Source organism: Lutjanus erythropterus, chromosome 13, assembly GCF_056507025.1.
Source record: "Lutjanus erythropterus isolate fLutEry1 chromosome 13, fLutEry1.hap2, whole genome shotgun sequence".
Lineage (NCBI taxonomy): Eukaryota > Metazoa > Chordata > Actinopteri > Lutjaniformes > Lutjanidae > Lutjanus > Lutjanus erythropterus.
This window is the reverse complement of record NC_139329.1, coordinates 21,304,823-21,548,615: the sequence shown is the minus strand read 5'-3', so window position 1 is coordinate 21,548,615 and position 243,793 is coordinate 21,304,823. Positions and strand designations below refer to the sequence as shown.

The following is a 243,793-nucleotide window of genomic DNA, read 5'->3' as shown; positions in this document are numbered from 1 at the left end:
CTGCGGGGAGACAAGTGCAAAACAAACCTCAGTATGTGTGCATTCATGAGGTGTAATAACCAAATCTCCCAAACCTTGACGCAAAAGCCTTTCGCCCCGTGATGCCAAAGTGACGTCTGATGAAACGATGACACAGTGACAGGAGGGAAGAGAAATGGATGGATGGACGGATGGATGCATGGATGAAGGGGCTGTGTTAGTGGGTGTGAGGGTGGGGGTGGAGATGAGGAGGGGGGGGGCTGACAGACTGATCCTCTGACATCACATTGGCTCTTATAAACTGAGGGAATGGAGCCCACAGCACTTCACAACCAACCAGAAAACTGCAAAGAAGGAGAAGCGTGTTTGGAGCTAGAAGAGAAGAAGAAGAAGAGGAAAAAGAAGCAGAAGAAGCAGCAGCAGCAGCATCACTACAAATCCCTTCTCCAGCCTCTTTAGCTGTCTGTGTCTGACCCTTAACCTTATGGACTAGATTTCTCCTCAGGTGAATTCTTCAGCGTGGGATCCTCTTTTTGTTTGTTTTCTCATCATGATGATGCAGGCACAGCTGGCATGTATGCTTCTCCTCTGTTTCACATGTGGTGGACTTTGCACAGGTGAGAACTGCAGAGCTCTTTCAACAGGTTGTGCATTTATACATCGTGTTGTGGCTTTATGAATTATCACAGACTTCATTCATAATAACAGCATAAGGAAAAACCTGCATTACTCAAACAAAGTATGGAATAGGTCTAGCCATTTGTCTCTCTCAAAACTTACTGCATGCAACAGGTGCATCATTTTAGTGATGCTGTTATAGGTATATTCACTTTTTATTTTCTTATTTCTTTTTTTAAAATAAGAATTTGTACTTTAAAGGGATAGGTCACCCCAAAATCAAATATACATATCTTCCTCTTTTCTTTAGCACTGTTTTTCAAATTAGATTATTTTGGTATGAGTTTTTTAGACATAAGCCGAAGAGATGTGTCCTTCTCTCCAGTATAATGGGACTCAATGGCACTTGGGTTGTGGTGCTCAAAGCGCGTGGGCACACACACACACACACACACACACACACACACACACACACACACACACACACACACACACACACACACACACAGACACACACACACAAAGAAAAATTCAACATTAGTGTCTTTTCTGAAATCATTACCCATTTGCTCAAGACCTCGTTGGGAGTAGTTTTTATGTCTGAACTATTTTCTCTGTGCAGTAGAATCTTCCGGAACTACTTTTTTAGTAGAACGAAAGTAGTTCTGGCAGATTTGGAAATAAAAATAGCTGTACAAAAACACAACTTTAGGCTTTGCAATTGTGTGAATAAATAGCACAAAAGGTAAGCGGAAGAAAATACATTTTTGATTTGGGGGTAAACTGTCCTTTTAAAGCTTATCCGTAACAACATGGTTTTCTGAGCCTGGGTTTTTTGATTAAATGCTGAAATATTCTGGCTGCCAGAATGATTTATTAGTTAATAAAATTTCCTCTTCTCACACTCTATTTAAATGATGTAGGACTTCAGGAGCCTATAACTTTGAAACCTTGGTCAATTTCTTAAAGTAAAAATATATTTTCCTTCATTCTAAGTCTTTTATTCTTATTTTCTAAGTTGTGATTTATATTGACACCCATGGGGAATGAAACTACAAACCACTTTTATCCAGTGAGCCAGTGAACAGTCAACCTGGAAAAATAAGAAAAAATAATAATGAACATTATTTTAAGAAATTATGTGCATGTACCAAGTGCTTCACATACAAAGTCATAGAATGAACATAAAACCAAGGATAGATTGACCTAATCGATGTAAAATAAGATGTAAAATAGTTTAAGAAATACCTGAAGACAGATCCAAGTTGAACTTGGAGTATTGGCTCATCTTAAATTATCTTCATGTAATACTTGGGATGTAAATGCCTCTAACTCTTCTTACATCTCACAAAGCAGATAAAACAGTCTAGATGCTCGTTGATATATTAGACAAATTGTTAGAGAACATTCCATACTTTCATATCAAACTGACTTTTCTTATGCAGCGATCACTGAGGATTCTGTTAACTCTTGATTAGATTTGGTTAACGGTTATATTCCTGTTTTTTCTCCACTGACTGACAGACGTCAACCAGGACCAGCGAGCTCTAGAAGAGGAGCTACTCAGCAGTCTCTTCACTTCTAAGGTACGGGGTCCCTCTTTGCACCTGTGACATCAGAGACTGGGTGTCTGGTCAGTATATTCTGACCCTTCACATCCCTCCAGCTGACCTAACACACGGGCTGCCCAGGTGTTCTTTCATGAAATCAAAATGTTTGGTTGTGTTCATGCCAAGTGGGGGATAAATAATTTATTATAAGGGTGTGTTTTTGAGCTTCTCAGGGACTCACTTACCATGGCTGGCTTGAGGATTTATTTTCTTTCCCGGTGCTAACGAACGAGGCCTGACCAGTATGTGGGGTGCCAAGGAAATAGTCAGCTTTCATCACTTCAGACCTTAAGGAATTTCCTTTTAAATAAAAGCAGATATGGCACATGGCTAAGGGTGTTTGAATTGGGTAGGAACATGTTTCTACCAATATCCAGGGACTACTGAATTGTGGCAATAATTTTGATCAAAAATTAGTTATAATAATAGTAATAGTATAATAATTAGTTTAACTATTTTCAGTATTATGACAAAGTGTACAAAACAACATGTTTTCAAGTTTTGAAAGACTTGTGTCTCCCCCAATTATGCCTCACGGTGGTTTAGTCCACTGCCCACCTGTAGCCACGAGTCTCTTTTTACTGCTAAAATATTTGATATATCAATTAAGCAACTAGTGAGTTATTCACCCCAGCAGGGGGAAACTGTGAAATGACCACAAATCTATTATTTTCTAATTTATTCCCATGATGCAGTCTTAGTCAGCACTCCTCTGGCAGTTTGTCTCTACCAACCATGGCATTAAATATCCATCTAAATTTGGACAAAGAATTCGACAAAAAAGCTATAAGCCTGGTGGAATTGACCACGAGGCAATGACAAAAACATCTTCCACATGCAAAGGTGACAGGCGTCGGCATCAGAAAGCACCCATACAGCCACAGTTAAGTACACAATACATCCAAAATGACAACAAGGAGTCAGCATAGTCATAGTGAGTAGCCATTTTACTTTTTAAAGTTGCTAAGAGTCCTCTTAATGATGATCAAAATACACATTTTTAAACCGTAATTCTTATTTAACTTTGATTTAAAAGGGGAGTTGACATGTTATGGTTGAGACACATGAAAGCAATATTATTTAATGAAAAAAACAGAAAGCTTACCAGTGCTTAAGCGGTATCCCCACCTATTTTAAAGCAGGAAGTGGGAGAGGAGAGCTTAGTGTACACAGTAGCTAAATCTTTTTATGCCTCATTAAATCACGTTGTTGTAAAAATCTGACAGTGATAATGGAAATCTGGGACACAAATTTAAGTTTAAACATTTCTATAGAAAATCTCTGGGATGAGGGTGTTTTCTGGTACAGAGCAAGTTTAGAAATGAAAAAAATTAAAGGAAACTAAAATATTTCATAAATGACATATTGCATGTATGCAAATCCTTAAAAAAATCACCCCAAAAATATTATTATTATTATTTGTTTCATAGTTCAAGACAATTATAATCAACTCACTCTAACTGCTGCAGCATTTGAGATGAAAGAAAATAAGACCTGAGGCTGAGAGAAATTATTCAGTTGTAACTTGATGATTTTTAACACATTTATCTGGTGCTGAGAGCTCAAGGCCCGGCAGAGCTGAGGGATGAAGTTAGTGAAAGTGGAGCTGGAGGCACAAGGAGATGGATTGTCCAGGCCTAATGGGATTCAGATGGACATGACAGCATCATAACGACACGTCTTCCACCTCTTTCTCTCTGTCTGTTGGTCTCTCTGATAAATAACCGCCGTACTCGTACGGAGACGTGACGGTGACAAATCAGCCATGTGATTCATTGCTGCTGATGCTGGGAGGTTGCTCAGGGGTGATGATTGTAATAATAACTTGGCAGATGACTGATAGAGCGTTCAAAAGCTTGGAAAGTGCAGTATCGTCGAAGGTACTTGTGACTCTCTCTCTTGACAATACGCATACACACACATTTCAAACTAAATTGATTGACCTGCTCGTCTACTCTTCTTTTCATCTGATTAGATGCAGGATGTAGATTTCCTCTCTGGCTCTCATATCTCTATTAAACATGATTGCATTATACTACAGCCAGGGTTCATCTGTTAGTCTGGCTGATTTGGCATTGACCATCCCTCTCATTGGCTGTTTGAAATGTTGGAATGTAGTCTGAGCTTCCTAAATGTCACAAACGATGTTTTAAAAAAAAGCGGCTACAAGTAATTCTGGAGAGAGATAGTTGAGTTTTAATCCCAGGTTGTCAAATACAGAAGCTTTGGGTATGTGGCATGTTTACAGGAGCAATATGAGAAATGCAGTCAATAAAGTGAGTTGGAACCATAGACAGTATATTAGATAAATTCAGTCCCTATTAAATATACAATCTATGGTTGAAGCGAGTTCTCAGGCAGTTTGCCTCCAGGTTGCAGGAACACTGAAGCTAGCATGAGCATAATTGCCAAATAATACATTTGGACTTGGGTGCATGCCTAAAGGTGCAGTACGCAAAGCACAAATAATGTCATTGAAACAGAAAATTTGTCTGTCTGAAATAGCTTATTAGTCCGAAACAAAATTTCTGAAATGTAATACAGTAATGTTCAGAGTACATTTCCCCGCAAATGGTTAATTTTAATATTCTAACAGTATTATAATATATTATAATATTAATATGTATCATATAGTATTCTGTGAATATGCACTTCAAGAAGCATGAATGCAGCATCATTGCAATTTAAGATTTGTATATCTAAAATATTTTTTAATCTAAAATATCTTCATGGTAAATAGTTCCTGTTTCTGTTGAAGCATTCACTTGCTCTGTTTTTCTGAATTAATGACATATTTTGTCATGTTAAAAAGGGTGTTTTTCTGAATTTATTAGATAATTTATTCACGTAAAAACAAAACAAAACAAAAACAAACAAACAAACAAAATCTTTCTATTCCTAAAACTTTTTTTTTTTAATCCCAGTATCTTGTTGTTCAATCTCTTTCAGTTAAAGGGGTGGTTCACTTCATAAACTTTAATTTAGCTAAAAATGAGAATGTGGAAATTTATTTAATAATTAATTATATACCAATATTGAATCAACTTGATGCACTGAAGACACAACAATGAATACTAGGTGATGCAACTTCTGGTATAAACCACACCAGTGCACAGGTATTCTATCCAGATACAGATACAGAGACAGATCATTCTGTTGGTTGAACAGATACAGATAATGACGTCTCTGTGCACCTCTGCCATTAATGTTGGAGGTTCATTTACAATGAAGAGCCAACCACTGACAGAATCTCTGTCACAAAGACAAGGCTAGTTTATTAAAAACCAGGAGTCCTCAGGGGATTGTTAGAATATTGACTTCCACTATTAACTCTTTATCCGACCCCTTTAAGTTATTGATTCACTTGCATTATGGGAGAAGATCCTGATACATGAGAAACAATCCTTCGTGTGACCTTTCAGGACAATTAAAACCACACCTGGTCCTGCTCACCTACAACTAAATAAAACCACTAAAATCTCTGACGCATGGATTATTTCTAAATGTCAGTAGCTGCTTATGTGTGCTCCCTGGTGGGCTGTTCTTTTGATGTGTCTGCAGTTTTTATTACATGTCTCCCCCCTGGCAGACAAAAGGAACCTGTACTTGACGTGGCTCCTGTCGTTACAGCATCAGAGGAGACTATTCCTCCGCTGCTCATAAACGTTGTGAGCAAAGTGAGTCTTAGAGGGCTCGTGGCCATTTACAATAACTTAAGTGACAATATCCCCTCGCCACCTGAATCTCTCTATCATCCTTAGTGACAGCCAGCGGTCTTTGCAGTGGCAGTGTGTGTGAGCTCGCCAGCCCATGCACATGGGTTCCCGGGGCCCTTCACCGTCTTAAAGCACTCAAAGTAGATTATAATACAACAGGCTGCAGTTTGATGAGGTTAGATGTGACTGAAATATCACTCTGGGTGTCTGGTGCCTAAGAACGTTTAAAGAATAGTACACAATACATCTTAACTGCTGTCCTAATATGTGGCAGGCTGCATCGGTGCTCACAATGCAACAAGGAATGTGCAGCATCCTCAGTGCCTCTTAAAGGGAATTCTCAGAGCTTTTACCAGCTTCAGCTGTAAAAACATAGAAAATAAAACTGACTTTAGTGTGGAAAACCTACAAATAAGGCCATGGAACTTCAGTTTCATTACTTTCAGTGAACTCATAGTTTAGGTATTTTCATTTGAAATTTTGTAGTAATTTCTAATGTTTTTCAATTAATCTATTTAATTTTTTTTTAATTTTAGGAGTCTTCTAAATGTACCACTAGAGGGATCTAAAGTACCAACAGCGGCATTTGTACCATATGTTGAGAATCTAGGCTTAAGCTATGAAAGGACAAAAATTCAAATCAATATTCTTAAACACACAATGTGTAAATTCTGTCTCTAAGTAGGTAGCAACAGCTAGCAGGAATCACACATTATCTTGAATAAATTATGAATTTCTCTGCATTGTCTGAGCTTACTACGTAAGAAATCATCAATAATCTTGTAGTAGTAGATTTTTTATAATGGTTAAATGGTTAATGGAGTCTGACAGGCAGTTGCTGAACTCCGACTCCAGGTTTTGTATTTTCAGAAAGCAGCAGAGAACATTTTTTTAAGCCAGCAAACAATGCAGCATTTTGTTGAAGTGAATACAGAACAGCCAAAAGTTAATGGTTTTCCCCATGGATGTGCCATGCCTGTTAGTAAGTCAACTGCAAGGACTTCTGCTGATCAAACAATGAAGTACAACAATACCACTACAAATCTATTCAGTAGTGCCCTCAGTATCACAGTTACAGCAAAAATGAGGATAATAAGAAGCCTCTTCTTCTTGTGACTGTGTTTTACCCCATTAGTCTGGATGTAATGACAAAACCAGTGCATTTATGACCAAACAAAACAACCCTATATTTAATTCTATGCAAAAAGTGTCACGGTGAATAGAAAAATGCAAGAACTATTTCACCTCACTTCACAACTGTAATTGAAACTTCAGTTACCCTTCAAGTTTGGAATTTGGAAAATCACTTACTGAATTTAAACCTTATCTTTTTCAATCTATAACCCTCCTCCCTCTCTCACCTTGTTTCCCCCAAGGAAACTATAATTTTTATGAATTCATTGTTATTTATTATTTTATTTATTAACTAACTTTTTACATTTCCTTGGTCCCTCCCCCCTTACAGATGAAACAGAATAAGCAGAGTGCCCCCTACTGGCGTGTGTCACTGGCCAACCTGTGCAGGGTGGTGAGCAGCCTGCGGCAGGAGGCGTGGAGCGGCGAGGAGGAGGAGGAGGATGTCGAGCTGAGGGAGGGGAACCTCCAGCTGCTGGAGGAGCTGTACAACCTGCAACACATCTGCCGAGCGCTGCAGAGCCGGGAGGAGAGGGTGAGACCAGCAAACACACGCACACACACAAAGTGGTGGAAAAGTAGGCATCATCTACCTGTAAGACGTGTGTTTTTGTTGTGTGTTTATGTAGTTGTTGTTGCTTTCAAGATCACAATTTTACTTTACTTAAAAAAAAATAAATAAATACAGCCTTAGTTTAACTGGCTGAATATATACTTTTTGACATCTAAAAAGAGCTTTAGAGATTTTTTAAATTATTTATGGAAGAATATTAGGGTCAGACATAAGAGGAAAAAAATAAGTGAGGAATATTTGAAAAAAATGTTTTGCATTTCAACTTTACTCTTGATATTTCAACCTCTTACATTTCGACGGTTCTCTTAAATTTTTGTATTTCTTTTCAACATTTTAACTTCATTCTGGACATTTCAACTTTATTCTCCACATTTCTTATTTTATTGTATTTACATTATTGTAATCTGTACATTTCAAATTGTACTTTTACTAAAAACATACCAGTAAACCCAAAATCAGCCTTCCTCTGATGCAGATATAAAAACCTAAACAGACATACCTATATGCACGCACTCATATAAACACAGGCAGCCTTATTCCAAACACATCACATACAAACACAAGAGCTCATCCCTCCTCTCTCACAGTAAACACACCTCATTAAACCTCCCTCCTCCTTGTCTCTTCCTCGCTCCTCTCCATCATTTTTCTTTCACCTCCGCTCCTTCCACACCAGCCCTTCTTTTTAACACAGCGGTTACAGATTAGCACCTGTTTTTTCATGCATGGGGGCACAGAGCAGAGGCACTTGTTTAATCACAGCTACACTGGCATTACCCTGCCACTCAGCGACAAAGCATGTTTGCCTGCCATTTCCTCCTCGTTGTGTGACACTCACCCGCTGCTGTGTCTCTCTGTGCCCCTAACAGCTACTCCATGACTCGCTAGAATATTTAGAGGAGAACAGTGACAGTCCGCTGAAACGAAAATCGCCCTACATCCTGAAGAGGCAAGCGGTGCACACTACCAAGTCCCGGAGGCCGTACATCTTAAAACGGAGTACAATTTACTGACAACCATCACAGAGGCCAAGGAGACGGTTTAGGGGACCAGACCACATACGTTTTGTGAATATGTGATTGTGTTTCTTTCTCTCTTCTTGTAGCTGCAATGTTTTTTCTTTTCCCGTTGTCGTTTTTATCCAGTCAGACCCTTCGATTGTATGTCCAGAATTGATGCCTGCCTGTATTCTGCTCCCCTCAAGTATATAGGTCCTGAAAATAAAGCCCTGAGCATCAAGCAGCATATTGTGTATCTCTGAGAAACTATATTTATTTACTCTATTTCTTCACTGGACACTGAGTCTATTTTGTTTCAGGATACAATTAAAAGATTCAAGATACAAAACCAGTGTGATTTGACTGTCTTTTCTTTCACACAACTACTTCTGCTTACCAATTACCTCTCAATACCCTTCTCACCCTCTTCATGGTTACCGCAGGGCTGAAGCTTCACTAATGGTCAGTACCAAATGTACCTGAGCGGCTCTCCCACTCCAAATCAGCACAGCAGGTTCACTTCAGTTCCAACAACGTGACACAGAAGAAAAAAAATATACCATCCTGTCACCGTCCTCTGGCTTTGGTGGCTCAAACATGTCGAATAAAGGAGCATCCATTTTTTCAGGTCCTTTTCAGATTATAGTGCTGTTTGACACTAGCACACAGCATTTCAGAGCAGAGAAAACAGTTCATTATCGAACGATTTTGAGACCTAGGTTTATGTCCTTAGTGATATTTTCAGTCATTCAAATTTGGCTGGATGGTTGATAACATGTCTCTGAAGTGTGACAAATTCAGAACACGCATCTACTGTTTCTTTACAGTATCTTTACGGAAAGTGCTGAGGTACTTTTAGAAATGAAATATTTAATTTGTGACATATTTGAGTCCATAAGAGACCATTTTGCAATGGGATCACACCAGCCCTGACAACACCTGTCAACATGTTGACATTCAGACCCATGAATACTCAGTCGTCAATCCTACATCATTACACTAGGACCAAGGAACATTGTTGCCTGCTGATGTTTGGTCACCCTTTGCTAGTATTTGTTTATGAAAGAGATTCTTGACTAAGTGTTTTGTGGTGTGTCATCCAGCTGATTTTCCTGCCAAATCTGTAAAATGAAGCCAGAATAGCCCAGTTGCTGCTGCCAGTATGATAGTGATTTTCATTACTACAGTCTAGAAATTTAATGATTCTTGATGTTAAAATTCAGCACATTTGCACCTTTAACATCAATACAGTACGTACTGGGTCAGTGTGTGCTCCTATTAGTATGTGTGTGGTGTTGAACAAATTTTTAAAAGGACATGGAGGCACTTCGACTTCAGCAGATAAAACAGACTTTGAGTGTGGCGAATGAGAGTCTTGGCCTTAATAAATGGCAGTTTCATCTCCAAATCAAAGTGCTTTGGTGTCCTCCTTTGAAACTCATCTCTTAACCCTGACAGCCCAGAGAGCCTGGATGAAGAGCAGCACGCAGAGAAACACTTTGAACAACCTCATTCTGTTTCTCAAGAGAAGGTTAACAGCAAAAAAAAAAAAAAAAAGAAAAACCTATGAATACTCCCAGCAGCATTCTGCTACATGCAGAGGTGAGAAGTATCTAAGTACATATAGTTTATTACTGTATTAAAGTAGATTTAGCATCTGTGCTTTATTTGAGTATTTATTTTTTGGCAACTTTTATTTTCACTCCCTACATTTGAAAGCAAATATCTTTCTACTTTCTGCTGCTTACATTTTCAAAACAGGCTCATTACTTCACTTTTATAGCTTTTGGGGGGAATTATTGATTATTTTATTTTGCATCATTGTGCACCACCTTCCCTACATGAACAATGATTTCAGCCTATATGGATGAGATAACAGTGCATATCACACAACACAACAAGACAAAAACAACGAAAAAGATGTAATGAGATGAAAACAATGTAAGACAAAGTGAAAAATGACATAAAGGACTTAAGATGAAAAACACATAAGACGAATGACATGACAGGACAAGAGAAAAAAGATGCAACAAGATGAAAAGCTACACAGAAGACAAGATGACAAATAATGCAAAAGATGTAACAAGACAAAAACAACAAATAAGATGTAACAAAATGAAAACAACATAAGATATAACAAGACAAAAAATATGTGACAAGACAAAAAAGATGCAAGAAGATGAAAAACAATATAAAGGATGTAACATGACAAAAATTATTTAAGACATAACAAAACAAAACAGACAGAGGATGGCTGTTTCTTCAGAGGGAAACTTTTTACTTTTTTAATGGGAGAAGGAAGTGCTGCACAGTTTGGACTTCCTGGATTTTGTCTTTTTGCAGTGTGGTAGTGTGGTTGGATCTTAAATTTTAAGGAAGGAGAAAAGCATTTCCCTGAGCAGACACTTCACCATGTTTAATTAAAAACAATACATCCTTTCGATTGTATCTGTGTGTGTTTCTTTCCCTGAAGCCCACTCATCTAACAGGCTGATTGCTGTCACAGGATTATCTACAAATAATGTCTTTTGTTCCATCTATAAAGCTGCAGTTATTCTTGTCAAAATACGTTAATACGTGATAAATCAGCAGGCACAAAAATGGGATTTCCTTCATGCTCTGATCAGCCCTTCAAACTAGGTACAAAAGTGGTCAAGCTCAATCAGTCCGCTCAGTCTAGCCACAATGTGCATATAACCAATAAACCTCCAAAAAAGACAGGTCTAAACATCAGATTTTTGTGATACACAGTGGCAACCTCTTACCTTCTTTCTGCTACTTCATTAAACTGGCACTCACATTTTTTTCGGATAGGAAATTCTTTGTTGTCTCTGTCCCATATCAAATATGGTGTGCCTCAAGGGTCAATTCTTGTCCCTGTTTTGTACTCCCTGTACTTCCCTTGGGTAATATCATTCACAGACATGGCATTTCTCTCCATTGTTATGCAGATGATACCCAGGTGTACCTCCCTGTCAAGCCCACTGACCTCAGTATGCTGGGTTCCCTACAGGACTGCATGACCAACATGAATATTGAATAATTTCCTTCATCAAAATTCTGATAAAACAGGAATCCTTGTTAATGGGCCTCAGAATATAACCAAACAAATACTGCCATCTACTGGTTACCTGTCACAACATATTAAACCTGTTGCAGGAAATCTTTGAGTTCTATTTGAGAGCAATTTATGTTTTGAACAGCATGTAAAAAAATTGACCAATCGTCTCTCATCAGAAATACTGCAAAATTGAAATATATTTCAAATTTTAATGCCAAAATCATTGTAGATGTTTGTATCTTCTTGCACCTTGATTACTGCAACCATCCTTTCTCCTGTCCTAATCCAAGTATCACTACAGGCTGCACAGAACTCAACAGCTTGGCTTTTAACTACAACCAAGAGATATGGTCACATCACACCTGTTTCATCCTCCTTACAGTGGCTTCCTGTTTGTTTCAGGGGTGATTTTAAGGTTTTGATTACATTTAAGGGTCTTCATGGCCTGGCTCCAGATTAAATTTTAGACCTTTCAAGCCCGTATGAACTTTTGTGCAGTTTTAAATCTTCGGGAAGTTGTTCTGCCTGTTTCTGAGTCCAGGCTCAAAACTGAAGGAGACAGAGAATTTATCGTAAGAGCTCTCTGTGATGCACTTTTTAAGTGTTATGATAGTTGCTCTAGAAATAAAGTTTATTATTTATACTTCAGATTGTAAAAAATGCTGTATTCTATATGAAATATTGAAAATATGATAAGAATTTTTTAATCTATCCATCACTTTTCTAACATGTCAATCATATTCCAAGAGCAGACAGAAAAGCTGCAGTAAAGTCACATGTATGACTTTTTAGGGATCCCAGTCAGTAGTGCTACCCACTAACGTTACTATTACACACTCATTTTCAAGGGTCACCTAAATCCTAAAAAACATTTTCACAGTGGTATCAAGCCATGCATCTGGGTCTTACTTGGGTATTGAGGTTTTAGACCTCGGTTTTCAGTGGGACTCTTTTTTTTTTGGTGGAAAAGGGGGTTATAATAAAAACTTAAACTGTAATTTTTTCAATCTCTTCAACACCAGAAAAGAAAATGACATTCACCTCCATTGTATTAGGGTGACAGCAGACAACTCAAAAGCAGATATCTTAAAACATCAGCAGGTAAAACTTTATCTAACTACATTGCTAGGTATCATAAAGGTAAATCAACCCTTTACTATGAAAAGTTTAGATGTGTTTCTACTACTGCACCAAATAAATCATTAAATTTTCTTGAAAAAATAAAGAATAAATGATCTCAGAGAGAGAGTGGTACAGCAGGAAAAGTAAGCACAAAATAAGTGATATTCAGGTACACTATTCTTGCTTTTTATCCACTTAAGACAGATATTTATCCACTTAAAGTTGAGCAAAGCTGCTGTTTAGACTTTCCCTCAACAATCACTGCTAAGGTGCCTTTGAGTCAGACACTTGTAACAAGCGTAAATGCTCCAGTAAACTTCCAGTCGAACTTGAATGTGTGAAATTGCTCATGTGTAGCAGGAAAAGGTCAAACTTTGCATAAATAAAGGTAAATGAAATTGGCAGTACGGGCCATAGGCAGCCTCCATTATTATTCCTCTCATGTCAGCGACCACCAACAGTGTATGTGCCCGTCACAGGCAGCGGATGGCAGTGTTGTTTAACTAGTCCAATGGCCTGATTTACAGTGTGAATGACTGCAAAGTGTCTCAAAAACACAAGTATCCCTTCAGGCAGAAGAACAGCTTATTGAAACAGTTACACAGGCAGAAAATGGCAACTGAATCAAAAGAAATCAATTGGAGAGAAAAAAGAACAGCAGAAATAGAGATGCTTTCTTTGGTCCAGTGTCAGTTTCATACTATTCTATTTCTATTTTTATTGTTTGTTAAAAATAAATATGCAATATTCCATTTGAATGTGCTCCAGTACATACTATATCATCACTCTGAGTTTCGCCAGTGAAAAAGTCAATGCAATCTGTAGCCATATGATGTTTCTATTTAGCTTTTGATTAAGACTAATGTGGCTGATTGAGACCTTTTAGCTAATTTTCCTCATGTACATCTAATTAGAGACCAGCCAGCTTTGTTTATTGAGCAAATTTAGTTGTGGATGATGCCATTAGCTGCAGTGTGAACATGACTTGGAATTGAGTCACAAATTTGATTAATTTAGTCTCAACAAAATCAAAATAGAAGTGCAACTTGACTAGGACTTTAACAACAATGACTTCACTTGGACTTTAGCTTTTTGCCTGAAATTTTAAAAACTGTGTCATGAGTCAGTTCATTTGCCTTCATTTCTTGAATCCACTAACTTTAATGCTATTCCTTCTCAGCAAGCCGACGTTTAATCCCCCAGATCCACTTTAAATCAATCCATCAGGATCCACTCAAGTTGCAGGAGAGAACCAAGAAGTTAAAAATTAGTTTTGTTTGGTGGTCATCAAAAAAGAAGCTGTAGAATGCAAAATGTAAAGTTTGAAAAAAAACGTAACACACGCATGCACGCACGCACGCACGCACACACACACACACACACACACACACACACACACACACACACACACACACTCTCTCTTGGAGTTCATACAGTGAAATTGTCACAGCAGTCATGCTACTGTCTCTCGTGTGTAAATGTGCACAGGGAGATGCTTCATGCTTTTTCATCCACTTGATACCCATCTGGTATTAATCATAATGTTAATTTTAATGACCTGCCCCGCCTGACCTGTGGGTTAACTGCAGTACCAGCATCATTACCAGCATCTCTGTTTATGTCTCCAACATGCCAGATTCATCATTTAAATAGCAGACCTGGCTCTTACAGGAAATGAGAGGTGAAACTGTGATAGGCTGCATTCATGTTACACCCTGGACACACCAGCGATTAATAAAGAGACTAAATGCAACCTCTTTATGAGCTGTGCCTTATTAGCTATGCCATTTACATTGCAAGTTTAGTTTGGACACACCCTAAATGCACTTGTGCAATGCACTTTAGGGCTTCACAGCCTTTTGTAAACTAAGGGCCACTTCTGATGTAAAGAAAATTCTGCAGACCACCTCCCAAAAACTGATCTACTTTTTGTAACTGTTTTAACTGGACATTTTGTTATTTCTGTACATTTCTGAGTACATTTTGATATAAAAATAACTAGTTTTGTAAAAAAATAAATAAATAAAAAAATGAAAAATAATATAACCATTTGCCTCTGGAGCCTGCTGGATGATGAGACCCACCAGTAGACCATGGTCCTAGAGATCGTCTAAATAGGGCGCTTGGTCCCACCTCTGGTTATCCAAGTCCAAAAAGTACTATCAATAGGTTTTCATTTACTTCCATACACAAAGAAGACCACCAGAGATACTTTCTTGTGGTGCTTTTTTTGGGTGCATTACACTTCCATGTAAAACATGCAGCAAAAGGTAATTTCACAAAATGTAAAAATTTCTCAGTGGAATTACAGCATCTTAAGACCTAATAGCACTGATGATTTGCTCGAAGGTTTTCGTTTCAGAGCTCACAGTTAACCACCCAGAGGCACCAGAAGTCATTTAGCTATATTTGAAAAACCTAGAAGTCTTTGGATACCTAAGGTGAACAAAAACCTCACCTTAACGTAATGAAACTTGGCAAAAAAAAAAAAAAAAAAAAAAAAAAGAAGCGGACCAGATTGTACTATTTCATCCTCTATCCAGGGAGTTACTGTTCATAAAGTAATTTTGCCTTTTCTCACCTACAAATGAAAACCTACACTCTGTCTCCAGAATAAAAGGACTGAATCACAGTTGGGACAGCAGATCCCACAGCAGGAAGTGTTGGAGGCCTCCTGAATACTTAAAAAGCACTGTGTCTGTGTGTAGTTAAAAGAGAAAATATCCTGCCATTCAGTGAAATACTACTTTAATAAAAGTTCAACATTACAGAAGGGAACCTTAATCCTTCTCTAAGGGTCAGGTGTCCTTTTGAGAACCACATCCCCTACCTCTCTTTTCTCCAACCTTTAGTCAAACCCTTCATGATGTTAAGTGCACACATGTAGGCTATGTACCAGCAGGTGGTACTACAGTACAACACTAGTCCACGCTTTGGTTGACAGGAGTAAACACAGGCAAAAAAAGTGTCTTTTGAGAAAAAACTTCTGGTTAAAAAATAAATCTGAAACTTCTTTCTGTATTCTGATATATTAATATCCAGGCTAATATCCAGTCCAGAATACAGGAAATTGCTCTTGACCTTAATTCTGACAATGCATGTATTCCTCTTGCAGTGTTTTACACAACTAATTAATTATCACATTCTGTAACCTATACTCAGAGTGCATACTAAAAATTGGCAGTGTGATGCCTCAGGTTAGATCAGATTAGATTCAGTATCAAGTAGAGCTACAGTAACTTTGCTTTGGACTGGGCCCAGAGCATCGAGCTGCTTACACAGAGCTCCAGACTCTTCAATGTGATGGTAGCGGGCAAAAAAAGTGAAAGGTCATAGTTTTGATCTACACAACAGCCGCTTTATGCTTACAAATCAACATATTTTTACATTTTTGCTAGTAAATACAGCTGAAGTAAGTTAAAGCTGTTACAAGCAACTCTGGAGAAAGATGGCTGATTGTTGAGATGTTTTTGGGAAGCGTCTGAAACGCGAATGGCCCGAGTGACGTGGCACAGCCGTGGCGTGGCACAGCCGTGGCGTGGCACAGCCGCGCCTGGTGGAAATTAGGGGTAAGACACAAGAAAGAAACCACCCGGAAAACTGACTTTTTATTTTTCTTTACTTCAGTCATTTAAAAGTCAATATAGCCTGCAGGGACCAGTAGACGTGTGTGACATCAAAGAAAATAATACGTTCAGGTGGCTGGTGGATGGATGGATGATTTATGAGCACAATGTGGGCACAATCCTTGATGCAGACATAAACAATATGGGTTGCCCTCACCACAAACATTCAAAAAGCAAGACTGGAACCCGATTTCACTCTCAAAATGATTGACAGATCTATAAACAGAGGGGACAGTAAATCCTCTGAAGGAGCACTGAAAGAATGGGTGCATTTGTTTGGCTATTGAACTCAAATATCAACAGTCTTTCTCTTGAATACCATAAGCCACTTTTAACCCAAACCATGGTCTTTTCCTAAACCTTACCAATTAGTTTTGATGTGTTAACCTAACCAAACTGCGACTGTTTCACAATATTAATCACATGCTAAAAAAGGCTTTCTACCTACCTTTTGCATCATTATAAGACAGAGGGCCATGATGAAGCAGCATCAGATGACCTCGAATGAGAAGCAGTTGGATTATCAGGCTAGACCAACACTAACAAACAATTAAATCAAGTTAATAATCTTGTTTGCTGATATATCTAAGGCAAATGTTTTCAGGGGAGACTCAGTGAATGAAAGTGAAAAAATACTGGATTAATTATTATATTAGTTATCAAAAGTAGATCACAGAGAAACACACACACACACGACACACGAAATACTTGACAGAAAATTGTTTCTTTTTTAAAATAAAAGTCTTTATTGGACTTGAAAAAATCTAAAAAACAAAAAAAAAAAAAAAAAAAAATCATGAATTATATCATTTACATATGATATCTTGTTTGTATCTAATATGATACAGAATTTCAGAATTAAAATTCAGAATTAGCAAGTACTCACTTGCTCATTACTGTTTGCTGCTGATGCTGATACATTGCATACATACATATAAAAAAACAGATCAATACCTACATTTCCTCACTAAACTTACATATTTCAGTCTTAATTTAGTTTGTTTAAGAATGTATTGCATCATAATCAAATACTCATGTATCAAATATGATGCAAATGGAGTTATGTGTGATTCGGTTAAAGAGATAAAATACTGGGGATTTTACTGTCTGTGTATGTGGGCTATCTTGGCTCAGTTGTTGTCTGTGACTACTGGAGAAAAACAGCCCTATAGTTATCATTATTATTAGCTGAGAAACATGAAAATGCCAGTTTTTAAATCATTACGTGTATATCACACTAGGAAAAAAATCTATGTAAGTTATTTACTTGTTGAACACTTTAATAGTGTCCCTTTGCTTTGGCCAAACATTTGTGAGAACACATATTTGGCTTTACAACAGGCTTCACATTGGAGGACTGCAATTTATCATTATCTCAACATCAGAGCAGATCTGTCAGTTTTTGCAAATTTGCAGGCCGCCTCAGCAGATGTCTATCAATATAACGACTCTTGTGACCCTGAAAAAGTTCAGGCTTAGTACGCCTCCCACATCCACAGCACAAATTACACCCTGCGTGAATTAATTCAACTCCATTAAAAACCTTCATCGACATCTGCCGCTGCAGCGATGCTCGGGCCCGCTTGTCTTGGCCTTTCTCCAGCCGGACGCCTCTTCAATTTAACTCCAATTTGGAGTTGGTGGATGTTGGCTGACAGTTTGAAACTTCTCAGTGGGATGCTGATGAGCGTCTTCACTCCTGCGAAAAGAAAGTCATTCTCTCATCTGGACAGCGTTGCAAATTGCGTAAAAAGCCAGTCCGATCAAGATAATGGCTTGTGAAGGAATGAGATTAGCTCCCTTTGTGAGAAATCTGATTGTGTGGATGGGACAGTGGCATAACAAGTGTGACCTTGTTGCAGGGGCCAGCTGAGAAAGTAATTAGGCCTCACATATGGGCAGCATTACTGAAGCCTTCAGCAATGGCAATGAGGGGACAAGTCATGTCAGAGCTGTTTAATGTCACAGGTAAGGCTGTCAATATCAGTTGTGAGTGGTGGCCTCTGGTTACTAACAGTTGGACAACAGATAGAGACAACCTGCAACAAGAAAGAGAGGCTTAAGACTCGGTACACTCAAGGTGTTTTAATTCCAAAATGACATGAAGACTAAGTGATGCCTGTTAATAGCGTCAGTGTTCCCCATCCGAATTAACTGCTGACTATATTGACAACTAAAATGAGATTTGATGTCCTGGTTTCATATGTCTGAATCACCACTTGCTTCTCTAATTCTGTCACTGATTCATAGATGTTTGGTTTTGCTCTGGTGACTGGTTTCCCAGTTAAAGCCACAACCAAGCTAATCAGAGCCTTTGAGGGTGGGCTAACAGGTGGTAACATTATACCTTGCTTGGGTGCAGATCCAAGCAGCAACCTAACTTAAAAACGTCGAGTCATCCTCCAACTAAATCATTTCGAAAAAAATGTATAATTGAAAATATACATTTGATAGAAGATGCAGACTTTTTAAATAATTAATTGAAGATTTTGTTTATGTCCTGACCATCTATACTGCTTAGCAATATGAACCGCAAACATCACTTTGCCTGGTGAAAACAAGTCCGACAGTGCAGGGCCACTCAAATGCTTTATCATAGGTTAATTAATGATGTTGATGGGTAAATGACATATGTGCCGATTGTGCCTGTAGATCGAATGTAATCAGAAAAGAGTTGGTGTGATTTAAGTTTTTTCTGTGAAAAATGTGACCCTACCATAAAACACCTGCTTTTTGAAAATTTGTTTTAACACCCAACCCACTTGAAAGGCTGTGAGGAACAGAGGGTATTTTAATGTGAATAATGTGAACAATTCATAGAAAATGAACTGACCTACAATATAATGATGAACATTAGTAAACAGCATTAAATAATGTAGGAAATGAGTAAAAAATTGACCTGTTTTCTACTATGTTAACATCTGCTGATCAACCATAGGCTGCATAAATCACGGGCGTAGTCTATGTGACATCAACCGTAGGTTTGTGAAGAGCCATAGTGAAGCTCTCAGTGTGGTTGCTCTGGCTGTCAAGGTTTTGGCAGCGCCTGACTCAACTTAATGCTGCATTCCAGACAACTTAGAACTTGTATTTTTCTAGTAAGAGGTTGAAAATGTACATCACTCAACAAAGGTAACAACCAATTAAAGCCTAAAATAATAGATGCTATCATATTATCTGCAAGTTCTGCAAGTAAATTGATGTCTTAATATATCACCAATGTTATTTAGTGACTAGCCACCTGTGATGGTACCCACCTGTCACTCAAAGCTGACACATCCTTAATTATGCATAACTTTGAGCCTGAATTTAATTTAAATGGGCTAGTTATAAAAACATTCTCCTTTTGTTGTCATGCATGGAGCAATAAGCCATAGAGATCAATGTAGTTTTTTGTACCAGACTGTAAAAATGTTTATGAATGCTGTAAAGCTGGCCTATTGCGATTCACTCAAGTGGTCATTCAAGGACATGCAGTTTTTGGCTGCTGCGTTGACTTTGTTTTTCAGCCCTGGAGGTTGCCCCTTATGATCATCACCGAGAAGGATGTCAGGGATAACAAACCTCCCAGATCTCAACAACATCTAGTACAGCCTTTTGAATCGGACAAGCTGACTTGCTGGTTAAACTTTCTGTCAGGGATCAAAGAAGTCACATTAATGTTTTACCTAAAATCTGTCAAAGAAAACAGCCGTGAGAACATCTCTAAACAACATCTGTGCAAGTTCACATAGGTACACATGGAGAAGCATGGAGACGCTTTGGAGTCAAATAAGGATAAGGGCACATTCTTTCATATCATATGAAAAGGAATCTATAAGGAATTATTGATGCGTCATTATTAGTATGCTTGAACAGAGCCAATTATTTCTGCTCATGTTTACTCATCAGGGAATAATGAGGAGAGATTTCATCATCGTTGTTTGTTTGTTTTTTTCACTGATGTCATTGTCACAATTTAGTCATGAAATTAAATTTTCATTGACAAAATTATCACAGAAGTACAAAACTGAAACCATAAAGATCACAAAACTTGACCCCTTCAAGACAGGACCCTCGTCATATTTAATGATATTATCCTGAACTGGCCATATTCCAAACAAAATTTTTGATCAGGTTCATGCAAACCAGTTGACACGCAGTAGGCCTGGCGCTTGGTAGTTCTCTCACTTTGGCTGTTTGGTAATCCAGCCTTGGTCCTTGGCTGTTGGGATAACACACCACCTGGGCCAAGCAGGTACAGTCTTCAATAAATCTTCTTGATTATTTGCCTTGAGTTAATTAAACACAGTGGCTCCTTTGTTTCTTTGGTAATTGTCAATACTGAGACAGTGATAAAGCCCTGTGAGGTCTCCTAATATGGGAAAACAATGGACTTGGTTTGTGGAAATCATCAACTCCACCTTGTCTCTTATTTTCCTGCATCATCACACCTTGTCACAGGTTATTGCTCATCAACAAGCATATCATCACTGTCCAGTGAAAACCACTTATCTCGAGTTCTTCTTTATGAGATGGAACTGTTCTATTTCTTAAGCCATGCAAACCATTCCAGGTCCAAAAACACCAAAAGCATCTTGATGCACTTGTTTTGAAGTACACCTGTTGTTTTAAATGGTCAGACAGACACCAAAAGTGTTATAAGGCACCCTGAAACATATTATTTCAGTTATTTCCTTTTTCTTGCTAATTTTATATCATTATGTCCAGTCAAAATAATTTCCTTTAAATAAGTGTTTTGGTTAATTTATATTTGTATTTATTACAATGGTTAAAAACATAACCTTACTTACTGTGAAGGGAGGAAAATTGTTGTTCTTATCCTTTAGGGGAGGAACACTGCGTCACCAGGGAGAGTCCCAGAGATGTGCCAGATGTAGGCTGGAGGAAAATGCGCTTATAAAATATAAAAGGCATGGACATGAGAAGTGGGTAATGACGTGACTCCAGCACCACCTGAAAAGGTTAAAAAATTTTCAAAAATTCTTTAAAAGTTTCAAGAATCTAAAATCAAAGAGCAAAAAACTTTTGCACACATGTAGGTAGACAGGTGTGTAGGAGAAGACCATGGGTTGACAATAAAAAGCAAAAATGCTCTCACACACTGTCTTCTTAGGATGGGATGAGAAGATGTGTCCAAACTTTCACTGGTATTATAAATAGTCACCTTTTCCCAAAATTCCCCAAACACATCTACTGTCACTTTCAGTGAGCCTGTGCCTTTATAAAGCCACTGGATCATCTAAAAACTGTTTTGCCACAGAGCTGAAACATGGCTGTTTTTTTTAGCTCATGAAAAGTTGACACACTGGAGATGCGATGTGATAAGATGCAATATCAGATACTTTATTTGTCTTCCACATGGGAAACTGTATGTCAGCATTCACATGGACAGACAGACAACATATCACTAAAGAAAGCCAAACATATCTCAGTCAGTATAGGATAAGTGTAGTGCACAGCAACATGATCAAATGAAGTAACTGTTAACAGGACTGTACTGGTATATGTTAGTGGTTGTATGTATGCAATTATATATACCACCAACACTTACCGAAGGATAAGTGATTTTCACTGGACAGCGACAATGTTGCCATTGTGTATTCTTACTGCCATTCTCTGTACACTGGTGTAAGTTATGCCAACTGTACGCAGGCTGACACAGGAGCTTCATTGTTGACTATGACGTCAGAGTGACCTGACACGTCAGCCGCCATTGAAGAAGGGAAAATCAATCTTCCCTTCATAGAAAACAGCTAACAAAAAGGCAAAACCAGACTGAATCAATGAGTGAAACTGATATTCGCTCTAAATATCAGGCTAGAGATTTGCTCACACACTAGCAGGACTTGCAAATGATACAGTCATGTTAGAATCTGAGATGTTAAGCAAATAAAGAAATGATCAGATATCATCCCCCAGAATAGACGTTCTGTCTTTGAAAGCCCGTATCTGCAATCTGCTGGCCTGGACAGCCTGCTGGATATCGCAAGGTGTGCTTGTTTTTCATCTTAGCAAGGCTCTTTCAGTTTTTTTTTCCTTTTTTTTGACTATCCTGCAGAAAGAGCTAAATAACAGGCCTTTCAGATCACCAAGGTATCCTTCACCCCACCACAATGCTCGGTCACTGCGAGCCTCATCATGTTGAACATGGAAGATGATGTCTCTGCGGTTAGGGTGTCAGTGACTGTGGAGCATCACAGGAGGATCTGGTGATATGTGAAAAGGAGACCAACAAGCCCCTGTTACTGCACTGCTGGCACAGCACTGGAGTTGGTCAGATCTCATCTATATCTATTTGAAACTGCTGACAAAACACATGTTTACATGAACACACATGCATACACATGATTCATTGGCCCTGCCTGCACAAACACACCATGCATCTACACCTCCATTGTGTGGAGGGATGTACGGAGCGAGGCTGATTCTCACCGACAGATCCCCCACTCAGTGGCATGCCCTGACATTATAAACAGGCTCCATGAAGAAGACGAGCATCAGTAATTGTTGGGAGGGGTAGAGGGACAAGGAGTCAGTGCGGCAGGCCTTCAACCGGCTGATTGTGTCTCTTTGCCTGCCTGTGATAATTAAAATGACTCAACCTCCCCCTGCTCCAGTCACAGTGGTGGCATTGCAAAGCGAGCAGCAGAGCTGTTATTGCTTGTCCTTCAGCTGAAAGGATGGTGTTGGCCAGAGAGCTGAGGGCTTTTGTTCTGAAAGCTGAAAAATCTGGTGTCCAGCCTGGGTGATTTTTAGCAATGCGCCCTGGGAAATGAGTTATCTAAGCAGCGCATGCAAGAAACCCTGACATTAATCTTTAATTAAGGCCTTTACAATTTCAGACGACATGCCCGGGAGTATGAGAGTTACTGTAGGGGATAGATATGAACAGCGGGCAGTGGGGAGGGCCAGGCAACATATTATATCTCGTGGTGTGCTCATTTTGTCTCATCAAAGTCAAAGATCCCTTGATCTGCCAAGACTTTGTGTAGCTTTTCTTTTCTGCTGTTTGGATCACGAGACACATCGTAAGGTAAGCTTGGCATTGAGACAGTCCTTTCGTGTTTTTTTTTTCCTCCTTTTTGTGAAAATAGATAACAATCCCTAGAGGTAACAGTAGTGAAACATATGCAGTGTGGCTGCTTTGTTTCTACATGCTGATCTAGCTTGCTATATTTTCCACAGCTCTTGATGAGAGGATGTCTTCTCATGACAGTTTGTGTGAATATATCAAGGTGACTGCTTTGGTTCACACAGTGTTTTCTCCTCTCCTTTTTTTTTTGTTTTTTTGGTAATTGGTTGTGGATCTCTTGTTGAAAGAGCCAAGTGATAAATCCACTGGTGGAACCAGCATGCAACTGAAGCTTTTCTTGTTTTGTGACAGCTGCTGCCTTTGTGATGTTTCACAAAAAGCCCCCAAGACACACAACCTGTTTCATTTGGGCTGAAGATTCACATGAAAAAAAGACAAGTCTCCTATGAAACAAAATGGGACTATGGGTAATTGTTTTGATTACTCCTTTCCTGGTTCCCAGCAGGATGAAGGCATTCCAAAGCTGAAAGTGGAGGTTTAGGGAAAAAGGGACTGAGGAAAAGTGGCAGCACATCTCCCTGCGGCAAGATTGTTCGCTGGCAACAATGAGAGACAGATGGGAGGATGGTGGTGGTGGTAGCAGGAAGGTGGGGGGGTCACACCTTTGTGAGGCAAAGCAATTGGGAGCGATTAAACCCTCATTCGCCGTAGGGACTATCCACTCTAAGGAAGGAGCTGGCTCCAACAGCGCCTGCAGCACTGTTCCTTTCATCTCCACTCCTCATGAAGACCCTGTAAATGCCATGGGAGTAGTTAAAGTGAAGCACACAGTGTTCTGCTGGGCTGCTTCCCTGTTAATGTTCAACATCATGACAGCAAATGAAAAGAATTTCTTAGGTTGTCTGCACCACTGCAATGGATCATCTATGCAGGGAGAGTGCGGCTTAACCCGTGTAATTAAACTTGTGACCTAGCCAGTTATATATATCATCCTGCTTCACCAAGTTGAGCAGCTCAAATCTCCATTCTGTACATGTGCATATTCCTCTTCACACAGCTTTGATTCGCCACCACCTGGAAACAAACGATGATTGAACGCTTGATGCGCTTTCATCCTCACCCTCAGCCATTTTCATCCCAGATTTGGCAGATAAGGATGCATCCTTTCCCTTTCCCATCATGAAACTGGTTCAATACCCAGCAGCGCATACTGGCGCGGGCCTCTTGGTATCTGCTGTAACTGGCTACTCATCAACCAGAGAGCACCTGAACACTGAGGGACCCCTCCATCACCGCTAGACACACAATCACAAGTTCCTCGCCAGGTTATTACGACTCATTCATCACCTGCGCCTGCTTCGTGTTTCCTCGCCTTTAGCTTCGCTTCAACTTCAATACTCTTAAATCCCTGTGTGTAAGCATTTGTCTGTTCATCGCACTTCTTTTCAGCTTCTCCAACATGTCTTTTATCTCCTTGCATCCATTTCCCCTGCTTAGCCCCACCTAAGCCTGAGCACCTGGCTCGTGTGGGTCTGTGATGCAAACGCTCCATGAAACACACAGCACAGAATGTACTAATCAAAATCTATTGACGATGCTTTGATGCTGCACTGGTGTGTGCTTGAAATCATATTACGCCTGTGCCTCGAGAGGAGAAGCGGCCAAAACAAATCAAACAGGCCGTGGTCATTGTTCTTTTGATTTGCTGCACACGTTGCTGCTGCTTCCTAATAGACGGATAGTGAATGTGAGGTGGAATTAAAATCCCACCACAGAGGCCGATTCCCAAAGGCACTGGAGCAGGGCAGATCAAAAGGCAAATGAGGAAATCCACACAAGCCATATCAGCCGGGTATCATGTGGGGTTTGCCCTCCTGTGTAGGTACGTGCTGGCAGCACCATGGCAACCACAGCAATTGATTGGCCCATGTCTCCCGCTGTGCACAGTGCGGGTCTTGTTATGTGGGATATTGGTTTTTTGCTTGCTACCCTGGCCCCTTCATAGTGTGCATTAGCTGTGGTTTCTCAGGTAGCCAGCTGTCATGTACGCTTACCTTCCATTTGGTTCTGGATGACTTTGAAGGACAGCAGATGGAGAGAGGCAGGGAGGACTGTGACAAAATGCTCCAGGTCTCTGAAATAGTGCGGGTACTGCTATAAAAACCTCAAGGTGTTAAACTGAGAATGAGACTTGACTCCATTATCATAATCAAACCTTTTGTAAAACCTTTAATAACTGTGATTCTGATCACAAGTCCTGTATTTCTCTTGAACTTTCATGAAGTCTTTACCTATTAATTTAATTTTATCCTGTATTTGTATATTTTTTGCAGGTGATTATGTGTTTGCATCAGTGTTTGCATGTGAGTGCATACCAATTCTATTGGACTGATCAGCCTGATTTTTCCTGCGTAAATTCATGACTGTACGCTGACAGACATCTGTGATTCACAGTTTTGTAAAAACCTTGAAAACCCTTTTTTTAAAGGCTCCATGCCAGATATTATGTTTTCAGGTCATCCCATTCTTGTGGAGGGAATTTCTTAGAACTTTGCACAAGCGACTACTTGGACTCTGGCATGAAATGATTGACATTTTAACACCAAAATCTAAAGGTAAAGGCCACAGTGACCCCACCAAGCTCTCTATCAGTCCTCTGTCCTCCTCTGTAATATCAGTCTCTAAGTGAAGACAGCATGCTTATCACTGGATTTTTTTCACTGGGGTCATGCATGTACAGTGGGAACTTACATTACATAAACTCTACATAAACTCTAACTTGTCTTGCTGGTGGAGAAAAATGTGAGGCAGTAATTCTATTTTTTAACTGCTGTGTTTTGTTTTAACATTGACAGCTGAAAGGCTGCAAGTGATCAACAACTGCTTCAGTTTGAAATTTTGTTAATGTTACTTTAATGTTGGCAGAACTTTGCAAGTCTCTGCTGTTTGCATTTGGCAGTTGTGGTGGTATTGCAGTAGGTGCTTCACCATCTGTTGCCTGGCAGGGATCAGTGCTCTATTGAATGACTGCTTCTAGTTGTGAATTGTAATATGCCAAATGGTCCTTTTAAAACACCTAATTGGAGTTAGAAACAACACTGTTAATGTCCAATCTGTTCAATTAACAGATTTCATGCTCCTGAAATGAAACACTTTAAGAATCAATGAGACATTTTACAGCTACAAATGAAATTGTTCATTTTAGTTTGGTGAAGTGTTGAACTGAATTTTAACTGTTTTTAAGGTGTCAAAGTCATCAACCAGGAATGAAAGGATGGCAACAGCATTGGATGTGAGAGGCCTCCTTGATCATTCTATTTCCATACTTTGGCTTCTGTATGTGCTTGAAGGCTCCAAAAAACTATTGCAAGTGGACCTGTATGTCATATTGTTGCTACATGCTGTAGGGCATCTTTTATTATAAAAGATTCATTCAGTTTTGAGTTGTTTTTGTCTGCATGTCAAAAGGTTTCCAACACAAAACAAATATTTTGGATAAAGATGAATGTCAGGGTTCTTGTGATATGACGGCTTGACCACTCTGGCTGTCTGAGCAGCACGCTTACACTGCTTACTGTTACAGCTCTTTTCTTCCCTTCAAAATTCTTCTGCAAACTCAGTGTAGATAGTTCAACGAGGCAGCTGTCACACAGGTACATGCAGGCTGTGTGGCCTCAGTGCAAGACCATGTTAATGTAACATTATACTGTACACCCTAGTATTGTAAAAAGATGGTGGCCATTAAAGTATTGTTATTGCCTGATCAAAAATCAAAATAAGTCATAATGTGCATCTTGCCTTGACAGTATGTCAAATGATTAGAAACTGTTAAGCTGTTATGGACATTGGGCCACATTCACCAGCCGTTCTTTAGAAGAAATTCCTTCTTAAAACCCACTTAAGCAGTTTTTACAAAGATTCTGGCCTCCACCAAAGTTTTCAGAAGCTACAAACACTGAAGAGCACACTTAGGCTCATTTGAGTGTTGTTTGAGTGTCTTCAGCTGTATAATATTATGGGGTCTAAATTACAAAATAATTCTATAATTTATAATATTTTTAAGAATTATTTTCACTGTTTTATGTAACATTATGGTCTTTACAAAAAATAATTTGACTTCACAGTGTGATTATTTATAGCTTACAATTAATTTCAAGACAGAAACACATCACAAATCAAATAGATTTCAGTGCATATCTTTATTTTTTGTAATATGTATTCATTGTTTTAAGTGTCTCAGAGATCTAGGTCAGTTTTGAGACTATATGTGTGTCTGTGGTTGTCTGGACAGCATCTGAGATCAGATGTAGGGCAATTAAACAGGACCTGGAGGCACTGGCTGCCAGGTTCAGCCTCAGAGGATGGCTGCCTCAGTGGGAGTTTTCTAAGTAATTTATTTAAAAAATTAGAGCCATTGTAGTCAGCTTTTTGGAATCATGAATTCTTTGGTAGATACAATAAAAGCAAATATTTAAAATTTGAATACAAACTAAGCATTTTAGTAACACTTTTTAAAGACGCTGATGAAGAGAACTCTTCATGAAAATAATGACCTGTTTTTAGGCTTCACACACTGGTGTTTAAATTTGTCAGCGTGTTTCATGGTTTTTCTGCTTCTAGATAATATAAACCATCAGACTGTGTTAATTCTAAAAAAAGCAGCTCACTTTCTGATTCTGATTCTGATGGCCACGAAGATAAAAGCACTGACCCCGCTCCACCATCTTTTAATGTTTGTTTGGGAATTTTTGATTTCTCTCTCACAAACCTTTGTGAAGTAAGACCTATTTTTAGGACCTTTCTTTAGAAAAAGTTTAAGAAATCTGAAGACATCGATGTATGAATCCTATTATCTCTGTACTGCTTCAACAGAAGTATTATCATTCTTAGTCTTAAATCAATGTGCATTTACTTTTGTCATGACAGCAATGATTGTCACTTCCGTTTGTTTGAACAACAATTCCAGTGAATAATTCCAGTGAGAAACATGCTCTCTTCACTATTTGTCACATAGTCCAAAGGACTGATAGAGAGCTGAACATTATGACCTCTGCAGTGAAGTTAATCTTTTCTCATTTTATCTTATTAGGCGTTTGTGTGAATTTTGTCATAATTAGTATATAAATTCTTGAGCTATAGGCAAAAATATGTTTTCTGAGGTCACAGTGACCTTTGACCCCTAAAATAAAAAATCTAGTCATCCTCGAGTCCAAGTGGACGCTTGTACAAGATGTAATAATATTGGTCATGAAAATGGGATAGATGTGAGCTCACAGTGACCTTGAACTTGGAAATCTGGACGTTTTATCTTCTGTGACCACCGGAGATGCTGTGAAAATCAAACGCTGACCAGATGAGAATGGGTGAAGTTTGGGACATGGAGTTGGGGATATCTATGCCACATCAGAAGGATTAAAATAGAACAATTACAGCAACACAATTTAAGGATGACATAAAGCATTGTGTCTTGGCACAAGTGATGGGTGTGTTAGAGTCATTAAACATCTTTTCAGCAGCTAAGATTGTCATTAAAGTGTAGGAGCTTACAAACACATTTTTAAAGACATATTTTATCACAAATTCCTCCCACAAGTAAAAATATATTAATAATATGCTTTCGTATTTAAGAATAAAAGCAGTAATTATAGCCTACATAACTGATTTAATCTAAATATATTCATAAATTCATGCATTATTCTATTGCTATAATTTTAAGGACACAAGGGCAGGATTTTGGATTTGGGACAACTGCTTGTAATATGGGACTGTCCTGAACTTTTCACGACATCTGGTCACCTGAGTGTATCACGTCTATACATTCACTAATTTACAACAGTTGAAGAAGTGATGGCGTGATTTGAGGTAAAGCACCCCAGGCACTAGAGGGTAAACACGCGCTTACCATGCATGAGCCTCATGTTTCTCTTTATGCCAACAATAAAAAAAAAAAATACAGTAACTTGCATTGAATAAACTGTTTCATCAACTGCACCGCTCCAGAGTGATTATTTCTCTGTTCTCAGCCATATTCAGGTGTCTGACAATGTGCTTTATATCAGAAAATGTACGAACCCTTTTGACAAATACACAAAGAGCATGAAGCTTTAAACAGCACAGTATCCCCCCTAGCAGCAACCCTACACCTTCATTAAGCATGCAGTTAAAAAAGCAGAAAGCATATGAATATTGAAATGAATAATGTATAATTTTGCTTTTGGCTACAGCAAGATCTGAGTCAAACAGGCTTCCTCTCCGCAAGTTTCAAGGAACTGCAAATGTCAGTTATGTTTTTTTTTTTCTTTAAATTTAAAATATACACCATGAATATCCTCTACTTTTATTTATAAACATTTTGAACAGTGAAACAAAGGTTCAGGCAAAGACAACAGGGACAACACTTTTGATTCAGGGTCATGTAAATAGTGTTTTGTTTTCCTCAAGGCATTCAAACCAATATTCAAGCCCTGACGCTGCAGACACATATTCAATATGTTACGCTCTCTTGAGCTCTCTTGCACACAGTTCTGTCTCAGCAGTCAACGGACCACAAAGTTGGCATTCATTCGTTTAATCTAATTTCATTTTAAATACAATATATACAATACAACATTTGAAATGATACGTGTAAAAAAATATATGTCATCTTACAATACAGTACCATTTAGAGAACGATGGAAAGTAAAACAGACACAGAAACAACATCTTAAACACACTCGCTCCACTTGACGATATACAGCACATGTCAACTCCAAACCTGTTGTAAGGTAGTATCGGTAGGCTTCTACATACAAACCATTGACATATGTTAGAAATGGACGACATGACAGCTTCCCAAAAGTAAAGCCAAAGCATTTCGAATATTGCTTAAAACCATATTAGAATCTTTTTTTGATTACTGATTTATTTTTAGCATTTTTTTTTAATCTAAATGTATCTGTCCCATACTAATGTGTCCTTACCGCAACGCTGAACAAAACAGCTGACAGGTTGGACCCCTCACACCAGGTGTATTGTATATTTTGAACTACATTACAGCAGATCTTGCTAGCTGCCATTTACCTGCAAAATTAGCTAAAATGTCATTTCCACAGCATGTCTTTACCACAACATTTTTGTGGTAAAGACTCTACCAAGACCTTGTTTTGTGGTAAAGGTGATTTCAAGGTAAACAAAGGGTAACATTAGTATATTTTTTAACCTGGATCCTATTTTCCTGTGTTTAAATGACTAATGGGGGCAATAATTTTGGAAACTGGTCCAGTATTGAGTGAGACCGCTGCAGCCATCAGCCATCTAAATGATGTCATGGGTGTAAGATGGCAGCACTCGTACACAGGATATTTTGGCTTCAGTTTTGTACAGGGGGAAGATGTGGAGCTGCGGCATCCATCTCTATTTATGTCAATGGTACAAACCCAGTACAATGTCATTAGCAGAAGCTAAACAATAATTCATAGATCCTGATGTACAAAAGGAGTTGTTTTATCCACTGAAAATGCTTTTGTTCATGCACTTTGTACATGCTCCACTGGAAGACAGCTCACATTTCAAAGAACTCAGGATCCACATATCATATTCACATTCATCACTTGCTTGGAGCCTTGGGCTTCGGACCCTCACAGCCTGTATAATTAAACAAACTTAGACAGTTACCTGTCTGCAAGTGATTTACAAACCTCTGCCCTTTTTCTTACAGAGATCTGCCGATTGTGACAAATGGACAGTGAAGATGGCCATTTACTAGCTAGCAGTTTTTCCTTAAGTGTTAAGTGTAATGTACAGTACATCTAATCCTGTGCACACTGTTCACTCAAGGCCCTGTATGGATTGTGGTTTCCAAACATGCTGCCAATAGTAAAGAATGCTGTGCACAGCAGTTTGCTGACACCCAGTTGAGGAATTTATGCAGCTTTTGTTGTTATCCCCAAGATGTAAATCTGTCCATAAATCTGCAGCGTGCAGCTAGTTTTGGCTGGCATCTTATTTCAAATAAAGATCAGACAGCAATTTCTCCTCCAGAAATATCAGCCTCACAACACGGCTGCTCTACTTGGGCACGAGGCGTATCAAAGCCATCCATTACACTTGTAAAACAGCTAACTGCCCTGCGGTGACATCATGTGTTTATAGCTCATAAGCAGGTAATACTGGGCTGAATTGGCACCATGGTGTGCGTCATAAAGAATACCACACGCGCAGCACAATGTAGATTGTGTTTCTGAGCATCATCCATTCAAACAAGATCCCCTCCAAGGAGCTGATCCATGCAGGTCACGGAATCATTCACCAAAATGAATGGCGACATTTCAGGGGAAATGCTGAGGAAAAACAATACGCCATATTGTGAGGTGGTGGGCATTCTAATTTCATTTCAGATAGCACATGGGGGATTTGCTGAGGAAGGATATTGAGGTGGCGGTACAAGCCAATCTGCGAAAGGTCTCGATCTGTGACACTGAACAAGACCTTGAGGGAAAACACGGAACAGGTGGCTAATGCAACAGCGGAACAAAGCTTCAGAAAAATGTCGCAGCATGCTTAATAATGATCTGTCTCCACATCATGTTCCTAAAGAACGTCAGTGTATGTAAACATTTACCTCTTTATTGCATTGTTGAGCGATTTCTTGAAGCCATTTCAATGTAGAAATGAATCTGTCATTGAACATTGCTCACCGACAGATCATAATTACACGAACATGGAAAATGACAAGGTTATTTTCAAAGCACGGCTCTGAAATGATTCGAGGATCACGGCGATGATGAGTTAACATGTGCAGTGTTAATTCCTGCAAATGTTCACTGCTAAACAACGTAAAGCAAGGTGGGGAATTCTAAAAGGATCTTCAAAGGAAAACCAAGCGAGTTTCCCCAAAGCAGCAGCAAGACTGTATGAACTGGGAGCAAAGATCAGAGAGGGGCAACCATGTAGGAGCAGAAACATTGAAGTTGTGAGAGCGCAACATTGGGGAAAGAACGAATTGAGATCCTATAGCTTCAGGGGAGATGTTGTTTTGCTGGTGTAGAGAGTGAGGCAAACACAGACCAATTTACTGAGGGAAAATTGTGCTGTGGTGGAAAAAAAGAGACCTAAGAGCAGACCTGGCCCATTCTTCACTGTGCAATCTAATCTCAGCTCTTGGAGAAGATGGGTGAAAACAAACATTGTTCTCCTGTCAGCAGCTCTGACGGAACATACAGTGCTAGTAAAAGAGCTCAGCCCACTCACACAGCTGCCTAAAACACAAAGAGGAAGATGATTAAACCAGGAGAGAATATTTAAAGCTGAAAAAGTTATGTGTGACATGATGAATATTCAAGGCAACAACTACCTCTCATGCTTTCCTGTTGGGGTTTCAGGGAGAAAAATAATAAAGGGCCAAATTGGAAGAGAGTCCCAGGGCTACACATGTGCAGGCTCAATATCAGTCACGAAAAACTGTTGGATGGTATTTTCATTTGCAAAGAATCTTAAGTTACACATCACAATAGCAATCATTCCCCTTGTTTATAAATAATAAGTGATTCATGATATTTAGAAAAGCAGCAATGATCAAATGTAATAAAATTAAAACTGTCGTAAATCAGTTGTTTGCTCACTTTGCTGTTCCCTAAGTTAGATTTGTCTTCATTCCGCACTTGAAGCACCTTCCCGAAGATCCTTCAAACATGTTGTCACGGTAGGGCTGGGCGATATGGTTGAAATGTTTACATTAAATACTAAATTATTTTGATATTTATATATTGACACTGATGTATAATGAAAATGATAAAATTGATGTTTGGTGCAAGGAAATGTGTAGGGCTGTACAGAATGTCTTTTTTTTTTTTTTTTTTTTTTTTTACAGTCAATGCTTCTATTGAGGTTTTTCAAATGAAGTTTTGAATGTTTGTTGTCATATTTTATCACAACATAAAGAAATTAAAAATCCTTAAGCAAAACCCTCAATTTGTAAAGTGATTCCCTACATAAGTCTTTTTTAATAGATCAGCTTTCTTTAATGAATGTAACACTGTCGTCAACATAAATGCGATTTATGTTGCTGCTAGACAGCCCTGTCAATACAAGTATGCAATTCTCAGTGTGCAAGTTTTTTGACCACAGTGAGAATGTTCTTATTGAAAGGCTAACTGCCAACAAATATGGATTAAAGCAGAATATTTGGAAATGATCACATCTTTTTTTTAAAAATACATTTTGACTTTTCTCACTGGACGGACAGTCGCTGGTGTTACTTAAATAAGGAAAGAATCACTTCTTCATCTGATAATGTACAGACACACAGACCTGATGTATTATATTTTTAAGTGACGGGCTCTTTACTGAACATGTACTCTGCTCCTGAGTTGAAAAAAGTTGAGTTTTGATGACAAAATCACGTTATGGTTTTTACTTTGTCAGTGAGGGTTGGGGTCCTGGAGCTGTAAGTTTTGCCATGATTTATGTTGTTGTGGTGTTTATTTTGTGGGTTAACCGATTGATTTTGGTGTTAGCATATTGTTAATGTGGCTACTACCGCAAGCTGTGGTGATGTTGGTCTAATGTTGTAATATTGTGGGACAGTTAAGAGAAACTAGATGAACTTGTGAACTGTCTTTGAAGCCAACAAAATAATGAGAGTAGAAGGTCAGATGCCGGTAACTGTTCTATCACGTTGCTTTTTCTTGATGTTTGTACTGCAGTGCAAGATGTGTTAGCACTGAGCTTTGTTTATATATGTAAGTCAGTGTGTGTCAAAAGTATGTGTGTGTGTGTTTTTTTTCCTGCTGTATATAAATTTACTTGATAGAGATGCCCTGAAGGTAATGATAGAGCTACATGTGAAAAAGAAATGGTCAAACAGCAGGAATTCATTTGCTTGGTAACACTGAGTAACTTACATGTAGTATCTAGGTAGGTAGGTCTGCACTGTGGAGTTTTTTTCCCCATCGACCAATCGTTTGGTTGAAGAGTAGGTAGAATTTCAGTCAATCAGAAGATTTTCTTCATAGTTTGTTTTGGTCTTTTCATAGAAGTCGTTGACTATAAGACAGATATAGACGATTAAAGCCTTATCGTGGATAGAGGAAAGTTGGTAAAACATAAAACAACATAATACTGAACTATCGCCCAGCCCTGTACTAAAGATGGCTATCAAAAGCTGACAAAAAAAGGCTTATGGAACATTTAATAAAACATACGTTCATGAATACTCTGAGGTCAGTTGAACAGTCCTTAAGAATGACTCTGAAGATGCTCCACTAAAGTTACAACTTGCAGGTATAAAAAACTATAGACTGATTTGGCAATCAAAATGAGTATCAATAAATACATACAAAATGAATAAATAAACCTGGAAATACATACATTTGTAAATAATAATAATAAAAACATTTGCCTCTATGACATACTAAGAGTCTTTATGTATAGTCCTCATTGGCTGGGGGGTTGTGTAGTCCATAAACTTATACTTCTAATTATGAGCCATTCTTTCTGACTGGCTGTCACCACGATGCGCACACACTCAATGTCAAAGGCAATTTTGTGGTCTACATCTTGAACCTCAATGTTGCCATTTTTAAACTCCCCTAGTGTGATATAAGAGGAACACTGTTTCCCTTTTTTAGTCCCGACTAGTTTCTCTCCGACTTCCAGAGCTCCATGGTGAAGAATGTCATTCTGACGGTCATCAGAACCAGTAGCAATCTTAATTTTACTAATTTTGGTAGATTTATTAAAGACTATGACAAAGAAGTCTCCGGTGGAAGGAGGCTTTCCCCAAAAGTACTCGTCCACAGTGCTGTAAGCCTTGGTGGCATCATAGTTCTCAAAGACGTTGATGTTTGTGTAAAGGCTGGCAGGAGGGTTGTCAGGAATGTCTATGGAGTCTTCTTCAAAGTCGTCATCCTTCAGTTTGTTCTCTGCTCCTTTGTACGAGGAGTAGTAGCCCATGTGCTGGAACAGCGAGGGCTTGAAGCGGATCACGTCCTTCTGGGCCAGCAGACCCCTGAAGTGGATGAGGAGCCAGTCGCAGGGCATTTCCTGGTAGAACATGAGGAGGAAATGAGCCAGACGTGGCAGGTCTTTGGAGTGGTACAGCTTCCCGATGTAGCCCAGCTTGGAGAACTCCAGCATGACCCAGTAGGAACCTTCTCTGGAGGTGATCACCTTCTTCAGCGCTGTAAGGAAGTTCCTAGAGCAGCGCACATCATCCTCTAGCATCATGTAGAAGTGAGACAGGTTTGTGCAGAAGTTCAGGAGGAAAGCGTAGTCCACGTTCTGCTTAGAGCGGAAACGGACCCGGTCCTCCGGGTCATTATAGTTCCTTTTCAACCCATCCAGAGATGGATAGTACTCCTCTGGGGCCTGGATCACCAGGAGGCGTCCGGCTATGATGTGGTGAGCAAACTTCCTGCTGATTTCCTGCACCAGGTTCTCACACCAGACCAGGTCAAAGTCTGCCAGGTGGACCACAACCACAATCTCTTTGAGTTCCTCATAACTAGACTGATCAAAGATGGATTTGATCGTCTCCAGGAGGTAGTTTCCTCTTTTTCTTTTGACTGATGACAGTCCAATGGTGAGATACTCTGTGAACAAAAAGAAAGCATTTCATATAATTATAAAGTAAACAGAAATGCTTGCAAATGACCAATTTTAAATATACTGTATAGACAATGCTATGATAGGTTTGAAAAGACCAATAATTGACCTTTTGCTAAGCTCCTCCTCCAAACAGCGGTTGATGTGGTGTGCATGGAGATCTAATTAGAGCAACACTCAGTGTCTTATGAGTTTGTAGGGTGATGTCTGTTTTGTAGTCTTTCTAAAACCTAAATAATAAGGCCAGTGGTGTGGGACATGGATTAAGCTTTGTCTTTGTCAATGCATCTCTCTTTAGTTAGCTACCAGCTCTCATCCTGAGGTGAAAACAGCCCGGCTGGTCTGACTGGTGACCATCTCAAGATCCACGGTGCTTCATCCAGTCCGTGCGCTTCCTTTTCCCACATTATTAAGTGTATTTCTGTCATCTATTCTATGCATATTCATGTCATATATGACTGTCTGACCAATTCTGAGATAAAGCTTTCAGTTTTCATTTCAGTTTTTCTGATTTCTCAGCTGGCTCAAAGTGTTTAAGAATTATCATTTGCGTACTTCAGCTAACTACACTCAAGAGGTATGATAATTATTTTAGGCGACCAAATCCACGATCATCAGCTAGAAAGGAGAAACTGCTTTTGTTTACTTCTCTGTGGAATCGAAGACTGCGTTTTTCAAATATTACTGCCAGTTTTAATGTTAAATCTGCCACCATTTTCACGGTAACCTGCATATAGACAGTGCAAGAACGGAGAGCTTTTGATTTGAGTTCATTCTTGCCCTTGATAATAGTAGTCTGACAAAATTAAAATGACTTCTCTTTTCTTGCTTTTAACTGCATCTAACAATCTTCTTTCAAATCAGTTTTATGCTGATTTTATGTAAAAAAATCAAAAACATTTGGTGACTGAATCTTAATATATGTGAGAAGAAAACTGTGAAGTGTTTAATTGTGAGGTCTCTGTGGAGCAGTTACATTTTATTGCTGTGCTTTAAATCCCCACGTCAAAGATTTTTAGTTGTAGTTTTTATTCTCAGCTCATGTTCCCAACTATGATTTACTGTAACTCCCCCAAGCTCCGGAAAACACTCAATGTAAATTCCTCTTTAAACAAATGCTTAACTTACTCTTGCGGTTCAGTGGGGTTCCAGCGAGATAACGATACGTGACATTAATGGTCCCAGAGAAATTACTGAGGTCTCTGAAGGTGTGAACGTATCGCTCCGAGCTCGGAGGGTGGACTGATGTTTCTCTGAGTTGTCTTTTATCACCTTCCTGGAAAACAACATGAACAACAGAGAGAAAATGAAACACATGTGAGCTGTAATCACTGCTGCAGAAAAGGGCCAGGATAGTCATACTGAAAATTTCTACTGTGTATAATTCAAATGAGGGGGAAAATCAAGCTTTTGTTTTCTTAAACTTGTCTGATACATCATGTACAAAGTTGAGACAATATGTGTTTTGATGTGGCTCAGCTAACCCACGACGTTTGGAGACAAAAGGAATTTTAAAACCCCTCCGAGCAGTTTGCACAGTCGAGCAAATGGACCCGAGAAGAGCACCAGAGAGCTGAAAATGCAAAGTACCACTTAATAATTTAAATAACAAACACAGATAATGTACTGTGATCACCAACTTTTGATGGCATCATGAATAAGAAATAAATCATCTGGATGATTTCAACTTGGGTCCATGGTATGAAAATTTAATCATGTTTCTTTAAAAAACAAGCAATTATAAAAGGGACAACATGGGCGGAGTGACTAAACACAAGAACACATTTGGTTTCAAAAGCATATTTGGTCAAAATACATGAATAAAAGATAAATAAGCCAGTGACCCACTTATTTCACCCAGTCAAAAAGGTCTGGACACGCTCCTGTATGTTATGTCAACGCCGTCATAAAGTCATAGAGAGGTTTTTTTCTATTCACTAAATATATTCACACAGATTTATAAAATGTTTTTATACAAAGAAAGAAAGTCATGGTTCATGTGTGTGTGTTCTTTGTGCTATAAATAATTATTATATGTTGTTTATCACAAATATCAACAGAAATTGTATATGAGCAACATTATAATGGTATTTATTTCCTGATTTATTATACAGCTAATTAAATAATCTAATGTGTATTGAATGCAACAGAAACCATTATAATGAACCATGTCCTCCATATTTTATATTATAGTACTGTGACTTTTTGTGTGTCTGATGAAGTTGACAAAATTCAAGTCTTTAGCCTCAAAAAATGATTTTAATAGGTTACATTAAGCTAATATTTTAAAACACAGTTTCCAGCATAATTGAAGCGTAAAAATCTTTTTCATCATTCCTGAAAAACCAGACAATCTAGTCATCTTCACATTCCCTGTTTTAAAAAAAAATCTCAAATTTTGTGCAAAATATATATTAGAAATATGTAATATACATTGTGAAATTATGAAAACCAGCTCCTAAGCCAGTCCCTGTCAGTGTTTAAAATACATACAAAATTTATTTTTATAAAAAACTTAGAACTGGAATTATTTAAGCTCAGTGTTTTTTTGAGATATTTGTGTATTTTGGTATGATTATGTGGGAGGAAAGATATTTCTGTTTTACTTCTTTGCATCATTTTTCTTCCATTATTTTCATAATACCTATCTGTGCTATAAAAGGGAGTTAAAGTTCTGAATCTAAAATATCGTAATCAGTAATTGCAGTTGCATTTTCATTTGCTCTAATTTATGGAGGAAACCCACAATAAACCCTGTAGGCATTTTGCCTCCCTTGCATAGTCTTCTTATTAGTTATAGTTTTTTGTTTATGTTTTTAATATGTGCTAAAACAAATCAAATCTACTAACCAGCACGTAGCCATCTTCAATGTAGAGGTTCAGGAAGAGGAGGAAGGTGATGAGGAAGCCGAGGAAGGGAATAGTGGAGCGTTTCCTCAGACACCTCATCTTGTCCAGGGATTTCCACACCAGCCTCATGCCGTACACGCTCTCACTGGGATCTGCATGAGAGGAACATGGGAAACGACACGTTAGAGCTGCTTGCTTTGAATGTCGTCAGCCCTTCTTTTCTGCATGCGGATAATTTCCCTTTTTATCAAGCATCAACAGATCACAGGGGAATTAATTTTAGAACCATACGGCCTTGTGTGACGTGATTATCTTCCTCTAGCATCATAATTATTCTTCAACAGACTTCTAATGACATGTGATAGTGAGGCGCTTTTTGCCCTTTCAGAGACCGAATCCAATGATTGGCAAATCACATGAGAGAAAATCTACAGGAGCTGCAGGACATAAAGGATATTGACATGTTCAACAATGGACTACTGATTTAAATCGAGCATGTTTCTTCACTAATAACAAAGAAAACTTACAGTGATTGGTGCCTCTATGTCTGCAATGCATCCACACCTTCCACCCTAATGGTATTTTAGCTATTAAATGATGGGTAGTGGTAGAGCCATGGTGGATAGCCAGCATTGCAATACATTCTTTTATGCTATCATTTTATGATCAGCTAGCCTACTCAACTTTGTCATGTGAGTTTTTCTATTTGTAGAGTACAGGTCACCATCATTATGGGGAAAAATCGATTCAATTTCACTTTATTTGAGACATGTTGTCCATAGAAGAAAAATATAATACTTAAATAACACTTATGGAGAAAAATGCACATCATACTCAGGTGACACTCAAATGTCAGTGTTTAGTCCAAGACCCAAAGGTTTTCAAGTTTCATAGTATAAATGCAACAAATCCTTACATATTAGAAACTGGAACCTAGCATATTTGTTTGATAAAGAAGAAACACCTTCCTGTTTTACAGCAAAACATCAAAATTCAACGTAACACCATCTGACAAAAACTCTTCACAATAAATTATCATCAAGGACTAAAGGTTTTTTGCCCTGATTTGGTGTGGATCTCCTCAAACCATTAAGAGGAGCACATCAAAGTATAAAAAATGTCATTGCTTGTTGCCAGTAGGTGGCGCTATTACTATAACTAAATATTAACACATAAATTTGGAGCACGACTCTTACCAAACATGCAAAGTTTGGGGCGTATTTAACTAGAGCTTCAATGATTAATCAATCAGTTGATTATGATTTGATTATTAAATTCATCACCAACTATTTTGATAGTTGATTAATTGGTTTGAGTCACTTTATTTTAATTAAAAATGTCAAAATTCCCTGATTTCAGCTTCTTAAATGTGCCTATTTTCTGTTTTCTTTACTCCTCTCTGACAGTAAACTGAATAGTTTTGGGTTGTGGACAAAACAAGACATGTGAGAATGTTGTCTTGGGCTTTGGGAAACACTGATCAGTATTTTTCACCATTTTCCTGACCCAAACAACATTTCATTAATCGAGAAAAAGATCGACAGATTAACTGACAATGAAAAAAACATTAGTTGCAGCCCTAGATTTAACCAAGGACACAATCTAATAAATAAAGAGTTCATTAAAGCACAATGCCTGGAAACGGCAAAACAACATGTATGAAATGGAGGAATAATTATAATTCATGACCATTTCAATAGGGTCTTCACACTGGTTAGTGCTGGGGGCCCTAAAAATAAATGTTAAATAAAGCCTGTTGTAGCAGAGGGAAGGTTCCAGCTGCAAACCTTTCCTCTGTTTGCCATTAGAGGCTGAAAAAACCTACGGAGCACACTGTTCTCAGACACCTTGATAGTAGCTGTTAATGGGCGGGAAACTGATGCAGGAATACAAACTGGTGACCTTCCCTTCTGGTCACAAACATGTTCCTAGATCCAGCTGCTATTATATTTGATAAAATCCAACAATACAAGAGGACTTTAGCTGAAATAGCTTTATGAAGGGTACAGAGATGGCTGATGTCGGAGCTTTCTTGTAAACAGCTCTTGGATGCCTTGATCAATTAAAAGCTACTATAAATAACTGGAGCAGCGTGTTGGTTTTGAGGAGTTAGTTGTGTTCAGTGAGGTTCACAGGATGAACACAATATAGTATCTGTATATGCCTGTACAATATAATGCAGTCTATTTCAATATGTATAAGTAATATTATCTTTGAGAAGCTTATGACATTACATTTTTGAATCAGATATATGATGTGATGTGATCTTACAAGAATGTTTTGGCTCATGTACATCCCATCCCCTTGTAGGTAATGTTTCAGGGTGGACATAATCGTGGGTACACCTTATAATCAAGTTGGACGATTGGACAAATATATTAGCGATTCACTGCTTGGGTTTTTGGGGCATTTTATCTTGTGAATTTGAACAAGTGAGAGGAAACCAGCAGGAAGAAAATTTTGCTGCTTGGTGAATTAAGGATTTATTTTCGCCAAGCCAGAGTCGTTGATTGCTGGAACAGTGGAAAGACTAACCATGATGGTTTGGATGAGTTTTATTTTGGTTTTGTCTGTCGAGTTTGAATGAAGTGTGTTTTACGGAGTTAATGAGGCAATTAAGCTTGTCTTAGTCAAGTCAAATTTTATTTGTATAGCCCAAAATCACAAATAATAATTTGCCTCAGGGGGCTTTACAATCTGTACTGTCTGCAACTTGCCCTGTAAACTCTCAAGATAGTAAGGAAAAACTCCTGTAAAAGAAGCTCATGAGGACTTGGCATAGTAGTCTGCTGTAGATCCAGTCACTGCCGTTGAAATGGTAGGAAACCTTTAGGGGCGTCAAGATGACAAAAAGCAGGTCAGCCAGAGCCAGGTTAGCCATGTAGATGGTAAAAGAGAGAAACTTGAATTTTGTCTGTTTAATAGGGCAAATACGTGTAAGAGCATTTGCTTTGTTGACATTTTATGAATTTATTTAGTTTATTTATTGGTTGTAGCATATGTAATGTAGCAACTCACCACTTGCACACATCTCCTATCTGAAACTGGGGGGATGGGGATACACATACCTGCGTAAATACTGTATATCAGCAAACGTCAGTTATTCAACTGACATTTTCTGACAGTTGAGACATTTTAACGTATTGCCTAGGGCTGCGACGATAACGGCATCACTGCAGGGTTGAGCTCATTACTGTTATCACTGCAAATTTTATTTTGAAGGGTCAGTCTCATGTTGAGAACAGGGTTGGATTTAGCATTATAGATTTATTTCACCACATCTCCAGAAAGATACTGCAGTTTAAAGCTGGATTACAAAGTTTCTGAAAGGGATATGATCGCACCGGAGCCGACGCTGTGAAGGTACATCAACAGTACTAGCATTATCTTTAACGTTAGCCTTTCATGATCAGTTTACTTCAGGGCTAATCATTGTCACGTTTCCAGTAGTTGGGAAATAGACCACACTTTTTTGGCCTTAAGAAACTGTAGTGTTTATTTAACTGGCACACTGTGACCTGTACTGTACATTGTCCACTCTGCAATGGGCATCAGCATCACTCTCAGTTTTCTGCTCACTCTCTCTTCTTTACTTTCACATTGTACACACTTACATACTGCTCTATTTCTGAGAGAAGCTATAGTATGCTGCTGATGGTATGCTTCAATGGAGTCATAGTGAATCATCATTATGTGGGAAAATGAAAAAGCCACAGTATGTAAGTCCATACTGTCCTTGCCTGACCTTATAACCTTATGTAATCCATTACAACAAGACTACAGACTCAGAGAGTCAAAACAAAAGCTCACAAATGTGACATTTGCAGGTTCTTATATTGGTGTGAAAGTGTTAATAATGTGTCACTTCCTGCTGAAAGTCATACAGTTAATTAACACCCATTTAACTTGTTTACTTGTTAACTTAAATGATCTGTGTTGAGTGTTTCTCTGTCAGCAACACTGATAAAAATCAAAGACATGAAGTTGATCTGATGTTAAAGCTAAACTTACATATCAGGAGGCTTATGGGCTGAAATGAGAGATATACCGTATACAGCTGACAGCTAGAACGCAATTATGTATCAGGCTCAGTCACAACAACAGGATTGGCAGCTCTTCATAGTGACTGTACAGCTGAGACTGACTGGAGGAGAAAAAGCCCATGAACAACAGCAGCAGCAGAAGTAACAGCTTGCAGATGTAACAATGGTGTTGGTCTTTTCTTTGCCAGCAATTAGGCATCAGCATGCGCTTTTGTTCCGCCACTGCAAAACCCCAGAGATGCCTAATAGAATACAAACTACCTCTAAGCTCAGTTCAATGGCCATGCACACATCGATCACTCGCACCAGGAGTCAGCCTCACCTGGGATTCGGCTAGTCAATACCTCTTTGCACACTTGAAAACTGAATTTAACACATCCATCCACTGCCGCCCGTTCTGTGCAATTTTCAACTCACTCTGCTTTAATGTGGCAGGCAATTATCTGCAATTACAATATTTAGAGCTATTTTTCTGCTTACACTGTAACAAAATAAGCATAACAGTAAATGTAAAAATCTGCTTTAGCTGTGAACAACTTCATGTCTGCAACTGTATGTCAGTTGTGACCATGTCAATTCAAAAATTCAAAGAAATAGTATTTGAGGCATGTACCATATGTCCCCACAAAAGGTGTGTATGTTTTCTGAATATTAAATGTTATCACCAGTTTAATTCAATCAAGAAATGAAACAGATTATACAGCACTTTTCCAACAGATTCTCTGAAAACATGAAAATCTGATGTAGTACTAACAGCTAAAGTCAACATTTGTCTTGTATCTGCAGGTTGTAAAATTGCAGTGTTTCACCTGTAACATCAAATTTGTAACAAAATCTAACCTTTCTATTTTTTATAACAATGTGTCCATGCTGACAGAATGTAAGAAATGCCCTGGATGCCATGCACATGCATGACATACAAATTCAATTATTCTAACTTTGTAGCTCTGTATTTAAATGAGAAATATGTAAGAGCCTAGCATTCAAAAATGAGTACAACTAGCTCACAAATCAGCTGTTTATAACTATAAATTGTCTGTTGATGTAAAGCTAAGTCTGCTATTCTGAAAACAGTCTACTGCTCTGAAAATACACACTCTGGAGTTTGAGTTCAGTGACTGCCTCTCTCACTGCCTGCCAGACTCCATTAACATATTGCTCAATTTAACAGATATAAACATCTACTCCCTCCTAAAGATAACAAAGGATTCCTCGTGATTCATAAACATTTATTCATTAAATGAGCATTTACCACTCAAATGAACTCTAATAAACGTGAACTGTTTATTAGATGTTGCTATTGCAACAGCTGCAGCTGGCAAACATCAGGTCAGGCAAATGAAACAGATGAAATGAGACTCAAACCTGCCAAACATCAGGAAACCAGAGACCGATAGAAAGAGATACGGTCCACAACATCCTAGATTGAGCTGAGGGACAAATTGTACTCCAATCTGACAGGATGCAACATACAAGGCTTCAGGATGGGACGAGAGGAAGAGGACTCTGTTTTTACATTGATAATGCTTTGTGCTCAAACACAGTCAAAGTCAACAGACAGTGTTTCCCAGATGTTGAACTCTTCATGTGAAGATGTCGACCAGATTATCATCACCATCTTGTTGCTGCTGCTTACATTCAACCTGATGCAATTTAAAAAAATGCACTACAGAATTTACAGAAGAACAAACACTAATTCCGTTGTACAACCCTGTGTTGTATGATGATAAAAAATGTCCTTGAATCCTTCAATCTCTGAAACGAGTAAACAAAAGAGACGCTCTGGATCAGGATGGAAATTTCAAAGGAGAACATATTGTAGTGATGTTGTCGTGGAAGCCAGTATTTTAATTGAACGTGCTTCCTTACTATGTGATGATATGTCATGGTCATTTTATGGTTTAGTGCCGTACATAGATTTCTCCTTTAAGGCAGAATACGTGCATTGTCTCCATTATATGTGTGTCGTGTCTTGAGTAAATTGCAGAGCTCTGCTGTAGAACGCTGAGTGCAGCATGATGATGATGAGAAGAATCATTAGGGCCACTTTGGAGAAATCTCAGCTGATGACTACAAGTACACGAGTCCTCCCGACACCACGGCTCAGGTAGCTCTTGTTTCTCAGCGCCTGCCTCGTCCTCCTTAGCGAGGACTGAGTAGCGGCTCTTTTGTTTCTGCACAAACATGAGCCATGTTGAGACGCCTGACCTACAATCATACTGAATAAATAAACTTTGCGTGATCCAGTGGGAGAGCTACAATTTAAAAAACACCTCTCTGCCTCGTGTCGGAGGGGAGTTGATGTCTCAGATTGGAGTTTTTGGGTGTCTATCCTGATGATACAAGACAAAGCGCGGCGCCTCTCTTATTTCAATAATTCAGTGTGGGCTCAGAGCAGGAAGGGGATGAAATGCTCATGCTGCCAAAGGCGCAGCTGGGAAACATGCTCCCTTCTCCTACCCCAGATTTAACTGTGACTGAGATGCATGGCAGAACACCTAAAACGTCACCATACCTCCCAGCTTACTGTATATTCTTGGAACAGGTAGATATATGGATGATGGCATGAATTCACTGCAAGCATCAATTAACAAGAGGGAGGCATGTGTGTGTGTTGTGTTCATTCTTGTGGCATGAATCCAGAGTGGGACTGCAGCAGTGAAATGGACTAAGTGTGTTTTAATGGGTGTGTCATCCTGGCAGTCACACACTCGGATGTCTCCAGCACCATTTCAGGACACAGCACACTTCCAGCAGGCTGGGGCTGTTAAATATCCATTATGCACTGTGTGTGTGAACTGGACCAAATAAACCACAACACTGCCTCTCTGCTCACTTATACCCAGCGTGCTGTGCACTTAACACATATCAACTGTCTTTGCTGAACTCCTTTTGAAAACCGTGCTCTCAGTAAAGAGGTTAAATCCTGTTAGATTGACATAAAGGCAGCTCTGAGGCAACAAAACTGTGACAAGCTGAGCGTACCAGCTGTAGATTTGAATTCTTGTGGCTAAATGTTCAATTTGATCAGCCTGGCAATATTTTTAACTGCTATTTGTTTGTTACAACCAAAATGGCAAAAAAAAAAAAAAAAAAAAAAAAAAAAAAAGAGTGAGAGTCGTGGGCTGCTTGGAGCCAGAATTCCTTGTGATTGTTACTACAGTTGCTCCACAGAGATAAGATATAAAAATACGCCCAGAAAGCCTCCAAAAAAATCCTCCAAGGAAACTATCACCTGGTTGTATCACACCATGACTAGTGCCTTGGGGTTTGGAAATGGCTCTCAGCTGGAAATCTTCTGCCCATCAATCCTTGACGTCACAGCAGGCTGAGGGTGATTGTGTTGCTGTGCAGAAAGATGAGTGCGCAAGGGAGTGAAAACGAGAAACAAAGGAATTGGAAAATTGCATGAAGAGCTTTGTGTAAACGAGGATGATGATGAAGATGAACATTTAATGTTCCCAAAGCTTCCATTATGTGCCTTGTACATTTAGGAGCATAGAATCCAGTACCTGGAAATTATTTTTTAGGTGGTTAAAGGAAGAATATGAAACTATTCCGCATCCAAATAGTAAGTTTGAGCCATAGACTGTATATTACATATGTTGAAATCTCTATTTAAGGGACACTGCAGGAGTGCAAGACAAGTGCAACATTGTAATGTCCTATGCAGTAAGTTGATCAGCTGTTCTTAATTATCAATTGTCTGTCAATGTAAAGTTCAGCCTGTTCTGAAAACAACTGTAAACTGCTCTGAAAATACACACTCTGGAGTTTGAGTTCAGTGGCTGCCTGTCTTCCTACCTGCCAGACTCCATTAATATGTTGTTCACTTTAAGTGTTATAAACATCTACTTCTTCTAAAAGATTTGGCATTAATTTGAAGTCTAATTAACGTAAAATGGGGGAAAAAACAAACAAACAAACCACAAGTTATGGACTGGAATAGAAATTTCAAAAGAGGCCACCATGGCTGGAGTATTATTGTCAGAGAAGCAAGTTTTTCAACTAAGTATGTTTCCTTAATCTCTGATGACATATCATGGTCATTTTATTGTTTATTATAGTTCATTTATTACAGATTGCCGCTTTGAAAGAAGTCATGTATTTAAACACAAGTTCCCAGAGCCCTAAGTGGTGTCTTCAAAGTGCTGGTTTTGCCAACAGTTCAAAAACAAAATATGTTTAACTTACCAATACAGCAAAAAAATTCTGATAATAAACGTTTATGATGATGTTCTTTTATTTCATGACTAAATTGCGATGAAAAAAATACTGACAACAAAAATGGCGAGAACGTTCATTATGCCCTGATGAGTAAAGGAGAAACAAAAGAGTTGGTTTGAGGGGACAAACTGAATAGATCGCAGTAATGAGTCATTTCAAAGCACAAATAAATCTAGATAAATGCCTGCCTCATCTTCACTAATGCCCTTTATGATGGAAAGAAAAGAAAGAAATGAGAAAATCAAAAGGAGAAACGACTTGTCTGTGAAAACTTTTGTCTCATATTCAAACTGAAAAAAAGAGTTATTGTTCTGGATAAAGACGGAGCATCTTGTGAACTAAAGATGTGTGAAAAAAAAAAACACAGTGATTTGAAAAGACACCTGAAAACATAGTGTCCCACTGTGTCTGCCAAGTAAATATCACTTATGTAAGTCGATTGATTCAATGACATGAATGTTAATTCATTTTTAAGAATATTACATCAGCTCAAAGTTTGGATGGATTAAGGGAACACTGCCTTGCTCTGTTGACATATTGTTGAATAACGGAACAGAATTTATGATTTCGTATGACTTATAAACAAACCTTGACTCATTTGGCAAAATTTAACATAATCGGCATTAATTTCAGCTCCATGTAGAGTGAATAAAGTTGATGCTTCTGAGGTAATGCTCAAGTTCAACTGAGTGACACATGACACCAAATTTAGTTGAAGACCTCAGGAATATATGTAAAATCTGTTTTATCGGGTAATAAACATGGTCGCTGTCTGATAAACTATAATGACACATCAGTAATGTCTGTATGTGTCAGTAGCACATTTTCAGCCTAGATGACCAGGCACAGTTCAAAGTATACAGGGTCACAACTAATGATTATTTTTGTTATCAATTAATCTGTTGAGTATTTTCTTGGTTCATTGAACAGGCGTTTGGTTTATAAGATGCTGATTGGTGTTTCCCAAAGACAAATGTGACATTGTCAAATGTCAACACAAAGGAGTAAATAAACCAGAAAATCACATTTGAGAAGCTGGAATAAGATTTGAACTTTTTTCACTAAATAAAAAAGATTAATCAAATCAAATCAAAACCATGATTATCAAAATAGTTGGCAGTTCATTTAGTGGTTGATAAATAATTGCCCTGATAATTACTATCTGAAAACTACAACAATCACTAAAATTAAAATTGAATTCTACTGACCAAATCTTAACCAAAACAAAAGAACAAAACCTTAACTTAAATTTTCACTAAGCACCTAAGACTAAAACTAAATTAAAAATTATTTTCAAAATCAACACTGTTACAATAAAGACAGAAATTCAGCATAATCCCTCATTTAAGGACTAAATAATGTATTAACGGTCCGTTTAGTTTTTGTTCATGTTTTTCTAGCAGTATTCCGTTTTTTCTGTGTTCCAGGCAAACCCTGGCAAACTATCTCTGGATTCACCGTCAGTGTCCTCCATGCTTCTCTGGCAGCCCATATGAGATGACGGATCCAGGAATTGTCTTCCTTTCCCCTGCTGCACCCTCCCTCCCTCTAATGGTGAAATCTGACGGAGGCAGACTTCAAATGGAAAACAAGGAGCTCCCCAGTGAGGAGAAGGCAATTATGGTCTGGCCTGATGTGCAACCTAATGCCAAGAATTCTATATCACACCGAAAAAACAAAACAAAACAAAACAAAAGGCCTTCCATTCCCTCTCCATTCGTAATGGCTTGATTGCTGCCGAGTGGAAGCGGTCCTCCTGCATGCCAACGATACCACTTTTTGTTTTCGAGTGCTGCGAAAGGGGGAAGAGCAGAGTAAATGGAAAAAAGGTATAGGATGGCGCAGAGCGGCGCTGACACGCCACAAACATGAGTCAAGTTCCACAGTAATTTCACATCCCATCTTCCCAAGGTTGTTCCTTTAAAGTCATTTCCACAAAAGTGAAACCACAATGTCACGATGCCTTGGAGAAGCACGTGGCTTTGGCTGAGGAGTAACACCTGCAAACCTGAATCTGAAAAAAATCTGAATAGATTACTTTTTCAAAAATGTTTGTGTACAGTATCAGCGTAATGAATTCATTCCTTTGAATGCCGGCAGCGAGCTGAGAAAGGCAGAATAATGAAGATGAGATTTGAAAATAAAATGTTTTCCTGTGGGAGTCTCAGGTACACACAGCACCGAGTCCCTCCATGTGTTATTCAGAAATCAAAACAACCTCTTAACAAACACTTTTCCTGACAGCTTGAATCAACTTTCAACTCTCGATTTAGGCCACTCCGATTTTAAAATGTGAAGCCGCGTTTGTGTAATGGGAAAATCTAGATGGGAAACTCATTGTGAATAAGAAAAGGGGAAAAGATTAATAAAAGGGGTAGCAGAAAGCAATTCTCCCACATTTCATCTTGTTATCTGTTTTACATTATTTCCCCTGGGTATCCTGCACCTTGCAGATATACAGCTCTGCACAAATAATCAATTAAGCCTGCAGATTTGCGGGGATTCAGCAGTTGCTTTGTGTCAGGCCTTCAGCCACTTTCAATGGATTTTCTTTCTTGATAAAAAGCCGAGAGTAACAAAGGCTTTTGTTGATAACAAAATTGTGGCGCAGGGCAGAATAATAAATCCCTTTATTATGAAATGGCTGTTTTGTTAATAATTCAAATTGGTCAAACAGTTTACCAATTACTGCATTCTTAGAGCCTGCCAGACAAAGGAATCTGTCATCTACAAAGACTTAGCGAGGCTTGTCAGACATCTACGCCCCTTATAGAAACATAGAAATGATCTTAATTATCAGGATGCAATGGGGAATTGTCAGTGAGAGTCTTATCAACGCACGGTGTGGTAAATTAAAGCCTGAAAGCTGTGTTACTGGGATATCCACCATGTAATTCCTGTAAATTATGTGTCGCAACCAGAGGTGGTAAGAGTACATCCATTCTGCACTCAAGTAGAAGTACAGACACTTGTGCAAAAAAACACAGTGGTAAAAGTAGAAGTACTGGATGCTTCTGTGCAATTTAGTGATCCTCACCTTTTGTCCACGGTTGAGTTTCACTCTGTCTGTTACATCTTGTTTCGTCTTTTTTGTCTTGATACATCTTTCTTGTCTTTTAAATTGTTTTTCATCTTATTATATCATTTTTTGTGCTGTTGCACCTGTTGCGTCTTAGGTGTTTTACATCTTATTTGTCTTGTTACATCTTTTTTACATTTTACATTTTATTACGTCTTTTTTTTGTTTTGGTAGATCTTTTACATGTTATTGTGTTTTATTTTTTGTCATGTTAAAGGTGCTTATCAGATTACTGCAAAATAGTGCACTAAAATATGTCTCCAAAATCATTTTAGGTGAGAAATGAGTGATGCAGTAACATCATTTTGATCTGTATTTGAGTCTTGGTTGGTGACAATCATGTTTAGAGAAAAGCACAACTGTCTCGTGAGTTGTTTGCTCATTGTTTGTACAAACCAATTATATTTTTTAGATTTTTGTTGTTTGTGAACTTGTTCATGGGTCTGGGATTCCCCTCAAAATGGGAGAGCCAGGACCGTCGCTGCCTGTTTACAATCTTTCTCCTTTATAGCTAAACAGTCAATAAATTAATAATAATTAAAACATTTTAAGAGAGAATTGGGCGATGTAGAATCTTGATCCACATTTGATTAGCACTTGCTAGTTTGACAGTTTGATCAGAGTTTTGTGACCACCGTGTGGTAAGGCAACATGTTTCACCCCAACTTTATTTAAAAAACAAAGCGTGCATTTATTTTGGTTGAGATACTGGTGCTCTACTGTGACCTCTATGGTAAACGTTATATATGGCACCTTAAATCTTTTAACAGTTTGTTAACTCCTTTTTTTTTTGTCTTGTTACCTGTCGGGAGTAAATGTAAGAAGTTGTCAGATAAATAAACACTCAAGTAAAGATCCCTGAAAACTCTACTTAGGTACAGGAACAAACTTGTAATTTGTTCTGGTCACAATGGCCAATCATGTTTGAGGTTGATGACCTGTCATCTCCACGATGGCAATGTTCCAAAGGCAGTCATCATGTTATTTGTGGTGACAACACAAACTCTTATTTCACTGTCTTTTCTTTGTGTCTGTAAGCTGCCAAGTGGTTTTCTGATCATAAAATGGTCCCAGACGTGGTGTGCTTTACTAATCGCGGCTGCATCAAACTCCAGAGGCCAGACGGCTGTGCCAGGGACCCAAACAGATGTACCACTTCGCGACAGCAGCAGCACCACCTCCCCCCCATCGCCCCCCCTATGCTGGGCCTGTCACTGCTGTCAGCAGCTTGAGCTCACTCACTCTAATGGGAAGAGGAGGTGTTGTGGAGGTGGCAGGAGAAAGGAGAGTGTGTGCGTGTGTGCTGAATGTGATGCATTCCCCGCAGACACACTGTCCAAGTGCGCCACCCTCCCCTCCACGCCACCACCAACTGCCACCGCTACCACTGCTGCGGCCCTCGAGGGAGAAACAAGCAGTCCAGTGACAACGGCACTTCCAGCTGTTCTCCCATAAGGAACCGGTGTGAAAGACAAGCTTTGGAGCGGAAAAAAACCCCAAATGGTCTCAGCCAGTCAGCCTGTCAGGCTCTCTGATACAAGAATATTTCCAAGCACCGCCAAACAGCCCTTTCTATCCCAGACCGTCCGGTGTCCTTTATAAGCTCATACAGCGAGAGGACGGTGCCTTGTTCTCATTCCAGGATATGTTGGAGGCACCAACAAAGCTTTTTCAATTCATCAGCATTAAAGCTTGTTTTTTTTCTAGAGCAGCACTGGCACAGGTGGTGCAAGCTACTGGAGTACATTCTCATGAAATACTGAGCAAGTGCCACCCATTGATGCTACCTTCAGAGCAATCAAGCATCAAAATATCGAGAACAAACGGCTGTGGCCCTTTCTCTGCTGCAGTACAATCGTCCAGATCATCCAGCCCAGTCTGTAATTGAAATCTGATTGTAAAGAGCTTCCTCAGATCGGTCCATTTTCCCCCCTATTTGATTTCTACTTACTTGGCTGGAGAAGAAAAGGTCTCATATCATTTATAGCTCTGAATGGACTCGAGCCATCTGTGGACGGCCGATCCTTTAGCACATCGGTGATATGGAAGGGAGGCTGCATTTATCATGAAACACAAACTGAGTGCCATCAAGGAGCTTAATGTGCTGATGACAAATATAGCACTTGCTTCATCGCGGAGATCTGCTGAGAGATTGCAGATGTGGTTGTTACTGAATCTCTTCTAGCTGCAGGGTTGGGATGGTTACTTTAAAAATGTATTCTAATACAAGTACTGATTACTTGTTAAAGTGTAATCAATAACCTAATCCAAGTATCATTATTAAGGTAATTTCTGTTTCCGTTACTTTTGAATTCATTAAATACAAAACGGTGAAATTATTTAGCCTAATAAGTACGCTATTCACACTTCACACAGACTTCAATTAAACTGTCTTAAGTAACAGTAAGTATTATGTAGCTAACATTAGCGGGTGGTCTGTACAGGTAATGTTAATGGTTGGTCTTCTTGTACGTTTTCTTTACATTAGATGTTGAGTTCTTGGATGATGACAACAATTTCACTGCTAAAGGCAGAGCCTGCACTGTGCAGTGACGTTTTTTTTTTAATTTAAAGACTAATGAATTGTTGCAATGTGTGCACACTGCATGTGATAGTATATTAGTCTTTATTTTAAAATGTATTTTAAATTTGGAATCCTGCTAAATAACACCAGTTTTACTAAATCTATCTGTAATCTGATTACATATTTTCCCCCTGTAACTCTAATGGAATACAGTTACCTTTTTTACGTATCCTGATTATGTAATCCCATTACATGTAATCCATTACTCTCCATGCCTGGTGGTATAGAAGGGAGGCTGCATTATCATGAAGCACAAACTTAGTGCCATCAACTATAGTGAGAGGCTCTCGACATGGCTGCTACAGAAGTTCTGCTAGCCGGCACACTTTCAGACTGTTTGGATGTTTACATTTAAGGTTGGAGGGAAATAAAGAAAGGCTTTCGCTGTTCTAGCTGTGGCGAGCATAATGAGCACAGGAGGCGTGAGAAATGAGTCATATGTGGCCGAGCCTCTCCAAGGCCCTTCTAAGCAGTTAGCACTTTGACCCAGATTAGCGCTCTCCTACGGGGGCACTTGGGAGGGGATGGCGATGGAGGACTGCGATACTGTCTGCTTATTTCCACTAGAAAACACACTTGACATGTTCTGTACACATGCAGACACATGCATATGGTCTTCATTTCTTCCCCCATCCCTTGTGTGGGGTTGTTAAGATGCGGCCGGTGATATAAATTATTACCTACATCTGAGCCACAGGATGATTAGTATTTGAATATTGTGAAGTACTCTCTAGGGCAAAGATATTCAATTAGTTCTTTGTTATATCACATTCAGCTAATAGACTGTGTGTCTCCCTGACTTCAAACTCCCTGACTGCCCTCTGTGCTTGACGTCATGTGTCATAAACATATGCTGCTGCTCCCCAGAGGCTCTTTTTCTACATTAAAAGCACAGACCCACGTGAATTAGCAGACAACAGCCTGTCATCATGTCTACTCCATAAAAAAAACAAAAAAGAAAATGGACAATGGCTATGGGCATCAGAGAGGATGAAAAAAAGGGAGGAAAAAAAGGCCATTGAAGAAAGGCCGTAAAGAAATCCCCTCTCCCTCTCCCGTCTCTCTCCCTGTCTCCATTTGTGAGACAGGAAAAAGGAAGAGGAGACTTGGCTCTGCCTTAAAAGCACTTAAAAAGCCAAGGTCACCTCTTGGTCAAATCTGTGAAATGAGAAAATGGCTGAAGGGGCAAGAGGCCGGTGGCAGATAACATGAGAATGCACTATCTCCACCCTACACATTTAGTGCAGGGGAGGACGGGGCACTGGCAGGCTTTTCAAAAGGCTCTGTGTTGAAATGAGGACTGGGGACACAATAAGATGGCCCAGTTTCACCCAGTATGACAGCGCATACATTGAAGTGCTCTTAGGGAATGAGCTTTTTGGTCAAGCACAGAGTGGACAGCCAAAGAGCTGAATGTGAGCTCAACACAAGTGGGTTTTGCATTAAATCACAGCAGCTAAAGGTACTCAGGGAAATTTAAAGGTGCAGCCTCCACTGTAGTCAAAAATCATTAGCATCATTAGGAAAATGCATCGCCTAAAACTGAATTGACATTGTGCTAATCCAATAAGAAAAATCAATATCTAAAAAGCATTGACAGCTATCTCTCATAGGTGAAAGTAAAAAAAATGAATTGATGTCATCAGGTGGCAGTTTTTGCCACTGAATTATCTTTTGTGGACTGGATTTTTTCTGTGATATATACCAATAAAACGACTTCTTTTTAAACGATTGCTGTGGAGCTGTGATTCATATGCTACGACCCAATGTGCCAATAACTGCCCTGTTTGCACACAGGACTGGGGTCCCACTGGGATTTCTACTAACTGCAGATGAGTGTCTGTGTTTTAATAATGTGTGACTCAGCCATGTCCATGATGTGTAAAGTTAAAATTCAACCATATATCACTAAGTGGAAGTCATGTCATATTGGAACCATTTAGTGTCTCAGTTTGTGAAAGCCCTGCACTTGGTACACTGTGATAAAAAAAAAAAAAAAAAAAAAAAAAACAAGTTGAGAAAACACAAAATTTCAAGGCAGCTTACTGCAATTTTTGAGTTTTGAGTAAAAGCTAAAGTTTTGAAATAAACTAAAACAAAAGTTTTGAATGCCTATAATCATTATTATTATTTAATTTTCATCTTGTAATAAACTTGAATCTTTACGTTTCAGAAACTCAAAATAAATGTATTTCAAAAATTGGTCACAATGAGCTCTGAACATCATTTGTCATTATTTGACTTGTCTGAAAATATAATGGTTTTAACTGAAAACATAAAATATTATTATTCACTTTTACAATCAATAAATTTTGAAATACAATTTTTAAATTTTAAGATTCAAGTTTATCTAAAGAAGAAATGTAATTATTATTATTGTTATTAATTATTAAAATTTTAGCAGTTGAGTTGGGCTCACTGAAAAACCTAGAGAATAATCAGCGTTGATGTTGAAATAGTAATGATTTACTAGCTTTTGTGCAGGAGGTGGTGGAGACCAAAATCGAGCTAAAGGGAGTGTGAATACTGTCAGGTAGCTGGAAACTTGACTTAAATGGAATGATAATATTAATTTGTGTCTTTTGGATGTGTACGTTAAGCTAACATGTTAGCTACAGCACCTTCATAAGGCAATAGAAGCTTGTGGCTATGTTCCAGGGATATACATGTTAATGCTACCTAGTTAGTATGCAAAGGATTGTAATGTGATTGGTTCTACACATTGTAGAATTGTATTTTCATTTCCTCTGACAATGACAGAATATTAAAAGAAATCATTGTTTAAAATAACTACAACAAGCAACATTGCTGAGTTTGTCCTGTATTTTACTTATGTCACATAAGTATAGTCACGCACATAATGTCGCATACATAATATCATGTACGTAATGACACATATTTAACATAACTTCAGGTTTTAGATGTGTTCATTTATTTTTATCATGTTCTGTACTGTGTTCTTTGCAACTGACACGGAAGAGTCGCCTTAAATGTATAGTGTTATAGTTGTAACATGCACATATTTATCTATAAATCAGATTTGTGAGCATAATCAATGTGTTTGCCAACAAGGAAAGACACAAATGCACCATCTGGTACATCCTGTAAGTTTTAATAGTAGCTCGACTCAAGTACTGATTTGCCATGAAAACTGTTAAATCTTAATTTTTACTCCTGTAACAATCATAGCTCACTCTGTTGTGATTGAGACTCTTGAGATTGAGGACTGTAACATCAGACAACATCCACTTTTGGTTTAATTCCTCATGATTTGTTTTCTCTAATGAAAAACCTTAAGTAGGTCATGATAGCAGATACATATACACTGAATATATTAAATATGTAGGCAAAAAAATTCTGACGAAAGGAGAGAAAAATGCTAGAACTGAGCTGATTCCCTGAAAATGTTTTTCTGTTAGCTTGTTTTGAGTCCTTTTAGCACCCAAAAATTAATTGTCGCTCTAAATCATCTTTAATAAAGAATCCCATTACTAGTCACATAAGAGTGAGGTTATAGTTCTCCAGCAGCACCGTAATTATTCACTGTCTTTGTCTGCTGTCTTTGAATTTCCCCCAAGGGGATTAATAAAATAATTCTTCTCCTTCTTCATCTCTGTAACAACTGTAGGATTACTTCAGATGACAATTTTAAACTGGAAATATAACAGAATCAGCACATAGATACTCTTGAAATCTGAAACAAAATCATTTAGGATACTAACATCATGCTTGAATGAAAAAAGTAGTTAAATAACTGTCAGATGATGATAGTAACATCGTTATCATCACAGTCAATAACTGTTAACTGCGACCCGTATGGATTCTGGAAGCAAACCATCATCAGAAAGCCACAGAAATAAGTATGCATTGTGTTATTCACAATTCAAATAAAGAAATCAGTAACACTTAAAGCTTTTTACTTTTAAAGCAACCTTTACAATTCTAGTGATCACACGTTCTTTCCTCACGAACGCAGGAGGCCAAGCAACAAGAGGAAATTGAGATGTACAGCACGATACCTCAGTGGAGAAGCCCATGTTTCCTGCCGGCCTCGCCAGCCTTGATGAGCGGAGTTCTTCTGAGACGGCTCTCTGCTGAGACATTGACTACCTATCCCAGTGCTAGACTGATGGGAGAATATCCTATATCCCTGCATCCTCGGAAGTCTCCACAGTCTCCAGCATGAATATTTGATGAGAGATGTGTGGGATGGCCAATCACTAAAAGACATTTATCTCCAATACCCCTGACTGGGCAGCCCTCGCTGAGCCTCCCCTTTGGTAATCAAAAACAAACGTTTCATGGATGAAAAGGCCCTTTCAGGAGAATCGTTGATACCTCCATAATGTATGTATGGAAGATTAGCTCAGCTACATGCTGTGAATGCATTAGGATTCGACAGCTGATAAAATACACGTTCTTAGAAATAAGGGTGCCAAAGGGTTTTTCCTGCAGGCCCGAGGTTCTACCCAGAAACGCTTTGTGTTTGAAAGTGTTCTTTGTAAAATTAAGGGTTCCACTAAGAACCCTTTTTAACCAAAGAACCCTTTGTGGAAGGATGAGTTCTTCAATGATTGTTGAAATCTTCAAAGAATTCTTTCGTTAAGGGTTCTTTGTGCCATAACATAAAACGGTTCACTGCAGAACCCCCTGGGTATGTTCTAGATAAAACCCTTGGAATATGAAAGGGTTCTCGGAAGGACCCCCGACTGTGTTCAAGATAAAGCCCTTGCAATATAAAAAGGTTCTCAATAGAACCCCCTGAATTGGTTTTAGATACAACACTAGGAATATATAAAGCTTTTCAGTTGAACCCAGAAGGTGGGTTCTAGATGAAACCCTGGAGGATAAATATGTTCTCAATAGACCCCCCTGGGCATGTTCTAGATAAAACCCTTGGAATATAAAAAAGTTCTCTGTAGAAGTCCCTGAGTGTGTTCAAGATTAAAGGCTTGCAATTTAAAAAGGTTCTCAGTTTAAACCACTGATCTAGATTACACCACTGGAATATAAGAAGGTTCTGAATAGAACCCCCAGGGTAGGTGCTAGATGAAATCCTTGGAGTATAAAAAAGGTTCTTGGTAGAACCCCTGAGTATGTTCTGGATGAAACTATTTAAATATGAACAGGCTCTCAGTATATTCCCCCAGGGAGGTCAGAGAGAAGACCCTTGTAATATAAAAAGGTTCTCCTGGGTGAGTGTTAGCAGCCTTGGAAGATGGAAAGGTTCTGGATAGAACATTTATAGTTTCCATTCCATTTATACATTTACATTTTCCACTGCCACCATCAACAAAATGATAAAGTGCGGACTATTCTTTGCAGATCTCGCCTTCCCATTTGTTGTGTCTGGCCTCCCACGACTCTCCAGGAACACACAGTCCGTATTAATTAGCTATTTGGGGACTTAAGTCTGTACTTAGTCAACCTTAACGACCCTGTTTGTGCCACAGCAACATTACAGAGTGTTCAGCAAATTCCTGCGGTCATTGCTCAGACCTTGAGTTTTCCATCATCAGCCTATTATTTTATAACCTTGGTTATGCAAAACACTGTGGCATTTGTGATGACAGAAATGAGCTCCCAGGTCCTCATAAAATCCCCACTCTAATTCTGTACCCTTTTAATGACGCTGCAATTGAGCCATTTCTTCACTGTAGTTCAACGATTACACTTCCTCTGCTTCTTTCTCCGACTAATGAGTTTGGAAAATTATCAAAAATTGTGGAAAATGTTGAATTTCTGCCCCATAACACAGTGACTTTTGACAGCACCTGTCCAAGAGCATTAAATTGTTGAGTCACCGTTAACAACTCAAGAGCTCTATCAACCTCCTGCAGATGTATTAGAGTCATTTTGTGCTATGGGGCAAGAAAGGTCTTTTTAATTGCACCTTTAACCTCTGGCCCTTCATGTGCAGCTGCTCCGTGGCCAGCAGTAAAAGGCAGTAGTTGTACTGGGCCACAAGCAGGTCTTTTATGAAATGCAAAACGATATAGACTATTTCATTGGATTTATGGTTAACACAAAAGCTTTCAGTCAGCATCTATGTAGCTGTTTTCTGTCACTTGTATTTGAAACTGTGGTGGCAGTTTATTGCTATAATCAGATCGAACTAAATGAGGCACCAAACCAACTGTAACACAATTACACCTTAATTAACGAGTGTTTTACTGTTCTGTGACATTTATGCTCAGAGCTAAAGACTAACAATGTCTCCACAAAGATGACATTGGCTATTTTCCCAGGTCTGGTTCCTTTCTTTCTGTCCTCCGGAAAATCAATTAGAATCAGGTTGGAGGCAAAGTTACAGTCAAGAAATGATGAAACATTCTGCGACGCATCCCCGTCCTCATCCTCACTCATCAAATACTAATGTTTTGTCACTCCCCTTCAACATCTCATACACAACATCTCATTTTTATATTTTAGCCTGTGCCATGCTGAATACAATTAATTATCTGTTGTATTTTGTGTGTGGCATGGAGGAACTACAATTCTTATTTCATTGTATAAACTTGTCCTGTTGTATAAATGACATTGATTCCTTGATATTTGGGGTTACAATAAGTTGGTCAAGTTAACTACCTCACGATACGTCACTGAAGCAACTTGCAAGCTGATGCATATTATATGATGGATGTAATGTTGTGTACTTTGTGTACGTTGTGTGCTTGAACCACGGTCTCTGGGATGAAAGTTGTTTGTTTGAAGCATCCGTCCACCCCACCTCTGATGCGTACTTCATCTTTATACTACACTGATAGCCTGGTGCTTCCCATACAGCCATGGATGGGTTTACATTGATGATATTCACTTGAAAAGCTCAGTACGTCATTTTCAGTCGCTAACAGACCCATTATGAGAGGGACAACAGGCTTTGTAGCACATATGCTATATATACATATAATGACTGTTACATGTATGTCAGTTAAGCCCCTTTACAGTTAAATCAAGACATGTTTATAGTCACTTTTTAAAGAAAAACCTCAAGACACATCTCTTTCTCTCCTGACTATAGATCATCCATTAACCCTGCTGAGGTTAATGAGCGATCTATCTATGTGTTGCAGCTCAGTGAAATTGCATCTCCTGTTTTTGGATGTGTTGCCAAAGGGACTGTTTCTTTTGAATAGAGGTTGTCTGCAATTACTCTTTAGGTGGATCTGTTGCTGTCAGTTTGAGATGCTGACAAAGGATGCCCTTTGCCTTTGAAGTACTTCATCTTGCCTCGGGTAAAAGAGTCCATAACTTGGCAAAAAGGAAAACTTTTTGTTTGGTTCCCAGCCTCAGGCAGGCTTTTAACCAAGTGGGCTCCTCTGATGTTGAAATATACACATTACACATTCAAAATACTTTGTCAGAAAAGAGAATAAAAGGGTGAGAATCATCCCCACTCATTTCATGAAAGTGCAACTACACCGCTCTATTAAGAGAGTATGCTGCACATTTCCTCCTACCTTTTGAAATAGCAAATCAGGATCCAGTAAAAGCTTGTCTGTGTGCATTATTAATGCCACTAGAGTGAAAGAGGTAGCCAAGAGGCTGCCTTGCATCCAAATCTCCACTTGCCAGCACGGGCAACAAAATTACATATATCCTGTTCATTTTTTCAAGTCTGAAAATGTTGGAATGAGTACTATTTACATGTTTTTAATTATGAATACTACTTCAAAGCGTGTTAGACCTAATACTAATTTATTCTGAAGGATTAAACACATTAACTACAATATCTTCAGTGAAGGTGAGAGTGGTGTTTTTAGCAGGTCTCCAAATGTATTCTGCAGACAGAGACGTTCTCTTTCACCTCTAGAGCAGAGGCTCTGGTGTTTATTATTCAGCGTAAGTCTGCACACCAGCCCGGCTCCACCTTTGGCTCATTTCCGAACAATTTTCAAGCTTCCTGTAAAATGAATATGCATTGCCTTTGCAGTGAATCCATTTGCAAGACAGAATGATAATGAAGAGAAAGTGCTTTCAAAAAACCCAATTAATCTCATGTAAAACGGCTGCTCAATGCTTCTAATGAGATGCCATTTTAATAAGCGGGTATGTTGTACAACAAAGCCATTTGGTAAACATTATTGTTTATTTGTTTGATGACATGCAGACTATGGAACGGATTGGATTTAGTGGAAATAAAAAACACTTATCAATGTGTAATGTAAAGAAAATGTGTCTTTTAACTTGTCTTGTATTTGCCTACAGTAAACAGATGTTACTAGTACACAAGTAGGGATACTTAAAAAATGTACTACAGTACAATTACTAATTACCTGTTAAAAAATGTAGTCAGTAACCTAATCCAAGTATCACAACATTCAAGTAATGCAATTTGAATACTTTATGTTACTTTTAGATTACCTCAATGTTTTTACCAACACACCAACATAACCATCTATAGTTTTAAAATATTTATCATACCAGCAGCAGTAGTAGTAGTATTAATAGGTTAGCTCAGAGGACAAACGGCTTTGGTAGCTGGTCAAAAGACTATAGTCAACAGTTGTGATCAACGTTCATTTTGCATGGTTTGTAAATCCTTGTTGACTCAACCATGAACTACCATGTCAGAGGTGGATCAGTTTGTTTGTCTTATTAATATATTATGTAAAATGTTAGCTAACAACAGCTGACTATCAGTATAGTCATCAGGTCTCTGAATGAGATCATCCCACTAAGTTTGCTATTCAAATAAATGTTTTGACAAAAGGAACTGAATCACAAACCTTTTTGGGTTGATGATATGTCCTATTAATTTTGCTCAGGCTGCCTGTTTTTTGTTGGTTATTGAGCCTCTTTATCCTCTCCTAGTTGTAACATTAGTGTCAGCAACTCAAAGTAGAAAAATCTTTACAACAAGGTTAGTTTAGGGCCTGCCATATTTTTAAAAAATGACCGCTACTGTAATGTACAAGATATGACACACATGTGGCAGCTTGTTGGGTCTGTGACAGCGACAAAAAGGGGGAACAGATTACATTAGAAAGTAACTCAGACTGTGCCGATTACATCAATAAATAAATTCTCAGTAATGGTGAGAAATAACCAGATTAGCTTTACTCTGTATAGGAACAACTTAAACCACAGATCAGGAGAGATGTTTACATGTTTACATGTAGTCCATCTCCTCCACTGTGTTGTTACATCCTTTTATGTGTAACTGTAAAGGAGTAAAGTTACCTTTTTCTGTGTCCAAATTACATAATCCAGGTTCATGTAATCCATTACCCACCAAGCCTGCATGTAAGTGCACAGAGTGAATGCACATTAATGTGTATTTTGTTTTCAGGAGTTCATACAAAAACGCCTTAACATTAAACAGCTTCTTATTGAGAATAACCTTGAGCAGTGAGCAGTCTCAAGTGTATGCACTGAACATTACTATAACTCAAGAAAATCAAGTTTGTCTCCACAGGAAGAAGCTGCTCTAAAATTGACACAAATTTAGATGGAAAATATTTATGGGAACCTCATAAATAGAAGCTCAGTGCAGGCACAACCTAATTTCTTTTTTATTGCACCATGAAATGCACCTTTCAGAGGCTGCAGCCCGGACACATTTAAAGGAGAAACCGAATGCGGTTGGACTGCGAGCCGGGCTGTGTCAAAGCTCAGTGGAAAGTGTTGAGAGATGGATCAAATTTGAGGAGTAATCGGTAGCTTGTAAACAGCGCTGCTTTCAGAAGAAAACAAATCTACTTGTTATCGACTCCAAGCCTGCCGACTGCATCTCTGCCTGGTTGAATGTGTTTACTTATTCATCAAGGTGGAGAGGGCCGGCTACTTTCTGAAACTCTGGGTCCCAGCAGTTATCCTTTTTCCTGCTGTCGGACAAGAGGGGCAGACCCGATTAAAGATGCATGGTGACCAGTGAGTTGAGTTTAAAAAATCTCCAAGCTCTGCACTGGCCACGTCAAATATTCATGACCCCTACTGTGTGTGCAGTCTTTGGCACATGAGTTAATGTAGCCTTTTCCGCTCGTGTGCGGCCTGTATGTGCATCTGCGTTTGGCAGCGTATAGGCGCTGCAACCTCGTCTGTCATGCAGAAAGAAAGGGGAGGATGGGTGGGTGGCAGGTTTAAGAGGTCATCTTCACTTTATCTTAGCATGAAGGTTGCCACACAAAAAGGAAAAGTGAGGCGAAGCTCTCATTCAGTGTTACTAGTGGTGGTTAGGTACCCCATGTTGTGCTGTCTGACCTGTAGTCTCCACAGATTGCTTGGTATTCAGGGAGACACTCACAGAATGAGAGGTAATAAGAGTACACTGAGCAAACTGTGCATTGAAATGAATAGGTGGAGACCAAAAGGGCCTCTCAGTATTCATGAGCAATACAGCCATACAAATCAGAGGGATGTCTTTGGGCTGGTGTAAAGGTTAGCAAAATGGCTTTGTGGTCAGACTGAATCTCAGACCAGACAGTAACACTGGCTTGTTTCTCCTGTATACTGTCTTCAACACCCAGTCCCTCACAGCTAACAGCGTAACAGTAACAGTGTTTATATTGGGAATATGTCAAATGTCATTTTGTCCAACTGTCAGTGTGTGAAGCATTTCACATTTCACATGCATTTCATTTCCACTTATTTTATTTATATATACAGTAGTTATTGACAGGGTTAATGGGTACCTGCATGTATTCTGAATGAGTGTTCCTGATAAGTGTGTCTGTGTGTCGAATGACTATATTTGTGTAAGAGAGGGGTGTTTTTTGATGCATGATGTTAAATACCATCCTAATTTATGTCTCAGTTTTTACAGTTTAATTTTCTTGATAAATATATAGAAACTGTGTATAATGCATCTGAGAGGCAGCTGCTAGGTTTGGTTGATGCTGGACAGCATTTACTAAGTTTTCCAAACTGTGGTAATCAAACAGTTTTAACAACAATGAAAATTTGAAATGGTAATAGTAATTGTGAGGAATTTTATCATAAAACAAATTCTAATTTAATCCCTAATCTCATACAGTATCTCTGTACTGAATACAGATGTAATTCACACCTGTTTCACCAACTGTTCAACACAGTTTCACAGCAGTTTGCGAAGGGTTAGCTTTAACTTTCAAACTAATTAGGATGAACATCCTGTTTAGGTTGAAGGTTTTGCTGACTGTCACGAAAAGAATGGACAGTTCCTTCTACACATGTACAAAAATGGATTACACTTTTTGACGATTTCCCATCTGGATACTGGGCTGAATTATTTTGAAAGCTGCACTAAAAGTTTCTAGAGTCACTAGATGGCCTCACATATTTCCACGTGTGGAGTTGTTATAAGTTCTGCTTCATTTTTTGAAAATATTATTAAACTACGCTTAGCCGACTAACTAGCCTAGCTGTTTTTGATATTCAGGCTGTTATTATGTAATCAATATGAATCTGATATATCTATAATTTATCCTTTTTTATGTAGGATAAGGTATAGACTGTGAGCAAGTATCCTGAATAGTTCCTATATCTGAAAAAGTATAATAAATAATATATAAGAAACTGAAAAACTAAAAAAATAATAATATCTTAGATGGTACACAAGCCATAAGAAAATTCATGAAACTTTTATTTGTACAAAAATATAAGCCCTACCTCTCATAAATATTTCAATGATATTTCTATAGCACAGCAAAGACATGTCTTATATGAAGATGAGGTACTGTATATATTTTTTAACGCTGAGGGCATTCCATTTATTTCCATTCTGTCACTGTCTTCGTCACAGAAATGGTGATTTATTCTTGGTCCTTTACCATCATTGTGATATATTTATATTTGGTTTTTAAGAGAGTCAATGCGTTCCAGTCCAGCTAATAAGCCATCAAAGAGAGTCTAAAAATATCCAGTAAGCCTCTTCTCACTGCTCCATTCATGACTCAAAAGAAAATATGACAAATGGCAGTCAAATCTCACTGTAACAGCTTTAAGTAGCTTCTACACTGACACTACGCATCAACCAGCAGTCAAATCACTGTACAGACTTCCTTGATCTTTCGACTCTGCCACCACTTCACTCTCTCCGGCCGTCACAAGAAAAATGTGCTGTTGTCTTTAGTGGCCTTGACTGTCCATAAAATATACAATTTTATAAATATAGATGCTTGTTTTAATGTGCAGTGATGCTAAATGTGTTAGGCGTGTCATTGAGCGTCCTTTCACATTTTCTCCCCCTGCAGTGGTGCCATGGTGCTCATTTTCTCACCTTGTTTTATTCTCGGCTCAGATCGGAGATGCATGGGCGATTATTGCCTTGTGTTCAGGAAGAGTGACAATGGGCGCTGAGCCATGGCCTGCTCAGTCTCTCGTTTGTGTCTCACTGGCTGTGAAATACACCCCAAATGAACGGTATGAGAGACGGCACAGTTCAGTCCATGATGGATGCTGTCATTGTTCAGGGAAGGCTCCAATACATTTTAGATGCAACCCATCCAAAAGATGCAAACAACTTAAAGAAGCAATTTGTAGCAATTGCACATGCAAAAATGAGTACAGCAGTCCAAACGGAGCCATAGACTGTATATTAAATAGGTTAAAATCCTATTCAATATATAATCTATGGTTAAAGCGAGTTGTTTCCCCTCTGGCCCTCCTCCCAGATGCTCCAGCAGGCTGCAGGAGCTCTGCAGAAGTGCAGGGCATGTGCAACATTGTAAACTGAAAATCAGGAACAACAACAAGTCCGACACTGTAAATTGATCAGCTGTTTATAACTGTCAGTTGTCTGAAAACAAAAGCCCACTGCTACAAGACTACACACTCTGGACTCTGAGTTAAGTGGCTGCCTGACTTCTGCCTACCAAACCCAGTTAAGATTTTTTACAAACATCTATGGCTTCTACAAGGGTATTAATGATTTACTGTGATTCATAAACAGACGCTTTCTCTGTGTTAATCTGAACTCTAATCAACCTGAAACTGAGGGGACAAAAGTTATTCTGGCCCAGAGTAGAAATTTCGGAGGGGCACACTGTGCTGCAACATGGATGTCAGAAAAGCGAGTATTTCAACTTTTCCTTGATCTATAATGACATGGCAATTTTATGGTTTATTAGAGTAAATATATTACAGATTTCTACTTGAAGTCTGAACACAACATGAGGGGCTTAAAGATATATGGATAATGATTTTAACAGTGTACTAAACATTGTCCTTTGCAGTTTCAAGTGACCTGCCTGAGCTGAAATGAGGCTTTACCTTAGTTTCAAAAAGCCATTGTCATTATTATGCCCCACTTATCAAACTGGGACAGAGTATCTCTCTCGCACTGTACGGTCACCACTCCTGTGAAATCATAAAGCAGAAAATCACCATCCATCTGACATTTTTCGCTGGGGAAATAGTGGCGATAACTCCTGACTGAGTTGGCATTTGGAAGTTGGACGTTTGCGCCTCAGGGACAGGACAGGAGTAGTGGGCTGAGAGTCGAGAGGGAGCACAGAACAAGTTTTTTCCCTTGTGGAGAGGATCCGCTTTATCAGTCACAGCTGCTGTGTGGCTGGCCCTGGTGGGCACAGACGTTTGGTGAAACCCCTACATTTCTCTCTACATGCTGCACGGCGGGAAGTCTCTCAAAATAGAAGACAATAATATGCATGGTGGGCTCTTCAAGGAGGAAATGTAACACACCATATGGGAGCCGGAGCATGCAAAATATTGAAACATTGCTTTAGACACAGTTGTCTGATGCTGCTGATAGCTTTCATTCCTGACTCTGACAGCCGCAAAGCAAGGATTTCTCAGAATGCATAAATTCTACCGCTTTGTGAAGGGTGGGACTAGATGACAGAAAATGATGTGTTTTCCAGATCCTTCCATTATTCAAAATAGAGCTCAAATCCTCCCCAACAATACAGACGTAAACCTCAGAATTTTCACAGCTTTAAAATACATACATTGACATTTTTCTGCTGGATCAGATAGCTCATTCAATCAGTTTGACATTACACATGGCTTGAAAGAAAAAAAAAAACAACACAAAGAGACAGCAGGAGGAAGACAACAGTAAATCAGTGAGCGCTTCTAACCGCAGACCTGACTGTTTGATGAGAAACTTAACTAGGCATGCTTGATTGTTTTACCTGTAATCAGTGGTAATTAAATGGAAATACAATATGTCACCATTATCTGTTTTCCGTAATCCAATGCATTGTGGTGACCAAGAATGAGACTCATTAGCCAATAAACTGTACTGGAAACAAGGGTCATAAATGTCATGAGTCAAGTAATCGTTAGCAGAAACTGCAGCAGCACATTAATGTTACTACATATCATCACTGATGAAGTAACGTGTTCTTTGATCAGGTCTTTGTCCCACTCAAAGATAAATCTGAGGGGTCACGAGATGTTTAACAGAAAGAATTTTTAATATTTCTTGTGAATTACTGGATAATTTGAGACAATGATTAAACCTGCACTAATGGCTAACAGGGTTGCAAAATGAGGTTCAATTGTATGTAAGCTTATGAGAAAATGACAGTACTTCTTACTCTTATTTTTTACCTCAGTAAACAATTTTCAATCAAGTTTATGGTCTCAAAGACTAATTTCAAGCCTTTTTCAAATACAGCATTATGTTCACATTGTAAATATTGGTCGCATTTAGAGTAAAAAAGATGATAAAGCAGGGAATGCTTTATAGTGTGTCTACCTTGTGACTGACAAGTCAGATCCCTGGTTAGATTCAATCAGGATATAACCCCAGCTACACACTCTCATCAGCTTCCAGAAGAAACACAGCCAACCACATCGCCACCTGGAATACGACCATCAAGAACTACTTTGAGGATTCAAAACTAGCCAAACCACAAAGCACCAACATCAAAATATCATAAAGACTTGTATAGCTAAGCTAAGTTTTATTTTTTGAAAATGAAAAGTGAATTTGAAAGTGAATAAATAGTACCTGTTTACACAGGTACTAACTAATAGATACCATTTCTTTCAGTCCAAGCATTGTGCAATCTGATAAATGTCATTCCATAATTTGCTAACTTAATTATTTACTGATGTTTCCCTTGACATCTGATGTAATTTATTCTCTCTCTATTTTGTGCACCCTCCCCCTTCATATGTTCAAATCAGATTAACATCTGAGCTTTGGGTAGGCTAAAGAAATGGACATTGATCCACTTAACACTGTCCACCCTGCCCCCTCCTGTATTACACAGACCCCTTCCCCCTCAAGATCTGTCCTTCCAGTAAATTATCATGAATCAAACCTCGTCCTTTGATATGATTGAGGCTTGTGTCCACGAGAGAAATTAGCCAACATTCATCAGAACCTCAGCACACAGGCAGACAAACGAGATGAGTGTTTTCCTTGGTGATATGTAGAAATTATAGTCTTGTCAACAGAAAGGCAGACTGTTCAATTAGATGCTGAGCTCCCTCCTGAAGGCGAGCAGCACAGCAACGATCCAATCAGGAAGGGAGCTGGCTGGTTAATATGGCTTGTCACGTCTGAGCTCCCTTATCTCTGGGTAATGCCGCTCAACGCCAAAGGGGCATCACAGCCAACTCATTCCAATTGATTTAAAGCACAGAGAGCCCGCCCCCTTTAGGAGGAGGAAATACCAACCTGGGTGAAGTGCTCGCTGGTAGAGAGGTGGCTTTTATCCAGCCCACATGCTTTAAACTGCCGGCATCGCTTTGAGACACTAACTGCTGACATTTAATAAAGACAACAATGTGACCTCCAGGGCTCCATTCAGAGCATAAAGGTCGAAAGCTGGACTTGGGCTCCCACAAGCTGGAGGAGAACAGTAGCAACTGCAAATGCTATTTGTTAAATGTTGACACTAGTTATGCAATTAAAGCCTTTGTTCTCCCTCTTCCACTGTGGTATAGACACAGAGGCAGCAGAGGGAGAGCTAGAGATAGAGGCAATCTTTAGATGAAAGGTGAAAATGTAAAAAGCCAATAAATCACGAAGCATTTGCTCAGATGCCTTGTCACCCACTCGTTCTGGAGTTCAAACTACAATTATTATGCTTTTATACAAACCTGGTGACATTTACATTCTGTCATTTTTACAACGTGTTTATGAAGAGGCCATTCCGTCGCTGAAAAACAGAGCTCGAGGAACCTTGAACTGTACCCGTGGCTCCATCGGCCATGAATAAACCATGCAGCGCTATCGTGATGAAGGACTCGGCATCTCCCACTCATAGATACACAGGGTCTGATGCTCTGTCTGTGGAGCCAGTGTCCCAGCATTGACTGCCGCTTGTAATTCTCTCAAGAGATTGGAGCTGACAATCTTCGGCTTGCCAGACACAAAATCCTGTTTATCTGTCAAGACGAGCGGCTGTAGCCCACCATTCTCTTGCAGCTCTGCCTGTAAGCTCTCTGGGCAGACAAAGTCTTAGACAACATGAAGACAGAAAGACAGGCCTGATAGCAAAACTGGCTGTGCCATCAACACTCCTGACACCACAAAGTTCGGTCAGTTGTGGCTTATACCCGGGACTGCAGAGGCTCAAACTCAGAAGACTAGATTTGACTTTCATGTTCTTTGGAAAGAAGTGCTCGAGGTTAACTTAGAATTTCTTTCTTTTCTATAATATATCGAGGTACTCCAAACTCATCAAACTGCATTCTAAGAAAGTTTTGGGTGTCTTCTCGTTTATCTTAGACCTACTGTCTTTCCAAATACAACAGACTTCTTTTTCATCGCTAGGTAACTGATTTCGCTTCACCTTATCTGACCGCTGGAAGGGCACATGCTGTGTTTAGACTCTCTAAAGATGTTGACAAAAAAGTCTGAAGACTACTTCAGAGATCAGTGTTTCTGGTGGAGTGGCTTACACACAGCTTGTTCATGTAAGAAGGACTCAAGACAGAGGGATTACAGGGCATAAAACATGGCCGAAGAGGACAAATGTGTAACTCGGAGAGAGATGGCAGCTGTGGCAGGCTTGTGAGCCAAGGTGCCAGTGGAGAGTGAGAGGGGAGTGTTGATGGGCTTGCTGGGTGGAAAGGAGTGATGTGAGGCTAAGGTCGGGCAGATGGTGGCCGATAATGAGGGTGTAGAGGTGTGGGGAGGAGGGGAGCCGTGCTGTTCTCAGGCCAGAGCTCGGCAGCAAAGGCTCAGCACCGACTTCAGGACCAGAGAGACTGTGAGAAAAAAAAAAGGTGGTGTAGGAGGTAGAGGGAGAAAGGAAGATGGAGGTGAGATGAGGGTGAACCCAGTAAGTCTGTGCAACCTTTAACAAGCACACATATCCAGAAGTGGCAAAGTGCACACATTCTGTACTTACGCAGAAATACAGATAATTGTGGTAAAAGTAGATGTTTGTATTCAAGTTATTTACTAAAATAAAAGTGAACAATACAGGCTCTGAAATGTGCTCAAAGTATAAAAGTATGAAGTTGCCCACTGATTTCTAGCAGCTGTTTCTGTGCAAAGTTCCTCTCTTTTGTCTGATCCATCTTGTTCCATCATTTTGATCTTGTTGCATCTTTTATGTTTATTAGTTTTGTATTGTCTTTTTCATCTTATTAGTTTTTCATCTTGCTGTGTTTTATATTGTTTTTTTTATCTTGTTAAGTATTTTTACATCATTCTGTCTTGTTATGCTGTTTTCATTTGGTTATGACGTTTTCATTTTGTGTCTTTTTCATGTTAATTTTTTCATATTGTGATATCTTTTATTGCTTTTTGTCTTGTCATTGTTACCTCCTATTTTGTCTTGTTACATCCTTTTTTTTGTCTTATGTCTTTTTCATCTTGTTACATCTTTTACATCCTTTTTTTTGTCTTGTTGAATATTTCTTCTTGTTATGTTTTTTTCTTGTCGTTTATGATATGAAATGATGGATACACCAGGAAACCATCTTTTCTATGTGTTACTGTCTCATCCATTTAGGTTGAAATTGGTCTTGATGTTGGGAGGGTGGTGCACAATGACATGAAAAAAACAAATCACCAGTTCCCTTCAAATGCATTAAAACTAAAGCCTGTTTGTAATGAGTATAAAGTACAGATAGTTGTGTTCGAATGTAGGGAGTAAAAGTAAAAAGTTGTCCGAAAAAAAAATACTCAAGTAAAGTACAGATACCTGAAAAATGTACTTAAGCACAGTAACGACATATTTGTACTTTCCTACTTCCTACTTCCTCTGCACCTATCGTCCCATGATGTCTGCACTCCAATGCACCTACCAGTCACCAAATGTGAGAAATTATTTTAGCATTCAGTCTCTTGAAATTCTCCAGCTCCTTTGGGTACGTTCGCTCCTGGAATCGTTCTCCGATGTCTTGACCTTGCCTTCATTAGTGGGTTGACATTAATGCATAATTAATAAGAAACAAATGAGTCTATGCTAATAAAGCGGCCAGAAGTGTGACTAGGAAAGTGCAAATTTTTGTGGTCTGGCTGCAGGGACAACATCTTCTTTCCTGCTTACATACACTATCAGATAATTTGGAGAAAAATACAGCTGAATTGTGCTATCTGGTGCAGCAGGGATAGGAGAAAGAACAGCAGATAGAGATAACAATGAGGGGAACAGGCTAGAGGAAATGGTTCGAAGTTGTTTTCTGTGTAAAAGAATCAAAATATAGTCCTCAGAGGCGCAGTTTGTTACACCACTATCATCTAATCACTGCACATCTAAAGCCCCTTAGCAAGCCAGCCTAAAAACGTGAGCACAAGAGAAAAGGAAGTCAGAAAATCAAATAAAGTAATGAAAGGATGTGTCCTAATCCGGCTTAGATGTCATAATTTGTGTAGGCAGAAAAATATGTGCTTTAGCATTTTCACATTAACATTCTGATTGGATTTCCTATTGGTGTTGACAGCGCTATGTGCTAATTCACCTCACCATCAAAAAAAAAAAAAAAAAGTACTGTATGTTTTTTTTTTTTAACAAACATTCTGATTAGGTTTGATATTTGTGAAAAGAAAAATTTGTGCTTTATTAAGTCCCCTCCTCCCTTTTTCTCCCCTCTTTCTGCCTCATTTGGTCGTGATGACAGTTGACAAGCCCTGCTGATTTTTTCATTAACAGCTCATACCGTCACCAAAGCGTTGGTGGTACACAGGAAATGAGCGCTCATATCAATATTCCGGATGACATCTCACACACAATGCATCTCAAGTAGACACCGACTCTGCCACGTGGTCCCCAGGGGTGAGATATTGATCAGACTGCATTATCATTAACGATCTACAAGTCGAATCAGGGTGGGGGATCAAAACCACCACTACTTAACTTCAGAAGTGGGAAGTAATGAAGTACAGATACTTTTTTTTTTTTTACTGTACTTAAATTTTCAGTTTTCAGATATCTGTTCTTAACTTCTACTTTACTTCACTTTTACTCCCTACATTTCAACACAAATATCTGTGCTTTCTACTCCTTATGTTTTCAAAACAGCTTGTTACTTTAGTTTTTTTTTCGTCAGAACGCGACACAGACAGACATAACAAGATGAAAACAATATAAAAGATGTAAACTCCATAACACAATGAAAATGACATAACAAGACAAAAATGTTATAAGATGAAATTATGTGAAGGACAAAAATGACATAAGACATTAAAGACAAGAAGAAAGTAACAAGACATAAGATAAAAATTATTCAACATGACAAAAATTACGCAACAAGACAAACACGACATAATAGATGAAAACAGTGTAACAAGACATGACAAGACGTAACAAGATGTAACAATTTGAAAATGGTGTAGCAAGACAAAAATGCATCAAAATGCTGTAAAAAATGACAACAACATAAAAGACAAAAACAACATAACAAAACAGAAAAGATGAAAATGACATAACCAGAGGAAAACAACATAACAAGAAATAAGATGAAAACAATGTAAAAGATCTATAAGACGATTTCACTTGATAAACGATATAATATGACAAATCAGACAAGAGAGTGTGACTTGAGAAAAGATGACATTCAGTTAGCGTCACAGAAACAACCTGTAGTCCTTCAGATGATTACTTTTTTACTTTTATAATGTCAGTACATTACAAAGTGTGTACTCTTTCACTTTCACTTGAGTGAAGAAGTTGAATCAGTACGTTTACTTTTACCATTCGTTTTAACACAAGTATCTGTTTCTACTTGAGTAAAGACGTGTTTTATATCAAAAATCCAAGCTCACACACTTGCGAGAGATGACGAGAGTTGCGTTCCATCATCTCTTCTATGATCTCATAAGAGAATCATTGTATCACAACAGAAAATGTAATTGTAAGACTCATCAGTGCCGTTCTTGATTTGGTTTTCCTTCAGGTTAGTGTAAGGGAAAGTTAACAGGATTGTTGATCTTCATTTATGACACAGCGTCTGATATACAGGCATGCTCCCGGGCCTTCGAGTCAATACCAGTATCAGTTTAAAACCTTTCATTAAGGTAGGTATAACACTTCAGTGGCTACCTTATTTTCTCCTTTATCTTGGAGCCTTGGAGGAGGAAATAAAGCACAAGCGAAAGCCTCAGCTCCATACGGGATAAAATCTATTCTCTATTATTGCACTGCCGTTGCTTGAGGGCCGTCAAGCTAAAGGTAATGGCATTGCCTGTGATAAATTTATGGCTGAGCTGCTCCATGTTCCATGAGGGATATAACGGGCTGGGAATTGTCCAGATTGTTGAAGTCACAACTAAAATGACAAATGACCCTCCAGTGACAAATCAACAACGTCATTTACAATGTCATTCAAATGACTAAGTGTGCTCTAATGGCAGTCAATGCATTATATATTTACACAATGCTGCATGAATAGATGGGCTGTACAGTGAGCTGTCAAACTTCCAGAATGATTGTGAGGAGGAGAATACAGGGCAGTGTCGAGTTGATTTGGGTGACTCGATGCAAGTTGCCTTGGAGACCTCTCATGATAGCAACAGGATGGCACTCCTGTGATCTCCACTGATGATGTACTCAGTCAGATCTTCCCTCAACCACCATTAATCAGCTTCAGATGTCCTTCTCTACAAGATAAAATGGTTCACTGTCATCTTCTACCCAACAACCAACAAACATGGTAGGGTCCTAAAACTAGGGGATTCTACAAGTCAAACCACTGTCACCACTGCACGAATGTAATACAGACCTGACATTTATGGATTTTACATCTCAGAAGGCCATCCCCATTAATTATTTCATTAACTGTAAAACCTGATTTGTGGTTTAGAGGCTAGAATGTCCCAGTTGCAGAGTTTATTACATTAGAGGAACAAAAAGAAGTTTGCAGGAAAGCCGACAGGAAGCCTTTTGGATTTGTAACTACCAGCTACTAAACATCCAGGCCTACATGAGGTCCTAGATTTTACAACATTTTTGTAAATGTTACACACTTCCAGGTATGTACTTTCACACTCACTCTCAAACTTGCATGACACACAAAATATCTACTAAGACATATTTGCTGACAATATTCTGCACACTCACACAACTTGTACTGGATCAGCAAAGACATAGCATTATTGTTCACCTGACTGGCCAGATGATTTGGGCTCCTGTTAGTTAAAAAGCTTTTTGGTTTTCTTTTTTTTAAAAATGCTTCTAAACTGGTAAAGACCTCAGAATTGGTGTTGACTGAGTGAAATTAGAGTAGCTGTTTTCACCCAATAAGTGGTGGGAGCATGATGCAGGAGTAAACTACCTGGATGGGCTTCTCTTATCAATTGGTGGAAGACCAACATAAAAAGGCCTTTTGTTCTATTTGATCTGCTTGACTCACTGATAAAAGCTTGATGCAGAAACACATCAGAGTTTGTTTGTTTTAAGGTCTAACATGACCTTGCCGAGACAATAAAGGCATTTTAATTGTTTTAAAAGAGAGAACCTTAGAGTTTTTTTTTTTTGGCATTTTTGTGTACACACATGTCTCTATCCAAACAGATGCATTTTAAGTCCAGGAGGCGCTCCTACACAAACATCTTTTGAACGTCATTTACAATGTCATTCAAATGACTAAGTGTGCTCTAATGGCAGTCAATGCATCATATATTTACACAATGATGCATAAACAGAGTGAGCTGTCAAACTTCCAGAATGATTGTGAGGAGGAGAATACAGGCTGGTGTCGAGTTAATTTGGGTGACTCTATCCAAGTTGCCTTGGAGACCTCTGACGATAGCAACAGTATGGCACTTGACAGGCAGTGGAACAGCTGGTTCACAGACCCAGGCCTCGGCCTCAGGACCTGGTTGCAGAGGTCCTGAGGCCTCGCTACAGGCTCCTTGTGGACCATTTGAGGACCGTCCTGCTCATTACATCAGCTCTCAATGGCCTGGACGCCCTGACTTCTCCTTACTCCTCCGAATCAGTTCTCATCCATTTGTTCTCTCCTTCTCGCCAACCCAGACTGATTCGTGAGACTGTTCCGTGCCAATTAATCAATACTCACGGCTGAAGCAAGTTGGCAGTGTTTCAGGGGAGCTAAGCTAATAGGGCACTAAAACGGCTCCACATTTCTATCTTTTATAGGGCATAAGACTGTCTATTAAAACAGGACATGGCTCCTCTAGGACCTAACTTTTGTCATCACGTACTAAATAATAATTGGTTTACCAAAGGTTAATTGCTCAATAGATACTAGGCCATTGGAATTTAATTGTGCTGTTAAATGCTTCAGTTGTAGCCCATGCTTTTGTAATAGCTCATTTGACTGGGAATGAATGGAAAAACTGTTTGGATCCCAGATGAGCACTAAAAGTTGCTAACTGTTGCAAAGACTTTGTTCAGATTTGACATGGTGTGTATCAGTGGTTGATTCTCTAAATAATCATTTGAGTTTCTTAAGCTGAAAACTCTCAAAGCACCATCTTTCATTTATTAATTAAGCACTTTCCGTGATTTTGTTTTTCTTCCCCTCTAGCTTTTTGTCTAGTCTTAGCAGTGGTAGATATAAACAAGTCAGCAAGATCAGCCGCACGTGGGAGCCGTGTCTCCCTCAGCAGATAATGGGAACATTAAAATGCCAATCTGGGATTTTGTGAGTACATCAGTTATGCATATTAATTCGTACATCCCTCAACAGTATGGGTTGTACGGTAGGTGGAAAATAATGCTCTCTAGCTGCAATCTCTTTTTTCTCAATCTGAAGTTTAATAGAGTTTTAATACACTACAGTATTAGAGCTGTATTTCTCAAATATTTCCAAACAGGATAAAAAAAATAATCAGTATGTTCAATGAAAGATAAAAACCTCCTTTCCGTGTCCTTGATTCATGCATCAACAGGTCGCTAATTCACTTTGAGAATGAAATATATCCTCCTTCGCTCCATTATCCTTCTGTTTGTTGTTGTTAGATTAAGTATTAGGTATTTAACATTGAACTGTGCACACCAAAAGATAAAAAAAAAAAAAGCCAGGAGTGATACAGTTGCGTATTTAGGAGTATTTGCCATTTGAAGAATATGTTTTCAACTGCTGGAACAGAGCCAGGGGAGCAATTTCAAGGCACATCCTGTCAAGAACACAACCTAATGGAGGCTTTATAAATTATGAGGACAACATCCATTCCTGCTATCAGCTCATTTCAAAGTGAAGGCTGGCGAGGCAGAGCTGTATCAAATGAACCTGGAGCAGAAGTCTCATTGCTGTTTATCAAACATCCCCTGGCAGGTCTGCTGGAATAACAGACTATCAAGTCAACTAAAACATAATTACTTTGTTTATGTACTTCCTCTGCCCTGCCTCCAAGGGCAAATGTGACCCAATTATGACAACTGAGTGACAAGTGACTTGTTTTTCTAATACCTTCCAATGCAATACCAGCACATTAAGTAACTCGACTAATTTTAAGTAACTAATGAGTATAAATGTTCCTTTATCTTTTTATGACCAACAGTCCTGCCCCTTTTGGAATCTTAGACAACTTTCTCGTCCTTGTTTCCTTTACTTATGTATTAGGTTATGTACTAGGCTTACCTATGTTGAAAAGCAAATCAAATGTTTAAGATGGTTAAAATATGTTACTGATGGACCTGTAAAAGCCATAGTCACATCTTAAGTAAGCTAATGTTAGCAAAGCACTTGCTAACTAGATGGCTAATCTTGGTTACATCAGTCTTTAGGTAGTTACGATTGTTATTGTTGCAAAATGCAGGCTAACTAGCTAGCAAACTAATCAATAGCTAGCTAATCATCTAACCTTTTACTTACATTGACTTATAGTGTGGAGCTGTATACTGTATATGGTGCTTTTACAGGTCCCCCAGCAACGTCTTTTAACCACCTTTAAAATTTGGTTTTCTTTACAACATTGACAAGCCGAGCACATACCTAAGTACAGGAAACAAAACAGCTGATTGACATGTAAAGTTTTTCACGTTTGCTAAAATTTGTACAAAGCTATATCATTGCATTTCTGCCAACTTCAAATCCAATATTCACACTGCTATGTTTTGGTCTCCACCTACTTTGTGAGAAACAATCTGAGAGTTTAGCTACTAGCTGAAAAGATTGATAAGCCAGCTCCCAGGTGATCTCCCTTCAACCAGCTGTCAACTGTTTTGCAGCGCATTTGACGGGACTGAAAGAATTAAATAGAAACACGGCATCCGACAAAAGTTCACTTTGTAACAGTGTGCTACGTTGCGCTGTGCAGCACTGCATCACGCGCTGGCAGCTACAGTGGGATACTGTCATAGAAAACAATGCAGTCAAACTGATTTTGATGCTGGCATCGCTCACATTGTGTTTAGTTAGAACATAGTATTAGTTGCTAATATTTAATACTACTGTTTAGCACTGGGCAAGTTGCATACAGTTAATTAATCAGGGTTTTTTGTGCAAATGGCTGCAGGTTGCTACTAAATTACAGGCCTGTTGAGAACATTCTCACAAAATATAATGTCAAAAATAAAACAAATTTCTAAAGAAAAATCTCTGATCTCTGGTCTTTTTAACTGGCTAATGTTCAACTCACTGCAAAACCTTACCCAAACCGAGTCAGTCTGCAAACTGTAAATCATTTTATTATTTAGCATTAAGACTACTTACATTGTAATAGCCAATCTTTTGTATAATGGTCTTGTTTCCTCATTTAGGTCATATAGAGGTATCAGTATTAAATTGAGACTTTTTCATAGCCACTCAGGTTTAATTAGTTCCTTGACAAACCACAAAAGGCGCCTGATGATTTCTCTTCAATCATCATTTTGAGCTGAAACAGTCATTTCTCACATGTTGAGGCAGTGAAATGATCAGACTGGAGTTGTACCTTGCACATCCTCTGAGTGCAGGTTGCCACTGGCGCTGTTGGTAATTTACTTTATGTTTCTGATGTATTCTGCTCTAAGTGACATGTGTCATGATGATTTTCTTTTGTTCCCTATATTGCTTGTGGTGTTTCAATGATAAAAGCAATTTTCTCCGTGGTATCAACACAGTCTGTCATACAGGTGGATTTTTCATTTTGCTTCATACCTCTTTGTATCACTCTAGAGCTTTTTCCCCAAAGAAAAACCCCTACAAAGCACGCACTGAAGCCAAGACTTCTGTCTACATACCCTCTAACATGTTGTTGAGGCAAAACAGCCCCCTGAGGCCATACACATGATTGGGGCTGGTGAAATTAGATTAACCGTCAGCTTCCTGCTGTGTTTGTTGTGAGAGATCCTGCTGCCAAACATTTGACAAGAATGTCACATGGAAAACCTCCGCCTCTCCAGCAAAGCTGCCAGCCCTGGCATCTGACCCCTCAGCGCGTCCGAGCAGCTACAAGTGCTTTCCATCTCCTCTGACTGCTCAACCTGTCAATCTGCCTATTCAAAGGTTTCCCCTTTCCCCAGGAAAAGCTCATTTTCGCTTCCCCTTGGCCCAGTCAGTAAGTGTCACTTCAGTTTAGATTTCACCGCCTCCCTGCAGCCTTGCACTAAAGCTCCCGTGGAGGGATTTCTGTCTGCTGTTGTGGACCTGCTGTCCAATTAAAACTGTAGGGGACAGGGGATTAAAAAACAACTTTCCACTGAGTAGCTGGGCCTACGCCTCTGTCCTACATCAACACACAGCGGTACAACTGACTTCACGTCGAGACTTTTTAAATGTGTACTTAAACCAAACAAGCTGGAGAACATTCAGAAAATAACATTTGGACAAAGCAGACAACAAAAAACAATCAAAGCAAATAGGCCTTTGTATCCCTGATCAGTCATGTGGACAGATTTTCATAGTCTGTTGATTGGATTTATTTTTTTTCTCTCTCAGTTTAAAATGCTCAATACCCAGATGTCCTCTGGTGAGCTGCCTGTTTACAAGAATCCCGTTAGGCCTCCTGTGGTCTGCCAACATCACCGAGGGGTTGAATCTTAATACACCCTGATGCTTGTCTAGCTTCCAATCTGCTACAGATTGCAGGCCTGTCTGTGAGAGTAATGAGAGACTGGTTCTGCCACAGAGATTTCCTCAAAGTCCGCTGGATTAGGAATTCAGAGGAGCCGTTGCCTGTGCGAGACGGCAACCCCCTTTTCTCTGCAAATCAATTCTAATTTTGCTCTCCATGTCGATATCCTGCTCATTGCTCTCTTTCATTCTAGCTTATTTGCTGTTTCCCATCATCCAGCTGTGGTACTTTGGTTAACTTGCTGACAACCTTGGTGGCTATCAAGAGGTGGAAAGACATGTGACTATGTTAAGTGTCCATTGTGCCAAATCTATCCAGCAAACATCCACTGAGAAGTGAGAATCTCTTAGGCTTCCAGTTTTTAATTAAGTCGTACATTCCAGACAGTTAAAAAGTTTTTGTTCTCGATGAATGTCCCTCAGGGGTTTTATATAACTGCCACTCTTCTCCTATGGATGTCTTATGGCATTCTGTTGGTGTATTGCATTTCTTTCTTGGCCTTCGCATCAGTTGTCAGGTTACCAATGTCAGCAAGTGAGAGCACGTTATTGCAGCAGAGAAATTGCCTGAAGCAACATATTAAAACAGGGTCACAGGCTAGCTTTCCCTGGGGCTCCCTGTCAAATTTTGGTTTTGATGTAACAAGTATGTTTCAGGTGAGGGTGAAATGTATGCGTAAAACCCTCCATCCAGACCTATAAATGATTGTTTAGATTGTGACTGCATCAATAAATCAACTGCAGATACTTCAACTGACCCTGCAGGAATAAAACCACAATTTTGATTAATATTTTGGGCCTACATTAGTGGTCTAAAATTGTTTATTCTAGAACAGGGGTATCAAATTCTATTTCATCCCAGGCCAAATGAGCATTGTGGTTGTCCTCAAAGGGTTGTAAATGTAAGACAGCAAAATGTATTTGATTTCACATAATTTCCTCCTAGTTTTTGAAAAAATAGGTAGATGTGATAGGATAAATCTATGAAAAATAATGGCAAGCAACATTTAAACGTACATCTCTTATACAATATATATTAAAAAACTGTATAAACTGTATATTTCTTCAAAATGAAATGACAGTATTTCACTAGCTACAACCACTTTGCTAGTGTACCATTGCTAGAAATGACCATACGATGTTGAGACTATCTTTGTATTACTTTTTTAAAAATTGTAATTATTGTGATAACCGTATTTTATTAAGAGACTTAAGACTTAAACTTAAAAGTAAGCTGTCAGTCTGTCAGTCTGGCAGTAAATGCACAGAACGAGTGTGTCAGTTAATAAATGTTGCAGCTTCTCAAGAAAGAAAAGTTTTGTCTGTTGTTCCAACTGCTGGGAAAGTTAAGGAGGTTAGCCCTGAAGCAAGCTAATATTAAGCTAGCATGATTAGAACATTATAACATGATTAATCCTTCAAAATATAATTTGCATAGTAGGCAACACATGACTGCGGTATTTCGGTAATGCAGTTTTCATCAACATCCTCCCTTAGAGATGCAGGACAGATAGAGGCATACACATACATTTTTAAATAAACACAGGATATGCAATAGATTTAAATAATTGTATGTAAATACACAAACCTCATAAACCTCACCCTAAAACTTAACTGCGCCAAAGAAACTCTGACTTTCAACAACTCCTAATGCTGCACCTTGTCCTCTGGCCACCACTTACTTCCCCAAATACAGAAAGCAGTAATTGGTGTACTTGGTATTTGTAGGATGAAAGGCTGTGAGACATTTTTTGGAGTGACATTGGTGCAAAAAAAGCTGGCCAAAGTAGCCCTGAATAGTGCAGATGTGCCTGCTATCAAATGGCGGAATGTAGCTATCAACCCCCTAATCACAAAATTGTCCTCAACAAAGGCAGCCAATGCTTTTTTGTCATTTCCTGTAGGTTATGAGTAGCCGAGTAGAAAATTGCCTGGCACGGGCTCATCGTTACGTACCTGTTTCTGTATCACCTCTGCCCCATTATTTTGTTTGCTGAAGCCCATTCCTGGGCCTCTGACTCACCGGGTTTCATCAGATTTTCTGGATGGCAGCTTTTATCACAATAGCACTAATCACTCCTACTTCCTCGTGCTGCAGTAATGCAACATTAAAGGGATATCATGACGTGATAGGTGGGAAATCTCAATATGGATGTGAATTATGATGTGTAGCAAAACAAACATATAGAAGAGGGACACTAGTACTGTTGCATAATATCTTGTATATCAGATAAGAGAAGATATAACTTTATTAATCCAGAGGGAAATTCTTGCTAAACCTCATGTAAACATAATTCCTTTCAGTCATCCTAACCCTAACCCTACTAGAAATGGGTCTAATGTGATGGTGGCTGTATCTCCTCTCAACACCAGGCAATCACTTCAAGCTTGTGTGCATGAGTTTGCACATGTATGATCAACAGACCTGCATCTTGTCTGAAGTGAACCTCGCATCCTACTGGACTAATCAGTGTCATTTTGTTTGTGCACATTCATAACTGTATGTTGAAGGACCTCTGAGCGTCACAATTTTTGAAACACCTTGAAAACCCTACAGGCATTACATTTTCAAGTCATTGCATTCATGTGAATGTGACATCTCAAGAATGCCTTGAGGAAATTTCTTCAAGTTTGGCACAAATGTCCACTTGGACTCAAGGATGAACTGACTTGATTTTGGTGTTCACAGGTCAAAGTCACAGTGGCTTCACTAAATGCACTATTGTATGGTGAGAAGTTCCATTTTGCCAAAAAACTTAATAGTTAAAAGTTAATACATTTCATTATATATATGTGAATATAATGAAATGTATCAGCAAGGTCAGGGTCAATATAGTCGTAAGTTCCATATTAAAGTCCATCAAAGTCTTCACTACATACAGTATATGAGTCTGGACAGACATGGATGTAAATTGTTACTTGACTGGTTAGTGGAGACATACAACAGCAAGGCAGTAATTGTATTTTTTGACTGCTGTGTTTTATACAACCATTGACAGCTGACTTCTCACTCTTCTCGTCCAGCCACAAGGGGCTGCAATTGATCAACATCTGTTTCAGTTTGAAATCCAGTTTCAGCTTGGGACCAGTTATGTTATGTCATGTTTATGCTGGGGGAACTTTGCAAATCTCTGCTGGTTGCATCTGGCAGTTGTGGTGACATTGCAGCAGGTGCTTCACCATCAGTTGCCTGGCTGAGTGCACTCTTTGGGTTTTCTCATTATTTTACTGTGCTCAGACATCACTATTTGACATCCTGTATCAGGAGTAAATGCAAAAACAGAAGTAAGATAAGTTGGCTAGAAAAGTAAACTAAAATGAACCAGAATAGAAAAGGTAGTATTGCTAATGACGGTGAAAGTAATATTGGCAGTGATATTGAAAAAAGTAACATTGCACATGATAATGAACACGATATATGATATGAAACGTAATGTTGTGCATGAATGTAATAGAAAAAAACCCCCAACCAATTATGTTATAATTGAGATGAATTCACTTATTAATAAAATCATATCCTTGACCTTTTGGTTTGTAAAGCTGCTTCAAAGTAAAATAACCATCTATGAAGTAGGACGCATAATAATATCTCAAATAATGCTGGAAAGATAATTATCCAAAAGGGCTTTAAAAAAATTTTCAAACTGACCCAGACAAAGAGGAGACTGTCTGCACCAGCAGGTGAGTAAACCAGTAACCTTTGTCAAAGGACGAGATTTCCTCGACAAGAGGAACAGAACAATGTACCCACACTCAGTCCCAAATGCTTTGTCTCAGGAATAGCTAATGCACTGCTTTGCTGGAGAGAGGCCAGATAATAAAGCTAAGTCAGGATCAGTGGAGCCGGTCTCCACTGACTCTACCCTCATTGTTGGATGCCTCGCTCCCTGGGAGTCGCTGTACGTTATCAGTGATCATCAAAGGCACTGTCAGGAAAGTGTGGAACTGGGGCTTCCACAGGCTGTCCGAGACGCGAGACACATCCAAATGAGACAGGCTTATTAATTCTTCAAAAGCCACACGGCTTCCTTTTCCCCAAGACTCATTTTGGTACATTTAAGGATGATAAAAGCTCAGCCAGGGAGCTCTCCCGCCTCTTTCCGCTGTCTCTCTTTTTCTTTCTCACACATACATCATACATAATGCAGGCACATGCGTTCAGTTGATCTCAGGAAGATATTACTTCTTGCTTTAAAATAGCTGTCATGTCTGGAAGTCTTTTGTAGGAAAGGAAATAAGGACATTTCAGGGACAAAAATTCAGAGTTAAAAGCACACACAGTGAAACTGGTGGTTTGCAGCCACTGCTTTCTGCAGAGAGACAATATGCATCTTTTTCATACCCAAGCTTTCTGCCTTTTTCCCGCTGTCAGTGCCCAAATAGTGGAGTCAGACAGTTCTTAGTAATAAATGTGTTTATGATATAACCAGATGCCATGAGGGCCGGTGCTGGAAAAGTCGATATGTGCTCAGCAGAACCATCCCCAGAGACAAAAAGTTTAGAGGAAAAAACTTAACTGTTGTTGAGGTTCCTCTGACACGGTTGCTGTTCAGCTACAAAATTGACACGTGAAGGAGACAAAGTCATTAATTCTGCAGAATAAGAAGCAGCCAATTTCTCCCCAAATAATAATGTAAGAACGTTTCACTGAAGGAAAATGGAATCTCAGACAATAAGAGCTGTTTTAATGGGAGGGAACAGAGGAGGACAAAGCCTTGAAATTCATTACAACTTTTTTGCATTTTCTTTCTATTGCTGCACATTGGTTTATATGTGGAACATCAAAAGCTTTAATTATCTTAATTACTCCTACATTTGCAAGCAGGGAAGCTCCTTGAAACCAAAGGAAAATGCAAGTGTTTCTGTGGCAAAACTAGTTGTTAAAATGCACATAATTTGAATGTTATATGAGAACCTTAATTGGTGGATTCATGGTTATCAAGGGGCCTCCTTCATTACAATTCAAGAGGCTCCTTCGTGGTGGCCATATTTTCACATAATGAATGTGATTCTTTTCCTCCCTCAGTGCAATAACTAATTGCACAGACCTGCTGATCGCCCCCACCCCACCTACACATTCCAAATTAATATGGCAAGTTTTCTGTTTACGACCGACAACATGAATATGAGAAAACTCATTTCTGGTAACTTGTGACATTGATAGAGTGCCAGTACAATACTTAACTCATCATGGATTTATTAAAATCCACACTAATAACTCAATATTAATCTGATTATAGAAACACTTCAACCATTTTAATTGGAATTTCAACTTCTCTCCTTTACATAATCAACTTGCCAAATTCATGTCTTTAAAGAGAAAAGCAGAATAGAACCAGACATGGCTTTCTTTTAGGGTAAGACAAAAAGAAACAGAGTATCTGATGTTTTAATTTTACTTCTGAAAAACGTAATTAAAACATTCTACTTTCACTTGGATTCTTTTACATAGAAAATGAACATTAAAATACTCATGACTCCTGTCATACTGACTATAAAGCAACAAAAACTGACACATGATACATTTTAAAGAGGGCTAGTGTCCAGTGCTACACTTTTACTCGGGTTGCCCCCTAATAATCGACTTAACTCCATGTTTTCATTTGTTTGTTAACTGCGGAGGAAAAAGAAAAGACCTCAAACTGTGTTCAGGAGCTGCGCCTCACTTCTGGGCCTGAGGGATATTTCCAGCTTGGACCTTTTCTCTTGTAACACTGCCTGTAATTGCTGTACCTGCTGGTTAGCTCAGTTAGCAGTCCTGTTAAACTGGGACACACCCTCCGGAGGCCATTTTGATGACAGAGAACACACTCTGGCCCTGGAACGATGTAGACAGGTTCAGGCAGGGACAGGATGCGAGAAACTGGTGAGGAGTGAGTTTGTATCTTAGTGAGTTATTTGTAAGTGCATATCATCCATCATGTTGAGAAGTGTGCGTATTTGTTTTTGAGAATTTGGAAGTTATTTAGTCCTGTGCTTTGAAAGCTTTACTGTGTTGAAACAAATGAACTAAATGTTGAGTCTCTCTGCTGGTTGTTCCGACACATTCAGGGTCATTACCCTTTTTGTTGGGAGCATTTAACAGGTGTCTTGCTTTGTGCCAAACATAAATATTTAAATAATTAAATTAACATCATAAATCTGAAATGACTTGTCGACTAACGGCTTGAAATAATGACTACTGGTCGACTAGCAGACCTTTAGTCGAGGACACCCCTGACCTTTGCATCACAGTAATCTGTATAAAAAGATATCTGCCTGTGAATGTAGAATCTGAAGACAAGGGACAACATTTTGGTGTTCTGGTTGCTGTTTGCAGTCCAAATAGCATCGACCAATCACATTTGAGCAAACTTTGGTTGCATGCAGGTGGCCAAAATGCTGTCACCGAACCCATCAACTGTCATCTGCCGACAATTTGATAATCTGTTAATAGAGATTAGCCACCAACTCCACTGTCACGTCCCAAGTTTCTAGTCGGTTTCTAGTCAGTTTTGACACAAATATCCACTGACTACACAGGAAGTCCTAAAACACTGGCAATTGATCCCAAAGGCTAAATCGTCATCAGATGATAGCTGATAGCTGGTTCAGAGTTAGACATCACCTCAGCAACGTATTAAACGGCTTTTCAGATGGTTGCCCTTTTTTTGTGTAAGTTGATATTGGATATTCTCTGTAGCACAAATGATGATTTATACAGTAGATTCCATTTATTTCCAGGACATGTTTGGTGCAGAGTGATATTGTTGACATCACTGCATGAGTATTTTAGGGAACAGAAGAAGCTGAGTCAGACTGAGGCAGAATTTGGTCTGACTAGGGCAATCTTGGTGAATCAGGGCATTAGTCTGTTTATCTTAATTGAAGTGAGGTTGTAATCCACAGCTAAGAGGGTAAGTTGACCTAAATGTATCGGCATGTTTATACAAAAGCAACAAGAGATGCTGCAGAGAAATCACCGCATCCTGCTCTTGGTATGTGTACACTGTGTGGTAAATTAATGCAAACCTGAAGACAGTTGTCCACAATTTCATCACACTATGAACACAGTTTGATATTTTGCATGCATTTATATTCAAATGAATGTAAATGTAGCCACTGCTAAAAGGTCTATGAACAAGGGACAGCCTAAGTGAGTGTCATGCCTTCGTGTCTCAGGAGTGCGTTGGATAATGTGGTGGGGCTCACCCTGAGGTGCAGGGGAGCTCGCTACAGGGCCAGATGACACTTGTGCAGGTCGACTCTTTCGGGCACAAAGCCCAGTTGACTTGTTCAGCAGAGCTAAGCCAGCAGCGACTGCCAGGGGGTTAGAGGTTAGCGTAAGCCGCTCTGGGCCACCGCAGCCCACTGACTCCGAACAGCAGGGTCGGCTGTGGGGTGGCGGGACCCCTCTGATAGGTGAAGCACTCCAACGAAAAAACACATCCACAACGCAAACATGACAACGAGAGGAGATGAAAAATAGGAAAACCCTTTCATGAGGATAATGGCTGCCTCCAGCACAACAGGCATTTTATGTAAGTCACACAGCTTGAGCATACGAGCAGATTTTCAAAAGCACAATGGGGTTCAGCACTAAATGTGGACAATGTTTTTTATTTACTAATTACCTGTTAAAAATGTAGTCAGTAACATAATCCAAGTGTCACAGTATTAAAGAAATGTAACTAAATTACGTTCTGTTAGTTTTGGATTACCTCAGTACCAAATGTGGTGAAATTGTTTTATGCTCATTGTTAGGTTTATTAATTGCTCATCCAGCTGTGCCTTCTTTGTTATGTGTGAATGCATGTAAACTGCCATAAACTGTGGAGCTTTTATTTTTTATCCACACACCATCCACCAGCATCACCACCTGGCCCAGTGATACTCTGGGTGCTGGCTGGCCCTCTGACCATTTTCTAATTTACAATGAAAATAAATTGATTCATACTGTTTCTCCCATGAAAGGAGGGACAGATATGTCAGAGTTGTATAATGGGATAAATGAGACTGAGTTACAGAGAAGACCCATCTTTGTGTGACGGCCTTTCAGGCTGTGCTAAGTGCAGTAAGATCAGATGGTGAGCTCTGCAGGGGGAGACAACTATTAACTAAAAGGAACAAAAGTTACACAAAAATGAGGATAATTTGGATCTCATTAATGTGCATTTCACACCCAAGGAGCTTAACCATGCTATTCATTCTGTCCCTGATAAGAACAGTTTATGCTGATGCATGATGGCTGCATGATGGAGGAGGTTACAGCTATGATTACAACTAAAATACAATTGCAGTTATTAAATGCAGCAAAAAATCTGATTTATCTGCCAATCTGTGCACCAAGTTAATTTAGTTAAGAGTTAATCAGAATCAGAATACTTTTTACTGATCCTTAGGGTAAAACTTGGTTATGTTACAGTTACTCCCATTCAAGAATCGAACTATATAAGCAGAGAGAAAGTTCATTTGGAAGTAATTTCATTTGGAAAATAAAATAGTTTAAAAGATAGATGAGTTATGGGCCCTCTCATATTTTATTTTATCTGATAAATAACATTATTATTAATGTTTGTTTATTAATTGGCCCATGACTTCCTGATATTTTGCAAAAGTGGCCACCTCAAGTTGAGTATCTCTGACCTAGGCCTAAAATATTTTGCAACAGTGGCAGCAGCAGCAGCAGCAGCAGCAGCAGCAGCAGCAGCAGTAATAGTTGTAGTAGTAGTAATATATATTGACAGATTAGCTGCCTAACTGGATTTCTGTGTCGCCAACATTAGCGGTTGCATTTGGTATGTTCAGGTCATGTTTGTGGTTTGTCTTTTTAGTTAACATTGGCACTTTGTCAGTGCCCCTAACATTAGCAGTGGTGGTTGGTCCTACCTGTAAAAGTTTCTTTAAATTGATGTTAAGTTCTTGGATGATGACAGTATTTTCAGAGCTGAATGCAGAGCTGTCACTGTACTGTGATGTTGCTCCTCTTTTCTGATTTAAAGTGGGTTTCACTGAAACCAGAATGTTTTTTTTGAGATATGTGAAGTGTTGTAAAGTGTGTGCATTACATGTGGTAGCATATCAGTTCTTATTTTTTAATTCATAAAATTGTAGTTGGGCTAATTACCCCATTTTTTACTAAATGTATCTGAAATCTGATCATGTCTTTTTTTTTCTTTAACTATAATGGAATACAGTTACCTTTTTGTTTTCATATTCTAATCCTGTTACATGTTATCTGTTATTCTTCAAGCCTGGGTTTTCTGTCTTTCTGAATTAATATGGCAAGACTGTCTGAATCCTATGACTAGTGCAGCAGACACACTGCCAATATGCATGTCATTTTCATATCTGCGCAGTGACTGGAAAAATACATTATAAAATCTAGACCAAACACATGTTTGCCGACATATTAATGAAGCTCTGGTTGCCAAGAGAGGTGGCGCAGCTACGCCGATACATCTCTTTAGCCCCGAGCATGCTAACAGCAGTGTCAATTTCTTGACTGAGTCCCTTAAGGCTGCCGGCACAGAAGATGCTTTAGTTTGAGGAGCGGTGGGGGGTGGAGGGCTCCTCCCTCAACGGCCGCCTCTCCGCACGAAAAGATAATTGTCTCCTCCTTACCAAGAGAGATGGGTGTATTTCCATGACCTATACCAGGTACTCTTCCCCTCTCCTGCACAGCCTGAGATGTCACAGTGGTTTGCCATAATTACTTTTGCTGATAGAGGTGAGAGAGGACATTTGCATCAGATGAGGCGCCCAGTGGCTGGGTCTCCCCACTCGCCATATGCAGCTTTTAATGTCACCGTAATCTCTAAAGGTTAGCATCGGCAGCACCACTGTATATCTCCACAACTAGCTGAATCAGTGGTTTGGAAATAGGTTTGACATTGAGTTCAGGTAAACGCGAGAACACACACACGGTCACAAAAACATGCACACACACGCATACACACAAAGAAAACACCTTGGAAGAGAGATGTTCTTCACTCAGTCGGATTTGTTTGTTACACACTACTTGGGACTCGATTGGCAAGGTCAGGTCGTGATTTCTTAACACAGCATCGCTCTTTTTAGAACCTCTCTGGGCTGCAGAGATAAACATATACAGTGAGTACTCCTTACACCGTTTTTTTGCCAGAGGTGGTTTTCACCTTTTAGTATCTGCTGCCTGTGCTGTAAGTTGCCTAAAGATTTTTTTGTAACCCTCATATCTGTGTTTTCAAGAGAACAAGTCTAAACTTTGCTTGTAATTTTGCCATTCATGGAGGCATACTGCTCAAAAGAAGTACAAGAAAGTTACAAATGATTTACAAAAAGATTGTCAACAAAATGATTCAGAGAAATCTGACAAACTGACACAAAATATCAGCTTAAACACCCATCACGGTAATTGAAAGATGGCTTGTCTGATTCAGTTGCTAGCAGCTACAATTAGTGTCGCTGTCTGCAGTGAAACAGACAGGGGCTGCAGTTTTCTTTGGTTAGGGCCGTGGGTGCATCATCCAGTTTGACAAAAGGAGTGGAGGCACCTTTGTAGGTTTTGAAGGAAATCGTATGCCAACTGAATTAAGTTTTAAGGAAAAGTTGTTAATTAATCTACCTGGCAAGTGTTCAGAGTGTGTGCAGCACAGACAACGAAAAGCAGTTCCCCCAAATTCAGTGCATGTACATGAGCCTTCAAGCTTTAGCTAATCACTTGAGCGAGCTGAATAATGACTATTGGACCAGTTTAATAAGGAGGAGATAAATGATGGGCTCTATAATAAATATAGACTAGAAACCAATGTCTGTCACGTCTTACTCTGAGAGCTGTCTGCCTAATCTCTTCATACAGAATGCAATGATGAGTAGAACAACTGTTACTGGTAATCAATCTCAGGAATGATAAACTGAATGTAGGGGTTTAAGAGTGGAGGCAGAAGTGTGTCTATAGATAACATCACTATAATCTGGAACATACAACTATCCATTCCTTACTGAATATGGGAAAATACCTCTGTTTCTGTACAAATATCCAATTTTCTAGTAATTTGTGTGTGTTGATTTGATATAAAAGTGACTTTTGGATCCAGCTACATACAAAGATATTTACTTTGATACCATCTAAATACTATCTCCATCCAGGGTTGTAATATGTAAACTATTTTTCACAATATCTCTGGCTCTGGGGAAGTGCATATATTTGTTCTTGTATGTATTTGGGACTAATGTCAAAGAGTGTATTTTGCAAATTTACTACTTTTAAATACCTTGCATCACCTTCCCTTTTCAAGTGTGTAGGAGAAACTTGGCACAAACGTGGAAGGCTGTATCTAGAGCCAGTGTTTGGTTTGTCCATTCTGGGCAACTGTAGAAACATGGCGGTACAACATGGTCGAAGAGGACTCACACTCTGGAGATTAATACAGCTCACTGTAAGATTACAAATGAACAATGTTTCTTATTTTCAGGTGATATCCATTAAAGAAACCAAACTTATTAATACTATATTCATTTTCTTCCAATAAATCTCTGTAAATCTTGTGTGGCTTTAGATGTTCATGGGCAATGTATTCTATTCGTCTAAATATCTTATTTTGCAATAAAATGCAATAAAATAAATGTCCACTTGTTGTGACTATAGCACTATTAAACATTTAAGCATCAGAAACACTTGTTTAAGGGTTAGGGAAAGATTGTGGTCTTGGTTTAATACAGAAAAATTCAGCAGTGTCTTGACAAACAGCAGTTTTGACAACCTTTGACCTATTAATCAGGGAGAATGCTGCACTTCTGTGCATACTTGTTGCCATGGTTATAAAATGATTTGCATGAATATATGGCATATAGAGATCAATAATAAGAGCATTTCCTAAACAGATTTCACAATAAGTAGATAGATTTGTAAATGGCTTGGTTTTGAAATCCTGCTAAACTCCCATGTCTGTCATCATAAAATCCTGTGGTTCTTTCACTCGCTTTCAGACCACAAAACGGACTGAGACCATCCATCCATCCTCAAATGGTCTCACTCCAGTTTCCCCTGTATCAGTCTCAAAAATATAAACATCACCTTTGCGGCCCTTAAAAAGACTGAGCTGAATACGGTCTTGAAGCTGTTTCAAGGATCCACCTGATAAAACTAATGGAGAGCTCTACAGTGGTAACATGACCTGACCTACAGAAAGCTGACAACGTTAACGTGCAGGAAAATGTTTTTGTTGTGCTTGGCAACAGTCCAGTCCCAGTCCAGTCGTAGAACTATTTGTGTTGGCGGTGACAAAAAAAAAGGATAAACAATTAAACAAACAAATTGTAATCCGTTATCGTTCATTACTGTTCATAAATGGCGCTTGTAAAGTTGTTGCCTGTAAAAGCAGCCTTGTACCTACGACCAAATCAGAGCCATGGTGCTATTCAGTACAGCAGCACTCCCTCTCAAGTGCTTTATTAAGCTGAAACACAATCCTTCCCTCAACTTAAAGGAGCAATTAAGGGGCCAAAAATGAGTCCTGCAGTCCAAACAGCGTGCATCATAGATGGTATATTAAATGGGGTCAACTGTAAGCTGATCAGCTGTTTGTAACTGTCAGCTGTCTGTCAATGTGAAGTTAAATCTGTGGTTGTGAAAAAAAGGCCCAGTGTTGTGAAAATACACAGTTTGAGTTCAGTGACTGCCTGCCAGACACCAACATATCGCTTCAATTAACCTTATCATGGTAATTTTATGATTTATTGCAATAAATATATTACTGATTCTTCCTTTAAGCAAAGTGCTTTTGTTCTTTCAACCTAACCACAAAGAGATGTCAGGATACAAAACCCTGGACTCATGTCCAAGTTTTGAACTCTGTACATTCGCCATCCACCCTCACCATCTTGCCGCCACCGCTGCATGTTGTTCACTCCGAAAAGAACATCACCCAGGCAGTGATCACATTTGTAACCATAATGTAATCTTGGAAAATCGTTTCAGTATTACATAAACATAACTTCTGAGAGAGATGGCCCCTGAGAAAAGTCCAGAAGTGAATGTAACATCAAAATCCATCCATCCATCCATCCATTCATCCGTCACAACTGACCTGATGAAACCACTTGTCAATCATCCTTTCCTTTTTCCTCAGGTATTCTGGTAGGTAACTTCCAATCACATGCTAACTTGTGCTCACACATGGTATTTTATTTTGGCCCATCCAACAACAAACCACCACATTCACTTCAAACCTGGCAAGCTGTTCTTCCCAATCAACTCCCTCCAGGTTCCTTTGTAACTATCCATAGCACACTGAGATGAGGTGTGCTGGCTGACAGCTGACTAACCAAAAATAGTATAGCTCACATGTGAGCGATACAGCTCACAGGGAAGCACAAAAAATACACAAGATCAGGCTGCAGTGCTCAGCATCGGAAAACCCTGGCTGTCTGAAGCGTCTTGATATGTCAGATGGGTATTATATAACAGATAATGTTTATAAAGATGCTACCAAAATGTTTGCTTTCATAAACCTCTATGGTGCATTGTTCCTCAATTAGGCAGAGGCAGGGCCTGAATGAAACTAAAAGCGGTGTTTTAATTTGTCACATGACTCTCTGGAGGTCATGTTGAATCCTTTTTTTGCAGCTTCCATCATCTCTCCCCACAAAAGTGGCCTGAAAATGTCTTTTTGTGTCAGTGTACAATCTGGAAAAATGGATTCAAATTAATAGATGTGTAAAGATTGATTTTTAATTATTTATTTAATAATTTGTTTATGAAAACCAATTAAAATGTAAATGTTGGCTAGAGGCCAAGGCGATTCCATCACATTTTGGTATTGTTTATTCAGCCTTATGTACTGTTTGACCAATATAACTCCACTGATATCATTTTATTTTAACTCATGAAGAGTGAGACACAGATTGCAGCAATAAACACACAATAAATGTTGGCAACATACTGCATGTCAGGAAAGACACAGCAGGAAACAGAAAACGAGCATTTAAATGTCACACACACATGATCAAACACTAAAATGTGACGTACTGTCTTGTTTTGAGGAGGGTTTTGATAGCTTGGTTTGATTGTTGATGTAAAGTTTTCTGAAATATGCTCACACTTTTTGACACATTCATTCCTTCAAGCTGTTCCCCAAAGGTACAGTGTTGTTTTGAGGGAATGTATGAAAAGTGTTTTTAATTTTTAATCATTTTTAGTCTCAAAATGACATAAACTTTAAACTGGTGAGGCAATTATTTTCCATTCTGACAGTGGTATATTTAATTACAATTTTAAACAATAAGACACACAACAAAACATGTCAACTTTTTTTTTTTTTTTTTTACCACCTGCCATTATTATTCATACCATAGACTGATGAGAATAACCAAATAAGTAGATGGACTGCAAAAGACAGTCACCATCATGAACAGACTTAAGAGGCTCTCACCAGCGGAGAGTAGATCGAGCGGTGGCCTAGAACAGATGATTAAATATTTAATTTTCAGCCTGATAATGAAATATAGCAGTAAATGTAGACATAAAACATTGCTGATTCTGCTGTTTTCAAAATGACACACTCACAGTTGCACAAGTGCAGTGAACAGGCACATTCAACCATCATGCTTGCATCAAAAGTGGAAAGAAAAGAAAGCACTTACAAACCTCTGAAGGCTGCAATTTAGATATGTCCTTGGACCCACTTAACAGTTGCACACTTCTGCTGCAGAGGTGTGCAGTCAAGAAAACCTGCATCTCTCTGTCTTTGTGCCATCGCTTTTATTCCTCCCCGTCTCCCACTCTGAGAGAGCGATCCTGCCTTCCATATAGTCTCTAAATCCCACACCTCCCAGAGCATACGCGTCTGTTCATCACACTTTCTCCATTCTCTTCTTGTGTTTTTGTTTCTGGGATTCTGGTGACATTTTCAAAGTGCCAGATCCTTGCCTTGAGACATTGTGCATGTGCCCACACCTCTACGCCCCCCCAAAACACACGCATGCACGCATGCACGCATGCACGCATACACACACACACGGAGAGCAGATCCACACACTCCTCGCCTGGAGCCAGGCCCCTCTGTGCTCGTCTACCTCAGAGAAGCTGGAGCTTGGCATAGAGAGGAGGCTCTGGTGGATTCTGTGCTCCGCCTGCCAATGCTGCTCTTTTGATCTGCAGCCAGCTGATGACAGATCTACATTAAGCTCATAGTCTTCTCTCTTTCGCTCTGCTTCTCCTCTCCTCCTCCCTGACACCGGGGCGAAATGTTACTGTAAGTCCACGAGCATTGGTGAGAATCGACATCCCGTGGGGTCGGCACCGTGAGTCTCCTCTCACACCAAAATGAGAGAAATATAGAATGCTGAGTGGGTTTCCAGCTTGCAGAAAAATACCATGTGGGTGTGAGACAAAGATAGTGCCATATCAACAATCCAGGGGAAGGCTTTACACAGCTCTTATGTATACCTCCAAGTTTTGAAGGAAAAATCCACCTCTTAACATGCTCACATATGGAGATATTGTTCAGTTTCTATGTTATCCAGTGATGCAGACGTGTTATTATATTTTATTTTACCAACTTTTTCTCTTCTAGCTGAGAAAAAGTAAAAAAGTCAAACTGTGATAGTGTTTCAGTTTTAGACATTCAGTAAAGGACTATGGGGCTGCAAATGGTGCAGAATTGTATGTTTCTATATTGTCTGTGATTGATTTCTCCCTCTGTGTGAAAGTGCTTGATGAGGGTTAATGTTTCAGACTAACAGCAGACTATTAGCTTTTTTTTCCCAGGCATGAAAACACATTATTACCATGTTTTACAGTGGGTTTTCTAGTAAAGGAGAAGTCTCTAAAATATTTAAAGTAATTTGTTATAAAATGATCATGATATGCCATCAGATTAAAGAAACAATGGTACAGTCGCACTGTCCTCCCTTGAATTTTCTATTCCAGGCCAGTTTAGTGTTTTAGTTTGCCTGTTTCATGTTAATTAGAGTTCAGGTTAATGCCAAATGTTTGCAGAATGAGTAAGTGTGTGTTTATGAGTCATAAGAAATCCAATGATCTTGTAGAAAGAGCAGATGTCTAGAAGAGTTAAATTAAGCAATATGTTAATGGAGTGTGGGAGGCAGTAAGACAGGTAGTCACTGAATTCAAACTCCAGTATGTGTATTTTCAGAGCAGTGGGCTTTTGTTTTCAGGATAACAGCATTAGCTTTACACTGACAGATAATTGTCATTATAAACAGCTGATCAACTCATAGTAGAGGACTGGTCCTTGCTTGTTATTGTCAATTTAATGTTACGCTCGTCTTGCACCCCTGCAGTGTTCCTGCAGCCTGCCTGAGTAATTCACATCTGGAGAGGAGGGGATGGAGGGAAACAAACCACTTCAACCATAGATCGTATATTAAACAGGGGTTCAACCTATTTAATATACCATCTATGGCTCCAACTCACCATCTGGACTGCAGTACTCATTTTTGGATGCACAATTGTCACATATTGCTCCTTTAATTGCAAAAATAGAAATCTTCTTAAGATTCGGAGGCAGTGTTGGTTTGCCGTGATTAGGTCCTTTGACAAATCTGCAAAACCACAGAGCATATTGTTCTCTAAGCTAGGTATCCCCCTGGTACAGTTCAAAATTAATTAGAAAATGAAAAGCTTTACAAACATGAAAGGTTTTGACTCATTTTGTGACTTTTGTGAGTTTTGGAAATAAAATGTGAGCCTAAAAAAGCCTCGTCGATTCAAGATGCATGAAAAGCTAAGAGGTAATAAAGTTTGAGCTGATGGAAAAACATTCTACTGACCATCATTCAGAGGTCCTCACAGAGTATGCCAGCCCACAGTAAAAAAAAAAAAAAGCAGATACTGTGTGAAACTGCTGCTCATAACCTCAACAGAACTGACAGAAGTCAGCACCACAGCTGACCAACTGTCATCATCAGCAGCAGTGTTTCATTTCATTCAAATGCGTGTTTGTCAAGTTTTTGACTGACAAAAATGAGACAATATCTAAATAAAAAGTAATTTATGATGACAAAAATATGACTAATTCTGTTGACACTTTTGTCAATGAATAAAAACAAGATGAAAATATCAGGGTGGGACAAGTTGGAAAGAGATCCGTTAGTCTCTTTGTGTGATAAGGAAGTTTGATGTGCACAATTTGTAGTATATTAGTCCACAAACTATGACTTAAACTGAATCCAAAACTGCTGTCAAAAATATCACTGATTAGCTGAATAGTTCAGCAAGTTTCTAGCAGGCATTGTACTCAACTACCTCTCAATGTTTGTATTATGATGCATTTATCCAATTGATAAGTGCTTGTGAAAAATAGTGCTTTGTAACAGAGGGTGAGAGCAATTACATAGGATGCATGGCTAACAGCTGCTGATGAACAAGGAGTGACGGACGGTGATGGAGCCTCACCATTAGAAAAACACAGCCAGCTGTTATTTCTAAAGGGGATCATCTGCTTATTACTGCAATATCCAGCAGGAAGAGCTCGCCATGGCGTTATTTAGCATGGCAGGCGGTTTCAAGCGAGGTGAGACTTTATGCTGATAGGTGAAAACAGTCTTTTACATTTTTGCCAGCACTGCTTTCAATCATTTTTTTTTCCATCTAGACGCTGTGATAGAGTGTATAATTTAAAAGAGGAGGAGAAAAACAGCGGATAGCTCGCCGTATTGTTTGTGTTTGTCATTATGGAGCTGTCCTTTGATTTAGTAAGGCAACGCATTTGTGTGGGCTGTAAATTGGCAATCAGCCTGTCACATTACCATTCAAATGGTCACTGTAAAACTCCTGTGAGGAGGTCATGGCCTGTCTCAGCGGAGAAGAGAACACTATTATGTTACGCTCTTAAAGACCATTTACTGTATTTTTGTGGGGCGTGGACAGCATAACAGTGCACACAGACAGACAGACAGACAGACAGACAGACAGACAGACAGACACACACACACACACACACACACACACACACACACACACCCCTTTCATGATTTCAGCTGCATCTGTATGTTTAATCCATTTCGATGCAGCACAGATGTAATGAAGCTCTCTTTTGCAACAATGCCTCAGTCTCCCCGGACGCTGGAGCGAAGGAGGAAAGAGCGGATCAGGATACATGAGATGCAGCGAAAATGAGACAGAATGAATGTAAGAGTATACATAAGAGTCAGAGTGCATGTGGGCCTAAGAAGGAGAGCAAATGACGGCAGCTTCACGCTCACTGTGAATACTGTATGTACCTCACACATAACTCTGCATTTAGCAGCTGCACGGCTCTCAGGATCTGTCACATATTATCACTGCATCTATCGAGAAATATCACACAAATGTCAGCTCGAATGAACCCACACCTTTATTTCAAGCCTTCTATGATTGTGGTGCTCCACAATTCAACAGTTATGCTTGTTTAGGCAAATGTCAAATTAAAGTGGTTTGAAAAGACTAATTTGACATCATCAGCTGCTTCCACTGATACAGTTTACTCTGGCGCTCTATCACACTCATTGTTAACTGCATTACTACAATACCACGGTCTAGAGTCCTGCACTGGGTCAGGTAAACGATGGTAGACCCACAAAAATGTGTAATGGGTAAAAAAAATATTTATGTAAATTCACAGGTGGGTAAAAGCAGTAATGAAAATGACTGTGCAGTATTTCTGACATTTATATCTGCTAATACAGTAATATCAAGCCTAGTTATTGTGGTACTTCCAGGACGTTGCGAATAAAAGGTGTTTTTCTTACACCAGGGTTCATAGCAGATGGACTTGTGGATGCCATAGGAGCATATAGGAGTATATACCATCATTTCACAATGTCATAGCTCGCAGTAAGTCTACCTTGGATGGTTACGACACTATGACTAATAATCTAAACCCTTTATACAGATTATTAATGTGATTTTCACTTCCGGAACCTCACTGTCGAGCTCTATTCAGTGTTGGATTTATCATTCTAGATTTATTATTTTATACACTGTAAAGGTACAACACTGACTTTAACAGTATCTTAGCATTAGCCTTTCCTGCTAAGTTAACTTTGGGGCTAACCCCCTTCACTTATCCAGCAGTTGGGAAACAACAGACAAAACTTTTCTTTGTCTTGCGAAGCTGCAGTGTTTATTAACTGACACTCTGTAACCTGTACTGGACATTTACTGACAGACTGACAACTTTGTGTTCAAATTTCTGATGGTTGTGTACATATATATTATGCATATATATTGTGTCTGCTTGCTGTGCACATATATTATGCACTGTCCTATTCCTCATAGGGGATCTGCTAAGCTTACGTATCCTTATGTATAAATCCCAATAAAACATAATTATTTGTGGTAAACTTCCATCCTGAGGGAATATGTCACTTTTTCACTGCTGTCACAAAAAAATCCATACAGTCACAACTCTATTCACTGTGGATTAAGAATTGTTTCTTAATGGGGCTGATTTGGCAAATTTGTGTCAGTCTTTACAAAAACTCTTCACATTCATTTTATATTGTAACTATCAGCTGATCTTCAGTCTAGTTTCTTGCCTACAGAAATCATTTGCACTCCCAGTTTTAGGGATGTGTTATCTGTTTTTTGCTGCCGTCTTTTTTGTGACAAGCATGTGTTAATTTACCGCTGTCATACAGTAGCCTGCACCGTATGTGACAATCTTTCAAACCCAGCTCCTCCAGGCTTCCCTGATTTGAAATCTAAGCACACAGCCTTGCTCTGAGCCATGCTGTCCTGTAGAAGAAACAGCTGTTTGCATGAATCTTTAATGTACGCCCACATTGGCATGCCATTGAAGCAGATGAGAATGTTGGAGGATCACCTCGATCCCTGATTTAAGCTGTTTCAAGTCCCAGCCGTTTCAGAATGTCAAACGCCTCATTCACTGAAGTGCACCACTTAAAAATGTTATAGGTTAGAAAAACGAAAACAGCTCGAGCAATTTAGCCAAGTTGAGATGCAGAGTTCCTAAATAGTAAAGAATTTATGAGGGCATAAAAAACTAGTAAAGAAATTACTTTTCAAAATCTAGAAACACAAGACATTGTAAATCCGTTTTCTACTATGGGGATGTGCAATCTGGTTGAAATTAATATCACAATATTAGTATCAATATTATTCCAATATTGACATATGTACTATCACCATTTAGCAAATCTATGCAAAATACTAACTGTACACTCAGAAGCATTGAAGGAAGCATAGGCTTTGGACTAAAGAGAAGATAATGCACTCAGCGTCTTATGACCACCCAGCCGGATCAGGTGGATGCACCACCACAGGCCACCCTAGCAGGAGTGGAGCCGTACTAACTCAGCCTGAACATAAGGCTGCTCCTGGCTAATACCCAGCCAGGAAAATAAAACAAAATAGGCGTTATGTGCCACAGTGTGTGTGTGTTGCTGAACTCTCCTGTGCCCAGGTTTTGCCTCTCATCCCCCTTGCAAGCTGCAGTGATTGGCAGCAGCTGCAGTCAGTCTGCAATCAGGGCCTGGTTGTTAAAAGCAGGGAGACTACAGCTGCACAGGGCCAGTGGGCTGTTCAGCAGACAGAGGTCTGCATGTCTGCACTCCAGTCCTGCTGAACCACGCTAGACTGCTTGTTGTGTGTCATGTGTTTTGCTAGTTCTCCTGCTAGCAAAGTCACTTGTGTTTGTGTTTTCTGTGTCTTCCTAGTCTCCATGGTTAGCAAAGACACTTGTAAGGTGCCTCATGTGCTTTGTAAACTTCTCAAGCTAACAAAGCCACTCGTTGTCTGTGTCTCTGTTTTTTGCTAGCCGCCCTGGCTAGCAAAGACACTTGTTGCCTTTCATGTGTTTTGTTGGTAGGATTAATAGGTTAAGTTAACCTTTTAGGTTTGCTTTACTTAATTTAATGTTAATTTAATTTTGCACCTCATTTGTTAATAAAAAAGAACCTTTGTTTACACTTTTATCTCAGTTTTATTCCTTTTTCACCTGGTTACATTTATTTATTGTTACACCCCTCATCCCTTAGCCCAAACCTGGGGGTCGTAATAATAGGACTTAGGCTGACCAAGCAACGGGGCAAACAGAGACAGTTGACCTCTTACAGAAACCTGCTCCACCACAACATCCCAGATCAATTGCACTTGATGGCTAGACTCTAGCAAGATGAGGGGAGGTGATGCATCATGCACAAATGTGGAACAAAAGTTCAAAGTTTTCAAGAAGAATTTCATCACTAACAAACATTCTATGCTCCAGACTCCAGACTTTGGTGCCAGTTCAATCGGGAGATGCAAGGGGAAGCACACTAAAACCCAACACATCTTTGTTGTGCGACCACTGATGAAACACTAAAGACTACAGAATGTTTGTTAGTGTTGACCCTTCCTTATTTTTGCAGCTGCAAACAAAAAGTTGACACATTTAGTGAGTTGTTGTCATATTTTGTATGATAATAGGTAAAATAAAAAATATAATAGGTAATGTAGAACATCATTATCCATTATAATACCCACAGCACTATTATCTGCTCATCCTTTACTTAAATAATAAAAAAAAACTTTAAGATAATTAAGATTATTAATTAATGCATTAAGCCTGACTCAAGATAGAAATGTATGCAAAATCACCTATGAAATAATCAAACTAGTTTTCAGTGTTTCAATGTGTAACAAAAATGTGATTCTTAATAACTTGGTGAAGAGAATTCTATTAAACAATAACATGATCTGATCACATCACAATACAATTCTGTTAAAAGACTGTAGGAACTAATATGGATCTTTGCCAAAAATAATAATTTCCAAAGTGATTTGCAAACATGGCATTATCTGTTACTTCTTGATTTTACCAACAGATAAACATTGAAATGTGGTGTGTTTATAATTGTAATAACAGACGGCCATATAATGCTGTAGAAATCCCCTCTAATACTGAGGTGATGAATTGACTTCATCTGCATGCTAACCAATAATCAGAGAGGCCGGCTGAGTAAGTGAAATGCTACAGCATATTGAAAACGAGCCAGACACGCACACATACAACCCTCACACACATTCTGCTGCTGTTCTGTCAGTGTGTTTTGTGGTCTTAATTTAGAAGGAAATTTAGAGGCCCTTGTGGGTTTTGTGTCTCACCTTAAGAGTAAGTATTTTCTTTTCTTCTCACCTTGTTCCAGCACTTTTATATTTGTCTGCAAAAAGCACTTGGGTGAAATAAGCTAAAAAGTAAACACAATAAGCTGGATATTCTGCCCCACACAGAAGAGCAATGCGGCTGTCAATATGGCTGCGGGTTTACAATTGTTGTGCTTGGCGACTGCTGTCTGTATCACACAAGTGTGAAAAGCAATAACACCACCAAAGTGCAACTGTTGGCGGTCAATATTTTCTCTCCCTGATAAACCCTCTGGGCAGGAGCGTTCCTTCGTCTAGCCAACACAAACACAGCTTTGCAGTTTCAATCTGTCACAGTGTGTGAGTATCGAGCCAGAAAGAAAAAAAAATAAAAATATAAACCCTTGTCTTTCCACTCTGCATTCTCAGTTTCACATAGGAATCATCCAAATATTAAGTTTAAGGATTGCATGACATAAAGTAGCACTCCTCATCAGTGTCAACGGAGTTAAAAACAACTCCCTGCTAAAAGCAAATTACTCTTCATGGCTGTTTGCTGTGACTTTGATTCAGTTTACCTTTTCTAATGTCACTTCTCTGCAGGAGACCGTTTCATGGAAAAGCAATCTGAAGCAGCCACTGTGAACTAGACACAAAAGTATAATCTAGCGCAAAGCACATTTCTCAAACGCAGAAAACAAAAACAGAGAGAAAAAGATTACCTTGTAAAAGTCAGATGTGTTTGTGGGAGAAAGTCTGCAGATTGACCTGGACGGGATACATGAACACGTCTGCCTCGGCTGAATCTGCCAAAGACAAAGACCAAACATGCTGAGGTTATTCCACATCTGCGAGCCTTTTCACTGATGATCACACACTCATTTACGCCATGTAACCGCATGCACACATCAATGTATCGAACTGTGAGTGATCCACGCTGCTCATATTGATGCAAGAGTGCGTGAGAATTTAACATGAGATTTACAAAGTTGCACATAAACAGTGCTGAATTATAGCCGCCACACTCGTACACAGGGTTGGGGAGTACTATTGAACTACTCAATTAGTATTGCAGAGTATTAAACAGCTGAAATATTGCACAAATTACTGTATTGTTTGATCAATATTATCAATGTAACAATCAATTGTCTGTCAATGTAAACATAAGCCTGTTATCCTTAACACGGCTCTGAAAATACATACTGGACTCACTGCCTGCCAGACATTAACATATTGCTCAATTTCACTATTATAAAGATCCACTTCTACAAGATTATTGATTTCTTACAATTCATAAACAGAACCATGAACATTTGGCATTAACTTAAACTCTAATTAATGTGAAACAGGCAAATTAAAACAGTTATGCTGGCCTGGACTAGAAATTTTAAAGGACACTACAGCTTTCTGGTGGCATATTATGGTCATCTTATGATAAATTACAGTAAATATATTACAAATTTCTCCTTTAAAGGGACAGTTCACCCTAAAATAAAGATATTTTTTCTCTGTCCTGTAGTGCTATTGATCTATCTAAATAGTTTTGGTAGGAGTTGCTGAATTTTGGAGATATCAGTTGTCAGCGAGATGTCACCTTGTCTCCAGTATAATGGAACTAAATGGCACTTAGCTTCTGGTGTCATAAGTGTCAAAAAAAAAAAAAAAAAGGAAAATTCAACATCAGTATCTCTTTTCAGAAATCATGACCCGGTTGCTACAAATAATACACAGAGCTGAGCAGTTTCATGTAGGAACTACTTTCTTTCTGCAGTAGAATCTACCGGAACTACTTTCTTTCTACTGGAAAGAAAATAGTTCCTACATGAAACTGCTCACAAGAAGGTCTGTGGATTATCTTGAGTAACCTGGTAACACTGTTGAAAAGAGATACCACACCACCACAAGCCAAGTGCTGTTTAGTTCCATTATATTGGAAAGAAGGCGTCTCCAAAACTCTGCAATTGCCACCAAAACTATCTAGATGAATAAATACCACTACAGCTAGGAGTGGTACAAAGTGACACAGACAGCAGCACAGACAAATGGGTTTAGCAAGACAAATTTGAAGCATTCCAAAAGTTATAGATTATAGATATTATTTCAAACATTTTCAAGGAAAACAAAATGAGCTTAACAGCAAGTGTTCAGCAGCAATAAATAATGTCCAAAAAAAAAGCAGGAAGAAGTGAATAATGAAAGTCCTACCCCCTTTTTCATATTCCATCGACAACTATGCTTGAGTATTTCTGCTTTTTGCCCCAGTTTTCACCAAAAACAACTCAAACAAACACAAACATTCATAACAAAGCAGGGCAAATGAGCAGTAAGTAAAGTTTAAAAAAAAGTATTTCAAAAATGCTAATAATTTGAGTAATCAAATGGAATATGTAACAAATTACATTTCGGGGTATGTATTCAGTAATCTGTGGTGGACTACATTTTAAAATACTGCTCACACACACCTACAGATATGCACATTCACACAAACGCACAATCAACAAGCCTCCAATTCCCACAGCAGCTGTAGACTCGGCAGACGCTGCTACCCAGTGGCTTACTTTTGAAGATGAATCTCCAGAGCCCCCTAAGGAAAACAGCAGTTTGCCAGGGATGTCCAGGAACGTTAACTGTCGCCGTCTCTCTCCGCGCTCAAACACTGACGGCTGTGATGGGAAGGTGCGGCGCTCCCACACAGAGGCAGGGTAATTGGCTAGAGATGATGGGCCATAAACATACATCACAGGGGCGGCGAAGCGCCAAGCAGACAGCTAACTAAGGCTCTCATTCTCATACTGCGTGGCTCTTGTTTGTCGTCCACACACGCATGCGGCCACCTACACACACACTGCTCATTGTCTTCACTTCTCTGGATATTCACGCTCTTTGAACACATGGGCTGGCCGACCATTATTACAATAGAGATGGAGAAAAACCCTGGCACTCCTTTCATTCGATCTGTCACCATAAAACCACAACGGCACACGCTGTACCGTATATTCTGCATGGACCTTTTCACTATTTCCTTGGCATCATGACCGTAACCCAGAGGATGCTCTCTCCCGCCATTATCATCCACTGATATATAATAGGCACTAGCCATTTAAAATGCATCATCACCATAACAGATAGGATGCCCTCTCCCTCACCATTACTACCACCACACAGTGGTGGATAATAGGCTATCCGTTCCTGCAGTGCTATCGCCACAGTGCAGACTTTCCTTCCATTACCATAACACTTCTGTCATAATAAGCACGGAGAGCCTTCCAGTCATGACCACAGCTCTCAGAGAGGAGGTCAGTCGTGTCAGACTGTTTGCTCACACGCTGGTAATTGGGAGAAATAAGGCTGGGCGAGGAAATAGCACTGGAGCTACCCTTTCTTTTCAGTGGGTTGCTGTGCGTGGCAGCATTTTTGCTATGATCCAGCGGTGCTGCTGAGCCATTTGACGTGTTTATAAAAGCAAGGAAATAATAAGATATGTGGGGAAATGGTGCTAGTTAATTCGTCCCCCTGGAATTATAAGGTTCTGTCTGATGTATTTGTCAAAATTGAGTTGTTCACATTTTCCTATTTTCTGACAACCTGACAAGTGTTTTTGTTTTTATAAGTTTTGTGCATTTTGGAATTTTTAGTTAGAAAAAAAAAAAAGGTTCTATCTGCCAAGTCAAGTTTTTTTTCCCCAAGACTTTTCCGCCTAGTCCCCCCCAACTGTGCTCTGATTGGCTACTAGTAGTACAGAGCTGAGATTGAGCTGTGATTAGCCAGAAGGGCTATTTTAACCACAAACCATAACATTTTAGTAAACCTAACCAAGTAGTTTTCTTGACCAAATCTAACTTTACATTTTTCTTGCTTAAACCTACCCAAGTCTTTGTGCCTAAGTCTAAACAAACGGTAAAAGTGACATTTGCCTTTATACAGAACACAAAGACCAGTTTCCTGGTTGAAAGTCCTGTTTTTAATCCATTCATCTCCAACATCCACCAAGTGTCAGTCTACATTCGTGCTCGCAGCCAGTCAGAGCACAGTAAGAGTAGCCAATCCCATTGACGCAGAGTGGAAATTAGCATCACGATCACAGTAATATTATGTTAACAAATGGACCCATTTAACCTCATATGCTCAGACCTTAAACCAGATATTTCTTCTGATCTGTGGAAACAAAGTGATAGCTGAAAATTAAACAACTCAATCTATTACTCAGGCCTGAACACTTCACACTAACCAACTCCAGCAACATGAAAGGTTTAAGACTCAAACTCGAAATTCAGTTTCAAAGTACAATTTCATATGTGAATGACTGCACACAACACAAAGAACCTTTAAATTAACAGTTTTAAGGAGCTCAATTCATTTTGGCCTGACATCTTACTTAATTTATTATTTTCTTATGGCACTAGCTTGATGAGCAGGAACAACCAATCTTTACTTCAAAAAGTTTTTTAATTTAGCACTTTCATATGCAGTTTAGCAAGGGTGCTGCTGAAATAAATCTTTAAGACTGGCTGACGTGATGTGCATTGCTTTAGGAAATATGAATTATTATACAGTCTCTAGTGGTGCATGTTGAATCACAATACTTGCAGAATCACAATACACATCGAATCAGCACCCAGGTATTGTTAAAGTATCATATCAGGAGTTAAGTGTATCATCTCTGGCATAAAAAAAAAACTCAAAAAAGGTTAATAAAAAGCATTAAATTAAATTTTCTCATACATGTAGACACTTTGTTACAACACTAAATTTATGGTTTACAGCAGATTGTGAATAAACAGTTTTTGCTCCTTGGAAATCGTTGCTTTTTCATGTTTTGCAAGATAAAATGTTATAATTCAAGCAGAAAATGAATTCTTGAGATTAGAAGGGTCTATCTGCATTTTACCTGTCCCCAAAAATGTGTTTGATAGGATTTTGTTATTTGGCATTAAGAATACTTTTAGGGTGTATCAGTTTTGTTATATGGAATGCAAAAACTTTGAAGCTCAATATCTCAAAAGCCCTAAAAACAAACATAGAATCTTATCATTTCAAATGGAAGAACTGCAGCTGTTTGCACCATTTCATGATGCTCTATCATCAGGGATATTTCCTCAGATACAGTGTGTCCTATTCTGCATTCTCTAATACCGTGACATGCGATGAGGATTTCATCAATAAAATCCACTTCATTCATCTAATCCTCTTTCTTTTTCTGGGTTTTCCAGATTTAGTTTGACAGGTCTTGCATGACCACTTTTTTTCTCCCAGAGACAAGCGCCAACCTAAAGACCCCTTCACTCTCTCCACAGACTGGAACTTCAAGGGGAAGAGTAAAAGCGATGGCAGGGAGAGGGAGGGACAAGGGGGGGGGTCCAGGCAATGCGCTCATTATTCAGGAAGACACTCGAGGCCACAGGAAATAGCACACGTTCATTTTTCTTGTCAAACTCCGGCTGGCTTAATGGCGTGTTCACAGCAAGTGGTGAGACAAAGGGATGGCGTGGCCGGGGCCGAGACGTGGAAGGAGTGCCGATCAAGATGGAGGCCGTCATCAAAGCAGCAGCTACCCTACATTCCTCTCAAAAGTAGACCACCTGAGCTGCAAAAGCTGCTGAATGTGTTACAGCCATGGCAAATAAATATGTCTCATCTTTCAGAAAGCAAGTATAGTAGTGCTGGCTTTCAAAGGGGAAAATGAAATATGGTCTCAATTATACTCTAACTGTAGAGAGGCGCAGATGTTCCTATTGTTCCTCCCATTCCACATCCTCCTAAACCTTCCCTCATTATTGCCTTCATTACCGGTGCCATCGATATGGCAGGCACCGCCAGAAAACCTGGATGTATCCACAACTCATCATCCAAACACCAATTAATCATCCGCCCAGCAATTACACACCTTCCACCATACCCTCCATTGATTTCAAACACAGTGACGCTCTTTCTTTTTCATTTGTAGACCAGAAGCTCCTGTGACTGAGGCTGTAGCGAGCAGCAGGCCATGCAAAGCAATCTTCTCTTGCTCTATATATCCACTGGACTGGAACTGTGTTTTGATCAGAGAGATGATGGGGCAGGTGTTTTGGTACAGCTTCATGTCAGCGAGAAGCCTCATTCCGCTGCATTCCAATCTCCAGGCATGGCAGCGGGCTGTGGTGTCAGACAGCCTCTTTTGTTCGACTCCTAATTGGGGTAATTTATTGTCCTAACAGGCAGAGCAGCTGTGGCTTTACAGCATAGCACCAATTAAATCCAGATGCTAGAATGAAAAGATGGGGCTGAACGTGACTTGGGGGACCAATCACTAATATTAACTCAGATCTCTGCGAGATGAATATGACAAGCTGTGATGAGAAATTCTTCTCAATGTATTGCTATCCCACTGATATTGAAAATATGCAATTTTGATGAGGATTCATGAAAACAGTCACAGCCAGATCGAACGCAGACGTTATGCATAATTTCTGATAATAGATGCAATTATCTGCCAGATTAAACATTGAAACAAAAATCTGTGAGGACAATTGACAGCCTGGTGCTAGAACTACGACTGCAGTGCAATCCACAATTAAACTACTGGACTCTTAAAAGTTGGGACATTGTGTAAAACTTAAATTGAAACAGAATGCAATTATTTGCATTATTATTTTTGACTTATCTTCAACTGAATATAGTACAAAGACACTATATTTAATGTTTAAACTAATACACTTGATTTTTGTAAATATACACCCCTGAATTTGATGCCTATAACATGTTCCAAAAAAGTTGGGGACAGGTGCAACAGAAGACTGGGAAAGTTGCAGAATGCTCATAAAACACCAGTTTGGAACATTCAACAGGTGAACTGGTTAACTGGTAACCGGTGAGAGTATCATGACTGTACCAAAGGGGCATCCTTGAAAGGCTCAGTCATTTACAAATATGGATGGGGTGAGGTTCACCACGTTGGGAAAAACTGTTGGGGCAAATAGTCCAACAGTTTGAGAAAAATCTTTCTCAACACAAAACTGCAGGAATTTAGGGATTTCACCATCTACTATCCATAATACGTCTTTCTCAGAGATGTGCTTCAGAAAGACGATGTCAAGAATCACTCTACACGTGTTACAACAGGGTGGCTTCGTGATAAAAGAGTTTAAGGTACAAAACTGACCTGCCTGCAGTCCAGACAGGTTTCCCATTGAAAATGTGTGGCAAGAATGAGAGATAATTTTGCACTTTCAAAGCTTCATGGGTGTTGTTAAAGAAAAGGTGATGTATCACAGTGGTAAACATACCTCTGTACCAGCTTCAACTCAAATTCAGCATCAAATTATCAGTATCAGTTTGAACATTAAATATCTTGTCTTTTTACTGATTTCATTTGAATATAAGTCTAAAGGACTTTACAAATCATTGCATTCAGTTTGTCATGTTTTACACAGTGCCCTAACCTTTTTGGAAATTTAGTTATTAAAGAAGTTTTTCCTGCACAAAATGGCTCTGACAGAGGATCAGGTGAATGTGAGCGGACGATCTGGGGAATATGGAGAGCAACCGAAAGAAATCAGGTCGCTGTGAAGATTTCTCCAGGGCAGGGCTAACCCCGCCATACTGTGCTTGGCCCGCCTGCCTCTTCAGTCCGGGCTCTTTAGACGAAGAGCCCCGGGGACAGACACAAATGTGAGTAACACAGAGGATGGAGGCAGCACGAGGTCACCACCTCGGAGCTGCAGCTCACAGAGAAACCATAGATACACAGTGACTCCTTTTGGCTTAAAATTCAAAGGGAAGAGAGAGGGAGTAATGAGACACTCCTGGCGAGGTTATCCTTATTTTTTTTTTTGTTCATTTGTCTTCTCTGTGGAGTTTTAATGAAGTGTTTGTCTGCTCTGTCACTATTTAATGGAAGGTGTTTGTTGATGTAATGTGCACAGTCCACAACAACTTGAACATCTTGATGACTTATATATTGTTATTTTTTTCTCATACCACGACGTGCTGCTCTCAATCTACTGTGTCTATTTCATTTTAATTCAGTAAGTGCTGTTAATGTGTAGAAACCCAGAGGGTAGCAGGGAATACTAAAGAGTACAGGTGACACAGTTGCTGCTGCTTTAAGACAGAAGTGAGCAGAATACACAACTGAAAATCTGCACAAGCATGAAAACTCACCAAGTTACTTGTAAGTAACAAGTATTTACGTGAGTGATAGAATAAAACTGCATCTGCTTTTGTACTTGCTATTGTAGTTAAGTGTTCTAAAAAAATGTTGTTAACGGTTTAGATTCACAGCTTATACTCCTCAGTTTGGCAGGTGACGAGATTGAAAATTAAGCATGAATCAATTTTGTAGCCAAGTTAAGAAAGTGATAATTCTCAATTTTCTGCATGTATGAAGAAAAGCCGTTTGAACTACAGCTTGCTACAATGAATTAAGTTGAAATCTTTTCATTGAAATTAAAAAAAAAATATATTTTTAACATTAATCTAATCAAAAAAATGTGCAATGATGTCAGTCAGTGTTTCCTGAAACCAGATGACATCCTCAGATGTCTTATTTTGTCCACAACCCATAGATATTCAGTTTACTGTCATAATGATTTACAGAAACCAGAAAACATTCATATTAAAAAGATGGCAACTTTGACCTTTTTTTTTCATTAAAATATTACTCAAAATTGATTAATCAATTATCAAAATTACTGATTAATAATTGATGAATCATTGCAGCAATATCAAACTATGTACTATGTTATTTCAAAACATAAAAATGTTTAGCTCGCCACAAGGAAGCTAAAATATTTTGGTAAGAAACACATATGTTAAAGTATAAGTTGTTCCTGTTGACTTTTTCCTGTCCTGTCCTAGTCCTGTGATGAATAGTAAAATTTACTCTCAAAGTGCAGGAATCCCAAAGGACCGTGTCCTGTGGCATTCACTAAAAAAAACATCAGCCTCTATACAGATAATGATGCCTCTGTGCACCTCTGTGATGCATGTTAGGAGATCAATGTAAGTAACGGATCAACAACACCTCTAAATACGACCTTAAATCAAAAAAGTTAATTTTCCCAATTCACCCTCAAATGCCCGTCTCTGTTTCAAATGCAGGATTTGAACCTTCCAGTAATGGACCCTGGCTGCGATCAGTGAGCATTGTTATCATGTTGACAAGAGAAATACCCCTTGAGGGCAAAGTATCAACTCACGAGTCAGATTCCACAACACCTATTCAAGAGAATTAATTCTCTTACTACTTATATGATACATTACCTTGTGCTGGTCCCGTGACACAGAATCCTTATACAGTATATTAAGAAGGTAAAAAAAAAAAGACCATATGATGAGAGTTTGACAGAGCAGCAGTAGGATTGTATTCACACTTGGCACCGGTGAAGCACTCGACACCTTGTTTGAAGAATCCCGCCTCTTGAGATGAAAGATGGAGGGAGTTCATGGACATCACTGTAGCACCTTCCTCTATTAGAATTCACTCCTGGCACGGAACTCCTCCGAATCTCATTACTTTCCCCGTTGTACGACTGACTTCAAACCCCGAAGACAATATAAAATACCTGTTTGCTGTAGCCTTGACAACAGTGGCTCTGCTCTGTCTTCTTCACTGTAACCTCTCTGCCCCCCCTTTTGTTCTCTCAGAAGGAGTCGAACTCTGTTTGAGAGCAAGGAGCCGTAAGCGGCCCGACTGGATGGCAGGAAACCTTGGTGCTTTATGAGGATAAAGAGCTCTGACCCAATTAGCTGTCTTTGTTAAATAAAACTCCACTGGCCCTCATTTAAACCACCACATACCCCCCTCCACCACCACCCCCTCCTCTGCTTGTGTTTTTACAGTACAAAGTGATTACAGATTTAATTAGCTGAAGACCTTGCTTCAGGGAGTCTCCTAAATCCATATTGATATTTCTGCAGAGTTTGGAGATAGAGGCCTCAGCTTCATGATGATGACTTACAAGGGAGGCTGAAGAAAAATATAATGAAAAGATGATTTGCAACTTTTGCCTGCTCCTGTTTTATTTTTTTTTTCCCCTGAGGCTAATCATTCTGTTGCAGGATGATGCTGAGAATTATGCAGAGAGCAAGAAGCTGATCAATGCCGTCTCACTGCTAGAGCCTTGGATGTAAACAGGCCTGCTGTCAAGATAGCAGCTTTTCTGGTTTTGACGTGCGAGGATGTTCGACTACTAAGCTGCTGAAATTTATTAACTGTCTGCACAACTTAAATCCACATCTTTTTTTAAACTGGACTACATGATAAGAATAGAATTGAAGTGACATTGTCTGACCACACCCTTCCTCCGCACAAACAGTACAGACAGCTAAAGCCCCTTTTACACTGGACAAAAAAACCCGCTGCTAACATCTGCTAATACCTGGGTTTTGACTTTGCTGGGAAATGGTATAATTATTTCTTCACAATAAAAGTTCCCAGATTATTTTCTTATCTAAAATCTTTTATTATGAGGCAGCAAAATAAGGATTTGCCAATTATTTGACATTTTATAGACAATTATAGATTATTGTGAAACTAACTGGCAGATTGATCAAAAATGAAAATAACTAGCTACAGTCCTATAATAGATCAGATGCAGCCACAGGAAACAAAGCATTTTCAGTAAGAAGTCTGTTCTGTTATTGTGTTATTATGTTACTGTTATTATTGTGACGTTCTCTTAACATTACATCCAGCTGGGTACATTAGGTCCAGCTGAGTTCTCTGAGGGATGCCCAGCGCCATACTGGGAAATATACAAAGTCACGTTTAGCACCCAAGGTTGAATTTTCCATTAATTTCAAATTTAGACTGAGTGTTCCCATTATAAGAGGACGGGAGGATCTTAAAGAGCGTAGTGTAAAGTGCCAGTTTTAGCATGAAAGCCTTCAACAGAATGGTAATGAAAGCTCAAATTAAAGCTTTTCAGCCAACATGTTCCACTGGATGTGCTGTTTTTTTTTTTAGCTTTTCTTTTTTTAAAACCCCATTCTCTTAGGTATGAAAGCATGCTGTGGGTTTCTTTTCATCATGACTGTACTGAGCATACAGTACGCTGCTGAAGTGCAGACTGGGGGAGCTGTGAGGTAACATGCTGGAGCCAGAAAGGAAATGAAAATGAGGGTGTGTGGAGTATGGAGGTGTCAGAGTGGCTCGTCAAACTCCGTGCACGTACCATGAATATTTCACTACTGACACACAGCAGCTTCTCGGCTGCACCCCTGGAGACAGACAAAGAAAAAAATAAATAGATTCTGTAGATGGATGGATGGATAGATGGATAGATAGATAGATAGATAGATAGATAGATAGATAGATAGATAGATAGATAGATAGATAGATAGATAGATAGATAGATAGAACACACACCCACCTACCCCCCACCCCCTCACCCCACATGGATACTTGTCTTAGGCTTCATCCAGCAGCCCTAAATTTCACAAGGCAGGGCTGACAGGAGGAGCTCTCCACACCTGACAGCGCTGCCTTCCAGCACCAACATGGGCCGTCTCACAGCTCACCCACATCACACCAGCAGGTAACGCCCAGGACAGGCTGATACACTGCTTTCAAACAGGCAACACACCCACTCGTGTGAATTATGTGCGCCCCATATGTGTGCACCTGAAGAAAACGTGATTCAAGGAATATGGAAAGTAATATTTTGTGTAAGAGTATGACGTTGGCTATGCAAACACCAAACCTGGAATTTCATTATTTTAGAGGCAAAGTCACTAATGCAAAATGCCAAGGCATCAAGGCCATCAAATAAAAGTCCATGGAAATATTGAACTTAACTTAAGGGTTAACAATGATTTAATTTATTAATTTATTCGTTCATTTATTCGTTCATTATTTTGATATACTAACTTGTGACTTTGAGAAAATGTCTTTTTTTTTTTTTTTTATCATAATGGTGGAAATGGGCTTAGCGCCTGGACGACGCCACAATAAAATGTGGAGATGAGCATATGTTACAGCATGTATAAACATATCTAGCTGTTTGTCACTGTGAACAGAGACTCCAGTCTGCAGGGTAAACCACAAAATTGTAGGATATTAGGCGCTGGGATCAAAGAAAGTTTATATCATGTTAGAAATTTCCTGCCCTGGCTAACACTCTTACAATGACAACATGCTGATGATTAGCAGGTACAATGTTTGTTCCTCACCTTAGTTTATCATGCTAGAACTGATAGAAACAGTTTTTCAGGTACTTCGTCATAAAACAAAATATTGGAAACAAAATATTGGATGATGGCAGTGGATGGAAGGTTAAGAGATCACCAAAGTTATTACAGTTCATTCAGATGAACATGAATGTCTGAACCAAATTTCTATCCAACAGTTGTTGAGAAACGCCACTCAGAAACAAATAAGATAGAATTGACAAAATAATCCTTCACACTCAGACATTTATGGTCAGGTTAAATTATGCATTGCATTCCATTCTTGGAGTGAAGAAGTCACTGACAATGTGCTTTCAGGTCCATGTACTTACCCATAGATAAGCTAAAAGTGATCTGTATGAAGACCTGTAAGAGTACCTGTCAACTTTAATGGATGCATTAATAATAAAATCATCTGCCATCTTATCCCATCCTGTCCTGTCATCTGTTAATCCCACTTAATAAATAGCTAAAATGGCTCTTGGATCCTCGCGTTTGAATGTGCACACCAGCTAGAGGTTCTACAGTCCACATTATACATGCAGTCTTTTTTTTTCATAGCCTCTTTGAAGAATAGCCTCACCAAGTGATAAGATAACTGGCTATCCCAGCTAACTGGCTCTGAGAAGTTAATGTGGTCACCGTAAGAGTTATTTAAAATTCACACAGTCATACAGACAGGATGATGATACCGTTTTCGCTCCTTAAATGCTTTTAATTGCTGTTGCAGATGATGGCTATCATAGCAAGTCACAGAAATGCAGTGAAGAGATGAAATCCAACTGATGACCTATGACCCACCCCCCAGAGCAGTTGCCCTAAAGGAATTTCATAGACATTTATTTAAGATATTTCAGTCTGGACCTAAATGAAGGACTGACTGACCAACAGACGAACACTGCTATCCTTTGAGCCACACCACTAGTCGTCAACTATTCTTATATTTTTCTGCAACACATTTGACTGGGAAACACACAATGCGCACTGGTCCCAGCCACAACCTGCCTCTGCTCAGTGGACCCACTAACCACTGAGATAATCACACACCAGTAATCGGATAGCTCCACCTCTCCAGGGAGAAGCAATCACAAAGCCAATCCTGTCCCTATTCAAATTTTTATCATCTCAAGCGACAAAAAACAATTTTAAAGTCTTCCGTTTACTTCTTTGAACAGAATGCCTTGATTAAATTTTTCAAGCAAAGTCAACAAACGCTGAGCCAAAGAAATGCTTCTCTCTTTTGTGAATGTGACCCTCAAGGATCGCCACAGTACAACAGTTAATTTCCAGCCTCAGACAGAGCGCCTGGAATTCAATTTTCCCCTTGGGGAACTTTATTAATTTCATGTTAAAGATATATAATGGACTTCCTTTTATTTTCCAGAGGCTCTGTATGTCCTCCTCGCCTCCAACTGAACACTGTGCAGTCTACTGTCTGAGGCATGGGTTGCAATAAATAGATGGTACGTTTTGGCAGCTTGATGTTAAAAGCTATGTTATGATTTAAAGATTGCAATGTTGTACTGATCAATACGGCCACATGAGATGAGCTGAGGTTTACAGGGGCAGCAGAGGGAGGAAGAGGAGCACTAAAGCGGTAAATCTGACCAGAAGCACTTACTTCCACTGCGTATCCTATGAGCCATTATTGGTGGGTGTGCTCACACATCAAAGTGGCAGGGGTCTTCCAGGCTAAAAAGGAATAAGAAACAAAGGACCATTAAATCTCAGCGAGAGACCCTGCCTTGAGCAACACACACGTGAACACACTTAAACACTGCAGTGTAAGGACTGTGAGGAGAGTTTAGGGCCCAAAGAGAAAGACAGAGAGAGGAGGAGAGGGAGAGAAAGGGAGCACGACATTGATTTTCCCCCTCTGAAGTGCCAGTTCATCATTCTGTGAGACACACTCTATCGATCCCCCGCCTTTAGTTTGTTTGTAATTTTGGGGGCTCAAAACCGTTCACAAAGATAGATCCTCTTATATGCCACTTGCCTCCGAGATGAAGAATGGAGGGATCAAAGGATGCGTGGAGATGACCTCATTTTGCTAGGTGCTGTTCACTCAGTTGGTTTTTGTGGCCGTGTTTAAAAAAGGAGCTTTGGGTGGGCAGATGTGGAGGGAATCCACCCAACTGAGTCTATTTATTATCATACAAAGTGCCAGTCTTCCCATAAGTTAGCCTTTCTGTCAGGCCTGGAATTTCATCATTTTAGGGGTGAAGCCGCTTGGCCTCAGGTTCACAGAAATAATCTGAATTTAACTTACAGGTTGAGGATGATTTTATTTTAATCATTTTTGGGGGACTTTGTGAACCAGGGACACTGGAAGTCAGAGATCAGTCTATATAAGGATGTCACATTAAATAGTTTGCAAAATATAATTAGTTCGGATCTCAAAATAGGGTTCATATCTTAAAGTAATGAGAGTTTCTCATCATTTTGAATACAACTCAGATATTAAGTCATTATTTGGGGAAGGTTTGTGGTTATAATGGCTTATGGGATCTTTTTTTCATTACTTTAGTAGTAATGAGCTTCCATAAAGAGAGACAGCACATCCAGCAGCACACTGAAAAGGAGACAGTCGTAGATATTGCAGATCTAGCTGTTCGCAATTCTGTGGTTTATACTGCAGACTGGAGTCTCTGTTAACAGTGACAGACTAACATCAGGCTTCATGACCCAAAAAAGGTTATATCTTGTCAACACTTTTTTTTTCATATTTACACACTTCCTTTCTCAACCTCATCCTGAGCACTCTGTCCCTGCTGCGAGTCTGCATCACACTTAAATAGGCCAATTTTCCAGCATTTCATACCAGGCTCCAAATCTATCCCACAACTAGTTATGTGCACAGCATTTTATTTGATGTTGCTCAGTAAATCTCAATAAAGGATGCTGGTGTCTAAAAACCGCATTGATAGGAAAAAAGGCAAAGGACAAAACATTAAAAATCAGCTAGGATCCAGCATTGAGGGCTGGGCATCAAGGCCACTGTGGATGCAGGGTGCTAAAACTATGGTTTTAGCACTTTAAATCCATAACTGTAGAGGAGAGTGTCCCATCCCATGTCCTCTGACGTACAGTGAACACAGACTGGTTGGGTTAGTTGCCTTGACCATGCAGTGTTCAATTTACTAACATCACATTACATAGCTTCTGGACAGAGAAGTTCATCCTGCAAGCAATTTGCTCCTGCTGCCATTTGGCACTGGAAGCAATGTGCAAGTCGCCAAGTGCAGTTTTAACTCAAAACCTCTAATGCCCCTCAAAAAGCTCTTTACTGAATCGCTGCTTGTTACTTCTCATGGCTGAAAACTAGTACAAATTGCACTTTTCCATGCAAATAATCTTCCGTGTGGTGAAGCAATAGCTCAAAAATATACCATCATAAACGTAGCTTTTGTAAAGGAGGCAACAATGAATATTTAAGAAAAAACATCCTCTACGAAACAAGCTGAACTTTTAGTCAAAAAAAAGTTTTTTTGGTTTTATAATCTTTGGCCATCTCTGGTGAAAATATTAATTGTGTCGCACATTCAGAATCAGTATTCCTCATTGCACAGAAAAACTGTGCATACACATTTGCAGCAGGTATGGTGGGTCAAAACATACCGTTTGGGGGTGTGTGTCTATAATTTCCTGCCATTTTGGTCCCTCTGTTTATTCATGTTCCTTGACTTGCTAGTAATGATTTTAAGCAACACTACTGCATTCCCAGGTCTCAGGGATTAATATAAAAAGACAGATGAGCACAAAAATAAGAGCCGGATTGCTTTAAGTCTGACTTCTGCATTATAATTTAAGTGTGAACCTTCATAAATTGCCCCCTTGCAATTATAAGGTTCTATCTGGAAGCCAGCTAGTGTTAACTGGAAAACATGGTAGCTAACAAACAATGGAATCAAACTCCTCAACAAGCATGACAAACAGGCAGAAAGTGATCGGTCCTCTTGTATGCCTTCATAATGCTGATTGTGCTGTGTCACTGTACTTTCAGGTTTCTGCCTTATTTCATCTTCACTTTCAGCTGATAGGAGTTGTGCCAAGTTGCTGATGATAAAAAGCAATTCCTGAGTTCGCGACTTCATAATAAAAGTTTTTAAATAATAAAAGAACAGAAGTAAAACCATTCAGGCACTTGACTAAAGATGAATGTTTCATCACTAAATACACACTTTCAAGGGATGCAAACTCCGCTGGGCAAATCAAAATGAGTGAAGTCATGTGGATAACAAAGGAGCAAAAGAGGCAACAAGCCCTCATTACCTCTGCCGAAAAGGCGCGAAAACAGTGTGTTCACCAAGGTGTCATGTTTACATCACTGCCAATCAGAGCTGGAGATGATAAATACCTGTGAATGCTGCAGGGGCATTTGTCCAGGGAGTGAATGCCGATTATACCCTTTTCCACTGAAGTCAAAAGCCAGATGTTAGCAGGTGATAGTGTTTTGTTTTTTTTTTTGTCTAGTGTAAAAGGGACTTTGCAGATACAACCTTTTTGTCAAAACTGCATGACTTAAAAAAAAGACCCTGTCACATAATGTTAAGTAGTTGCAGAATGAGAATATGTGAAAAACTTTTTAATTTTAATTTTGTCAAAAACGTCAGATAGAACCTTATAATTTCAAGGGGACAAAATCACAAACAGGGCTTTGAGTTTTATTTAGTTATAGTTTACTTGAACAGCAGATTCTACATGTTTCAGTGGGATAATGCTTCTCTCCTGGAGCGAGCAGAGAGGGTTTTCACTGCCAACATTATGTTACTAGAGCATATTCATTGCAGCCCATTTTTCCACTGTGACCTCCATAGCTTCCAGGAAAATTCTCAACCTGAGAGACAACCACCCACATACGGCCTTACCTTAACATCTCATCTGCATTTTATCATAGCCCCGCTCCTTCTCATATTCAGAGCAATAGAAAGCTATCACCTCAAAATACCTTCAAAGATCCCAAGAGAAAACATGAAGGTCATCATATTGCAGAACACAACAGAGCGACTCCAGGAAAACATTCTTTAACCAGGGTTATTCAATGTTGTTCAGCGAATAGCACAAAACAAACAAACAAACAGAAACACCCACTCACATGCACAAAAAAAGACAAAATGTCTAAAGTGTTCCAAGGCACACTGATTCTCACATCACAATATTCTGTATTACTCAGATTCAAAATTGAGTCAAGTTTCACTAATAATTTCTAATCATGTTTCCTGCCCTTACCCACATTTTTCAGGTTGAAATTATTCATGAGAAAAATATAATACATCAACTAGGCCAACTTAATGGTGAGACTGATGAGAGCATTTTATTTTTTTTGTTTTCAATGATTGGCAAACTTCTTTTCTTTATAGAATCAATCCTTCATGTACATTTCACATCAGCCTAAAAAAAATAATGTACTTCCATGTTACACCACAATCAGTCGATTCAATAATATAGAACCTCATCAGCTGAAATCCATAACTTGCTTGAAGAAAATCCATCACGGTGTTCTTGAGATGTTGCATTAACAAGAATGGGACAGATGTACATATGTACATACATGCATAAGTACATACAACCCAAAAACATAACACCTCTAGCCACGGCTGTTGCTGACACAGAGGCATAAAAACTCAGGTTTTTTTTATTGAATAAATCAGCACCGAAACAAGCAGTTTTAAGCCCTTCATGGCAATTGACTACCATTGAACATTTACAACCTCAAACCAAAAACGGCAGCAGCTGATTTCATCCTGATCCGCACACATTCATGAGAGCTGACTAATCAATCGTGGTGCGTAGTGATTGGTTGCAATATAAGCCTGCAAATTTTGGGGATTTAGTGACACATGTTTGAGAGCTACAGTTTAAACAGAGGAAAGCAAACCCATCTGGTGGTTTCTACTGTGCAGTATTTCCATTCGGGATTTGTTATCTATATGCATGCATGTAAGTTTAAAGTCAATATATGCCCACAAACTATAAGTTGCGCTTGTGTTCAGGCGGATGTTTGTACCAAATTTGAAGATATTCCCTCCAAGCCTTCCTGAGATCACATTCACAAGAATGGAACAGACATAAGCTCATCTTGATCTTGATCTTTGACCACCAAAGTTTATCCTTGAGACCAACTGGTCGTTTCTGCCAAGAAAATCCATCAAGACCACCATGAGATATTGCATTCACAAGAATTGGATGGACATGAGGTCACATGACCTTGTTTTTTGACCTCTGACCACCAAAATATCTGTCCACGCCTGTTGCTGGCACAGAGGCCTAAAAAAAAGCAATTTCTTTTCAGAGAGAAATTATCATTTTCCTAATCAGCAGTTTTGAGTCCTCCGTGGTGATTGACTATCACTTAATATTTACAACCTCTAACCAAACACGACAGCAGCTGATTTCATCCTAATCTGCACACATTCAAGATGGGTGACTAATCAATCATGGTGCGTAGTGATTGGTTGCAACATAAGCCTGCAGATTTTGGGGATTTAGTGGCACATGTTTGAGAGCTACAGTTTAAACAGAAGAAAACAAACCCATCTGGTGGTTTTTACTGCACAATATTTCCAAGTGTTCAGGGTTTGTTATCTAGATGCTGCATGTAAGTTAAGAGTCAACATACGCTGCAGTGTTAAAGCTGTTGTCTTTTTTGTCAATACAGAAGCTTCCAAGAGGGAAAAATTCCTTGCAAAGGGGTTCATCAGAACATTAAAATAATAAACCCATAAAAGGATTATCTGTCAAATGCGGAGGATAAGTGCCAACTGTACAGAGCCCTGAGATGCCATGTGGATATTGAAGCGAATGGTTCTGACAGTTTCACTGTAATGAACCTCCATCCTTACAGTTAGCCGCAGTGAAATGACTGACAGCCTCGGCACTCTGGGTGGAGGTCATCCATGGCAACTCAGCACCGCATCCTCCAGATGCTCTTGCCATATTTGCTGCCTACAGGCAGTCTATCTGGGGTACTTCTTCATTTCCTTACTCCCCAGGTTTTTAAAATGTCATTTATGTCTAATGGCCGTGCTCATTAGCTGCATCTGAAAAACACACTCTGGTCATTACCAGCTACATTTGCAGTCAGGCTTCATGCCGAATTCTCTTGTTTGAGTCATCCGTCACAGCCCCGTTCCTTGGCAGTTGGCACCACAAATGACGCAAAACGCAAATCTTCTAATTATCTGCAACTGTCTTTATCTGCTTACATTGCTAGTGAATGTATTTTGACAAGGCTGCTTTATCAGTGTTGCGAGAAACCCAATCTGAAACAACATCCATCATGTTGAGGCTGCCAAGGCCACATGGGGGACTACACAGGCAGCAGCGCGCTAAGAATTGCACTTTACCTTGGTGCGATCCCCTTGTGTATGGGCAAAGTGGGAAAAGTGGGGGTTGTGCATGACTGGGACTGCGATGGAGACAATAGCACTCTATTCTCTTTCATTATTTACTTGTACCACCGTCAGATGTGGACAAATGTTTCAAGGAGACTTTGGTGTGCTGGAGGAAAATGTCTACAGAAACCCCTTCAGTATCAAGAGGATCAAAAGTTCACTCAAGGATCAAGAGATCCACTTCTGGCAGTGTCCAGTCCATTTGAAACACAAGCACAGCAAGCTATTTCTACCCTCATACTGCAAAATAAATAACTGCTTTGGAATCACAGCGCCACACTTTTAGATACTGCATATTTCTTTAGAGGAGCAGCACTGTGTGGGTGTGCAACAGCCTGTCTAAGTAAGAAATAGAGAAAGAGTGCAAGGGGGGGTTGGCTATCCTTTGTCAACTGCTCAGTGCCATTTAATGGCCTGTAAACCCCTTTGCTGGAGAAAGAACAGGCAATTAGCATACTGAGTGGATTACAAGATTGCTCTGACTCCTGGATTAATGTGTGCACTTAATCTTCTCTTTGCTAAGCGATTCTTGGATATACAGCTATTCAAGGGGAACAAATTTCCCCACCTTCCAAAACACAACATGAAAAGGGGGTTTCTTCTTTGACGCCATCAAAATTGAAGCACAGTTACGGTTTGCTGAATTGTCCAAGGTCAACGTATGTTTTTAAGAAACTCTTGTCAATTTTGACAACTCATTTCTCAAACTTGCAAGCTCACAGCCTAACAAGCATGTCTACAGTGTGTACCAACATTAATGAACAAGAAGGGAGATGCTCTGAGCCTCAACAGGACATGTTTGTACCATAATGAGCCACTCTTGTGCTTACAGTTTGCCCTGATGTCACATCAGAGGAGAACCTAAGCAGTGATTTAGACTGAAAACAACCGCACATTAAAACAATACAGGTGGCCACGTTGTCAGAGGTGTGATGTTTAAAGTAGCAGTTAGACAATAAAATACGATCCATGAAGTCCATTTGGAGTAACAGATTAATGCACTTAAGGGCTTATCAGGCACCAAAATGCTGCACAATGGTTTGGATCACAGCTGCAGGTGGCACCTGCTTTATCTTTCATACATCAGACCAGTAATACATCATCAAGCCCCAGTCAGGAGGGTGCGCCTCCTTTTTGAGGAAAGATCACTGTTTCACATAATGAGAGTAGCTGAAAAATGCAGAAAAGCTGTTGTGTAGCAGGTGGTAAAACAAATAAACACAGAACCATCACAATACAAAAAATGTATGAGGCTCTAAATAACAACTGTCATTTAATTTATGCTGAAAAGAAGAAAAAAAAAAATAGAAACAACCTTATTAATAACCAGTATTTTCATACTAAGATTTGAGGCACACAAGATGAATATTCACTCTCCATGTTGTAAACAGCTGTATGACACTGGTTACTTGAGATGGATAGTTAATATTAGCTTGACTGGCAGGCTGCTCGTCTCTCCAGCTTAGATCAAATTCTTGGATAACAATTAAGCTATTTACAGACAGTACCTGGTAATTCAATCGAAGCAGTGTTTGGTCACTGTGTTGGATTGTTGATTCATTTGGACTGGAGAGACTGAAGAAGCATGAGAGCTGACTGATCAACCTTTATTTATTAAGGTATCACTTATAATGTGATGCCGCGGTCACACGTGTGTGAATTCACATCTTCTCTTTGCGTTGAGTCCAACTTTGGTGACTGGCAAAGACTTAGTTTCAACCAATATTGTGTAGCATTTGCATTGGCAGGCAATGGCCCCTCCCCTGCATTTGTGCATTCGTGACCATGGCTTGATTATGCACTTGCATGTACTGTATTTTATTGTCCAATGCAGCTTCTTGCCAGATAATGTCACGTGGCAGCAAAAGTTGAGCCTGGTTAAACTTTTTTGCTGGTTGAATCTGTGTTGTGGTCACAGAGCTTTAAGTTGGCACCGCTGCACCATCACCAGAGTGGCTGCATTCAACTGAATGAGGGCTAAAGTCAGTCTGAACACGGCCCAAGTGCCCCCCCCCCCAAGTGCCTCTCTGGTCTGGCTGAGTGCCCCCATAGTGCTCTTTGTTTCTGGGCCAAGTGCCCCTGTGAGCTTCCCAAGTCCCCCCTATGAGCCCTTTTCAGTGGTTTATAAGGGAGGTGGGCCCCCTCGCCTGAAATAAAACCCACTTCAGCCAACATCATGAAAAATTAGATCTTAAATCAAATATTGATCATCAGGGAAAATCAGCATAATTTCTTTTTCTCATAGCAAATGTTGTAATGCATATTTAATGATTGTGGTAACTGTTTAGGTCCTCATCTACAAACTAAAGTGATCATGAGATGACATGTGCCACGATCTTGGTGAATAAATACGAGTGCTTAACTTGTATCATTTTTTTTTCATCATATTTGGTTGCCAAAAATAGCCCTCTGGTTCACTAGTACTTCTATTCCATACACATATGCTGGTCTGGCTTGATTAAGTTTGACACAGCACGTCAGCCTGGCATGGTGAGAATTTTTGTCTTTTAACTAAAGACAAGCTTCACTCAAGTTGAACAGCTGCAAAATGGTCCACAAACATTCCTCCGATAAATTCTTCACAATAAAAGTTCTTTTTTGTTATCTAAAAACTTGTATTATGAAGAAACAAAATCAAGAATTCATCAGCAGTAACTTAACATGACACAAAGTGAACATGAAACTGTAAAGTGAAGCAGAAGAGAAACTAAACGGCAAACTCAGAGAGGAAGGTGTTTTCAAAATTCTCAGTGAGTCTGTTCTCCTGATGAACAAGCTGGCAGACATGAGTTAAATCTTGCAACACAGGCTTGTCTGAGGGAGAAAAGCAGGACTGTCATGGGTTCACAGCACTGCAGCCTGCTTGGAGGTGGGTCAGGCATGGTTTGGCCCCACTCCAGAGAAGGTCCATCTTGGGCAAAACTCTGCACAGTTCAGCAGAGTTGTCACAATACCCGAATTTCAAACTTTGATACAACACTGGTATAAAATAATGATAACTGGTAATTAAAAACCTGCAAAAAGTGCTGGTATGGGAAAAGACATTAAACACTGTCAGGGTTTGCGGTGCTACAAGACAAATTTCAGGCAGGATAATTAAGACTTGATACTTACTATTGAAAAAGTCTGATGTTTGGTTACTTTTGGCCAAAAGTGCCAATGGTTCGTGCTATTCTGGTATAACCTTAACACAATATAAAACCATAACCCTGCAAGTGGAGTAAGCGTCCATTTCATGTCTGCTCCTCTACACCGCTGTCTACCAACAGATACTTTGACCATCCATCAACTTACTTAGAATCTTCGGGTTTGTGTCTTTGAACAAAAAAGTCAAACATTTGCCAAGTCCCTGATGCACAGCTATGCCACACACCACACCATCCCCTTGATTGCTATCCTCTGACTATCTGTACTCTATATGATAAACTTGGGCCTGCACTCCATATCTCCGCAAACTCGGGGCTTCATCTGCTATCTCTGCCATCGTTCCTGAATCACTATACCTATTCGCTGGCTTTGATATGATCTTTAATCCACAGCTCCCCACCTCACCCCTGAATCTTTCACCCAGAGTGTCAGGCCAGAAATGAAAAGAGCTGATAACTTTGCACAACTATTGCTCAATGCCAAGGTATGGTGTCTTAAAATGGCAGCCTCGGCTTCATTTAGCCCAGATTCAGGAACACATACAAACATAAAGGTGTGCACTCCAATGTGGCAGATAAACTCATGTCAAAGACAGATATTCATTCATTTACATCAGATACTTACTGGAAAAAGTTCTAAAGACTTCCAAATCCTGATGCTTACTTCTAATATATAGCAGGTGGTGCCCATATGCCAATGAACTATCATGCTGTAAACAATTTCTTAAAAAAAGCTTATGACAGCTTGTTTGCCTCGCAGAATTTGTGTGAAAGTGGGCTCAGGAGCAATAACAGAATGCATCGCTCCCTTCCTCTAAATATCAGCGCAGATTACCATCTTCGCAGCAATTCTCTACCTCCTTCCTTGCAGATAAAAGGCTTTCAGGATGCACGCCTTCAAAAAACAAAAGTGCTGATTCACTGCATTGTGTCAAAAGGGAACAGATGGTTGAGGCATACCTCCGTTGTCCGTTGAGATGAGCGCTCACTGTTCCAAACGCTAGAATGGCACGCCTAAGCTACAGTGAGCTTTTGCAGTATATCAGGCTTCACTCCTGTTGAGTCATTTTTGGGGGCTAAAAGCTGTAGAAACAGAGTTAGTCAGGGAGTGAGAAAGAGAAAGAAAAGCCAGGATCCCTGGACACATTAAGAATGCGTTTTCTCCTTAGAAATCAATAATGTCTCATTGCCTTGAAGATCGCCAGGAATGCCATCGCTTTCAATTTATTCATTCATCCTTCTCAATGAACACGCCACGGTGATCCAGTGTTTTCCATCCCATCAGCCCTCCTTCTCCCTTCTGGTCTTTCTCCTGGGAGGTTCTTTTAACTTGTTAAGATCTCGTCTCTTCTCCTTTAACAATGGGATTTGTCTGCATATAGAGAGAGAGCCCTCCAGTCTGAGACCCTGGAGTTTGTCTGCGCTTTATTGCATCACAAGCAATGAGCTTAGACGTGTTTATTTTTTCCTCATCAGGCCGTGATTTGATATGCCGCACTGCATGATTATTTCCTCCATGCACATCCTGAGTTTATGAAAGCACCCGGTTGAGATGAGGAATCGTTTCAAGCCACCCACTCGCCCTCCGTCTTCCCCAAAAGCTGCTTGTGTTTACCTCCAAGGTGCCCTGTGACTCAGCAGGGTTCAAAGCAGCACCTATTGCTCAGTAGACTTAATATGTCTATTCAATGCCCTTAATTATCAACATTAGCCATAGACCATGGGAGCACAGAGACTCAGACAGCTGCCACCAGTCCCTGGTCTCTCTTCAGAGACTGAATGGAGGACATGAAACATACTCAGACATCACAGACAGCAACGAACCCCCAGCTGTGGGCTAAGCAGTCGAATTACAGATTGCAGACGTAACCCTGGGGAATAAATGGTTGTTGCCAGATGTAGTTTTCAAGAATTGGCTGTGATAATATTTCCATCTTGGCGTGCCTGCCTGTCAAATACAGATGACTGGTTCCTCAGTCTGAGTCATCTCACTAAATTAGTGAGATTCATCTGTTCATCCAAAAGCACTTGGAAACTACAGATTCTTTCATGAATTTTAGTCCTACAGTTTTCTATGGCCAGCACATCTGCTTGCTCTCCAGAACCTGACAGAAAACTTAAAGGGATAGTTCAGATAATCTGAGGTGAGGTTGTATGAGCGACTTAGAGTCAGTGAATTAGCTACAGTAGATGCTGGTCAGCCCGCGCCCAGTTTGGGGAAGCAGAGAAGAGTCCGGACACGGAAGCTCAGTATTGCACCACTGCAGGCAGGATCAGCAGGCAAAAACAAATCATTACCAAATCAAAAGAGTGTGCCAGGGCAAGAATTTCATGGCTTCCTTATCCATTCAGTTTGGCCTTGTGCCCCTCAAAAACTGATATGCCCTGCGTCCACAGTGGCCTTGGTGCCCCGCCCACACTGCCCCAGCTGGTTTTGCTGTTTTCTCCTCCGCTTCTTTCCTGTCAATATGGTTTTTATACACCAATGTCTTTTGTTGAGATTTTGATTTTTTTTGGGGGGAACATCGCATGTGCACTGGAAAACTGGTTGATTTAAGACCCGCAGCAGAGACTAAGCACTCAGGATGAACACAAGAAAAGGGGTGTGTCAATATGGATGGTACTGATGACATCATATTATTATTATTATTATGATCATGTAGTCCAATAATGACTTAAAATGAGTTAGTGTTTCAAACTTAAAAGAACTTTAATTGTGAAATGTTAGTGTTAATACAAAAAAGAAGATCAGACTGGGATCAAGCTTTGCTTTCCTAAAGATTTCAAAGCTGGTGCATTTGTGTGTTTTTCAGGGCTTTTAAAAGAAACAGTTGTCCTGGTCACCACAAATATTTCACCGTGTTCTGTTGAGTGACCTTGGTCTGAGACTGTGGCTAGCTGCACTGAATATAGACATCAACACTCCACATACTAGATTGCTCCATATTTAAAGCTTATCGAACAGGTTTTCCCAAGGACAACTGAATTAATATCATGTTTATTTGAATGGAAAAGTGTATTTGTTTTAAATCATTACAGGCAGCCTTGACACTAAGTTTTCTATTTCTCTAATTAGACCTTGCATGCATGTGTGATGGTGTACGGTCCACGAGTCTCAGGAAGCATGTGAGAGTGTGTGTGGACACTCGAATCACTTCTGCTGAGCATAACAATAAAACATAGCTCAATGTGAAGCCCTCACTCAGCAACTTTAATGCTGGCGCCGCGAACAAAGGGGTCAGAGCTTACAGTAATTTTTGTTCTCTCCACATCAATATATGATGCTTCACTGGGGGCAATGAGAACCTGTCCAGAGATATAAAAGGGATCTGTTTGTAACAGGCGGGCGAACACGCTCTACGTGCACGTCAGACACCTTTCGACCCTCTGACAATGTACGGCGTGAAGCAGCGAGGCCTTCCCGGCTCAATTCTGTATTCCTTCACAAAACCACTGAAGTCAGCTCTGGTTTATTACAGCTAATGTGCCATCTGCTTCCCAGGGCGACTCCTCATTAAATATGGAGGAGATAAATAACATATCTCACGTCGGCAGCACTGAACCTAAATGTGACCGGTGCTTGTAGAGGGAGGGGCCCTGACAGCTCCTTCTTTATACAAGACAGTCTGTGCAACATGGTGAAAAATGCAAGTAGAAGTTCTTTAAAAGATTGCAGCTCCTGGCAGTTTGACAGATACTTTCATCTAAAGACATCCCAAGGAGCTTGTCATGTTTATGTCCCAAACTAAGATTCAATAAATCTGGAAAGAAGTTTCACTGGCAACCACAAATCAATATTTGCTTCCCAATTATATCCAGCTTTATTTTCAAATGCTTCACACTGTGAAATCAAAAGTTTACAATGATGAGATCATGTAAAATCAAGTCAAGTCAAAATCTCCTGCACAGCCTGTGGAAATGTGGCTTGAAAAGGTGAAAATGCACATATAAAATCAAAAGTTGAGATCATTATTATGCATCTACAAGCTTCTAACTGAAAATGAATGTTTCGATTTTCTATCTCACATACATAGCACTTTCAAAAGCTAATAGATTTTTCACCAAAGGGCTTCACAAAGACAGGACATGATTTTCATAATTATAACTATAACCTAGTTTAAAAAAACAGCTCATTTGCAGTAGCACCTGGTGAATTTGAATATTGAAAACATGTTAAGGTATCGCACCAGTGAAAAGGCTTTTATTTGTTAACTACACAATACTGTCTGTGCTCATTTAAAAAGTTGTTGTTCTAGGATGTGGGGACAGGTGGGGCGGCATCCTAGCGCCCTCCACTGACCAGCTACCAGACATAGCAGATCGTATTTTGATCGATTAAGCAACGTAACCTACTGTTGTGGACCACAATGGACAGGGTCAGCAGCAAAATGCATTTTAGCAACCTGAAAAAAGGAACGCCTATAAAGATCACCATCGATATCACAGTCAGAACACTACTTGCCCTAAGTCAATTTTTACTTTCCCATGAAGAAATTATTTTACAAATTAGAGGCTATCAAAAAACACCAAAGGCTGAATTGTTATGTTTAATCCAGAACTGCAAGTAATGATTATTTTCAATATTGATTAATCTGCACATTATTTTCCAAATTAAATGACTGTAATTTAATAATAATAATTTGGTCTACAGAAGATAGTGAAGAATGACCATTCAAGTTTTTCAGATTCCAGGGTGATGCCTTGAAATATCTTGTTTAGCCAGCCCAAGAACTAAAAATCTTCAGTTTAATATGATGATAAACAAAAAGAAAAGTGAAAATCTCTTGTTAAGCCCTGCAATATTTAGAATTTGGATTGAAACTTATTTCTAATCATTTTTAGATAGCTACTGTTATGTACACTCTAAATGACAGAGGTTAGAAAGTTGATCTGCATTAATGGATGCTTGTTTTTACACAATAGAGCAATGAAGAGGCAGACTTCATTTATATAGAGTTTCATCATAAAATGGTCCATGTATTCCTTGAGAATTGTTGAAGATCACTTGTTCCTTGCACCTGAGGTAAGACACTCGCCACCTTTATAAACTCACCACTAATGCAATGTAATCTCCTTTGTTTATCTATTTTCCCCAGACAATTAAATCCTCCATTACTGTCACCATGTATTACAAGGACATATGTGTGTGGGTGTGTAGATGTGTGAGTATGAAAGCAAAATAAGTAGCTACTCCCTTGATGCTACTTAATTTAAGCAAGCCACTCAGGGTGGGGCACTTTATATAAGCACCTCTTTACCACCCAGCAAAACATATAGTGTTTATTGGAAGATAAGCGGGGAGACTGCTTTGTGTGTCATCATTTAATCTTTCAAATATTGTAGGAAAAGCAGCTGCAGTTAATCACACTTCTCAACACCGGCTCATCTCAAAATGAATGGATAAATAATTCAACAAGAACTGCCAAGGAAAACACATTAGTTTTAAATATACACTGGACTGCAGTGTTCTGGTTCTTCTGAAAGACGATAAACATGTTTTAAGTTCAGTCCCTCAGCACAAGAGCACTGTGGAGCTGCTGGAACGGGTCTTTCATCTAATTTTAAAGGGTGTGCAGGTGCTACCGCCTGTGTTTGTATCTGTAATTTTGTTTGTACTTGCAGCCCAATCATCAGAGGTGTGAGTAAACTGCACAAGTGCAAGTCTTGACATGCACATCTCAACCAAGTCCCAAGTCACTGTGGTGGGAAACAAGCAAGTCACGTCTGTGGTCAAGTGAGTCACAAGTCAAGTCATTTCAGATTCTGATGATCCCCCCCAGTTTCAACATTTAAATCATGTACAGATGGAGATGGGACCAATCCAATCCAATAATAAAATCGGGGCTTTATATTAACTTAATTGATTCATCTGGTATTGGAATTGTAACTCTTAGCTGCAATCTTTTACCATGTGTTTACCACCTGTGAACACACACCTACACAGTACAAATTGTGAGCTAAATAGCACCTTTCACTGGAAGTCTGCATTAGTAAGTAACAGAAGAGAAACCCATTCCAAGTTATGGTACAGTAAAGCTGGAGTGAAGACTATATATAAGCTACTGCACTCATGGTGTACACAATCCACCAGCATACAAATTACCAACATAAACCACCATATTCTGAATAAATACATTACCAAGTTACAGTAAATGTCACAAGCCACAATCCTACAGTACCCTACAACAGTTAAGGATGCCATTCCACAAGCAACACTCCACAAACTACATAAGCTCTCCAGACTGAAGTTCAGTTTCAGTCTCATGTAATCTAACTAGGCTCATAAATACAGTGGGGAGTGGACAGGTTATATCTCCAGGCTGAACTGTGTTCATATCTGCATCACATCAACTTGCACACATCTTAAGAGGTTCTTTAGAATACGATGTTGTGAAATGATGGTGCAATACTACATCTATGCAACATATAGTAAAACTTGAGCAGTATCGGTCTTCAGAGAAGTAAAATGATTGGAAGGTATCTTATCCATATCTATGTAAACAACAGAAGGAAATTTGTGTTTACGTAGGATTCTCAGAACACCCTGAAAGTGCTTAAATGAAAATTACAGGCTGTGTTGCTCAACTGGATCCTAGTGAAAATATTACTTGCATTTTTTGCATCTTTTCTCATTGTTAAACAAACTGTGGAAATGCAAAATGCACCAAATTGTTCATCATTTTTGAAAATGGATTAAGTTTGCATCCATTTTTGTTGTCAGTGGCACACCAAGTGTTCTTACTATCACAGCTTTAATTCCAAGTAGACTTTACTTCCCTGTTGAAACTACAGCCTAAAAAGTTTAATTTAAGGGTTCAGTGTGCAAGACATACAAGGATTTATTGACAGAGTGTGGCTGAAACGGAATATAATATTCATTGTTATCATTAGTATAAACATTTGAAAACCATGTTGAGTCCTTTATATCTACAGTGGGTCATGAGTCCTCCTCCATGGAGGCTACCATGTTGTTCTGCAGTGGTCCAGAAAAGACGATGCTGGCTCGAGACGTGGCATTTTATGTTTTTTTTGCAAGTCTCACAGCCATCATAGTTTCTCCTACATGCTTGGAAGTGGAGGTGTGCAATTAGTCATCTAATCAATTAAACGTTTCCACCATACAGGACAGGTGGTGTCAAACACTGTACAGATTCTAAAGCCCCCTGAGGCAAATTGCAATTAGTGATATTAGGCTATACAGATAAAATTTGACTTGACTTGACCCTCGCTAGTTGGCACCAGAAATTATAGTTTAACTATCTGTATTTTTATTAGTGGCAGTTCGCTGTTGCCTCTAAGATGTTATCCAGCTGTCCATCACTAGCAAGACCTCTGTCAGACGGCAGCTACCCTCTTCCCTGCACTGATAATAACAGCATCTAGGCCATCCAGGCATCAAAGTCCAACAGATGACAGCTCATAAACATGAGTGGTTTGGCAGTATTTTATCTAGGAAATGAAAATTAAGGTAGTATGAACAGTTAGGCTGTGTCAGAGTAAACTAGCATGTAACAGCTTGACCAAGGGAAAGTGTAACCATGTTCACCACAGGCATGTGGACGTTAACCTGCAAAGAGAGCAGGTTGCTAGTGCTAATGTGCTAATGCACTGCTAATGTTAGCCACATGGTGTGGCAGCTAACAAATATTTTTTAATACACACATTATTGTTTCTCACAATGTTGAAGATGATCAATTAATAAATTGTGTTCAGTGTTTTCTTAACTTTGGACTAGTCGACTAGTCTAGGTTAAAATTTCCATTTAATCAACAGGGAAGTTTGTCATCAGGAACATGCCTACTTTGCAGGGGAGAGTGAGATGAGAGTGACATGTTTGCATCTGCAAGCTCAACACTAGAAGCCACTAAATCCTGGACATTTAAAGATGTGTTCATGTGATATAGCAGAAAACCTCTTCTACCCATAATCCACAAATGTACTCCTAAATGTCATCTCCACATAAATCTTCTGGTTGCAATTCACCTTCAAAGACACAGTACGCATTTTGTACGACTTTGTGAGACCAGAAACGTATTAAATAATTACTGCTGAAGTGCTTTTGAGCAAAGCACTTAAACCACCAAAGCTGCTTCAGTGTGGCAATTACAGCTCCTGCATCCGCACCTCTCTGCCCTGAGGCCTAAGAAGGAAAGGATTTTCTGGCCAACCTTCCCAGTTAAATACAGGCTAAAAGGGGAGTAAAATTGTCTACTATAATGCACAGGAAAATTGTCCTGCCTCAGCATAAAATGGATAGGGAGTCCTTATTGTACTGACTTGAAAGACTTGTCAGTCTATAGCAGTACACTGTGCTGAGTTTCTAACTGTACAGTATGTGCTCCACAGTGCAGTATGAACTCTAATTAATGAGCGCTGAAGCCACTTTGTATCCCTGCGCATTTCACCCAGATATTTAGCTTCATAGAAAGCCAAGAAGAAAAAACAGCTCGTACACAATAGAACTACTTTGCTTGAAATCGTATAAGCACTTGAAATATGTCTAGAAAGTGTTTCGGTATCTCTTTAGCCCTCATGGTCAAGCTTTCATGTTTTCACACAGTAATAACATGTCACAACGTAACCAAGACATGAGTAAATTCTGCTGAGCAGCTGTCCAAATGTTTCTTCTCAGCTCTTTTCTCCGAGGCGCTTGCTCTCTGCGATGCCAAAGAGAATAGTGTGAGCTGAAAAGAGCTCCCCAGAGTTTTTTTTTTTTTTTTCTTCCCTCCACCAATGGACACACTGGAGAGCTCTTTGCAGATGGACACATGCTGTGCTGCCTCCTCATGAAAAAACCACAGGCTACATTTGGGGAGGCACACTGTACAGGCAGGAGGCTTTACTGAAAGCTCAAACAGCAAAGGCTGCTGAAGTCAGCTTCTGGCACAATGAGACAAAGCTGACAACCCCTTATACATGAGGCTCTCACTGCCCGTGCCGTGCCACTATCTCTTCACATCTTCCTTTGTCTTTGCACTGCTATTTCTCAGAGTTCCACTGTGCCGTATATTCTAACTGTTTGCCTATAGAATCCCCTGGAGTAAAGCAGAGGTGGCAAAAGTACAGACAGTCTTTATTCAAGTAGAAGGACAGATACTGGTGCATAAAAAAAAACTCTGGTAAAAGTAGAGGTACTGATTCAACGGCTTTACTCAAGTAAAAGTGAAAGAGTAAAGGTCGTGAAATGTACTTATGTAAGTATATTTAAAAAGTTGTCCACTGAAGGACATTTCTACTCAAGTCTTGTTTTGTCATTTTTCGTCTGGTTACATCTTTTTCGTCTTCTTATGTTGTTTACACCGTTTTTTGTCTTCTTACATAATTTTTGTCTAGTTATGTTATTTGTCGTTTCTCGTCTTATATCATTTTTCATCTCATTACATCTTTTCTGTCTTGTTAGGTCGGTCATCTTGTTACATTATTTGTCTTCTTGTGACGTTTTCCATCTTGTTTTTACATCATTATTGCATCTTTACCGCACTGTTACGTCATTTGTTATTTTTTGTTTTGTTCCGTTGTTTACGTCTTGTTATGTCTTGTTTCACTGTTTTGCATCCAGTTCAGTCTTTTTCATCTTCTTATGTCATTTTTCATTTTATTACATAATTTTTTTGTGATGTTACATTTTCAGTGTGCTGTTAGAGCATTTTTCATTTTGTACAGATAAATACTCCAGTAAAGCACAGATACCTGAAAACTCTACTTAAGTGCAGTAACAGTATTTGTAAGTAGTATTTGTACTTAGTTGCTTCCCACTTTGGAGCAAAGTAATCAAATTCATGATTTTTTTTTTCTTAAAAATAAATATACTTTTTTGAGGGCTGGTCCTTTAAGAAAAAGACCCAGTTTTTGATGATGTGCCACCTTTAGTGTTCTGGTGATTTATAATCTAAGAAGTCATGTGTTGCCATCCTCCAGCTTTGTTGTGACTTTCAAATGCACTGTACAACCGTGACGACCCTTTGGCCCACCAACAGCTCCAGAGCTGGGTGACCCTAATTACGCTGTTGGCTTTGCTGCCAAACCATCTCATTGGAAACCAGCCACAGCTCTGGCGACCCCGGCACACGAGCTGTTCCCAATGGAAAGCAATTTAATGCTTGGCTGCTCAAAGAGCAAAATATATGCAGCACAAGAAATCCCTTAGATAAATTAGAGCGGGCAAGCAGACTCCGTAAGAGCCTTATCTGAAGCCTGATGAGCCACCTGTCACCTTAGAGGTGACATGAAACCTCAACATAGCAGGAAGCAGTCAAATTCTGTCACCAAGCAGCAGGTAGAGTTCCCCGTGGTGGGAGACTGCTGGGATAGGAGGGGTGCACCCGCAGGCCATTGGTGTGTTTGAATAGACAGGATATCGACAAAGAAAGTGCCCAAGTGGAGAACTGTATGGTACAATAAAGTTCTAAGATACTGAACTTCAGGATTCAGGATTGTTCATTTTCTGACTGTTGATCTGTTTGACCAAATAGTTCCGGGAACTACAGCACCTCAGAAAGTCTAGAAAAATGCCAGAAAGGTAAGAGTCATGTCTGCAAAAGAGCCACACCTTCTTGAGTGCTGATTCCTTCTTGAGTGTAATAGCTGCCAAATTTGTTTAAGAATATGATATTAACCAAAAACATTAAAACTAGAATTTGAAAAGAACCTAGGACCTTGATGGGGTAAACATGCTGGGACTTCCTTAAGGCCATTAGTATTTCATTTTTATTGTGTTTTGGTGGTGTATTTTACCAAAAATACTTGCAATTAATCAAATTACCACAAAGTAATTGCCTTTGGGGCCCCTAGTTGTCTGGGGCCTGAGGGCAGTTGCTCATTGTGCCCTGTTGGTAAGCCGGCCATGTAATTGAAAAAATGAGCAAATCTCATGTTCCCTTTGTCTAAAAAATTATGAAATAAAGAGAGAGAGTGAGTTAATGAGGAAGAAACAATTTTGAGAAAATTTCCATGTCTAGAAACTATGCTTAGATACACAAAAAGTTTTCCCCTAATTCTGAAAAAAGTCAACGGGCCTCATCACAAGTTTTTTTTTTTCTTTTCTTAAATTTGTTCTTAAGAAAGGTCCTAAGAAAAGCCAAAGTCAGATTCATTAAAAGTTTATTAAAATGCTAAATCGATCATATCTCTGTTCTTACAATGATGAATGCCTTCATAAGTGCCAGCAGTTTCTAATTTGCAGAGGTAAACGCCCCCTGATGCCCATATAAGGCCTTGGGTCTACAGGGCTGTGTCTACACACAGAGACCACAAAAGTTGTAAGAGGAATGAAAAATTCCCAAACAAAAATCTGATGACAGTGGAGCGCTATGAGCACTTTTATCTCCTAGGCCGTCTAAGAATCAAGAATGTAAGCTTTTTTTCAGAATTAATGCCAATCTTAAGGTGCTTTTTATCTAAAAGCTGTAACACAATGAAACATGTGAAACATTTAACTACTATATACATGTCCAAATAACACTCCTAAAACTTAAACAATACCAGCGTATCTCACTTCTTATTCAGAAAATCAAATTCATAATAATAGTGGAATAGTAGTTTTTCTGAGTTTAGTTTTGAAAATGAGCTTAAGATTCAGAAAATATGCATAAACAAACTGACATTTTATAAGTTCTTTGCTTAACAGCTCAGGTTTGTATTGTTTCTTCTTTGTTTGTGCAGGTATTTTTAGGAATTTGTGATTTCAGTTTTTGTTGTTTTTTGGACTATCACTCTAAAAAAAAAAATGCTGCATTGAACTTTCAGATGATCACCCCTGTGAACTGAAAGAGTCTGCACTGAATGTTATGTTCAGGCTCCCTTCGACAGGGATAAAAGCAGAGTAACCAAACCTAATGGAAGTTCCTAAAAAAGCGTTCGTGGAAGAGTCCCTCCAGCATAAAAGAAAGATATGTCTATATTGCTTCTAGCAGCCTTTTAAGATATGCTGCCTGTGTGTTGAAATTGATTAATTAATTGAAGTTAATGCATGTTCTTTCCCAATAATTAGTGTGCAAGTGCCAACAGAAAAATGTCCTTTGAAGTACACTATGCAAGGATGGCTGAGGAACAAATCAGCCTGGGTTGAGAGGTGCTTGGCTTGAGCTAAGACCATGATGACCTTTAGATTGAAACAATGTCCCAGGGAGTCAAACCCATTAAGCACAGTAACTGTACTGGAGTGAGCCCTGCACTGAGAATCCATCTCCTTAGATTAGCTGACAGCAAACAGGCCAGTGACTGGAGCCTGCCACACTGAAGTGACGTCTGTGATGTCTCGAAGCAACCTTGACGATGTAATCCCATTTGCCCTCCAAAGACTGGAGTTGTGTCTCCTCGGACACTGTTTTAAACTCATAAATACAAAGAAAACACCTTCCAACCCACCAGAGTGGTGCAGAGATGCCAGGGAGGAAATTGGATAAGAAAAGAAGCCTTTTTTTTCTTTCATAGTCTGAATCAAACTCTGACACATTATATTCATATCTGATTTGAAGTTGCAAGCTTGTATAAACAAGAACCATTTTAGTCCAAAATCCGTCCCATTACGAGGATGACTGTCAGCTGTATATTTGTTTCTCCAAATGATTATAAGATGAATTGAAAACGCATTTTCCCTTTTGTATATCTGTTACTTGGCTGCTGCATATAGTTTCTGATCAACGTCAAGACAGAACCTCTAGAGCTGTTGTTGTTATATTGAACATAATAAATATAGTGGCAATGGGAAGGAAGAAATTCTAGCCAGTCCTAATGGGTTATGGTAAATAGTCTTTACAGAATTTAATGAGAAACTTGTGTTGGTGTGCAATAAATATGTCCATTTCATTCATCAAGTTTTGGAAACTCAAGTCAACCAGACTAAAGCTAATGTTGCCAGTTTGGCCTTACTAAGGATCAATACCAGTATAAGTTTCTGTTCTTTTAGGTGCTGCCAGAAATTGAAATAAGTTACTGTGGAGGTGGGTGTGGTTCACAGGCAGCTTCAGGAGATAGAGAGGTGTGTGTGGCTCATGAGAGTAGTGTCAGGTGAGTTGATTGGCACAACCGCTGCTGGTTTTCCTGATTTCCTCATTCAGTAGAGTGCTGGCAGAAGACTTCTGCTTACACAAAGGAGAGGAACTTGGCCTGAGATTTCTGTTGAACGGAACGGACTGGAGGACATGTGCTGCAGGAGCCGGGCAGCTGCAGGCACATGTCATGTACTGGTGATTTTTGTTATTGTGTTCTGAGCAGGAGTCTCGATATAAAAGTACTGTAGAGTGTCTGAGAGCTGAATCTGTGCATCTGTGCTGGGGGAACTCACAGTGGTAGCAAGATGGCTACAGTTACCTTTGCACAGTTCAAAGATAACCACCATTATTATTGAAAGCTCAAATTATTGCACATGGAAAAGCCTACCATCCATGTTAACACTTGTATGTAATTTTTTAATGAAGTTGTTCTAACTGAGTCTCTGGAGCAAGTCCATGCCATTCTCTCTCACAAACCCAATCACCTGTATCTTGCTAATTCAACCACCTGTGCCTCTAATCCAGTCACCTGTCCCATTTGCCTCAGCTCTCACTACCCCCCTCCCTTGCAGCCATTTGTTCTATGGAGATTTTGGCATGTTCTACCTGTTTGTGTTGGGTGCTTCAGGTTCCTTCCATCAGGCATGCATGTTAGGGTTACTGACATATAGAAAGTGAAGTCAAAATTTCTTGATTGCCCCCAGTGGCTGGTTGCAGTATAGGCCATAAACACCATCTCTGTTATTTTAATAGATAGGACATGAGTCAAACTAAAACTGTTTTTTATTAGTAATTCGATGCCATAAAAGTGGGTTTGATGTCATGATTAACAGCTGAGCTCTGTTTGTGACTGAGTTAGCCAGCTGCAAGATGGCAGCACTCATATCTGAGATAGTGTGGCTTCAGTTTTGTACAATGGAAGGAAGTGGAGAAATGGCATCCATCTTTATTTATGTCAGTGGTTAGAGTTAATGATAATTGTCATGTCTTTTTCCCAATATAGGAACCACAGGGGAATGATGAAGCAACAAAGCTCATCAAGACATGTCCCCAGCCTGAGTTTCAACCCCGAAGGTTCTAGCCTCTCCAGCCACACCATGAATCTAGTCTGCCCCCATTCACCCCCACGCAAACAACCCACTTCATCCTTCCACTCAACCCCTATAATCCCTCCATACATGACTATCATGCCATCCCTCCTAAATTCTGTAATCATTCTGAATAAACTACCATTTATACTGCACATATGGGATGGTCTTTCTTAGTGAAAATACTTGGGGGGTGGGGGACTTTGGCGGGGGGGGGGGTATTTTACTACTACTTAATGAATAAATTAACAAAACCAAGAACAAAGGCCACACATTCAAAACAATGTCTATAGTATGTTGTTGTATGAAACGTTTTAATAGCTGCATGCACTTGGAACACAAAGAACTTACTAAGTAAACCACATCGGTTCACTGAGTCACAGCACGGCCTCCTCCTGCCCTGCAGTAATCATATAGACAGCAGCTCCTGTACTTTACTTTGATGGCAGCGCTGTGTCTGTAAATGATACCAAGCAATACCCTGTGCCTCTGTTTGTTGTTGAGCAGTCATGGCCCAGGTTTGTCTCTAAGTGCTGAGTATATTTACCCTCTATCCAGTGCTATGCTTTGTTGCACTCTGTGAAACAAGGTAGAATTCAATTACATGGTGGCCGAGGCCCTGACAAGAGCTCACTCTTGTTTCAATCACCCCACAGGTGGATCTGGGATGAGCAGAAGTGGCGCACCAGTCACCATACTGTGGACCACCAATAGGCAATGAGGCGAGAGGAAGCACTCAGACAGAGGTGGTCAGTGGCACTAATAGATATACCAGAACAGAGACCCTGCCCATTGAATAAGAGCATCAGCCCATACTATTTAATAAATAAACATGCAATAAACTAGCACCATAAATGGTTGTCCCAAGAGGGGTTCCTGGTAGAACCCCTGAATGTTCCAATTGGAACACTTTCTACCTTCTAAGGGTGCTAACAAGAACCCACCCAAGGGGTCCTACTGAGAACCTTTTTATAATCCAAGGATTTTATCTGCAACCCGGTCAGGGGGTTCTACCAAAAACCCTTTTATATTCCAAGGGTTTTATCTAGAACCAAGAACCAATTTATCTTATAGTACAAAAAACTGCTGACAAACCCTTCATGAAAGAGTTCTGCCAGGACTTAAACAACCCTTGAAGGTATCTTTTCTTTCCAAAAAGAATTCTTTGGATGAAACAGTGTTCTTAATGGAACCTTTAGTCTTACAAAGAACGTGTGATGAACCCTTTTGTCAGTGGTTCTGGGTAGGGGTTAACGACAGTCTTCAGGGAGAACCCTTATTTTTAAGAGTGTAGGTCAGTTAGGAGAACTTTATTTTGAAACTCTGGAGTCATAAAAGACACAGATTAGGCTGCAGGAAGTAGTTGGTAGCATCTGCATGTTTTTGTTTCAGCACTCACTAAATATGATGTTTAAATGGTCTGCTGAACAAAATGGAGGCAAAACAACATCTGTTTCATGGCCTCCACTCCAAGGTTTAATGTCTTTTTATTATATTGCCTTTTTTCTTTTTTCTTTCTTTTTTTTTTTCAAAAATCCTATAGGCCATGAGCACTTTGGGGAACTGTGAGTCAGGAGATGTGTACACTGCAGCCATCACACTGATGGCCCTCTCCAAGGACCCCGCCTGTGCCCAGTGCACACGAACAGACTCCAATAAAACAAACACCATCAATCATCGTGATTGTCACACTTTTCATTGAGTTCATAATTTCCCTGTGAAAATGGCTGTGGAACCATGGCTGCAGAGACAATTTAAGGCAGTAATCAACCATGTTATGAGTCCACATTGATAATTAATGGGTGACAATGGCAGTAGGAGGGTATCACGGGAGCAGTGTAAACCTTGTTTGTGAAGCCCCATGTATTTCACCTTATTCCTCTCAATAACGTGATATGTTTGTCTGTATTCCTCGGGGCTTGACTGTCTGCAGTGATTGAATGCCGCCTTGTCCTGGAGGAGGCCAGATCATTTAACTGCTATTCTCTTCAGTTCCCTATGGGAGCTCTTTTTTCTGCGTGTCCTGCCTGCCTCATTGTGTATACAGCCCGTAAATGATATTTATGGGTAAAGCCTACAGAGGGATGTTGTGATGATAACACAAACATACCACAAGCTGCAGAGTGACAGTGAGAAATATGGCAGGGAATTAAGTCAAGATTGCCGTGTTAAGAGGGTCATGTCTACACGGCGAGCTGACTTCTGTCAAAGCTGATGAGAAACCGTGCCGAAAAAAAAAAAGCTACTGAACTGACTGTAAACATGACCACTACATTACCAAACAACTTATCCTTACTAATTACTACATAGACTGTAGGCACCAGTTTGAGACTATAACACTGGATTACACCAACAAAGATTAATTTAATCTAAAGTTAGTTATAATGAGAGTTTAGCAAAAACTAATTTAAAATGAGCAAATCTAGATTTAAAATTAAGCAGAGCACAATTTTAAAACTAATCTTTGTTCAGTAAAATTTTATTGAGTTGAGTTTTGTTGGCACCAATAGGTATAACAGAACGAGAGGAAACTGTTGACTTTCAGACACTTTTTAGCAAAATGTTAAATTGTTTGCTAGTTAGTTAAAAATTTAAGAAAATGTTGTTATTTACTGTCTAGTTAAAAAGTTAACAAATTGTTATATTGTTTTCTAGCTATTCAAAAGTTTCTCCCCTTTTAGTGCAACAGAATCAAATTTAACAGAGAAAAAACTAAAGTGAGGGTTTAAGAGCTGGTTAAATTTAATCTTTCTAAAAAAAAATGTGTTTTTCTTACAATTTTTGATTAAATATTTGGTTTAACTGCCATACAACAAAGGGCTTATTTGTTGTATAAAATACATCAAAATGTTATATTTTTATTCGAAATTATTTCAGTCTAGTCTTTGAGTTCAAGCACAGGTTGAACTGTAGTGATGTATGAGATGTTTTGTGTTGTTCAGCTCTGAATTTAGATTTTCAGCACAGACAGAGGAATCTTAAATCAGTGTTTTTGTTTCTTTGTATCAGGGTGGCTCAGCCTGTGGTTACCTGAGCAGATGGTCAGCTTCATTTAGGTGAGGCTGAGCAGGTAAAACGGACTATGAGTAGCAGGAGAGCAGGGCGCAGCTTGCTGTGAAGCTGCGGGCTCGACTTTTTCATTTTCTTTTGTTTTGCTTTTGCTTCTCAATATTAAGCTGTTTTTGCCGAATGTCCTGGGGTTTGTGTTTTCCTATTTCATAAACATTTTTGTTAATAAACACCACCGTCTTCCTGCCTGGGCTCCTGCCCACAGCACTGCCTTCATCAACATGCCCTTTAAGTTTTCTAGTGCCAACCAACATCTGCTGCCCTTTCAGTTAGAGGTGGTCTTACAGAGATAATCCAAACATACCGCGTGACTTCAAGTGATAATTGGTGGATTAAACATACAAAACATTCACATGTCATTGACAGACACTGAGCAAAATCTGAACAAAATAACAAAAACTTTATGATTTTTATAATATTTATAATTTCTTGAGCATTATTATTATTATTATTATTATTATTATTATTATTGGTACATCACTAAAGTTACAAAGTCCACAATTCAGTATTTATCATAATATTTTAAAAAAAGAAAGACAAATGACTTTTAAAAAATATCCTTTGGTTTATATAAAATGTATTTTCCTTTTATTTTCTTTTTAACTTTTGAAGTGCCTCTGCTTCGCCTCTTCAGTATCTGGTCACTGTGAAATAAACTTGAACACCCAACATGAAGCAGAACAGTCTTGAACCATCCTGAAGGGGTTTATTTTGCCATAATGACCCGCTCACTGCACATTATCCCACTTATTATACAGCTACTTACAAAACAAATAATGTCAATAATTTGACACAAAATGTTAATTTTGGTTCTCTAGTGTCTATGATCAGCATCTATGACAATGTTCTTCATAGCAACCGTCTGTTATACAGGAATAACAAACCTTAGAACTGACCAATCAGAATCAAGTTTTTAACAAAGGCATGTAATAAAATAAAACAGCAATGATAAAATAAAGTAATTAATCATGGAATATCATGGTAGATATCATAACATTTATTTTATTGTGACGTTGCTTATTTGATATATTGTTACACCCCTGGTAGGCATGTATACATGTTGAAACAATTAATCAGTTTATTGATTATTTGGTGAGCAGAAAATTATTCAACTTATAATAATTGATTTATAATTTGTAATTTTTCAAGGAAAGCATTTGCTGACAAAATCAGCTATTTGAAATTGTTACCTTTGAACCTGGAAAATTATGATGGCTATTTTCACTATTTCCTGATATTTTGTACACAATCAACCAAATAAATAAATAAATAACTCAACAATTAAAATAATAGCTAGCTAAAACCAAGAGAACCAGAGAATGATTTCAGATTTGAAATCATTCTTGCCTGATGTGTTTGATATTTATACAACATTAGAGGTTTACAAGCATGTGACATACATGAAACATACATCACATTGCAGGGCCTGCTGTATTTTATGCTACCATGTGGCACTGACTTTTAGACAGTTACAATATTGTGCCTTTAGGACAGCAGTGACTTGTGTAGCCTTTGCTGTGAGTTATGCAGAAAAAAAACACACATTTCTGCCTCCTTGAAAAACTGGAAAGAGAATTTCGAGTTCAGCCAGCCTGAGCTGAACTGAATTTCTACTCATTTCTCTGACTCACATATGCTTTTGCTCTGGGCTACTTTCAACCAATATTTGTGAACATGAGCAACTCTCCCTGAGCCCGCTAACAAAATAACCAAGACTGTATGATGTGATTACATCAAAAGACAGAAACCACAGCTCTACCATTGACTATAGTTTGGAGCCCAAACAGTCGAACATTTGTTTGAGCTTTTCACCCCAAATGAGACGTTTTGGGTTTTTTCGCAAAAAGATTTAAACTAAAATAGGAATCAGAATGCAGGGAGCATAATCCAAGAGCTGTGACTCAACAGCTGAGCATCAGTTTGTGGTATGTTTCCATACATTTTTTAGAAATAAGGGTTCCAAAAGGGTCCTTCTTGAGGGGCTGAGGTTCTAACTAGAACTATTTGCTACTGAAGAACCTGTGTGTGTGGATTAGATTAAAACCCTTGGAATATAATAGGTTCTTGTTAACCCCCTTGGTGAGTTCTAGGTAAAACCCTTAGACTATAAAAAGGTTCTCCACAGACCCCCTGAGTGTCTTCTAGATGAAACCCTTGGAATATACAAGGGGTCCTGGTAGAACCCCCTGGGTGGGTTCTTCTTGGCACTCTTAAAGGATGGGAAGATTCTGAATAGAACCTCCAAAGAGGGCTCTGGGTGGAACCATTACACCATAGAACGGCTCTCTGTAGAACCTGTCATAGGATGTTCCTTTTACAGGTTGTCCTAGGTATAACCCTCTCTCTGTAGAACTCTCTGAAAGGGTTCAAAGTTGAACCTCAATAAAAAGGTTCTACCGGGAAGCAAAAAAGGGTACTCCTATGGGGGAAAAGCTGAAGAACCTTTATGGTTCTATTTGGCACCTTTATTTCTAAGAGTGTATAAAAGCCATCCAACATGTGGCATATTGAAACGAGGTTGATCACCACTGGTTTACTCAGAAATTATACACATGCTTTGTGCATCAACGCTGCCATTTTGTGTTTGATTGCCACATTCAGAATCACCCTCTTTAAAATCTTTGTCATTCACGTGGAGGTATCTCAGGGACAGAGGAACCATACTGGCGCAGGTCATTGGAAAAATATTTGGGATCCAATAATTCAGTGAAAAATGCATTCTGTTTCAGCACATAAACACCCTCAAATCATAACACTGCTCCCTGCATATTATGGACACACACCTCTGTATTCTGCCTATCGTTTCCCCCTCCAATCTCCTCCCCGTCTCTTCTTTCTATTCATCTGTCGGTGCTTGGCTCTGGTCACTGCCTATCAGGTCTGGGCACAGGCTAATCGTGCGTCCCACAGGCTCAGCAGGACTCCAGCAATCTGAGGGCAGCACATTACCCCAGACATACTTCAGTGTGGCACAGCAGCCTGAATGCCATGTCCGCAGAGAGAGAGAGAGAGGGGGAGAGAAACCACTGGCGTTTGGCCCATCGTCCGCTTTCAGCAGGTTTTTGGCTCTGTGAAATCATTTTGCACCACTAATGATGTCCTTTCGCAAGCCACGATCCATCCAGGATCTTTTGGATAGCCGCAGGGAGTGTGCACGTGTTAGAGGTCATGAAAAACCTGGTTGCTAAAGAATAAATCTATAACTTCTACTTGGAGCTGTGGTAAAGATTCCAGTGAGTGACAGGTGAAGCTTTCAATTCAGACATGACTTTGCACTAAAATCACAAACGTGTAGAAGCAGCACTGCATTAAAGTTTGATGAACTAGGTCATGAAATATGAAAGCCCTGATAAAGTGGATGTTAATAGGTTGCCTATGGCTGGACCAAGCCTGTAAGTGAGGTGAACCTCCCTCCTACAGAAACAACTTATTAAATGTGTGTGTCTGTGTGTGCATGTGTGTGTTGCTCATGATGGAACAAAACTGGATTTTTATAATTTGTACAGAATGCAACAGATGTGTTAGTAAAAAGGGAGAGTCATTATCCACTTACCTATTAAAGTGCTTTTCTTTTTAATTAAAGAGTTTTATATTCAGTAAAGTGTTCCAAATTTACATTACAGCTGCTGAACAAATACACACATTCTAACTGAATCTTCACCACTAAAACTTCATCAATAACGTTTACTAAGGACTTCAATTACAGAATGTTCCAAAGTAGCTCCTTTTGTTGATCTGCAGTGAAGCAGAATCACATTACTGTATATGGGAAGTGTCCATGGTGCTGACCTTCAAACTGTTTTCCCTCTGAATCTTGTATTTGTGTCAGGGACATAAGGGACAAACGTTTTTTCTAATCTAAGCCTGACTGAAAAGGATACTGGGACATCTGGATGAGGTTAAGTCTGATCCGACATTATGTCTCCATATGGAATCTATTCAACTGAAACTGTTTGTTTATTAAAATGTAAATCGATTGACAGACACTCGATAAACAACAGTTGATCTCTTTTTTCATTTAAGTAATTTATCCAGCAGAAATGTCAAACATTTACTGGTTTCTGTTTCACATCATTGTTCATGGAATATTGTACAGCAGATTGGACAAAACAAGCAATTTGAAGACATTATGTTAAGCTCTAGAAACTTGAACTGAGATTGGTCACTAATATAAATGAAGAAATACTCAATTGAATCTAAAAATGAAGCCATAATTTAAATAATTACTGACTGAAGTTCTAATTCCCAGTGTGCTTCCCTAGAGCAAATGTAATTTCAAGCCATCATCAGTCTAATTTGCAAATGTAAGTCTTGAACCTCTCCGTTCATTTCCGATTTCCATGGGGCCTTATCAACACACACACAGACCAAAATGCCAGTGGACACACTTAAATAGACCTACAACCAATCAGAGTAAAGAAATATGATGTCATTGTGCTTGGTCCTTTCCAAGCAGGGTACAAAATGGCGACCGACTGGTTTCAACCCTTCTTGTATTACAGTTAAATGGTGCAATAAACTATGTTTCAGAAAACCACAGCTGGGCAATACAGTCCTAAAATGATATCACAATATTTTAAGGAATGCTGTCGTAATGATATTCTTGATGATATGACAAAATACAGAAAAATATTTTTGGTTTAGAACTGTCAGCCATCCTTGTTATTGCTGTATGTGACAGCCTGAAATCATTCTGTCAACAAGTCACTGTCAACAAGTTGTAATATTGCCATTTTTACAATAAGCTATTTTAATCACGTAAAATGTAAGAATATATCATGAATAATACAATATGGCACACGCCTACATTCTAGGCAAGACATAGGCAATGCAGTAACAGAATCTTGATCCATATTCGATCAGCACTGCCTAGTTTAACAGTTTGATCTGGCTTTTGTGAGCCTGGACAGACCTGCTGACTGATTGCTGATAGACCAACAACCAGTCAGAGCAGTGAAATATGTGATACATGAATTTTAAAATCTGGACGGCGGATGCTCCCCTCATTCATTGTATAGAACCCACCCCATAATAAGGAACCAAAGCTGGTGGCTTTCACAGTACAAATAAGCTGATACAGAGCCTCTCTCGACATCCACACACCATGAAATCTTTGTTAAATTGAAGGTTTTTAGCAATCTATGGGCTTGGCAAAAAATGAGGTAGTTCACAATGTCTGCAGAAGGAAATAGACGGCAAAATTGCCTGGTCATTATCCAATATGCAAGAACCAGCTAATACGAATCTTCACCACCTATTAACCTCAGTTTCTCAAATATAACATCCTTTTCTGCAAACCAAATTCTTCTTTCTGAGTTTTAGCAGCTTTCCCACCCTCTTCCTTAACTTTTCTGAGGTTTAGACATCTTGAAGTCGTGTTCAACTGAATATTTAGTGTATAATTCATTCCATTGTTTACATCCCAGTGTCTCTGAAATGGCTGTGCGTCTGGGTTATTGACCAAACTGTCACACTCTATTCTGCCTGAATGGAAGGAGAGCCACATGCATCTGCTAGAGCAAATGAAAACATGAAGTGTGTAGATTCATCTGGTTCCCAGGCTACCAAAACTGGCCAGCCATTTTGCTAAAGAGAAGTTGAAGGGTACCAGATTAGCACCCTAAATGTCAATGAATTGACATGAATAATAAATCACCAATCCATCAATATTTCCAGGGACGCAAGGGGCTGTGGCCTATCCTAGCATGCACTGCAGCAGGTCACACCATGGACAGACTGTGTCTATGTCTGTGTTTGTTGTGTGATCGTCTGCCAGACTGTCCTCAGTGGAAACCCACATGGACAAGGAGAGATCATGCAAACTCACAAAGGAAGACCCATCCAGCCAGCTGGTTTGAAACAAGGTGGTTCAAAGTTTAAGCACTGAGCTTGTGTGCCACTGCTGCCCCAGATTTATTTAATTTTTTAGGAGGGAAATAGAATATTTGTAATCCTGTTAGGAGCATATGTTCCCATTATTTTAAGAAATCGATTCAGTTATTACAGCACCAACATTTTTTGTAACACTTACACTGATCCAATCAATACTCTTACCGGGCACTTGAGCAGGAATTAAAATGTAATAGTGTTAGAGTCGGTCTGACTTCAAAATAAAGGCTCTGTTCGGTGTATAGTCGAGCCAATTTTGAGCGCAGAGAATGTGAGAGATGAATAACATGTTTCTGTTGCTCTTTTGAGAGTGACAAGAGAAAGGCGGAACTTGAAAAGAGGCTGGGAGTGCTAATGAGCCTTATTTTAAGAACACAACACATCCATGAATATTTAACAGCTTGTCTCCTTGATGAAGCACCAAAATAAAAAGTCTGACGAATTCACCATTCTGAGTGAAAAATGCTCCGTGTAAAGCTGCCGCTGCCAAGATGCTTCTGTACAATGTCACTGGATAAGTTAGTCTTGATATGAAAGAAAATCTTTGCATTTTTGTAATATTGTAAGAGTTATTTTGAATTGATATCCATGCATACTGACATCCTGATTGCACAGGTAACTCCTACTCATGCCTTTAAATCTGTTGTGTACTTTAAAGGGATAGTTCAGATTAATTGATGCAGGGTTGTATAAGATACTTATCAGTAGTCAGTGTATTACCTACAGCGGTCAGCACGCCTCCACTTTGGAGAAGCCGAGAGGTGCAGCGGCACAGCAGCTAAGCAATGAAATGCAGCTGACGGAGTCAGCACATTAAGCGCCTAAACACAGCACACCTTTTGTTGCTGACCCTGTCCATAGCAGTTCACTGCATAGTCTTTGTGCTGCTATCCCTTTTTACCTCTCCTAATTGGGGGGTCCTGAACTGCATCTCTAGGTAATACACTACTTGTTGACCTTGACCCTACATCAAATAATTGGAACTATCCCTTTAAATAAGTGAACCAATCAACTTGATCACCATCTTCATTTATCTATAACCGCAAACAATACTTTATCATTCATGGATAATAAACTTGCACCACACGTCTAAAGAGGACAAGTTTCAAGGTAGTGGGGGAAGAGATCCTGCAAGGTGCTAAGTCCCATGGACTCACTTTGTTGCTAGGCAACAGCAAGGGCACCGGACCTTTTTCAGGAAAACAACTTCACTGTCCAAAATAAATAAAGATAGAAGGAACACACCATGAACCACTTGAGCGGGGTTAAGTCGCTGGGAATAACACTCAGCAAACATCAAGTAGTGCGGCTGCAAAGGCCAAAGAGTTGTTTATGTTTGGTAATTAGATTCTTTACTCTGAGGACGCAGTGAAACGCCCAGCACATTTATGATTTTTCAAACGGTTTAAAGAGTGAGAATGGGCTAATTTGAGTCTTCACCATACCTAATGGAGATGAAATTGTGAACTGGTTAATTAAATTATGTGTTGTTTAAAGAAAAATAGGAATTTCTCTTTTTGTAAAAATAATTAGAGGTCATATTTTGAGGCTCAAAAGATGGAGAATTTATATAAATGCTGTATGCGGCTTTGTCCTTCATTTTCATGAAAAAAAGTGTGAGCAAACACCCTCAGAACAGATCAAAAGGCTACTAGGCTACTAACAACAGTAACTAGGACTCCTTATCAAAGAAGGCTGGCTTTATCTCATTAAAGCAGGCGAGAAAGAGGGGGAAAAAAAGCTCTAGTTCCAAAGGGAAATGAAACAGTTTTGCCCGTATTTGCTTTGTTATTTAGTTGGAACAGCTCAAATTAATTACTCTCATCTTCCTCACTCTATTCATTATTCTAGCTGTAAACACATTAGTCAAATGAAATGTCTGTGAGCACACCTGGCTTTCTTATCTTCCTGCCGTGCTGTAGACGACAGGGTGGTTCAGCTTTCCAACGCGCTGCAAGCAGAGTATTAAAGAAGCCCAGTGCCATTTATGGGATACGGTACCTGCCGCCTCTTCTACCGATAGCTGCCTCCCAGGAAGCCTTAATGTATGAGATTTGTCAGTGTCAATTTCCCAGCTAATCTCTCTGGTCCACCTCGCCGCTGCCTCCGCCGCCCATTCATTCTGCTGCTCTGTCTCTACCTGCTCACACCATCCCGCGTAGGATACAAAGGCAACGGGAAGCCGGGGGATAGGAAATACATCTGTGTGAGCTGATGCTGCAGTGTGACCCTGCATGTGCATCCAGCAGTGTTGATACACATCCAAAGAAAACTGTGCTGGCTTCATCCAAACTTATTTATGCCTTCAGTCAACAATGGCACACAGTCTGACACACCGTGTAATAAAACAGCTTTTGAAGTCAGACCATAATGATGGAATTTATAACTACCAGTAATCCATCAATAGTCCTTCCAAACTACAATGATTGAACACATTGAATATTTCAAATAAAGCCTCTTGATTGTTTAGTATATGATAGACTTGTACTATGCATCTAAGAGAGCACATAAATGTGAAGCTTGCACAATGATCACACTTGAAATATACTACATTTTTCACTGAATATATCTAGACTTTGTTGAAGGAGCAGAGAGATTTCACAGATTTTGACATGTATTTTATGTCTCTAGAAATCCAAGAGTTGTTTCATGCTGAAGACACTTCCTATTCACTTCAGAGTACAGCTCAGAAAATGCTTCTGCTATTAGAGAGTAAAAGAGAAACGTGGAGAAAATATAAATGAGCTGCTGATTATGCATTTCCTCTCAAATAATAAAAGTTTAAATTAGTGTTTGCATACTGATACATTCTAAACATTTATTTTCACTGGGACTTTCAGGGACTTCTACTGTTTCAGAGGCCACAACCATCAGGGAATACCGTTTGCATGAAAGAGTGTGCATGGTCTGCAACAATGCTTAGGTAGGTGGTACATGTCAAAGTAACATCCGCATGGATGGCAGGACCCAAGGTTTCCCAGCAGAACATTGCCCAAAGCATCACACTGCCTCTGCTGGCTTGCCTTGTGTTCCCCAGGTAGGCAACACACATGCACCCACACCCACACCTGGCCATCCACGTGATGTCAAAGAAAACGTGATTCATCAGACCAGGTGTTGCGTGGTCCAGTTCTGATGCTCACATGCCCATTATTGGTGCTTTCAGTGGTGCACAAGGCTCAACATGGACACCCTGACTGGTCTGCAGCTTTGCAGCCCCATAAAAAACAAACTGCAATGCACTGTGTATTCTGACACCTTTCTATCAGAACCAGCATTAACTTCTTCAATTTGAGCAACAGTAGTTCGTCTGTTGGGTCGGACCAGCCTTCGCTCCCCACGTGCATCAATGAGCCTTGGCCACCCATGACCCTGTCGCTGGTTCACCACTGTTCACCACTTTTGACAGATACTGACCACTGCAGACCAGGAACCCCCCACAAGAGCTGCAGTTTTGGAGATGATCTGATCCAGTCATCTAGCCATCACAGTTTGGCCCTTGTCAAACTCACTCAAATCCTTACACTTGCCCATGTTTCCTGATTTTAACACATCAACTTTGAGGACAAAATGTTCAACTGCTGCCTAATGTATCCCACCCACTAACAGGTGACATGATGAAGAGATAATCAGTGTTATTCACTTCACCTGTCAGTGGTCATAATGTTATGCCTGATCAGTGTATATTTCCTTACATGCATATAAATGCTGTTGTGTCACAGCAGTTACACAAATACACATGCTAACATCTCAACACAACAGTGGATTTTGTGTAAATACGGTGGAAGCGATCCTCAGTCTGCTCTGCCTGTGTGTGTGTGTGTGTGTGTGTGTGTGTGTGTGTGTGTGTATGCATGTGCAACTCTCTCTGCAGCTCTCACATACAGAGCAGAGGAGAGAGACAGAGACAGCGATGTAACCATTAGTTGCAACATTTTTGTTGTCTCTAATTTTTAAATAAATTTAAGTCGTTTTCAGTAAAACACTGGCAAAAGGGGAGGTAATTATCAATATAAAAACATACAGTAATGTAGGTTAACAGTTTTGTGCTTTTCATTAGAAGTGCATTTGTGAAATAAAAATAGGTTGTTTTTTCTGTAACTGTTTTTTCATCTTATTTCAAACACATGGCATATTTAAGGACTAAAATATTTGTGATGATAAGGTGCATCTAATGTGGTGAGTCATAATTCATGCATAAAAAGAGGCCATATGCATACAGGTCTGAGAGCACTGCAGACCCACTGAGAATGCATTTAAGATCCAATCACTCAGATCACATTCACAGGTGACCTGGGTCGTATGTGACTAAATTCTTTCACAAGTGTGTGCGCAATGTGTCTTGGGCCACACTGAAGGACCGCCTACCCAGCTGATGTCCTGTAAAATACATAATTGGGTTCACTGTAATGCAAATTATGTCTTCTACTTCTCTTACCTGCAGTTACCTGCATGTTTGTACCCATAATATCCCCAGACTCCCTCCAATGCAATTTTGAGAGTTGTTGAGTGAGGAAAAACTATATAAACTTTGTGAAACTAATTGTTATTTGCTGTCAAATAATTGACTCCTTGTAAATTTGGCAAATGTTATACATTATTATACATAGTTATTTCTTTCTTTGTAGACAAAACATTATGTCCATTTGTCTGGGCATGTTAAGGGTTGGCTTACCAGCGACAAACAGCAATGTATTGTGTAACATGTTTATTTGCATATAAGGCAGAGGAGTAACACAGCTACAGTGAATTCTTAATCATATGTGCCTTCTTGTAAATTCGCCATGAAATTAAACTGCATTAAGTTGTTTCCTTCCTTGTAAAAAACATTGTGTTGCTATGGAGAGCATACAGGAGAGAGGCTCTGTGGTGTGCTGGGATGCATACTTTTACTCTCCTTAGCTCCCTTTCTGTCATTAATACATTTCTTCATTATCTGTGATGTAAAAACATCAGATTTGCGCACAGTAACAAGTGAAAATGTGCAACGTCCTGCGAATTGACATCCGCTCACAAGTGGTCATTCAAGACCTATTTGTGATGCCAGGTGTGAACTCATGTAGTCACAGTCATAGTAACCAAACACTCATGTTAATACCTCTATGAACAGCCTCAAAGAGTGCAGTTAAACTGCAGCTCACCCCAAACACCCTCAGAGAAAGCTCAGAGAGCGTCGTTAGCCAGGTTCAGCCACAGTGACATTCAACACTCAGACTCAAACACAAAGGAGGGATAAACTGCTAATCAATGTAGAAAGAAAAGCTTTTTGTTACAAATATATTGCTCTGGCTTCTGAATAGCTAAATTGTTATGTCAAAAAGCGGCATTACTCTAGAAAATAAGGAAGTATACGTTTCAGCACCAGGGTAGAATTTGGCAGGCAGAGAGGTGTAATTTGCCTTAAGTTCTGCAGTGGGAAAATGCAAATTTAGGCTACATTAAGAAAGCCCATGTTCTCTGCTCATTACTGTTGGGCACTGGCAAACTGCAAAGCCTCCTGGCCAATAACATTACAACATCGCTTAATTAAAATAATTCTGGAAAAAAAAAACCTAAATGAAGACCTTGACTTACATTAGCTTCAGACTTCAGAGGATGACATTCAAACTTTACAAACGAGAAATGAGAAGTTGGAACATTTTCAGAGCTGCGAGTGATCTGGGTGTGATTCTAGTTATTTTCAGACTGGAACTTTTTTGCATTTTTAATGTTGATCACACACTTTCTTGTTTGGTTTATTTCCTGCTGCGTTCTGTTCTATCAAAGAAGGCCATAAACTTGCTTTTGCTGCTTCAGCTTGTCAGAAAGTACATTTTTTTTCAGCTGACACTTTCTGTAAACATACAGTGTGTTATTGGTTTGTGTGCAAATAGTAATGCTAGATGTAATTATATGTCTCATTCTGTATGCAGGTTTCAGTCTCTAGTTCAAGAAATTATATACTGTATATATATCACATCTGTGGGGGTTGAAACAACATTTATTCTCCTTTACTTTTGATGTTTGGAGTTTGCTTTGGCCCTGTATGTGAATATAACCGTTATTGTGCTGTAAGTGTAAATAATCTAGTCCCCAGTAATTGCATCTTCTGAGGCCAAGAGATGTTCCTAAGCACTACGTCATGGCAAATAAATAAATTTGTTGAATCAGAATTATTTTTGGTGTTCTTGGACACAACTCTGATGCAATCCTAATGTATGTGCAGAAGTGCATGAAGCTGATGAATTACATCTCTCAAAAGTAACCAGAAAGTCCCCGTCAGTTCACACGATGACAAAGATACATTACTGCAGGGCAGCAGTTTAAAGGTTAATGAACTCATGATCTATTGGCTAACAGTGTTTCTTCTTTCCTTGTTTTCAGATTTTCAACTAAGAGGAATGGTTTAAGATTAGCTGTCTTGTAAACAGTTAAAGGAGAGGTTTGATTTTCATGAGTGCACAGTAAATATTAAGTTACAGCCAGTTCGTTCAGAAATAGTCTTGTACAAAGCCCCCAATAAAAACACAAACTATTAGTTTCACATGGATTAAAGGAGCATTATGTGGCAATAGCACATCCAACATGTACTGCAGTCCAAATAGCGAGTTGGAGCCATAGACTGTAGATTAAATAGATTGAAATCCTATTTAAACATCTATGTTATACACATACACTCCTCCTAAAAGATTATTAATGATTTTATATGACTCAGAAACAGACAGTCATTCAGTGAACATTTAGCATTAAATTAAACTCTAACATGAAATGGGAGACACCACTGTTGTAGCACTGCTGTCAGAAAAACAAGTATTTTAACTAAGCATGTTTCCTTCATCTCTGATGACGTCTGATGACATTTTATGATGAAGTACAGTGAACATAACTCAGATTTCTCCTTTAAACAAATGAGATATAACAAGATTTTAAAGTGGTGGTAGGAGGATTTTGATCACTTTGGACGGAGTCAGGTTAGCTGCATCTGTATCACAGAATCTGCATTGTATTGGAAGCGTTCTGGTTTCTGTTTGTAGTACGAGTATTGATCGATCACGTTTGAGCAGGCTGTTGTTGCATGCAGGTAGACAGTCTGAGTAGAGAGGAAAACAGGTGGAATGCAATGGCCCAAATGCAATCTAAGAACACACTAGCTATTGTCTGAAGACAATTAACCTTTTTATGAGCTTTTTTAAATTTTAGCTCCATTAAAATGAGACTTTATTTGTCAGCAGCAACCTCATCTCTAGAAAGAAATATTTGCAATTTGCTAGTCAGACTATAATCAATGACATAGATATCCTGGATATCCGCTGACAACACCGGAAGTCCTGAATCATTGCTAGGCTAAGCTAATATTTTGGGTATATACATGAGAGTGGTATCGGCCTCCTCATTTAATTTTGAGCATGAATGTGGAAATGTGTTTTTCCCCAAAAATATTAAACCAATCCTTTAACATAATAGTTTGGTTCCATGAATTCAAGCAGCCCCAGTTTGACTGCCAACAGCAAAAAGCTGTATTTGTACTCGACCAGTGACAAGACAGTGACGAGAAATATGTGTGTGCGTGTTCCATTCTTTCATTCTTACCTTGACATTAATAGTTTATGTGGCTGCCTTCCATAAGATCTGTAGAAACATCAGCTTCATGTGTCCAGGCTCACTGCAATGTGTCAGCTGCAAAACACAAAGAGGATACACAGTTACACAACATGACACAACAGGGACTGAAATCTGAAAAATGCGTATTTTTTTCAATCAAAATATCATATTATATTTTTGATTAATAATCAATCAGCATGCTTGGTGATATGTAAAATCTTTACAGCCACATTTGGGCCACAATCAATGATCAAGTTCAAATAATAATGACAAGATCTTGTTGTAACGGTATTATCATACGGTGGTATTTGTTTGCTAAAATTCAAAGCAAGTCATAATTAAAAAGCAACAAAATGAGCAATAAAAGTTTTTTGTGAGTGAGTCTCATGTAGGGCAAATAGTGGAATATTGCACTGAAGATTTATTAGATTTTTTTTATGTCACACGATTTAGCAAACGAAACCAATACTGGAAAAATAATCTTGTGAGTATTGTATTATTATACTGAAATATCTGTCTGTTACTTACCATTTAAATATGAAATGAAGGGTATCAGGTGAACATATGCAGAACCCTAAAGGTTAAACACTGAGGAGTAAATTCATTTCCCTCTCCGCTCTCTGTTCATTCTATTTCGTTTCCTCTTTAAATGTCAAAATTCATGCTTTACAATAAAATCCGACATCATGTATTATGAGTTTAATTGCTGAAGGTTGCACTGAAATGAGGCTTTGATGGCCACTTTTCTTATCTTCACATTCCTATATGGGTTATTAAACCCCAATGCTGTGCATAATATCTGACCTGTCAATCTGATTCCTTCAGCTGAGGACAAATTGTGATTAAAGTAACTTGAATTCATCAGCGGCTCATCAAGAATGTACAGAGCAGTAATGTCCCTTTAGAAATGCAAGGGCTGTAATGTGTCCAAAAATACCTAAAATCCTGTAAGAACAGCGATGTCCCGCTGCCTTGTTTTATGCCATAATTTGGAAATCTCACTCTGCATGGCACATTGATTTATCTCCCACTAACGCATAAGGCCATCAATTCGCTGCATATGACATTATGGCTCGTTCAAGGCTGTCTGGGGAGGAATTATCATGCTCGATGATGTCGATGAGTTAAACCCATAGAACAGATGCACGCCTGATGTTGAATTCAAAGCACAATGAAACATTTCACTTCAAAGCACAGCAGACTCTCCGGAGACAAACTGTGAAAGGTAACAGAGCAGCGTTCTGCAGAATTCTGGGAATCCTCTAGAATTCAGAGGAATCAATCAAACAGTGACTTTAATTACATATTGTCATGTGTGACGGAAATATCTTTTGTTATGCAGCAGTTGTCCTTTGGTGGGGCAATACATATATAAATATGACACTGTTAGAGTGAAGGGTTGCAGAAGCATTCTTCCTGAAGGGCTGAGATTCTACCCAGAACCCCATTTTGAAGAAATGGTTTGTCAAGGGTTCTTTGTAAGACTAAGGGTTCCAACCCTTTTTGGTTGTTGTAATTGTTTTTGTCCATATCCAGCCATACTGTAAGATCATCATATGTTTGCACTATTTAGAATTTATGGTTTGTTATTTAAGTGAAATTGTTTATATAGAGATATGTATCATATACTGCGGAATAGCCTAAAACATCGAGATATTAATTATAAACCAGTGTAAAAGAGAACTGACATGTTCGTTTTAGTTTAGGGAGTCAAACTGCAATGAATAAACTCAAAAATGTAAATGTTAAGTAGTCATTGAACAATAATATGTAAAATAGCTAGGAAAGTCAATTTTTCTGTCTTCAAAAGCTCAAATTAAAGGCTAAAAGTGTTGGACTGGGACCAGCCAAATGTACTGTTGAGTGTATATTAAAAATAATAAATTTCCAAGTGCATATGCTGTGCCATTATGTTTTTCCTCATTTACTCGTCATTGTGGAGATGGTTGTAAAAACTCTGCAGCTTTGTGCTGTACATTATCATATAATAATGCCACTAAACTGCTGTGGGAATCATTTTAATGGGCAAAACAACAGTTTTCTAGTAAAGTCCTGAGCCACATCCAAACTAATGCAACAATGAGACTGGACTGCAGTAATAAACCAAACACAGGCCTAATAGCCGACCCTGGAGACTTGATTATGCTGTTTGTGTGTAACCCATTACAGCAGCGCTGGCAGTAAAAGTCATCATAGCAACAAAACTTCAGCATAATGACTGGATGGATGATTGTGAACAACATGTAAACTAAATGTGTGAAAAGCCACAAACACTCTGGAATCATTACAGTGGCCGTCCAAGCCATTTTCACACAGTGTATAAATTAACATTTAGCTCAGAAAAGGTCACTCCTGTCTTTTCAAGCAGTGGTGTTTTTGCGCAATAAAAAGAAAATATCTGTAAAGGTGTTTGGAAAAATTTGACCAAAACTTGCAGGAACTTGCAGTTGTGTAAAGAATGCTGAGAACTTCTACTCAAGTATAAGTAGAACTTACTAGGGCTGGGTATCGTTCAAAAATTCTCAATACAGATACTTCTACAGATTCCCTATACATAACGGTACAAGTACTCACTTTAAGGGAAGAAGCAGTTCAAAGACCTGGCAGCAGCTGGAGAAACTGTCTGTACTTTTGCAATGTGCTCAACCTGGATAACTCAATTAAAAGAATGGTTATCTTTATAGTATTGGACTATATAAAAATATAAATATCTGCCAGAACTCCTTGGGTATTGATTTGGTTTTGAATGACAAGGCATTTTTCAATAAAACAATTTAATATAAACACATGTAAGTTTGGTACTCAGCCTTACTTAAATATTACTTTACTACAAGCCAAAAACTAATTATTTAAGAAAGAATTAAGTAAAAGTACAAAATATTCTTCTCAAAAACTACTCAAGAGTATTTGTTGCTTTTTTTATATATTTAATGCATCATCAATAGCAGTTGCAATGTTGTGATTGCAATAATAATTGAAAATTCAAGCAATCCCTATGAATTCTTACAATTTTGTCTGCACTTTTCTGCAATTTAGACCAATCATCATAGCTTCCCACGAGTTCCAACAATCATAGCAGTCCCCTGCACAAACGTTATACATGCTCAGTGAAGCAACTCAATGTTTTATTATTTATTATTTTTTGTATTTTTACTTTTTTTTTTAATTTTGTCTCCAGTACTTAAGCACAGTACACAAACAATGAACACAAGGTTTGTCATTCTAATTTGCATTTATTAATGCTCTGTGCACTTTTATATTTTATAATTTTGTCCTTGCTGTTTTGAATGAGTCCAAAAAGAATTAGCTTCTTTGTGAAATACCCTCCAAGTGCGCTTCTTCATTTACAAATAGACCATATTTTGTTTGAATTTTTGTAATCCTGAGTAAGATTACTTAGAGCACACAGATGGCAGAGCAGTTTTATTCTCAGTGGAACAAGCTGCCTTTGATTTTTAATGAATTATAGAAAAAAAACAAAAACATTTTTTTTTTTTTTTTTTTTTTGCAATTTTTGTTTGCTCCTGCAATTTCATTGCAAAACCTAAAAAAAAAAGCATGCATCACAATTTACTTTTAGAGAAGATAAAATCCCGGAGGGCCTGATAAACATTGAGAGTGAGAAGTGTGGACCTATTTTTTTTACAACTGTCTCAATGAGATCACCTGTCTTAATAAAGATAAAATAAAATGTTTGTTATTAGAGAAAAAATTCTGGAAAATGTGCTGTTGGGTACCTGTACCAAATTCCAAGTGCCAGTACCATACTGGCTCAGATGTGAACAGTATACCTAACCTTACTCTGTTGTGAATTATGATTTTAAAATTAGCTTAGTAGATTACACAGGAGCCTACAATGCATATTTAAGTAGTTGAGAAAAATTACAGACTCGATTACAGACTCAAAAAATTACTCCAAGTGCAAGTGCCCACAAAAAATGACTTATTACAGTAAATTGAGTTGTGTTGCATCGTTAATTCCAACCCTGGGAACTTGTCTGGTATATCTTGTGGATGTTTGTCTTCTCATAATACCTATGCATGCATATGACAATTCCATACATAGTTAACACACTGTAAACCTGCCAGGTATTAGCATAATAGAGGGAGAAACATTAACGCAGCATGCCTCTCACTCATGCTTAATTCCTGTTCACCCTAAAATGGGAGAAAATATTATCTGTGTTGTCGTAAACACAAGAACAAATCCCTGCTGTTATGGCAGTCATACTGAGAGACTTCTGATGTTTCGCAGTCATTTCCATTCCACTGCCAGCATTTGCATTTGTTTGATTTCCAGCAGCCGTATGCAATGCCTCTTTGTGCAACAATACAGGCACAAATAAATTAAGATCCATCCTTTCTAGCAGAGATTATTTATCTCCCTACTCAAGCTGTCTGAACTTCCAAAACACAGCTTCAAGTTATTCATTGCTATTCCCATTCCTGTCGCCCACTGCCTTGACAGTAAAGACTACAGTCTGCTGTATGCCTATGCATGTTTTTTTTTTTTTTTTTTTTTTTAAATCAGCCTCATACAACAGCTAATAAAGAATTTGTTTAGCCTACTTTGGTGTGCAGATGTGGAATGAATCATTGTAATGTAATGCATGCCTATAGCTATAACCCCACTGCTAATCCTTCTGCAGAAAATCAATTTTTCACATCGGCTTTGGTTGCCCTTAGGAAGACAAATCACAAAACTAGTCAAACCAGCGATCAGAATCAAACAGACTGAAATCAGACGGAGCAGAGTGTAATGCCTCGTGTACAATCAGTAACAAGTCGCTGCCAGAATGAGAACATGCCATTTCATTCTCATCATCAGCCTCTTAAAAAGACAAACATGATATAATTAGGATGATTAAGATGAGCAGAGACTAAAGGCCAAGAGTGTTAACATAGCTGTAGATAATAAAATGATTAGGGGTGATTCACTTACAGAAGCTAATGGCATTTCAACATAGAAAACAGGAATTCATTAGCAAATGTGATTGACAGCTGAATCTCTTAGTTTAACAGCTCAGAAAAGAAGCCAGAGATGGATAAATTCTCTCCACAACAGATCTGCTTGTCCTGGAGAAAAGACCGGAAAAGTCACTTAAAGTGTCACACAGACAGGTGAAATAGGAAAAAAAAAAAACCTTTTGGAAAAGAGAGAGCAGATCTGCAGTGAGCAGATGAGCACTGACCCAATCTGACCCACTTCTCCCTGATTTATGGTTTATGGTCCCTCAGCAGACACAGCTTTGTTCTGGGGGGTCATAAATCTCCTGCACCTCAGAGCCGATCATCTGACCCTCCAATCCTTGGCAGTCGCCCCCTTTCGCACAGTCTCGTCCGCCGGCTGCGGCCAAGCTCTCAACACAAAGCAGAAATCACCCAAGCCACAAGCGCAGGCAGTTAATCACCGTGAGCAGACAATAGTATGAAATAGAGCCAAGCCGGGCCAGGCAGACGATTCATCGCAATCGCTAAAGCACTCAAATGGGACAGGCGAGGTTTACCTGTTTGGTAACCTCTGCTCCGAGTGCAGGGAGTGTTTTCCTGAAAAGCGAAATGAAGTTCTCACTGTTTGAAACAAACCGGCAGGAGTGTGAATAAGGAAGACGCTCACTGAAATGCAAGTGCAAACATGACACAATGACACAGTTTTGTATTTATGCCTCCGGCCATGTTGAATGGGCTAAATGTCGGGCTAATTATGAGACACATTAATTGGTGTGATGAACAGTAAGCAGGCTGGTGAGAAGTTGGATCATCAAACAGGCAAACGTTGCGTGCTGCAGCCCGGCTCAGCAGGTGAACCGATGCAGCATGGGAAGCACTGTGTGTATGAAATGAGTTATTTTTCTCTGGATCGGAAATGGTGACATGTCTCCCGTCAGTGGCGAGAGAACACAACAAGGAGAAGAAAGATTGAAGAGGAGAAGCAGAAGACGGCACGCAAAGCGGACAAGGGGGCGTTTTTAATTTGAAAGGGAGGAACAGTGTGAGAGATGGATGCAGCCAGAGAGGAGTCAGATATTCCTCCACTAAGACATCAGCTTGGAAATAAAAGCGTGCGGAGCAGCATGCGGCGAGCACAAATCAAACTGCTCGTAAGTGCAGGTGGAAAGCGTCGCCTCTCGCAACACCGTCATGAAAAAATTCAGCACACTCACCTGCCTAAAGCATGTGAACGCATTTCTCTATGCTCAGTCCTTTTAGCGTGTGTGTATCGGGAGAGAGCTCTGCTGATGCTCTGCGCACGCCACCAGTCTAAATGATCTCCATGACTCATGCGGGAGCAGATAATTGGCTCTCTGAAAAGTGGGATAAACACTCATTGTAAAGGCAGTGAGTAGCCTGGCAATGAGGGGTTTTTTTTGTCTTCCCACTCCCATGCATGGATGTTCTTTCTCTCCCTCTTCTCCCCCCCCTCCTCTTTCCGCTTTCTTCGACCCATTCTCAAGAGCCCCCCCCGCTACACTTCCCCCCATATCCCCCAAAGCACAACTCTCCTCGCCAAGGTGCCGCTAACAGTTTCTGCAAACTCGCTTTCTCATTGGTTCTCCCTATCTTGCTCTCTTCCACTTTCCAGTTTTCCTGTCTTAAAGGGACAATGTGTTCACACACCCCCCCACCTCAACTCTGCCCCCCTCCTGCAGCTCACAAAGTGTATCATGATGAGAAGTGTTGGGCAAAACTAATTACAGTTTAGGGTCAGAGCAGCGGGACAGACTTCAATAATTCATGAGCTCAATTTAAGGGGTGACGGCATATGTGTACCTGAAGAAACGGAGCTCGAGGAAGCGGCGGAATTAGATTTTCTCGGAGACACCTGCTGACGTTGTGTATGTGTGTGTATCTCGGGATAGAGGTGGACATAATAACAGGATATTGAGTAAGCGCTGACATTTATCGATCTCTCTCGCGGCTGAGGAAATGCGACATAACAGGTCTCTGGTACAGTTGGTACATGGCCTCTAACTGGTTCAAAGAGGGAAGCCATTAGGGCTGTCCCTACCTAAGATTTTTTTTTTTTCCAGAAGAATCAAATATGGCCGTTCAATATGAATATTCAACAATTAGTTATTTTTCTTCAGTTCAGTGCACCACACTAAATTACATGACTTTGCTTTACTGGTAAGATGTGCATTTTAATGTCTTTCTTCATCATCTGTAATGTGGAACCATCAGAATATTACCAGGGCTGCACGATTCTTGCTAAAATGTGAATCATGACTTTTCTCCATAAGAACTGAGATCACGATTCTCTCAGTTTTAATTTTTCCAACAGAATCATTTATTACACTTTTAGACGCTCATGTTAAAACACATGCCTGAGATGGATGCTGTCGAGACAGACCCTCAAGAGAGACCTCAAGTCTCTTATCCTCTCTTTCTTTGGAACACTTATTCAAAATGATTAACTTAAATGCTGCAGGACATAAAAGAAAATAGAATGGCAATGCACTGTATGACATTTGCATTATTGAGGTTTGTGTGGTCTGGCTGCTGGGGTTGTTTGTCCTATAGGAGCAAGTGAATAATCATCATTTAGAAATAAGAGCGCATCAATGTATGACTCAAGATCGCAATTTTTTTTTTCCAAGATTAATTGTGCAGCCCTTATTTTCACACAGTCAGAGAAAGTAAAAGTGTGCTTCCTCTTATAAATGCCACCTACGCTGCATGCCATGAATTAAGGGTTTATTTCAACCAAACTAAAGTTGGTAATTGTTGGACAATTGAAAAGACGAACCAAGACAGTTGTATTTTGTTTCTGTTGAGTTTGAATGAAGCTGATTGATAAAACAACTGTTTCTGGTTAAACCAAACATATCTTACTCTTTACAAATGTTCCCTCAGTGTCGTGATCCCTTCCATAATATTGTCAGACACTAACAGTAACAATCCAAACGTTCTGGTGGCAAAAAACACAAGCAAACAAGCAAGTGTCACCTGACCTGCATGCTCTGTAGTGCCCTCTGGTGAAATGGCTGAAAGTGCGTCACCTGCACTCTGGCTCTATCACTCTTTTATGACTCAGAACTTCACAGGCCTTTCTTGGGATTGTTGCAGCCTAAAAATGCACAAGGAGTTTGGGAGGAAGCTATGATGATTGCTCGAATTTGCAGAAAAATTGTACGTTTGTGCAGAATTCACAGGGATTGGCTGAATTTGCTGGCTCAAGTTTTGCAATCGCAACATTGCAACCTCCTGAAGGGACTGCTTTTAATAACCGTCCCAGCTAATATACAACTGTTAAAATGTATTTATGATTCCTCTTATTTAGGATTCATCAGTTAAGTGTTATCTCTTGTAATCCTGTCTGTTTTATCCCTTTATTGTAACACACAATGACTGAAAAAGGAAAAAGAAACACTGCTCGACTGAGGAGTCTTCAATTGATGATTCGAATCTTGGAACTTCAGGGGGCAGACATAAGTCATATTATTACAAAAGAGACCACTATGTTCGGTTAATAGAGCTGACATCTGGCCAAAAGCTGTGGTCTCAAGGTAATGTATCACCATAAAAATACTTTAATAAAAGTAATGCTTCTGTTTTGGCTTGAGATGGAGTTCTAAAGGCTTGAAATGAGTCACTGGATCTTCAAAACAACCTTCCAACCCTCAGATACAGTGTGTACTTTTGTGCTACGAATGGTACAAATCCTATAAGCAGTTTTTAGAACGTCTCTCCTCTGCTGCCATGTCACTCTGGTTTGGTGTTCTAAATCCACGAGAATTTATTAAATTAAAACTGTCTCCACTCTCACTTCAGTCTCACTGAATAGTGATGCAGGATGGAGCTGCAATGATTAGTGAATGAATAAGTTGTAAATTAATCGCTGAACTCTGATAATCGCTTGAAATCTTTGAGTCATCTTTTAACAGAAACTGTACACATTCTTTGATTTCAGCTTCTCACATGTGAATATTCTTGTTTCTTCTATGACAGTAAACATATTTGTGTTGTGAACAAAACATTATATTTGAGGATGTCACCTTTGGAAAACACAGATTTTCCATTTCCACCATTTTCTGACATTTCATGGACCAAACATGAATTGAGAAAACGATTACTCAGATTAATCAACAATGAAAATAATGGTTTGTTGCAGCCCTAATGCAGAGTCCAGTTCTTGGCCGACAGACAGTAATGATCTGATCCACTTCTGCAGGCTACAGTCACAGTAGGTGGTAGAACTGCTGGCATAAGCATATGGTGCTTGGACCCACACCAGTGTCATTTTCTCTACATCAAATTCACCATCAAAAACTCAGTGCTCAGAGTGAGCCGCCCCACAGGCATGCAGCAATATTTATAATAAATGAGACAAAACAAAAGTGGTATAACAAATTCAAACTGCCGTGAGTGTGAAGGGTTCAAATTTAACATCTTCCCACAGAGTAAGACACATAGTGATTTCAGCTACATTTTGGCAAAGACTTTGGTTGTGTACGGCAAGTGTTCATTTTCATTTTTCTGAAGCTAGTATATTGTTTTACAAGACCAACATTATGCACACTCCAAGTTGAACAATAGTCTATGCAACCGGCTATGATTTTTCAGTGTTTAATGTTGTTTCAAACTTATAACCCAGTGAGATTTTTTTTTTCAGTGGAAAAGATGTTTAAAAGTCAACTAGGACTATTTGAAGATGATTGAATGACAACATTTAGATCATATTTCTCTGGGATTTGCAAAAGTGGAATTTTTTCTTCCTCTACAAAGTGTAAATAAAAAACGATCATCATTTGGGACCAAATTAGGGAAAATACTTTGAAACTTCTCAGTTCAAAGCCAGAAAAAATATTTGGCACAGGTATGTCTTGGATCAATCAGGTCATCAGGGTGCACATCCTGTAGCTTAACCACTCAACAAACACCACCGGCTTCTCTGTCGCTCTTTACACTACGTCCCACTGCATATATCTTTGGCATAGTTGGAGCTGTAACCGCATGAACAGCAAGAGTTCAGCAAGAAGTGTTATTTCTTTATCTCACATTAAGAACTTCTCACATTACAATGTCCTGGAAGCTTGTTGTTGGCAGCACACGACCGGTACAGTTCAGCTTTATGACATTTTATATGAAATATGAAATGTGTTGAAATTATGTCTTCATTTAGACCAGATTTTACCCACCAGTGAAATATGACTGGAGAAATGCCTTCAAATTGCTCAATATCATCTGTTTCAACTGATAAATCGACAAATTATCAAAATGATGAAACAAATTTGTGTTTTTTGAAACGATGCTGTAACCACATTTTAACTAGTTGAAAGGGGTTGAAAAGAGGTCTTATGTTCAAACCGATCAACCTGCTTTCAACTAGAAATTGACATTTAAATCCCAGTGGGTGCTCACTGGGAAGCATGTAAAACAGTAAAACTTTAAGCGAGTTTAAGTAACATGACGAAATAGGAAATCTCTCCTCATCTAAATGAAAGGTTAAATTTGTACGCGCTAAAGTACATTTATTGTCCTGTTAAAACTGCCGTCTAATTTAACCGACATTAATCTGAAAAACATAACTACAGCTGAGAAAATGTCTGTTTTCATCTTTCTCTGTACTGTCATGGATAACTGATGTTCACTGTAGTGTTAATACTAACAGTTACTATGTAATAGGGCTGCACAATTAATCAAAATATTATTGAAGTTACTATGGGGCCAAGTGCAATTTCCAAAATGCAGAAGCTGCAATGATTTAAAAACAGCATTATAATAAAGTACTGTGGTGCTCCAGAGATGCCATGGCTTACAAATCCTGTTCTCCAGTAAGAAAACATGTTTTTTTTAATACAAAAATGTCACCTCATCCTGATTTCATTATGTTTTGTTTTCATTACAATGAAAATTGTGATGCACAAACAGTCATTACCACTAACTGTGAATCATAACACCATTAAAATATTCATCAGAATAATTGTAATTTGATTTTTTTTCATCATATTGTGCAGCCCTACTATGAAAACATTATGTTTAACTTTTTGTGTGTATGTATAAACTCTTTCACTAAAGTTTTTTCTTAAATTATCATAAATTTAGGAAAACTTCTGAAAATAGTTCCTAAGTTGCTCTGTTTCCAGAAGTTTTCTATGACTGAACTCCAGACATTCAGTGAATCGGCTCCTCCAACACTAATCTCCAGACCTGTATACTCTGTCTGAACACCTGTGTTGCCTGAAATTCCAGTGATAAATTAGTGACGACAATGAACAGCTTCAGTCGCAGGTGCATCAACTGTGCTATTTGAATTTCCTTCCCAAGGCGCCTTGTACAAATGCTGACTTCTGGAGTTTGCACTTTTGTCAATCGGAGTTTTCAGTGAGCAGAATTTAACGGCTCACTGAGAACTGTTAAATGTGGGACTGCCGAGGAGTAAATATCAGCACAGACAGCCTCATATTCAGCTGTTTATTGGTAATCCTGGTGACTCCATCAGGGGGGAGCAATTGGGAGCAATTATTCATGAAGGTTTCATTGTTTACTGGAGTCTGTTTGAGTTTGATGTACTGCTTTGTACGCTGTTCCGCTGTTCTACATTTACCACCTGCACATATTAGTGGGTTTTCTATACAATCATGTGATCAAATTATCAAAACAGTGAGCCAAGGAAGCCCTTCTGGACAATCAAAAGTATTATTTTTTAAAAGTCAGATCTGTTAAAGTTCCTGAATAACTGTAAGATTATGACCTCTCTTATTTTCCAAATAGAAGCTTCAGAAAACAAAACTCCTTGATGAAAAATTAAAAAAAAAAATAAGACAGGCACGCAGGCAGCCTCAGTCGCCTTCAGGTCCACATCTGTAACGTCAACCTCGGCACACCACCTCTAGCTGATCAAAGCTGCTTCATGACTACATCAACAGCTGGTGTGAATGTAGAAAAAAAAAGAAAAAAGGAATGGCAATATGGCATAGTTATGCAACCTATTTCAACCAGCCCTCCACCCCATTCTCCAAACAAACACAGCTTGCCTTTGGTCTTTATTTCACTGTCATTGATGCATATTTCATGAGGGAATTCACTGTCTTCCTTTGATTCTTTGGCACTTTGGTGCTGCAGTCTAGCAATCCATTAGCTCCCATTATCATCTCTACAGCCCTAATTACAGACAACAAGAAGACTGGTACAACTCTAATGTACTGCATATAATAGCTCTGACCTCTTCTCATATAGAATTTTAACAGGTATAATAAAAAGTGTAACTGCAGCTACTCTTTGAGTCAGCAAAAGATTTATCACATAGTCTATAAAATGTCAGAAAATGAAAAAAAAGCATTGAATTTCCCCAGAGTCAAATGCAGTGACTAAAAGTGACTGTTAACACCAAAATAAAAAAATATATATTTTTCCTCCAGCCTGTAGTGCTTTTGGTCCATCTAGATTTTTTTTGGTGTGAGCTGCAAAGTTTTTGAGATATGAGCTGTAGAGATGTCTGCCTTCCCTCCAGTATAATAAAACTAATATAATACAATAAAACAATGGCACTCAGCTTGTGGTGCTCAAAGCACCAAAAAATTAATTTGAAAAATTCAAAACCCTTAAGATGTTTTGCATGACCTTCTGTTCAAAATCCAACTCTCACATTTGAGAGGCTGGAACCAGCACGTTTTCCATTTTTCTTTGATAAATGACATAAATGATTAATAATAATAATAATAATAATGATTTCTGTCGATTAGAGCTGCAATGATTAAATGATTATTAATTGATTATAGAATTAATCTCCAACTGTTTTGATCATTCATTAGTTGTTTTGAGTCATTTTTTAATTTAAAAAACAGTCCAAAATCTCAGCTTCTCAAATTTTCTTTTTCTTCAGCCCTCTTATGGCAGTAATTAATGTCTTCGACTTGGACAAAACAAAACATTTGAGGACAATGTCACCATTTTTGACATTTCAAACCACACAACTAATAGATTAATTGAGAAAATGATCAACCAATAATTGGCAATGACAATAGTTTTCAGTTGCAGCCCTACTGTTTTCTGTAAATTGATCAGAGATGCTCACAAGTCATGTTTTGCAAATCCAAGTCAAATCTTGCAGAGTCTCAAGTCTTGCATGACTGTAAAGGAGGAACATTAAGTTATGTTAATCTGCAAAAAAAATAAAAAAATCCAAGTCCCAGATCTTGAGTCTGAGGACAAGTAGTGTTGTTGGCTTGAAAACGCTAATGATCAATCAATTTATAAATCATCAATAATTAATGAGCCACAAAACTTTTTTTTCTTCATTTCAAGTTTAAATTTCCTTATTCCGCAACTCCCCAACACAAAACAATATCAAATGAGGAGCAATTACTTTAATACTTATCAATTAATAGATTTTTAATCCGTATGTTCTCAACAGTGATTAATTGATTGATTATTAACCATTAACATTCCCAGTCTCAAGTCAAGTCCTGAGTCGTTGTATGTGTGATTTACTAATTAATTATCCGACTGATCACTTTAAACATTTTTGTCAGGGCAGCTTTTAGCGCCACAAAAACCCCTGCCCTCACATTACTTTATATAAAAATGATCCTCGCAGGTTTTACATGTGTGTGTATGCTGACTTTAAATATGAGGGAAAAAAAGATTTTGGATCAGGAAATAGTATCTGCAGATACGCTGAGCTGGGATATCAACACTGATATCAGGACAGAGACATCTCTAATTTTTCAATAACAAGCCGTGCAAATTGATTTAGTTTTATCTGCCAAGATTTTGAGGTATTCTCTTCTGAAACATCTGTCTCCACACCCATACAAAAGAGATGAAAGGAATTTCGTTTGTGCTCCCGAAAGCGGTGAAAAATTGCATTTTAAAAACTCATTGTCATCTGCTTTCACAGGGACTATTTCTGCGGTAGAAAGTATTTCAAATGAAAACTGTCACTGGCGTCTCCATTGTACTGGGATGGAAGCAGAGCTCTCCAAGACGCGTACCTCAAAACCTCAACGCAGAAAACCAAAACTGCCTACAAGGGTAGAGCTCACGTTTACTTGTAGTGAAATCTATTTTTTGTGCACGGGGGGCGGGAGTTGACCCTCTGGCAGCGACGTTGCTATGCTGGGTCACAGGACTGCACAGCAACAAGTTATCGATTATTTCACACACAAACATAAAACCTTAAGAAAGAAGTAAGTCTTTGTGGGGCTGACCTCAGCGATAAACTGTGCGAGTACAACCCTTCTTGGCTTCTAATGGGCAGAAAGTCACATTATGCTAAATGAGCAGCAGCGGGGGAGACGCTGAGGGGAAATGGCTGTAGACATGGAAGATGAAGCAGGCAAAGTGCACTTCAGTGAGTGTAAGATCATTCCACTTCAAAACACAAGGAGACTTAATCTTGCTATATAAGCAACTTTTCCCCAGTTATGGACAGCTGAGTGTTTTTATTTGAACCTGTTTACAGCTCAGTGTTAACTCTGAATAATACAAGGTTTGTTGTTTTTGATTGTGAGGACAAAAATCAGGCTCATCAGGCTACTGTTGTGTCATTTATATAATCTCACCTGTTTCTAACTGATGCACATTCGAACTAGAGGTGGAAAGTAATAGTTTGTCGACATGCTGGAGTACACATTTAACGTATGTGTACTTGAGTTTCTATTTTCCTACGTTATACATCAATCTACTGTAGATTTACTAACTGTACCGGAAGAAGCAGAGGGACAGAACCACCTCTCACCCACAGACAGCTGCTGTGCTCCGGGGAGCTCTGGAGGAGAGAGACTTGGGGCATCGGATGCTCATCTCTCCTTTTACATTTTTATCTCATCTCAAGTCTCACAAATTACTTTTTATTTGGTTTACTCTTATGGGGATTTTTTCATATTCATCTCCCTAAAGAAAGACCGTGTAAGAACTTGAGCAGATAAACTAAGTCTAGCAGAAATTTAGCTGTAGAGTTTATCTGTGTTGGAAAGAATAGCAGGCTTGTTCTGAAGTACACGCAGCACAGAAGAAGAGCACTCTAACATACAGATACAGTGTACACTCTTTGTCTTTTTGAGCCCCAGAGAGTTCCAGGTGCACAGATGTTTTAAAAGGAAATAGTCAGAGGCAGAACTTTATTCTAGTTATAGCAATGTTACTCATAAAGAAAATGCACAAAGCCAGTAACATACAGTTGATGCAATATTCTAGCTGTTTGAAAACTCAACAATGTTGTGAGATTTCCATCTATGTCTTGTTGTGTTTAGGTACGGTGTTTTTCTGCCTTGTGAGGTTTTCTTTTTATTCAGATGACTTAAAACCATAAAGCTGATGATTCATCTATAAATTAATGTATTGATGCATTTGAACAATTTTCTTAAGGTCTTACATTTCTTACATTTTCACTATTAGCGACATTCATAAAACACCGAAGGTTCACACAGATTTAATAATTCACAGCTATAAAGGTGATACAAACAGCCAAGGTAAAACCACTCTAAATAATACATTACAGAGCTGTAATACAAATGAAGTATTCAGTGTCGAATGAATCACTGTATGAATGGCTTAAACTGCTCTCTAACAGCTGGAAACTGCAGCTCCACAACACATGAGGTTGACACGTATGTGAAGCATTGGAAGAGAGTTATAAAGCTCCTCTCTTTGAGCTTTAGGTACAAAGAACTTTCCCTAAAATGTGTTATGAATGTGGTTTTGAAACCCTCTCAAAGGAAGTCAAAATGAGGAGCCAAATCAGAAACTGGGGGTAAAAGGGAATTGTTAAAGCAGAGATGAATCACAAGAGGAAGTGCAGAGGATTGGAAGGCCCCCAAAAGCTACAGTTTCATCTATTGTCATATTGGGACTTTTTTATTGTATTGGCCAAAGTCGCTTTAAATTTAAAATACATAAAGTCCAGTAGTACATTAATGTAAAATGGCATCAGACCACACTATACATCAGATCGGCACATGCAGGTGCTTCCCAAAATGTTGAGGCCGCACTTCTTTTTAGGGGAAGTCAATGCAATTTGACTTGTTTTTTGGATTATAATTTTGACAAATCTGTACACTAAGGCTGTAACTACTGATAATTTTCACTATCAATTAAACTGCCAATTATTTTCACAATTAACTGATTAATTTTTAGTCTTTAAAATGAAAAATTGTGAAAAATGCTCATCACAAATTCCAAGGCCAAAAGTGACATTTTCAAATTGCTTCTCTTGAGCAACCAAAAGTCCAAAACCCAAAGACTCTTCATTTACAGTACTATGGTAAATGACAAAGACAGCAGTGAATCCTTACATTTAAGAAGACAAAACCAGTAAATGTTTGATTTTTTTTCTTGCAAAATGACTGACACGATTAATCAAAATTATCAACCGCCATTATCAAATTAGTTAGCAATTAACTGTCTTTCAGTCGACTGAATCAACTAATGGTTGCAGATCTATTTCTTTCATATCAAACAGGCCTTTGTTTTATAGACATGTTCAGAGGTAGCCACTGTTTTGCAAGTCATATGTAAGTCAAGTCTTTATACTCAAGTCCCAAGTCTGGTTCAAAGTCAAAGACAGGCAAGTCCCAAGTCCTAAACAGTCATAATGTAACAGTGATTTTCCAGCCTGATTGATTTTCAAAGTAACTTATCAGTTAAGCTAAGCATTAGCTCACTGTGTTAATATTAGCCTAGAGTTATCATTCAACAAAGGTAGAAGTTGTTGCATCTTCTTCCCTAATTTTCTACCCACACATTTTGCATACTGCAATTCATTCTTAGTTGACCACCTCATAGTGTTTTTTAATCTTTGGTATAATTTTTCACGTCTCAGTCATGTGACTGCAGTCTAGACATTTCTAATGATTGTTTTGTGATCTTGCCTGAGCTGGAGTGTTCGTGATGCCTTTAGAAATTAAGGTTGATCAATCAGCCATCATCACGCCTTCAGTCTTCCCCGTCCAAGTGGATCAATGACTCAACACAGTGGCCAGGCATTACTTACCCGTACATCTGTTCAAGTAGTGTAGGGCCTAGTGTTGTCTGTAATAAACCAACCTGTTAATAACCAACTGTATGGGCTGAGATTTAGTTGGAAGCGACAGTCATGTTTACTGCTGCTGCTGTAGCCTATGACTGCAGCCTCCCACTCAAGCTCTCCATCAGTAGTAAGTGACAGTGAATATATATGTGAAAGTGATATTCTTTTGCCCAAAAAAGCTGGCGTGGGCATGGTGCTTGATGATGTTATGATAGTCTGATGTATTTTATGGCACCTTAAGGTCATGTGAAACTTACAAATGTAAATCCCTCTTTAAACTTAATGCATTGAGCCAAACTTAAATGTCTTCCTTCTTGCTTCAGGCTCCCAGTTTTTCTGTCTCCATTTAATTTTCTTCCCGTGAGCAAGGTCCTATTCTTTAAAGAAAATATATGCTTGTGAAGCTTTTTTTTTTCCTAATTCAAGCATAAATGCAGACAAAAACATCCCTATGCACTCTGCAGCATCTGCTACATCAATTTAAAGTAACTCTGGATCAGTACAATCAGACATCACACAGTGATCTCGGGTCAAACATGCAAAGTACAAATCTGCAGTTGTATATGGTATTGTACATCAGCACTGACTCAACATTAACCTTTTTAATTTAACAAAAATGTAATCTCAAATGTTAAATGTCTACACACAAGCAGCCATACAAGAACTTTGCCAAATGCAAACAAGATTATGAGACATTCAAATACCAGCTTTCAGTAAAAGACAGTTATTTAAAGGAGCAATATGTAAAAATTGTGCATCAAAAAATTAGTACTACAGTCCAAATAGCCAGATGGAGCTATAGATGGAATAGAGGCTGAAACTGTTTTTAGTATACAATCTATGGCTGAAGCAAGTCGTTTCCCCCACCTCCTCCCCAGACTCGAGGAAGCTCAGGCAGGAGCGCAATATTGTAATTTGACAATAACAAATGATGATGAGTCCTACACTGTAAGTTGATCAGTTTAGAACAGTCAGTTGTCTGTCAGTGTAAGACCATTATTCTGCTCACTGCTCTGTAAATACACACTCTGGAGTTTGAGTTAAGTGACTGCCTGTCTCACTGCCTGCAAGACTCCATTAAGATTTTGCTCAATTCAATCGTTAAAAACATCTACTCCTTCTACAAGATTATTCATGATTTCTTATGACTCATAAACAGACACGTACTGATTCTGTGAACATTCTGCATTATTTTTAAATCTAATTAACCAGAAACAATAACCCAAGTTACAGATCAAACTAGAAATGTCAAAGGAGGACACGGTTTCTGTGGCTTTGTTGTCAAAGAAGCAAGTATTTCAACTTCACATTTTGTCTTTAATCTCGAAAGACATGTCATGGTCAATTTATGATTTATTATAGTCAATATCTTGCAAATTTCTCTTTAAAGTCAGTGCTGAAGAAATTATTTTTAGGTTATGTATCAAGGCCAATGGGCTGCTTTCATGTGCTCTTTTGTTTGCCTGTGCGTCATTGCCAGAGCATTCAGATCAGCAGCCTCTCAAGCCACAATTTCTCAGGAGGTGGTGAGGTTTTTTTTTTTATTTCACTTTGTAATAGCAGGTCAGAGGTGCCTATACCTTAATAAAGTCTCTCTCTTTGTCTTTGTCTTCCTCTCCCTCCCCATCTGAAGCTGATGGTCGATGGTTCTGTCAGGTTTTTTATGACAGATTTATTGCTTCCAAACACACAGATCTGACCATGAAATAAGCTTCTTTGATATCTTTGTTCTATTTAATGTAATGCTTTATGTCATATGTTGCCTTTTGAATGTAGCTTTTGTATGTCCTTAGTATGATTTTAATCACAGATATTTATATTTGAAGCAAATAGCCAAAGATTCAAACAAGGGCCACATGCAGCTAGAGGATCATCAGCAGTCAGTTTGACACAAACACTTGTTACTTGGGGACAAACAGGATGTGCTAGCTGGTTAGAATGTCTCTGCAACACGACACATAGACGTCTTTGACATAACATCAAACCTGTTATTTCTCTACAGTCTGTAATTGTAGTTAGCTTCTGAATTTTTAAACATTAACAGGCGGCTCATGACCTCTAGGAGGACTTAGTTACTGCAGAGGGGCCACCATTTTTATTTGATAGTTTGATAGTTCTTTTTTCTGTCAAATATTAAAATATGTCTGAAAATGCACATTAGCATGAATCCATCAAATTATTAGTGAAGATAAATCAGCCTATGCTTTATAAACGTCCAAATATTTAATTTACACAACATTGACAAAAGGCTACCCATGAAGTTTCATGCAGTTATTACCCCTTTTTCAATTGCATGTGCTGGCTTGGTTTGACTCGGTGTGATGTGGCACGTCAGCCTTAAATGACAGGGATTTGAATTTCCATTACAACAGGGCCACTCGATTCAAGGTGTGTCTTTTAATTGAAGACAAGTGGTCCAGCTTGAATCATGCAGCTGTAAAACAGTGAACCAACACTGAACTTCCTATAAATTCTTCACAAGAAAGGTCCTGTGATATTGCGTGATTCATAAGCTTTTATTATGAAGCAGCAAAACCAGGAAATCAGCGGTAACTTGACACGTCATAGATTATCTTCTGAAGTACTGAGAGCTGAACACACAGTCACAGATACTTTTAAAATCTCTTTCTCTGTGCTCTCCTGCACACACGAGTCAAATATCACAACACATGCTTGTTCGAGTTGGACAAAAGGGTGGTTGTCACCACAGCCATCTTCTTGAAGGCAGGTCAAACTTGTTTTGGCCCCCACTCCAGAGTAGGTCCATTTCAGGCATGACTCAGCGCGCTAAAAGTGATAAATATTTTGATAACCTGAATGCACCTTTAATGAACAGATGGGAGTTTTAATTTTCATCACTCAATTTTACATTCACCTCACCATCAGTAACCACCACTAAAGTTCTTTTGTGTTTGTTATGTGTTTAACTGTCAGGCTTTTCACAGCTTAGATAGTGTATGTAAATTAACATTCTTACTGTCCTGCAGCACAAAATGAATATATTTGAGGGGTCTGTTGGCTGCTATTAGAAGTTGACTACAGTTATGTAACTAATAGTAATGCACCTCAAATTGTAAATGGCTTGGTTGAGTGAAAATGGAGGTAAAATTGGAAGAAAATGGACAGACAGCAGAATTTGCAAATTGCAAAGAAAGATTTTCCTTCAGACTGAATTAATGAAAGATGAGTTTTTGTTGGATTCTCAGGAACACTTCAGTTTAAAAAAAAAAGTTCCTGTTATAAAAGTAACTGCACAAACTTCTACAGCAGATGCTGGCATTCAAGGTGAACTTCACGAAAACACGCTGGGTGTCTGACTACAACTAGTTCTGTCTTCCTGAAGTTGAAGCAAAACATTATGTTGAGCATATGGGACTGAATATACCCAGAGCTTGAGACCTCTCCTCTCCCCTCTCTTAATATACATGATATTCATGCTTAGCATCACGATGCTCACTGAACCAGCTAAGCACTTGACGGCAGCATCAATGCATCTCACAGTGTATGACTATACAGTCTGGATTCATGCCTGGAGTGTTTCAACTCCTTCCTCAGATAAACTTGGCATTGGCACTAAGCGCGCTGTAAATACAGTCCATTCTTTCACTCATTGAGCCAGGCAGGAAGGCAGTCAGTAACTCAGTCATTCAGTCAGTGCTGGCATTAAGATTTCTCCTCACAACAGCTGAACATAGACCGGAGGTCAGATCCACTGTCGCTGAAGCAGGCTTCATTCTCTGACGCTTACGCCTCACATCCTCTGTGTAACAGCAAAGCTTAACGGCTGCCCAATAGATTCCAGCTGCCCAGACTTTCACGACCCGTACCACCTCACATAATCAACATGGTAAGACACTGGGGGGAAGAGTACGGTCAAGAGGCAGACCGACAATTATTTGTGGCATTTGTCTAACCTTTCACGGAAAAATCAAGTGAGTGGCTGCCCAGACTACCTGAGTGGATGCTGTTGCAATCATTAGTGTCTCTCAGCAGCTAAAAGTTCACTGTGAGAAATGTCTTTAAAAAAAGTAAATCTGAGTCTTAATTTCTTTTTTCCTGTATAAACTGAAAAGAATCTGTTGACAGGGAGATACTGTTTCAGCATTTTCAAGAGCACTTCCAGTGATTATATCACACCCATTCTTGAGAACTGCAATAAATCACATCCTACAAAAAAAACTTTAAAAATGATTAATAACTACACTCTAATTTTAGGTAAACATTTATTATTAAGCGATTTATATATATGAAATAAAGGTAATTTATAAAATGTTTTGGTTTGCTTTCATTTTTTAATTTCTAAACTTGCTCTGTTCCATATAACAACCTTGTCCCTGACAGAATTTGCGACTTCAAACAATTTAAAAATGTGTTAAAAGTCTTCAAAATCTAAAACTAACAATTCCTACTGATAACATAGGTATACAAATGTGCTATTATAATCATCTTTGTTTTCATAATCACTTTTTTAATGAAAATGTTGAACCTTTAAAATTGTGTCCCTGATTTCCATTAACACCGTCAGATTTTTCCTAAAACACAAAAAAGGTTCAGCTATACCCTAAGGACTCCTGTCTCACTTTCTGGCTTAAAAAAAAGGCAGGAACCCTGCTCAGGCTCTGGTAAGCTTGCTATTTTTGACAAATAAATAAGATTGCTATCACATCATGTCTCAACCATAACATGTCAACTCTGTAGCCCTTCTAAATCAAAGCTAAAATAGAATTATGGTGTAATTATGGTTGTGTATTTTGGTTAGCATTAAAAGAAATCTTAGTAACTTATAAAAATAACATGACCACTCACTAAGACTATGATGTGAAATGAAAAAATGTAACATTTTGTCAATTCTGAAAGTCTATACTTATTAAAAAACTAAATCACTAGAAGGTTGGCCTGTTACAAGATTTAATAGCCAAGAGTTTGATCTTTTAAAATATATCTTCCCAGCATAACTGAAGAGTGAAAATTGTAAACCCCCTCAAAATACTGTTTTGTCACAAAAGAATGACTGGTCATATATACCTGAGACTGACTGCAGGAAACTGTCTCAGGAAGTTATTAAACCCCGCTGACAAACTTTGAAAGAGTTAATAAAGGATGGACATTTTCATCTTGTCTTTCTAAAATGTCTGTGTTAACGCTGGCATGGCAACAGAAAAAAGCCTGCATGTAATTCCATTCAAAAAGTTAGACGGATTAGAGCTTTTAAGGTTTACGTTCTGCCTGAGCACACAGGGTCAATGGAAGCCCCTCTTTCCCTTTGAGAAAAATGACTTTATTTAAATTACTTGTACAGTATGAATGAATGCAAAACGTATGACTCATTTTTATTTAAGAGTCTAGTCATTTTTTAGCTGGGAAAGATTAAGCACCAGCATGGCTCCTGCTTCATACCAACATTCACAGCTGGAATCCATCCAGTATTTCCAGAGCTACACAGCACAGCAATAACCCCTTATGTTCAAAGAGCGCAAATACTGCAGTTGGATAGAGCAGTGTGTGACCACTGGACTCATGTCTCAGGTGCAGCTCTTTTCTTCACTTAACTGTCTTCATGCACCTGGTCTGTTCTTTACAGAACTGCCTCACAACATTTTTTTTTTTTGTTTTGCTTTGCACAGGGCAAGGCAGTAACTTCACAACAATGTACAAATGTGATAATGATATGAAGATTTTTCTACTTTGTCTAATATCTTTCTCAATATAAAAATAAACCAGCAGGTAAATGGTGGTCTGATGCTGCTAAGGACTAAGATTAAATGACCTATTCTGTCATGGATGGGAAGCCAGTGAGGGATCAAGTCTTCATGACAGCACAAAGAGAGACCTTAGGCCTGATTAAAGCCATGGTAAAGCAAGTTTGGTGGGGTTGCAAATAGGTTTGGGCGATTGGATGAATATATCGGCTGTCTGTGATTGGTAGAGTCCATTGCAGGCTAGGGATTTGGGGCAATATTTTAGGACATTCATTTTACTAATGGTATCCCTCCAAAGAGTGCGAGCTGATGCTCAGGGACGGTCTTTAACATTTTTCACTTGTACATCTCACGCAACAGAAATGATCTCATGTTAATCTATGCAGCTATCTGCACCAGTGTCCTAGCTGTGTCTGACTGGCATAAATAAGATGTGAAGCATTTATTTAGATTTCAAGTCTAGTATTTTGACAAACGTGTAAATGCGATGTTGAAGCCCCGTAAAAAGGCACTGAATACATGATTTATCTACATTTGTGTGCTCACTCACTCTGCTCACACAGAATCTCCAGCTGGGACATGGGAACTTCTTAAGCTTCTTCTGCAGTTTTCATTCATGAACAAGCTGTACATTTACTGCAACTAGACACCTTCACTGTTAGAAGTTAATCCCTCTGCTCCGATCACCAACACCTGAGCGCAACAATGCAGCTTCTTTTCTCTCTTTTGCTCAACCACACACGCTGCAGTGCTTATAGTACAATCATGTGCATCACTTCGATGAAAAAAAAAAGATCTGAAATATTCACACATATTGAAGGAAAACTGCCGACTGCACAGAAAGTTTAGGCGCTGGTTTGCTGCTAGATGCTTTGGAATTTGCGCGGACAGGATGAAGCCTATAGACTCTTCAGTGTGTCTTCTCTTCAGACCACACACCCACTGAGTGGGAGGAAAACAGCCTGTGGAGCCAGAATATTTTCACATCTAATGCAGTGAGTTAAAGATTTGCAAAAACTAATGAAGGTGGTTTTGGTGAGCTTTGTTTTTCTGTTGAGTTTAAATGAAGTGTGTTTTACAATGAGTTAGGGCTGCATCTGATGATTATTTTCAATGCTGATTAAACTGGCGATTATTTTCTTGATTAATTGATTAGTTGTTTGGTCATAAAATAAAATAAAATGTCAGAAAATGGTAAAAATTTTCAATCAGTGTTTCCCAAAGCCCATGTCCTCAAATGTCTTGCCAACAATATATATATATTGCCAGGATATTCAGTTTACTTCATAAAGGAGTCAAGAAACCAGGAAATATTAACATTTAAGAAGCTTTTTGATTAATTGATAGTTGTTGATTAATGTAATAATTGATTCATAATAAATTAATGAATAAATCATTGCAGCTCTACAATGAGTTAACAAGGCAAGTTAATTGTAACTTAGTTTTGGTTATTTCAGTTTGGTTTTTACTGGTGTGAGCGAACATACGTAATGAACGTAGGCAGCAAACGTAACGTAGCAAACTCACTGCACAAATAAATCAGCAATCACCAGTTTCTGAGGCTAGATGGAAATTTTTTGACATAGTACCCAATGATAGTTGCAAAACATAGGTATAAAATTAAAAAATTAAATATAAACAGCAATGTTTCTATGTGTCCAGCTACCGACAGAAAAAAATCTCTCAAGATCTCTAAGATATACATTTTCCTCAGATAATATATACAGATTTTTTTTCCCTGGAAACAATAATGTTTTCAAATCCTGCTTTTGAATGAACTGTTATACCAAACCATAACGGGTAACTGTTTTTGAGATGGATCACAAAATAGGGACTTTTCTTTTACACAAATCTCTTTCAGGCAAACACCGAAGATCAGGGGCAGTGTGCAGACAGTCAGCACAAATGGGTTTCTTAATGATAACAATGGGTTGTTGTGGGGATTCAACGTGCCATTGTGGAGCTGTCTGTCTACCACAAGGCCTCACTACCATACATTTTTAAGCAACCGTCAGCACAACAGTGAGATTTCCACAGTCCACAGATAGTTTTACTAACTCATGTACCTCTTTTCAATCTGTCAGTAAAAATGAATTCATTCCAATTAATAGTGGTTTCACAGAGAGCTGTGGTAACAAGCTGAGGCTCATAGTGGGAGACTCGCCCCTCGGTGACCCCTAATGAGCCAGCAGCCTCCTGCCAGAGGAAGCCCGAGCTGCTGCACTTGTAATGAGCTGCTGTTTTGCTACAGGCCTTTCAGATGAGCCATGGAGCTGTCACTCGCACCGCAGTGCATGAGTGGCCCTGGCAGATGATGCAATTCTTTGGCGACTTTAAGGACAATGCATGCCGCTGGTGATGATGCGTTGGGGTAAAATTTCAATACAGCGTTGATAAAGTAAAATCCTTTCAGGTATTCTTTTCATATTTTGTCTTATAGCGGATATCACAGTTTGAAGAGGAGCTGTTTATAGTTAAAACACTGAGTGAAAAAAAATTAAAACATAACAAAGTGCTTCTGTTTTTGTTTAGATGTGTTGTTCTTGTCTAACAGCCACACTGGAGCCAGCCAGTGACGGAGGACAGGCCCTAGAGGCAAGTTATGTTATTTTTACAGGATACAAGCTATTTTTGTTTGGCATGGAGTTGCAACTAATGAATATTTTCAATATTGGTCAACCTATAAAATATGTCTTCACTTAAACATTTACTCATTTAGGCCTCTGGTCAAACTGGAGTCTGGGGACCAACAAAGGTCCAACAGTGTGTTAAAGGGGGTCTCCTGGAGCAGGAGGAATATAATTTTTTTTTTTTTTTTTTAAGAAACTGGAACAACAGAAAGGGAAACGGGGTTGGCTGTTTTGATTGACTGTAATTGAGTGGTCCTAGTTTAATCATGAATGGACTTTGAAGATCTTATCTTCAAAACTAAAAAAAAAGAAAATACTCGGAGGGGATTCCTTAAGACGAATTCCTGTTAAAGTGGGGTCCGTGAGCTACTGTGAGGATCCTTGGCATGAAAAAGTTTGGGAACCCCTGAAAGTTGTAAAGAAAAATATACCTCAATATAATAACTCAAGGGGACTTTTTCCAAATTGCTTGTAACTAACAATACAAACCCAAAAGTTATTGCATTGATAATGTCATGATGTCCACCAGTCTGGTTCTGTTAGAGCCGGAGTCGGCAACCTGCAGCTCTCTTGCCTTTTTCCAGTGGCTGCATGTGGCTTTGACAAAAGTTATATGGAAATGAATCATTTTAATTCTCATTTATCATTGTTGTAGGCCTCAAGTGATTCTTACATCCCCCAATAGTATAAATGTGTTCATACACCAAATAAAAGAAATAAAAGTTAATATTTTGTTAACTAAAATGTGCACTGCGGCCAACATGTGTGGCTCAGTGCCTTCGGTGCCTGGTCAGATGATACTATCCATTTGATATTGTTTAATATAGCTACATTTGTCTGTATTGGTAGCAGCGTATATGTTGTCTGATATTTTTTTTACAGAATATTATGCAAATTCTTTTGATTTTTTTTTCTTTTTTTTTTATAGCCATCATTTTTGTATATTTGATGTTTTTTTTAAAGATAACCAGTAGGATTTGTCTGAATGCACCAGAACATCATGTACAGATGTTTTAGGTTGGTGAAACATCCTTAGCAGAGCAAAGTAATGAGAAAATAAGGATATACAGGCAGAAGGCAGGGTCTCTGCAGATACAGCTACCAGCAAACACTTCTAGTGGGTCATATGTAGAGCTGGGGATCGTTACTATATAAACAATATAAACAGGCAATTTTTACAGTTCTGGGTACCAAAAGGATTAAATGCGGAACTGAATCGTTTGACTGGAGACGTTTCAATGCTACTTAGTATTGGGTTATTTCAGTTGATATCTTAAAGTTATTGATTACCCAGCCTGTCACGAGTGATGATTGAAAAGGATTATGTTTATAAGAGTCCTTTATTTTTTCATAAAACTGTTGCATATTGGGCCTATGCTTTTAACTTATGCTTTGTGCTTTTTAAACTATTGTTATTAATAATTATTATAAATACCAGTGAAAAATTTCTGTTTCAGTGTCCGCATTTCATGTATAAAAATAAACAATATTGGCCAACATCAGATTTTATTTTACTCCCTAATATCGGTATCAGCATTGGTCCCAAAAATCCAGTATCAGTCAGGCTCTAATATAAGTATAAAATTGACTTGACTTCAGATAAGTGAGTGAGAAAAGCAGCACATAAGTACAGTGAATCTGTTGTACAATGTTAATAAATTAATTCAAAATATTGATTCATTAGTCTCAGCACTATGAGGCTGTAACACATTAATAATACACAAAGTTGTGATCTTATAAATTGTGATCTCATATGTGACATGTATTTATTAGGCACAGGTTTCATTTAGATAAGCAATGCCTCCTGCTGTTTTACTTCCTTCAATGGACCCATAATGTGTTTAAAGACTTAGTTAAAGATCTGGACTCTTCCCTGTAGTCGCCGGGTTGGAGAGAAATTGGATGCATGCTCTGTGAGTGTGACTTATTGCATTTGTGATGTTATCAGACACGCAGCACCACATGCTGAGCCGCCTGAGCGGTGAGGCAGGCTGGATAATGTGCAGAAAGTTATGACTCGGGCTCCATCTCTGAGACACACTGCGCGGAGCTCGATAAGAGCCGGAATACGCGTGCTGGTGTAGTTATCAGTCTAACCACGTGGCCTCACCTGCGAGTCCTTCAGCAGCCATCAGCTCAACTCAAAAACAGCCAACATCACAGAAACACCAGCTCGCACTCACCTCCACGTCTGCGGGCGCCGCGGGGGTCCAAACGCAGGTGGAGATCTGAAGAGCTTTGCCTCTTGTTTTTCTAATTCTTGTCTCCTGACGGGCAGATCAGGACACCGGCTCCGACGCGCTTCGCGATCCCGACTGACAGAGCCCGAGCAGGGGGCAGTGAGGCGAGGAGGCACCGCTGGAAATGTCTGCAGCGGCTGATTCTCCTCCGCGCGTCTCGCTCTCCCTCCTCTCGCGTTTTGATTCAGTCTCTGCCTTCAGCTCTCATAAAAGACAAACTTTAAGAATTTCACGGGGCATTTCGAGCTGTCGAGATTGCTGCCACATCCCTAAGGTACCGTGACTCTTGATGCTGCTGATGCTCCGGTCTGCTCTCTCCTCTCCTCTCTTCTCCTCTCCTCTCCTCTCCTTTCCTCTGCTCCTCCCGGCACGGCAGCGGGCGGACAGGAGGGCGGTGCGACTGGATTCGTGCGCTCCAGCGGTGCATGCGTGGCACGGACGGCCAGATCCCAGGATTCACCTGTCATCACAAGACAAAGTGCATCCTATTTAAGATACAAGCGAAGATGGGCCCAGCGCAAAGGCTGCAACCCTCAAACACAGGGCCGCTGATAAAATTTTAAGGGGAACCCAAGGTGCACAATAGTCCATGCCCCCATCCTCCTCTAGGAGGAGATTAGGAGAGAAAAAAAGCAATTAGTTTCCAAACCCTGTAGATGTTTTAGGATGCTGTGGGTTTGGAGGAAGTCACTGATAAATTATATGAAGTTGGAGAATAGCTGTCCAAACTTTTATGACAAAAAAATCAATCCAGACCTAATAGAGGTCTGGAGGACTTAATAGAGGTTTCATCCCATGGAGCCTTTCAACGGCTTTTGTTGCCTTTCTGTACTGTTGAAGGCGAGATAACAGGGAGGGTGAAATTGAACCAACCTTTATTTTGACAGGGACCTCTTAGGAATCTCTCCACGACCCCAGACCCCAGATTAGGAAGTCTCGTCCTTAACCATTTCTCATGTTGTACTTGTTTCTGTTCTGAGAAACTATTTTGTTTTGTTTTTTCATCAGTTAGGGGACAGCATGGCTAAAAGTGGGACAGTTGCAATATGAAACTTTTCTCTGGTATCATGGAAGTCAGGAATATGTCACATGAAGTGCACCCTGCCTTTGAGTCCACTGGCAAACTTTATCAGTTTTGCCTGAGTAGAAAAATATTTCGAAGGTCGAAGTAATGTGTTCATTTTGTGCTCCTTTTATTAAAGATATATTTGCTGGAAAGCCCAGGGTTAGACTGAGGAAGACCAACAGAGGTTTCGCCAGTCCGTATAGGCTGTTTTATGTGCAGTTAGCATTGTAAGCCATAAATATTAAATACTTACTTGTTTGTGGTTGATTCATTCAACCATTACATTCAGTCTTAGCCTGTGTTTCTTTCGTCCCGACAGAGGGGAAAAAGGAACTCTGCACAATGTCAATTTCTGGGCTGACTGCACTTGATTCATTTATCCAAAAAAATAAAAAATGATTGGTACTGATAGAGTACGTGTGTATGTTGTTCAAAATAAAATATGGTTATTATAAATTAATGCATTTCTGTGTGAAAAGCCCCTTGCCTTCTTGGATGCCCCTATAGGCAATGCCCTCTAGAGTGCCCTTCCAGTAGACATACAATACGATTCAATATGATACGATACAATACGATTTTTAAATCAGCTTTAGTGTTCCTTCTGAATACATAAGACAGTGGCAGACTCAGGCTGTCTGAGGGGAAGGGGCAAAAATTAAAAAATAGACACCACCTGTATGCAGTGGGGGACCAATGCACCAAAAGATGTAATGCCTTTATGGTGAAACAGTACAATTGCTACACCTCTGTAAGAACACACACCATTTAAAGGCATCTAGAGGCCAACAATTATTCTTGCATATAGGGCAATGATCCATTAATGTATATAATGCACATTCTGAAAAGGGCCACAATGAGTACTTTTACTTCTACATAGACTTTGCTCCTCATGCTTTGATATTTTTGCTTAAACCCAAATGAATGTGTGCAGAGAGCTATGAGGCTGATTCAAAGCAGGAAATCTGTTGGCCAGAAAAAAACGAAACAAAACAATGAGTTTAAAGAGGCTTAAGTGCTCTGCAGAGCCGAAGCGAACTGCAAAGCCAGATAATAAGCATCTGTGTAAAGTGAGTTCACTCATAGTGACAAAGCTACATCATTTGATCAGTTCTTTGTATAAAGATATTAATTAGTACAGTTTTGGTTAAACTTTCAATGGAATGGACTCTAATTTTTTTACATTGTGGTGCTTTTTCAGTCTTCTACCACTACACAAAACACTTCTGGTTTATTTCAAATATTTAAGAGATAATAAAAATAAAGTATACTTTTTGAAAACATAAGACAAAGTGTGCAATGCTTTGTGATCCAGAATGTGTCCAGTGTTTCCCAGTACTGCTGTACCAATGTCACTTCTATGAGGTTTCCAGCAGATTTTGTGGTCTTGTATCACAGGCAGCAATTTCTTTCTTTCTATAAAAAGGATTTCATTTGATTTGTACATGTGTATGTATGTCACAATTTCCAAACAACTCAAGTTTAATTTTGAAAAAAACAAAACAAATTTAATGATAGTTTCTTTGTGTCAAACCCAATTTTTAATATATTAAAAATTATTATTATTATTTATTTCCGCAGATCAGAAAATATTTGTATCATCCACAAATTTCAATATTTGTGATACCTCACATGTATCATCAATATAAAGAACAAACAATTTCAGGCCTAATACTGACTCCTGCAGGACTCTGCACAAGCTGTTGGTGATTTCTTATGTAACTTTTTCAGCCAGTTCAGTCCCACCCCTCTTATGCCGTACCTTTCATTTTATTGATTAATATCTACTTTTAAATCCAAGTCCATTATTCATTTAACTCATACAAGGATTTCACCTTGTGAATTCAAATTTTACCAGTTTAGAGGCTCAAGAATCTATGCAGAAAATTGTCTAATGTGTGAAACCACAGAATTAAAGAGACATAAATTGTACTTGGATATTGTGAGTAGGAAAACTAAGACATTACTCAGTATAAGTGAAGAAAGATTCAGTGTAAAAAATGTCAGTGTCTGTGTCTAATCACCAGTATCCATGTTGAGGCTATTAAGTCAAGCTTATTAGAACTTTTCAGTGAAAATGACATGGCACCAATGAGCGCAGTCACACAGAGAGAATGCTGTGGATACCAGCTCATGCTTCAGTTGAGGTCATATTTGGGCTAAGCTGTTTATATGCATATTCATATCCTAATCACAAATACCCCAGCATACATAATTAAGCTGAATACTTTGGATATTATTATGGAAAGAGAACTCAGTGTGACCACAAAAAAATAACATTAAATGGGATACCCTGGGTAATATGAGCCTATCCCAGCACATAATCATGATGGGAGCTTATACCAGATGGGAAATGGTGTTTTCATGCCCCAAATGGAAATGTTGAGCCTCCTGGATAATATTGGGATGTAAATGTGCATAAAAATGCCTTCATTATAACATGTAGCAGCGTGTCATTGTTGGAGAGAACATTTATTTTAGGTGTTCACGACATACAAAGCAAGCCAGGCATTGTTGCTCACTTTTGTCTGTTAAATTCAGTTTCATAAATCATATCAGGCCTGCCAGTGGTGGAGAAGTCGTGGAAAGTTTATTTGATGACTGTGAAGGCCTGAATATTTGGGCTTTGGGAGAGAATCCATATATTCATAATCCTGCTTACTCCCAGTAGACATCTGGGGGAGAATGGGGCACATTTCCTCAAGAATTGCATTTCAGTACAGTTTAGAGGTAGTCTGAGAGGAGCTATTTTTTATTTTACTGGACTATTTTTTTTTACTCTACCATATATAAAATGGAGGAGCACTTTTATATGCATCTGATGACTGTTACGCTAGACTAAGATAAAATAAACTTAAATGTGTCATGGCAGCAAAGCACAAAACTGATTCTTAAGGAAGTAAACTAAAACCAAAATAGAAACATCTATAAAATATGAAGGCTGACATAGAAATTGAGCTACCTTTCGTACTGTATACAATAATAGGTGCACTGTTAAAGGCACAAAAATCCAACATTTTCCTAAAAAAAACAATGTATAACTCATATAAAAGAACCCACCAGAAGTGTGTCCCACCAGAAGTGTGTGGTGGTGGCTATATCTACAGACACCCTACCTTCTGCCTTTATTTTCTCATTATTTCACCATCTCACAATGTCAAATACCGACCCAAAATGTCAGTATTTGACATCCTGAAATCAACTATTTTTCTGTTTATGAATAGTTCTGCCAACTAATTCTACCTCTGACATGCAAAACATGAGGCAAAAACATGCTGTCACCTTAAATGCATCAATAATCTAACAATAAATTTGCAGTTTTAAAGGAGAAATCTGTCATATTTACTGCAATTTATCAGACAATGGCGATAATATGTCATTAAAGATTAAGGAAACATATTTTTATTGAAATACCCGCTTCTCTAACAACAATGCTTCAGCTGCAGTGTCCTCCTTTTGAAATTTCATTTCTGGGTCAGAATAACTGTTTTTGTTTGCCCATTTCACCTTAATTAGAGGGGGAGTTGCAAAGCTGGACCCATGCATGACTCATGCACTGTACCTGAGTATATTTCATTCAAATATACACATCAAACACTGTCCTGATCAGTGGTTTGAGGACCATTGTAAGTCAGCTTGTAAGATCAGATAATAAAGCAACAGTAATGGGAGTTAATTGTTGGTTAAACTGACCAAACAAACTTTAGGCTTGCATTACTTGACTTTTTTAAACAGCTGTCAGTGTAGCAATATGAAAAGACAAGATTAATGAAGTTATTATAAGGATCAGGAACAAGACCACACCACTTTCTGTTACAAACCCATCACCTGTGTCTCGCTTATTCAGTGTATACCTTTGTCAGCGTTTCTAACCCCACCCTGTTTTTCTCCCTTCTCCCTTCTCAGCAGACACCGTGGGTCAGCACTGCAGCCCCACAGCAAGAAAGTTTCAGGTTGAACCTCAGCCAACCCAGGTTCCTTCCACGGGGAGTTTTCACATTTTCCCCGTGTTCATGTGGGTCTCTGCTGGGTGCTCCACTTTCCTCACAGCATCAAAGACGTGCGTGTTAAGGCTGATACTTCCATCTAAGTAATTCCTCGTTCCTTATTCTATAACCACAGGGGGGATAAAGCACTGAAGCTCATTGAGACATGCCCCCACCCTTAGTCTTAAGTTGAGTCTCTTTGTGGTGGTTTTGCTTCTTTGTTGTCATTTTGTGTCTCTTTGTGGTCATTTAGTCTCTTGGTACTGGAGTGGCCATTTGGTTTTATCTCTTTGGAGGGGTTTTGTGTGTCCCTTTTTTTTAAGTTTCCTTTATCTATCTGGTTTAATGTTGTATTTGCATCTTTATGATCACTATGCTCTGCATGCCTCGACTTTGAATGTTCAATTCTAGCATCTTTTTAGGAGAATATTAACTGTAAATAAAAAAATATTACCCAAAAATATGACTGGGAGTATTACAGTAAGCTGCAGACAGCCCCAACCAACAACCTTTACCAGTAGGACAAAGCAGCCTGTATGTTGCACCTTCAGCTAATTGCTTTGAGGGTACTATAAGGAAACTTATACAAGTATATCAACATTTTTAGCAACTCATATTTTCTCCCATGTGGACTATGATGGCAGGACAGTAAGAGAACAATGTTCCGAGAAAGATAAACTAATATGAAACCTGACAATTGATGGAGACGTCACCCATTCGTCCCCAATGGAAAATATACAATTGTATTGGGTAAGGGGTGTAAACAATACACACCTTTCACTTATACATGGATATTTGCACAGAATAATTGCACTCGCAATAATTGCAATAATCTAACTTGTGTTGTAATACACACGGTGTGAAGCATTATACCAAGAGAAAAAAAATATTGCCATTCAAAAAGATAAATAAATAACTTATATATATATATATATATATATATATAACTATCTAATCTGAATACTTTTGGATTAATTCAAAATCAAACAAAAAATTTAAATATTGCACCTTATACAAACAAAATGGACACAGCAACAAAATACATTTACTTCCAGAACTAATCCTTTTTCTCTTTAAACATGTCAAAACATTTTCAATGCAAATAGGATGCACTTTCCATATTCACCGTTTACCATTGTTCAAATCAGATTTTCCTTAAAGACAGGAAGAGGAGTACTGACTCAAAATGTTCACCTTCCACTTTTAATGTAAATGAAGAGGAATAAAAAATCATTAACCTTAAATGGGCAGTTCACCCTAAATTACAGATTGTCCTCTGGCCTGTAGTGCTATTAACCCATCTAGATTTTTTTTGTGATTTTGGAGATATTGGCCATAAAGAGGTCTGCCTTCTCTTCTTCGTCTTCCCAGTATAATGAGACTAAATGGTGCTAAGCTTTGGTGCTCAAGGCAACAACAACATAGACTTGAAAAATTGACAATCGCCATCTCTTTTTAAAATTTATGACCCGATTACTCAAGATAATCTACACACCTAGTTGTGAGCAATAGTCGTTCATGTAGTCGGTACTTCCTTTCCGCAATCTAGTAGTTCCTAGGTGGATAAATAGCACTACAGGCCAGGAGGAAAATATGTCTTTTTGATCTTGGAGCGGTCTCGCCCTTTAAATCTACATAAGAAAACAAAGAAAATATATTAAGTCACCTTTAACAAAACTGGCAACCTGTGAGATATAACTTACTTTGATATATGGTAGAACACATTTGGACTATCTATCATATTTATAATAAAATATTTGTATAAAAATATTTAGCAAATACCGGAGATCATATTTATAATCAAAAATGCACCATGGGCTGATTCTAGTTACTTATTAGTTGTAATCTGATTACATAACCCTGATTACATGTAATCTCTTACTAACAGTGCAATGCAGTGTCATTCTACAGAAAGTAACTGAGCTGGTAAAGGCAGAAGCACTATCAGGACACCTTATAATATATTATCACTACCTTCATATTAAGAGTGAAATAAACAGTATTTTTCTAATTTTGATATAAAATCTGGCCTGAATGTGGCAAGAAACGGATGTCCTTGTTCACAAAAAGCATTTGAAATCCAGCTGTACATTAAACCTCCGGAGAGCCAAAACAGATTCTCCTTCCCTGAGGTGTAGAAAACCTGCTCTCTCTGCTTAGTTTTGTGCCAGAATTATCTCAGGTCAGGAGGGAGCTCAGGGGCTGGAGAGGGCTTAGGATAAGTCAGAGTGACAATTAGTGGAATGACACATCTTGACACGTCAGACCTCCAAACAGCTGCTGATGAATCATAGGAGGAGGTCCAGAAATAGCCGCCTCAGCCTCAGCAACAGAACGGTCCGACGCTTGTGTGTCAACTCTGTTTTTGCGTCCTAACCTGGAACAGTATCCTGACTCTCTGAGCAGTGAACAATCACGTGCTGTATGTGTGCATTTATCATCCTGCGGAGCTCTGAAAGATTTGTAAGGCCATCCTCCTCTGAATATGCACTCAATAACGCCCAAAACAAAACAAAAGTAAAAATTTTATGCATCATAAGAAAATGATTGCACTTACCAGCAGGTGGAGTTGGGGTTAGATTTAATGCTTTTGATGAAATTATCTAATCTCATCCTCTTTAAACCACAATCCAGGTCAATTCTTCCACATAAAACTCCCCACAAACAGAAATATTAAATGTAGTCCAAAATTCATACACATTACTCTGAATTTAATTCTAATGCTTCCCAAAAAGGATTTCAAGAGCAGATGAAATAGAATTTATATTTCATGACAATAAACTAACTAGGGCCAGCAGGCGGCTCTGCTTGGATTAAAGGTGCTGTATAAGTGAGATTCACTGCCACTGTCACTGTCTCTCACCCAAAATGTTTGCAGAAACATTTCAGTGCACTGTTTAGCTGTAATATGAGAAACTCACTCACCAGCCTGCCATGTTGAAAAGTGTCGCAGGGGGGACAGAGAGGGATCCACATGCAGTAACATACACACACACAACCAGACCAAAACAAAAGAAGCTCAGATTATGACACAGAGGCAGTGTGACTTCATTCTCTGCTCAGGGTGCCAATAATCAACTAATATCTTTTCAAAGCAAACTGCAAGAGGTCAGTCAGAAGATCTCAGAGTTTTACTGTCTCGCAGCTGCATGTCTCCACAGACCGGCTTACAACATGCTGTCTTCACTTAGACTACGTTTACAGAGGACTGAACTGAACATTATGAAGTCACAGTGAAGTTGACCTTTGACCTTTTGGATATAAAACATCATCACCTCATCATTTTATCCTGTTGGATATTTGAGTGCAATTTTGATATAATTAGCTTATGAATGATTGAGTTATGGCATAAATTGTGTTTAGTGAGATTAGCACCAGACAAGCTGTGGGTGATCACGCACACACCTAGTCAGTCACACACAGAAGCAAATACATAATCCCCTTCAGGCTTACGCCTCATAATAATTATCTGCTGACATCTACTGAGGATAGATGTCATATATACCTTTAAAGTCTGCAGAAGAATGGTATGAGTTACAAAACATGAACATTTCCTGAGGTATATGTTCATTTGGAAAGGAAATAGTTTCAAAAGTTAATCCCTCAGTTAAATCTCAACCTTTGCATTGGTACCCCAGGAGATTTAGATTTAAGACTGGTGTTTTGAATTTGGTAAGTATATTAGCAAATACAGCCTATGTCATGCTAATATTTACATATTTCTTTATTATATGAAAACCTAAACATACATATATATATATATATATATATGTTTATTTTTTGTTTGGATTATGTTTATTTTACCCTCATTATTCCAACCGAGAGAATGAGTAAACTTACTCTCCTTTTGACACATTTATTATATTTATGTGATGTTGTTGTTGATGATGACTGTTGCTGGTATTGTTGGTAGGGTTAGTGTTATTCCCTCTGCTTCGTTCCACATCTATTATGTAAGAGGCTGCTGTAAAGGACCAGCAACAGGTTTGTGTGAATGCATAAAATACAAGGCGGATCCCCTGGGTGACCGTCACGCTGTGAGTCTGCCACTGTGTTTGGAAGTAAACAACGAAGCATGTTTGGATGTATTTTAAGATTCCTCCTGCATTTCTTTATTCAAATGAGTTTGCCGAAGTGGAGCCGTCTTTAAGATCCAAAGGCAGAATGTAAGGCTCTCCACATTCATGAATGAATCAATGAACTGAATCAAAGGGATGAAAAACGGGGGCTAAAGGTTACTTAAAGTATAAAAACAAGGATTTTCATGGTAACATTTTTTATAGCTTTCAACTCAGATTCTTGAGTATTAAATCTTCAGAATGCACACTGTGGAAGTTGTTACTATGCATGTCTGACTTCAGTGAATAAGTTCCAGTGCGAAACAAGCTCTCTTCACTTAGAGACTTTTTTTTTACAGGAGAACAAAGGACTGATAGACAGCTGAATAATATAATGTAACAGTGAAGCTGACCATCACCAAATCATCAAATAATTAGGCCAAAAATGTGTTTAGTGAGGTCACCGTGACCTTAACCTTTGGCAACCAAAATCTAGTTGGTTCCAAGGGAATATTTGTGTGAAGTTTTAAGAATTTCCCTCGAGGTGTTTTTGAGATATTGCCTTCACAAAAAAAAAGGATGGACATGAGATCACAGTGACCTTGACCTTTGACCACCAAAATTTAATCAGTTAATTTTGCAAGACAGCTGGATTCACGAGGTCATGTGAGGATGCATCTTGCCAGGCTCCATGTGCGAGCCAGCATGGTTTTACATGTGACGACAAACAGAAGTGTCCATGGAAGTGACTCGTCTCGAGCAAACAATGGCGGCTCCTGAAGACCACAGCGTAGATACTGTGATAGCCTCAGTTATATCAGAACTGGAGAGTATTTCTTTATTGAAAGAAGAGCAAAGAACGGTTAGACATGATAGATGGTTCTTCCAATCAACTGCCAAGTATTTTGAAGGCACCTGCCCTTTTCCAAATGGCTTCCCAGATGGATCAATGTCACAAACCATCTGGCATGTCAGGTTAGAAGCATATACCATTGTTTGACAATCTCATCTCATAGCTCGCAGTAAGCCTAACTTGGAAGGTTATGAAATTAAAACTACTAATCTGAAGTCTCTATGCAGAACACAAATGAGATTTTGACTTCCGGAAAATTATTGTTGAGCTCTGTGTCAATTTATTTTTAGGCGGTGACCCCTAGTGGGTACGCAGGTGGATGTAAGCACGGGAGTAAGTTAAGTATCATTTAGGAGTGGCGTCCGTCATGTCACTTCTGTCATGTGACATGTACAACATAGTTTGAACTAAAACAGCAATCTTTTCCCAAACCTAACCAAGTAGTTTTTGTTTCTACTGGTACTCTCCATGAATAATAAATGCCATTTTGGAAGTAATCCTAATTGACCTATTCTGTCATATAGGTAGGCATGAGGATGTATTGGATGTTACATACATAATAATTGGTTATTTATTTTCCCTACTTATTAGTGTTCGTTTGACTTTTACTGGTATATCATTATCTTTCCTAATGTATTTATTTCCGATTTATTCTAGCTCTGTACCTGTGTTTCTTGTGAGCTCATTATTTTCTTATAGGAAATGAAAATCAGTTTTTAATAATAGATGGATGGTTGGTAGCTGGACAGGGAGATGAATGATAGACATGCAGACATACAGACCCGCTCCACACATCACACACATACCGTCATTTGATTACTTGCTGTGCAGGAAGCAGCCGACACAAACTGGCCTAATCCAGCATCATTTGATCAGCTTTATGCTTCCTTAGAGACACATGCATGATATTGATCACAGCTTTTCTGATGGATGTCAGTCAGCCTCTGAACATTTATAGAGATGAAGATTTGAAAACTATATGCACCATGCTTGACCAAAATATCGATACATTGTTTTCCCGATGATGTGTTGGTTATGTGAGCCATCTCAAGCATGCAGCTGTGTCGCCTGGTTGAAACATAACGACATTTTTGCAACAATGAGGTAGCTTGCAATGTTTTGTCCAATCAGCATCTTGTCCACACCTTTCAAATGTGGAAGTGACAGTATGCCTGGTGTGAATTAATCACATTTCCCAGAGGAGTGGCTACAATAGTGTTTCTAAACCAGAGCTACAGTAGCAAGATATTTGTTGGATACATTTTTATGGATGTTCTTTTATGTGCTACTGAAATGGAAATACTTCAAGGTCCATTTTTTAAGATTTACAGGGACTTTTTTGCCAAATATATCAGCAATAGAATAAAATGTAAAAAAGTATGTTTTCATTCAGTATGTGTTTTAGCAAGTCACATACTGACAAAAAATAAATCACATTTTCATTTTAATGAGCTTTTTTTTTTTAATATTTGCATTATTGCTTATGAATAGAAACTGAACTGAACCATGAGGTTCCAAGATCTTCCCACTCCTTCATTTAAAACCCAGGGAATCAGATAAAAATAAAAACAGGTTAAACAGTTAAAAGCCAGAGAATAAGTGGGTCTTAGGGTGCATCTTAAAAGCATCAACAGACTCAGTCTGTCTAATGGCCTCTGGCGGGCTGGTCTGGAGCAGACAAGCTGCTTCATAAAAAGCCCTGTCCCTGCCTTTTTCTCCACAAACGGTGCACAGCCAGTATCCCACGGTTTGAAGATCTGAGAGGGTCTGATTGAACTGTAACGGCTGAGAAAAGAGACTTTTTTAAACAATTAGAGGGATTTTGAAGTTCATCTTAAAATAAATGGGGAACAAGTGCAAGGATGCAGGACCTAGTTCTTCTTTTTAAACAACTTTAAAATTCACTGCAGACTGAGGAGCCTTCATACCCGCAAAAGTTTTTGATCTTGTGCATAACTGAGTGTAATTATAAATGTATAAAAATCATCCATCTGTCTCTTCACACCATTGGTTAATACTAATACATCCAAAACAGGAAAAAAGTTGAAAATTGTCTAACTATAACTATAAACTTGGTTTGATCTCAATAGATTCTGTTTGTTTTTCTTCCTAATTTCTTTGTTATTTTCTTACTTGATGAACATTTTTACAGCTAATCATATTAAAACACTGAAAACAGGATTGGGACAATTTTGTAGCTCACAATAGTCACAAATTCATTTACTGAATAACTAATCACAAACAAGGTTGTTGAGCGAGTGCTAATGCTGTTTTAAACAACAATTCACACTCATTTGATTAAACCAATTTAGAGGGTTTGTTTCTCATTTGGCAGAACATATTTTACCAAAGTTTCTAAAAGAATTTTACCTTTATTCAGAAATAAAAGATCTAACAACAAGAACTGAAAACCTAACACAGAATGAGCTGTAAGCAAAAAAATTAAGAAAGAAATAAAAATCACATTACAAAGCAACTGCAGTGTTACCCTGATAAATACATACAACATATGAACATGCTGAAGGATCTCCTATTCCAGGCCTTTTTCACTGACCCTTGTTTTACTCTGTGTTCTAATCACAGTTGAGCAAAGTTCAGTACTTCGGGAAACTTTCTCCTTTCCTGTTTTGTGTGCTGTATAGAGATGATCTGTGTTAGGCACCTCTATGTTAAAAAAAAAAAAAACATTTTGCAGATATTTTTAAAGACAAATTTTTATATTTTTAAAGTTAGCTAATGTTATAAAAACACTTGGTAATTTGCTAGTAAATTTACATCAAACATTACCAAGCTAGTTCTCTAGCGGTTCACTAAGTTCAGCTAATCTTGAAGTGTAAACCTATATGTTGCTTTTACAGAAAAAGGTCAAAGTTCACTGAGGTACCAAGTTTGGTCGACTCAGAAAAGGGGCGGGACTTAGGAGGGGTCATGGGCTGAATCCAACCCTTTAACAACCTCAGCCTTTTGATAATTTATAAATATGAAAAACATATTTGTGATTTTCTTCAAAGCTACTAGGAGCTTTTTTCATTTTGTTGATTTTGAAGGCCCCTGTGGACAAATGTTTCCACTGTAATAACCACAAAATACAACATCAAAAATAAAATGATCTGAATAAAAAATTCCTGCTTCTTTTAAACTGGCTAATATGTCTGACTGACTACTTTTCCACTATCTGGAAAATATAAACACAGGCTTGTTTCATCTGATTTGAAGGAGAATCCACTGACTGACTGACTGATAGAGCTGAGCATTACAGTGAAATTGAACTTTTGGATATCAAACAATATCACTTAATCATTTTAACCTGTTAGATATTTGTGTGTAATTATGTTATAATTAGTGTATGAAATTTTGAGTAATGGCCAAACATGTGTTTAGTGAGGTCACTGTGACATTGACCTTTGACCTTTGACCAACAAAACGTAATCTGTTCATCTTGGAGTACAAGTAAACATTTGTGTCAAGTTTCAAGAATTTCCCTCAAGGTGTTCTTGGTATAAAAAAGGGTATTCATAGTTTTTCAAGAATTCTGAATTTCCAGGGTCTTTCAGCATACTGTCATGATTATGCACACACACAAAAAAATAGCCTGATCAGTCCTGTAGTATTCAAGATTATGCGGACAAGCTGTAGATCCAATCATGCATGCACATTTATTCACACGCACGCAAACACACACATGCACACACACACACAGATCCCCTCCCGGCTTTCGCCTAGTGGGGACAATAAGGAAGAAAGGAAGAGTGAAGGAGAGAAAGAGGAGTTGAAAGTAGGTGTAAACCTAAAACAAGATTACAAAAGTTTCAGATCAGGCCCCTGTAAGTAACTGTAAATGCATTAGCCTGTCCTGTACAGTGCAAGTCATCATACTGTACATATTCAGCAGTTCACTAACTTAACTGGCACAGCACAAATGAAAAAAATGGGGACTGTGTCAGTTTTATCTACATATTTTTTTTCAGATAAGTTTGGACCAGGTCCCATGCAATAGTTTGAATTTATGACTTTGGTATTTGTGCAAAATTTGCAGGGTTTCTGGTCATTTTTCAGCTCAGGGAGTAAATGTGGCTACTCCTTCTTGTAGTACAGCACTAAATTGATTTCCCGGACTCGGTCATTATTGGACTACAGAAGAGGAAATGGGCCCTACTGGTAATTAAAAAGTGATTTTTTTCTACAGGAATCTCCTGCCTCATTAAAATCTCACAGGGCAGGTAAGAGGGGGTATTATCTGCTGAAAAGACAGCCAGGTAGTTTGCACCATCCCACTGAAATGTTGAACAGAAATTCAAGCTTTCACAATAGAGGAAGCAAGTCCCTTTTCTCACAGTATCATTTATGCAGTGAATGATATCTAGTAATTGGTGCGAACATCTTGGTTCACATTGTGTTTTCCGCAGGAAGCGAGAGCAGCAGAGCTCTCCGTTGAATTTTTTTCCCAAGCTTACTACAGGCAGGATGTAAAGAAATCTTGTGAAGAGGTTAAGCCATTGTTAATTCCACAATGCTTAATCGTTCTCCTAAAATAACAAGGAAACAGCCGTCCTGGAACAGTCGCCAATGGAAAGATTAACTGGATTAGCAGCAGATGATGCGGTCGAGCAGTGATTGCTGAGGGTCTGAATCATGTCAATTTGGAAACTCAGTTTAGATCTGTGATTGTTAAAAATGCAAATCTCTCCTTATGTTAGAACACAGATGTAAACAGTCACAGCATGACAAGGGCATTTTGCATCCATAAAAAGAGACAATATTTGTGATTATTTTTGGACAGATTTGACGCACAAAGCAGATACTTTGCATGGATGCCATGCCTGAGGAAAGCTTCAGCTTCCTACTTTTTTTTCCTTTTAGCTCAGTTCCCAACCTTGATGGAGGAGAGGGAGTCAAAATAATAGATTCTGTAGGGATCTGGCTGGATTTTTGTTGAAGCACGCTGCGAATCTTTGGCGAGGAAAGCCACTGTGGGCTTGTTATGGTGGCTCCTTATGAATAAGTGTGGAGGTTCTGCAGCCTTAATAATCTCACTACCTCAAGATTCTCTCTTTCAAGTCTGTCAGTCTCGTCATCTCCATATGGAGGGACACAAAGCAACCGTACCCCAGGGCGTCCATGAATAGGGATGTTTATAACAGCGTGGGACGATTTGTCACTCCTTAGCGCAACCTTTGTCCTGCAGGAAGCCAAATAATGATTTTAACTGCCCGTCTAAAAGATTGATCTCCCTAATCCTCCCCACCTTTCTTCCCACTGAAAGGTGCAGTCTAATTTACGACAGGGCTGACGATGGGCATGCTACGCCTGTGAATGAATGATCTGGCCTCTAGCAAAAAGAGGTAATTTCCTCTTAATGTAGTGCCGTAAACATTTATCATCACGCTGAGCTGACAGCACATCGACACAGCGAGGACGCTGCGAGTGTTCGCTTTAATCTCTGGAGATTTTTACCTCTGATTAGCGATGCGGCCTACAATCACCACCCACCATGCTTGGTTAATTTTACCACCACCTGAAGCAGTAACTGTTGGTTTGGGAGGCACTATAAATAAATATAAATCCTCAGGCAGCGCGAGGGGACAACTTCAGATAAGCATCAGTGGCTGCCACCAGGGTACAGAGGAAATATTAAAGTTTGCTGTTTGATACAATGACAGAGAGAAAGACAAGCAGGAACCAAAGAATTGAATGAGGCTTGAAGCAAGGCTATCAAATTACATAATGTAATTATGTTGACAAGCCGGCTCATGTTGACACTTTGGGATGTGTAATATTCCAGTGATTCGGGAAGGCTAGGACTGTTCATTAAGCTCACGGATAAATAATGTAGATTCACATTAACTTGCTCATGCTGAGAGAGAGGCACTAGCACATGAATATATAATGAGCTGAAACAAAGAAAACGCTTTAAACAATTGTGTACGGGCTTAGTGAGTGAGACAGAGACAAAGCAAAGACAAGAGAAAAGGAGCAGAGGTTGGACATTTGGGCTCAAAGCAGCTGAAAAGGCTGCAGCTGCACACAACAGAGCTGATAAGGCATCATGCAATAACACCAGCTCCCATTGCTCTGACCTATAAATCATAGCTATATCTGTAGCTGTATGTCTTTATCATGGTAATGCAAGAAAGTGAATTTTTCCTCTGTTAATTCATTCTTGGCATCTGGGGACAGAGAATCCTCATGGCAAGCTAACAGACACACAGACACATTACACTTTCATGTTAGCAAATGGTTGTCTATTACATCCCCCTGACAGGGAGCAACATTAGCATTGATTTGGAGTCATGTTTCTGTCCACCTGATGAATACAAGTCCAATGTTCACTCTTCTTTTCTCTCCACCGACTCCTGAGAAAAATATCTGTACCTTCAGCTGCTTAATGTCCCACTTTCTTCACCAGAGGTCACTGACTTTGTTCGCCTGTAATTTGTTGCTGGTTCGCACACAGTGGTTTTATGAGAGTTGATTTGACGGAAACCTGCTGCTGGTTTCAGGGTTGATTAGAGCGCTGAGATAAATCAATGAAATCAATGAACTAAAATAAGCTAATAAGCTGCAGAGTTTGTGATTAGTAATTAGCCCATAAACACAAGCAATCAGACAAAAGCACAAATACATCAAAAAGTATTTCATTACAAATGACCATGGGTGGAAGTAATTTATTATAAATACTCAGATACTCAAATTACTTTAATTATATTGTTTTGTTTTTTGTTTTTTTGGATAAATGTACCTTTTTGGAGTATATTTTCAACTCTGTATTTTTCCTCATACTTAAGTGTCCATTACACTAGTAGTAAGTAATCTACTTTTAAAATCATAACTGAGTATTGAATACAATTTGAATGCAACCACCCATGCTGTAGTCTTTTCACCACTGCAAATTACATTTTAACCCTGAGAAAACTTGGCATATGCTCATCTGGAGGCTTCCAAGGCTTGGTTGTCTGTGCAAATGAGAAATAACAAGAAAACAGAGAGACACCAGGCTAAAAATAAAGTATGGGCTCACCTGTTCCTCCTCAAATAAAAAACATTTTCATATCAGCATATATCAGACTGGAAGAAAAAAGAAAAACGGAAGAATGTCAATTGTTTAAATGTAAGCTCAGTGGTACGATTTTGCGTCTCTGACAATCCTCTGCAGGATTTTCTCTCCTCTCACTTTAAGGGCAAACGTTCATCAAATCACAGGGAGAGAGCCAAGAGGAAGCCTTTTCCCTGGTGGTTGTTGACAAGTCTAAAGCATATTAAATCCAGTGTCACCAGAAGATCAATACCAACTGAAAGTGTTGACGCTTCCGCTGGGGGGACATGGTGGAGGCGTGCATTTGCATTACACTGTGGTGGACTATCTGTGCCAGTGTTAAAGTTCACTGCCCGAGATCGGGACGGATCAATCTTTGTTCTGTCAATCACAATAAGACTCAGATGAGCAATTTTAAACTGAGTGCATTGGCTGACCTGCCGGGGAGGTAGAGCTATCATTATCATCTAAGCCTTCATTATCTTCAAGCAGGGATATCTGATGTAGCTGACATCTGCAATTAACGTGTCTTTCTTGTAAAATCAAAACAGTTTTGCTGGAACAGACAATTTGGCTGCTGTTCAACAGTTTCTGCAAATCCAGTCTTGGTCCAGAACATACAGTAATTATAGATTTTAATAGAGTGCCAAAACTATCCTAATTGTAATTTGGAACAAAATCTTCATCATCGTGAAGAAATACAGCAAAAAGTCATCAAATAAAAACTTTTTTTTAAGATAATAAATAAGTTACATCCCTTTGACTGCCTACCTCATGCTTTTCTTCATTTATTATCCTTAGTTTCTTAGTGCAATAGGGTGGTGATGGGGATCCTAACATAAACTCATAATTACTATAAAGAACTATAAAAACTATAATTACAATTAATAAAACAAATACATCCTGTTCCATCACTGTTACTTGACATTTAAAGGCCCTGAAACTGCAACACTGCTTTTTTTATCAGTTCCTTTCCTGTGATAGATGGGATCCTAAGTTGATACATTATTTTCTTCTAAAGTAAAAACAAAACATTATTCTGCATTCTGGTTTTGTCTGTACTTTTTTTTTCTCTCCTTTTGGAAAATGTTTTGTGATGTACTGACAACTACTAATCAGATAAAGAAACACACTAGTTTTTGAACATTAAACTTTTCATTTATAACAAAGGATTTCTTTTTTCTCCAACTTTAACTGATTGTTTCTCATTCAGACACAAATATTATTGTGTAAAAGAAATACATAAAGGAGCAAAGTGTAAGATAGACTTTTAAATAGTTAAAAAAAAAAAAAGAACTAACATCAACACAATACGAAGAAGTAACAGTTTCCAGGGTTTTTCATTGCCTGCTCACGGTTTCTTCCAAGAACTACAATTCTCCATATTTCACTGGAATTATGACAAGTTTTGAACTTTAAACTTTATTTTTCATACATAAAGCTTTAAAAGAGAGGGACAATTTTTTTCTAAGATCATCCTAGTTAATTTATCCTAAAAACATATGTAAAATATAAATTTTCTGTGTAATCAAAGTTAAAACTGGAGATAAGGCTAAATGCCGTGGTAACATTCTGTTTTCCTACAAATAAGTGCCATTTATAAATTATCTGCAGGCATCTGTTTGCAAAAAAAGTGTAAGTTACTAATTATTTTGTTATTTAAGTCTATGAAACTCAAATTTCCCCCCACTTCGGTTTCAAAATCCTCCCAATTTTTGAGGTGTCATGGATGGTAAGTTTGTGTTACAGAAGTCTATGTATTGTATTGCAGAGATATCTACTGAAGTTAGGATGATAACCAGCTATTCCTGGACCATCCTGCCCACAGAGGAGGTAGTCCTGTCCCGTGGGAGATGTATGAGAGTTTTCTACTTTCACAAGCTCTCCAAACTTTTATAGCCTATTAAATAAACAAAATAAACTCACAAAATGTGAAGAAAGGAAATATGTATTATCCACAATACATTGTACACCTTATGAATTCAGTATTCTCTCTTTTACCAAACTAAGATGAGCCTGTTTGTAAAACACACTTCAAACTCCACAGAAACAAAACAAAACTCACATCATGGTTTGCCCTTCCACTGTTGAAAAATCACCAAATCTGGTTTGGTTGAAAATAAATCCTTAATCCACTGCTTTAGATGTCAAAATATTCTGGCTCCCCGCTGCCTTTCAGATGCCCGACCATGCGTGCTTCGTGCCACTCCTGTCCACGGCTTTGCCTTGCCAAACTGGCCTCTGTTGAAGGTCCAGCTGAGGTTGCTGAGCCTGGTTCAAGCAAACACTCTCCCGGTGTTCCAAGCTGCAAATCTGGCTAGACTCAAGTCAGTCAAGGGCCCCTAGCTACAGGGGTACCTGAGCTAAAGCAACAGCTACAACAAAAGATAGTTAGAGCGGAGGGGAGCAGCTAGTGGTTATTCTGGTGATATGCTGCTCTATTTGTTTGGCGTTACCTTCAACAGGTGGCCATATTTTATACATTTCCACAAGGTTTCGGGTGCTTTACACTACAAAATGTTTTCATATTGCATTTTAGAGCAAGACCTTCAGCAAAGCATCAAGAAAGAAGACAAAAGTTGTGAAGAAATATACATTCATGTGAAAAATCAAATGTAAGGATGCATTTACCTCCAGTGAGTCATTAGACCCATCTGACTCAGCAAAATCCTCACATGATCATATAACACTGCTGACATTTTGGAATAATTCTAAAAATCTTTCTATTCTGGCTTGTCTTGCACTACCTTTAGTGGATACTTAGTTCCCTTTTTCCTGTATATCCTAATGTGATTGTGGGATGTATGCTGGATCATTCATGAGACTATTAGCACAGCTCAGCCACCACCAAACGGCCTGAGTGCAGCCCCTGAGGTCTGATAAGAAATAGTCATTACCCCTCCTCTGCTACTATATATGTAAAACTTCAGAATCTGCAATTTGCAAAAGTTTTTTCCTGTACAACTTCCACTGCAAAATTAGGCAGGAGAAAGTAAGACAGACTGTGAAATCCGATAAATATTTATTACTTGACTTGGGAAGTGCTCAGGATATGAAGCACAGTTCCTTAAAGCTTTGACTGCAGAGATTAGAACGATGGTGGCAGGGATGACGGTGAGGTTACAGTTTTAATCATGATGAAGATAATGATGATGAGATAATAATTAGTATGATAATGATAATGATCGAGAGGATGATGACCTTCATACACATCTGTTTAATGTGATACAAAACCTTTTCAATTAATTTTCTATAAAATACTACAAGCATTACCTGAGAGCAATTTAAAGATGTTGCAAAAGACACATCCATAATCTGGAACATGCTATTATATATTATAAAATAACAAGACTAAGTCTACAACCACACTAGTGGCTCTATGAAGGTGAACTATTCATTGTAAAGAAAACTAAACTGTGATAAAGGTTGAGATCCAAAGTCATGCTCACATTATGAGTGCTAATATGGCAATGTTTAGGGTAATTTGTACCATGTTAATCTTAGTTTAACAATTTAGCATTTGCTACTTAACATTAAAGACTAGCCTGTTGATTCCACTTGGCGTGGCACGGTGATCTGTCCTCCACACGGCTGCATGCTCCAACCAGCAACATTTAGAAGTAGAGCAGTTTGCCCACTTGATTATTCTGACTTGGTCAGATTTTGTTGATTTGGTTCTCTTTCCTTGTTTTTGTGATCCACCATGGATTAATAGGTAACATGGTTAAATAATGTCTTTTTTGTCTGTTTTTATAATCTACATGTGGTCTTTTATTTTGAAAATCAACCAGATTCTAGCTGCTTTTCTGTGTCTGACTTCCTGCCTGCTTGATCGCCTCTGTGCGGCTTGAGGTGGCATTCGTCAAAAATAGTCTCGGCTCATATTTGAAGTAGAGCGGAGTGGAGAGATGCTTCTGGTCTGCGCCGAGGCACTGTTGATGGAATCACAAGTACGGTGGAGAATGGCAGTGATCTGCTCTGGCTGACATGGCACAGCCGTAACACGATGCAGCCGTGCCTGGTGGAATTAAGCCATGAGGGGTCTATTAAAATGTCTATAGTGCAAGGTCAAAAGTGCATGGTGCAAGTGCACTTAGGGTGTATCCAAATGGATACAAAGTAAGGTACAAGGCAGGTGTCTAACGGGCTTTTCGCAGTGCATATTCTTAGTCCTGGGCAATCCTTAACCCTGGGATAAGAGTTAACCTTGGGGTAATTTAGTCCCTTTTTACACTTAAATTGTTAAGCCAAGCTATAAAATGACACTTGCACAGCAAACATTCTGCATTAATGTGAATTAACCTGAAACAAGCAAACAAAAGAGTCATTTTGGCCCAGAATGGAAATTTCAAAGGAGGAATCCATGGCTGTTTCATTGTTTCTTGATCTCTGATGACCAAAATGGTCATTTTATGATATATAATATTTACATATATCAGATTTCTCCTTTACGTAAACAAAATCAGGAGATCCTCACGCTTGGTAGTTTAAACTTTGAGATTACCATTTCATTTCTTTTGTTTCATTTGTTTCCCTGAAGTAATACATATCGTGTGGTGTATCTGTCCCGCAAACATTACTTTTAGTCAACTCAGTAAAAGCAGTTTATGTTTTCTGCAATTATTTTTCATGAATGCAGGCAGATGTAGCCATGTTTTTGGGTCACATCCCTATTCTTAATCCTTCTAACACAACTCTAATTGGTTGCTTGTTTTTCCGACTAGCAGAATCAGCCACCACTGACCACAGCACATGATCTATTTCGATCTTTGAAAAGAAAAATGTGGAAATGTGGGCAGCAATTCAGAAACAGCCTGTAAGATGGTGGGCGGGCATTGCGAGAAATATACGAAGGTGGTGCCAGCAGTATGTTAAATGATATCTTTAACACCTCTTCATCATGTGCAGAGTCCAAGTCGAATTTAGCAGAGATGTAGAGGATGTGTAGAAAAGCTTGTTCACTTTTGTTCACAAAGTTTTAGTTCAAACAAGGTCTGAGCATGTTTTCTTCACTCCACTGTCTGTCCTCCAATCCTGTCCATTCCTGTTGGTTAGCCATGATGGTAATGCACCGTCTGCAGCAACCCATTGTAAATTAAATGAAGTAATTAACGTAATTGCCAGAAATCTATGTTGCTATTAAGTTGCCACTCTGTAAGAGTAATCATTTGCATCTTATCCACTTAATTGATTGGCGCTCTACATCATGAACACAGAGGACCTCTCATCTTATCTCCCCACTGAACAGTTTGTCTCATCACTTTAAACAACACTTCATCAGAATACTGTTTGATTTAAGACAAATACTGTTTCACATAGCAAGCTTTCTATCGCTCTTTTGTGTATTTATCCCACCGAGGTAGTTTTAACAATGAAGTGTGATAAAACCAGCTTCACAATCCAGCCCACTCAAAGTTATAGATAACTATGTTATTCAAATGTCATCTTATTCTGCCGAATCTCAAAGAAAAAGATTTGAAACTGAAGCTTTTCTCTTCTTTGTGTCCTGTATGAAGGGCTCACTCCGACTTATCTCCTGCTGAATCTTATCTGGATCTCTCAGTGGGTTCTGGTCCAGTCATGCTGCTTTCATCTCTGAAGAAAAAGACTCTATCTGAAAGTTGAAAAGCAAAAGCACTTTGTGCTCTTGTTGTCAGCTGAGGAAATGTCAGCATCAGTGTCTTTTTTTTTTTTTCTTTTTTTTTCACTATTAATGGTCCAGATAAATCATCTAAGTTGCTTGTGGAGCCAGCTGTGCTGCCTGACTTTGTAACTTTAGATGTCTGCTGACAGCTGAAATTTCAGTTTTGGATCTACAGCTGAAAAAGCCCTTTTGTCACATTTTAATTGTAACGTCTATGTTAAATTATCAGCCCTCCTTTGCGTTTCTGCTTTCAGTGGAAGTTAGATTGTTTTAGCAATATAGCAATAAGTAATATCACTGAAAATCAGTCCTAAAAGAAAGCGTTGAAATGTGCAGAAACTGATCGAACCAGTTGGCATGAGAGAAAATAATCAATTTTTCCATGATTCATATACTTCTGTGTTATTCTGCTGCCTCGTAGTTCCAGAGTTCCACTAGAAGTAGCAATTGATTAATTTAGTGGAGAAGTGAAACCTGTTAGAAACACATTCCCTTTTTTGTTTAAATAGTTCTGAGAACAAAAAGTCCCTTTTGGGCATTTCTGTTTGTGTTTCTACAGTATTACATCTGAAGAACTGTGAAGTTTAGCAACCCAATATCAAGGCCAGTGTTGTGCATGAATGTGCTAAAAGAGCAGCGTTGACTGAACCTGCTCATGTTTTTGGTGAAGATTGAACAGAACGGATCAGTTTGCAGCTAATGAAACGAGTGCTGTTCACTCCTAGGAGAGTGAACATAGTTAACTGGTAAGAGTCTGAAGCACAGCCTAGAGAGAGCGCCTGCAAATATGGACAGAAGTGTCGACGGGCTAGAAGAATTTCCTTTGATCATGCAACATAAAGTTTATGATCTACACTGCAGACTGGAGTCTTTGTTACAGTGAGAAACAGAGTGACAGACTTGCTTTTCTCCTCTGTCTCATCTCTTCTTTGATCTCCTTCCAGTTCTCATACATTATGATGTGTTCGATTTGAACTGGAAAGTCAGAATTTTCAAGTTCCCAGCTGGGAATTTCAACACTATATTGCAATAATACAGAACCCTCTAAGAAAATCCAATAAGGGAAATATTACGCTTTAGTTTACAGTACAGTTCTGTTTTAATATCTCCCTTATTACACTCTAATAAAGGTCTAATACTGTGTAATAAAGCACATATTATTTCTAGTTTTTGTCTAATTTGATACAGTTTGGCTTGTTATTTCTCATTTGTGTACTGTAAAAGTAAATTTGTGACCGCAATCAATATGCACCGGCTAAAGTGCTTGTTTGCTTTCTTATGTTGGAACTGGGGGACTGTGTCTAACAGTTTCTACTTTCACATACATACATACATACATACATGCCCACTTCAAGGGTTGATTGTGTCGAGAAAGTAAGAAAGGCTCTTCTTTCATTCTTTACTATTTCACTTGTCATGTACTGTAAGGAGGGAAACATTATGAATGCATTACTGGAAAAAATCAAAAGTGGGTGCATTATCTCCATATTTAAATGATAATAGCATCTCTTCCCCATCTATGGCAGCATGGTTTTTGATCAGCCTTTGAGTGTGGCCATTCAGAACAGCTACAAAGCCTTTCAATGTGGTCTGATGACATGTTGTATGACGTCTATTCCAACATAATGTTAAGCATAGAGCTCAAGGGCAGAGAAGTGCATTAGGCTTAAGTGGTTTGAAAAATTATGACCATTTAGTTACATTCTGACGTTTCAGTTTCTTGAGACCTCTAAAACACAGAGGACTTTGATGCCCAAATAGTTGAGTTTGAGTTAGAGACTTTGTTCCATTTCCTTGCAAGGCAGCTAGATTCACAAAATCCAGTCTTGCTAAGCTTCAAGTTATCTATTTGTGACTGCACCAAAAGTGCCCATTGGCAGTTATGGGCATGAGTTTAGGTACAAACAATGGTGCCTCCTGAAGAGGTGAGTGTAAATGCTACGATAGCCTCAGTTGCATCAGAACTAGAGAGTATTTCTTCATTGAAAGAGGAGCAAAGAACGTCACTGAAGGCTTTTCTCAATGAAAAAAATGTTTACACTCTTCTCCCTAACAGCTTCGGGAAGAAATTGATCTGATTGGATGAAGGTAAACCGTATCAGCTGTGATAGACAGATGGTTCATCCAATCACCTGCCAATTATTATTTGAACGTCCCTGCTCTTTTCCAAACAGTTTCTAAGGACGACTTCCCAGATGGCTCTGTGTAACAAGCCATCTGGTGTGTCAGGTTATCTGTTCCCTGCATTCTGGTGACTTTTAGAAAATGAAAATTACAAAAAACAGCAACACCATTTTTATGTCAAATACCTCAAATTTTACATTATTTCTCAGAAAAGAACACAGAATAATTTGTTCCTCTAGACTGAATTTACATAAATATCTCATAAATCAAACTAATATTCATCTGTTTCCTTTCATTCATTTATTTTGCCTCATGCGGCAGATTTTTCAAAATGCGTGCCGTTTTCCTTTAAAACTTTCCTTAAGAAATGGGAATTCTTCTTAAGAGGTTTGGTGTAGCTGTATTGTTGCCTGGGTGGAAACAGAAGACTTTTAGAGTTGTACAGGGCTTCTACACGCTGTACAGTGTCAGAAAGAGGTTGTGATAAGGAAAGGGAAGAAAAGGTGAGAAGGTTTGTCAGAAATGGGGAGAAATACAGGAGAACTGTGATCCCGGGAGGAAATAGGCAGGTGGCAATGAATAACAGCAGTCTCTGGGGAAGATCGTGTGGGTTGGCAAGTATGCTCAAAAGAGACTTTTCAGTGGAGTATTCCTTTAAGCCAGAACCTGCCGTGACTCATGACTCACTAGTCTTTCTAGGGTTTCTCACCAGAACTGCAGTTGGACTGACTTCTCTATTCCTTCTGACAACACCTTGTCAATGCCAGATGCCCCTGGCCTTGTTTTGTCCACCTTGATGCTCCTCATGCTGCTCTCTATCTGAAGAGGAAAAAGAAAGCCTTCTTGTGAGCCACATGGCCAAGCCTCAAGGTTGATGAATCCCATCTCTACAGATTTCTAAATCAATGTGTTTCTGTCAGCTTGTACAGTTTGGGCGTTTCTCTGCTCTGCAAGCGTGAAAGCACCCCTGTGCTTAGGCAACTCGACTCCCTAACGCCGTCCAATCACAGTCCAACCGAGAGGAACCGAAGCAAAGTGGATGTCAGCATGCCTCTGTGATGATGGATGGGCCTCACTAGAGAGATGATGGATGACCAGGGTGGCCATGTTTGTTTCATATCATGCAGAATGAGTTACTATGGCAATACTGCTGCTCCGGTGACCTCTGGTTGACCTGTGTCAAAAAGAGAAGTCAGCCATGACTTTGACTGCCTGCTGGATGACAGATACCTACAGGCAGTCCAGGAACACACTCGTGTTTGACTGAGCAAAGGTTTTTGTGAAAGTATTAAAAATGAGTTAATTTAGTCGTTTTTCTCTGCCTTCTAAAGCTACACCCACTTGTAATTGATTGTGGACTCATGTTTGTTTGCTTCTTCTCAGCACAAAATTCCAATAAGTTGTGCTAATTAAACACAGAGGAAGCAATTAAAAAAGTCCTACTATCTGCAGTGGGCAGACTGCGTGGCTCACAAAGACGTGCGATAAATATGGAGGACGTGACTTTTATTTCAGTTTCAAAGTCTTTTTGAGAGCCCCGTCACAATAAAATTACATTCCTTAAACAATCTTGACAAATTATTGTTGAATACATTTAACAATTAAACATAGTGTCGTTTTTCTATGTTATGTAATTAGTGGGTGTGAATAAAACATATTTTTAAATGTCTCCACAGCATTCATTTCCTTTTTATTTTACACTTAAAGGCTTTAACTGCTCACATCTCAGTAAAGTGGTTCATTAAGAGTGTTTCATCTGACAAAACACAAAAAACCTCTGCTGAGCCTCAGCCAGCTCTTAAAACCAGCCTGCAGATGCTGTGCTTTTCACTCCAACTTGGTGATTTTTCTTTGCACTGGAAATGGTCTGTTTGTGCCTGTTTGTTCAGTAACCATAATTTAGTATAAGTGTGTCCTTTCAGTCCCCACACTAACAGAGGACTTACTGTACCAGTTTTTAATGGTACCACTTTCCAATAAGACTCCCCTTATAAATTATTTACAAATGGTCTATATAAGGTTATTAATTACATAGTAAATAGTTATTAAATCATTAATAAGCTGTTACAAAACATTAGATGAAAAGAGCAACAGGAATCTGCCACTTGCTGAACAGTGAGTCTATAATTATCTGTAGTGTTAAGCCTTAGCTCTCATTCCTCACTTACTTTGTCTTCAGCAGCATTTATATTTGTTAGCTTCCTCACATTTGTTGAAGTTGTCATGAAAGAGAAATCAGAGAGTTATTTGTTTCTGCATATTGACATGTTTCCTGTAAAAAAAAAAAAAAAAAAAAAAAAAAAGGCAGGTAGGGAGGCACTTGTTGCAGTGAACAATACTGCTGACTGAGCGTTAATGCAACGCCCCCACGGCCATACAGCTACAGTGCAGCAGCCCATTAACCTGTCTGACTCTTCCCAGACTGGGAGCACCAGTGAATGCAGCCAGACAGGGACTGAACACAGCCTCTGAGAACAAGGGAGGATACAGTACAACAGTGGTTTTCTTGCTGGGTGTAGCTCTTGACACCTTAGTTAGCTGGCTGAGCTTTAACTGCGCATTTAACCAAACAATGACAGTTAGCAGTTAGTTACTTAAGCAACGAGTAAAGCTATCAGGATGGTCAAGAAGTCTGGCTTTGTTGCTCGCTAACAGCAGCAAATTTAGCAAAAACTGAAAGGATTTTCCTTACTTTTGATATAAAAATATAAAGAAATAGATCTAGGGATTTTTTGATTGCTTTTTTGGCATATATATTCATTAAGTAAATGCACACTGTAAATAGAGATGTAATCTGAAATGGGTTTAAAAAAAAAATGCCTTTATAAAAATTCTTTCAGGCTTTGTCAGTATTGTTTACCTTAACATTTTCAGCATGCACTGTTTCACATTTTAATATTGATTAATAAATAGTCTTCTTTACACTTTACAATAAGGCTCCCTTTTACCAGTCATAAATGGTACTCATTAGTAAAATTAATTAGTACTAAGCAGTAACTGTAGTGAGTCCACACTGATGTATGACAACTGTGTCATAACCTGTTTATATCTGTTTATTGATGATCTCCAAAGTGTGCACAACCTGCTTAATAACCTAATTATAAACCATTTGTACATCCTTTGTATGAGTTATCTTATTGTAAAGTGGTACTGTTTTTACTTTTAAACTTCATGTGATAACAGCCACTGATTAACACACTGCACATATGTTCTTGTACATGTCTATTATTGTTAAAAAAATTACTTTAAGTTCTAATAAGTTCTTGGTACTTACACATAGAACTCAAAATTTTGCAGACATATGTAAAATGTCCAGTCATAGCCATTTATCCATTAGAAAGACCTTTAAACATTTTTTTAATGTCATAGAAACACTTTTTCTTCAATCACTTTTTTTTCATTCCTCGTCAGTTTTTAAGTCACGTCTCTGCTGCTGTAATGACCCATTTTCAACATTTTCATTTAAACGACCCCAGGGATCAATGAATGAAGATGAAGCCCGTCTCATGTTAGAGAGACTTCTAAAGAAGACAAGTGTATTTAATCACCTCTTTACACACTTGAGGAGGTTTGTTAGCTTCAACAGCTGCGACACATTTAAAAGTTACAAAATGACGTGGAGAGAGGACGCCTGAAGCAGAAGGACCCAGATGATGCACCGTGAAACAAACAACGAGACTTTTCACTTCCAGTTTAGCGTGTTTTGTGTTTTTGTTTCACTGGATGCAGAAATGATTGTTCCTGTTCCTGCCTGAGCCTCAGATGGCTTCTGTATTTCTTAATTGCATTGCTTTCTTTAACCTGCTTGGAGCACAAGATTGATGGTGTTTACTGCATCTGGAAGATTTATACAATATTAGAAAAGCTGGCATAACCGAAAAGTATAATCAAGCCCTATATTTGCTTTAGACAAGTATCGCTGTATAATTAATGAATTGCCCTCAAACCTCAATGTTTTGTTGAACACATTTGCACAAGATAATGAAATTTGCTGTCCTGAAATAATTTTGTTTGTTACTTCCTGTTTTGCCAAAGTAAAACTTTTGTTTGTCTTTCCCTCATATCTTCCACTGCTGCCACTGCTCTGTTGCCTAGAGGATAATATGAGAGTACACACTGAGTGGAAAAACACAAAAGAGAAGTTATGGCAAAAACTACTTTTCTGAAAGTTCATACATGGTAAGTGTTACCAGCGGACGTTTATCATTAAAATATGGGAAGTAATAATGAAATCTTTAGTTGAATTATAGCCAAGAAAGATTTTATGAAGACTAAAAAATACAGAAAATGAAACTGACTGCAATAACTGGAAATCATTTCTTGTCTCCCAGGTAATAACGTGGCTCAAATTCTCATTTAAGTAGCAAACTTTTTGGTAAAGTCCTCTGCAGCAGATGCCCTTCATTCATTTATTAAAGGAATTACGAATTATCTGCATTTACTATGAGACATCCAGCTGCTTTTAATGTTGCCGTTCATTTTGCACCACAGTGGCTCCACTGTTTCCACCCTGAACTCCACCGTGTCGTCAACACAAAGACATTGCCCTCCAGCAATGTGAGCAGGGCGCAACCTTGAAATACAAATAAGAAATCTTCAAAACCTGACTCCCACTGAGTCCAGGTTAGACAGATGTAGCGTGCTTGTGTGTGTGTGTGTGTGTGTGTGTGTGTGCGCGCATGTGCAATTGCTTAGTACCCTTTGAGAACCTCCTTGAGTTTTCAACCTTTAAAGTGAAGTGAGATCAGTTTGGACAGAATAAGGATACAGGATGTTAAGGTTATGGCCAGAGTTATAGGCTAGTTGAATTAAAAAAAAAAAAAACATATATGTCTACCTTCCATGTCAGTCTAATTCTACTAATATTTGTACAATCACATAGAGTTAGAGCTATACTTCAAGCCACCAATATGCATAAAATATAAAGAAATTTAGTCACGTGGATATTTGTGTAGACACTGTCTGCATCTGAAAAGATGATGCATGTTCTTATCAGATAACTTCTTCAACACTGGGTGACTGGGTCAGGGCCTGCTTGTCGAGAATCACTGCTCCAATTTATCTAAATGATGTTCTTCAAGTAGAAAGGCCCCTCCAGGATGTGTCCAGGAAAAATTGGAGAATAATATAATAAGCATAATAACTTGATGAGTTATATTATATCATGTATATTTTATTTTTCCATTTCATTATGTTTTATTTTATGAACCGTTGCTAAGTTTGCGTAAAGGAAGTTCAGAGATTCACTTTTCAACACAGCCTACAGCTATACATCCACACTACCACTTGTTTAAAATCAGCATTTAAAATGAAAACAGTCTTTGTCCAGGTGGACATTCTAATATGTCTGAAAACATATATCTCATGACCATTCACGTACACTGGGCACGCTAACAGGAGGGAGTCAGAGGATTACAGGACAAACATGACTACTCTTAACATAATCCTCCCACATATTGCTATTTTTGTAACATTGTGTTCTTTGTGTTCCTTTCCCATCATTGTTACAATGTCTGTTTGTGTCTAAAGATGGTGGATGAACCACAGATATGTTATAATGAACTAGAGAATGAATGCAAAGATGGCGCCCATTATTAAATTAATTCCCAACTATTTTGATAATTGATTGATGGTCATGTTTTTAATAACAGTGTCCAAGTTTCCTAATTTTAGCTTCTCAAATGTAAATATGATCTGATTTATTGAGTCCTCTTATGACAGTAAACTGAATATGTTTGTGTGTTTGACACAAGACATTTGAGGACATCAACTTAGGCTTTGGAAAACAATGCCCAACGTTTTTCACCATTTTACAGATCAAACCTGTGATGAAAATAATGAAATGAAACGAAGATGTGATGAAATTAATTGTTAGTTGCAGCCTTACTGCAAACCAGAAATACTAGTCAGTTTAACTGTTTATCTGTGTTCAATTTTATTTGCTTTCTGAGTATTTTCTTACTGATAGGCTAGTCGACTGGTCTACATTAAATTTTACGTGTAATTGACAGTGAAAGACAGGGTGATTCTCTTCCCTTTCTCGGAGTTGGGCGGCAAAGTTGACATCGCCTCCTCACTTCTTGGCTGGGCTGGGTCCGCTGTTAGTAGTGCCGGGCGTTAGCTTCTCAGAGTGAAAACAGCTAACGGAGTTTCTCAAGTTAGTGGCATATTCAAGGTTGTGTGACAAACTTAACACACAACGTGTTAGGGTTAGGGTTGCGTCATAATCGATTATGTTCTGTCACTGCATCGATGCAGAATCGCCCACGTCCGCATCACAATGCATTTTAGAAACTATTAATGTTGACAATTTTAAACCAGTATTGCCAGGGGCAGATTTCGACATTTTGGGGCCTAAGACAAACACAGGCATGAGGCCCCCCACATCCCTTACTCTCCCCTTTATAGATAAATAAATGAGCACTAAAAATAAAACACTGCACTCCGTAAAGCAATGGTGAAAATGATTTGAACAGTCACACAGCCTGAGGGTAGAAGCTGCTCTGTAGTCTGATCATACAGCAGCAGTTACTTCTGTATCTCTTGCCAGATGGCAGCAGGGTGAGCAGCACTGCTGGGGTATCTTCCCTTCACTTTTCAACAGTCTGCGTTTGTTTACAAGTTGGCTAGTGTGGTCCTGGATCATTTCTGCAGATGTGCAGTAAGATCATTGAATTATTGGGGAGTTAGTGGGGAAGCCCAGACACAGTGATGAATTAAAAACAAGACAGAGTACTAGTGTGTGTAAAACCTACTTGGCAATAAATCTGATTCTGAAAGAAAATAAGTCTTTTGCAGTCTGGTAACAACAAATAATCAAAGAACTCAAGAAGTAATTTATGAACCTGGAGGTGAGTGTAGTTCACCCAAGCTTTGCTACAACTTTGATATTTCTGTTGCTGTTTTCTGTAAATATACTACTCTCTCTTTAATTCTATTCTAATTTAATGTATTTTCCTGTTTTACATTCTATCCGAATGTGGAGAGGATACAAATGAATTTCATTTTGCAATCCGGCGTTGTATAATGAAGCTGAACCTTGAACCTTGAAATTGCTTGGTTTTGACAATACTCCAGGTTTTTTGGACACAGACAAAACTGTGAAATTATTGTGGATAAACAATGGCAGCACTGGAGGGACCAAAATCACCCAATTACCCAACATCTGTGATCTTGGCATATTTGGTTTCTCATAAAAATTACAACAAAACAACTTTTTTTTTGATCAGCACAACAACAAAATAATTGAAGTATCTGCAAACTGCTCACTGCCAGTGGAAATCATTCTCACTAAACATAATTGCAAAACAATCACTGTCAACACATTTAATTTGTTTTACTCAATGCCAAACATGCAGAAATCTTTAAAATATTTTACCCAAAACCACAATAGTTCCCTAACTAACCAAGTGTTTTAAATTAAACTTAACAATATGTGGCATGCAGGATACATACATTTGTCCCTGGTCTCAAAGTCCTGTTGTCTCTGGCTGTAAAATCTCTGTGAAATCTCCCTTTGATTTCTATAAGGATATTAAGGGGAATTTTTTTTTTTCTCAATAATGTATTTGGATGTTCGGCTGACCCTTTTATATTCCATTAGTTTTATCTAGAAGCCATCCATCAAGAAGACACGAACCCTTTTGTCATCCAAGCGGAATCTACAGAGAACCTTTTTATGTCTAACGGGTATTATGGACATCGCACTCAGGGGACTCTACAGAGAACCTTTTCATTTAAATACCACCCATAAGGTTCTGCTGAGAACCGTTTTACATTCCATGGGTTTGATTTAGAACCCACCCTAGGGGGTTCTATCATGAGCCATTTCATATTATGATCCAAAGAACCCTTGGAATCCTCTTCAGTGCTTGAGAACTTTCTTCAAATAGATTCTTTGGATGAAAAGGGTTTTTAATGGAACCTTCATTAATTCTTTCTTCAAAAAAAGGCTTCCTCAGAAGCAAATGTTTCTAGTAGAGCCTCTGTCATCAGGAAGAACCCTTTTGGAACCCTTCTTTGTAAGAGTGTAGAGGGTTAGTGTTCAGGGAGTAAATGTAGACAGCAAAGGTCCTCACATGTATACTGATGCAAATACGTGTCTGTGTTCATTTGTGTTAAGAGCAGGGTGGTGTTGTCCACTGACAAGATAAATGCTGACTACCTTGACAGGCTCTCTGAGAGTAAGCTGAGGTGCTGCTGCTGCTCTGAGCAGACCAAGTGCTCACGCTGCCGCATCATTATTCATCCCCAGGACTGCGTTCAGATGAAGCTGTGTATCTAATGACGGGCTCTCAGGACATCGAATCATCTACAACAACGACGGGACTGTAAATGAGCGTGCGTCGGCTTGCCTGTGTTCACATTCTGTATTCATGGTGCTGAAAAATAAATGAGGAGAGCATGTTCAGGTCTCAGTGTTTCCTTGAGTGTTTGAGCATGTGTGTGTAGGTGCATGCATGTGCATTTTGGAAATGGATCATCAGTGGGAAACAAAATTCTCCAGGGTTTGAAAGCTGATGGCTTGTTGACTGATCTGACGGTCAAAACAGCTGTTGAAATGTATGACCATGAAGCAAAATTTGAACTTGTGATATTAGTGCAAATTTAACCTCTGGAGTATTTCTGCACAGTTTATTCAGCCACAAGCTATCTATGTATGCAGTGACCATGGGTGTGTGCAGTGTGCCTGTGCTATGACTGTGAGATGGTTCAGTGTCCGCCTGATCTCAGATTTTATCAGCAACTCCAGTTCTTTCTGCCACTTTCCTCCAGGCCTATTTCATTTTATTACCAGGGACTCTAATATTTTTAAGAATTGGCCACATGGGCCATCAAGCCCCTAACTTTGGTGGTAAAACAATACAGAAAAGGCTATTTAAAACAACTAAACAACTAATGTCCACTTTTCCTGTACACTGTGAAGTGGTATTATCTGAGGGCATTCTGATGAAAAATGATCTTCTTCTTCTTTTTATTACTACTGTACTGTACTGCAGCACCAAACCAAAGCAGTCAATGTGGCATCTATCAATGTCTATGATAACAGCCTGACTCTGTTTGACCAATAGATCAGAACCTTAATTGGTAACACCTGTGCTTACCCTATTATTTTATGTAAAAAGGCCTGGTCTATTTTACTGTTTCAGAAGAGTCATGCTCAACGTACAAATGAGGCAACAAAGGCAGCAGCAAGACACATTTGTGTCATTCCCTCCATCACACTGCCTCTGTTTGCCACATCCATCTGCACACCTGCCCCTCATTCCCACATTAGGACACACCTGCCCTTCATCAACCCCAGTGTGTATATAGTATACTGGCCTCTCTCCTGTTGCTGTTTGCCAGATTGTCTGTTGTGCCTCTCGTCTGTGTATGGGTCTGTCCATGATTTCTGTCTGTTTTTTTGATTTTGCCTGTCTGCTTTCTCAACACTGACCAGGTTATCATGTTTTATCCTTAAGTTAGGAAAGAAACCATAGGTTTTTACCTGCTAAAAGTTAGACTGAAGGCGAAAAGACCCTAAAGCAAGTGGTGAAAATGAAACAGGATCAGATTATTAGCAGCCATTTTCCAACCTCAACATTTGGTGACTATATAAAAAGCTCTGTAATCCATTAACTGTTATCTGACATGAATACAAACAACCTCAAATAAAAGCTGACTCAGGGTGTGGGTGTGATGATGGGCCCATTATACATGGTTACAGCTGTGATGGGGGAGTTGTAAAGGTTTGGGAGTCATTTAATTGGCACCAACTGGGTCTATTATTACATGTAGATCAATGGTTTTGATGCCAGCAGAGCTGACAGTAACATGGTAGCAGATTGGGTGTCTGATTCATCAAAATTCTAGCTTGGAACTTGATATTTGAAATATTTAACACTATTTGCCATGCAAATTCAGAGAGAAGTCAGTAATGGAGATTAATTTTGTATCTGAATATACTTAAAGTGGATGACAGTGAACACATAATATTTTGTCTGGCCAAAGTGTCCTCTTCTTCCTGATTACCTCTTAATCATTACATCACTGTTCACCTCTGGACAACCTGCAATGTTGAAATACTTCCAGTTTGTGAGCAATAAAGCTTTGTGAAACAGGATTCTGCACACTGCAATTTGTGTGTTAAGCAGTTGGACAATTGTTCATCCGTTTATGACTGGAAGGAAGGCACTGGAGCGTGTTGAGGCAATATTGTAGTTAGATCAATACAATAGAGTGGGGCTGTCCCTCCTGACAATACAGTGTTGAATGATGTGGATACACTGATCATTTCAGGACGGCAGTCACTTCCTATGGTGATAACTGATGCTACATTTACAGACAACATTAGACAACAGAGACCCTGGACTGTTGAGCACCTGAAGTCATATGGATGACGAAATATTTCACTTTCAAAACTTCAACAATGGTGTCCTCAGTTTCACAGTGGTAAACAATGCACCTGTGCCAACTTTTTTAAAAATATGTTCAAATTCAGGAGTATTTGCAAACAATTTCATTCTGTTTTGTTTTACAGTGTCCCAACATTTTGGGGACTGGGGTTATAGATCTGAAAAAATCCAGTGAGAGCATCTCTGAGCATCAGCGTGAATCAATTTTCAGCCACAATAGTGTTATTTCTACGACCTTCATATTTGGCTGTTAATTTACGAATGATATATCAAAGTAAACATCCTAACATGTAAGAGCTTTAAATTGATCTGATGTACCAGATTGAGTTAACTAGTTAACATTGTTTCTATCCAGTCTTTTTCTCAGCAGCTGAATCAGAAAGTTGCCCAACTTGTTGCCATTTTTAGCTCTCCCTTGAGCTCTTCTGGCAGGCCCAAAAAAAAAGAAAGGAGGAAAGAAAAACAAGCTGGTTGGGGCAGTCGGTGCTCTGACAAAGGGACAGTTCTGCGGCTGGTGTTCTGAAAGCAGCAGGGTGGAAAAGGCCTGGTCTGGCTTGGCTTGATTTATCTGCTGATTTCAACGGAGGCAAGATGGCAGAAAAAAATGCCAACACCTGACACATCGGTTAACGTGGCTCACGGCTGGGCTGTGCTCCAGAGCTGTCAAGGCCAATAATGTCAGAGGGTGTTCCCCCGCCCTCGCACATGCACATATATACTATCATCGCAACATGGCCCTTATCAAACCATGGAGAAAGAGCTGTTTATCTGTAGTATTACATATTACAAATATAGCCATAGTTCTTCTTAAAACTGATTAATGCAGAGGGTACAGATTAGTTCTGTAAAAGACAAGAAGAAAAGAAAAGTCATCTGCACCCTCGTAACAGTATCTCACCTCACTAAAACAGATCAAACATACTGGGTGTGCAGAAACATGCTTAATAATAAGTAAAGGCCTAATTTTGGGAACACCAAATGAATGATGGTGATGGATGAATATGAGAATTTGTCCTTTTCTAATTTTTGATCCAGTGAAGTTATACTATCACAGCAGCATGATTATCTATTCAACTACAGGACACCTCTTAAAATATCACCACATACAGTATATTGCTATAAATCATGATGGGGAGAAATGCACTTAGGTGCCCAAAAATTAAATAGAAATTCAGGTTTGGTTTCCAACTTTCAAAAAGGTGCAATCAGTTGCTTTATTAAACAATGTAGGACTGTTAAGACTTTTTTTACCCAGTGGTTTACTATATGCAAAGTGATTTAGGTAGACCATTACAGTTTAAAGTGGAAGAATAAACGAGCACCCACTACAATGCTTAAATTAGAAATATCCAACCCACTCTCACTCCCAATGCATCAAATATGGCAGCTTGATCAGTGCACCTATGCTTCTCACTCTGACACTGTAGGTACCCCTGTAGCGTCATTTCTGGAGGCTGTCTGTCTAGCGCTATGCTTTAATCTGTCGCCAGAATCCGGTGATGTAATATTAGGAACAAAAAACTGTAAGGAGAGGGTGGGGCAGATGGATGGGTCAAGCAAAGACACTTCCAACCAGGAAAGAGGGATTTGTGGTTGCAAATAGAGTCAACGTAGATTTCCTCAGATGTTGTGCAACTTACTTATTTTACCTGCGTACGTAAACTTATGTATATAACATACTTATTTTAACCCAAATCTTTGATCTTGCCCTGAATATACCCACATAGTTTTGTTTCCAAACGTACCCAAGTAGCTTTTGTGTTTTTCTTATTTTCGAAAATCTACACAGATGTTGCATATCTATTATTACTAACTGGTCCACATAGCCCTGCACATGCAAAACTGACACTACAGGGATTCCTACAGCATCACAGGCTAGTTTGAAGCATAGGACTCCTGACCAATTTTTGAGTTTGGGAGTGAGAATATGTTTAAATATCATAGTCTTGTTTTTGCCAACCAATTAAGTGCTTAGATTTGTCTCTATAATTAAATAATGTACTGTATATCCAAGATTTTTGAATGTAACCTCCCACAGACAGACACAGACTACATTGCAAAGCTATAAATTAAACATGTATTAGTCTTCAAAACTCACTATGTTTTGTGTGTAGTTGTAGAATGTAAACTCTTCAGGTTGTAAAATCCCCCATATTGTCAAAACATATATGACATCGCTACAGGCCCATTTTATAATAGTTCTAAATACTTGTGCTTTTATTTTGAAGATTAGACATTCAAATAGGAGGTCTATGTCTTACCTTCACATTTTATAGTGATTAAAACCTTTATTAGTTTACATACATTAAGAGCAAAAGCCCTCGGAAAAAAAAAGGATGCCGGCAGACTGGAGCGCGGCAGTATGACTCCAAGATATTTTTGCGATGGCTGCAGTGTTGACAGGCACAGTCAAAATCTTAGCTCACCTCAAGCTAAGAAGCAATCTCTCTCAACCCATTGACCCATAACCCTTTCTTCCAAATCTGCTCACTCTTCACTGAACTGTGTGTGTGCGTTTGTGTGTGTGTGTGTGTGTGTTTGTCTGTCTGTGTGTGAAACACGGGTGCATGCACAAGTCTAAATCTGCTTGTACATGTGTGTTTGCCTGCAGGTATATGTGGTGTTTCACAGTATGTTTACATGCTACTACATTCATGTGTTGTGTGACTGTGAATGTGTGTGTGTGTCTGCATTGTTTTGAGCCAAGATGACTTTGTCAATTTGTCCTCCTACCATTTTTCTCGAGGGTGAGTCTTTTGTCTGAAAACTGGAGAGTGCACTGCACATACTAATGAATGTGTCACATAACAAATACACTTTATGGCCACCCGTTATTAAAGGACTTTTCTACAGTGGATGATGAACTAATTTGTGTTCTTCAATGTGCTTTAAATTCAGTGTTGTTTTGTAAGAATCTTGTGCTATTAAATAAGGAGGATTTTGGTCAATAAGGATTTTTAAAAATAGAGTTTACAGTTCAGAGCATATATTAACCATCTATTCAATTACTTTTACATCACTGCCTTCTATTAGCACATTTGATTTAATACAGTAAACAACTCTGTTTTTGTGTTTAATTAAAGCGTTTCATTTTCACCAAATTTTCTACAAGACCATTAGTTTGCTTTTGCAAATTAATGCTTGTCAAACATTTTGTTGAAAACATATTATGCTGTCAAACCTGTAAAATGTACTCAGTAATTATTCAGTTGAATAAAAATGCAAATGCATCAAAGTGTTAGGAAGGAGCACTATGGTGGAGTTGAGGATGTTAGTTTTAAAAGACTGCAGGAGTGTTTTTGAAGGACTAAATTGACTTTTAGATTAACAATATTTCTTGAGGCAGCACTGCTCAAGACAAATAAGCCCACTGGTCAAATGATAAACGGGAGTGCCAACACTGAGTGGCAAATAAAAGAACTCTGATATGAAATGCAGTGTTTTCCTGTTTGTGCATTCATGCTGCTGAAAGCCAGGAGGCTAACTAGCTTACCTACATAGGTAGTTAGAATTTGAATTACTCACAACAGTATCACATTTCTTACCTAAAACTCAGCATTCTTATTAAAGAAAAGAGTTAGCTTTTTGAGAGCAAACTACTTGTAAGCCTCTACTTTTTACAGAGACATGTCTGCTGTGGTGTGTGTCCTTGATAGTGCAAGAATGACCATGAAAAGATGATGTAAACCAACACAACAGTCCTGTAATAAATGGAGCTGAACCTCTTATGCTATTTTCCTCATGGGACGCAAGTTATGATCGTCACTGTTAAAGTCTAGCTGTGGTGAGACTAGGGAGTGACCAAGTAACTGATGTTGCCCACAGGTTTGTGGAATACGGTTTTTAAGCCTCAGGTTTGGCATTATGACTGTTCCCGTTTTGCTTTTTTGCCGTGCAGAATTGTGGGTAATGTACTGCCTTGCATCCTGGTTGGCACGCATTAGTTTATTGTGTCAGATAAATAAGCAAAGCATAACCCAAAAAGTTGTATTATTAAACTAATCTGTGCCTTAATCCCAAGATTAAACATACAAGGGACTTCACGCTTATTTGGTTGTGGCTCGAGTGGTAGAGCGGGTTGTCTGCATATTCTGTAGTTCAATCCTCCACCTCCCCTGGGCCACATGTCAGCCACAAGTATCTTCAGGCTGTATCCCAGTTTGCTCCCAAGGCACTGGGGATGCACAAGCCAGTTACTTCCCTAGTTGCTGGGCATAATCCTGGATAAATGTGCCAGGAAGGGCATTTGCTGTTTAAAAAACAAAGCCTATGCCCAATCAAATATGTGGCTCTTTTACCGGGTTGATCAGCTGTGAGGATCCCAACAACAGCAGCCAAAGGACAAAGAAGATTTAAATAGACACTTACTCCTGGTACTGCTGGGTGCAGCTGTACAACTGTAGACAGAATATAAATTCCCTGCAGATTTTCAAATGACTTTTATCTGCCCATGATGGACTCACTGAAAATGACCTGTCAATCACACAGTAGCCCCCCTAAAGCATGCCCTGCTTTATCATCTAGTTCAATCTAAATGGACCCATAATTTACAAAATCAACATCCTGCTGTAAAAGAAGACTAGAAACTAGTGATTGAGTCCATAAACTCATTGGGAAACTGTTTATTAAGGTTATAATTCCAGTAAGTAGTAGGAACATTTTGCCATAGCCATACAATCAGACTTCTTTTTGCAGTCAGTGGAGTCGCCCGCTGCTGGCCATTAGAAGAAAAACAGGTTTAATTTCCACGTTGGCTTCACTTTTCAGACCCTGAAGCTCCATCCACTAATTAATATAAGATCAACTAAGCCCGAGTGTAGCAAGATAGCGGGACGAAGTGGAACAAGCAAAAGAAATGGAGCAGTAAATATAAAAAACACATCCTTTTATGTTTTTTTTTTTTTTTAAATCCTCTCCTTACCAAGCAATTGTTTATGTAACTACTCTGACGATTTGTTGATGTATGATGAATTATTCATGATTTTAATTTTAATTGTTTAGTTAACCTGTATCCTAGCCTTTTACTTTTAAGAATCTTTCCCTGATGGTTTATAATCAAACATGTATTATTGTTTTTAGTGGGTGGGGGGTGGAAGAAGGTCAGTGATAGAATAATTGAAAGACCTGTAAATAGTTTGGATTTAGATGTATACATGATTAAATGTTTTTAAGGATCTAAGGGTGAGTGGGGGTTCATATAAATGTGTGTATTTAGTCACCTTTTATTAATTTCAATATAATAATGCCAACCTTGTTTAGGGTTTGTGTATCAGTGTTTTTGGATTTTTGCTTTCACTTTATTTAGATCTTTTTTTCAATCAGTTTTCTTTATTCCATTGTTTGCTATTCACCTTGGTAACATGTCACAGTGGCTCTTCACATTTTGAAAAGTAAAGTTAAAAAAAATACCGTCACTGGGAGGGATGAGGTCAGAGCCTGGATACCAAATATCAACTCTGCATATTCTACATTCATATTATAACCACTAATGCATGGAAAAACTTTAAAAATGTAAAAATGATACAGAATTTTTGTTCCTCTCAAGTGTAAATGAAATATTAGAAATGTACTGCAGTTCAGTACAACAGCACTAAAGCAGAAGTGTAAACAGGCTATTTATGTGGCAAAATCTGAGCATTTTAAGTAAAATAGTGTTTAAAGCAGGGCTGTTCTATTGAATTGCAATACACTGTACAGGTGTTTCTATTTTCCTGGTCACTCAGTTTGTATTTAACCTCTTTACTTGGCAGCATGAAGACCTTGTGTTAATCTGCTGGCCTTTTGTAATGTTAAAATCTGCACCTCTGGACCTACACGTTGACTTGGAATTGAATTCTGCCAAAAACAAATTCTATTAACATTCTCTCCCTTGTTCTGTGTCTCTCCCAGCTTTTGTACTATCACTGAAAGAGATTAAGAAGAAAAGGCAAAAACAAAAGAGATTGCTTTTTTCCTTTATTTTTTAAAGAAGCAACAGCTTCATACACAATTTTGGGTGACACAACATCCCCAGGTCCTTGTTGGGTAACACGCTGCAGGGCAGACAGATAAACCTTGTCCTCCGTCGCTTCAGACCAGAATGTTGAGTGAACATCAACAGAATGCACTTCTTCCCAATCAGCCCTCCTGCAAGTGAATGACAAAGCGGCACAGATGGGCAGCTGTAACCCCGGAGCAGAAATTGTTTCAAGCTCAGTTAGCAGTTGGCAGAGTGAGCGATATAACAGGTTCAAATGGGAGGAGCGAAGGCACGGGGGAGTTAGAGGGTTTGCGGTTGGCAGTTGCGACAGTAAAGATTCGTGCAATGTAAAAACAGAAGCTCGGGGGATTGGTGGGCTGGTGTCAGATGCTAAGACATACGCAGACATGATGGGTGCTGAAAGCAGGACAGCTTGCAAGCACATTTGATCCTTGCCAAGGCTGTGTCAGATCAAGGAGGGGGGTTAGGCTCTTGATAAGCAGCTGATAAGAAGGGAGTGATGTGTGGGTGTGTGGGTGTGTGGGTGTCTGTGTGTGTGAGTGACTGTCTTCTTCAAATCTGTGTTTGTTTATCATCGTTTCTTTTAGGGTGACTTGTGCGTTTTACAATCTGGACCCTGTTTTCCCATGTTGCTGTGTCTAAGTCAGTCATTTACACCACATTTTTAGCCTAAATCTTCTCTGTAGATCTATTGCTTAACTGCCATGTGCACGTGCACACAGTCTGAACTAGGTGGATGTGGTGAGACGTGTACAAATAAACGGCATGCTGGGGCTTTAGCAACATTGGATTATGCCAGACGAGCAGTATGGAGGCAATTTATGTGTTTTTTTAGTTGTTTTTTTTTTATGTTGGAAGACTGGTCATCATTCACTGACACTGTCTGGGAGATTTTGCTGTTTTTCTGTGAAAACAGATAATGACTGAATATTTATTTTTGGGTGAACTATCCCTTTAAGGGCACCAGCTGCACCAACTCTCCCTCGATACTGGACCGATTTCAAAAGTTGTGGTCCCCATTAGTCACTTAGACACAAAAACATGGGAAAGTGGGGACCTGAGTGAAAAATACAGAAGCTACCCTTTAAGCTTTATTTGTTCTTCTTAAAGTTTGCTGAACACGCCTGCTCCTCTCCAGCAATGTCCTGCTTCATATTTGCACTCGTCCACACACCCACCTGGGAGTCCCAGATTTAACTTGAACTGACAGTTTACGCAGGCATTTTTAAAAAGCAGAACAAGTTTCAGGCCCCCAAATTCCATGAAAACAAATTAAATCAAACCTGTCCTGACGCCGCAAAAAATGTTTTAAGAAATTGTTTTTAATTACTAAAAGTTAACAATCTCTTCCAACAGCAACATAATAAAAAACCCAGAGGAGGATGTCATCCTCCCACAAAACATTTAAACTGGCATGTAATGGCAGACCTGACCCGTGTAATGCTCTCCAAGAGAAGTTTAAGTGACCTGAGTAACAGCCTGGTAGAGAAGCTGGAGAAGGGCCCTGGAATTTGTTCAGTATAATGTAGAGCCAGAGAGATGCCTGTGTAAATGTCATGGGTCCATCACCTGTATGGAAGGTGCATGTAGAAGTTGAGGTACGAGCAAGAAACTGGCAAACAATCCGCTGCCTTGATCCTGAGGGAGTAGAGAGGGGGAAAAAGTCAGGCTTAAACCAGTAAGAAATAGAACAAAAACATTCACTGAAGCTTGTCTCTACATGATTTCCTTTTTCCTAAATAATTCACCAAATTATTTCTGTACAGGTCTGCATGTTGGATCCAAATAATACTGCTTAAAAAGTGAGCATGCAAAAGATATATTTTTCAGGTGAGAAAATTAATTAACTTAATTTCAGGTTTTGTTTTTTATTTTGTGTATTTATTATCACACAGTGGACTCTAGATGAATATCTGCAATTATCATATCAAAAGAGGGTAATTTCTACTGTGTTCAAGGCATTTAAAATGATGCTAATAATGTGGAGCTGAAACAAACACTTATTTATGGGAGAGCAAAGAGACCCAACAACAAGAAGTACAAAAAGTACACCACACCAGGGATTCAAAGGTATTGCCACATCTTTTAAAGAAATAATGCACAAACAAATTTTCAGATATATTATCCATATCTTGTGAAATACACCTGTCAGCCATGTAAGTGTGTGAAATTAATGTTACCTATGCTAATGTGACAATAAATGTTACAATAAAGACAGCAAAGAAGTCAAAGGACATGTGATCATTTTGCTTAGCTACTGTCATTCTCTGTCAATAAAACTCCATAAGTGGTCTCGATTTCCACTTCCCCAACGATAAAATACAAATAGTTAATTAATTAGACTCGATTAAAGATAAAGTAGGGGAAATGAAAAATTGGAATCGGATCACTGATGGTAATTACGTTAGAGAAAAACACTGCTGTGAATAGATGTAATCATTACGGTTTGCTACATGTGATGGCATGCATATTGATATATATTTCCATATAACTTTAAAAATGAAAAAAGAAAACACAAAAATGTAAAGAGAAACTCACAAAAGAAATGTATTAATCTCTTAGTCTGGTATTTATGGTGAGATGGAGGTTGGGATTCTGACACTTCTATAATGTTAATGTTATGAAAGTTGTTCTTCATACTGTTTGTAGTATAAAAGAGCACTTTACCAGCAAATACGTTTTGTAGATTGATAATGTGCGTCATAGTAGTCAAGAGGTCACATCAATCACAGTTATTTTCTAGACTGTAAAACAAGGTCACACGAATTATTCCAAACTGTGTATTATAAGAAAATGACTGTGTGACTGAAGCCATTGCCTTCCAATGGAAATACACGCATACAGTATATACAATATATATAAATACATATATTTTTTACCTTCAGTGTTTCTCTTCAAAAAGTCTTTTTTGTATCCAGGAGGTCAAACAAACACGTTGAACGTGTTTTCTTCCTCATAAAACATTTGCACTTCTTTTTTTTTTTTATATATCATATTGTGCTTTGTTTACATGTGTTTGGCTGGCAGTCGTCTTCTTCACTGCGTTTGTTGGTGCTTTGCTGTTGGCAGGTTACAAACATTCCACTGCTGATCAGCAAAATATCATGAAACTAACGGCAAGTTGTGAACTGCACCACTGGTATGCACTATACAAACAAAACAGGGACATACTCATATTTGTATGGCGCCATTATGCTACTAGCCATCAAAAACTACACACGGTGCTTTTACAAATGTTTTCTAAGGTTTACAAATGTTGGAGTAACTTTTCTTTTTTTTTTACTTCTGTTATTTCCAGTAGATTAGATGCTAGTTTTGGCTGACAGTAGTTCCACATTTCAAAATAAAGGTTTCTAAAGTAAAAGGTAAAAATATTTCTTCAACTTGAAAAAATGAAATGAAATGATAAAAAAACACAGATAACAAACACCGTACACACAAAAGTCGTCCCTTTAAAAACCGCTCTCCAATAACAGTATATTAGTAGGATACTGTAACTTGAACTGATCTGCACACTCCTCATCTTTAGTTGACTTTAGTTGACAGCTTCAATAGCAGCGTCATTATCTCCTCAGGATGCAATTACTCAACTACATCTTTACATAGCAAATAGATGTTTGCTGACATCTAGTGAGGCTGAATGTCATATATTGCACCTTTAATCTGTCCATTCTCTGGGTCCTCTGACGTGTTTGTTGTCCATGAAGCTTCATTTCAGGAGACAACAGAGACACTGAACAGATTACAACTTTGAAGGGTCGCAGTACTGAATTGGCAAGAGTTATTCTAACATCCAGTTAGGAGGTCTCTGCCGGTTGCTGTCCCTCATGGAAACTGATCATGATTCATTCTGTGTGCTGCGTAAAGATGTTTTTGACATGCTGTGTTGTGCTGATAAATGATTAGAGCTGGTTAGAGGTGACAGTGCGCCTGTGTAGCTCAGTGTGTTGGGAACGACAAGCACCACCCGGGTTATTGGTTTGATCTCCACTGGGGGCCCTCCATACTTAAAATGTTTGTACTAAGAAGGGTGCTCTGGATGAACACATCTGCTGGAGAACATAGGTCAAGTGCATATGTGTGTGTCTCTGCGTGAATAAGCGTGTCAGCGTGCACATGGGAAGTGTATCAGTGTTAGTTTATCTGTATGAGCAAGCACCTGTCTTCGTAATGCCCCAGCCCTTCACAGTTCACTGCCTCCTTCCAGCTAATTTCCATCCAGAGGCGTCAGAGAAGAGTCTTGATTATGCTCCATAACAAAGTGAAAAGCAACCCTAATTTACACTCGAGACTCCCTGCAGAGAATCATTATCTGCATTCGTAGTGTTACACCAAAGGTCACACTGATTTCTTCTTCAGTCACGTGCAGACAGACACACTACTCCAAATGGGTCACAGAGTCACAGAGATTAATCTTTCCCGCTTCTTCGTCCACATTGGACGCCTCCTTTTGTTGAATAAGTGAAGAGCAGAAATTAAAGGCTGCTATCTCCTGCTCTGCAATATAACCTGAAGGTGGAGAGTTTTTTTTTCTCTGTAATTGAATTTCCCCTGGGCAGTCAAAGTCCTTTAAACCAGGGCTTTGATTCTTCTGTCAACATTGGTGACAGTGGCAAAGGAAAATGGGTATTAAAGAAGGGCCGTGTAGTCTTTCCTCCGGTTCAAAGGAGTGATCAGAGACCCACTTTCTTTGTGATAAATACGAGCCGTTTAAAATGTTATAGACCTGGATTTTTACAGCTCAGCGGGTACTTTGTAAGTCTTATTACTGATTCTAATCTTTAAGGGAGCAATATGTAACATTTGCACATGCAAAAATGAGTACAGCAGTCCAAATAGTGAGTTGGATGCATACACTGTACATTAAATAGGCTGCAATCCTATTTAATGTATGACTTAAGGCCGAAGTGAGTTGTTTTACACGTTCGTGTTAAACGGGCATGGAATATAAACTTTGAAGAGGGACACCATGGATCTACTGTTGATATCAGAGAAGAGTATTTCTGTTTTTTTAATCTCTGATGATATATCATGTTCATTTTATGATTTATTACAATGACTATATGGCAGATTACTCCTTTAAATAATGAAATCCCATTTTAAATGTTTTTAAATGCCATAAGAATTGTTTTTCAAATTCAAAGTGCCCTGTTTAATGTAAAATTGTATTTCTAACAAACTGATTTTTGCTTTAACTGAATAATCTGATGGGTACTTGGAGTCTTTATATTTTTACATATGACTACAACAGTGATTCACAGACGTGGCTGGGATCCTCCAAAGGGATCAGAACACAAACCCGAGGGACAGAAGGTCCCAAAACGCCTCCATTCCTCCTCCTCTGTGTATACATACATACAGTATTGAGTTGGTGTCCTACACTTTTAAGTTCCCATCAGGTACAAAGCACATGAATACATATCGCAGACCCCAAAAACAGACACTACTTCTATGAAGTGAGTTAATTTGATTAAAGTAAATTTACTTTAGAATATGCACTGTGTAATATCAAGTATGGTGTAAATAAATAGGTAAACCTATTTATTCGATATTAAAATTTTAACATGGACTCTCCACAAGACAGAGACAAAACCTGAAGGGTTCAATGTGCTTCATATGACCTAGTTTGTGCAATGTGTCCTCTGAACATGAATAATGACAAATGTTTTTTTTTTTAATATATATATCTGCAGGTAAACAAACCTGGAGAAATATGACAGGGATACTGTCATGCATTTTCAATCATCTTTTCTTGATGACATTCATGGAATTGCACTGGGCTAAAGAAGTGCTTTGTTTCAAGCATACTGATGCCTTAAAAGCCCTGAATACGTACTTATTTTCTCAATCTGCGTCTTGTAGTAGTAGCAGCAGCAGTAGTAGTAGCAGTAGTAATAAGTGGGCGGGGCTCATTTGGGAAAAGATGATGTTACATACTTCCATCCACCAATCATTTAGCAACATTTGAAGCAACTTCTGACAACACAATCAAAGAAAAAAAATCAAAATAAACTTTTCTAACTTAAATAATAATGAGCCAGAGTCTGTGCAGTCGTGATCAAGGCCGACTCAATCAAGAGCAGGTCTCAGCTGTCAATAATGACATGAAACCCCCTTTAACCCTTTTATAGCATCAAATAACTAACTACAACTCTAACCATGGCTGAAACAAGATTTCAGACTGAGGCAATTGTTGATTACTTGTCGCCCAGAGCAGGCGGTTAACAATAGAGGGAAATCAGCTGTCAATGGTTGTATAAAATAGAGCAGTTAAAAATAGCTTTGATGATGGAGACATACAACTGTGAGGTGGTCATTCTTAGTCAGTCAAGCTGCAGCTCAAATCCATGTATGTCCAGACTCAGAATTCAAGAATTCATACACTAATTATGATGAAATGATATCCCTTTCACAAGAACATGATATCACAGTGACCTTGACCTTTGAACTCTGACAACCAAAATCTAATCAGATCGTCTTTGAGTCCAAGTGGTCGTTTGTGCCAAGTTTGAAGAAATTCCCTCAAGGCTTTCTTTAGAAATTGCATTCATGAGAATAGGATGGCCCATAAGCAAAATACCTCAGGCTATTTGTCAATGTGGAGCCATAAAAAAGAACCTCTTTCAAAGTTTTTCAAAATTTTGTATCACAGCTGCAGGTCCTTGAAGCATGCACACACACACAAGCAATGACAATCCCCTCCAGGCTTTAGTCTGACTAAACTCAGAAAAATGAACACTTGGACATACTTCAGCGTGATAAGAGTTACCTGAAGTGACAGACACTATCATTGGGAAACATGCACTGTATTTCATGTGTACTTTGACGTTTTAGTTTGGTACATATCCCATCTGCTAACATGAAGAGGGTGGGGTTTTATGACCTACACTGCAGACAGTCACCAGGGGGTGATTGAGATATTTTGGCTTCACTTTGGGGGAAGCTGTCACGTTGTCAGTCTTTCTATATGTCAGAACATGGAGGCAGCTACGGTTTCTGTCAAGTTACAGGAGAGAAGGATTTCTTTGTGACAACAAATGCATCACTTCTCTGTCAGTCTCAGTCATTCTCACTTCATTCTACTGCTGAAGAGGTCGGTGCAGGGGTTGATGGCAACATCTGACCAGTTAAAACGCAGTTTAATCAATGACTCCACTCCACATTAATCTCAGCTAATGTCAGAGAGGCTGGCAATAAAAAAATGTATAATGTGCCTCACTGGCCTCACACAATCTCCATTCTCAGCTTCATTAAGTGGAAAAAAGAAATATAATTTTTATGTAGTGGAAATAGGATTTTGATGAGGAACAGCAAATGTTTTGAGAGACATCGCTGGCAACGCTTTAGGCAAGCAAACACAACGGGTTTTGTATTTGGTCCACAGTGATGTAAATCTCATGGGTGAAGACAGACCAAGAATCTCGTCAGATCGACTAATTCTTGCTTCGTGCATGCTTGCAGGGTGTTTTTTGTTTGCTTGAATAATTCAGGAATATTCTTCCTCATCTCCCTTTAAATGTAATCAAGCCGGGCTGTAATTATATCCTTCGGAGGACCTTTCAACATACCTTCCAGGCACTTATTGGGAATTTGCATTTGTAATTGCTCTCTCTTCCCGCTGCGCTCCACTGATTTGCAGAATAGCAATAAACAAAACATGTCTCCGAGTGCTTCCAACAGGAAATCAATAGGGAATCGTTCCTTTTAATCATCTGATACTTTGATTGGAAAGAAGCAGTTTAATTTTCAAGCGTGGAATCTTAGCCAGACCAGGCCTCCAGTAACCAACTGTTTCTGGTTTGGTTCCCACAAAAAAACAATAATCCATCCATCAGCGGCCATTTGTCACGCTGAAGTGTCCTTGAGTAAGACCAATGAACTGTCTCCTGCTCACTGAGTCTGAGTTACCCTTCGGGCATCAGATCCATCTATAACCAGTTGCTTAACAGTCAACCTATTCTGAATCTAAGTCAGTCAAGTTTATGAGCAGTAGAGAATTTCGACTCAGACATTATTGCCAGGATGAAATGGACATTTTTGTCATTAACTAGCCACTAATGCTTTTATATGCTTATATATGGCCCCTGTCTTCTGACCACTCAAAACACTTTACACTGCATGCCAACATTCACACACACTCATACACTGATGGCAGGGGTGCCAGCCTGCTCATCAGGAGAAGTATCCGATACTCATTCACACAAACACTGATGGCAGACTTTGGGAGCGATTTGGGATTCTGTTGCCCAAGGATGCATCAACCTGTAGAGAGGAGGAGCCAACTGGTGGATGACCCACACTGCAAATTCTTCTACAGATGATAGATATTCTGAAGTTTGCCAGTACAGTACTGCATTATAATGCTGTTTCTCACATACTTTTCGTTTTTCAAACAATTGCGATTTTGTTCTGGTTCTGCAATTTGGATTTTGCACTTGGCCATATCATGATTTCAATAATACTGCAAATAATTGTGCAGCCCTAGTCATAAGTAAGGGTACTTTGTTTAAAAATTTGAGATTTTTAACACAAAAATTCAGTAAGTTATAGGTGCTGAGACAAAAAGTGTTACAACAATGCCTTCTAACTGAATCTAATTAATTATTTGTATTTTAATGTTGGAAAATCAAGACCACTCATGAAGTTGTATTGATGGAGACAAATTTAGTTGCAAAGCAACCAAGCTGCATCTCCAACTGTGCAAAAAGTAACAATATAACAACGTCACTTTCTGTGTGGTCAATATGACCGACTACAGCCGAAACAGATCATTTTTTCTACCAGCAGCACTGTAATTTTTTAATTCAACAAAGTTACTGCACATCTAAATTTGAAAACAGTTAAAATGATCGACTTGGCTGCTCTAGTGTTCAAGCATCAGACATGATGTTACCTCTCCCTTGTGTACCTTGGATGCATAGATTGGATGCTCTCTGCTAAGACGCTGAACCACTGAAGTCATCCTAGTGGCAGGCTACTTTGGTTTTATAATAGACACTTACTGTGCAGAGATTTTAATTTTGTTTCAGCTTGAAATGATACTAAACAGTAGACACCCTATGTGGTTTTCTCTGGCCTGTCTCTGCTCTTTCAGTTCTCTCTTGCTTTATCCATTTTGCGATCCACCCCATCAAATCACACTTTCATCATGTCACTTATCAACAGCGTAAGTGTGCAAAATGATAATCATCCATGTGAAACACAGTGCACTATATATAGTTATATGGAATAAATGGAGCTTCATTGCAAAGAATTTTCATTCATAATTTTTAGTAAATGAGTTGCTCAAGTTTCTCGAGGAATCATTTCAGCCCTAAACACAACAACAGACTTTCTGAATCATTGAACAAATCAGAAATGTGGGATTTGTGTATTATGTGATTCATACAACCAGGCAGCTGGTTGAGGTATTAATAACTTCATGAGTTAAAATAATTTGCAATGGAAGCTGACCGGCCATTATTTTTCGATATGTTATCTCAAGATCACAAGTTCAGAATTTTATTATCACGAAATAACAAAGCTACTTTTCTTGTGATAACGGATTCATTTATCTCATTATCTTGGAAAAACAAAATTCCCATTTCTTGAGATAACAAGATTCATCACAAGAACACTTTTGTTTTTGTTTTCACAAGAAAACTTTTGTTGTCTTGGATAATGAGATAATTTTCACTGAATTGCACTCGACAAAGTTGCAGTCAGGGCAAGACTCCTCCTTAAATGATGAAGGCTGATCTGAATGTTATCTCTGACAGGGACACAGTGCAGTTTCTTTTTGATTCAGACCTTGATTGAAGTACAGTCTGGTGTGCTGATCAATAATGGGTGCTCCTTGATCTGACATCTTCAGTTGCTACAGTTTTCAAGATGCCATCTCTGCATGCTGGCATGGTGCTCCTGATCTCTGATAACATAAATAAGAAGAGGAAATGACCTTTTGTGCTCTTGCAGTAACGGGTTGATTGTCTCAAGATAATGAAATAATTAACTCATGATCTCCAGATAACTTGAAAAAAATAACTGCAAACATGGACGTTCTTGACTTCTGTATGCAACAGCTTGTAGTCAATAATTTATGAAGCACACTGACAAAACAGTTAGACCCCATGGAAGTTGCTTGCTTTTGTAATCTAATGTTTTTTTCAGCGTGTATTTTTCTCGTCAGTCTCCTACCAACAGTGTATAACCTAACACAGTTGAACGCTGCATGTAAGATCACAAGAATACGACCTCAAAGTTACGCTTTAACTGGGAGCAGACCAGCACAGCCACACTCTTTAAAGGCATGAAGCCCTGTTCAAACCAAAGAATCACAATGAGACGAGTTGAAACGTGCAACTACTTGCAATGCGCCGGTCTGCAAGGTTCTGAAAAGCTGTCAGTTCACACCAAAGTGACTCGACGAGACAGTGTATGATCTCTATAGCAACAACCCTCTGCATTTCCATTCTGTCTGCTGGCTTTTCAAGGATTTTTGTAGCTGGATATAGTGCAATTTGTAACATTTTTAAATATGAATGATGGTAGTGAGGGTGAGTTGCTTACAAGAGTTGTATTATTAGTATTAGAGAAAGGGTGAAAACTTAGAAAAAAAAGAGGGTCTTATGTCAATTTATGCTAGAAACTTGAGACAGGAAATCTCCCCCTTTTTTAAAAACAATTTAGAGGAGTTGGTGTCACCTCTAATTAGGAGACAAAAACCTTAACAGAGACAGCATGTCACCAGGGGAATGGCTGTGCTTGTTGGGGACAGGTGAGCTACAGTCCATTGATAATGTGAGGCATTTTCCTAAAAAATGTATGGCGTAATATAAACATTATCTCTCTAAATTGTCACCCATTAAGCCAAAGAAATATGTGGCGTGTAGTAACAAATCACTAATTCTGAGCAGAGCAACTCTGAGAGGCTACAGTTGACATTTAGGCTAACATTTTAATGTTGTGGCTTACGGACACTTGGATTATACCACACGAGCAGTATAGAGACATTTTGTGGGGTTTTTTGTGTTCTTTTTTTACATTTTAAAACTGGTCACCATTCACTTCAGTTGTACTGGATTTGGCTGCAACACTGTTTTATTTCACTAATTTAATGGTCTACTATTTTCACATCTAACAGAGTTAAATAAGGATTTATTGACCAAACTGGAGTTTGTGATGGTCACAGTGGAGAGACTGACCACAACGGTTTTGATGAGTTTCCTCTTGTTTCTGTGTGTCGAGTTTAAATGAAGTGTGTTTAATGGAGTTAACAAGGCAGGTAACGCTTAGTTGAGAGAGAGACTTGAATTCAGAGGGTGACTGGTTGTAGGGCTGAACGATTTTGAAAAAATATGTAATTGCAATTATTGTGACTGCCATTGCAATTGTGACATGATTTGTCATATTAGCGGTAATGATCATTTTTACATCATTATTCTTATTTTGATTGAAAAACGTTAAAATGACAATGGGATTTCGTTTGGAGGAATCTGTATTGAAACAAGAGTTTTTTAAGTCTGTAGAATCTGATTTGTAGAACAGAAACTTGCAGAAAGCAGTATTGCAATTACTTCACTTTTTGAGCCTTTACTAACCAACAACACAGCAAGAAGACATTTTTTCTTGGTCATGTTGAATCATGTTTGCCTTGAGCGAACACTGTGATGAAATCATGACGTTAGCTCTAAAAGGGTCTATTTTCCTTCCACATCCAATTTTACCAGGTAGTCAGATGAGTGTAGATTACGTAATGATTTTTGCAGTTATGCAAAATGATGATTTTTGCAGTTATTGCATAATGAATGAATTGCAGTTAAAAGAGAAACACAAATTATATGAACTATAGCACAATACGATGTAGAATGTTCCAATAGATATCTAGATTTGCTATTATTCTTGTACTTTAAGCTGCAAGATCATCCTCTTTTGAAGCAACAAAGTAAGGATTTAATTGGATTTTTCTTGTTAGCATCTCTTATTTGTCATTTTTCCCTATTTTTCTGTCTGGCTTCTTGGGAAATGAAGTGCATTCAATTACTTACTACCATTTCTCTGCACAGCAGGCTGCAGCTGATGTGTATGGAGTGAGGGGACAGGCTGGCTAACCGCTGGGTGATGTGTGGTTTATGGATGACTTATTCTGGGGCTCTCAGGGATTCTGTGTCTAAGTGTAGCTCCTTAAGGGCCGAATTAGCCCCCTGATCCACTAATCAATTTGGAGAGGAAGGGAAAATTAACACAAGACCCATTTTTACATTTTTAAATCCAAAACTCTACAGGTTTTCAGGGTTAAAGCAAAAAGAATCCTCCTGCTTGACCAGCAGTCTGTGTAAAGAACCAGAGATATGCTGTTCTTCATGAATTTACCCCTTCCTAACCGTTGATAATTCATCATATAAAGATAAATTCGCATGTCAGGTCACTGATCACAACCTGCAGCAATTATGCTCAGGTACAGAAGTGTGTGAACGTCTTCCCTGACCTGTATAAATCATGTCCTGTGGCATATTTGAAGTATTATCGTGCTATAATGAAATATTCAAATGTGGCCTGCCTGCTTCCAGCACGATGGAGCAGGTAAGTCTGTAATGATGACATAACGGCCTGGGTGGAATAAATGGGATTCATGGGAAATGAATCAGAGTCTCCAGGACTCTCAGTGTGACGGATGAGGCCCGAAAGTGGGTCAGAACCACAGGTTGGTTGGCTGCACAACTGGGCCGAGACACAACGCCCCGGGGCAAAGAAGGAGTGTCTGTGCTCTTGCAAAAATGGCACTCTCTACAGTGTTCCCCTCATTAGCATCACTTGGATTTTTTTCTTCTAAAGAGGCTTTACACTGACAGATATTTTTGTTTTTATAGTATTATTACTTTGTGTATAAGATGGGCAGATTTTTAATTCATTCTGGGAAAATATTGATGTAAATCTAAATACATTAAGACTAACTGGCTGAAAAACAGCAACAAAACCTCCATCTTCAAATGCAACACTGTCCTTGATTTGAGTGCAGCAGCCATATTTTGTTTTATTGTATGTTTTAAAGATGAGATCTATAATATATTTTCTGTAATTAACCATAAAATGACCACAATATGTCATCAGAGATCAAGGAACATGTCAAGTTGAAATTCTCAGTGCACTTGACCATGAACACCGCAGCTACAATGTCCTCTTTGAAATTTCCATTCTGGATCAGAATACTGTTTTGTATGCCCATATCACATTAATCAGAGTTCAAATTAATGCACAGTTTTCCCTGAATGAGTTTGCGCCTGTTCATGAGTCATAAGAAATCATTAATAACCTTTTAGATGGTGTATAAATGTATTAATGTTAAATTGAGCAACATGTTAATGGAGTTTGGCAGGCAGTGAGACAGGCAGCCACTTAACTCATCATCTAGAGTGTATTTTCAGAGCTGTAGGCTTTTGTTTTCAGAATAATGGTCCTGACTTTACATTGACAGACAACTGACAGTTATAAAGAGCTGATTCACTTCCAGTGTAGGACTTGTTGCTGCTTGTTATTGTCAATTTACGAGGTTGTGCACATCCTGCCCTCCTGTGAAGCTCCTGCAGGCGGCCTTTTTGTGCCATGTCTGGGGAGGAGGGGTCCAGGGGGGCTTCAAACCACAGATCCTATATTCCACAGGATTACAACCTATTTAATGCACAGTCTGTGGCTTCAAGTCACTGTTTGGACTGCAGCACTCATTTTGCATGCACAATGGCTATATATTGCTCCTTCAAGATCACAGCTCAAGAAATTTTCCTTGCAGCATTCACTTCAGACTCAAGGAGATTTAGAAATCACATACATTTTTAACATTTATGTAGGTCTGCAAGAACTGCCCATGATGTTGATGTTCTGTAATGTTAGCCTACCAGTAATGAAGCCACAGCTAACGTCATCTAGCTAATTTAGCTGACTAACATTAGCATAACATACCTATCCTGTTAGCTCAGTAAGTAAAAATTGATTAAATTGAAGTTTGAACATGGCTGCTGAAAACACAAAAAGACTGAGTTAGACCAGTAGACTGTTGTTGAGGATTTCTGTGTTCAGGATCTTTTGGGTGGACCTGAAATGTGGCCTCAGTGACGTGCTGGAGTCACGGTCCCCCAGTTCTTTATAAGCCACGACACACGAACAACACCACCTCCCTCTTGTCTCCCCCTCCCTAACGGTCAATTGAAAACATATTTTCAGCGACTCACCAAACCAGCAGTTCACTTCAGCTCACTTCAGTTCCAACAAACCAACACAGAACAAAAATAAATACCATCCTGCCACCATCATCTGTCTATGGTGACTCAAACATTTCTGGATATGTCCAGTAAAGCAGCTGATGGAGCGTCAATGTTTCAAGTCCTTTTCAAGTCATAGAGACATTGGAGTGGACATACCCCCATCAAATCGCCTCTGATATCTCTGTATGACCTACATAAGCAAATGTGAACATGCACAAAAAGATCAGCTATTTCTATATATTTGTTCTTAATGTCTGCCACTGGGTCAGATTGTCTGAAATCAGTTGAAATGCACCTGTATTTACATTTTCCCTACAATAAGTAGTATGTTAGCTAATCGAAAAGAAGCAGGAGGAGATTTTTATTTAGATCATTTGATTTTTTAAGTTATATTGTTATTATGTTGGAAACATTACCGCTTTTGTCTACAGGGGCCTCCAAAATGAATAAAATATAAAGGTTCCTTGAAGTTGCTTAAAAAAAACTTGTTTTGCGCTTTTGATTTTTTAAGTTATTATTATTATTATTATTGTTCAAATTGCACAATTAATTTTCTGCTTCGTTGTTCTATTTTTCTTTACATCAACAGCTAAATAGCAGCATTTTATTATAATAAATACAGTAGGTTATGCAGAAGCACTGTAAAATAAATTTCAGTCATATACTGTGCTTAATTATTCATGCCAAACACATGACTTGTGTGTTTGGATTTTCTCGTCTGGACTTGAAATGCAACCAAAAAAACACACTCTGATTGTCTGCAGCTCGTGCAAAATTCAGCAGCCAGGGTTTTAACAAGAACCAGGAACAGAGGTCACATTATACCACATTTAGTACCACTACACTGGCTGCCTGTGTCAGTGAGGATTGATTTTTTTTTAATTCTTTTATTTGTTTATAAGACTCTTAATGGTTCAGCACCTTCATACATTTATGATTGCTTATTTGAATTCCAAAATACCCTGTTTCATGCTTTTATCTCAAGATTGTTTTTGTTGTTTTTATTACTTGTATTATTAGATTTATTTATTTTTTCCTGTAAAGCACTTAGAGTTGCATTTCTCTCTCTAATATGCTGTTCACATTTAAATAATAATTAGAATAATAATGTGTAAATATGAAATGAAATACAGTAACTACTGTATAATTGTTGCCAGTAAGTTACTGTGAATTTGACTTTTTGATTTCCCTGTTTATTTAAATGTGCCAATGTTTAGAATATTTTAGAAACAATTAATTAGTTATTTTCTCTTATGTTTTTCACAAAAAAGTTTTAAAAAGTGAAAAAAAACCAACAGCTGAACAATATTATACATTAGATTTGTTTCTGGCATTCAAATAATATCTTTTAATAAAGAACGAGTCATTAACATTAATCAACAAATCATCTTATTCCTATTTTATCCTACCATCTTCCTGGTAAATTCCTCTGCACTAGCAATATCCTATTGGCAACTGAAGCGAATGAAACAGGATGTATATAATATAATATAATGAATGGTATTTCATAGTTCAGTTATGTTTTGAGACCTATATTATTATTATTATATATTGTGGCGGGGACCATGGCTCTATTACGTCACTGAGCCATATTTCAGGCCTGCAACAGAAATTCTGAATGCAGTCTAACATCAGAATTAAATGCTACACAGATATCAGTCTCTTCACACATTTTCAGCAACAGTTTTAACGTGTTAAAAAAAAATTCTGAATTTCCTTTACACAGACTTTAAACCTGTACGTTCCCGGAGGCGGACGGTGAAGAAAGAATACCTGGCAGCAGAAAGTAGTCTCACTAAGATAAACCAATAAGTGATTCATGCATTAAACATGAACTGCTCGGTTTGTGCCGTCCCTGAGAGTTAAGGCTTTGAAAGAACTCATTCATATTTTAATCACACTGGAGGTTCAATTAATCATTGCACGGTTTAAGGGTGAAATTGATGAATATTCAGTTGCCAAGTGAAACGACTTCTGACCTCGGCTACTTGCATTGGTTTTAATCATATTCCTGCATATTGCGCTTCATCCACCGGGTGTAATCTCTGAGGACTGGCGTCAGAACACTCAAGGTTGCTTCTTTTATTTGTGAAACATGTTGGTCCGTTTCATGGGATAAAACATCTAAAAATAGAATTGTGATGGCTGTATTTTTGGTAACATGGACACACGGAGCCATGAAAGTAGAATAAAGGAACTTGGCAGTGTTCTGCATATTCATCCTCTGCTCTGCGTGGTCTGAGGACCCTGAAGGCTTTGGGAGAGACGAATGAACTCTAAGTGACTTGGATATTCAGACAAGTGGCTCTTTAACCAGATGCCAACTATTATCTGTGTTTTATGAGGTTCATTTAGACAGCTGACAGTAAATTGTCTGGTAATTCCAATGACATACACCCTTCTCATTATTTTTTCTTTGACAGGGGAGACAGTTTCTTTATTGGGGACTGGGGACGCCCATGAGGGCATACGACAACCAAATCCCTGTTATCCCTCAATAAAGCAGGGTGCTTTCCATGCCTTAGGCTACACTCTTACAAATAAAGATTCTTACTAGAACCATAAAGGGTTATTCAGCTTGTCCCTGTAGGAGAACACTCGGTTTCTGGTAGAACCTTTTATAAAGGTTCCACATGGAGCCCTCTATGAGATTTATACCAAGAACCCAACAAAAAGGGTTAAAGAACCATCTGTGATAAGTTTTACCCAGAACACCCTAAAAGAGGTTCTACAGAGAACGCTTCATTGGTGTAATGGTTCCACCCAGAGGGTTCTCCAGAGAACCTCTGTTTATATTACAAGAGTTTCTTTTAGAGCTCATCCAGGGGGTTCTACCAAGAACCCTTTTATAATATTCAACATGTGAAGTCTTATATGTTTTCAATTATCCTGTGCAATATACTGTTTTATTTTTACACTGCTAAATTATCATCTGTGCAGTGTTATCTCCATGCTGTGAATCACCCCATGATTCTTTTCTGCTTGTACTCTGTGCAATCCAAATCTCTGTCTCTGTGCAATTATCCATTCTCAAGACAATATATTTCATATTTTTTCCTTGTACAATGCTGCACACAGTGTGTAATTACATGTGTGCAATTCATCCTGCGCAATTATCCATATATATATCCATATCTGTCCATATAGATATATATTTTTTCCACATTTATATAATTGATATGAATATGTACTATCTTCATCTTGTATATTTCTATTTTTTTAATTGATCTTTTCTATCTACCTTTCTTGAGCTGCTGTAACATATGAATTTCCCTGTTGTGGGATCAAAAAAGTTTATTTTATCTTTATATGCCACAGATTTTATTTAGAACTCACCCAGAACATTCTAAGAACCTTTTTATTTACCAAGAATTTAATCCAGAACCCACCCAGTGGCCTGTACCGAGAACCCTTTTCATGTTACAAGGGTTCTGTCTTGAACATCGGAAGGAGGTTCTACTGAGAAAACCTGTATAGTAATACAACATTACAATAAACCAAACATTCTGGCATGTAAACCCACCATCATCTAACAGCACAATACAACATCAAAAAACATAACATAACATAAACGTAAGCATCATACAAAACAACACATAAACCTCTCAGAAATAACACTCCAGGAGACATCCCACAATGGAAATATGTCTAATACACAAACACACAAACAAAGCCCCTTAAACACAACACAGATCACACAAATTAATTAGTGCAATTAGTGCCAAGCTCTATATTTGACCCACTTCATAAAGCAATAGCCTACAGTAGAACGTGAGGAGTGAGGAATTTGATATGTTAATGTTCTCGTTGCTTTGGGGGGATATTCAGAAAATACAAAACATTACCAGAAAGGTTTTCAATTAAAGTTCCATTATCAATACCTATCACATCTAAATCAGGAACATGAACTGTCTAGTTAGTTCTGGGTCATACCTGCAGGTTTAGGTTAGATTAAACTTTATTGTAATGTGGAGAACTGTCTTTGCCACTGTCTTTGCATAGGTTACAAACAAGACAGTAGCACAAAACAGAACAGTTAACAGTATTAAAAAACATAATAATCGTCCCCATTGTGGAAAGAATTTACCTTCACCACAGTCAACACAAATAAAGACAACAGTAAAAACAGCAAATTAGAAGAGCTCAATTTTGGGCAATTCAAGTGCAGTTAGGCTTATTACAGAGAGTACAAAATGCTGCAATTTGACTTAAATAATGTAATAATAAATGTACAAATTCGGCAAGAGGTGAGGAAAGATATGAATTCTATTCATGAGTGCCATTGTTTTATTCAAACTTAAATGTGGGCTGTGGCGTGGGCAGTGGAACTGAGAAGTCACACAGAGTGAGAATTTATGTGGACAATGTAAAGAAAGCCCTGGAAGGTTTTTTATTTTTGTTGTTCTTGTTGTTGAAAGAAAAAAAGAGTGCAAAGCTCACTGTATGTCCTTGGCCTCTTTGCATTCTGTTTCTACTGAAGTGCCCTCAGCATTTTCAATAACTAGGGTGAGTGCAGTGTCATGCTTACCAATAATGAGCAAAACAACAAGGAGACCCAGTTTTTTTCCATCGTTTTATAAACATTTGAATGAGGGACAGAAATGTAGTCCAGCCTGCAAGAGTGACTGTTTACTCAGACAAATAATGGCAGAGGGCTTCTTTTGCTAAAGCTGTCTTTTCTTTTATTTATTTATTTATTTATTTGTGGAGTAATCTGTCTGAGTTATATTGACACACGCAGTCAAAATAAATAAATAAATAAACTGAAAAACTCCATATCAATGTCTCCTTCCAGAAATCATAACCCGGATGCTCAAGATAATCCACTTTCATTTAGGAACTGTTTCTCACACCAAAACAATCTGCATAGATAAATAGCACTACAGGTAAGAGGAAAAATATGTGTTTTTGATTTTGGGGTCCTTTTAAGTGGCTAACACATTTTTTGTGCTGATCCTCACCACAGCAGTACATCGCTTAGCTTCCGTGATCTCAGCTTCCTCATACTGGGGATGTGCCGACCATCCACTGACTACTTTACAAGTACCTTATACAACCGTACATCAAATAATCCGAACTATCCCTTTAAGGCTGCAGCTGTAGGTGAGACTTCAGCAGATAATGGCAGAGCAGAATAAAAGTACACAGGATTTACATTTTATTATTTAATCTTATTGGCAAGTAAATGACAAGCTAAATGGCCAGTCACATGTCAGTGGATTCCTCCAACAAAATGGACGGACATTGATCTGCCCTGTTATGGATGAATAAGGGTCGGACTAATCTGCTTACACGCACTATCGCCCCCACTGATTAACCAGGAATTAAATATGCACTGGCTTGCGCAGTCTTGCACAAGAACATTTCAGCGGGTTGCTTTTTTAAGAACCACTGAGTATCTCCAGACAGCAATTTAGCGCTTTAGCTCCCCTGGCCACGCTGGCTGGGAAATGATGGAGCCGGACCACTGAACGCTGAAACATTAAAGGAGGATCCTCAGAGTGTCTCGCCGGCTGCCAGAGACCCTGAGATGCAGATGAGTCCGTATGGCTGGAAGAGCCTGCAGAGAAGAGGATCCTCAACCAGGACAGGATGGAGGGACGGAGAACAGAAAAAGGAGAGTGGAACAAATACAGAGATATTCACTCTACAGGACTTCACACTCAGCTCCAACATTTCCACTCATATCTGAATCCTCTGTGTGGCTGTCCATTTCTCTTCCAGGATGCAAACCGTAGCCGAGTCCAATGTGAGCTGACAGCGATGTTGAAAAGGCTCAGAGAGACACTAATGAAAGATGTCATATTTGTTTTTGGACCTAGACTTCATATTGCTTATTTCAAGCACATTTCTTGTTTCACTGTGTGCTGTTGAGGTTTGGTTTCATTGAGGCGTCTCCAGTCATCTCTTTCTCACTGTCACTGCATCTTGTTACAGAGCTAATGTAAGCTCAGCCCAGCCAAAACACTCAATAATGACAAAACCATTTACACTCTTGTGATCAAGTATCCGGGTTGTTCCACCAACTTCCTCAATTACTTTGGGTGACTCCAGCTGTGGATCTTCATGGCTCAGTCTCAGTTTAACCAAATGTGATGATTCACACATTTTCCTTTCTTTCATCTACTTCTGTCTCTTCTCAAATTGTTTGCCTTCATCTTTATTTTTATGATACCGTGGTCTCTTTTGTGTTGTTAAGTACTTGTAACTATATTAAGAAAAGTAAATACACTGTAAATATATAAGGACCAGGATTTCAATGGACGGAGCATATCCATCATTTTGGCAGTCAGTATGTACCCATTAATACATACTGTGGGAAATTTAAAACATCATCATAGGGTTTGAGTAGCCTTCAAATC

The 243,793-nt window shown here is 38.9% G+C and overlaps 2 protein-coding genes across 3 annotated transcripts; one reads left to right on the top strand and one right to left on the bottom strand.

Moving 5' to 3' along the window:
• The first annotated feature begins 299 nt into the window (after positions 1 to 299).
• On the top strand, positions 300 to 8,978 carry nts (neurotensin). Its single transcript, XM_084734543.1, has 4 exons — positions 300 to 596; positions 2,122 to 2,183; positions 7,389 to 7,592; positions 8,501 to 8,978. Exons 1-4 carry the CDS (start codon positions 530 to 532, stop codon positions 8,642 to 8,644), a joined length of 477 nt encoding a protein of 158 aa, XP_084590669.1. The 5' UTR covers positions 300 to 529; the 3' UTR covers positions 8,645 to 8,978.
• A 25,207-nt stretch (positions 8,979 to 34,185) lies between these two features.
• On the bottom strand, positions 34,186 to 182,396 carry mgat4c (mgat4 family member C). Of its 2 annotated transcripts, XM_084734277.1 has the most exons (7): positions 182,000 to 182,396; positions 154,504 to 154,590; positions 114,978 to 115,048; positions 101,929 to 102,012; positions 38,907 to 39,058; positions 37,185 to 37,332; positions 34,186 to 36,043 (listed from the first exon to the last, which is right to left on the bottom strand). In XM_084734277.1, exons 5-7 carry the CDS (start codon positions 39,033 to 39,035, stop codon positions 34,887 to 34,889), a joined length of 1,434 nt encoding a protein of 477 aa, XP_084590403.1. In that variant the 5' UTR covers positions 39,036 to 39,058; positions 101,929 to 102,012; positions 114,978 to 115,048; positions 154,504 to 154,590; positions 182,000 to 182,396; the 3' UTR covers positions 34,186 to 34,886. The 2 variants fall into 2 exon arrangements, with proteins under 2 accessions (XP_084590403.1, XP_084590404.1); XM_084734278.1 differs by lacking the exons at positions 101,929 to 102,012; positions 114,978 to 115,048; positions 154,504 to 154,590; positions 182,000 to 182,396 and adding an exon at positions 56,859 to 56,964.
• Between the last annotated feature and the right edge of the window lie 61,397 nt (positions 182,397 to 243,793).

What these genes read in the sequence shown, in the direction of transcription:
- nts (XM_084734543.1), top strand. Translation starts at nt 530, where the DNA reads ATGATGATGCAGGCACAGCTGGCATGTATGCTTCTCCTCTGTTTCACA. An exon ending in ATGTGGTGGACTTTGCACAG is followed by an intron (nt 597 to 2,121) that starts GTGAGAACTGCA and finishes ACTGACTGACAG; the next exon opens with ACGTCAACCAGGACCAGCGA. An exon ending in TGCAGAGCCGGGAGGAGAGG is followed by an intron (nt 7,593 to 8,500) that starts GTGAGACCAGCA and finishes TGCCCCTAACAG; the next exon opens with CTACTCCATGACTCGCTAGA.
- mgat4c (XM_084734277.1), bottom strand. Translation starts at nt 39,035, where the DNA reads ATGAGGCTGGTGTGGAAATCCCTGGACAAGATGAGGTGTCTGAGGAAA. An exon ending in TTGAAGATGGCTACGTGCTG is followed by an intron (nt 37,333 to 38,906) that starts GTTAGTAGATTT and finishes GTTGTTTTCCAG; the next exon opens with GAAGGTGATAAAAGACAACT. An exon ending in AACCCCACTGAACCGCAAGA is followed by an intron (nt 36,044 to 37,184) that starts GTAAGTTAAGCA and finishes TTTTGTTCACAG; the next exon opens with AGTATCTCACCATTGGACTG.